At 39.0% G+C, this 288358-nt stretch overlaps 1 long non-coding RNA gene across 5 annotated transcripts; it reads right to left on the bottom strand.

Annotated features, from left to right (window-relative positions):
* Nucleotides 1–72539: 72539 nt before the first annotated feature.
* Nucleotides 72540–238116, bottom strand: LOC138843878 (uncharacterized). 5 transcript variants are annotated; one of them, XR_011379012.2, is made up of 5 exons: nucleotides 237954–238116; nucleotides 225661–225751; nucleotides 166764–166862; nucleotides 74788–74917; nucleotides 72540–74311 (listed from the first exon to the last, which is right to left on the bottom strand). It is a non-coding gene; the product is annotated as an uncharacterized LOC138843878 (long non-coding RNA). The 5 variants fall into 5 exon arrangements; XR_016213006.1 differs by having other exon boundaries at nucleotides 74865–74917; XR_016213004.1 differs by lacking the exons at nucleotides 166764–166862; nucleotides 225661–225751; nucleotides 237954–238116 and adding exons at nucleotides 123990–124206; nucleotides 126411–126704.
* Between the last annotated feature and the right edge of the window lie 50242 nt (nucleotides 238117–288358).

Raw genomic sequence — 288358 nt, 5'->3', positions numbered from 1 at the left:
ATTAGGACACTCATGTTCTAAATTGGACTCCCTGGGTTCAAGTCCCAGCTCCAGCCCCTGTTTCCAGCTTCCTGCCTTCCCTAGTTAAGTCTGGACTACACTCATGGGAGAGTTGGACTGAGTTCTGGGTTCCACACTTCAGCCAAGCCCAGCTGTTAGGAGCATCTGGGGAGTAAACCACCAGATAGGAGCTTTGCCTCTCTCTTTGCCTATCAAATAAATAATTAAAAATAAAATTAAATAAAAAATCTCATGAAATTCTCCCACAGTAAGTTTTTGTGCGTCTAATCAACATTCTAGATAGCGGCCTGACACTAAAAGGAAATACAAGAATTCCTACTTTTACCATTGGCTAAATAAAAATGCTTAGTTTGCCTGCTCCTACAAGGAATGACATAGAGCTTCAAGTAACAATTTTCCTTCCAGAAGAATTCAGGGCCTGTTTTCTGATTCAGACTCTCACTTTCTTGGGTTTTTTAACGTATCCATCACTATTTCCATATGTAACACTTAGTTTCTGGATAGTCTGTGCTTTCCCCTGCACATTAAAAAAAATTAAATCATTTCATTAATTTTTAAGGCCACCCCATAGCCTAACTCAGCTGTTTTCAGTTTCAACCACCACAGCCCATTCTGGAATTATCTTATTATATTAGTCCAGAAATATGTCATAAATTAGGATTCTATTGTGGTTTATTAGCTAGCTGCAACCATAGAAAGAATTTCACACCAGATGAGGAAAAATAGTTTGATTCTGCCAGGGGACCCACTTTCTTACTCATTTGCAAATTCCCCAATTCTTTTCTGAAAGGTGGCTTCTAAATCCTAAATCCTAGTCTACAAAGTACAGCAGAGACATGAGGGGACTGAATGATGTGTTTCTTAGCACCTTCCCTGCCAAGTTATATTCCTGGGACACCAGAAATATCAAAGTTAGGAGGTCCTTTTAAAATGAGAAAGGAATCTATGTTGCCACCCACCAATTTCATTGTGAATGTGGCTTTGATCAAGCCTGCAAGCTTTTCAAATAAAACATACTACCAACAATGGTGTCCTCTTTTGGATGACAAATGCTTTTTTAGGCTCTAGGGAGTCCAGAGTGGAGACAGCAATTTTTTTCCAGTCATTCAAATAATTGAATAGATTTCAGATACAAGATAGAGGAACACAAGAGCTGCCCTATACAGCAATGAGCAAAAATGCTTACATTGTGTATACATGGAAGAAAAATTTGATTTTAAATGTTTACTTACCAAAAAATCCTATAGCATGTAAAGTATTAAAAGAAATTGATATTAAAATGATTTTTAAACATACTCTTTTTTGTTTTCACTTAATTGTTATTTTTTTATTTATCTGGAAGGTGTTGAGAGGAGGAGGGCGGGGAGGGGGGAGAGGGAGGAAGAGATAGAGGGGGAGGGGGAGAGAGAGAGAGAGGGAGAGAGAGGGAGGGATGTCTTCCATCCGATGGTTCATCCCCTGGTTCATCATCCCCACAATAGTTGGAGATGATCCAGGCCAAAGCAGGGAGAGGTAATCTCAATCTGGTGGGTCTCCCATAAAGATAATGAGGATCCAAAAGGAGTACATTAGCAAGAAGCTGGAATCAGAAACAGAACTGGGACTGAACCCAAGCATTCTGATAGGGGATGTGGGTGCTTCAAGCATCCTCTTAACCACTACACCAAATGCTTACTCCTCCAGATAATTTATACCTAAGTATTTTACTTTCTAGATTAAAGACTTTTACGAAAGTATTGAACTCATACTTTAATCTTGTTTTTAAGTTGTCTAATAGATGGGTATCTCAAATTTGTTTGAATTCAGTAGATGTAAATTACAAATTTAAATTTGGATAGGTATTAAACCAGTTGGAAATGTATATCTATATATGTTTTTATAATCCCCTAAGAATATGAAAACCTGTAGCCACAAACAAAATGGTTTAATAAAAAGCCATGCTCTAATCTTGTATATTCAATTTTCCTAATTTCCAAAATATCTTTCTTAACTCCACTGAAAAATGACCTGGAAATATTTTGTGACAGCATGTGTCATTAAAAGATACTCAAAAGATTTTGATGGAGGGTTATAAAAATTTTCCCATTAATTTTGCTCAAAGAAACAATCTTGGAAAGGTACAGTATAGTAAGATTACTGCATGGATTTAAGTAAGCACATATTCTTTGGCAAGTTATGTTCCATCTTTATTTCAAACATTATTTTAGAGAATATGCAAATGAGTGATCTCCAGGGCTCTTTGATTCTAAGTAAATCTGGACTCTCCTCTTTTTTTTTTTTAACTTTTATTTAATGAATATAAATTTCCAAAGTACAGCTTATGGATTACAATGGCTTCCCCCCGATAACGTCCCTCCCACCCGCAACCCTCCCCCTCCCACTCCCTCTCCCCCTCCATTCACATCAAGATTCATTTTCGATTCTCTTTATATACAGAAGATCAGTTTAGCATACATTAAGTAAAGAGTTCAACAGTTTGCTCCCACACAGAAACATAAAGTGAAAAATACTGTTTGAGTACTAGTTATAGCATTAAATCTCAATGTACAGCACACTAAGGAAAGAAATCCTACATGAGCAGTAAGTGCACAGTGACTCCTGTTGTTGACCTAGCAAATTGACACTCTTGTTTATGGCCTTAGTAATCACCCTAGGCTCTTGTCATGAGCTGCCAAGGCTATGGAAGCCCCCTGAGTTCACCGACTCTGAACATATTTAGACAAGGCCATAGTCAAAGTGGAAGTTCTCTCCTCCCTTCAGAGAAAGGTACCTCCTTCTTTGATGACCCATTCTTTCCACTGTGATCTCACTCACGGAGATCTTTCATTTAGTTTTTTTTTTTTTCTTTTTTTTTTTTTTCCCCAGAGTGTCTTGGCTTTCCATGCCTGAAATAGTCTCATGGGGTTTTCAGCTGGATCCACATGCCTTAAGGGCTGATTCTGAGGCCAGAGTGCTGTTTAGGACATCTGCCATTCTATGGGTCTGCTGAGTATCTCACTTCCCATGTTGGATCGTTCTCCCCCTTTTTTCATTCTATCAGCTAGTATTTGCAGACACTATTCTTGACTCTTCTCTTTTTTCAGGTCTCTACTTCATCAGCTTTCTCTGAGTTCACTGTACTCCCAGTCTCCTCCTTTTAAAAATCCCACCTTCTCCCCTGACCCTACCCCACCCAAATGAGGCATTATATTCCAGAAGAGAGATTTCTGGTGGGGAAGGTTCCAGTGGTTCTTTGACTACAGAAACCCACCCGTCTTTCTCTCAATGTCCCATTGCTAGCAGTGTGCGCACAGGACCTCATCAAGAGCATTGGGAGAGAGAAGGGATACATCTTGACTGGCTCTAGACAAAGTTTCCTTGAATTCAGTTTTCCTTTTACTTGCTGTGGTCTGAGAAAACAAGACTATAGCTTCTTTATGGGTTTCCAGTTTGAACTATTGCTTTTCCTAGCATTAAACTGGAAATCTTTCTATTAGTCAAGAAAGGTGAAATGAGGGGCCTATTGGCTAAGAAACAGCAGCTGCTAAAAAATGCACCAAAAATGGCTGAGATGGCTGTCTCAGGAAGTGACCGGGGCTGGCGTCTTGATGGGGGGATAGCCCCACATGAAGTTTAGGCCAATGCTTCAAAGATTGGACAGAGCTGATCAGGATTTGGAAAGACTAAATCCCAGTAATCAAACTCCGAAGAGTTTGATTTATAAAGAACAGTAAAACAAACCGAGCTAGTCAATTTAGAGTATAAACATTGAGAGAAAGGGGAGCTAGTTTTGTTTCTCTTTACTTTGTTGAAATGAATCCCATATGGTTCTCTTTGCAAAAGAAATACATGAACAGTAAGATGTGTCTGCACAAAATTCACAGGTTCGAGTCCTAACCCCAGTATTTTAAAATGTGACCTTATTTGGAGATGAGATCTTTAGCAGGTAATAAACTAAAATTAGGCAATTTGCCAGTTCCTGATACAATATGATGAGTGTCCTCATGAGAGGAAATCTGAGTGCAGACACACAGAGGGAAGGCCATGTGGAGACAACAGGAAGAAGACGCCATCTACAAGCCAAAGGAAAGAAGCCTGAGAAAAATCCAAACATGCTGACTTCTCCATCTTGTACTTCTAGCCTCCACAACTGTGAGAAAACACATTTCTGTTGCTGGAGTCACTAGGTCTGTGTCACTGTGTTAGAGGAGCCCAAACAAACGAATATGGCTGTGAAAACAAAATTGGAAGCTTAAGAAATAGACAAAGACAATAAAGAACACAAATGCATTCTCAAGAAATTGCTGTTAAAGCATTGAAGTATGCACCCTATCCATTCCATTTTTCTTGTGCATGTATATTGCAGTTTCAAAACAGATGTGCCATTTTATTCAATATATACAGCTTGCTTTCCCATTATTGTATGTCAATAGAACTCCTTTGGCCTTTTGTAGTTAGATAATATTTCATTGTGTCATTTTGTCTTCTATTATTTAGCCAAGCCCTTGTTACTGAATACTTGGTTGTTTTCAACATTTTTACCATTATAAACAGTGTTAAATTGAAATTCCAGCTCTATAATTTTATGCCTGTGTGGATTTAGATAAATTAGTGATGAGTTTGGGAAAAAAACAAGGTTACTAAATGTTAGACTATCAGGTCTGAAATATATGGACACACATCTCATAATAGTTTTTAGTGTTGTCTTTTTCTTACGTTTTAGAAGCATTTTCTTTCCTGGTTGATTAAAATCTTTAGCACCGTATTATGTATCTGGGTCATGCTGATAAAATTCTATGCCAAAGCCTGATTGTTGGTGCACTATTTCAGGACTTACATCCAACTTTGAATTTCATTCCTTACAACTCAAACATTTAAAAGAATTTGATGCATAAGCTACTCAATAAATTTTTTTTAAAGTATAGGTTTAATCTAAGTATTCCTTGGACCCAGTATTCTAGTACTACATGAGTAATCATATAAGTTAACCTTTACATTTGGTCTGGGATCCTAAGAATTTTCTTTAATATAAATCAAAAACATTTAAGTGCTTTTACACATTATCAAAAAGAAGGTTGACTAGTAAAAGGAGGAATGATACATAAGTAAAAATTACTAGGTTTACAGCACTCGTTGATGGGTCTTTAAAACTGTTATCCCATTCTTCAGTAGCTTTAATTTCACTATTATAAAATTGAAGAGATTTTCTTTTTTATTTTATTTCACATTTGGAGATTACTTGAATCAGATGGCATTTTGTCTAATTTACTCAAACCAAAACGGTGCTGTCAGTAGAATATTTTGTGAAGTTATCCAAAAGACATGAATCATTTTTTGCATCTATTTTCTTATTTAATAAAACTCAACCTTTTTGTCTTACTTGAAAGGGGGATAAAACCAAACACTAAAGAGCTCACCTTCTTTGGCTGTTTAGGAAGAATACAGTGTTTAATACCACACTGAGGACAAGAAAACCCTAAGCAGGCTGAATGCTGCTTCCAGAAATAAAGATTAACATTAGGTATAAATCCCAGGGTGAACTATAAGTGCTTCTGAGCTTGGGAGCTATGGTTTGGCCATGGTTTGCAAAGAGAGAAACAAATGGCTAACACAGAATTCTCCCCAGTATGTTTGGCACAAAATATAAATAATTGCATTAATGGAACATATTTTAATTCTTTCCTAGTTCTTGCATAACAGCATCTATGAAAGTCATATCAACATTCAAAATACTATACCCCAAAATTCAGGTTAATTTCCCCATCACTGCGCATCACTCATCACAAAGAGCTTAAATCATCTTTGCTATTCCCTACAAAGTTGTACTAGGATTTTTTTCCTAGCTACAACACATGGCTCATTGTAAAAATATAGAAATGAACAGTTTAAAATATAGGAAGGGAAAAACTAAAAAAAATGAAAGTTCCACCTAGAGGTAATTTCAGTTTACAAGTTAGGGACAAATAATTTTATAAAAATGAGGAAGCACTGGAATTTGTAATGATACATATTTCATAAGATATTTTAAGAAATAAAGGAATTAATAAAGAACCAACTGTGCCTGAAGCATAATAAATGCTACAAAATATTTGCTATTTTTAATTATAGATACATAGAGGACACAGGTTTGCAAGCCCTGGAGGAAACCTCCAGAAGAAATCTTATCAAATTTAAATAAATGTAAATCAAAACAGCTTGTAACCAGTATGAGTTGAATTTCAGATAATGTTTCCTTGAGTTGGGGGAGAAAAAGGAATGAATTGGTGACAAGAATCAAGGAAATACATGTAGTGTGTTTGCTGTTTTGGAGAGCAGAAGGGTCTTCAGTGTTTATTCCATTTAAAAAATATGCAATAAATTACTTTAAAACTGCTGGAATCCTGGATTCAGAGCCCATACTTTTTTTTAATATATGTATTTTAAATGTATTTGACAGGTAGAGATATAGATAGTGAGAGAGAGAGAGAAACATAGAGAAAGGTCTTCTTTCCGTTGGTTTACCTCCCAAATGTCTGCCACGGCTAGTGCTGCGCTGATCCGAAGCCAGGAGCCAGGTGCTTCCTCCTGGTCTCCCATGCAGGTTCAGGGCCCAAGCATCTGCAGAGTCCATACTTTTAATCTACCAGTACCATTTCCATGGTAATTATAATTAATAAAACACTGATAGTAATAATCATTAGTAGGTAGCATTAATTAATACTGTACTCTGCTATAGATAATTGCTGTGAGCACATTACATGTACTGGTCAAGTCCCCACAATAAATCCATTAGCCATTAATCACAATAACCAGTGGACTATTAGTCACATTGCTATTTATTTCAGTTTGAGGAGAAATTTTATTTTCTTTTTAAAATTTTTAAAAATAAATTTAATACATGTATTAAATGTATTGTTATATTTAATAACTGTAAACCTCTAGAAGACACTATATATTTTTATAAATATATGCATTATGTAATGATCAAATCACAGCAATTAGTATATTTATCACTTTGAAAATTTATTATTTCCCTGTTGCATTCAAAATCCTCTCTGGACATTTGAAATATTCAATCAATTGTTGTTAGTTATAGTCATGCTACTATTCAATGGGACACCAGAATTTATTCTTCCTGTCCACCTGTAACATTAGACCTGTTCACAAACTACTTCCTGTCTTTCTTTGTCCCCCAGTTCACACTCATCTGGGAATAACCATTCTAAGCTCAACTTCCATGAGATCAACTTTTTTAGATTTCATGTAGGAGTGAGAACTTGATGGGGCTGGCACTGTGGTGCAGCGGGTTAAAGCCCTGGCCTGAAGCGCTGGCAACCCATATGGATGCTGGTTCGAGTCCCGGCAGTTCCTCTTCCAACCCAGCTCTCTGCTGTGGCCTGGGAAAGCAGAAGAAGATGGCCCAAGTCCTTGGGTCCCTGCACCCACATGGGAGACCCAGAAGAAGCTCCTGGCTCCTGGCTTTAGATCGGCACAGCTCCAGCCATTGCAGCCATCTGGGGAGTGAACCATCGGATGGAAGACCTCTCTCTCTGTCTCTGCCTCTCTCTGTAACTCTGTCTTTCAAATAAATAAAATAAATCTTAAAAAAGGAGAACATGCAATATTTATCCTTCTGTGCCTGGCTTATTTCACTTACTGTCATGTCCCCCAGGCTCATCCATGTTGTTACAAGTGGAGGAGATCATTTTTAATGGTTGTATACTATTCCATTGCATATATATATCTACACACACATACACACACCCACACACACACACACTACATTTTCTTTATCAATTCATTTGTTGACAGACTTCTAGGTTGATGCCCTACCTTCGCTATTGTGAACACATACTTATTTCTTTCCTTTAAAATAAGGAAATTCTCATTTAAAGCCATGAGGGCGTTTGTGGAACTTCAAAGTGAAATTGATGAAAATCATAAAAATACAGTCATTTAAAGCCACTATGACAAATTAATAGATATACATCTATACAATTCTTAAAATATTTTAAAAAGCTAAAGTCAGGGATGTTTGAACCAACATTACTCTGTCTCTGCTCCTTCCTAGCTCAGCACGCTAGCTTCCATTGCAGTCTGGTACAGCCTAAAGCATAAGGCTCCTCTCTCTACACTAACCGGTAGAGGGCATTCTTTCAGGAGGGATTAGTGTGTCAGCACTTCTCATCCCACCCCTGCCTGTTTGTTCCTGAGCCCAAGTTCCTGACATGGAAGTGGCTTTCTCCTGCCCAGCTCCCACTCATGTAATAGAAGCTCCATATTGTGTGCAACCCACTCAGAATACTGGGGCCCTCTCATAAGGTGGTGGCTTCATGACAGACAAAGCAAGCTGAGAACTCATGCTACTCTGTCTCCCCTCTGCCTGGCACTCAGCTTCTCAGGAGGTGTCAGTCAGATAGAATTGAGTGTTGGTCCCACCCCCCCCCCACCCCCACTTCAACTCTGCTTCAGCTCCAGAGCTCTCTGGGTCAGAGGTTTTGCCTTGGGGAGACATCAGTCATAAGAGAGATGGCTTGATTTGAAAAAACCCAAAAATGAAATTGAGAAAATAATTCCAGGGCCAGAGCTGTGTCATAAAAGGTTAAACCTCTGCCTGCAGTGTCAACATCCCATAGAGGCACTGGCTCGAGTCCTGGCTGCTCCACTTCTGATTCAGTCCTTGCTAATGACCTGGGAACACAGCAGAAGATGGCCCAAGTGCTTGGGCCTCTCCACCCACACAGGAGATGGAAATAAGCTCTGGGCTCCAGGTTTCAGCCTGGCCTAGACCTGCCCACTGAGGCCATTTGGGAAATGAATCAGCAGATGGAAGATATCTCTCTTTATCTCCTTCTCTGTATGTCTCTGTCTTTCAAATAAATAAAGGATAAAAAGAAAACAATCCATTTCCAGTAATGAAGAGCAAAATACTTAGACACCAACATAAGGAATGCAAATATGATAGTCTGGAAATGACAAATCACCGTTGAAAAATTAAAGATTGAAATAAGTGGGAAAAACATCCTGTGTTCAAGGATTCAAAGTTTTGTTAAAATGGCAATATTCCTGTAAATTTATCTATAGAACCAAACTCGGCTGACTTCTCTGTAGAAATGTATGCAAGATGATTCTAAACTCCATATGGAATTATATGTAATTGCAAGAGACAGAAAAGAGTCAAAACTATTTTGAAAAAAGAAAAAAGAAAGTAGCGAGATTCTCATTTCCTTATTACAATACCTAATTACAAAACAACAGCAATCAAGATAGTGTGGTTATGGCACAAGAATTGACCATTTATAGATTAAAAGAATCTAATTGAAAGTGCAGAAAAAGTCATGTGTAAACAGTCAACTCACTTTTAATAAGGATTCCAAGACCATTCAATGGGAAAAGAATAGTCTTTTCAACAAATGGTGTTGGGAACAACCAAATCGTCACATACAAAAGAATGAAAATTGGACTTTTACTTTATTAGAACGCTACGTTATTCTGTCTAGAAAGTGAAAACTCACAGAATGACAGAAAATACTTGCAAACCAAATATTCGGTAAGCAACTTATACCCAGAATACATAGAGAAATTTTATAACTCAATAATCAGACAGCCAAAGTAAAAAATGTTAAGATTTGATCAGACAATTCTCTTATGAATATATACAAATGCCACAGCACATACAATACCGGTGTCCCATTTGGGTGCCAGTTCATATCCTGACTGCTTCGCTTTCCAAGCTCCCTGATAATGTGCCTGCAGCAGCAACAGATGACCCAAGGACCTGGGCCCTTGCACCCACATGGGAGACCTGGAGGAAGCTCCTGGCTTTGCCTTGGCCTAGCCTTTACCATTGCAGCTATTTGGAGAGTGAACCAACAGATGGAAGACCTCCGTCTTTGTCTGTCTGTCTGTCTCCCTCTCTCTCTCTCCCCTTGTAACTCCACATCTCAAATACTGAGCTCTCTCAAGGAAGAAGTAATTCTGCCTGCAGATGGCCTAGTGTTTGTGCTCAACTTCCAGTTCCTCTCCAGCTCTTCAGTCTCTTGGCTGCCCTGAGAATCTTGGACTTGCCAAACCTTATAATCATGTGAGCCAATTCCCTAAAATCTACTCTCTCTCTCCATACGTAACTCAGTATCTGTATTGGAACGGTATGGCAGAAACATCAGTCTCAGAGAAGGGGCCCTGGCCGTATCTTGCCAGATCTTGAGATTTATACCAGCTTAACATCATCTCTGTCCTGAAAAAATGGTAATTATGAGAGGCGTTTGCATTTGGACAAGTATTCATTATGTGGTAGCTGCATTGTTTCCTATTTCTTTCATTGAAATATCACTGGATACCAAGTCACAATGAAATTATTTCTGCAACTGATTTCTGAAATATACATGTATCCTTATTCTAGTAGAAAATATTTAACAAAGAGAGCCATTTAGGTCTTTTAAGCATTTTTATTTTAAGCATTTTGTATTTTAAGCATTTTGCAGAAAGTACTCATTTTCTGCTGCTTTGAACAAAGTGAACAAAATGCAAGATTTCCAGCCATCATTTACTACCAGAATGATAGAATTCTCCAGCAAGGCAGGCATGCCCTCTGGGGAAATCAAGATAGTCTAGGTTTGTTGCTGATATATTTGATGGTCTGATGCCTTTGAGTTATATCTTCAAAATATGACAATCGGTCTATAACTTGTCTCATCTTCATACTGTTACATTTTCAGTTAAAATGCTTTTTTGTGTTAACTATGTTCTTACACTAATGGACACTGAGAGCTTAGAAATTTAACATGCTATGGTTTTGAGTAATGGAACTTAATTTTAGTATGTGATTTTTTATCATTTAAAAAATATCCTTTATATTTCTTACAAATTTAAAAAATTTTACTTTAATTTTTACTTGAAAAGGAGAGAAGGGAGAGAGAAGGGAAGAGCGTGATAGAGGGGGAGAGAGAGATTTTCCATTTCCTGGTTTACCCTCCAAATGTCTACCACACCAGGGCTGGGCCAGGCCAAAGCCAGGATTCCTGGAATCAATGTGAGTGTTCCACATGGGAACCAGAGACTCAGATAGCTGAGTCATCATCTGCTGTCTCCTCAGGAAGAGCACTGTCAGGAAAGAGCACTGCAGAGGCACAGGGCAGGGACTTGAACCAGGCACCCTACTATGCAATGTGGGCATCCCAAGTGGTGTCCTAACACTTGGGCCAAATGCCTATCCTTATTTTTGCATCATTATGTTGTCTACTCAGGTGCTTTGCATTCCTTTTCCAAAGTCTCTTCTGCATTTTATTTATTTATTTATTTTTTTGACAGGCAGAGTTAGACAGTGAGAGAGAGAGACAGAGAGAAAGATCTTCCTTCCATTAGTTCACACCCTAAATGGCTGCTATGGCCAGCATGCTGTGGCTGGCGCACTGTGCCGATCCGAAGCCAGGAGCCAGGTGCTTCCTCCTGGTCTCCCACGCGGGTGCAGGGCCCAAGCACTTGGGCCATCCTCCACTGCCCTCCCAGGCCATAGCAGAGAGCTGGACTGGAAGAGGAGCAACCGGGACAGAATCCAGCACCCCAACCGGGACTAGAACCCGGAATGCCGGCGCCGCAGGCGGAGGATTAGCCTAGTGAGCCACGACAGCGGCCAGTTCCTTCTGCATTTTTCATTGGTTTGTAGCTATGTGGGATTGATCAGCTGATGTTCTCCAGGGAGCATTTTATAAGGCAGCAATCATCTGTTAGATGTCCTCCTAGATCAGGGTCTACTTGGATAATTCTGTGCATCTTTGCAAACTTTTACTCTTTTGTTTATAGACAATTGATACACATTAACTAAATTATATAAATTAGCTAAATTCTCAAATGACTGAATTTTTTTCCTACATTTATCTAATTTTATGATATATTGCAATTCTCATGGCAAGCAGCAATAATAGGGAATGAAATGGTTAGTGCCCTTCTGATCCCACAGAAAAGAAAGAGAAAAACACATTCATTTTTATGTCTTACAAAATAAAACTCTACAGTATTCAGTATGCTTATCCTTGCCCTATTGGGTGCTCAGGATCAGGGTAACGGAAAACTAAAGGAATCACAAAGTTTTCTGATGTTCATAGTCTTCTAGGGGTCATTCACACAAATTAAATCATCTTAGTATTGCTTCTTCCCGGATACTATCAACCAGGAACCCTATATTTTTATTGACTATTTAAGTCTTACTAATCCGCTCAATGCAAATCATTCCTGTGCAATTGATGTAACAGCCAATCCAAAGAGACAAGTTTGCAATTCTGCCTGTGCTCTGCTCCCCAAGTTTCTCTCTGCAGAATTGCAACCTTGGCATGAGACAACTTTTCAAATTCGTTTGCCCACAGTGGATGCCTTTGAAAAACATCCGTCTACTTGAAGATCTGTTGCTATAATCTACCTCCCTGTTCTTGGGTTTATACATAAATAAGATATGGTCTTGACCTTAAATGAGCTTGAAATGTAGCAATATTTGATAGATTCAAACTACTTTTTACACAGTATCAAGAAACTCTGATATCTGTCTCCTAATTCTGCTCATATGTATTCAATACTCTTTATCAATTATCAAATATTGCAGTAATTGCATGAATTCATTAATTTTAATGTTTCATATAGACAGCTTAGTTTACATGCGTTCTAGACTGCACTGATGTTTTAAGGAGTTACATGTCCTTTAGAAGACACAGTAATTAATGATATTTTCTATATCATTTAGTAGTTCAGATCACTTCTGCAGAAGATACAACTATAAGGTAGATTTCAACTTTAGAAGGAGTCATCTTCCCCTAAATGTGGGGCTTCCAGCTTCTTAGGTCTTGACAAGCCATCATCTTCCACCACAAAAGCCCACCAGGAGAAAAGCTGTGAGATTGTGGCATGGCTCCACTGGGTAATGCTTCCCTGCTGTACCCATTCCACTCACGGAGACCTGCACATTGTGAAGACCATCACATCTTCCAAATGCAATTTTATGATCTTTTCTTACTTAAAATGTCATTATGAAGGGACTCCAAAAATTTTATGGAAACAGGCTTAAGAAATGTTATTGTGGTGTAAAAATTTTTTTACTCCATGGGCAGTTTTTATTTATAATGTGCATTTTCATGAATGTTTTCAAGACTCCTCATACACTTGGGTTTCAAAATGTTCTGCACCAAAATAAACTCATCATATATTCCATTTTACTTTTTTTGTTTTTCATTTCATTTTTAAATTTATTGTTAAATTTGAATTGAAAATAAAATGAAATTAAATAATTAAGAGACACATAAAGAGAGAAGGAGAGATCTTCCTTGTGCTGGTACATTACCCCCATCAGATGGGACTGGGCCAGAGGGAAGTCAGGAGCCTGGAACCCAATCTGGGTCTCCCATGTGGGTGGCAGGGGCCCAAATATTTGAGCCACCATTTGCTGTCTCCTAGTCTGTTCATCAGAAAGAAGCTGGATCTGGGGCCAGCACTCTAGCACAGCAAGTTAAAGCCCCGGCTACCAATGCTGCCATGCCATTTGGGCACTGATTCTAGACCTGGAAGAAGCTCCCAGCTCCTGGCTTCCAATCAGCCCAGCCTCTGCCATTGTGGCCATTTGGGGAGTGAACCAGCAGGTGGAAGACCTCTCTCTCTCTCTCTCTCTCCCTCTCTCCCTCTCTCTCTCTCTCTCTCTCTCTCTCAACCTCCCTCTATAACTCTGTCTTTCAAACAAATAAGATAAATCTTAAAAAAAAAAAAAAAGATGGAAGCTGTATCATTAGCAGGGGAGCTGGAAGTTGAACCAGCATTCCGATATGATTTGTAAAAGTCCCAAGCAGCAATGTAACTGCTATGCTGTGCTCACTCTGGCAGCACATATATTAAAATTGGAACTGCTATGCCAAACATCCAACCCTTAATTTCACTTTTCCAGAAGCTTTAGGAAGTGTCCATATGTCTATATCCTTTCTATGTCCATCTGTATTAGTCCTAGATTTATTTCATGGCATTATGTACACAGCAAGTCTAATAACCAAGTAATATCCTCAAGTAATTACAGTCTTTGAATATGCCCTTCCACATATTCTTTTCTTCCAAATTCTGCTCTTTCTATAGGAATTAAAATTAATAAGTAATTATAAACATGTTGGCTATGGACCGGCACTGTGTCATAGTGAGCTAAACCTCTGTCTTTAAATTACGAAACAAAATTATAAAATTATAAAATCCATTATCTTACATTAGTTCTATATAAGCATTTCAATGTTATTCATTTGGCCACTCCAAACAAAGGAATATAAAAATACTGAAAATTCCTATATATTGTGTATCTGTAAAATACAGGGCTTAAATAGACAATTAATCATAAAAGTATGTATTTGCAACTTCTTTTCTCTATGATCCAGCAATTAATTTACACTCCTCACAGAGAAAGTTGTTCTTTTTTTAACTCTTTATTCAAAGAAGCTCTGTCAAGTTCCATCACTGGAAAAATAAGCTTTTTAATCTTTAAAATGTGGGTCAGATGTTAGGCCTAGTGGATAAGATGCCACTAGGGACACTCATATTCCTTACTGGAGTACTTGGGTTTGAGTTTTAGCTGTGTTCCTAATACCAGCTTCCTGTTCATGTGCACCTTGGGAGGCAGCAGGCCACGGCTCCAGTACTTGGACTGGTCTACCCACAGAGAAGACCTCTACTGAGTTCCCAGCCCCCGGCTTTCGCTTGTCCCTGCTGTGGCTCTCACAAGCACTCGGAGAGTGAACCAGTGTGAGGGAGTTCTCTGTCTGTATTTCTATTTCTCTCTAAAATAAATGAAATAATTTTTTTTAAAAAGAAATCAAACGTACACATCTGTGCTTCCTGTACTGTGATATTGCTGAGAGAAATATGACCCCCAATTTATATTACACTTCAGGATAATTACATTAAAAGCAATGTCCATGATTTTTTTGTCAAACTACATGCCTTTTCTTCTGTTGGTCCAACACTCACATTTAACACCTTATGTGAATAGTGAACTGGCACACGGGGTCAATGTGTATTAAGTCATTTGACTTTATTACCAATATATTGCACCTGATTCTTTTTTTTTTTTTTTTTTTGGACAGGTGGAGTGGACAGTGAGAGAGACAGAGAGAAAGGTCTTCCTTTGCCGTTGGCTCACCCTCCAATGGCCGCTGCGGCCGGCGCACCGCGCTGATCTGATGGCAGGAGCCAGCTGCTTCTTCCTGTTTTCCCATGGGGTGCAGGGCCCAAGCACTTGGGCCATCCTCCACTGCACTCCCTGGCCACAGCAGAGAGCTGGCCTGGAAGAGGGACAACCAGGACAGAATCCAGCACCCTGACCGGGACTAGAACCCGGTGTGCCGGCACCGCTAGGTGGAGGATTAGCCTGTTGAGCCACAGCGCCGGCTGCACCTGATTCTTAACACAAGTCAAACTAAATGGGATTTACAGTAATTCTTGTTTGATCTCAATTCCTCTTAGCAGAATTTAGCAAAAAACACCAAACCTGTTTAGGAGCAAAAGCCCTCTGCATATACATCTATAACAAAGTGAGAAACCAGCTATAAAACAAATGCAATTTGTCGCTCCCCCTCTTCGTGGAGGAACGACACAGGACCCTGCGCTGTTCTTTTGTCTGCTCGGCCCTCCCCGGGTTTGCTGCTGGTTCTTCCCGGGTTGGCTACCGACCCTTCCACCTCCGTGGAAGGGCGGTTCCCCCTGCCACTTTCCCCACTTCCGTGGGGGAGCGGCACACCGCCGGCCAGCTCTCTCGGGGGCTGCTCAGGTGTTCCTCAGGTGTTCCCCTTAGATGTTCCTGGTGCATTTTGTCTCTCTCCTCCTTTATAGTCCTCTTCCACCAATCCCAACTCTGCTACCCACACGCCGAGTACGTTGCTCTCCTCCAATCAGGAACAGGATCAGCTCCTGCAGGTCATCACTCAAGTTGGCGAGAGGCAGCTGCGTAGAAGTTGTTACTCCCTTCTCAGCGCCATATTGTGGGAGAGCAGATGCATAGAATAAGTCTTAATTCCAGTAACTTAGTCTAGTCCAAGTTGCTCCCCACAGCAATTCTTATTTTTTTATCCAAAGATTGACTATACATTGCAAAAGCAAAAAGGCAATATATTTTGATCCTGAATTCCTCAATAAATAAAACTTGAATTCCGTTCTTTAGTCATTTGTCATTTGCTAAGTTTGTTGTTAAATGACTATATGCACAAAAAGATATGGTAAATAAATTTGACTATGTAGTCATAACCCCTTGTTTAAAGTTTTTTGACTAAAATTTTGGCAACATGTGTTTAAATATTTGGAAATGTTCTGCGATTGCACCTTTCAAGCCAAGATTGCAATCACCAGCATATTAAAATAATTAATCACCAAAGCCTGTAAGATTGCTAAAACCTTTTTGGATGCCAAGAGGCTCTTCTTTGAGATATATTTCATGTGTAAATTCCAAAAGTCCTGGATTCCAATTATAGCGTTGAGTGTCATAGACTTTCGTCATATTAGTTTTCTCTCATTCTGTGTTTTTGTACCAGAAACACATAAAATATACCTTTGTCAGTACTTCTGTACCTGGGTCACCTAAACTTTGTGGGAGACTGTCACCTGATGTGCAACGTTTTTGGATGTAGCTTTGTTGTTGTAGGGTGGGTCATATTGTGGGCAGGTTTTGGGACAGCAGTTAATACACCACTTGGGACAATTGCATAGCGTATCAGAGTGCCTGAGTTTGAGTCCTAGCTCCATTTCCAATTCTAGCATCCTAGTAATAGGTACTCTGGAAGATAGCAGGTGATGGCTCAAGGAGATGAGTCCCTGCCATCCACATAGGAGACTCAGACTGACTTTCAAGCCTTTGGCTTGGTTCAGCCCTGGTTGTTGCAGGCATCTGGGGAGTGAACCAATGGGTAGGAGATCCCCTCTTTCTGCTTGTCTGTCTTCATGAATTTCAAATAAGACTAAGTAAAAATTCCCAATCAGAGAATGTGACATATTTTAGTACATGCTTTTCTTTCTCCAGATGCTTCTGATTTAACTAATGTACTAGGATAAGCTTGTATAGTTGTTCTAACTGTAGAAATATCAGAAATTCTTTCTGAAGCTAAGAGATGAAAGCCTAAAGAAATGGTTTTAATCTACAAATGTGTTTACTAGTGGAAGATATCATGGGAAAATGCATTCAACTCATCATCTTCACAACCTACATAATCTTGGAAATAGAATTAGTTTCACTAAAACCTGAATTCTATTGTTAGTCTTTAACATACAAGACATTCAAATGCTATAACAGAACTGCTAAAAAATGAAAGCAAGGTCAAGGTCCTTCATTGCAAATGAATGACTGGAACAAAGCTCCCTAATCCATGTGTATGCAGCTTCTGAAGCTGTCAGTGTACAGACAGCACCTTCCTGCAGGGTCATCTGCTGCCCAGATGTCAGAGCATTTAGCATCTCAGAGCATATTTGCCCTTGGTTCTAGCAAATTCTCAGATATGTGTGAAACACAGACCGTCAGGCTGTGCCCCAGAAAATGGGAGTTGAGGGGACAATCTTGGTTGCGAAATTGAAGGTTCTCTGTGAGAAGAAGGGGTGGTGATGAAGATACATGGAAATAGGTCAGCCACAGTAAGGGAAAGGAAAGGGATCAACAGTCACTTACCCATCTCTCTGCCCAGTGTACAGCTATGACTTAAAGGGGCAAGTGAACTTCCTGTTCACAAATAAACATGTGCTTAGCACACAGAATTAGACCTACTTCTCTACCAGCTCCATATGGTCTCTTTCTTCATTTCAATTTTCTTAACTATAGAAATACATATTTTGACTTCAACAGTGCAAAGAGCAAGTGAAAATCCAGCAGCACCTCCCCATCCACACACACAGTGAACACATTTCCAGGAGGAAACACTATGAATATATACACAATTTAGTTTCCTTTTCTATGGATTGGAGATAAAAATAGTCTACCATAGCATTTGCAGAATCAAAATAATATCAAATACATAACATGCCAAGTACATGGTAAGTCACCTTTCTTTCTTCTTTCTCTTTGTTTTCCTTTCTAATTTTTCTTGTTTACTTAAACCAATCTTATTCATACTAAGTCTAATCTTTCAATTGATAGGGTATTGTCAGAGGGTACTTCAAAGTGTTCTTGGAAAATTCATTAAAAGTTAATTTTAATGCATAAAACCTTGAATTCCATCCATCACAGAGTCTTCAAAAAGTTCATATAAGGCACATATTATGAAAAAGTTATGCATAGAGTTCAAAATTTTTTACACCAAAATAAATTTATCTTTTAATTCCATTTTTACATGGACTTTTAAAATATTTTCATGTTAGTCAGCCCAGGATCTTGATGGTCCATAACTGCAGATGTTTATTTCTAGTTCATAAGTCTTTGGGTTGATATTTTGCTAAGGAGTCTGCTTGTTGGCTGGGCGTGGTTATCTGAGGCTTCAGTTGGGTCAAAATGCTTCTGCACTACACGACAGCTGACTCCCATCTAAGTGACAGGCTTATGGGCATTTTGTTGTTAGAGGGGACAGCAAGGGCTCAACAGAGGCAAGTGAAAACATGTGATGCCTAATTTTGATGCAGATGGATATATATACATATGTATGTAAATATGTATAACAAAATTTCTAAATAAATTCTGTTGTAAAAAGTGTAACTCTGTTTTCCCCTAATGTCCAAGAAATTTTATATATTACATTTTACTTCTTTACAAAGCTTTCTCCCTTGATTTTCTTTGAGACAGAAAATGGAGCAGGCATTTGGCACAGTGGTTTAGAAGCCTCTTGGGTGCCCATATCCCATATCAGAGTATGCGTAAGTTTGAGTTCTGGGTCCTCCTGATTCCACTTTCCTGCTCATGTGCACCTGGGAGGATGCAGGTGATGCTTCAAGTAGTTGGGTCCCTGCCATCCATGTGGGAGACTTAGACTGAAATCTGGGCTTCTGGCTTTGTCAAAGTCTAGCCACAGCCATTGTGGGATGGTCTCTCTCTCTCTCTCTCTCTCCCCCTTTCTCTCTTGGCTCTGGCCTGGCCCATCTGGGGAGCGAACCAACAGATAGAAGATATCTGTCTCTATCTCTCCCTTTCTATAACTCTGAGTTTCAAGATAAAAAAAGTGAATCTTTTAAAAATGTGTTAATTAAATGTAAGGAGAGAGAGAGAGCAAACAGAAATGCTGAGCTGTGTTTCAAGACTGACATCAGTAGAGAACAGAAGCTGTTTGGGGGAACATAAACTCTAGGTTAAATACGGGAGGTGAGACAGACAGTGTCTAGGCAGTGAGGATTGGAGGACTGAAATCGCCAAATTAAGAGACAGAAGAAGAACATGTGCCTGGGGAAAAGAGAGGGAAACAAGGTCAGCGTTAAGGAGACAGTGGTCCTAACTAACGCCAGAAATGAAGGAGGCAAGAGTGGAAAGGAGTCTGATGCTAACCAAAGGTTGAGGAGAAGGTCAGATTTCTCAAGCTTTCTTGCTTAGTTTTCTCTCCAATTACAAAAAGGAAAAATCCAGAAAATATGAGAGACTGGATGGTACCGGGCACAGAGTATCAAAAGCAGAGAGCTGCTTCAGCCAGTGCCGTGGCTCACTTGGTTATGGGTGCCAGGTTCTAGTCCCAGTTGCTCCTCTTCCAGTCCAGCTCTCTGCTGTGGCCTGGGAAGGCAGTGGAGGATGGCCCAAGTGCTTGGGCCCCTGCACCCGCATGGGAGACCAGGAGGAAGCACCTGGCTCCTGGCTTCGGATCGGCGTAGTTCTGGCCATAGTGGCCATTTGGGGGGGGGGGAGGGTGTGAACTAATGGAAGGAAGATCTTTCTCTCTGTCTCTCTCTCTCACTGTCTAACTCTGTCAAAAAAAAAAAAAAAAAGCAGAGAGCTGCTAGCTATTTTTTAAAACTTTCATTCCACTGCCATTTTCCAGTTGATAAAACCATGCAATTTGTTACACTTGTTTTGTCCCACACTCACTGAGTTTCAGATGAGGGCCTAGTCTGGGCTGTCCCACCACCTTCCACCACAACATTCAAAAGAATGTTTCCCAGTGGTTGACCAATACAAGAACTGTAGAAATACTTTATTTTTTTTTTCAACAATTTCAATAATAATGTTGGAGACATCTAAGTATCTCACATAAAATGTCTTTCTTCCTTTTTTACCACTTCCTAATAGTTTGAAAAAGTCCATTTCAATGAAAGATATTAAATGTATTCAATAGCCTGTAAGCAATTTTTTAAAAAAAATCTACTTATTCTACTTTGAATTACCTTGTTTTAATAAATTCCAGATGTATACTACACACACACACACACGCACACACACAGCCTGTCTGTAAGCCTGTCATTTCAAATAAGAAGGTGGTAAAGGCAAATAGATGGAGTAGTAGACAGCTGATTTCTTTCCAGGGTAAAATTAGGTATATTTTAAAGAAACATAAATTGTTCTTGGCATTACAACTGGGTTTATTCCAACCCAATCATCAGTCTCTATAGTGGGGTCCTTCTTATTTAAGGTATTTCTTCTTGCATTATAAATTTACTGGAGACTTTTATAATCGTTTCCTCTGTATTCCCTCATCTCAGTTTCTCAGGCTTCATTTGGTAATCTCAATGACTGTCTCCAAGGTTATCTAAAGACCACTCATAGAAAAGGGAAACCAATCACTTTGGGAATTTAAGCCTTTTTATGTACATATATGGATCTGGCCATGTTGCTCATAAAACTTGCCCAAAGGACAACAGTTCTTTTCTGTAGCAGAGAGGAGAATAAGATGTTCATGTCCCACATCATAGTCCTAGAATAAATGCCTAGATTCTGTATGTCTCTGACCTTATCCAGGCCCATTCATTGCAGATAATTGGGGAATGACCCAGTACATGGGTATTCTCTCTGCCTCTCAAATAAATCAATGTAAAAAAGAAATCCCTGTAAGAACTTTTTCAGGTATGTAGAATATGCAGGAAATACCAAATGGCCTTCTATGGGATAGAAAATCTTTTAAAGTCTATTCATTCCTCTCATTTTATTTTTTACTTAGAACAACTTTGTCAATGCACTTGAAGGATAATTTTAAGATTCAGTATTTTAAGGAAAAAAATCTTTGCATTCCACTTTAGGTGAAAGGAATATCAAAGGAGAAAAAGTCATATATATTTCTCTGATTTAGGGATTTCCAGCCCAATTTTGCATTTTTGTTCATAGAGAAGCTCTTTAAAACAAGCTTCACTGAATTTTTCTCCAGGAACACTTGATGCTGTAGCTTCTTAGTGAGTTGGCAGTCACTTCTGGAGTTAAGTTATTAGGGACCAGCACTGTAGTACAGTGGGTTAAGCCACAATTTACAATATAGGCATGCCACGTCAGAGTACCTGTTCCAGTCTAGACAGCTTCAGTTCCAATTCCAATTCAACTTCCTGTTAATGCACCTGGAAAAGCAGTGGAAGATGGCCAAAATGTTCAGGTCTCTGCCACCCATGTGGGAGACCAGGACAGAGTTCCTGGCTCCTAACTTTGGCCTGGCCCAGTCCTGGCTAGTGCGGCCATTTGAAGAATTAAGCAGTAGATAGAAGCTTGTGCTCTCTCTCTCTTTCTCTCTCTTTCTCTCCACTCACTAATTCTCCCTCATACCTTTGCTCTGACTTTAAAAAATATAACTGAAACATTTAAAAAAATTAATATGTTTTGTCTTCAAGCAACTTTAAGAGTCACTATCAGTTGTTAGTATTCAAAAAGTATTTGAGGAGATATTATCTATTATTCACAACACTAGAAGGGAGAAAGATCGCTGATTAGGTAATCTTAAAATTAGGTGAGATGTTAGGCCAGAACTCCAGGTGCAGTGGGTCTCATTCAATGTGCCTGAAGAAGACAAGTGAAGCCACTAATCACTCTGATCAAAAAGTAAATAGCATAATTTCAAGAACTAGCATTAGCTATTCCTACTGGTACTAACCAAAAATGCTGTGTTCTTCAGGTTATTGCCAAAAATATACAATCAGAAATATGCTTGACACAAATATCTGATATCATAAAGTAATGGTAAAAATCTCAAATAATTTTTGGAAATGTTGAAACATCAGAAAGAGTAAATCATACTTATAGTTCTAGAATCTTTTGTAGATTTTAAAATATTTCACATACTTTATCTCATGTAGCTCTTGAAATGACTTCTTTTAGGTAAAATTATTATTAATTAATTTCTGCTCAGAGAAGTATGGGGGGTGGTAATCCAGAGAAGGGGCAGACATTATTTGATTCTAGGACTTGAGATTTCAAACCCTTCTTCCCTTATGTTATGAACACTTTTTGTCATCAAGCCAATGGCAAAAAGATATCCATAAACACATACTAACTTATACTTGGTGACTATTTGTTGGTATATTTTTTACTCAGGCGAATTAAGGTGACACATTAATTTCATTTAAGGTGCTATTTTTTAAATCATATTCACCTAATGACTGAACCACAGTTCAACCTATTAGCAGGATACTTAAGCAAAATAATATTTTATCCATTCATTCCTTCCAACAACATGCATTTCTCAAATCTGAACAAGAATCTTTGCATTAAATGCTGTGGATATAAAGTCAATTAATGAACAGCCTCTGCTGCCAAGGAACTCAGCCCTCTGGAAAAAGACCAGTAAGTCCGAGATTACCACCGTTGGGGGACTGATCATGGAGATCTTCACTGTGTCATTAATCCATGGAGAAGAAGGCGTAAACCAGCACTGAGACATGCACATCACTGGGGAGATAAAGCACGGGGCAAATTCTTAAATACTTCCTTATAACAGGGAAGATGGAGGCAGAGGGATGAGGAGCCAGCACTCAGCTAGGAGGGCACACATGCTCTTTGATTTATTTGACTAAAAACAAGAGAGATAACAGAGGAGAACTTGGGAGATATATGTTCATTTGGATAGGTGTCCCTTGCTTTCCTCTTTGGAGACAACAAGGAAGAAGGTTCTTATTCTTCGGAAGAGTCCATTGAAAGGGGGCTTCAGAGAGTGATGTGCAGAGATGAGGGCTGCCTGGCCAGGGAAGGAGCCCAGGCTGGTCACCATCTGTTTAGCTACGTGTACAAGCAGTGGCCTTGTCGACTGTGGCTTCTCAAGTCCAAGAATACGAGAACTGGAATCGAAATGCCAGCACACAGGGAAAGGGAGGCAGGATGCATGGGAAATTCTTTGAGGCAAGCATCCGGCACGATAGGAAGAACGTGTGACCTCTTCGGGGACAACCTAAAACTGTGGAAGATAACTTAAGCCAGCCGTCTGATGCTGGAGCAGGACAAAATAATGGGGAGAGGACTCTAACAGCAAGAGCTAGGGGTAGACGCAGAAATGGAGGAGAGAGGCTGAAGTGGGACTGGCTGTCTCTCATCTGAGCATTGTCAAGGCTCTGAGAATTTGGAGTCCAACAACAGAGAGGCGCTAATGGCCTGGTACCCTCATGAAGGAGGCAGCAACCATTCACAGACAACGGGAAAGTGCTGATTCACTCAGAAAGACACTCCTTTTATATGTCCCCCCTAGTTACCTCTGCACCTTAGGAAAGAGCTAAAACCTAGAGCAGGAGATGAATTAGCACCCTGGAGACACACATACAGCCTCCCCTGCCGACTGTGAGCTGAGCAAGTGAGAGCAGGAGTGGAAAAACAAAGGCGCTTCACTCCACCACAAAACTGTTGGGCCATAGGGCAAGGAGATAGAGAGACTGAGAGACAGAGATCTCTGAGTTCTAAAATTGAAAGATCTTTAAAAATCAAAAGTATTCAAGAAGTGGATCTTTAGTGTATAATGGCATCTACTATATATGGACTCAGTATTCGGCAATAGATTTTATTTATTTATTTATTTATTTATTTATTTATTTCTGTTAATAGATTTTAAATAATCCAGAGTATGGAGGTACACGGACTTGTATTTTGTAATGAGATTTGCTGTCCAGTGGGTGGGAAGTTTGACCTATTGTGGTTGAAGAGAGTGATAAGAGAAAGCAAAACTGGTTCCTAGGATGTCTTAAGTAAACATTGAAGAATGAGCTGATTTCAGAGAGACTCCGGGAGACTAGCAGGAGATAAGCTTAGTCGGGTAGGCGGGAGTCTGAACACTGAAAGGCTATATTGTGCTTAGCGAAAGATGGAGGACTTTGGACTGACAGCTATGGGGAGCCACTGAAAGATTCTGGACAGGGGACAGCCATGTGATTAGAGGGTCGAAGGTACTATTTGGAGACAGAGTAAAGACTGCAGAAAAGCCAAATTCAGCTAGTACAGGCAGGGCTTAAAAAAAAAAAAAAGCACAGCTTTGTTAGCAAATACCTAGATAATTCTCTTGGCAACCATGTCAATAAATTACAATAGTTTCCTCTCAATGCAAAAAAAAAAAAAAAAAAAAAAAAAAAAAAAACCCACAAACAAACATAAATCTAGAAACAGTTTCCATTATCTTTAGTGCAAACAGTAAAATTTGCTTGTATTTTTCAACAGTTGTCAAATGATGTTTTGTTAACTGGTTTAAATTTTATGCCTATAAACATCTGTGGAGGAGAATAAATCTAGGGAAGATTTAACTTCACAAAACTGGTAAGACTAATCACTGTTGAATGATATTTTTATAATATCTAGGCAACCAACGCTCATAAAGATATTTGTTTGTTCAGTAACAAACACACTTGTCGAAAGGTATACAGTTTCATTATCATTGCATTAAAGCAATTTACATTGCTAAACTGAAATATTCTCTCCAAGTTCATTTTCAACCCCACAACCAATCTGAAAATATTCAGCAGAAAGAAGGTGGTATTTAATAGAGAAAATTTCCCAATGGTGTCTCCAAAAATGCATGAACAATCCAGTCATAGTCAGAAATGTTTCTGAAAACTGGATGCCTAGTAGAAAAACATTTCTAATCAACATTGCTGAACACGGACATTTTCACTTCATTACCTCATTCATTTGAATCTAAAAACTGAACCTGCTTCCAATATTTAATTTTTTTCTCCTTTAGGGAAAGTAGTGAAAATCTGGAGAAAAACAGGAGGAGAATTTAAACCACATACACTGAGGAAAACATATGGCTGACGCTACTATATGCAATGTGTGCTTCTGAAAGTGCTAAACATTAGGAGACAGGAAAAGAAGAGGAAAAGTCCAGACTTAGCGCAGCTAGCAACTGTCTCAGTTAACTCCTTTGTCTCTATGTGGGGAGATTGTAAAACAAAATCAGGCAAACTTATATTTTCATCTAACTTTAAAACATCATACCATCAATTTATTTTTTCATTTCAGTTTAGCAGAGAATAAAAAAAATCTAAAAAAAATAGTTAAAATTCAAGCAAACATATGGTTTAATAAAGGAATCTAATAAATACATCAAGTTATTAGAAAGAAACAAATCAAATAATCAGGATCACAATTAAGTCACTGATTAAAAATCTTTTTAGAATCCAAACTATCAGGGCTGGAATCATGGCTCAGCATGTTAAGCCACTGCTTGAAGTGCTCACAAGCACAGCAGAGTGCCGCTTCCAGTCCTGGCAGCTCTGTTTCCAATCCAGCTTCCTGCTGCTGAGTTTAGGAAGCAGTGAAAGATAGTACAAGTACTTAGGCCCCCATCACCAAGGTAGGATACCAGCATAGAGTTCCTAGCTTCTGACTTCAGCCCGGCCCATCCCTGCCTGTTGTGGGAAGTAAACCTGTGGATGGAAGGTCTTTTTTCCTCACCTCTCATTTTCTGTCACTCTTCCTGTGAAATACATAAATCTTTTTCTAAAACAAAACGTTTTCCCTTTGTTTTCCTATTACTAAACCATCATAAAAATTTTACCAAGTAATTTTTATTATGGCAGCTTTAGGGTTATAAATGCTAGATTAGAGATTACACTGTAGTTTTATGTATTAAAAGAGTGTGGTAACTTACATCTCCTAAAATGACAAATGTTCTTATTGACTATTATTTATCCAATTAATCATACATTCATTTCTTCAGTCAGTATTTATTGAGGAAACTATATTCCAGGAACCATTCTAGATGCTTGGAATATATCAGTGAACTAAACAGAAAAAGGATCCCTGCCTTCCAAGAGTTTGTGTTGTAACTGAGGTGGAGAACAAACAAAAATAGTGTGTAAACAGAATAATTAACTGCCAGAGGACTTCATTCATAAACTCAATGAATAGCTCACTTCCGTTGTATTCCACATGCACTGAGCAAAAGCATTTCCAACAGTGCAGGAAATAAAGGGCAGTGGAGTCATCAAGAAGGGACCAAGAGCTATTCTCAGAGCCCTCAGTAACTGAGCGAAGGAGGTACAGCAGGGACACAGGCAAATATTATAAAAGGCAGATTATTCCAAGTGGCAAGAAAGCCTTAAACAGGGTATCAGGGGACTTGGGAGGAATTTTTTATTTAAATAAATGATACGACAAGAAATGAGGAAATGGAATCTTCCATCATAGAAAGGAAGTGCTAATTTTAAAGAGCTTAAATAATTGATGTGACAAGTTGTGCTTAAAGAAAATATTTCAACTGCATAATAAAAATATATTTCCCAAGTTGAAAAATATATTTTTAAAATCTGGCTGATTTCAAACCTCAAAGAATGAAAGCTCTGAGCTTTGACTAATCCAAAAGGAATATTTATATAAGGTTTTATAAACTCCCAGGATCCTTCTTTTGAGACTATTTCCTTTCTGTTATGTACCTCCGCTTTCTGTTATGTCACTTAGCCACTGTTTTTGTGAAGTATAAATTGAAATTCAAATTTAATTTTCATAGTTGGCTTAGAAGTTGTTTCATTTGTTAGTGAAACAGGGCACTCTTAGGTAAAGGTGGAGATCGTGTTAAAACTGCCAATCAAGCAGAAGACCAAATTTTAAAGACTAAATCACCAGTAAAACTCTCAGCAAGAAAGCCCTCCATTGTCAGGCTGATGTTTTCTTAAGGGCTTTAAGAAAAGGTAAATTCAATCTCATTCTCTAAAGAAATGGGTCTCACCTGATTCTATTTTTCTAAAGAACAGATGGACAAAAAGTAAGTCAATGCGGTGACCGTGGAGAAAAGCAAGTGCACAGGCAGAATCCAGAAAGACTTCCAACTCTTGGAGGCAATGGATGAGGCAATAAATATTAGAGTGACGCAGAAACGGTGTTGAGTATTAACAGTTCACTTTGTTATTATGCTTCAAAGCTTGCAAATGTTTTCACCTAACATATTATTTTAACTCAGAACAAGTCTTTACTTTCATTAATCACCGGTTATCTATTAGCCATTGCTATTCATGAAACAGGCTCAACTAAAATAAACTGCTGCCTGTAACTAAATCTTCTAAAGGTTTTTATTTGTTTAAGAGGAAGAGGAAGGGAGGGAGGGAGGTAGAGAAAAAGAAAGGGAGAAGGAGAGACCAACTCTCCTATTCACTGGTTCACTCATGAAATAACTGTAATGTCTAGAGTTGGAGCAAGAAACTTAGAACTCAACCCATGTCTCCTATGTGTAGTCAGAAACCAACGCACTTGAGCCATCACTTGTTGCCTCCAAGGGTCCTCATCACAAGAAGCTAGAATAAACTGCTATAGCTAGGAACCAAACCCAGTTACTCAAATACGGAACACAGGATCCTAACTACCATCTTAACCTCTATGCCAAGCAACTGGCCCTGAACTATGGTTGTTCTGGGTTCTTTCTTATGAAGGAAAGATGGGGAGAAATCTCTGAAATGCCTCATCCATAAACTCTGAGATTATGAAATGATATAGATGGGCAGTAAAATGAATTCTGTACAAAATACTCTTTCAACTGTTAGAATTTACAAGGTATGTGGGCAACACTTGCACTGGGACTTACAAATAGCACTAAGATTCATCCATAGGCTCTATGTGCTTTGGCTAGCCTCTATTTTCAAGGTGAAGGAAGGTTCATGCTTGTGGCACAGCCACACACAGTCCATATAAAGATAGTCTGCTTCTGGGACAATTAGAAGCAAAGTTTAGAATTGAGTCTAATTGTCTGGTTCCTCTACTTTGAGTCATTGTTTCTCTTAGAATCAGTCACTGCTTCTTTTCCAAAGAAAAGAAGAAAATTCCCTAATATTTGTATCTAACAAACATCTACTACATCTACCAAGAGAAAGACTGCAAGTAAGGGTGTTGGACATTTTCTCACTTTGTTCTCCTGCTGCTTGTCTATGCCTTCTTCAATCCGGTTTTTCTATTGTTCCAGATTAATAGTCTTGGATGATAGCCTTGTCCATGTTTCTTCTTTGTCCAGACCTAAAAAGCTCCCTGTGACTTACAGAACAAATGTCAGCCTCTTAACATGACACTTAACAACCTTTTAAATTTGGTCATGACCAGCCTATCTTACCATCATTTCTAGCCTTGGCTTCTGCTGCTCTTCTTACAGAATGCATTTTCCTATCATATCTGCTTATCTAAATGGTATAAATAATTTAGCAATGGAAGCAAAGGCCACTTTTTAAAATGAATCTTAGAGTAAATTGGTTATCCTTTCAACTCCCAGAAACACAAACCTATCTTGCAGTACACAGTGCTTTCTGCCTGAGTCAGGTATTTCTGGATCTGCCTACCATAGTCATTATTCCTCACTGAAGTTGGGGTTTGGGTCTTAAACATCTTTGCTAGCTTTGAAATAGCAACGGATCTCATTCTCAAAAATGAGTTTTCTTAAAAAACTAATAAACAGTACTTGTGAAAAAGTAACTCATTCTAGGTCTTCAGGGAGAAAAATTTGTTTATTTTTAAATTGTTATTTTATTTATGTAAAAAGTAGAGAGACACAAAGACAGGCAGAGGTCTACAATCCACTGGTTCATTTCCAAAATGTTTACAACCACCAGGACTGGGCCAGGACAAGGGCAGAAGATGGAAATTCAACCTGAGTGTCTTATAGAAACAGGGACCCAAGTATGAGTACCTTCACCTGCTGCCTCCCAAGGTGCCCATTAGCAAGAAACTGGAAACAGGAGCAGAGCTAGGACCTGAACCCAGGTATTCTGATATGGAATGTGGACTGCCCAAGTGGTCTGATTCAAGACTGTCCAAGTGGTCTGCCAATGGCTGATTCAGAAAAAAATTTGACACCAGAAACAAAATGCCGTCAAATCAATTGGTTATTCATCTTTCCAGTCATTCATGTATTCAATTTTTTTCATTGCAGATCCTGTGCAAAGTGACAGAAACACAAAATTCAATGGCTTGGTTCCTATTCCTATGGAACTCATTATTTATATGGAAAGACATGAAAGTAATTACAAGGCCAAGGAATCAGACCATGTCGGGACATGGAAGTAGAAAACTTGAATTGTGTCACAGAAATTATTTATTTATTTATTTATTTATTTATTTTGACAGGCAGAGTGGACAGTGAGAGAGAGAGACAGAGAGAAAGGTCTTCCTTTGCCGTTGGTTCACCCTCCAAAGGCCGCCACGGCCTGCGCACCGTGCTGATCCGATGGCAGGAGCCAGGTACTTATCCTGGTCTCCCATGGGCTGCACTCCCTGGCCACAGCAGAGAGCTGGCCTGGAAGAGGGGCAACCGGGACAGAATCCGGTGCCCCGACCGGGACTAGAACCCGGTGTGCCAGTGCCGCAAGGCGGAGGATTAGCCTAGTGAGCCGCGGCGCCAGTCACAGAAATTATTAAAATTCTTTGCAGTAAAAAAATGTTTGAGATGGAAACAAAAGAGCAGAAGAATAGCAGGTATAAAATCAGATTTGGGAATTCTGAGTGTTCATTGTAGCCAGTGTAGAGCATGTTTTAAGATACAAAGGAAGATGAGGTTGGGAAGATTTACCCGAGCCTGATTATGAAAGGCCTTCAATGCTATTAAAAATTACATTTCTTCATGTGGGTATCTGGCAATGGCTAGAGGATGGTGTAAGAGTTATATCAGAAGGCAAAATAAATGATGGAGTAAGAGTAGGAAAGGGAGACCAGAAAATGTTAGAAAATGAATATAACTTCAAGGTTATATTCCTTGAAAAAACAGAATTCCTTTCAATAAAGTTAACTGAGTGAGGGAATACAAAATGGAACAGATTTGAGGGTCATGGAGAAAATGATCATGTTGAATTTGAGATTCATGGAACTTTCAAGTGAAGGCATCTAACAAGTGAGGTAAGTGCCTAGAAATAATGACTGTCTTATCTATTCCACCATGGGTTATTGGGAATAATAAAAATGAAAGTATTTTAAAATTAAAATAGCAAGTGTATAGTCCCATATACTATTCAAATTCTTCTACAATAAAAATTATTATTGTACACTGTTCAAATAGATACAAATATAATTTACAATTTGGCTTATTTACTGGTACATCACAAATCAGAAAGGAGATTGATAAACATAACTAAATTCATAAATTTTAAAAAAATATTGTATTTATTTGAAAGGTAAAGTGATAGAGAGAGAGGGAGAGATGGGGAGAGAGGTCTTCCACCTACTGGTTCACTCCCCAAATGGCTACAATGGCCAAAGCTGGGCCAGTCTGAAGCCAGGAGCTTCCTCCGGGTCTTCCATGTATCTAGGCACATTAGCAGGGAGCTGGATTGGAAGAGGAGCAGCCAGGACTCGAACTGGCACCTATCTGGGATGCCAACCCTACATCTGGTGGCTTTACTCACTTTGCTACAATGCTGTGACTTAGGCCCATAAATTTGTAATTTTTAACTTAAGATTCATCCAGGCTGGTGACTTCAAGTTTCTAGATTGGACTCACCCTGTAACTTAAGCCCCAAGGGCTGATATTTTACAAATCTTCTCTGGGGCTTTATCATGGTTTTCTTCATTTTCTCCTCTGGAATTTGATCCCATTACAGTCACTTTCTTTGTACCACACAAGCTTACTCAAGAACATAGTTGTTTGAAAATCTTACATTAATGTTAAGTTGGTTGCAATCACTTTGTCAGAAGCCCCTGAAGATAAAAATGATAACCTGGAAGAATTATTTTGTTTTCTTTGAAGGAATTATATTAATTTTGTATATTATATGGTAAGAAAGTTTTATATGTAGGGTAAATATTAGTCAACTACAAAATCAGAATGATGAATCTTTTCCAAACATACTTTGAAAATATGCTTCTTAAATATTAAAATACACTCTTGAATAGCTGAGCCCTTGGCAAATAAGGAAAACTGCACTCTCAACTGTACCATACTTAACCGAGGACACTGTGACAGTAGCAGGAGCTGACATCTGAGGTGACTCTTACGGGGCTCACCAAGTTATTTAGGTTTAATCACAAAGATTCTCAAGACAGGAGTCTTTTAGGTCTAAGTACAGGACCTAATATTAAACCATAACATTAAATTGAATTAAATTTGACACAAATTTAGGGCACGTGAATACCACTTCGGGGGGGATATTTGTAATATACATGTTCGAAAAAGGACTTGCATCCATATATACAAAGAAAAAATTTTTTTTTTTGACAGGCAGAGTGGATAGTGAGAGACAGAGAGAAGGTCTTCCTTTTGCCGTTGGTTCACACTCCAATGGCCACCACGGCTGGTGTGCTGCGGCCGGCGCACCGCACTGATCCGAAGCCAGGAGCCAGGTGCTTCTTCCTGGTTTCCCATGAGGTGCAGGGCCCAAGCACTTGGGCCATCCTCCACTGCACTCCCAGGCCACAGCAGAGAGCTGGCCTGGAAGAGGGGCAACCGGGACAGAATCCGGCGCCCCGACCGGGACTAGAACCTGGTGTGCCGGCGCCGCAAGGCGGAGGATTAGCCTATTGAACCGTGGCACCAGCTGAAAAAATCTTTTAAAACTCAATGATAACAACCCACTTAACATAAAAAAGACCTGAGCAGTTTGCTTACCAAAGAAGATATACAGATAACAAAGGAGCCAGAGAAAAAATCCTCATTGTTTTTCAAACAATGAGACACCACATTTATTAAAATTGTAAAATTAAAAAATGGTGGTAGCACTAAATGTTAGTGGGGCACATAGAACAACAGGAAGTGTCACTCATTTTTGGTGGGAGTGCAAAACAATGAAGTCACTTTGGAAGACACAACAGCAGTTTCTTATAAAAGTAAACTTAACCTTACCTCAGGATCCAACAATTATATTCCCTAATATTGATGTAACCGAGTTGATACTTTATGTCTAAATAAACCTGCAGACAGATGGTTAGAACAATTTTATTCCTAAGTATCCAGATTTGGAAGTCATTAAGATGTGCTTCAATAGATGATTGGATAACCCAGCTGTGGTATGTCTACAAAATGGAATGTTAGTCCCCAAAAAACATAGAGGAAACAAACATATTTCTAAGTGAAAGAAGTCTATCTGGAAAGGTATCATACTACATGGTTTCAACTTTATGACACTTCAGAACTGGCATGTGGGAAGGATGGACGAATAGGTGGAACACAGGATTTTTAGAGCAGTGGAACTTGTTTGTATGGTACTAGTATTGTTACACTTGACATTATGCATGCGGCAAAACCCTTGGAACCATTCAACAGAAGGAGTGAAGTCAATGTAAACTATGGACTTTGGTTAATAATAACGTATCAGTATTGGTTCATCAATTAGAATAACTATTCTTTATCAACAGGAGATGTTAATAATAGATGAGAGTAAGGTGAAAGAGGCATAATATTAGGGAACCCCTGTACTTTCTGCTCAATTTCTCTATAAAGTTAAAACTGATTTAACAATTCTATTAATATGAAAACAATGGTACAAGTTATTACATTATTTTTACTGTAAGAATATAAATAAATAGTATGAGAATGTGAGGAATTTCTTAAAAATTCCAACTTGAGGTGTTTATGAAGGATCCTTGGAGGTGGTAAGATTTAAAGTGTGCTGAACAATGATTTAAATTAAACGAGAACAATTAAAACAAACATGCACTATTTTATCAGGTAACATTTCATAAACATAACTGTGGAATGATAGTCATTCAGACTGGGTTGTGCTGGGCTATATTCAGATACCAATTTGGCACAGAAGGCAAAGACAGCTTATTTTAAATATTATTATTTTTCTTCTATAATTTATTCCAATGTAATTATAATTTTTCTCACTGTTTAAAAGGTGTGGAAAAAATAGATACACCAAATATCTAGTCATGAATATTTGTGAAGATGCTAAAATTAACATAATCTCTTTCATCTTGGAACTATTCTGCCCGTTCCTAATGCTGCTATCTTTAACCATGACATTTTTCTCTTTCTCTTTACTGCCCAAGTTTTCTAGAAAGTGAGCTCTAATAAACTCTTCAGCTCCAATAGTGTATTATTACACATGCATTCAAAGGTCCTGCTTTTATTGTTTTTCTTCCTATTTATTAAATTCTTACCCCTACTGATTGGTTTTCTTGAAATCTGCTCTACTCCCAGAATTAAAATATAAAGGATCCCTCTACTCTATTTCCCTCTGTTTTGGTTACAACCTCTGCACTGATTGTTGTGCAAGTAGGAAAAAGTCTTATGGGACCTCAGAGCCTACTAGAATTCAGGAGCAAACAGCCTGTCTGCTGTAACAAGCATAAAGAAGCAGTAAGGGGGAAACTGATGATGGAAGGCTGGGCCGCATGTGAGACATGGTAGTAATAACCAATGTTGTCTGACAAACCAGCTGAGAAGAAAGCCTAGAATTCAAGGGCTGGTACAAAATTACAGATCAGGAAAGGAAACATGTGAAGTAGATTAAGGACTGAACTGTAGAAGATTTTATTCACCATGCTAAGGTATTTGCCCTGTTACTAATGAATACAGTCAAAAATTTTATATGTGTGCATGCAGGTCTAAATGGGTTTGCTCAGATTCTATATTAAAGTAAGCAGCTTTTTAAACAATTATTCCATTAGTGCCAGATAATATTTAAATGGTGATATCTAATAATAAATCAGTAAATATTCTGTATTCCCAAATCATCTCTCTCATTGAGCCTCTCTCATTGAGGGGCTCTGGCCCCTCTCGTTTCTTCTATTTCTTCCTGTTAGAGAGTAGTATCTTCCCTCCAGGTGCACAAAGGGTTAGTCTACTCTTCTTTCTAAAATCTCTGACCTTGGTCACTCATTCTATTAAAATCTTAATCATAGGAAAAAGTATAAATACCTACTTTATTTTTTTAAGATTTATTTATTTATTTGAAAGTCATATTTACAGAGAGAGGAGAGGCAGAGAGAGAGATAGGTCTTCCATCCGACGGTTCACTCCCCAATTGGTTGCAACAGCCAGAGCTGAGCCGATCCGAAGCCAGGAGCCAGGAGCTTCTTCTGGGTCTCCCACGTGGGTACAGGGGCCCAAGGACTTGAGCCATCTTCTACTGTTTTCCCAGGCCATAGCAGAGAGCTGGATGGGAAATGGAGCAGCCAGGTCTTGAACCAGGATGTGGGTGCTTCAGGTCAGGGCGTTAACTGGCTGCGCCACAGCGCAGGCCCCATAAATACCTACTCTAAAAACTGGTTATTTTAACCAGGATTCTCAGTGAGAACCCATAACTACATTTATTGATGCTAACACAAATGCATGGATGGTTTAGATATAACAACTGATTTTTACAATTTCTTTCAAGGAATGCATGTCCACACATTATCAAGCTATGTGCCCCAACTATGATTCTATCAGTTTTGATTAAAATTGTGGGGGAAAAAAAAAACCCAACTATTCTCAAATCGCTTCTAGCACACGATAGCATTCCATGACCTTTAGGTCTTTGTTCAAATGTCTTTTATTTTAAGGATACATTAACTAGGGTCATTCTATTTAAGACTGGTATTTTTCAGGTATGCTAAGATATCCATGTCTCAAATCAGAGTATCTGAGTTTAATTCCCAGCTCTGAGTCCTGACTCCAGTTCCTGGTAATGTGTACCCTGTGAGGCAGTGGTGATGGCTCAAGTAATTGGGTTCTTGTCATCCATGTGGATACCAGGATCAGGCTCCTGGCTCCAAGACCTGCCTTGGTCAGTTATTACAGATACTTGGGAAAAGACCGATGTATAGGACGTCTCTCTGTCTCTGTATCTCAAAACAAAAACTGATACTTTGTTACACTCCCAATTCAAGGAACACCAATACTTTTTTTCTGTGTGTTCTTTCTTAAGTCTTATATTTTACATTTTAATAAAAATTATCTGAAGATAACTACAAACACTTACCAGTAAGATCTCCACAAAAGCAAGATGTTTTAGGTTTCAGTTTTTTGCCCATTGCTTTATCCTCAGTATCTAGAATAGTGTCTGGTAGATGGAGACGCAAAGTGATTATCTGCTGAATAAAATAATGTAACAATTCAGAGACAACAAGAAGCTCAGGACTTTAAATTGTTAACTTCCTTACACTACATCTTCAGGTATAATCAAATAACTGACCTAAAATATATACCAGGGAAAGTTCAAATTATATCATTTCTTTGACAATTATCAATTTTTTATATAAAATGTTAATCAGAAAATCAGATCTAAAACGGACCATCCTGAATGGTGCAAAAGAAAAGAGGAGCCTTGGGACAAAAGATCAGAATGAAAATCAGCAACAAAGGAAATATAAATGAATGTACATAATACAGGGTTACCATCAGTGACAAAAATGTCAACTGACAGTACGTAATTTGATTATTTCATTTTTCCAGATGTTGTCATCTAGACAAAATGTACTCATCATGTGTGTGCTGACTGAATTTGCTATAAGCTTGAGTATAAGCCAGCTCATTTGTAGCCTTTGGTAGACAGATTTGAGAATGTGAAATCCTCAGGGTGTTTAAAGACAACATGGCAGGATATCCTCCCTTGGAATCTCAAATCAGTCATTTTGTTAAGAAAATTTAAAACATTTCAGTTCTGCATTTTAAATAAAGCTAACGAAACCTAGATCTCATTGCAAGAATTTACTAAATTACCTCTGGCCAGATGGCTTCAATGTCCCAAATTTCCTTCCTATGCTGATCTTTGATGATCCTCAGCTGTGCTGGCTGGCGTGTCCGTTTAACCTTCTCTCATTATGCTGTCATTCTGTGAAAGGGATTCTCCACAGATCAAACCCTAAACAAATCTTTTTTCATATAATTGAATCCAGAAAGAAAATTTAAATACTATATATGCAAACAATAACTAAGCACAAGCTTTAGAAGATTAAAATATAAAATGCAAGTTTTGTATAAGAAAATTATTTTGTATTTGTTTAAAAATTGTCCTATCAGAGATGTATAATTGCAGATAATAGTTAAGAGCATTATATACTGAGTTCCTGGCAAAGTTCCTTGCCATGCATTCATTATTTTTCACACCATGCCTCATTAAAGAAAATATTTTTGATACCTGACCCAGTTTATATATACAATTAATGAATATGAAAATTATGCCAACATATATAATTAATAGATGCTTGCTGACTGATAGAATACTTATATCTATAAAAATTTTCTTGCCGGCGCTGCGGCTCACTAGGCTAATCCTCCGCCTAGCGGCGCCGGCACACTGGGTTCTAGTCCCGGTCGGGGCGCCGGATTCTGTCCCGGTTGCCCCTCTTCCAGGCCAGCCCTCTGCTGTGGCCAGGGAGTGCAGTGGAGGATGGCCCAGGTGCTTGGGCCCTGCACCCCATGGGAGACCAGGAAAAAGCACCTGGCTCCTGGCTCCTGCCATCGGATCAGCGCGGTGCGCCGGCCGCAGCGCGCTGGCCGCGGTGGCCATTGGAGGGTGAACCAACAGCAAAGGAAGACCTTTCTCGCTGTCTCTCTCTCTCACTGTCCACTCTGCCTGTCAAAAAAAAAAATAATAATAATAAAAAATTTCTTATTACCATACAGGTTTCTTCTGTCATTCTTTACCACATGCAGCATCCATCTTTAATAGCCAGAAATCGGTTTTTGGAATACTTTTTTACTCACTATGTACTTCTAGACTCACTGAGGAATGTTTACAGATTCCAGAATTACTCTAGTTATCCCTTCTATCACCCAACAACCAGCTCACACCTCCATTCTACTCTTTAGCTCCACTTGCTGTGTAGAGGTTTGTTCCTGCAAGCACTTCCTGTCCTCCACTTTGGTACTTTCTTCCAAGGATGGGCCCAGGTAATCCCCCAACTCCCCAGAGCACTGTTAAGACCAGCCAACATAATTTAACAAGATTCTACTAATGGTGTAGGTAGAAACATCCAAATTTTAATATTCATGGAAAGCATGTACACATAGACAAACACACAAATAAGACACTTGACATTGGATTAAACATGAGATTTCCCAGAATTCTTACATCAAGCTACTCTGCAGGTATGCTTGGATAATTCTCAATTGAGCTTCCAGCCAATGATGACATTACAAGGGCCACCATCTCTCCCTCCCTATTTATTCCGATCAAAGACTCCAAACAACCACTTGCAGATGTTCTCCGAAGATGGGTACTTGCATTTTGCTTGGGGAGCAGATGGACTCCTGTCAATTCATCCTACAGTAAAACTGACACGTTTTAATTTTTATCCCTTAAAGAATAGCATTTGTCTTGAATTTTCTCATTCCAGAATAGGATTTTGACTTTATCTTTGCATAACCTACAGGCCATTTTTTTAAACTTCTATTTAATGAATATAAATTTCCAAAGTGCAGCTTATGGATTGCAATGGCTCCCCCCCATAACTTCCCTCCCACCTGCAACCCCCCCATCTTCCGCTCCCTCTCCCCTTCCATTCACATCAAGATTCATTTTTCAATTCTCTTTATATACAGAAGATCAGTTTAGCATATATTAAGTAAATATTTCAACAGTTTGCACCCACACAGAAACACAAAGTGAAAAATACTGTTTGAGTACTAGCTATAGCATTAAATCACAATGCACAGCACATTAAGGACAGAGATCCTACATGAGGAGTAAGTACACAGTGACTCCAACCTACAGGCCATTTAACAACTAAACTATTTCTTCCCCAAAGAAAGATTGTATCATCCCTCCATTCTTTCTCAATTTTGCAACAACACTGACATCTATCCTCCCACATACACACACTGACACTGGTGTGAACAATTACGGAAGAATGGTTTACTGTCCACCTGGACCATAAGCATATTTTCTGGACACATGGGACAAGCCCCTACATTCTATCAAGATACGCTATAGCTATAGCTTTCAAAATATTAGCACAACATGTTTATTCCTAAGAAAAAAGTAAAATAAGAATTTTATGAACACATTTTCAAACTTCTTTAAATAATGTCAGAATAACCATTTCTTTTAGATTTGATGCATTTGAAAACTTTGGAGAAAATGTCAAACAAACGGATCCCTAACAGCTGGAAAATTCATTGCCTCAGTGTTTCTAAACATTGGCTGTATATTTAAGTCACCTGGAGAAGTTTTAGAAAACACTGATCCTGGGGATGTGTCCCTAGCAATGTTGTTTTGTGTGGTGCAGTGGGACCCCAAGAATCAATATTTAGGTAAAAAGCTTTCCAGGTGGTTTTCCATGCAGCCAAGATTGAGAACGTCAGCATGACATGAATCCAATGTGCATTTGAGAGAGGGGAACTACAAATTGTCAATGGATGGTAATTCTACTAAATGCTGAGAAAGACTCAAAAGGAAGTTCAACATATTCTCTGCTTTTGATCAAGAAAATCTTTTATTCAACATCTGAAAAAAAAATTCTGTCTCTCCTAGAACAACTAAAACCTTCTACTATGATTTCTAGAAACTCAAATTGAAATATAAAAATTATATCATTTACTTTCAGAGAAGAAAAGCTCTTCTAAAATTTTACATTAAAAAAACCTTAGGGGCTGGTGTGGTGGCACAATGGGTTAAGCCCCTGCTTGTGAGGGCAGTAGGCCAAATCTGAACACTGATTTGAGTCACCTCTGCTCTGCCTCGGATCCAACTCTCTGCCAATACACCTGGAAAGGAAGATGATACCTCCCACTCAAGTGAGAGAACCAGTTGAAGTTGGGCTCCTGACTTTGACCTAGCCCAGACCCAGCAGTTTTGGCCATTAATGGAGTTTTAACCAGTGGATGGAAACTAACTCTCCTCTCTCTCTCAGTCTCTTTTTCTCTCTGTCACTCTTTCAATTAAATAAATAAAATCTTTAAATAAAAATGTTGTAACTAATGAATGAATTCAGTAAATCTTCAGAAGGCAAAACCAACATACAAAACAGTAATATTTCACAAGTGATGTAATTGGAAAAGTATTCAAGAAAACAATCCCATTTATAAAGGATAAAAAATACCTACACATAAATTTAACCAAGAATGTCAAAGATCCAAAGATCTGAATGTTAAAACTACAAAATGTTGATGAATGAAGTTGAAGATGACAAAAATGAATAGAAAGATATCTACAGTTCATGGATAGGAAGAATGATACTGCTAAATCACCCAAGTACCCAAAGCAATATATAGATTCAATGCAATCTCTGTAAAAATCCCTGTGGCATAAATTAGATCATATAGTTTTTATTTTCCTATGGCTGAATTATTTCATTTAGTATAACACCTTCCAGTTCTCCATGTTTTCAAATGACAGTTTTTTTTAAAAAAAAAAGCTGAGTAATACCCCAGTGTATGTGTGTCTGTCTCTATGTGTATGTGTATACACACACACACACACACACACACTATATTTTCTTTATCTTATCAGCCCATTTAGGTTGCTTCTGTATTTTGGCTATGGTGAATGCTGCTCCAGTGAACATCAAAGTGTAGATAACCCTTTGAGATACAGATTTTATTTCCTTTGGATGTGTACCCACAAATAAGATTGCTGGGTCATATGGTAGTTCCATGTTTAATTTTTTGAGGAACTTGTATACTATTTCCAATAATGTGTACTAATTCAAATTCCCATAAACATTGTATAATGGTTACTTTTTCTCCATACCCGCTACAAAACTTATTATTTTTGGTCTTTGTAATAACGGTCATTATAACAGGTGTGAGAAGACATCTCATAGCAATTTTGGTGGGGATTCACCTGTTGATTAGTGACATTGAGCATCTTTTCATATATATGTCGACCATTTGTACACCTTCCTTTGAGAAATGTTTACTCTGTTCCTATTTTTAAATCAGGTTTTTGCTTTTCTGCTATTAAATTGTATCAGATTCTTATATATTTTGGATTTAATCCCTTATCAGATACATTGCTTGCAAATATTTTCTCTCATTCTACAGATTGACTTTTCACTTTGTTCATTTTTTTCCTTTATTGTGCAGAAGCTTTTTAGTTTAACAGAATCATACTGTTTTAATTCAATGAAGTCCTATTTTCCAGTGTGTTTGGTGTCATATCCAAAACATCATTGCCAAGGCCAATTCCAAGCAGCTCTAGTGTATATTTTAGCCTAATAGTTGTATGGTTTCAGGCAGATGCTACATCTAAGACTTTGATACATGCTGATTTTCCTATATTATACAAGACCAGTTTCATATTTTTGCATGTGGATATCAAATTTGCCCATCACCACATTTGAAGAAGCTAACATTTCCCCATGTGTGTCCTTGACTCTTGTTGAAGATCAGTTGTCTGTAAACATGTCAATTTCTGGGCTCTCTATTCTCTTTTTATTGATCTACATGTCTGTTATTATGCCAGTGCTGCATGGCTAATAGCTTTGAAATACATGTTAGAATCAGGCAATGTGATGCCTATCATCTTTTGGCTCTTAGTTCATACTGCATTGACTATTCAACATCTTCTGTGGTCCAGTATACATTTTAGGAATGCTGTTGACTGTTTCTATGAATGCCACTGGAGTTTTAGATGGAGTTGCATTGGATATGTCAATAACTTTTTATAGTATGAACATTTTAAAGATATTAAAATATTTAAAGATACTCTTCAAATTCATGAGCATTGGTTATTTTTACATCTATTTATGACTTTTTAAAATTCCTTCAACAAAGTTTTCAAAGTTTCAGTACACAGGTCTTTCACATCTTTTGTTAAGTTTATTTTTTTTAAAAAAAGATTTATGTACTTGAAAGACAGAGTTAGGGAGAGAGATAGAGACAGAAATAAAGAAAGGTTTTCCATCTGCTGGTTTACTCCTCAAATGGCCGCAATGGCCTGAGCTGAGCCGATACAAAGACAGGAGCCAAGAACTTGTTCCTGGTCTCCCACAGAGGTGTTGGGGCCCAAGGACTTAGACCATCCTCTGCTGGTTTCTTAGGCATATTGGCAGGGAGCTGGATTGGAAGTGGAGTTGCCCAGACTTGAACAGGTGCCCATACAGGATGTCAACACTGCAGGATGGGGCTTTATCCCACTGTGCCACAGTGCTGGCCCCATTCAGTTTATCCCTAAATATTTTATTCTTTTTGTTACTATTGTAACTGGATTTATATTAATTTATTGTCCATATAGTTTATTAGTGTTTAGATATGCAACAGAAACTTTATTATTAGTTGTAACAGATTTTTGTTGAGTATAGATCTTAAGATCATACATCTGTAAAGATAATTTTATTTTGTCATGATTTACATGGCTTTTCTTTTTCTTGTCTAATTGTTCTGTGTAGTTCTTCTAATACTATGTTCAATAGAAGTAATGGAATGGGCATCTTGCTTTGTACCAGATATTAGAGGTAAATTTACCAGTTTTCCCCCACTGATGATGTTAGCTGTGGGCTTTTGTCTGTTTTTATATTGAAGTAAGGCTTTTCTATCTCCATTTTGTTGAAATTCTTCTAATAAATGGCAGTTGAATTTTGTCCAATGCATTTCCTCAATCAGTTAGGATGGTTGTATTGTGTGTTCTGAGGTTTTAACTTTTCATTCTGTTAATAACATACCCAGAATGTGTTTAGTTTCCATACATTTGCAAATTTTCCCACTCCCTTAATGTTGAGTTCTAGTTTCATTTCATTACAGTCTGAAAAGATAATTTGGATGCTCTCAATCTTCTTAAACTTGGAAATGCTCCTTTTGTGGTCTAACAAGCAGTCTATCTTGGAGAATGCTTGATTTTCATTAGGAAAGAATGAATATTGTGCAGTTGACAGAAAATTTCTGTATATGTTAGGCCTATTTGTTACGTACTACTGTTCAAATCAGCTGTTAGTTGATTTTCTGTCTGGATGTTCTATTCATTAATGGAAGAGAGGTCTGATGCCTGCTACAATAATATATTGTTTTTACTTTGAGGTGGGGGGAGAGTGAGTATATCTGCTTCCATCACTAGTTCACTTCCCAAATGTGCACAATCGCTAGGGCTAGGTTGTGCCAAAGCAGCAATATGGAGCTCAATCCAGGTCTCCCACAGAAACCCAACACTTGAGCCATCATTGTTGCCTTCCAGGGTGTGCATTAGCAAAAAACTGGAGTAAGGAGCCATTAGGAATTCAATCCAAGTTCTCTGATATGGGATGCAGTGCCTTACTGCTATACTACATACCCATTGCTGAAGTCTCTTGCTTTTATAATATTGCTCTTAATTTTTCCCTTTGGATTTATCAATATTGACTTTACATATTTAGGTGTGTGTGTGTGTGTGTACATATTTAATAATATAATAAGTATAATTGTTAGATCTTCCTGTTGAACTCATCCTTTTATCTTCTTTTTAACCTTCTTACAACTGCCAACTCTACTTTCTTAAGTTACCATTTGCATGGAGTATCTTCTTCTACCCCTTTGCTTTCAGCCTCTGTGTGTCCTTAAGTACAAAGTGAGTCTCTTGTAGACAGGACATCCAAGTGTACCTTTTTTAAAAAATTTTATTTGAGAGGCAGAGAGGGGCAAGAAGGGGGTGGTGAGGAATCTCCCCTTCACTGATTCACTTCTTACATGCCCACAATGGCTGGGGCTGAGCCAGGACAAAGCTGGGAGAGGGAAATCCAATTCAAGTCTTACGTGTGGGTGACAGTGACCCAAATACTTCAGCCATCAGAATCACACAAGTTCAGAGTTTATATTAGGCTTTGTTCTTGGTGTTGTATAGTCTACGGGTGTTGTATAGTCTACTGCCTATTCATTCTTCTTTCCACACCAGTCCTTGGCAACCACTGATCTTATTGTCACCATACTTTTGCCTTTTCTAAAATGTCATGTACTTGGAATCATCCAGTATGTAGCCTTTTGAGCTTTGTTTTTTTTTTTAAACCTAGTAATACGTACTTTAGTTTCCTTCATGTCCTTTCATGGCTTAACACTTGCTCCTTTTTAGCACTGAACAATATTCCATTGTCCATATATGCCAGTTTATTTATTATTGACTTACTGAAGCATAGCTTGCTTCCTTCTGAGTTTTACCTATTATAAGTAAAGCTGCTACAAGCATTCATGTGCAAGTTTTTGTGTGGATATAAATTTTCATCTGCTTTGGATAGATGGAATATGATTGCTGGATTGCACCATAAGAGTATGTCTAGTTTCATGAGAAACAGCCCAACTGTGTTGTAAACTGGCCACACCATTTTGCATTTCCATCAGCAATGATGGAAAGATGACTCCCTGTTTGCACATTCTCAATAACATTTCATGTTGTCAGGATTCTGAATTTGGGCCATTCTAGTAGGTGTGTGTTGGCATCTCTTTAACTCACATTTCCATGCTCAATTGATTTGGAGCACTTCTTATGTACTTATCTGATAACTGTGTAATTTGCTTCTTAAATTAATTTTTAATTTTTAATTAGTTTTAGTTTTTAACAGATTCAATAAGGTTTGTAGATGAAATTCTAAGAACATAATGCTATTCACTTCCTCCCTGTCTGTCCCCACCTCCTTTCTCCCTCTCACCCTCCTTTCTTGTCCCTTTTTAGTTTTTAAATTTATATTAAAGATTCTTAAAACTCCCCTGAATAAGAATTTTAATGAGTAAAAAGCAAAAGGACCTAGTTTATTTGTTTATAGCCACTGTATAACTTCTTTGAAGAGGTATCTGCTAAGCTCTTTGGCCCATTTTCCATGAAGTCCTTGAGCCCATCCTCTTTCCAAGTTTCTTCATCATTTGAATAAATGAAGTGCTCACTTCATATGAGAATCATTTTGAACTTTAAGAAAATTATACTTTGACAGTTTTTGAGGCCTTACTTAAATACCCAGGTGAGCCCATGTTCCTAAATCAGTAAGACTCAGTTGCCCAAGAAATGCATTTCATGTTTTAAGCAGAGTACATCAAAGTATACTTCAAAAAGCAATGAAAATTAACTCTGCTGAACCCTGTTTTATTACTGTTTTAATTCCTCATTCTATAATTCTACTTCTTACATAAGTTATTTTTTCTCTTTATTCATTTCTTTTATTTATTTGAATGGCAATGAGACACACACAGAGACACACACACACACACACAGATCGCCTATCTGTAGGTTCACTTTCTAAATGTCCCAGCAGCCAGGGCTGAACTAGACCAAAGCCAGGAGCCAAGAACTCAATCTGGATCTCCCAGGTAGTTGGCAAGGACCCAGCTAGTTGAGAACTAGGGGTGGAGCTGGGAGTTGAGGCTCTCCAATATGGCATGCAGGCATCCCAAGCAGAGTCTTTTCTGCTATATCGAACATCCACCCTGAATAAATCTATTTTCTTGTAGTTTGTGTCAATCGGCAAAGAATGAAAATCTGGTTTCATGATCTATTTTCTTGAAAAATACAATTTATTAACAACTCTTAAATAATACCAGTGCATAGAAATGGGAATTTATTCTCTAATGGGAGAGAGATCTTAGACAATCTGAAGTACTAGCATTTTATGTTGGAATACTTGACTATTTGTGGGTTCAAATCAATTAAAAAAAACTATTCTTGCTTACAGGAAAAGAGAAAAGCATTTGGAGATCTGGATGAGTGAATTGTGTATGTGAATTTTTGTTGAAGTCTGACCTGAGTCTAATGTTATACACTGAGTCTATAAAGTCTCTCTGTGTTTCACCATGACTGAGAAAACCTCGACCCTTCAATATGTATGAAATATTGTCTTACTCCAGAGGACACTGATATAGTAGACGCAAAGTCTCTAACAATAAATGAGATCTGTTCTTATACAGGGAGTAGAAATCACGGACCAATTCCAAACATGAATATAAAGAAAATAAAGAAAGAAAACGTCTTGTATTACAAATTTAAGAAACTAATTTACCAAATTCACTAGCTCATAAGCATCTTATTTTTAATAAGAAGGAAAGTGAATCTTGGACAAAACAGATCAGTTTGATAACTATGGATTTGTAACCCAGAAGTAATTTCTCAAGTCTATCAGCATAGAATAAAATTTTAAGAGATACAATAGTATTTAGATAGCACTTGAGCTGTTTTCTCTCAGTGGGTTGGTTAATGTGAGCTTCCTCAGTTTTTTTGTAGTTTAGTGATTGGAAAAGGAAATCTCATCCCCTATATATCTTTTTAAATTTATCTACTCAGAGGTCTATTTGTGCCACAGGTCCTGACAATTTCTAAGATATGACATTGAGACATTGGTTATCAAACAGTAAATTTTGTCTGGGTAAATCATTAACAATATAAATCTGTGTTAGAGACTGCATACCATAAAGGAAAATCCCAGAGATTTAAAATATCCCCACTCTGAATATCTTCTCACACTTGTTGGATATCTTCCATAGATTTCCCTCATTTCTGTAAGTCTTAGAAGCAGAGTCAGTGACTACCTTTGCTCTGGGCTATCTTTCCAGGATATTTATACAGAAAACTGCCTTTATGATAGTGTCTCACCACAGCTAAGATATATTTGTTTACAAGCCAGTATTATAAAGATGTATTACTCTGAAACAGATTTCAGTTCTCTTCCTTACAGTCCAGTATGTAATATTTACGCTTCATAAACTCTAGTTCCTCAGCTGTGATGCAAGTACACGCTACACACAACACCCAGCATCTTCTTGGATCCTTCTATACTGGTCCATTTGTAGATTACTGCTTTATTATTTGACTTTCATCTAATTTCATATACTTTAACTTTTTAGTAATTTTATTTTCACAATTCTGGTATTTGTCTTGCATAACTAACTATTTTAATATTTTTGTTTAATGTAATAAAAAGCTACACATAAAGACAGCAAGTTGTCTTAGGCCATTACAATTTTAACTTAAAATAGAAATTTAGAAGAAATTTAAATGTCAAGAAATTTGAGATTTCTCACCTAAATCTAATCTGGGTATTAAAATTCATCAGTTCTCAGCAAAACATTATTTCTAAGAAAAAGAGTAAATGGCTTATTTCTGTGTGTATGTGCATATATTTATAAAGCAATGCTGTGAGCCAAAAAGTAAATTTATTATCAATAATTTTCTGCTATTATTTGGATGTAATTTATTCTCCAAAGCTTTCTGTGCTGGGTCCCCAGTGTTATGAAATGTTTAAGAGTGGGAGATCATTTGGTCATGGAGGCTCTGCTCTTAAGAATGGATTAAGGTGGTACAGCACTGTGGCATATTAGGCTAAGCCTTCAGCTATGGTGCCAGCATCCCCCATGGGGGCCGGTTCGTGTTCCGCTGCTTCTCTTCCGATCCAGTTCTGTGCTTATGGCAGTGGAAGATCGCCCAAGTGCTGGGGCCCTTGTACCTGCATGAGAGACCTGGAAGAAGATTCTGGCTCCTGGCTTTGGATCCACTCAGCCCTGGCTGTTATAGTCGTTTGGGGAATAAATGAGCGATGGAAGAACTCTCTCTCTCTCTCTTTCTGTGTCTGTAACTCTACCTTTTAAAAATGTAAATAAAATCTTAATAAAAAATTAAAAAAGAATGGATTAATGCTATTACTTTGAAGAGGATGAAGTATGGTAAGAACCAATTATTGTTCTCAAGAGCAGGATGTTCTAACACAAGCCACCCTATGTATTTCTCTTCTGCATGTGGCCAGCTCTCTCTCTACTCTGTCATGTTGTGGACACAGAAAGGCTGGCTCCCTCATAGGACAGCACCTTGCTGTTTGTCCTCTCCTGCTACCAGAATCATGAACCAAATAATTCTGTTTAATTATAATCAACAGTGGGTATTTTGTTACAGTTCATCAAAACAGAGTAAAACATTTTCTCTGCTTTTATTTAAAAGGAAAACATTTTCCAAATTTTTTCTTGTCATCTAAGAGGACAGTTTTAAAACATTTCTGTATGTGTTTTTCTGTTTATTCAACTATATTTTTATATTTCTTCCTTTATTTAAATGTGCATGTATTAATTATTTTTAAAGATAGTTTATTTACTTATTTTACAGGGAGGGAGAACAAGAAAAAGGCAGAGAGATGTGTTCACTCTCCAAATGGCTGGGAGATGGGAATTCAGTCCAGAATTGCCATCTGAGTGGCAGAGACCAAACTACTTGAGCCATCAGAGCTGCTACAAAGAAACTGAATTAGCAGAAAGCAGAGCGAGGCCATGAATCCAGGTTCTCCGAGATGGGATGTGGGTATGCCAAGCAGTGCCTTATCCACTAGGGTAAACATGCATGCTGAAATCTTAATAATTTCCACCACCACCCCAAATCATGTGACAGGAAATATGACAAACTATTTAGGCAGCCAGAGATAGTTTTCAAATAGAAGAGAATAAAATTAGGAGTAGGAAGAAAATTAGTGAAGGCATCATTGATGGAGATTCTGCTGTGTCATCTTGGAGGTCTCTTTTTTCCTTCTTTTTTGTTTTCCTTTGCGTATAAAGAGGTTAAGAGTTTAAGATTCTCCAACTTCTTGGCATTTGGTTAGAATTTTCTATGTTTCTTAAAGAGCAATAATTTGCATTTATTTTCTCAAATTATCACATTTTATTTTTTTTTAACTTTTATTTAATGAATATAAATTTCCAAAGTACGATTTATGGATTACAATGGCTTCCCCCACATACCGTCCCTCCCACCCACTACCCTCCCCTTTCCCACTCCCTCTCCCCTCCCATTCACATCAAGATTCATTTTCGATTATCTTAATATACAGAAGATCAGCTTAGTATACATTAAGTAAGGCTTTCAACAGTTTGCTCTCACACAGAAACATAAAGTGAAAAATAATAGATGATTTTTTTTAAATGATGATGAAATCAGATCAGACCTATTGTCATGTTTAATCCCAGTGAGAGTCAAGTTGGGAATTGATAATTTCTTTTTTTTTTTTTTTTTTTTTACAGAGGATCAGTTTAGTATACATTAAGTAAAGATTTCAACAGTTTGCACCCCCATAAAAACACAAAGTGAAATATATTCTTTGAGTACTCGTTATAGCATTAAATCTCAATGCACAGCACATTAAGGACAGAGATCCTACATGAGGAGTAAGTGCACAGTGACTCCTGTTGTTGACTTTACCAATTGACACTCCTGTCTATGGCATCAGTAGTCTCCCTATGCTTCGGTCATGAGTTTCCAAGGCTATGGAAGCCCTCTGAGTTCTCCGACTCTTATCTTGTTTAGACAAGGTCATAGTCAAAGTGGAGGTTCTCTCCTCCCTTCAGAGAAAGGTACCTCCTTCTTTGAAGACCTGTTCTTTCCACTGGGATCTCCCTCGCAGAGATCTTTTGCCAGAGTGTCTTGGCTTTCCATGCCTGAAATAGTCTCATGGGGTTTTCAGCTGGATCCACATGCCTTAAGGGCTGATTCTGAGGCCAGAGTGCTATTTAGGACATCTGCCATTCTATGAGTCTGCTGAGTATCTCACTTCCCATGTTGGATCACTCTCCCTTTTATTTATTCCATTGGTTAGTGTTAGCAGGTACTAGACTTGTTTATGTGCTCCCTTTGACTCTTAGTCCTTTCATACATTATCCCTCTTAGTAGTTTTTTTGTCTGTTCTACTTAATATGACTGGTTTAATTCTGTAATTAATACACAGTTATTCTTAAGTGTTAAAAATTAACTGAAATGTGATCCCTGTTAAACATAAGAGTGGGAATAAGAGAGGGAAGAGATGTATAATTTGGGACATGCTCAAGCTGACTTGCCCCAAATGGTAGAGTTAAAAACATACCAGGGGATTCCAATTCAATCCCATCAAGGTGGCATGTACCAATGCCATCTCACTAGTCCAAGTGATCAATTTCAGTTCACAATTGATCAAATTATCACATTTTCTTAGGACATCAGATCATATCACATATACTCGGTTTTTAAAAGACACACAGAAGAATAACACAGCTAACCACCTCAGAAATATGAAGAAGCACCTAGTGTCCCAGCCATTATTCAGTTCAGAGGTTTGATTACCAAATGCATTCTATAATGATTCCTGCAGACTGCAAAATCTACTACTGTTTTCTTCCAAATTTATTCTACTTAATACATTTCTTGCATACATTTAATATAGCTTCAAATGATGATCTTATGAAAAAACCAAGTTATTTTGATGGTAAGGGAGCAAAAAGTTTACTTTTTAAATTATTGTGAAATAAAACACATATACAGAAATCACACAAATAGGTATCTTAGTGCCTTATCATAAGATAAACATGATTCTACTAACAAGGTCAGAAAATATATAACTTTACTAGTCACTCCTTGAATTCCCCCCTTAAGCTTCTGTCTCCCATTAGCAGAATTTTGCAACTCCACTGTAATCAATGTTGACAAACAACAGCTGCTAACATTATAAAAATGCAGGAAACCAAATACCTCATGTAAAAAGAATATGCCATCCCCTCTGGCTTTGTCAAAGAGTCTGATCGAACTATGGATTCAATTGAAAATTTTTTAGGGAAATTAGTGGCCAGAAAAATATACCACAAGTATGCTATCAGCAAAACTCATAATATAGAAAATTACATAGGTTAAAAGATATAAATTACATGAAAAATCAAACTCCCAAAACATTTTTAAGTATATGCTTTCCTACAGGAATGAAATACACACATTTACTTACTAAATGAATAATTTTCATAAAAGTTTACCTTTTGCTCATTATTTTAGTGCCTATTCAGTATGTCAGTATTCACTCATTAAAACGGAGACTCTGGCTTGGATGTGAAAGAACAGGATATAAGAGAATGCTGTGCAGAGAAGTACTAATTATACTAAGCAATGAAGCATCTAAGTACAAATGTAATAGTGACAAAGTTGCTGGCCCATAACCCAAAATTTCTGGATTCAAACCCAAGAGTTCATCCTGACAAATGTTGATGTTTCATACCCTGTAGTGTTGCTAATTCATTACTGATATTTACTACTTAAATATATTTAACAATCATATAATTTTACATAAAAAGTCAAATATTTTTAAAAGTAATATTCACTTGAGTCACAAGAAAAGCATTCTTTTCAAAGAAGATTTTAAACATCTGGTTAGCAAGACAATAAAGACTCCACCCCTGGCTTTTTGCTCTCCACCCTATTTTTTTAGCATACTTTTTCCTCTCTACCTTTCCATCCTGAATTTCATCAAGTTCATGAAATATTAGATAAGCAGAGAAGGAAAAAATATCCTTTGTAGGTCATTCAGAGAAGCAGAGCCAGAGGAGGATGGTCTATATAAGCAGTAGTACCTGTATTTGTATAATGATGGGGGCTAGCCAACAGAGCCTACTGGGCAGCGAATAAAGAAGGAAAGACAAGGAGCAGAGAGCAAGCCCAGAGGCAGGAGCTGACAATGGTCATCCCCAAGTGGGAGGCTGTCTGCTTAGGGAAGGGTTGGATGTATTTTTTCTTTAGATTTATTTATTTGAGAGGCAGAGAGGAAGAGAGAGAAATGCCATCAACTAGTTCACTCCTCAAACATGCACTGATCCAGGCCAAGGCCAGGAGCCAGGAACTCAATCCGGGTCTTCCACATGGGTGGCAGGGACCCAAGTACTAGAGCCATCACTTGTTGCTTGCAGGGTGCACATTAGCAGGAAGTTGGACTTGGGAATAGATCCAGGACTTGAACCCAGGAGATACCATATGGGATGCAGGCCTTGTAACCAGTATTTTAACCAGCAGGCCAAATGCCTACCCTGGCCTGAGTGTATTTAAAGGTTACCCAACTGATGACATCACATACAGACAGGGTAATCCTTGTGATTAAAGACAATCGTTTAGGGGCTTTAATCACAACCCAAGATACCTTCAAGTGGAACCCAGATCTGATCTTGACTGAGTACTGGAAGTAGTCGTTTGTGTGCTACAAAATGGCCATTGCCTCCATGTCCCCTCCTGGACCCCAGAGAGGGCCCATCCCTGCAGCCCACCCCACACACAGTGGCAAGGGAGTTCTTGGGACCATAGCTCAGATCATCTGAGAAGACACACCAAAGCCATCATACAGAGCAAAGTGACTTTTTTCTCTGTGTAAGTTAGCAGATCAACTTCCTAAATGAAGTTTATGCTTGCCATAAACATAGGAGAAAAGATAATGGAGAGCTTTGTGGGGACACTATGGGGCAAAGGCTCTGGATCAGCCCATCTGATTGTCACTGGCCTGATGCTGATGAAACTGTGTGCCACTCACATGCTATAGAGCTTCTGCGTTCCTAACACCCAGCTGAGGCTCTGGATACAGCGCTGCATGGTTTTAATTCCTGACTCTTCTACTTATATGCACCAGTTCTAAAACTGATCTGTCTCACTACAGCACCAACAAAAACTAAAACAAAGCCCTCTTATGACTGGATAAAAACAGAAATGTATGTCATAGCAAGATTTTTCCTTAAGTCCAAATCTCAGGAAGATACATTCAGGCACAATTGCAGGTTTAAGATGAAATCTTATTTATCACTCAGTGTTACAACACAGTAAGGTTGATATGAACTGAACCTGAGTCAGATAGCGTCCATGCAGTATGAAAATGTTGTTCTCCATCCAGGTGGCTGGAAAAATGATATTACTAGCTTTCAAAGTATACTAAAAGACGTAGAACAGAGGTTACTGAGCAAAGACACACACGCAATGGTAATACTATGAAATGTTTAAATTTCAGGAAAGAGAAATCACTTGTCTTTTGAATAAAGGCCCTGGATAAGCTAATCTACTTCTTCCAGTTTCTGTGATGCTGATGGGAGTGAGACTCACATGCTTTAGATTCTGATTTCACAATGCATAGCACAGTCCCTTGAGAAAGCCTTGCATGCCTATTAACTCCTGACTTCCATTTATGTACATGCAACTTAAGCAAATTTTTAAAAATTCTCTTTTAGTTTCCACATCCGTGTTATGGAAACCAGATCTTTATTACAGAATTATTGTGAGGATTAAAAACTTATTATAAATTATAATTAGTATATATTTTCAAAGAAGTGTATGTTTATTAAATAATGTATTGTTATTCAGAAATATAGCAGTTAATACTTGTTTTTGTTAAATTTTTAGCTATATAATGGTAATAAATATAATTTCCACAAAAGATTTCAGAAACATGTTTACAAAATTCAGAAACTGAAGCACTAAATCATTAAGTATAAAATATAGACTCACAGCATTAATTTTTAATTCTGAAAACTAGAGTTCAGATTTTCTAAATTGCAAGGTATTAGTAACTGTATACTTAGTTTCCTTACAAATCACATATTTTAAATTGGATAAAGTATATCCTGATACCTTTCTATTATATTTACTTCTACTATAAAGCATGCCATTTGCATTCGAGAAAAATAGTGAATTTGAGGCAATGAAAATCATAGCTTGATTAAAATGTTAGTTTACACTACCTCATATACAGGCACCACGGCTCACTAGGCTAATCCTCCGCCTGCGGTGCTGGCACTCCAGGTTCTAGTCCCAGTTGCTCCTCTTCCAGTCCAGCTCTCTGCTGTGGCCCAGGAAGGCAGTGGAGGATGGCCCAAGTCCTTGGGCCCTGCACCTGCATGGGTGACCAGGAGAAGCACCTGGCTCCTGGCATCGGATCTGTGCAGCACCGGCCATAGCGGCCATGTGGGGGGTGAACCAACAGAAGCAAGACCTTTCTCTCTGTCTCTCTCTCTCTCAGTGGCTAACACTGCCTGTCCAAAAAAAAAAAAAATGTTAGTCTACACTACCTCATATACAGGAATTTTAATGACCATATTTTGAAGTAAAGGTATCTCATTTTAAGAACAAAGGAGCACAGAGGGGGTTGCACTGTGGCAGAGCAGGTTAAAGTCCTGGTCTTTGGTGGCAGCATCCCACATGGGCACTGGTTCAAGTCCCAGCTGCCCCGGTTCTGATCCAGCTTCCAGCTAATGCACCTGGAAAAGCTCAAGTGCTTGGGCTCCTGCATCGACTTGGGAGAGCTGGAAGCTCCTGGCTCCTGGCTTTGGCCTGGCCCAGCCCTGGTCATTGTAGACATTTGGGGAGTAAACCAGTGGATCAAAGACCTTTCTCTGTGTCTCTACCTCCCTCTGTAACTCTGCCTTGCAAATAAATAAAATAAATCTTTAAAAAGCAAAAGGAGCACAGAGTAGCAGGGACAGGAAGCAATGGTGAAAAACAGAGGGTAGGGATTGTATTCTCTCTTTACAAAGAAAATATTCATTTGCTTTTGTATAGGTTGATTCCAAAGTCAAGAGTTAAGAGGGGATTGGGTCTCCAAGGAGCAAAGGGTATGGATTCATATGCTTTAAAATTTAATAATCTATGACTCACATGACTGTGCTGCTGATAGAAGACCAAATTTCTCACCTGAATAGCACAGAAAGCTTGAGAAGACAGAAACACAAAATAAATGGTATCAGAGAAGTGCCAAAGCAACCAAAACTTGAGACCAACATCCTAGAAAATGGGAAAAATCATTCAATGAAACCTACTTTCTTTCTTCTTTTCAGGGATTTTCTGGAAAACTAACACTGGCATTAGAGGCCACATGGAAAGTGTTACACAGAGCTGGCAGAGATTTTGCTAATCTGGGGAGGTGAAAATCAGTACTTGTGGCTGCTAAAGCAGCTAGGACCTGAGAGGCCATTATCACGAAGGAAAGGTCATTACAGAGAAGTGAGCCAATGTTCTGAGTGCAATTTTCCCTCAAGCGATGTGATGATATCTAAGTTTCCTGAGTTTAGGTCAAGAAACCAAGACACCAGGTAGAAACCAGCTGCCAACAGGCTAACTATCTGCACAGACATCAGTAGTCTCAAAGCACTGAGGAGACAAGTATTAGAGTTTAAGGAGTTGAGGAAGAAGGGACAGGGGCTGGACTGAAGACTCTCGAAAAGTCTTGAGATCTAGAATTGGGAGTTAGGGTCCCAGGTGAAATGACTTAAAAACCACTCCCATGTTACACTTGGCCACGCATCCCAAAGTATGTTCTTAGCCCATAACTGTAGACTGCAGGGGTGCTGAGACACGGGACTCCTGTGATGTGGGGACCAGCAACCTTGTGCATGACCCTCTAGGAGGCCTCTTCCCAGCCTTCCTTCCCCTCTCCTCCACGTGTGATCACACCTGCTGTGACGCTCCGGCTGTGGTCTGACAGTTCTCTGAGCCTCTCCAGGCCTCTTCTCCATTTTCCACCCTCGCTATTTTCCTGGTTAAACTCTTGCACATTTGATATGATGTCAGTGTCTGTTTCTTGGAGAATCTGGATTAATAAAAATTGTAGCAGGAATAGCCAAAAAAATAGGTGTCACGACAGGGATGTACAGGACTGGCTCACTTCCCGCTCTCCCAGAAGGACAATGGAACACCTTTCCAGATGATATGTGATCGTGCATAATCCCTGGCACACAGTTCCTACTCAGCTGCCAGAGATGTCATCAGTGATTGGAGGGGAATGCATTGATAGGGACAATGATGAAAAATATGGAAGGGGCATGAAAGCATATGCCTCAGAACACAGAAGAGATGGCTGGTGATGGCCAAGTTAAATTCACAGCCTGCAGAAGGGCTGAGGGTTGATACTGACCAGTTGGTAGCTGGGTCACAACTGCATGGCCTCTTTATGAAGCTCTGGGAGCTTGCAGTGAGCTTATCACCTGGTTGGGAGGACAGACACAGAAGAGGGGCAAGCCAGAACTTCATGGCTGGAGTAGCAACCTATGCTTCAGAGACGTTTGAAAGTCCAACCCCAACCTTTGAAGGACAAACTCAAATCACATCCAAGACCACAGCAAGGGCCCCGAGGACCACACGCTGACTAAGACCCTCAGGCATGCACTGGTGTGAGGGCAGCAGTGTCACTAAGAAGTCCAGAAGGGATTCTCCCTGCAAGCTGGGAATGTCCGTCCCTAGGAATGGCAGTCCCAGAGCTGGGCTCAGAACTCCCTTGGGATTGTTGTTTGGCCTTCCCCACCTCAGTAACTGAGACCCAGGTGGCAGGGCTTAATATGCTAGGGGCCTGCAATCACCATAGGGACCACCAAACACAGAAGATGAGCTGAGGACAAGGGAAGCCAGCTTTTCACACTGGGGATTGTGTAGATGATGAGCAGGGATGGTAACCCTACGAGAAAGTTCCTGACAAAATCGCTAGCTGTAACAAAGGAGGGTAGGAAGGTGAGGGTAACTAGCCACCTAAAATTCCTAAAGTCTGTGCTCACTTAATCAGATCTAAGATGATTGTCAGGCTTACTGGGCCCTAGGGGTCTTCAAGAAGAAAGACACTCCAACACCATGGTTGGTAAATAAATACTTTGATGACTTTTTAAAACTTTTTCCAGAGGGACCTAGAGTCACTCATTCCAGTGACTTTGCACCCCCTCTAAATAGGAGGAATCACCAAACGTGTCCAGAACTACTAGGCTTTGCACATCCATTAGTTTTCTGTCCTCAGCCCTGTGTAGCTCCAGAAAGCAGCAGCTGTCCCGAGGAGAAATCACCCACATGATTGGCACACAACAGATCTGCACTGTCTCACTCAGGCCCTCCAGTGTTTATTTCCTCAGCTGCTTTTGATGTTGTGAAATGGATCACCACTTATCTGACATTCCTGGTTGTTCCTAACAGGAGTCCCCATCTGCTACAAGTTACTCCATCCCATTTAGCATTTCATCATCTTCTGAAATAGTGTATCTATTCCTCTACCCTTATTTTCAACAATCATTAATTTAATGACTATTATATATATAGTACAACAAAGATGACTGGAAACCTAAAAAAAATCATCTAAAAACAAAGTTCTAAAATTTGTCTTTTCACTGTACTTGGAAGGCAGAAAGAGAAATAAAGATCAATCTTTCATCTGCTGGTTCACTCAAATATTTGACTTTTACAGAGATCACATTACAAAAACCCTAGCACTCTGATGCAACCCTTCCCATCCCCTCCTCCGTCATCTCTAATACTTACAACCTTATCCCTGCAATGTGTATTAACACCCTCAAGCTGAATTCTATCGTGTCTTTTATGGTTATTTATATCCATAACGAAAAGCCCTGGACTCCTAGGATATTACCCGTCTCTGAGTCCCCCAGCTCATGTGGCACTGTGCATTTCCTAATCTGACCTTGTTTCCTATATTCTCTAACTCCTAAAACCATTCATTCGGCCCCACTAACAGCGTGGCTGATTTCTCTGCCAATGCTACCAACACTACATGTGAAGGCTGGCAGGTATTCTCACAATGACACTTCCTGCCCATTCTCCCTTGTCTTTCCCCTAAATCCACCCGGATTATAATTTCATGCCACCAGAGAATGCAACCTGGTTCCTTCCCCGTGCCAGTCACCTAAAGCCTCTCTAATTACTGCCCCATTTCCTTGCTCTTTCCAAAATATAAGATCATATGTTTACCTGTGGCTTTAACCTCTCTCCTCCTAGTCTCTAACCCAACATGATCAGGACTTTCAGCCCCAGCTGAGGCAGAGTGAAAAACTTCCACTGTAGGTTTATTCTGCAACTGGTGGCAATAGCCAGGAACTGCACTCTGGTAATGAACAGAGATGGGCCCACGTTGCAGGATCATCAGCAGGATGCTGATTGGAAATGGGGCAACTGGAACTCCAGCCAATACTCTGATACAGGTTCATGGCATCACAATGTGCCACAGTGCTGGCTCTGGGACATTGTTGTTTTATCTGTGGGTTTTAAGGATAAGCTGAAAAGTTGCAGCTTCAATACCAATAATGCTAACAAACCAATGCTGTCCATTCCTTTTTATGTCTTTGTTCCCATTAGTAAGCTCTCTCTTAAATTGTACACAGTACTAAGCTTTTTTTCATTCAGCAAATATTTATTGAACATCTACTATTTGCACTATGCTGGTAATTGAGAATATACGGTTCTTGGTCTCAAGAGACTTAGAACCATTTTTCTCCACGATGTACCATAGCACTTGTTGCAAACAGCCTTAGGACTGGCATGTATAATTGTGTGGTTCTTTATGGAAATCCTGGTGCATGTATCATTGACCTTAACTGCACTGACTTGAGCCCAAAATAAACACTCCACTCAATAATAGAAGATGTGGTTGAATATAAATGACACAGTGTTTCAACACCAAAGATCTGAATTATTTCCAATAATATGGTTAACCTTCCTAAGCAGGTCAGAGGGTCTTTATTTGCCTCAGTGTCTTCTTCGTAACAAAAAGTTAACGACTCCTACTAAAACAAGATGATCTTTGTGAGAATAAAATAATAGTTCATCAGCAAACCATGACTGAAACATGTAAGGAACTTATTCTTGAAAACAGCTTGTTGTGTGATACAATAAAGAAAAAAAGGCTTTGGAAGGAGTCATACCTGGATTCAAATTCTAGGCCTGAGATTTAATTACAAATGGGAGCAATTTTTTTTTTTTTTTTGACAGGCAGAGTGGACAGTGAGAGAGAGAGACAGAAAGGTCTTCCTTTGCTGTTGGTTCACCTTCCAATGGCCGCTGTGGCCAGCACACCGTGCTGATCCGAAGCCAGGAGCCAGGTGCTTCTTCCTGGTCTCCCATGGGGTGCAGGGCCCAAGCACTTGGGCCATCCTCCACTGCCTTCCTGGGCCACAGCAGAGAGCTGGCCTGGAAGAGCGGCAACCGGGACAGAATCCGGCGCCCTGACCGGGACTAGAATCTGGTGTGCCGGCGCCACAGGTGGAGGATTAGCCTATTGAGCTGCAGCGCCGGCTGCAATTTCTTATCATCTTTTACAAAGTTAACGGGAGAATTAGGATTCACATACATAAAAAGCCTACCATCTAGCACAGGACCAGTCAGAGAATAGATGCTATTGTCTGCTCTATTTACCGAACTATTTTGGCATCTCATCATTAGAATTGCTATTCTCTTCCACTTTTTACATAGCTCAGTATCTTCATCTGTCAGCTGAAGAAAATACATTGTATTGGGCTCTTTCCAAAGGCCTCCTCAGAGGTACTGCATTAATAAATTGTGATCTTCAAGCAAAAGTCACCATTATCCCATCCTGGAGGGCAATGCTTTGGCATTCTTTATTAGGTTTCTGCATGGTCAACTCTGAAGACAGAGACAGAGAAATCACATTCAGGGAAAGCTGGAAAGCTCTTCAGGGCAGGATGCAGGAGGAAGATAAGAATAATGAGGCAATAGAAACTATAAAGTAAACTAGGCACAGGGCCAAGGGTTTTCATGTCCAGGGAGAATGGAGACAATCAGCTCTCACATGCTTACAGCTTCCAGTTCCTTTCAAATGGCAAGGAAGACATAAAACACTTTTTTGGCACTTTTTAAATTTTTTTTTTTAATTTCACAGGCAGAGTTAGACAGAGAGAGAGACAGAGAGAAAGGTCTTCCTTCTGTTGGTTCACCCCCGAAATGGCTGCTACGGCTGGCGCTACGCCAATCCGATGCCAGGAGCCAGGTGCTTCCTCCTGGTCTCCCATGCGGGTGTAGGGGCCCAAGCACTTGGGCCATCCTCCACTGCCTTCTCGGGCCACAGCAGAGAGCTGGACTGGAAGAGGAATAACCGGGACTAGAACTTGGCGCCCATATGGGATGCCAGCACTGCAGGCGGAGGATTAACCAAGTGAGCCACGGCACTGGTTCCTGGTAGTGTTTAAAATTCAAAGCCAACCCAGCCCCTCTACTGAACTGATCATAGAGGACCACTGGCTTCTGAGCACTCGCTCCACTGACAGCGTTTGAGTCACATGGTGGAGATGACTACAGTTTGTGGAAACTTCAGTTTTAATCTACTGTCAAGATTATGCTCCTAAGCAAATGAGAGTAGAATAATGAAATATTGCAGTCATTGGATCACAATTATGCTATACAGGCTTATGTCTTCTCTGTAAGTTCACCAAACTAGGAGAGAGATCTCCATCCTTCCATCCTAAGTACTTCCGGTCTTTTGAAAGGAAAAACTAAGCTTTATATGACAGTGGCTAGAAATCAGCAGATGTCCTGGCAAACTCTGAGGCTGTGTGCTGACAGTATTGCACAACTGTCTCAATGCTAGCAGTTCATCATTCATTTCAGATGGTCCAGTAGTGACCTATCCAAATGCTCCAATAACTAATGCTTTAGAAACAACATGTTCCATCATCTGCTGCCTATGAACCAACCGATTAAACTCAACTGTAGTGTCTACTAGAGCTTTGTATCCATAGATATTTGTACTTATGATGTTATTAATATGATAATTTTACACTGCCTCAGCATCATTCTGAACGTAAGTTGATCTTTCTCCTACCAGAACCAGGCTCAGTCTCTTGACTACAATTTCTCCCAGTTCCTCAATGTGGTCATTCGGATATCTGCCTTGTTCTACTTCTCTTAGTGACACCTGCCTGTTGCACAACTAGAGAGAGTCTCTGTGACTGGCATTGTTGACCCTCACTCCCTGCATGGTCTGTGCAAATAAACTTCAGTGACCACTTGCCAGCCATAGCCTGATCTCCTGGAGCACCTGCTTGCTTTAACCCTCCAACTGAAAGTCCCCATAAAATGAAGCCTGTTTGGATAATGCCCTGAACGCACCCACCAAATACCTTTCTCCCTACCATGTGCCCATCCTCCACCCTGCAGCCTCCAAATGTGCTTTTTACTCCAGTAGACCTGTTAGGAATAAAGTTTTGATTTCTGTCTTGTGTCTCTCCTAATCATTGAATAGATGTGCTTCATCTTGAAGAACCTAAATTAATGATATTTATTTTTAATATTTTTGTAAATTGATGGGCCATTTCTGATCAAGGCATTAAATACTAGCACAATGATTGCAAGTTTTAGATAGTATTTGCTAGCTACAATATTGTTCAATAGGAAAGTTTGATATTTAAATTCAGTATTTTGTTCTTTGCCTGGTTATTGTAGGGTTTGTCCACATGCTAGGTGTTTGCTACTGCTCAAATGCTTGTTTTTTTTTTTCGCTGATTGACTCAGAAGGAAGCAAACAGCTTTCTTTTCTCCCATCTGTCCCCTATCTTTTGTCCTTCCTCAAGCTCATTAATTTTGCAGCCCAGTTGCCCTCCGAGCAGATCAACCTTTCATTCAGAGCCATGGCTTCATCTTCGTGTGATTTTAAAATCTGTATCATACACCATGGCCCAGAGAAAGTTCTCTAAAACATGGCCCTTGTGAAATGTTTTCTTATTGAGACAGAAGAAGGGCTGGGGTTTTACACCCAGCACAGAGCAAAGTAGCTCAGGATACTTTTATCTGTGGGTTCCAAAAAGAAAGTTTGAGATCGCAGGGCTTCCTTTGTCTGGCTGTGATCACACACATATTGCTAATGGCCTGGGGCACTCAAACATTTCAGTGAGCTCTCCAGCCTTCTCTTGAACTAATTCCTTCCAGAGCCTTGGTTCAAGTGTGACTCATCACTCCACAGAGCCACTGCCTCCCTGCATGCCTCCTGCCAAATGCGGAGGGCATGTCTTTCCCATTGGATTCCTGCCATTTCGTTCATACATTTGACGTAATCCCCTTTCTCATTGTTTTTGTGCATCAGATTGTACAAAATTGCAGGCAATAAAAGAAAGCAGAACCCAATGCCTGCAATATGATTATTCTGGGATGCCTTCAATAATCCTGGGGTATTCTTTGGCCACGAAGACCTCTGCTAGCTTGGATAGAGAGGTTTAATATAGTTCTGTTTACTTGTGTGCATTTGCTGTTGGCGGGGAAAGTAGGGTGTTAAAAGACTTCATATGATTTAGAAAAGGAGAAAAAGTAAAAAGACACAAAAATAAAAAGACATAAAAATATTAATACTGAAGCAAGAAACTTTAAATAGAACATTTTCTTCTTAAAATTGAACACTTCTCATAAAATATACCAACTGAGCAGACGCCAGACCTTACCAGAGGTTTCAAGGCCGTGGAAATATTCATTACATCTTGTGTCTGCCTGTACTCTCCTCCATTAGTTGCCCCTCTCAGTACTGTCAGCTGCTCCTTTCCACTGGCATCTTTCCCTTAGCCTATAAACACGCTCAAGTCTCTCCCATCTTAGGAATAAATACTTCCTTGACTCTGCCTCAGCTCTAGCCACTGTACTCTCTCCTTTTTAATTGTTTTTAAAATAGCTCAGCTCAGGGGCAGGTGTTTGGCCTAGCAGTAAAGCCCTAGATTGGAACATCTACAACCACATCAGAGTGCCTGTATTGAACACTTGCCTCTGGCTTGCAGCTCCAACGTCTTGCTGCTGCAGGCCATGGGATACAGCAGTGATGGCTCAAGTGATTGGGTTCCTAGGTTATGTTCCTGGCTCCCAGCTTTGTTCCAATTCAGTCTCAGCCATTGCAGGTACTTGCGGGGTGAACCAGCAGATGGGAGCTGTCTCATTCTTTCATTCAAATGAATAAAAAAACACATACACACAACCAGACAGCTTAGATTTTGCAGTCCACGTGCCTGTCTCCTCTTGCTCATATTCATTTCTTTCCTCCTTTGATTATAATCCCTCCAACCCTTTGTTACTGTGATTTCAGTATGAGCTTCCAGTACTTGGATATAAAAAACTGAACACTCAATGCAAGCTGAGTTACATCAAAAGAAAAGTTACTGCAATTGTGGTTATTATGAATGTTTAGCTCATAGGCCTAAATAAGTTGTAATTTGAGCTGACTTTGGTATCAACTGAACTAGTCTTATGTTCCTGATTCTGCCTCCTTCTGTTTTGGCTTTATCTTTATCATGCTTCATGACGGCTAATGGTAGCAAGGGCCTCTACACTTATATTCTTATAAAAAGTCTAAAAGAGTCTGAAAGGAAGAGAAAGTCAGATTGACAGTATCTCCCATGATTCTCAGGATTAACTTTGATGGACTCAAAATGACTTACACTCCCCCTGCTGCACCAAACACAGTCTAAAAGGCCCTGTGACAACCTGATTGGTATGGCCTGTGTGTTCTGTATTCTTCAAATTATGCATGGCTTTGAATTTTGGCTCTTAGTGGTAACAACATAACTACATCTACTATGACACTCACTTTATAGCTAACTTCTTTGTAACAACCTTTCCAGTCTTATTGAACATTCCAAGGATGATAGCAGTTCAATGAACTTGAGGAATTGGCCCAACTTAAAAGTAATAAGGAAGATCTAAGATATGAACTCAAGTTTGACAAGTCTCAAAACTCTGCTCTTCTCACCGTGTCTTGCTGAGATATTATACGTCCAACACTCATCACAGAGCTAGCACACTAGCTTAACTAATGCTGGTTCCCTTTCTTTCCCCTGCATATGCAAGTCTAATGTTATAACTGTAAACATTTTTACCATGAAGGGCACTCCTCAACCTGTTTCCTTCCTACCTTGAATGGTTCATCTCTCACTGTTTCCCAGGACATTCTGAATCATTTGTTCTTCCTTCAACATTCCCTTATTTATCTCAAACTGTAAACAAAATGTGTTGTTCCTACCTCCCTCCCTGTAGCCGTGGGAATTTATCCATTTTTTGAGTGTCACCTCAAACATTGACCGTCTTCTGTGTTTCACGGCAGTTTATGCATACCTCCACTATGGAATTTATTCTGTACAACAGCGTAGTGGTTCCTGCAAGTTCAGGATATTTTCCCTTCACATCCCTGAGGACACACTATTGGTACTAAACAAAGGTTTGCTGAATGAATAAATGCACATACAAAGAAATTCTTTTACCCAAATTCCATGCCCTAGAATACAGTTTATAAGGTACACACAACAGCAACAATAAGTAACAGAGAGAAAATAAAGAAAGCAAGCTAGATGACTGAAGACACTGCCAGACAGAGGGCTATAGAGAAAATCTTTTCATTTTTTTATATAAGTAAACAATTATTGATCTAGAATCAAGTATTAGAAGGAAACAGAATTTTGGCCACATGTCTTATACTCTTTGTGGATATAGGAGGAACACTTCTTGACAGCTCATTTTCTATCCACTCAGTGGATGTTGATGCAGCTTTATCAAACAACCTCCTGGTACTCATTCCTCTGCCTATACTGCTATAGCTACTGCATCGGTTCAGAACTCCATCATTTTCTGGAAAATGGTGAGTCTCCTCCCCTTTTCTTCTTTGTGACTTCTCTGCACTCCATCTTCTTCATGGCTGTAAGAAGGATGTTGCTACACAAGTATTCCTCCTAGAGCTTTGTATGGCTTATCACAAACTCCGGACTTCTGAAATGACAAAGCTATTTAACAGCGCCTTAACTTTTCTCGCTGTTGTCTTTTTCCACATTAGCCCCATATTCACATCTTATGCCCCAACCAGAGCAACATTATGTGCATCACCCCATACTCTATGTCATTATCTCCTAACTTCTGCTTGTCTAGTTGGTGTGCCTGAAACATCCTTTTTTACTTTATCCACTTAGCAAATATAAGCTCATAAGAATTTAAGCCATTATTTTTATCTGGGAAACATTTTCATATCTTTACATTAAACTGATTGCTCCTTTTTTTTAACCAGGGATGCAAACTTCTATAAAAAAGTCCACAGCACTTTATTTATTGTATTTATTTATTTTTACATCTTCTGCTAGAAGGTAAACTTCCTGATAGCAGAGACTGTGTCTCACTCATCTCTTGTTCTCTGGCACTTAGCCCAGTACCCAGAACATAAATATGTGTTGAATGAGCTGAAAAGCAAGCATAAAGGAAAGATAGAAAAACAGATGAATTAAATCTACTTTCACTTCTGTTGTAGGCCTGTGAGAAACAATTCTCTCAAGAGACAAACCTTCTGAAAGAATATAGGAAAGGAATGTCCTGTTCATTTCAAAACTGATTTTTGCAACAGAACATTTATACTAAATTTATAACAAATAGATTAATTGATCTTGAGTTTTAAATTGCAAGATTTTAATTTTCCCAGGAATATTCTTTCCTTTAACTGCCTTAAAAGCATATTAAGTACTGAAATGTAAAATCAAAAAGGTTTGTATTTTTATTCAGTGAATTAATAAAAAGTTAATTTGAGTAAATGAATTATTTTTGCTACATATCTATTTCTTGCCCCAATGTTTGACTTCATTCTCAATGAAAAATAAATGTCAATCTACTGGTTGTCGCTCCCCGTCTTCGTGGAGGAACGACACAGGACCCTGCGCTGTTCTTTTGTCTGCTCGGCCCTCCCCGGGTTTGCTGCTGGTTCTTCCCGGGTTGGCTACCGACCCTTCCACCTCCGTGGAAGGGCGGTTCCCCCTAGCCACTTTCCCCACTTCCGCGGGGGAGTGGCACACCGCCGGCCGGCTCTCTCGGGGGCTGCACAGGTGTTCCTTCAGATAGATGTTCCTGGTGCATGTTGTCTCTCTCCTCCTTTATAGTCCTCTTCCACCAATCCCAACTCTGCTACCCACACGCCGAGTACGCTGCTCTCCTCCAATCAGGAGCAGGTCCTACAGTTTATTGGTTGAACTGGAGGCAGCTGAGTAGAAGCTGTTTCCTCCTCTCCCAGCACCATATTGTGGGAGAGCAGATGCATAGAATAAGTCTTAATTCCAGTAACTTAATCTAGTCCGAGTTGCTCCCCACACTGGTAATATATTTTCTCATAAAATACATACTCTTTATTTTACACTTTCCCTTGTGCTCGCTTCGGCAGCACATATATTTCACTCTTTCCCTGCATCTACAAGATGCTCATTAAATGGACTGTCTGGCTTTCTTAGTTATTCTCCCTTCCTTTTCTTCAAAACTTCTTAACTATTTCACATATATTTTAGTTTCTATCAAGAGGTTTTATCAAATATTTAGGAATAAATTTAACCAAAGATGCAAAAGATCTCTACAATGAAAATTATCAAATATTAATGAACAAAAATATCATGAACACAAAAAAGGTAAGATATTCCTTGCTCATGGATTGGAAAAATCATTATCATTAGAACATCTATATGACCTAAAATAATCTATAGATTTAATGCAATCCCTATCAAAATACCAATAACATTCTTTACAGAATTAGAAAAAGAAATCCTAAAACTCACATGGAATCACAGAAGACACAGAATTACCAAAGAAACCCTGAGCAAGTAAAATCAAGCTAGAGGCATCAACATATTGGATCTAAAAGCATACTACAGAGCGATAGTAATTGAAACAGCATGGTCCTGGCATTAAAAACTGATACATTAATCAATGGAACAGAACAGGGAGCACAGAAAGTAAACTATGTTCATATAGACAACTGATTTTTGCAAAAGTGCCCAGAGTATGGATAATCTCTTCAAGAAATGTTATTGGCAAAACTGGGTGAATATATGTAGAAGAATTAAATTAGATCCATTCTTTTTACCATATAGAAAAATCCCCTAAAGATGGATCAAAAACCTAAATTTAAGACCTGAGACTATGAAGTTGCTGGAAGAAAATGTGGGGAAATACTCCAAGATATTGGTGTAGGGGATGACTTCTTGGACAAGACTCCCAAAGCACAGGCAACAAAAGCAAACTAAACAAACAGGACTATATCAAACTCAGAAGCTTTTGCACAGCAAAGGAAATGATCGTCAGAATGAAGAGACAGACTACAGAATAGGAAAACTTATTTGCAAACACTCTGACAAAGGATTAATACACAAAATGTATCAACAACTTAAACTCAACAACACAAAAACAACCAATCTAGTTGAGAAATGGGCAAAGGACTTCAAGAGACAGTTCCCAAAAGAAGAAGTACAAAAGGCCAAAAAGTACATGAAAAAAATTCTCAACATCACTAGCCATCAGGGAAATGCAAATCAAAACCACAAAGAGATATCACCTCACCTCTGTCAGAATGGCTAAAATCCAAAAGAGAGAGAACAAAAGCGGGTGAGGATGTGGACAAAGAACACTTATATACTGTTGGTGGGAATAAAAATTAGTGCAGCCACTGTGGAAAACAATGTGATTTCGCTTAAAACTAGAAATAGACTTTTTGAATAATCCAGCAATCCCACTACTGGGCATATACCCCAAAGGCATAGACACAATGTATCCAAGAGATATCTGCACCACTATGTTTATAGCAGCACTGTTCACAATAGCCTGAACTTGGAATCAACCAGGGTGTGAAGAACCATAAAGAAAATGTTGGGCCAGCACCGTGGCTCAATTGGCGAATCCTCTGCCTTGCGGTGCTGGCACACCGGGTTCTAGTCCCGGTTGGGGCGCCGGATTCTGTCCCGGTTGCCCCTCTTCCAGGCCAGCTCTCTGCTATGGCCAGGGAGTGCAGTGGAGGATGGCCCAAGTGCTTGGGCCCTGCACCCCATGGGAGACCAGGAGAAGCACCTGGCTCCTGGCTTCGGATCAGCGCGGTGTGCTGGCCGCAGCGCGCCAGCCGCGGCGGCCATTGGAGGGTGAACCAACGGCAAAGGAAGACCTTTCTCTCTGTCTCTCTCTCTCACACTATCCACTCTGCCTGTCAAAAAAAAATGTTATATATATATATATACATATATACACACACACACAATGGAATATTACTCAGCTATAAAAAGAATAAAATTCTATCATTTGCAGCAAAATGGCCACAACTGGAGGATGTCATATTGAGTGTAATAAGCTGGACCCAGAAATACAAATACTGCATGTTCTCCCTTATATGTGGGAGCTAAAGTTTAAAAAAAGAAAAAGAAAAAAAAAGAAAGAAAAAAGAAAGTCTTTCAGTATAGCTGCACATGTAGTTTTGTGAAACTTTGTTTCAGACCTTTGTCAGACCATCATTTAAGAATGTTACACTACTATAGATTTAATGATCTGTGATTACTTTAACATTTACTGTTTATGGGTAAAATGGTCATTTTTCCATTCAATTATTATTTATAGCTGTTGTCTCTATTCCCACTAAAGTTGGGTATTTTTGCTTTTTATTTGTTAAACTTTTACTCAGTGAATTATTATTTTCTGTAATGTAAATTTAAAATATGTTATATCAAAAGCTAAAAAAAAAAGTGAGACAAACAAGGAGGATGGGAGGGAGAGAATGGGAGGCAGTGAGGGAAGAATTGGAATTGGGGAAGGGAATTGCATTGTGTCCTTAGAATTGTATTTACAAAACAAATCATATTGAATCTGTTAAAAACTAAATAAAAATAAAATAAAAAATTTTATAAAAGGAAAATCATTACTGTAGGTTTAGGAAACTCTTGCTAATGACCTCCAGCCAGTAACAACTGTGTCTTTCTTCTTCTTTGTTCCTGACCTTTTTCATGTCTGACACTATCAAGTTCCTCCCTTGCCCCATCCCCACTTCCTTAGAAAGTGATTTTTTAGCATCCAAGACACTACATTCTTAGCTGACAATGAACTGAATTGTTAGTGGGGAGATACCTATGATACTCAGTCTTCCCCTCATGGTCTGAGAGCTTAATCCGACTATTGATGATAAATCCAGTCCCAGGACCCCAAGGCAAAGGACTTAAGGATTAGCCAACTCCTGTGGGTACTATCACAAGGAAATAGAGTGCTCTGCCTACAACATCAATATTTCCTCCAGATTGGTGTGGGCTAAGAACCATCATACTAACAAAACCTTATGCTCACGATGATTCTGCTTTGTCCTTTTTGGATGAGAGATCATGAGAAAACAATAAAAACTCACTGGGTCTCCTTTGAAAAATGGTCTTAATACACATTAAATAAATTGAATGACACTTCATATTATTTTTAAAAATATGATGCTCTTTTGAAGTTAGTTTTAAAGATTTCTTAAAATACAATTTTAAGTTATAGATTTTACATATTTTCATAATTACTGAGACAAAAAATATTTATTATGTATACCTGAACACATATAGAGATATATAAAAATTAGTCATCAAAATAGATATTTAAAATTAAGTTTTCTGAATTTTTAATGATCAATAAAAAGATAGGTAATATCTATGTTATATATGTGAGCTTACTCTTTCTCTCCTGCCCCCAAATATAGATAAAAATAAAAAGAAATACAAATGTCTACATAGGCCAAAGGTACCTTCGGGTAGTTTTAAAATAAAATACTCAAAATACCTCAAATATAAGAGTTACTGTAAATGTTGTTGAGCATACAAGAAAAATTCAAAATAGAAACACCCCTTCTTTCACTAACAGTGGTAATACATATTCAATTTGATTTCCTACATTTCAAAAGTAATGTTTGTCATTCCCTGGTTTTCTCTCTAATGACACCTTAGTGAACTATGAAATAGGCCCACAAAACAGACTATTTGGTATTCTGTAAATAAAAAAAAAAAGTAGACTGAATTTAATCATTTGAAAACTTTATCTATGTCCAACTGGTTTACCCCTGAGGCTCTGTGTGTCCTTACCGCTCAGATCTCCTCAAGCAAGCAAGTCTTTTGATCTAAACTTAGTTATAAATGCAATCTCAAGATTTCTTTGAAAAGTGCTCCCAAAACATTGTTAATCTTAACATTTATACTACATGCAGTTTGGCTTCCACTTTCAGATGCTAACAAAAGAGACTGCTTTATACGCTACATACTCTCGGCTTGAAACTCTGCTTGGTAACTTTGAGTACAAATAAGTAATTGTATGTTCAATTTTACACACTCAGGGAAAAACTAGAGGCAGGACGAACAATCCATGTGACGTTAGGCCTAGTTTCCTGTGAAAATCCACTTCTGAGAGGAATGTAACAACAACACACGAAGCCACACATTTATATGATATCCACTGAAATGGACATCCACTGACAGGACAAATTCCCAATTTAATTTTAAAAGAACCACGGGGAACATTTTATAGGCTCATGAGTGAAGGCAGTAGATAGGGCAGTTTATTATTTTGGAGCAGGTTGTACAGAACCTGAAATCGTAGTGTTTTCATGATTTCAGCAAAGACAAAGTGTGCCCTATGTGTGTCTCACAGTGAATTGGAGTGAAGCCAAAATACACAGTGCTAGAGTTCTGAGGGTTAAATCATCATATACTATCAACCTGAACAGCACAGCCATTCAAGTGATTTGCCCTCAAAGAAACATAGAAACTCAAGGGAAAAAAAAAAAAGGAAAGCGGTCAAGAACAAGTCCATCATTGTTTTACAGGGAAATAAAAATGTGGGGAATTTCATTTTTTTAGAGGTGCTCTGATGTACACGTGTAGACAAAGTCAGTGTCTAGTTATTAGTCAGCCCCTTTAATAATGGACCATTTAAGTGCTTTAGAAGTTGCCTGCCATATATTTAAATTTTTCATTTCTAAACTTAGCAAAAATCAGCACAACAAAATTAGTCTGCAACTCCAAAATAAGCTAAATGTTGAAAACAGAATTTTTAAAATATTTTATAAATTTGAATTTATGTTTAAATAAAAGTTTGTCTAGTTTGGAAAAGTCTGAGAAGTCTTGGCTTAAAAAGTATTTTTTTAAGTTATTTAATGGCAGCAACTGGAACACACTACAAATAGCTGATGGTAATCAAATCAAGGCACCTATTAAAAATCCATGTACTTATAACTCTGAGGAATTTTGTTATTCATCAGTGAAAACCCATTTTTAACAACTGCATTTGATTTCCCATAATCATTCATGGTCACAAACATCCAAACCAAAAGTGGACAAATATTTTCATCCTGTATTAAATGATATTATAAGGGTCTGAGCATGATAATGAAGTGAGAAACATTGATTGGCTACCAGAGTCGTATAAAAACAGTAATAACCTTCGACAACAAAAAGATCAGTCATTTCACCATGACAGTTACCACATTAAAGAGAGAATCACATTACCTTGGAAACATTATAAGATGCCACAACATGAAATAGCATTTATCTTGAAATTTATAAAACAGAAAGTATGTCTAGTGAGAAGAACTTAATTCTTTTCAAATGCATTGTGACATAATATTTCAAACTTCAGGCATATGGACATATTCAACTCCAATCAAACAGCTTCTGAAGGAACAAATGTTATCAAATACTTGTTGAAATAAGTTAAAATGTATGATATTTAAATAGTTCAAACTAGTTAGCTGTTAGCTAGTATGAGTTCCCATTTTTATTATTTCTTTGGAAAAACCAGTGTGCTAATAAAGTGCCAGAGGGATGACTATACAGTGGATATTCGTGATAAGACACATGACAATTATCAGATTTCATATGATAACCTGTAAAAATCTATGACAATAAAAATGATGATTTACGGTACTTAAACTGAAGAAAAGTTAAGAGATATGCTTATTATTATAGTGACAAGATACAAAGACACACAAATATCTAACACATTTTAGGATTTGGACTAAAAAAGGCATTTATGTGAAGCTCTTGTTACCTTTTGGCAATTATATTTTAAGTATTGATGTAATATTCAGAAATCTTGTGATGTTTCCTAAAATAATGAGAATGTACATACAGAACATAACCAGAGTCCTAATTCATAGCCTACAAAATGGTATAAGTCACAGGTCATTTACTGGAATATAATCATAGGTCCCAAGGTTGATAACTAACTGTGAACCTATAAAGTTTGTTAAACCATTCAACCCAAGTTTCTTTATCAAATACATGATGCAAAGATAGGTGAAAATTATATATTTAACATTAAAATACTCATAGGAAATGGACTATGTAAAATGCTGTAGAAATCAAGAATAATAACATTTATTCTATTTGGACAGAACACTTCAAAAATCATATAAATATATCCCAAAAGACAAAAGATATATTTCAGCCAAATAGAATACACTTTCAGAGGAATGAAGAAGAAAGTTTAAAGTCTTAGTATGGCATTGTGACCTTATTTTCTTTGGTGATGCTTAGTACAGATCAATAATATACACTAACATATACTCGTACTTGGAAAGCTAAAAAATTGTTCCGTGAAATGCAAGAACTAAATAATAATAATAAAGAGATATTCTCAAATAAAGGGGAGAGTGATCCAACATGGGAAGTGAGATACTCAGCAGACTCATAGAATGGCAGATGTCCTAAATAGCACTCTGGCCTCAGAATCAGCCCTAAAGGCATTCGGATCTGGCTGAAAAGCCCATGAGAGTATTTCAGGCATGGAAAGCCAAGACACTCTGGCAAAAGATCTCTGCGAGGGAGATCCCAGTGGAAAGAACAGGTCTTCAAAGAAGGAGGTACCTTTCTCTGAAGGGAGGAGAGAACCTCCACTTTGACTATGACCTTGTCTAAACAAGATAAGAGTCAGAGAACTCAGAGGGCTTCCATAGCCTTGGAAACTCATGACCAGAGCATAGGGAAACTACTGATGCCATAGACAGGAGTGTCAATTGGTAAAGTCAACAACAGGAGTCACTGTGCACTTACTCCTCATGTAGGATCTCTGTCCTTAATGTGCTGTGCATTGAGATTTAATGCTATAACGAGTACTCAAAGAATATATTTCACTTTGTGTTTTTATGGGGGTGCAAACTGTTGAAATCTTTACCTAATGTATACTAAACTGATCCTCTGTAAAAAAAAAAAAAAAAAAAAGAAATTGTCAACTCCCAACTTGACTCTCACTGGGATTAAACATGACAATAGGTCTGATCTGATTTCATCATCATTTAAAAAAATCATCTATTATTTTTCACTTTTTGTTTTTGTGTGAGCAAACTGTTGAAATCCTTACTTAATGTATACTAAGCTGATCTTCTGTATATTAAGATAATCGAAAATGAATCTTGATGTGAATGGGAGGGGAGAGGGAGTGGGAAAGGGGAGGGTAGTGGGTGGGAGGGATGGTATGTGGGGGAAGCCATTGTAATCCATAAATCGTACTTTGGAAATTTATATTCATTAAATAAAAGTTAAAAAAAAAGAGATATTCTCAGTTTGTGGGTCAGAAGTTTTGATGTTATTAAGGTGTCAGTTTTCTTCAGATGAGCTAAAATTCAATACAATCATAAAAATCTTAAGGTTTTCCTTCTGACAGGATTTGACAAATATTAAATCCACAAGAAAATATAAAGAACATATACTAGCAAAACAACTTTGAAAAAGAATAAAATTGGATGGTTATTATCATCTGATTTAAAAACTTATAAAGCTATGATAATCTAAAATAGTGTGACATTGGCATGAGGATACGTACATCAACAGGATGGAATAGAAAAATCCAGAAATAGCTCCATTCATATGTAAACAAATGGTTTCGACAAGTATGCAAACATAATTCAATAAAGAAAGAACAATTGGACATCTATTTATAAGAAAATAAACTTAGATTCATACCTTGCAACACAAATGAAAAAACTCAAAATGGATCATAGCTCTTAATGTAAAAACCTAAAACCACAAAACTTCTAGGAGAAGAAAACAGAACAAAAACTTCTTGACCTTAAGGTGTCAAATATTTCTTAGGACTCCAAAAACATAATCCATATTAGAAAACATTGGTAAATTGAACTCGATCAAAGTTAAGAATTTTTGTTCTTCAAAAGACACTTTTAGGATAATAAAGTTAAAAGCCACACTTGAAAATTGTTGCAGAGTATGTGTCTCATAAAGGAATTTTATTTCAGAATATATAGAGAGCTCTCAAAGTTGAATTAAAAGAATAAAACTCAACTGAGGGAAGGGGGCAGGGAGGAACAATGAGACACAGATTTGAATATATCCTTGCCCCCCCCCCAAAAAAAATAACAAATGGTGTTACAGGCAGAATGGCTTCTCAACTTTCATGTACATTTTCATCTCCAGAACCAGAGCATATACCTTATGTGGCAAAAGACTTCACATGTTGATTAACTTAAGGATATTTTTACAGTGGGATCAGCCTAGATTAGTCCAGGTGGGCCTTAGGTACAATCACATGTTCCTTAAAGAGGCAGGCAGAGAACAGAGCCTTTGGCAGGGGTTAAGGTGATACGTCAGCACCCACATCCTATGCTGGAGTGCCTGTTCAAGCCTCAGCCATGCCCCCAGTTCTGGTGTCCTGCTCATGTGCATCCTGGGAGGCAGCAGGGGATGGCGCAAGTCCTCGGGTCCCTATCACCCACCAGGGGGACCCAGAGAGATCTCCATGCTCCTGGTTTCAGTCTGGCCCAGCTCTGTCTGTTGTGGGCATTTGGGAAGTAAACCAGCAGACAGAAGATTTTCTCTCTCTCTTTCTCTCTCTCTCTCCTCCCATCCCTCACACACACTCTTTCAAATAAATGAAAAAAATAGTAAAAAAAAAAATTAAATAAGGCAGAGGAAGCTTCAATCGTAAAAGGGAGGAAGGCCATGTGACCAAAGCAAGAGAGAGAGGACAGATGTGCAGTCACAAACTGAAGATGGAGAGAGGACCTTAATCCAAGGAATTCGAGGGACTCAGTTCTTCCCACAGCCCCTGGAGGGCGCTCAGCCCTGCGGACACTTCCCTCCCAGTGAAGCTCATTTCTGACATCTGACATCTGGCTGCCAGAACTCTGACAGAACTTTTACTTTAAGTCCATATGTTTATGTTGGTTAATTATTTTATTTCTTTAATTTATTTGAGGAGCAGAGAGAGGGAGAGAAAGAAAACACAAAGAGAAAGAGCTCCCGTCTGCTGGTTCACTCCACAAATGCCTTACACACACAGGGCTGGGTCGGTAGAGACCAGGATCCCAGCGTTCAATCCAGATGCCCATGTAAGTGGCAGGGATACAGCTCCTTGAGCCATCACGTCTCCTAGGCGTGCAATAGCAGGAAGCTGGAATCAGGAGCAAAGCCAAGACTCAAACCCAGGGACTCGGATACAGGATGCAGGCATCCTAAGCGGAGTCTTAATTACTGTGTGAAATACCCAGCCCTGTGTTAAATCATTATAGCAGTCAAAGGAAACTTTCCTGGATGACGATAAAAGCATACGAGAAGATTTGGAACATTATTAGCCATGAGGAAAAATGCAAATTAAAACCATAATGAGGTAGCACTTCACATGTTAAAATGACCAACATGGATGGGGTAGTGTTAATGAATAAACAAACAATAATGAATAATAAACCACCCACTTGTTTAGCAAACAGTTTGGTAGCTTCTTAAAAATAAGCATGTGCTGTATAAAAATAAGCATGTGCTGTATGATCCAATCATTTGAATTCTCATTATTTACCCAAGAGGAACAAAGTAAACTTCCACACAAAGACTTATGTGTGAAGTTCACAGCAGCTCTCTCTCTGCAAAGCCCCAGACTGGAAACTGTTCAATTATCCAGGAAGATGTAGTGGACAAACTGTGGTATATCCATCCACACGGTGGCATGAAATTCAGCAATGCGATGGAATGAACTAAGGACATACAGAAAAACATGGGTGAGCTGCAAAATTTTGCTGAGTGAAAGAAGACAACAAACAAGTATATATACTCTATGTTTCCATTTAAATAAAACTCCAGAAAATTACAATTATTCAAGTGACAGAAAGCAGAGAAGTGGTTGCCTGAGGAGAAGATGTTGCAAGGACAGGAGAGAGGGATTTTAAAATGGCATGAAGAAATGGGAATGACAGATGGCTTCACAGGTGTGTGTGTGTGTGGCCGAACTCACTTGCCTGTACCCATATGTGCAGTATGCTGTGCACAGACTGTAGTTCAATTAAATTGTTGTAAATCAAAGTATATTTTTGACTATTTCTGCTCTAGAGGCTAGATCTAAATCCCAAATTCATAGCATGATAATCTCATGGCATTTCTTTCCAGAGAGAATAAAAAACCCTCAAAAGCCTTTAGATGTTTAAGCTGATTTACATATTTGATTTGTACTCACACTGGCAATACCATGGTGGGTGTTTATCCTACCAGCTGAGACACTGGTTAAGATGCCCATGTTCCATATCCAAGTACCTGGATTCAGCATCTAGTCCAGCTCTTGATTCAGGTTCCTGATGGTGCAACCCCTGGAAGACAATGGTAATGGGTCAATTAGTAGGGTTTCTGCCAATCCAGGAGACCTGGATTGAGTTCCCAGCTGTTAGGTCCAGCCCAGCCTTGGCCATTGGGAGCATTTGGGCAGTGAATTATCAGACAGAAACTCTGTCTCTCAAATAAGTATAATTTTCATAAAACTGGCAAAATCATATGTCTTAGTGGTGTCATCTTCTACTATGAAATAATATATATAACATTGGTTAATTAATATATGTTTAGTTTTCTAATTCAATGAGCCTACTTCAGGGAGAGAAAAAAAAAGTTAAAAAAGAGAAAGAAAATATGGGTTACACTACCTACAAACCACCTAGCAAATGAGTAACTGGCAGAACTATAGTAAAGAAAGAGATAAAGGCCTATGGAGAATTCCCTGTAAATGTAGTTACGTGAAATACTTATGCATATAAAAATGAGTCACTATAAAAACATGAGTAACTTAGTTTCTATCCCACTCTAAATTCTCACATCTCTATGATAGCCTTAGTTTTCAATGTATTTATAAAAAACATTTAGGAAGCAACAATATATGAGAGTATTTCCAGGGGCTGGCGCCTTGGCTCCCTTGGTTAATCCTCCACCTGCAGTGCCGGCATCCCATGTGGGTGCCGGGTTCTAGTCCCGACTGCTCCTCTTCCAGTCCAGCTCTCTGCTGTAGCCTGGGAGGGCAGTGGAGGATGGCCCAGGTGTATGAGCCTGGGTGTCCTCACCTAAAGACTGACAAGTTAAGAAAAAGATAAACTCAATGTTGATCAAACACTATGCAGCTACAGGAGTGTTCTTGGAAAAAAGTTCAGTGAAGATGCATATTATGAAAGAAACTATGCATAGCTTTCAATTTTTTTGGCCCCGAATATCTTTTGATTCCATTTTTCCATGAACTTTTTATAAAAATGGTGTAAATATGCTCTTTGGGTTATTTTCAACAAAACTGAATTTTCTTGCTTGTCAGACCATCTAACAAAAATAACACAATGTAATAGAAGGACCACTTCTCTATTTCCTCTTCTTCCAGAGTTACATGTAGGGAATATTTTTCTGTACTACTCTACCACTACCAGTAGAGTTTGGATGCTTACCTGATGTGACCAGGCCATGAATGCCCACTAATTCTATTTGGTGGCCAAGGGCTTAAAATCAACAGTCCAGAGCTGTCAACAGCCATTTCGCCCACCCTGAGAAAGAGAAGAGTGAGAGAATAGGGGCTGATGTGTTCAAGGAGACCAGGCCTTCTCAATGTTCTCTTGTTGCCCTATTAAAGGCTCCACTGCATGGATGCTTTCCTCCAGCTATGGAGACCAAACTCTATTGTAGTCCATGAGCTTAAACCATTTGCTTAGGATAGTCTGAGTTACAATTTTTAAAACATTTTTCATAAATCTGAATATGGAAGGCAAAATGCAATCATAACCATTCTTTGTGTAAGGGATAAAAAATCCTATATCTAGAATTAGAGCAGTGTAATTATGAGGATAGAATATAGAGACAGATTAACGTAAGAGGATTCAAAGACCAGAACCATTCTAAGTATGGATTAATGAGAAAAAGATGATCTTTAATAAATGCTACTGAGTCAAGTGCTTTAGCAACTGGAAAAGAGTGTTCAGACATCTAAAACTCTAACATTTAAAATAGATTTCACATATATAGTGGTTAGGACATCACTGGAGATACCTGAGTCCCCTATCAGAGTGTCGGGGTTTGAGTCCAAGCCGAGCTCCTGATCCCAGCTTCCTGCTAACCCATATTCTGGGAGGCAGCAGATGACGGCTCAAGTAGTTGAACACCTGCTACCCATATGTGATGGAATTCTTTAGCCTGGCACAGCTGCTGTTGTGAGCATTTGAGCAGTGAACTAGTCAATGGAAGACTTCTGTCCACCTGTATGTCTGTATCTTTTCCAGTGTCTGTCGCTCTGCTTTTCAAATTAGTAAAAACATCAAACAAAAACAAATATTTAAAAAGTTTATGAAAAACAAACTGTGAGGGGTCAGCACTGAGGCATAGCAGCTAAAGCTGCCACCTTCAGTGCCAGCATCCCACATGGGCGTCAGTTCATGTCCCGGCTGCTCCACTTCCAGTCCAGCTCTCTGCTATGGCCTGGGAAAGCAACAGATGATGGCCCATGTCCTCGGGCCCCTGCACCTGGGTAGGAAACCTGGAAGAAGCTCCTGGCTTCAGATTGGCACAGCTCCCCACATTGCAGCCAGTTGGGGAGTGAACCAGCAGATGGAAGACCTCTCTTTTTCTCTGCCTCTGTGTAACTCTTTCAAATAAATAAATCTTAAAAAAAAAAAAAAAACTGTGAAATCTAGGACTTATATTATGTAAGACAATGGCAGGTCTTAGTGAGCTTTAGAACCCCAGCTGGAAACAACAAAGGAAGTTCACTTTGCTTTGAATTTGAAAATTTCAAATTTTATAAGTTGAGTTTAGAACACCACCCTTCAAATTAGGAGTGGAATAAAAGATTTTATACAATGATAAGCTAAATCATGAAGTAAATATCTCTGATAAAGGATAAAAACATAGAGAGAGATGGGCAAAGAACACAAGGAAGCAATTTAATAGGATAGTAAAATAAATCCTGGGCAAATGTAATGCAATGAATTAAGCCACTGCTTGGGACATCCACATTTCATGTCAGAACATGTGACTGAAGTCCTAGCTACTTCCTACTTCTGATCCAGCCCCCTGTTAATGCAGACTCTGGGAGGCAGCAGGTGATAGTTCATATACTTGGGTCATCATCACCATGTGGGAGACCAATATAGGGTTTCTGACTCCTGGTTTTGATTAGGCTTAGCCCTGGATATTGCTGACATGTGAAGAGCAAACCAGTGGATGGAAGTGCTTGCTCCCTCTCTCTGTCTTTCTCAAATAAGTCAATAAGCAAATATTTTTGTTAAAAAATACATTTCTTCTATGGTTTAGGTGTGGCCTTTCTACCCAGGGTCCACATGTAGGGTTCTTGCTCCCTGGTGAAGGATGTAAGAGCTAATGGATACTTCAGGAGGCAAGGATTAGTGAGAGATCCTTAGGGCAACTGAGGACATGTTCTTGGAAGGGAACACTGGTGTCCCACAGTGAGTTCTCTCCAGCGTGAGTTATGAAAGCCTGGCTCCACACAACTCTCTCAATCTAACCTGTGTACCTGCTCCTACACCTACTCCTACCATTCCTTGAACCCCCAAAACTGTGAACTAAATAAGACTCTTCTTCATAAGTAGCCTACTGCACATACTTCATACTAATAATGAAAAGCTAGTTAATGTAAAAATATTATAAAATTCTGAAATTCCTCAGACAGGCCAACTTTACAAAGAAAATAAGCTAATGTAGCTCCAATGGCATGGCTCCTGGGTTCTGTGAGACACCTCTCTGCTCTGTCACATCACAGCACGTGGCAATGGCAAAGGAGAGTGGGTGACAGCAAGCACATCTCTACACAGGGTCCCAGAGAGAGTGGGTGTGATCTGGCCCAGTTCCCTTCTGAGGGAACTTCCCCCATTGCTCAGGGCATCCCACTAAGCCTCACCTCTTAAAGGATCCTTCAGCTTCCACATCTATGCACTGGGGACCAAGATTCCAACACACAGACCCTGGGGGAAAGGTCACAGCCCACCAAGAGCAATCTCCAATAAACACAATGCAAAACAGTCAAGTACACTAATAATAAAAAACTAAATAGGGATCTAATTCTCAACAAGGAAGCAGGGATAAATAAATAATTAAATACAATATTAATATGGGTACAGAAGATTTTTACATACTCCTACTTTAGGTATAAATTCACAGTGTCTTCCTGAAGAGCAAATTGGTAGCTTTTTAATATATGCTATTTTTAGACAGTTTGACTCAGCTATTCAACTTCTAAGAATTTAATGTAGAGAAATAATTGTGTAAGTTTACTGATATAAAGGGACAAGGAGGTTTACCAGAGACTTTCTTCTATAAAGAATAAAATGTAAAATGTATAATGAGCCCAAATGCAGAAGGTTTGATAAATTATGACTAAACACATGACAGAATATAAACAGTGATAACTATTATCACAGAATATTAAAAGTGACATTTTGTCACATATTTGTCAACATAAAAAGAATTTTTTAGTATTCAGTAAAATTTGTTTCATGAAAAAACAAAATGTCACAATGAAAATTGGAAATTTATACTATTTTTCTTTTAAAAGTATATTCTCTCACATTTATATATATATATATATATAAAAGTATATACACACATATATATACATTTCATACCAGAATTGAAAGGAACAAGGCAAACACTTTTTTCATGCTCTTAGCTCGATGGCAAATAGCTAAGTAGTCTGTTTCTGCTTCTCGTGTATGCTAACAATTCTATTAACTTTTTACAACAAGGAAAAGTACACGTGTTCATTGCTCTTAATTCTGATGAATTAGTTGTTGGCTTAAGAACATTAAGCCTTGTGTTAAAATTAAGATGCCAGAGAACAGGCATCTCTTGTATGTGACAATGGCAAACCTCTAAATTATCCCATCAGCTCTGACAAGCTCTGTCAGACTTAAATCTTCCCAACTCAGCGACTAGGATTAAAATATGGACACAGAAACATTAACACCCAGTCTTGAGATTAAATATCAATGCAAGACTAACACTCATTGGCTGATTTGCAACAGTTCATTCCTGCCATTTACTTTGTATAATCTGGAGGAAAAACAAGGTTTAACTCCACAAACCATTGCCACAGCTTCCTTGAAGTCTGCGAATAAAATTAGTGGAGCTGTATGGCTTAGAAATGTGGGAACAAACAATGCTCATTCTGATATCTCTCACCAGCTTCCAAGTTGTAAACTTGTCTTCTCTCCTGTGTTCTGATACTATCATAATCTGTACTTGCTTTTCCCTAACACAAATTTCCATTCCCAATATCCCTCGACTACATTCTCCTGAATTTCGAATTTTTACAAAAAAATTTCCTGTCTTCACATCTTCATCCTCCTGTGCTTCAACAGAAAGCTTGTTCTTCCCTCAACACAACTGCATCAGCAACAGATATGCACCGCTAGAACCGCTTTTAAGGGAAAACTTAGTGACCTGCTGAACCAAGTGCAGTCAGTAACAGCCTAGAGCATGCAGACCCTTCCTGCCTGGCCACAGCTGAGGACAGCCTCACCTAAAGTCACGCCTCTCTCAGCATCCAGCAATGGAGTGAGGCACGAATGCAACAGCAACCTACTTTGACTTACACGGGGGATGCTTACATGGCTATATTCACCCAAGAGCTCTCTGCAGGATTGATACATTTCCGTCAGCTCTGGAATGTGATTTGACTTTCTCTGCCAAATTCAGCTTCTCCCTCCTTTCCTTAACAGCTATTAATTATTAATCAGCAGGCCGGCGCCGCGGCTCACTAGGCTAATCCTCCGCCTAGCGGCGCCGGCACACGGGGTTCTAGTCCCGGTCGGGGCGCCGGATTCTGTCCCGGTTGCCCCTCTTCCAGGCCAGCCCTCTGCTGTGGCCAGGGAGTGCAGTGGAGGATGGCCCAGGTGCTTGGGCCCTGCACCCCATGGGAGACCAGGATAAGCACCTGGCTCCTGGCTCCTGCCATCGGATCAGCGCGGTGCGCCGGCCGCAGCGCGCCGGCCGCGGCGGCCATTGGAGGGTAAACCAACGGCAAAGGAAGACCTTTCTCTCTGTCTCTCTCTCTCACTGTCCACTCTGCCTGTCAAAAAAAAAAAAAATTATTAATCAGAAACTTCATCTTTGAACTCCATCTTACAACTGATTTCTAGAGACCCCAACCTGTGATCACGGGTATTGGTAGTGCTCCAAGAATCAATGAACAAGATAGGTTTTGGGAACCAATCATTAACCTGGCTAGCATCGAGAAAACCACTACTGGTGACAATTGGACCAAAGCTTTTCATACAAGACAGCAATCTAATTGTCAAAGCTTCCAGTGGTGGTGAAATTGGGAAGGGAAGAGAATGCTATTAAAGTGTATATAAAGCTTATGGGCAGTGATGAATATTCATGAACATGAAAGGGAAAATACTGAAAACCAGCACAAGGAGGTATGATGTTAAGGAATTTGGATGTAAATATTAGAGTAGGAATAAGATGCGGGGGGTGGACATTGTGGTACAGTGGTTAAGCCAATGCTTGGGTGCCCTCATCCCCTACTGGTGTGTTAGTCAAGTCCTGGCTCTACCGATTGAGATCCCCTTTGTGTTAAGGTATCCTGGAGAGCAGTAGGTGATGCCCAAAAACTTAGTTCTGTGGTGCTCACATGGGAAACCTGTGTGGACTTCTGGGCTCCGGGCTTCAGCCTGCACCAGCCCTGGATGTTGTGAGCATTTGAGGGAGTGAATCAGTAGAAAGAAGCTAGCAAGCTTGCTCTGCCTCCTGTTTTCTCTCTCTCTCTCTCTGTCTCCAAGTAAATGAAAATGAACATTTAAAAAATACTCTATTTTCTATGATAAAACATGAATAAAACTGATTTTAAAAATAAAATGTTAATAAGTTTGTGAGACACATTAATGTCCAACAGAAACCATCCACTGTGAGAGACACAACTGACAAGCAAGTAGACAATGTGCTCCTGTCAGCTAACATAACAGTGCTGCCATGACATACAGGAGAACAAAGTGAGCGAGGCGCAGAGCTGAAGACTGCACAGGCCCAGCAGTCTACCCACAACAACAGCGGTTCCACTTAACGACATTCATGTGGAGGCTCTCATTTCTCTCAGTACAATTCTGTCTATGCATCTAGTATCAGTGTATAGGTTACTCCTATAACAAGGAATGGGGTTGCTTATTAATATAACTGCACCCCAAATGAGAAAAGTAGTAAACTCTGCAGTGAGGTCAGTACAGCCAAGACAATGATGACACCTCAGGATGGCAGGAGCCTGGGTGCAGTGCTGTATCTATGCTTGTCAGGAAAATGCAGAAATGAACAAAGGTCTCTGCCTGGAAGCCAGACAGAGAGGATTCTTTCACGGGTTCATGTGAGAGTGAAAATTAAAGGTGGGGCAGGCGCTGTGGCTCACTTGGCTAATCCTCCGCCTGCGGCACCAGCATCCTATATGGGCACCGGGTTCTAGTCCCAGTTGCTCCTCTTCCAGTCCAGCTCCCTGCTGTGGCCCGGGAGGTCAGTGGAGGGTGGCCCAAGAGCTTGGGCCCCTGCACACACATGGGAGACCGGGAAGAAGCACCTGACTCCTGGCTTCAGACTGCCACAGTGCCAGCTGTGGTGGCCATTTGGGAAGTGAACCAACAGAAGGAAAACCTCTCTCTCTGTCTCTCTCTTTCACTGTCTATAACTCTACCTGTCAAATAAAAAAAAAAGAAAAAAAAAAGAAAATTAAAGGCAAGGGTAGGGTAGTGTCTAATGAGAATTATTTTGTTGCTGGTTCCCTTTTAAAAATCTGTCTTGAAGTCTGACATTATTCTTCATGTATCCTGGAAATCATTGGTACTTCTTTTTTATGTCCATTTTAAGTATGGACACTGAGGGGGCCTAATTTTACTCAGCTCCCCATGAGGACTCATCCAGGTTTTCAGACCAGAAGGTATATACTCAGTGACATCTCAGATTTAAATATTCATGTTAGGTTGAATATAGTACATTTTTACCAGAATTATTACAGTGGTGGCAAAAATGGCATTAGTGATGGTGGTCAAATAGACTCAAGCCATTATAGTTTCTAGAATAAGGAAGCCTTGTGAAGATCTTGCTGTGATCTGAGCTATAATTTCATAATGCCTTATTCCAAATTGGCTGTCACAGAAGCGAGGCTACAAATGTATTATCAAGATTTACTAAATTGAGGCATTATTAAAATTTTCCTCATTACATCAGCATTTAGCAATTGCTTTATAGTATAATTCAACAGCCTGATGAATTCCTAAGAAATTATTCCTTAATTGAGAGTCAAAATCTGCTTGAGTTTTGACTGCTACTTTAGGATTTTCAATTATGTAAGCTTTGAAATATTCAAAATACGATCACTTCACTGTTAGAGAAATATATGGGAGGTCCCATGCAAGACTGGTAGAGCAATGACTCTAAGTCATGATGGGAGAATGCTGCTCAAATTCAATAGGGATGCATGCATGCATGCCCCTTTTGTTACTACCTACATGGACAGCTCTAGGAAGTTTGATAACAATTTCTTGATTTTAAACCGAGGCAAAGTACTACATCTAAAAAAACTGAATACTGCTTGCTTAAAACCAATCTTACTTTCCATTTCCCTTCCCAGGTTCCACATTTCCCCGCCTGCTTTGAAGCTTAATCTCCCTAGGAATCTCATCTATTTTCAATGAGGGATATGAGGACAATAGGCATGAAGGCAGTAACTAGGATTAAATATTTGGTAGTAGAAAATGGAAGGAGTTCCCATATGATATAGTTCCTAACTGCTGCATAATAATTAATAAATACTAAAGTGAGTACTCAAGTATAATGAAATATAAAAATAAATTAATAAATTTTCTCTGTGAATTAGAGGTAAAAATTCATCTCTTGAATGTAATGGAGTGGGAGGAGTCACAAATTCTGTACAATAGGAATCTTTTTTTTTTTTTTCCCACAGGCAGAGTGGACAGTGAGAGAGATCGACAGAGAGAAAGGTCTTCCTTTGCCGGTGGTTCACCCTCCAATGGCCGCCGCGGCCGGCGCGCTGCAGCCGGCGCACTGCGCTGATCCGATGGCAGGAGCCAGGTACTCATCCTGGTCTCCCATGGGGTGCAGGGCCCAAGCACTTGGGCCATCCTCCACTGCACTCCCTGGCCACAGCAGAGAGCTGGCCTGGAAGAGGGGCAACCAGGACAGAATCTGGCGCCCCGACCAGGACTAGAACCCTGTATGCCAGTGCCGCTAGGCAGAGGATTAGCCTAGTGAGCCACGCCACTGACCAGACAATAGGAATCTTTAACATAATGCTCTTGAGTTTCCTGTTGCATTATGCTCTAAATTCAATTAAGTCCACAAGGCATTAACTCTTGATGCTTTTCCCACTCTGGTACCTGGCCACTCTGGGAAACCAGATTGCATTCCTAGCACATATATGCCTCATATGACATGGAAAGTGGTCTGAAGAGGCAGAGTGTCTGGAGCTACAGGTAGGTTAGACTTGTGTGCTGAAGCCACTGTGGTTCCCACCTTGGTGGTGGGCAAAGCTCAGACCTTTCCTGGAAAGGCAGCACCGATTGTTGAGGCAGTGCAAAGGCAGCTGGAGATCTCTACTGAGCAAGTATCCAAGACTTAGGGGACCACAGAGCAATGAAAATCTGTGAAGATGCAAAGCCCAGATCTAGAAAACCCAGACATTCAGCAAAGTCTAACATAGCCAGACACTTCACCTAATTTTGTTGTAAAGAGATGTAGAAGACTGGGACATTAAGAGAATATGAGCTGGATCCAGGACTGTCCTGTTTTACAGATGCTATCATGAAGGTAACAGAATATAAATGCTTGCAGCTAGTATCACTGCCATTCATTAATTTAGGACAGGATTAGATGTGGAATCAATAGTGGTTTGGTCCTATGAGAGTGGTGGGATTTTAGACAGAACACAGAATTCAGAAAATAGAAATCAAGGGTAGATTTAGATAATTTCCCAAGACTAATGCTTGACATACAGTTGAGACAGGAATGAGAAAAACAGCATCAACAACATTAAACTACACTAAAATTTCCAAAGAGACAGACAAGGTTTCAATTTTATTACCAATCCTTAGAATTTCATGAGAAGTCTCTCACTCATATATCTGCACACTGCTTCTAGTTCTAACATAGTTTTCTCTCTGAGCTTTTTTTCTATTTTATAAATGAGAGGGTCTTTTGTTTAGGGAGATAGGGACCCAAAGCAAAAGGCTATTTTCCACTAAATAGGGACCTTTGAACATATAAACTGTGTGGCACTTTCAATCTCCCCTGTGGACCATCTCTCTCTGAAGTAGTGGATAATCATCCATTTTCCTACCAGATTGGGAGCAAAAGAACTGCCTCAGGTCAAGTAGAAGCCAGTCTATCAGTGAATATTTGGAAACATGAGCACTGCCCAAGAGTTGATCTGGACACCTTTTTTCATTTGCTCTGTTGCATCTCCCAGTCCCACTTCACAATTTCTGTATGTACAACTGAAATTTGAAATAAATTTCAGAACTTCTTTATTCCTATTAATTTCATCTTTCCGATGCTTATATAGATCATTCCCATTTCTTGGATATTGTTTGTTTGGGAAGCAGGGGGGAGGGAGTGAGGGAGTGAGCATGCGCCCATCCACTGGATCATATCTCAAATGTCTAAAGTGGTCATAACTGGGTGGGAGCTGCAACTGGGAGTTGGAAATTCAGTGTAGGTCTCCCACATGGGTGGCAAGGACTCAAGTACTTGAGCCATCATTACTACCTCCCAGGGTCTGTATTGACAGAGACGTCTCTAACCTGTGCACTTCAACATGGGACAGTGAATCTTAACTGGCATCTTAACCTCTAGACTAAATGCTTGCCCCAGGCACTGCTTCAAGTCATAGTCATACTTGCTCGATCATTCAGGCTTGTGTCATCTGAAGACCTGAACCTAGAGACAGGTGCTGTCTTCTGAACAAAGAGTTTCCCAGAAGAAGTGAGAGGCTCCAGAAGCCCTCTCCAAGCCCCTGCCAGGCTTACACCTGGGATTTTCTATCTCATTTCATCATGTAATGCAGATCTGTTCACTGTTTATGCAGGCACATGGAAGACAGTGAAGACAGTTACAGAAAAATCTGCTGCGAGTTTTCAGTAAATGTTATTAAAGAAAAGGTGAGAAATAAGGCTTGAATTACCTAGAGTATTTATTTCCATTGATCAAAGTCACGAAATAATTACCTCAGGTCATTCTGTCTGATTAGTTACATAAGTTCATGGTAGACTTTATGTTAGGACATACTGTAAGGGGACTATGGTGAAGCTTTTGAGTAAAACACAGCCGAAATGTTGACCATGATGTTTCTCTTACTTAAAGTGAAAGAATACCTCTAAAACCTCAGAATTGTTTACAGTCTAAGTTAAACTGAGAATAAATGAAGTAACTTATGAGGATACTTAATTTATAAAAATGGGATTAAAGTTTGTTTTGGTGCAAAACTTTTGGAACCCATGTGTAATTTTTTCACAGTATGCATTTCCATACATAAAACCCCTCATATATTTAGTGAATACTGGCCAGATAAGGGTGATTAAAATACAACATGTCAAATAAAAATTCTACAAGCTTTATACCAGAATTTATTGAATCTATTAGTTTTCATTCAGCATTATACCAATGTGTTAATCTTTATGGAAAGTCATGAACAAAGGGTAAACAATATGTGAGTTACTCTGGACCATAAAGATCAAAATGATGAGATTTTAAAACACTGCTTAGAAAGATTAAAACTTAAAAGTCAGCTAAGGAAGCACAAGATAGTTCTCGTGATAGGAATAAAGAAAATACTGAAGAAAATGGATTATTGTGGCTCAAGACAGTGATTTACAATTAAACCTAAATATTATCTGTTCATGGTTGATGGAAAAGGATCAAGTCACAAACCATGCTCATCATAATTTTCTATATATGGTACTGGTGAGGCTATTTGCTTTCAGTGGGAGATCGGGAAACATTCCATGGCAATGAGATTTCTTAATCTGTGAAACACTATCTCAGGGGAAATGGCAGAACCCCCTTCATTGGTAGCTTATTGTTTGCTTAAAACTTAGAGTGGATGAAATACAAAACATATCATGGGAGCAAATTCATTTTAAAGGATGAGGTAAGCATTGGAGATAAAAAAAGAAAGTATCTGCTCTGTGCCTACTTTGTAAGCAAGGCATTTTCACAAACTTACTAATAGTCACAGGCACCAGGAAAAGGACGTTATAAGCATTCTATAGATGAAAAAACTGATTCTCAGAGTAGCCTGCTAAAGTCAAAAATAGTATGTGACAGAGCTAGAGATTTGTTCTCAGGTATACCTTACTCTTAGCACCATGCTTTTATGCCTTGAGAAAGAAGCTACATTAAAGTGACTGTGACCAGGCAGACCAGTGTAGCATATTTAAATCTATAGTTGATGAGGTTTTTTTTTCTATTTTTGCCTCATATGATTACACTATTTTCAGACAAGTAAAGATATGTAAAATAAGCATAGAGCAGAACATTATCTCCTGATCAGTATGTTTGCAAAGAGACTAATGACAACTATCAAGCGTGCAGTGCAATAAACTCATCGGAATTAAGGCTAGACTGCTGGAAACTTGGCAATGAGTGTTGCAGTTTGGATGTTCTTCCAAAGTCCACAGGCTAAATGCTGGTTTCCCAGTGTGGCAGTGTAAAAGCTGGCAGAATCTTTAAGAGGTGGGGCCTGGTGGAAGATGGTTAGGCCACTCTGGGGCCTCACACTCAGAAAAGATTAATGTAGTTCACACAGTACCCCAGTTAGTTCCCCTGAGTGAACTGTTATTAAAACATCAAGACTGGCCATCACCAGCTCTCTGGCTTCCTGCTTTGCTTTGAACTCTTCCTCTCATACATACATGCATCATGATGTCATCTGCCAAGAGAGCCCCAACGAGAGGTCAAACAGTTAGGACCGCCTGATCTTGGAGTTTAAGCCTCCAAATCTATGACCTAAATAAAATATTTTTCATTATAAAATACCAAGCTTCAGACATTTTGTTAAAGTAACTGGAAATGGGCTAATACAATGCGTGACAGAAAATCCAGAACCATTGTTTGGATGTAGTTTGTACATCCCCAGATTTCTTGTGTTCGGGGCTTGGTCGTCAGTATAACAATGTTGGAAGGAAGGCCTTTTAAGAGATGGGCCTGGCGGGAAGTCCTTAAGCCAACTAAAGGTTTACCCTTGGAAAGGAAGGACGGACCTGCACCTCTCTCAATCCCCGGCTTCCTATTTTGGTGATATGATTTTGTCCTCCCATCTGCACTCCTGCCATAGTGACATCATGTGCCACGGGGCCCATACCAGAACCATACAGATGTCTTGCTATGCCTCTGAACCTCCAGAACTGTGACCTAAATAAGTTTCTTGAATTTTGGAAATTATTTTAGGAATTTTGTTAAAGTACTGAAAAACAGAAGCATACACTATCACTGCCAACTCATCCAACGTAAACACTGTTTTCACACTTATAAACTGAAAATATCTTATCTTGCGGCCAGCTCCATGGCAAAGTAGGTTAATCCTCTGCCTGCAGTGCCGGCATCCCATATATCCCATATGGGCACTGGTTCTAGTCCCGGCTGCTTCTCTTCCAATCCAGCTCTCTGTTGTGGCCTGGGAAGGCAGTGGAGGATGGCCCAAGTCCTTGGGCTCCTGCACCCACATGGGAGACTGGGAAGAAGCACCTGGCTCCTGGCTTCGGATCGGCGCAGCTACAGCCATTGCAGCCAACTGGGAAGTGAACCAATGGATGGAAAACCTCTCTGTCTCTCCTTCTCACTGTTTGTAACTCTGCCTCTCAAATAAAAGACAAAATATTTTTTAAAGACCAAGAGAAAAGAAAAGGGGTACCAGAGGAAAGAAAGATCATGGCAAAGATTACTCTTTTTTTTTTAACTTTTATTTAATGAATATACGTTTCCAAAGTACGAATAATTGATTACTATGGCTTCCCCCCCATACCGTCCCTCCCACCCACAACCCTCCCCTTTCCCACTCCCTCTCCCCTAAAGATTACTCTTTAAGACAAAGAGAAGTTTCAATATGCTTGTCATTGAGAAGAATCTAGAGACTTGAAAGATCCAAGGATGACATCAGATAATAACTAAAAGAAAAAATAATTAGTAGTAGTACTAGTAGTTAAGACTGCAATATACTATTTGAAGAAGAAGAAGGTAGATGAAGTGGAAGTGATAAATTCTAGAAAAAGATGGAAGAAGGAGAAGATATGAGTAAACCCAAAGCTGTATCATGCATTGGAAAAGTTACCTCTAGGAAATGGGGAAGACGTCACCCATGAGTAACAGGGGCATACTTAGGAACTTAAATAAGGTAGAAAATATTAGCATATGTAATACATGCACAGAAAAAAAGGGCAATGAGGGCAAGAAGTAATTAGGTAAGAGGAAAAGAGTTGTTGAGAAGCCTTGGTGGATTTGAGTTGTAACAAATTATCCTGTTTAAGGGATGTTTGCCATCAACCACATCCCTGGAAGGACAAAGTAGGTGTCAGGTTTCTCAAGGAAGAGTAAGAGATGGGATCAAATGAGCAGTATGAGAGTGAGAATAAAGAAGAAATGCAAAATCTAGGGGTCTTGGCTGCTGGGGAGAAAGCTGAATATAATATGTATAGTAAGGGTAGATACTCTTGTAAATGAATGAAAAGATCCCTGAAGTTGAAAGAAAATGAAGATTCATTCAGTGGAAGTGGAATAATAGCAAAGGCAGACACATAAAAGCCCAGGAGAATTTCAGATGTTAAAACTTACTTTATGGCCGGCGCCGTGGCTCAATAGGCTAATCCTCCACCTAGCGGCGCCGGTACACCGGGTTCTAGTCCCGGTCGGGGCGCCGGATTCTTTCCCGGTTGCCCCTCTTCCAGGCCAGCTCTCTGCTGTGGCCCGGGAGTGCAGAGGAGGATGGCCCAAGTGCTTGGGTCCTGCACCCCATGGGAGACCAGGAGAAGCACCTGGCTCCTGCCATCGGATCAGCGCACCAGCAGTGGCGGCCATTGGAGGGTGAACCAACGGCAAAGGAAGACCTTTCTCTCTGTCTCTCTCTCTCTCACTCTCCACTCTGCCTGTCAAAAAATAAATTAATTAATTAAAAAAACTTACTTTAAATTATTTCAGGATGATAATGAGTTCTAAAGTATAGCAAATAACTACTAAGAGAACAAATATCACAGAATGAGAGGATTAGATATTGAATGGTTCTAATAAGATGCACAAGATCTGTAGGCAGAAACTATACAAGTATAATGAAAGAAATCAAAGAACTAAATTAAACAGTCAGTCTGCCGTGAAAGATTTAAAGATGCCAGTTCTTTATGCTATGATCTATAGATTTAACACAATTCAAATAAAAATTCTGGCAAAGCATTTTATAGAGGTCAACAAAATATGTGTGTGCACACGCACCTGTGTGTGTGTGTGTGTGTGTGTAATACAAGTGGCCAACCAATACATGAAATGATTCTCAGGATCACTAGTGATCAGGGAACCATAAATGAAAACTACAGTGATTTCAACTCATCCCAATTAGAATGGCTCTCATCCAACAATTAAACAATAACAAATGTTGGGGAAGATGTGGGGGAAAAGGCACCCAATACTCTGTTGGTGGGAATGTAAACTAGTACAAGACAGCAGGGAGATTTCTCAGAAATCTGAAAATAGATATACAATTTGACCCATTCATTCCACTTCTGGAAATTTACCCACAGGAAACGAATTAGCATATGAAAGAGTTATCTGTAACCCCATGTTCAACTCACAATAGTTAAGATACAGAATCAACCTAGATGTCCATCAACTGATGACTGGATAAAGAAATTGTGATATAAATACACAATTGGATATGACTTAGTCATAAAAAAGAATGAAATCCTTACACAACAAAATGGATGCAACTGGTGACTACTATGCTTAGTGAAATAAGTCAGTCCCCAAAAGACAAATACCATGTTTTCCCTGATTTGTGGTGACCAATATACTGAATGCAAAAAGTAATATATATGAGTGAAATTAACATCTTGAAATTTGATTACTGTTTATAACCCTTGTCTGTATTCTTGAAGAAAAGTGGTATTTCTACTTTGTACTTATTCAATTCTTTATTTAGATGAGGGTTAACCTTATGATTATAAAGAAAAGTGAATGTATGTCATTGTAAAAATTGAAAAGAAATAAGAAAAGATGAGGAGGAAGGGTGAGAGTAAGTGAATGAGAGAAGGAAGATAGAGTGGGAAGTATAGCTATGCTCTTCAAACTGTATAGATGAAAGACATGAAATTCGTTTCCTTTATATAAATAAAAACTGGAAAGTTAACAATAAATTTTACACACAAAAATTTATATTAAAGATCAAAACATCTAAAAGAGTTATATAATACTGAAAAAGAGCAAAGTTGAATGACTCACACTACCTGATTTTAATACTTATTAAAAAGCCACAATAATCAAATAGCATACTATTAGTAAGACTAGGTTCACATATTAATGTAACAAATATAGACACAGATACACACAAATACGAGAGAATTTTCAAAATTTGCAGAAAACAGGTTTAAAAGGAAAGTTTTCATTGGTACAGTTTTTTTTGAAATCCATGCGATGTCTTCTTTTTTCAACATATGCATTCCAACAAAATTTTGGAAGATTGCTTGAACAGTCAACTGCTCTCAATTCTTGCTTCCTGCTAATGCCCATTCTGGGAAGTTGCAGGTGATGGCTCAATTATCTGGGTCCCTGCCACCAATGTGGAAGACCTGGATTGAGTTCCTGGCTTTGGCCGAGACCAGCCCCAACTCTTATAAGAATTTGGGGGGAATGATTCTGGAATGGGAGACCTCTGTCTCTCTTATTTCAAATAATAAATACTACTTTTTAGAAAATGAAAATAAATGGAGGAACTGAAATATTTACTACAAAGTGAAATAAGTGAAACTACATGAAAGAAGTCTGAAAAGTCTCCTAACCATATGACTGAAACTGTGTGACAATCTAGAAATGTCAAAACTGTAAAAATGACTAGAGATCAGTGGTTGCCAAGAACTCAAGGTTAGGGTTGGGTAGAGAGATAAATATGTGAACAACAGGAGTTGTTTTAGGAGTGATGAAACTATTCTATGATACTGTAATGATAGGTTTTGCATTTATGCATTTGTGAAAACATAGGAATTTACAGCATGAAAAGGCAATATTAATTGACATAAGTAAAAATAATCAAGGATCCTTCATTGAATAAAGACTATAAAATAATATAACTCCATTAAAAGAATATAACTACATTACAAATGTATGCAGCAAACTCCCTGAAGTATACTAGGATAGGGAGAAGTAGAGACCCAAGGAACTTTAAAAATGAATGGACATTTCAGATAAAATGCAGAAATAACCACAAATGGGAATAGTCCTGCAGCTAACAAAGCTGTTTCCCACAGGGGCACAGGTTAATTTTTTTATATATATCCACTAGGCTTGTGTAATAGAATTAAACATTTAAGCCAATGATGGGGGAGGGTAGGAATCAGGTTTTTCACTATCAGTGGGGAATGATAGACTAAGGGGTGGGAGAGACTAGAATGATCCATGCAATACTGGATGGTGAACCAATATTAATGTATATAGACATCGGTGAATACATATAGAAATATTTAGAAGTACACGTATTTCAACAGGCTCTTAAATACACATAGATTCCTTTCTCTTATGAAAGGGTCCAGGGGTCATTAGAGAAATGGCTGATTCTAGGAATGGGGCAAGAAATAAACAAGCTGAGCCTGAAGCACTGTATAATACCAGAGAATAAGGAAGCAGTAAGGAAAAAAGTCACTGATGCATGCCAGTAGGATATGGGAGCCAACTGCAAGAGCTCTCAGTAGTCTAAGCTAGAGTAATTTGAGCAAAACAATAAAGTAATATTGGATTATGACCCAAAATATAATTATCCAAGAGTCCATACTTATATAAACAATTGAATTTAAAAGAAAATGGAGAACAGACAAAGCTCTCTTTCAAGAGCATTCTACATAGTTTGCGTAGATACTCTACCTTCAAGGAGATGAAAAACAACTTCCCAATTCCTCAAGTGTGGGCCATGTATCGTGACTTCTTACCAAAAAGTACAGCATAAATGGGGGAAAAAGCAATCTTTCAGAGCAGAGCAAACTGACCAACACTACCTCAGCCAGGTAAAAGAGGTTACACAACAGTGTAGGTCACACTGACCACATGAGAATGGTACTTTCCCTGTGTAGTCTCCTCCAGAACTCTGGACCCCAGTTCAGTCATGAAAAAGACACCAGGGAAACCCCAACTGAGGGGCCTTCTACAAAATACCATTACTTCTTACATAAATAAAAATAAGAAAAATCTGAGAAACTGTCACAGTCAGGAGTTGCCTAAGGAGGCGCAATGACTATGTAATGTGATGCATTCCTGGAAAACAAAGAGGAAATTAAGTAAAACAAAGGGAATTTCAATAAAGTATGGAATTAATAATAAACTAATATTGGTTCCTTAAGTGTGTCACATATACCATATTAATGTCAGACATTAATAATCGAGAAAATGTAACATGAGGTATAGAACTCTCAGTATTATCTTACTTTCTATAAGTCTAAATCTCTGTCATATGTTATATATCTAAATATAGTAATCTGTAAAACTATGACGTGTATCATAACCAAAATTAAAACATATTTTCCCAGAACCCTTTCCCTTATCATCAGCTGAGTCATCTATGTCAGAAAAGTAGATAGATTCTTTATTTGAGAGGCAGACAGATGAGAGAGAGCACACTACTAACTGCTAGTTTGCTCCTCAAATGCCTGCTACAGCTGGGTCTAGGCTGTAAGGGCTGAAGGTGGGAACTCAGTATAGGTATCCTATGTGAATGTGAGGAACCTAGTTAATTGAGCCATCACCACTGCCTCTCAGGGTCTGTATTAGCAGGAAGCTGGATTCAGGAGCTGAAGCCAGATACCAAATGCAGGTACTCTAATATTGGATTTAGGCATCTTAACTGCTGTTTTAGACTCTAGGCCAACTGCCTACCCGTAGTTCCTCCTTGTGCATATAATCACTAACTTTGGTCAATTACACTTTATTAAGAAGTTACAGATTCACGTCTATTTCTTCATTTTCATTGTCTTAGTCTAATCTAATTTTTTAAAGATTTATTTATTTATTTATTTGAAAGGCAGAGTTATAGAGGCAGGGGCAGAGAGGGAGAGAGAGAGGTCTTCCCTCCCAGAATGGCTGCAACAGCCAGAGCTGGGCCAATCTGAAGGCAGGAGCCTGGAGCTTTTTCCAGAACTCCCACATGTGTGCAGGGGCCCAAGAACTTGAGTCATCCTCTACTGCCTTCCCAGGCCATAGCAGAGAGCTGGATTGGAAGTGGAGCAGCTGGGACAGGAACTGGCACCCATATGGGATGTCAGCACTGCAAGCGGCAACTTCAGCTGCTACACCACAGCACCACCCCAGTCTATGTTTTCATCTATTTTTTTTCAACAGAATTAAATTTAATGTCCTAGCTTATTTTACCCCACTTAAGTCCACTGTGTCATGCTGTAATTGAAGTGGATTTCAGAAATACCAAAACAATTATTGTCTTCTCCTGCACAAAATCCTTACTGACTCCCTGTGCCTCCACTGTGGAGTCCATATAACTTCACTGCTCTGCCTACATCTCCAGCATCATCATTCTTCCACTCTAGTTAAACTCATCCACTCCTCCCATCATCTTGAATTACTTTCAGTTACAGGAATGATTTAACGTCTCTGGAATCATTCTGCATGTCCCTCTTGCATCTGAAATTGTACTTTTCTCAGGAATCCTCCTCTACTCTTCCAGGCTGTTAGATGCCCATTTCTTTTTCCCCAGTCTTTTGGATTTTTTCATTCATATACAAGCATTATTCAAAAAAATTCATGGAATTAAAAGATGAGACTTTTGGAGAGGGTATAAAAATTTTGTAAACAACCATGTGTAGTTTTTACATAATATGCATTTTCAATGAATTTTGTGAAACCCTTTAAAAACACAGATTTTAAAATTTTCACACCAAAATCAATTTGTCTTTTAATTTTATTTTCCATGAACTTTTTGAAATCCCCTTACAGACTCATCTCATGGTTTTTGAGAAGGATATCCTCCTGAATTCCAGGAGTCTAGCATGATGCCTGAAATATAGTGCCTGCATATTATATTCAGGAAATAGCTATCTTAAAAAGTTCTACAACTCACTTTCTAAAGCCATAGATGTACATAAATAATCTCCCTCTTTGGGTGGGTGTATAGCCTGGTGGTTAAGACTTGTGTGTCCACACCTGAGTGTATATATTTGACTCCCAACTCAAGATCCTGATTCTAGCTTGCTACTAATGTATACTATGGGAAATAGTGATGAGTCAAGTAACTGAGTTCCTGCCATACACATTGGAGACCTGGATTGAGTTCCTGGATCCTGGCTTTGATCTGGCTCAACCCTGGCCATCACTGGCTTTTGAGGAGTCAGCCAACAAAAGGAAGCCCTGTGTGTGTGTGTGTGTGTGTGTGTGTATCTTTGTGCCTTTCTGTCTGACTGTGCTCTCTCAATTGAAAAAGAAAATTAACTTGAATATGTTTTTTAACACTTCTTTGAATGTATGGTGTACAGAAATCCTATGACTTACAGTGGAGTTCCATCCTGATAAACTCATCTCACATTGAATATATCTTGAGGTGCATTTAATGATAGGAAAAACCCATGGTAAAGTAAAAAAAAAATCATAACTCAAACCATTGTAAGTCCAAATGCTGAACTTCCCCTTATAATTAGATTGCATTTCAATAAAAATATCACAAAGTTGAAAATCTAAAGTTAGAATTAAGAAAGGTACATTCTTAGGGGAGAAACGGGGAGAAAACTGTAGTGGGAATTCTACAGAAGGAAGAGTGACCCATGGATCTACATGGAGGGAACAGACATGCAGCATAGGCAACGACACAACACAGGACCACAGCAGCCCACAGCCTGAGAAAACAACCGCTTTGGAGTATAAAGTGAGAATAGACTGTAGCAGACTCTGCCACTGGAGCTACAGTTTGGGGGAGAGGCTGGCATGAGTATGGCCTGGAGCCCTGTAGGGGACAAAGTACCTAATAGCAGACAAAAAGGGGCACACTTCTCTCTCCCTGTCCCCCCTCACAATGGCACCCAGCAAATGGCTGAGAGAGGGTGGGCGTCATTTTGGACATACATAACAGTTACACCAGTTCTTGTGCACACACCCAGAAAATGGCCAAGATGAGTTGACATCTTAGTAGCAGCAGCAGTGGCTCAGGTCCCAACCCCTGGCAACCAGCCTTGAGAAAGCACCACTGTGAAATGGGAAGGGGCTATGATCCACTGCTCTTGTGTACACATGTGATCCAGAGTTTTCACCAGATGGAAAAATCCGTGTTCCTCCTTGACTTCAAGTCTGACTGGAAGGACTGACAGGGCACTGAGCATTCATGTAGGATGCCTCAGCCTCTCAAAATATCATAGGCTCTGTGATTCAAACCACCTAGGTGGAACACCCACAGGCAGCTGGCTCTGGGAATGCCTCTGCTTCTCTGTGTACAGGACAGTCTAGTGGGGAGAAATGGATTCTCTGCACCCCATGACTGTGGGAGTCTTGTGTTCTGAGACTCAGAATTCTGACTGCATGAAAAGGTGCAAGCTGTAGCTGAGTCTCTGGACAATCAATGTGAGAAGCTCCACACACTCAAAGCTCCCTGACTGCTGAGATGCCATTTCAATGAGACACATGATCACACTGAAGACTGCACAGATCTTTTGTGTGGTTCTTACAACAGTACAGATGAATATTTTGCCCACTGTAGCTAACACCCAGTCATTCATCACCTTTGAAGAGAGGAGGTGAGAGTGCAGTTTTGCCAAAAGAGGTGATCAAATGCTCTGATCTGATAAAAAAGAGATCTACCATGCTCAAATTCTGTGTCACCCTGGATACTCACCCCACCTTGAAACACTGAACTGAGCTCTCTGGCCACAACCAACACACACCTCTGGGTATTCACTGAAAGAGCAGACACTCCACTAAGCCACAGAGGTATGGTACAAAGATGGAAGCCTTCAGAGGAAAAAACCAACAAGTATCTCCACAAAGCCTAAAAATAAACACAAAAATTCCAGAAACAAAAATAAGGAAGACAACATGACCTCTCCAAAGGAACACAACAGCACTTCAATATTAGAATGTGAAGATAAAAAGACTGATGAAGCGCATGAAACAGAATTCAAAAGGTTAATCCTGGGATTACTCAGAAACAATGAGAGGCAACTTCACGAATTAAAGAAATCCATACATGACATGAACAAAAAATTCTCCCATGAAATTTATTTTGAATATAAATCAAAATAAAATATTAGAAATGAAGAATTCAATATATCAAATAAAAATACAATGGAAAGCCTTAACAACAGACTTGGTAAGGCAGAAGAAACAATATCCAAGCTAGAAGATAAATCTTTGAAAAATTTTTAGTCAGACCAAAAACAAACGAAAACAAAAAAAAAGAAATTAGAAAAAATTAAAAAGAGTGTTGGAGATACATGGAATACTATGAAACATCCAGCATACGGGATGTGTTCCCAAAGGCATGGAAAGAGAGAAGGGACTAGAAGGCCTGGTTAGTGAAATAATTACAGAACACTTCCCTAATTTGGAGAAAAGAATGTCTAAATACATGAGGCAAATAAAACACCTGATAAACATGTCCAGAAATGTTCTTCACCACCACAGATTGCCATCAAACTTTCAACAGTATAACATAAAGAAAAGACTCTAAAATGTACACTAAAGAAGTGCTAAGTTACTTTCACATGATCTCTGATTACACTCACAGGTGACTTTTCATCAGAAACCCTACAGGCTAGGAGAGAATGAAGGTACATAATTCAAGTCTTAAAAGAAAAAACTGCAAACCAAGAATACTGTACTCTGTGAAACTCTAATTTATGGATGAGGGTGAAATAAAAACTTTTCTTTTTTTTTGTTTCTTTTTTTAAACTTTTATTTAATGAATATAAATTTGCAAAGTACAGCTTATGGATTACAATGGCTTCCCCCCCATAATATCCCTCCCACCCGCAACCCTCCCCTTTCCCACTCCCTCTCCCCTTCCATTCACATCAAGATTCATTTTCTATTCTCTTTATATATGGAAGATCAGTTTAGCATATATTAAGTAAAGATTTCAACAGTTTGCTCCCACACAGAAACATAAAGTGAAAAATACTGTTTGAGTACTAGTTATAGCATTAAATCTCAATGTACAGCACACTAAGGACAAAGATCCTACATGAGGAGTAAGTGCACAGTGACTCCTGTTGTTGACTTAACAAATTGACACTCTTGTTTATAGCCTCAGTAATCACCCTCAGCTCTTGTCATGAGCTGCCAAGGCTATGGAAGCCCCATGAGTTCACCGACTCTGATCATATTTAGACAAGGCCATGGTCAAAGTGGAAGTTCTTTCCTCCCTTCAGAGAAAGGTACCTCCTTCTTTGATGGCCCATTCTTTCCACTGGGATCTTTCATTTAGGTTTTTTTTTCCCCAGAGTGTCTTGGCTTTCCATGCCTGAAATAGTCTCATGGGCTTTTCAGCCAGATCTGCATGCCTTAAGGGCTGATTCTGAGGCCAGAGTGCTGTTTAGGACATCTGCCATTCTATGGGTCTGCTGTGTATCTCACTTCCCATGTTGGATTGTTCTCTCCCTTTTTTATTCTATCAGCTAGTATTTTCAGACACTATTTTTGTTTATGTGATCCTTTTGGTTCTTTTCATAACAAACAGAAATTGAAAGAATTTCTCACCACTCATCCAGCCTTAAAAAAGATGCTTGAGGATGTATCACACACATAACATAGAAACATAGTCATCACTATAAAAGAATGTGAAGGCAGAAAATCTCTCACCAAAAGTACAAAGGAAATCCAAACATACAATAGGAGCATGCACAGAAAAATGGCAGGACTAAGTGGTTACTTATGAGTACTAACTTTTAATGTAAATGGTCTAAATTCTTCAGTTAAAAGATACAGGCTAGATGAATGGATTAAAAACATTACTCAACTATTTGCTGCCTATAAAAAAATCATCTCACCAACGATACACATAGACTGAAAGTCAAAGGATAGAAAAAGATATTCCATGCTAATGGAAAGGTAAAAAGAGCAGGTGTAGCCATCCTAATATAAAAAAAATAGACTTCAACATAAAAACTGCTAAAAGAGACAAAGAAGGGCACAATGTAATGATTAAGGGATTAATTCAACAGGAAGATATCACTATTTCTTTTTTTTTTCTTTTTTCTTTCTTTCTTTTTTTTTTTTTTTTTGACAGGCAGAGTGGACAGTGAGAGAAAGAGATAGAAAGGTCTTCCTTTTCTGTTGGTTCACCCCCGCCCAATGGCCGCTGTGGCCCACGCACTGCAGCCAGCACACCGTGCTGATCTGAAGCCAGGAGCCAGGTACTTCTCCTGGTCTCCCATGCGGGTGCAGAGGCCAAGGACTTGGGCCATCCTCCACTGCACTTTTGGGCCACAGGAGAGAGCTGGACTGGAAGAGGGGCAGCCGGGACAGAATCTGGTGCCCCAACTCTGACTAGAACACAGGGTGCCGGTGCCGCAGGCAGAGGATTAGCCTATTGAGCTGCTGAGCCGGCCAGGAAGATATAACTATTATAAATGTATATGCACCCAAGATGAAGGCACTGGCTATTTTAAATAAATGTTAATGAATCTAAAGGGAGACATAGACTCCAATGAAATTGTAATGGTGGACATCAACACCCCAGTTTCATCAATGGATGGATCAATCAGACAGAAAATCAACCTAGAATCAACAGAGCTCATTGATACTATGGACCAAATAGATCTGATATCCCACCATTGCAGAATAAACATTCTTTACATCAATACATGGAACTTTCTCTAGAGTTGACTATATGTAAGTCCATAAAGCAATTCTCAGCAAATTAAAAAAAAATTAAAATCACACCAGGTATCTTTCCTGAACCCAATGGAATGAAGCAGAAAGTTAACTCAAGAATGTCTAGAACATATACAAACACACAAAGACTAAGCACCATGTTCCTAATTAACAGTGGGTCATAGAAGAAATCAAAATAGAAATAAAAAAATTTCTGGAAATGAATGAAGATGACAATACAATATTTCCAAACTTAGGGCATATACCTAAAGCATTGTTAAAAGGGATGTTTATAGCAACTGGTGCCTATATTAAGAAATTAGAAAGACACCAAATAAATTAACTATCAATGCATCTCAAGGACCTAGAAAAACAATAAGCCAAACCCCAAATTAGTAGGAGAAGAAAATAATTAAAATTAGAGAAGAAACAAACAAAACTGAAACAAGAAAAAAAAAAACACAGAAAAGATCAGTGAAATGAAAAGCTGGTTTTATGAAAAAATAAACAAAATTGTTACACCATTGGCCCAACTAGTTAAAAAAAAATGTTGATGACCCAAATATATAGAACCAGAGATGAAAAAGGAAATGTAAAAATAGATACCACAGAAATAAAAAGAATCATACACGGAGCTACATGTCAACAAGTTGGAAAAATCTAGAAGAAATGGATGGATTCCTAGACACATACAATCTATCAAAATTGAGTCATGAGGACAGAGAAAATCTAAACAGACCACTAACCAATACAAGGATTTAATCAGTAATAAAGACCTTTCCAAAAAAGAAAACCCAGAATCAAATGGTTTCAATGCTGAATTCTGCCAGACATTTCAAGAATTAATTCTACTCTTTCCTCAAGCTATTCAAAATACTTGAAATGGAGGGGGTCCTCCCTAACTCCTTCTATGAAGCCCGAATCACCTTAATTCCTAAATCAGAAAAAGACATAACAAAGAGAACTAGAGACCAATATCCATCATGAACATAGATGCAGAAGTCCTCAACAAAATACTAGCTAATTGAACCCAACAACAAATCAGAAATATCATCCACATGAATCAGGTGGGATTTATCCCTGGTATACAGGGATGGTTCAACATTTGCAAATCAATCAATGTGATACATCACATTAACAAACTGAAGAATAAACACTATATTTTCTTTTTAATAGAAGCAGAGGAAGCATTTGATAAAATACCACATTCTTTCATGATGAAAACATTAACCAAATTGGGTATAGAAGGAATATTCCTCAACACAATCAAGGCAATTTATGACAAACTCATGGCCAGCATCTTATTCAATGGTGAAAAGCTGGAAGCATTTCCTCTAAGATCTGGAACCAGATAAGGATGTCCACTCTCACCAGTACTATTCAATATAGACTTGGAACTTTTGGATAGAGCCATTAGGCAAGAAAAAGAAACCAAAGGGATACAAATTGGAAAGGAGGAAGTCATACTATCCTTAATTGCAAATGACCTGATTCTATATATAAGGAATCCATAGACTCCACTGAGACACTCAGAACTCACAAAAGAGTTTGGTAAATTCACAGGATATAAAATTAATACACAAAAATAAATAGCCTTTGTATACATAGACAATGCCATGGTCAAGAATGAACTTCTAACCTCAATCCCATTCACATCAGTGACAAAAAATTAAATACCTTAGAAAATATTTAACCAAGAAAGTCCAAGATGTCTATGATGAAAATTTAAAAATATTAAAGAAGATACCAAAAAAAGGAAAAGTCATCATGTTCATGGATTGGAAGAATTAATATCATCAAAATATCCATAGTACCAAACGCAATTTACAGATTCAATGTGATCCAAATCAAAATACCAAGGACATTCTTCTCAGATCTAGAAGAAATGATGATGAAATTAATATGGAAACACAAAAGACCCTGAGTAGTTAAAGCAATCTTAAACAACAAAAACAAAGCCAGACGCATTACAATACCAGATTTCAAGACATACCATAGGGCAGTCATAATAAAAATGGCCTGATACTGGCAAAACAAGACAAAGAAAAGAAAGAGGAGAAGGAAGAGGGGGAGGGGGAGGGGAAAGAAAGGGGAGGGGGAGGAGGAGAGGAAAAGAAGGGAGGGAGGGAGGGAGGAAGAGAGAAAGGTGTGTAGACCAATGGAAAGGAATGGAAACTTCAGAAATCAATTTACACTTCTACATCCAACTTATCTTTGCAAAGGTGCTAAAATGAATTCCTGGACCAACGACATTCTCTTCAAAAGCTGGTGCTGGGGAAACTGGATCTCCACATGTAGAAGTGTGAAACAACACCCCCACCTTATACTTTACACAAAAATCCACTCAAAATGGATCGATGACATAAATCTATGACTTGAAACAATCAAATCACTAGAGAACATTGGGGAAACTCCATAAAACATTGGCATAAGCAAAGACTTGTTGGAAAAGACCATAGAAGCATAGGCAATCAAAGACAAAACTGACAAATGGGATTACATCAATCTGAGAATTTTATTCACTGCGAAAAAAAATAAAACACTCAGTAAAGTGAAGGCACAACTGACTGGGAGAAAATATTTACAAACTATGCAACTGGTAGAAGATTTATATCCAGAATCTATAAAAAGAAATGCAACAATAACAAAACAAGCAAAACAGTTAAGAAACAGGCAAAGAACTTGTTCAGGCATATTTCAAAAGAAGAAATTCAAATGCCAACAGACACATTAAAAAAATGCTCAGGATCACTAGCCATCAAGCAACTGCAAATCCAAACCACAGTGAGGTTTCACCTCACCCCAGTTAGAATGGCTATCATACAGAAATCAACAAATAATAGATTCAGGTGAGAATGTGGGGGTAAAGATATCCTAATCCACTGTTGGTGGGAAGGTAAACTGCTGCAGCCGTTGAGGAAGACAATACGGAGAAATCTCTGAAACCTGAAAAGAAATCCACCCTATGACCCAGCAATCCTATTCCTGGGAGTTTACACAATGGGAATGAAATCAGCATATGAAAGAGTTACATGTACCTCCATGCTCACTGTAGTTCAATTTATAATAACCAAGATATGAAATCACCAGATGTCCATCAACTGATGACTCAATAAAGAAATTAAAGCAGAGGGTCGGTGCTGTGGCTTATTAGGCTAATCCTTGGCCTGTGGTGCCAACATCCCATATGGGCACTGGTTTGTCCTGGCCTCCCCTATTCTGATCCACCTCTGTGCTATGGCCTGGAAAAGCAGTAGAAGATGGCTCAGGTACATGGGCCCCTGAGCTAGCATGGGAGACCCAGGAACAGCTCCTGGCTTCTAGTTTTGAATCAGCCCAGCTCCCACCATTACAGCCATTTAGGAATTGAACCACAGATGGAAGACCTTTCTCTCTGTCTCTCCCTCTGTCTCTAATTCTACCTCTCAAATAAACAAATGAATCTTTAAAAAAATGTACAGCATATATACTCTATGGAATACTACACAGTGGTTAAAAAAATGAAATCCTTTTGCAACAAAATGGCTGCAACTGGAAACCATTAAACTCAGTGGAATTAGTCAGTCCCCCAAAGACATATGCCATATGTTTTACCTGATCTGTGATAACTAAGAGAATATCTAAAATGTAATATATAGGAGTGAAACTGAAATTTTGAGATGCAATGATTGCTTACAGCCCTTATCTCTACTGTTGAGGAACAGTGTTTTGTTTTGTTTTGTTTTTCGCATACTATTTGTTAACTCTTTACTTAGTATAGGGTTAATCTTCAGAGTATAAAGGAAACTGAAAATAGATCTTTGTGAAAATAAACAGTGTGGCTGGCGCCACAACTCAATAGGTTAATCCTCCGCCTAGCGGTGCCAGCACACCAGGTTCTAGTCCCGGTCGGGGCGCCGGATTCTTTCCCGGTTGCCCCTCTTCCAGGCCAGCTCTCTGCTGTGTCCCGGGAGTGCAGTGGAGGATGGCCCAAGTGCTTGGGCCCTGCACCCCATGGGAGACCAGGAGAAGCACCTGGCTCCTGCCTTCAGATCAGTGCGGTGTGCCGGCCGCAGCGTACTGGCCGCAGTGGCCATTGGAGGGTGAACCAACGGCAAAGGAAGACCTTTCTCTCTGTCTCTCTCTCTCTCACTGTTCACTCTGCCTGTCAAAAAAATAAATAAAAAATAAAAAATAAATAAACAGTGTAAATAGGAGATAGAAGAGCAAGAAGGATGGGAGTGTGGGCAGGAGGAAGGGGTAAGGTGGGAAGAATCACTATGTTCCTAAATTCATATATATGAAATACATGAAGTTTGTATACCTTAAATAAAATGTAAAAGAAAATCGTAAGTCAAATCACTATAAGTCACAGACTGTGTTTATATTTGTGAGGAAGAGGAGAGAGGTGTTTGTGTGTATTAAGTAAGTATCATATGCTAAGAATTGGGAAAGAAATTATACATTAACTCATTAAATTGAATTCCATTTCACACATGACAAAACCGAGGCTTGGGAGGAAGAAGTCACACTATGAATGAGTTTGGAGGGGTGGAGGTATGTTTTTCATCTTGCTTCTCATAATCAGGGAAATTATCAACACCAGAATCTGACAGATATAAATATTAGCATCACAGGGCCGGCGCTGTGGTGCAGGTTAATCCTCTGCCTGCGGCGCCAGCATCCCATATGGGAACTCGTTCTAGTCCCAGCTGCTCCTCTTCCAATTCAGCTCTCTGCTGTGGCCTGGGAAAGCAGCAGAGGATGGACAGGTCTTTGGGCCCCTGTACCCACATGGAAAACCAGGAGGAAACACCTGGCTCCTGGCTTCAGATCAGCGCAGCTCCAACCTTTGTGGCCGCTGGGTAGTGAACCAGCAGACGGAAGACCTTTCTCTCGGTTTTTCCCTTTCACTGTCTGTAACTCTACCTCTCAAATAAATAAAATCTTTTAAAAAAAGTTAGTTTCATTACAGACAAGTTGGACTATAAATCAGAATTTGGGTCTATGATTAAAAGGCTAAATTTTTAATACCCAAATGAGAATTGGATGTGCAAAGCCAAATGCCAATCAGAACATGGTGAATGTGCCATCCTCATCACTGTCACCAATGTGACTGGGGACAGAGAAAGATAAGTGTCTAGAATTGTTCCTAATTTGCTAGAAATGGGATCTCTCATATCATTTATGGAACTGAATTTTCTGGGATGTCAACACTACTGACCACTGACTCACTGCTTTTTCCTGGGCATGCATAAGTTTTGCTTCTGCCAGGCTTGACTTAAGAAAAACAAAGAGCCATGGGACTCTAGCATTAAACTTTCCAAGACAAGGATACAGATAGTTCCTGTAGGTTCTTCATGAAAAATACATGTGGTATGTAGAGAATAGAAACCGGGAAAATTAAAACAAAACAAAATAGAACAGAACAAAAAAGATATGAAAGAGTGAAAATATTTTGGAGATAAATAGAAAAAGAAGATAAATTTAAGGTGTTCCTGTCACATCTGTGTTAAACTAATATTCAAAGAAGAGACATAAAGTAATGGACTAGAAGCAAGGCAAAATAGAACAGGATAATCAACTCAATATCTTCTGCAAAAAAAAAAAAAGAATTATTAATGAATTCAGACAAAAATACCAAATCAATTATAAAGGATAAAATAGACTGGCTTTAAAGTTTCAACAAAAATATTTAAGAGCTGAACAACATAGAATAGCAAGCCTTTTGAGTATAAGACACTAAAGAAGGTTTACACGAAGATTTTAATGTATAGCCAAATTATCTTTCAAAAGACATACATAGTGACTGAGGAGATGTTATTTCCATAACTAAGTATCTCTTGAGAAAACGACCATAGACTACAGTCCAAGCAGATAAGAGAGACACCTTGGCAAATGAGCCATCAGTGAGCGTGAAGATAAAAAAAGACATATGGATCAGAGTGACAGAATAGAAGGCAATGCTGTAGCCTGACAATGCAGAAATGACGGAACAACAATCTGTGGGGGAAGGAGGAGGAAGGTTGGAGGTAGAGTTGGTTTGCTGATTACCTCATCTATAATCTCTGGAGTCAAAGGATATCATTTAATGCTGGCAGATCAATTAATAGATGTTTAAACATATTTAACAATGCAAAGGTAAATATGAAGAAAGATAGCAGTATTGACTGAAGTCAGTTGGTGGAGAAGAGAGAATGAGAGGCGGAAATATATTACTTTTATCCTTGCTTATACTAGAGAACTAATAGAAACTGAATGAAGAAATATTACATTAGTGGTTCTCAGAGCATTGACATCTGGGTGTCCCAGCAACAGCTTAAGAAGTTTGGTGAGGTCAGAATATATTCATACTACTAAGATGTGATTAACCCTTTTCACCATGTAGACATCTGCCCTAATGTAACCAAATGATGATGGATAAAGTTGTTCGAATTTTAACAGAATTCAAAGTAATGATATTGAAGTGTAATTATACCCATAGCCTCCTTCTCTGCCAGTTATTTTCAGTTAAAAAATACAACAACTTCCAGATTTACTGAAGTATGCCCTTATTGAAACTGTAAAAAACTGTTGATTTTATCATATCTCAATCCTTAAGGATGTATTTTTTAAAAATTCTGTGTAAAAAAAAAAAAAAAAAAAAAAAAAAAACGGGAGGCACACAGAACTCACACACCAAGGAGGGGTACTTATTTCCAGGAAAGGAACTTGGACGATTGTTTCAGTTGTGAGAGCAACCAGGCATATTTTTCATCAAACACTCTGTTAAGTTGAAAGAATAATGGGCAGTACATTGTTAGTTTGCTTTTAGGACTTTGCAGATTTGTTTTTGAAAATAAGAAGTGAGCCTCTCAGTTTAAAGAAAACCACACGCAGGCAGAAAGTAAAATCTAGGAAAAACACTCTCTGCCACTTTGTGTTTGACAGCTTTCCAATACTTAAAGATTTTTCCAATGAGATCAGTGATGTTAATAAATCTCTTTGGTATTACTTGATAAAATATGTCAATATCTAAAAGATCTGTGTAAGTCAGTAATCCAAAATGTTCTAAAGAACTAACGGACTTTAAAAAAGTACATATAGATAAAAGATCCATTCTAAGTGCCAAAATAGAATATAGATTATTAAGGAAATAGAAAACTAAAACTCACATATGAAGATTCCACATCAAGTCTAAATCTTAAGAAACTACCACTTGTGAATTTTAGTGAAGTGTCAAAGAATATTTAAAGTTAACAGAAAAATGTATTCAGATTTCCTACATTTTCCAACTGTACATGTATATGAAATACTTCAACCAAACAATATAACATATTTCTTGCAGAGTAAATATCAGACACCAGCTATGTTCTATTAAGCCACACATTGAAATGATTTGCTAACATATAATGATGCCAAACTTCTCATGTTATTTTTGCTTTGAAAAAAATGTAATTTTTAAATATGTTATTATATAAACAAGTAATTGGCTGTTACTTTGAAATTAATGTTTTTTTAAATATTATAGTTTTAATTTCTAAGTTATTGGTAGGTACAGCACAAATAAACTTGAGTTCAGAAAACAAAATGCTTGAAGACCACAGTACTGAATGTAACGTGTTATAAAGACTGACAATTAAAATCTATTCTTGGAAAATACGCTTTAAAATACAGCATGAAGTGGACTCACTCTAATATGAGATGTAACTTCAATCTATCTAAAAGCCTGCATTGTATACTTGCTTGATTAAGAATTCTACAATAAGGTGTCACCTCCCTGACCTTCTTGGTTTTGACAAAGAATCTACTCTCAGTGGAGTTATTTTTTTTCCTTAGAGGTAAAGTATTACTTTGGTATCCAAGACTTTTTCCAGACTTAATTTTCACAAGTAGGATCTTGAGGGTCTTTGTGTAATATTTCTTTAGCTTTATACAAGTTGATATTCACATAGCTTCCTGATTCTGCAGTTTTACCTGCTTTATCAAATGTGGGACATTTCAGCCCTTATTTCTTCAATCTTTCAGTGCCTCCTCCCTTCCGCTCTCATTCAGGATGCAATGGCAACACTATCAGATCTGCCCTGCAGTCTCACTGAGCTCTGAGGAGCCGTGCATTTCTTCAGTCTGTTGTCTCCCTGGTGTTCACACTGTAACTTCTGCGCTTGCCTGTCTTGTTCACAGTTTCCTCTCCCTCCCTTCAGCTTTTGAGCCTTCCCCCTGAGTTTTCACTTTCGGTTGCTGTGTTTCTTTAAGTCTGAAGTGTCCATTTTAATCTGCTTTCTACATTACATAGCTGAAAAGATTTCTGTGTTGCACCTACTGTGAAAGCACAATTTTTTGTTTTAAACCTATTCATAGTGTTCATACTACTATATTTTTAATGCTCTGTGATCACTGTAACATTTACCATGTATGGGTGAAATGCTCACTTTTCCATTCAATTATTGCTTATAGCCATTGTCTATATTCCCACTCAACGAGGGTCTTTCTGTTTTTACCTATTAAACTTCTTATTCAGTAAAGTATTAAGCCTTTTCACTGTAATGCAATTTTAAAATATGTTATCTCAAATACAAAAAGAAAAAGAAGAGAGAGAGAAGGAAGGATAAAGGGTGGGAGCGAGGAAGGAGGGGGAAGGGAATACCATAATGTTCTTAGAATTGTATCTACAAATCTCATTGAATCTGTTAAAAACTTTAAAAATTTTAAATAAAAATTAAAAAATAAAAACCTGCTCAGAATCATTTGTCAAAACATTTGTATAAAGTCTGTTTTAAAATGTTTGTTAGATCACTCTAACATATCTGTCATCTCAAAGTTAACATCTATTGATTTTCTTTGTCACTTATGTTGAGACTTTCTTTGTCCTTGGTGTGACAAGTGATTTTCTGTTGAAACCTAGACATTTTGGGTACTGTAAGACTCTGCATCCTACTTAAGTCTTCTGTTTCTAGTGGGTGTTTGACACAGTTGTTAAGTCACTGCTTCAGATAATTACATCCCATTTCAAAGTGGCTGGTTTTTGGAGAGCCTCCCCAGGGCACTGGGTTAAGTCCCAAAGGTGAGGGCTGTGCATACTCCCTTGCTCCACCTAGAAATGCAAGTCACAGACCTGGGAAAATGCACTGGATCACGGGAAGAAAAACCCACCCTGAGAAGACACTGCAGTTACAAATGTGCTCATACTGTAGCCCGCATTGCAGCAGTCAGCCTCCGGCTGGCCCTGCCACTGCTCCCTGGCACCATGTTCAGTCACTCTCATTGCTCTGGTGAAGGCTTTCACCACCCACGATGCCAAATGGTTGACAATGGTTGAAGCCCAGGCTACCCCACTTCCGATGCGCTTTCCTACTAAGGCACACCCTTGATGGCTCAAGGACTTGGGTCCCTGCCACTCATGTGGGAGACCCAGAATGAATTCCAGCTGTTGTGGCATCTGTGAAACAAACCAGCGATGGAAGATCACTCTCCATCGATCTTTCTGCCTTTCAAAAATATGCAAATAAGGCAAGACTTAAACATCCACAACTTTTGTTTCAGCTGACTTCCTCTGACAGAACGGAGACAGGGGAAGGAGAAGCGCTGCTCCTGTTGGTGTGAGGTAAATTCAGGTCCCCCATTTCAGTAATTATTTATCAAGAGGACTTCTAGGATTTATCCTAAGATAGGATCGAGTGTGTGTGAAAAGATGTATGAAGATATTCACTGCAACTCTTTGATGAATAGCAAGAGACTGACACAATGTTGCTGAATGAACAAAAATTGCATAATGTGCTACTGCTTGTATTTTTAATAGAGGAGGAACATCTACAGTTGTACTGGCTTGTATTTATATAAAAATCTAAGTAAGTGTAAACAGGAAACAGGTATGAATTAATCTCATGGGCATGCAAGAAGGTGCCCAGCCTGTGTTGTCACCTGGGGTAAGTAGGGGCTCTGTGTTACTGCCAGAGCTGGGAGTGGAAGCTCTGTGTTCATGTGAAGTATCTGCTGATACTGGCCAGGATGTAGAACTGTCCCATAATCAGTCCCTCCATGGCTGCCTCTGACACCACGGATGAGGAGCAGTCTCCCTAGTCCTGGGTGGAGATGCAACCCCTGGGCCTTCCCTGGCCGCAGTCAGGAGGACGGGGTCAGCGTCTCAGCCCTTGCTGGTGTTGGGGGCACAGCCACAGTTGTTTCCTGGGGTGGTTTCTGTTGGACTTTCTGTGTCTCTCGCTTTTGGCGTTTCTGAGTTCCCTGCTTTCTGAGCTTCAAATCTGGTACCTGCGAGGTGAAACTCAAATGCCAGGGAACTCATCACCACGTCCTGAAGTCCCTCATGCCTTCTCTGTGCTTTTTAGAGACTTCTTATAGTATTCTCCAGGGTTTTAGTTGTACTTAGGGGGAGGAACAGGGGAATTACATCTATTCAATCTTCCTAGACATAGAAATCTCCAAAGAATATATTTTTTTTAAAAAAATAACACTAAGGTGTATTACCAGGTAGCCAGAGAGAGAAAATAAAGTTAGACATATGTACACAGCTCATAATGTAGACTAAATGCCTGGGGCAGACACCTGGCACAGTGGGTAAGCTGCTGCTTGCAGTGCCATATCCCATATTTGAATGCCTGTGTTCAAAGACTCTGCACATCTGGCTCCAGCTTCACCTAGGTCCCTGCCACCCCCGTGGAAGATCTGGATTGAGTTGCAGGCTTCTGGACTCAGCCTGGCCTAAACCTGGCTGTTGTGAGCATTTGAGAAATCAATCAGTGGATGGAAAATCTGTCCCTGTCTCCCTCACTTTCTCTCTTTCAAATAAACAAAAATAAAAGTAACAGAAATATAGATTATATACTAGGAAAATATCCTAAATCAAATAAGTATTTATCATGAAATACAAACTCACAGAAGAAAACATACAAAATTAATTTAGAACATAGAATAGGAAAATCTCTAATTATGACAACATTTAGAAGCTATAATGTAAACAAACTAGATACATTTGATTGCATAAAAATTAAATCTTCTGTATGCAAAAATATAACAAATGCATTAGTATAATCAAAAATGCAAATGGTAAGCAGAATAAAAAACTATATTCCTCATTTATGTTACAAAATGTTGATCCTGGCAAGTCAGAAGCTACCAATTAGTAAGAAAACCAACAGACCACCAGGAAAAATGGGCAAAGAATATGCAAGGACAGTTCACAGGAAAGCAAATACAAGTAGTTCTTAATATTTTTCAAGATACTTATTCACAACCCAGAAATTCAAATTTAAACAATGGGAAAATGTGAAACATGCCTCCCTTTTTACATTGCCAAAAACACTAAAGTTTATGACACGTCTTCTTGGTAACAATTTTGGGAAAGACTCTTAGCCAATCTTGATGAGAGTATGAAATGGCACAAGTCCTTGGTGAGCATCTGGTTTACCAAAACGACCTCCAGGAATTTTTTGTTAGATATAATTGGATGTGAATAATACATGAATTAAGTTATTTTAAGTTATTCCTTGCAACTCTTTTTTTTTAAGCAGCAAAAGACTGATGCAACCTGTTATTGAATTGAAAAATTCTATGCTTTTAGAATATTGTATTTAAAATATATTGTATTTTTTAAAGAGGCAAGAAATTCATTATTGTATTAGCTTGCAATTCTTTATAAGAATAAACAAGAAACAGGCATTAGTGATTAAGTGGGTCATTTATGGGAGAATAAAAAGAGGATAGGGCCGGCGTCACGGCTCAATAGGCTAATCCTCCGCCTAGCGGCGCCGGCACACCAGGTTCTAGTCCTGGTCGGGGTGCCGGATTCTGTCCCGGTTGCCCCTCTTCCAGGCCAACTCTCTGCTATGCACCGGGAGTGCAGTGGAGGATGACCCAAGTGCTAGGGCCCTGCACCCCATGGGAGACCAGGAGAAGCACCTGGCTCCTGCTTTCGGATCAGCGCGGTGCGCCAGCCACAGCGCACTGGCCGCGGTGGCCATTGGAGGGTGAACCAATGGCAAAAGGAAGACCTTTGTCTCTGTCTCTCTCTCTCACTGTCCACTCTGCCTGTTAAAAAAAAAAAAAGGATAGAGACTGGCTGAATGGATTAAAAAATAATAAATAAAACCCATCTATTAAAAAAAGAATAAAAAGAGGATAAACAAGAGCAAGCATGAAAAACTGGCCGCTGGATTTTAATGTGTGATTTAAAAAATTATTTATGTATGTATTTGAAAGTCAGAATATGAGATAGAGAGAGAAAGAGAAAGACAAAGAGAAAGAAAGAGAAGTCTCTTCCATCTTCTGGTTTACCCCCATATGACCACAATAGCCAGGGTTGAGCCATGGCAGAGCCAGCCTTGAACCGAGAGCCTGGAGCACAGAACTCCATCCCAGTCACCCACTTGCGTGACAGGGGCCCAAGTACATGGGCCATCACCCACTCCCTTCCCAAGTGCATTAGCAGGAACCCAGTTGGGAAGCAGAAGAGCTGAGATTAAATCAGATACTGCGACACGGAATTTGGGTATTCTAAGAGGTGGCTGAACACAAAGCCTACCCTTTTAAACATTTTTAAACAGTATGATTCACATATAATAACTGTACATATTTATGGGATAGAGTATGATATGTCAACATAAGGATAAGGTATTACTGATCACATTAAGGTAATCAGCTAATTAGGTAATTTCCATTTCTTTTCATTATGTTTAGAGCCTTTGAACTCTTAGGTTTCTATCAAATACATAATACACTACTATGAATTTAGTCATCCTACTGTGCTGTGGAATACTAAAATTTATTCCTTCTATTCAGCGTTAAATAAAAGCTGGTATTGGTGTCCCTCCCTCCCTACCTGTTGCCTACCTTCCCAGCCGATAGTAATCAGGGAAGTAAACTTGATATTAAGAAGCTGTGCAGTACAAAGTTTGCTGACCAAACAATAGATTTTTAAATGTTTCGTTATCTTCATATACTTGAACAGCAGAATAACAAAGAGAGAAAGAGAGAGAGAGAGAGAGATCTTCAGTCCACCAGATCTTATTCCTAGTGCCTGTAAGAGCCAGGGCTGAACCAGGAGCCAGGAACTCCATTCATGTCTCCTACATGGGTAGCAGACATAAGCACTTGAGTCATCATCTGTTGCCTCCTAGGATACATAAGGAGGAAGCTGGATCAGAAGCAAAATAGCTGAGACCTGAACCAGGCACTCCAATATGGGATGCTGGGTTAGCAAGTGGTGGCTTAACCTGTTGTACCACAACACTGGCTCAAATTTAATGACTTAAAGAACACGATAAGCCTTAGTAAAAAAGAACAAAGGTATTGCCATAAATTAAACTTTGCAGATCTGGTGAGAGCCTACCTTACACACACAGTCTTGCTTCCTAGTATTTCCACCTTAGAGATTCTGGCTTCTATAAAGAAACCTTTGGACCTGTCCTGGTGGTGGCAGCATTCTAGCTGAATAGCTTCACGTTTTGTCTAGTCCATCAGAAACTACCGAATCAGTGAGCATGGGGTAGAGGGTGGGAAAGAAGGAGCAACATAGGGTCAAATCGCTCAGTGTTGAAATGAAGACACAGACATACAATATCTAAAATGTAAAAAAGTAAATCTAAACTTATAGCTCAAAAGTGGGTGATGCTGCTGCAGTTTGGTGCTTCAAACTCACAGTCACACCAAGGGTCAGCATCTTCACTGTTCACTGAGTTACACACAGGCCAATGGAGGCCCAGCAGATTGTCTTACCCAAGCAGTGAGCAAAGAAGTGCTTCATATTCAGGCCTCCTTAATTCAGAGCTCACCTTCTGCCCTGCACCACATAGCTTCCTCAAGTCATGCTTTTTTGTTTTTTAAATTCTACACTGAACTCAGTTGCATTTTTGAGGAACACAGGTGATATTTGTCTTCTAACTTTTTATCAGTAAGGAAATAATTTTCATAAACAATCAATGGGTCATTGTTCCTTGCTATTCCTATGTTCAGAGACAATGTGTCAGTTCTTTGGCATTCCTGTTTGCAGAGCTCCTGCAAAGAGTGATGAATTACGTCTGAGCTCCCAAAATCACACATCCTGAACATTTCCAATTTCTATTGTCTCCTATTTCAATCCTGTGCTGAAGTTAGTAACCTCAAAATACAACTAGCAATTGTTTTAAGACTGGACAAGCTCAAGGAATCTCATTATAAATCTGACTAAAAAAAGCTAAAAAAATTCTAGTTGCTATGTCTATTTGAAGACTGGCACACAATTGATTCTAGGAGTAATCCCAGGATTTGCTTGATGAAAACTCTGACAACAAAATGGAATATTGACTGTGCTACCTCTGGGCCATTTTTCATTTATACATTTCATAAGAATTTATCGAGCCTCCAAAAAGTCACATAATTATATAGACAATATCCAGACAACACACAGAAAAACTTAATACTAAGCGATGCCTACCAGGCAATAGTGGTGAGATCACTGGGCCAGAACTTTGGAAAACTGGGTTAAAAATCTGCATGAAAATAACTGATATGTGATCTTGGGTAAGTTTTTAATGTCCCTACTTCTGATTCCTCAGCTAGGAAACTTGATTATATCATCATCAGTTTTCTTTCAAAGCCCAAAGTTCAGGATTGGAATTGTGCAGCAGGTAAAGTAGCTACCTTTAATGCTGGCAGCCATATATGCTATGGAATGCTTTATTTCTGATCCAGCTCCCTACTAATGTGCCTGGAAAAGAAACAAAAGATGATCCAAATACTTGGGCCCCTGCATCCACATGGGAAACACAGATGCAGTTCCAGGATTATGGCTTGGCCTGGCCCAGCCCTTGCTGTTTTGGCTACTTGGAGAGTAAACCAGTGGATGGAAGATCTCTTTCACCTCTCTCCGTTTCTCTCTCTGTAACTCTACATTTCAAATAAAAAAAATACATGTCTAAAAAAATAAAAAGCTCATAGTTCTATAATAGACCCTGAACAAGTGAAACAGTTGAAAGATTCAGATATTGCTATATCAACTTCAGCCCTGGCTGTTGTGGGAATTTGGGGAGTGAACCAACAGATGGAATATCCCTCTCCCTCTCATTCTGACTTTCACATAAATTAAAAACAAATATTGAAAATGAAGACATTGCAACAGCAAACTCATCAGTCTTTTCTTTTTTTCATTAACAAGATAACTTTGGATGGTCTGTTATCGCTTACATTGCCAAATCATCACGAATTAATCCCTCTTGGATCTGCAGTAAAAGTACCTTTGCTGTTTGATCTCTATTTTACGCTATTAAGATCCTTTGAGGGACTGGTACTATTGCACAGTGCCATCCTATATTAGAATGCTGGCTGTAGTCCCAGTTGGTCTGCTCCTGACCCGGCTCACTGACATGCCCATGAAGGAGCAGACAATGGCTCCTGGATTGAGTTTGTGGCTTCTGGCTTCAACCAAAATCAATCCTGGCTATTGTAGTCACTTGAGGAGTATTGAAAGGTATCTCTTTTTCTGTCTCCCTCTTCCATTCTGCCTTTCAAAACATTAAATTATCAAAAAAGATCCTTTGGAATCTGTGCATTTGGAATTTTCTTAACTCACCGTCAAATAATTTTGAATCCTGGAAGATATTGTTAGAAAGCTTAAAACAAATAGTAGAGACCTATAGATCAGCTCTAGGCCCTAGCTAAGATACATTTTTATCAGTATCTCTTACATGGTATCTGCTGGTTATTGTGCTTCGACTTTAAGTCTTTCTGACCAATTTTAATTTGTTGTTTTTAGTTTGAATTGTGTGTGGGATAGAAATATAAAATTCCTTTCTTAAATTCCTATAGTTCACTCTTCTGTCCATATAGTTAACAACAAGATCAAGGACTGTTTGAACCATGGGCATTAACAAGTGAGAAACAAAGGGATTCCAAGTAAAAATGTTTATCCATAAAAACTACAAAACTCAAATATAATGTAATTTATCAAGATAATTGCCTCAATAAAATATACTTCTATTCCCAAAGAGACAATTTGTCAGAGTTGCTCTTATTCCACTGACAGCAAAGTTTATAAGAATAGGCCAAAACATCAGCAAAATGTATGATTTGTCTATAAAAAGGAGGGGGTATACTAGCCTTAGAATTACAGTCATGAAGAATAAGGACTTAAATCATGCTACTTTCTTCTTAAGTCATTGAAGAAATTGAGGAGAAGCTTGGAAGTAGAATGAGCCAGAAAAGAGAGAGTAATTTTAAGTGAATAGTATGCTAGCAAAAGCAGAAAAGTTATGTTTGAAAATAAGCCTGCACCTTTTGCTTTGAGCAGTGTTGATTGACTGAGTAGAGCATACATTTAAAAAATGCATTCCCATACACACACATACACAGACACACAATGACATTGCTGTCAGAAATTGCTTGATATGTCAGCTTCACCTTGGCTGCTTTCTGCTGTTATAATTTTTTAACAAAAATTGCTTATCTCTACTTTATTTGAAAGCTAGGAAGGAAGGGAAAGAGAGAGATACAGACAGAGAAAGAGATATTCCATCTCCTGGTTTACTTCCAAAATGCCTTCAAAAGCCAGGGTTCTGCCAGACTGAATGCGAGAGGCAGGAACTCAACCAAGGCCTTCCATGTGAGGTAGGTCACAAGTACTTTAGTGATTACTGTAGCCTTTCATGGTGTACATAAGCAGGAAGCTGCAACAAAAGTAGAGCAGTCAGGACTTGATGCCCCAAGTGGTGTCTTCATTAGAGTGCCAAATGCCCACTCACATTTTGTTTTCGAATAAATCAAATAGAATCCTCTTATTTCAACTGTATTTTATCCTTTCTTAGGAGCACAAATACTTTAAGAAAAAACATAAAATCCAAAATGTATAATTTCTATTTAAACCTTGATGTGACTACTTTTTCATATAGATTTCTGGACATATGCAACTTGCCAAAATCCCAAATAGCTAAACAAATTCTAAACAATAAAAACAAAGCTGGAGGCATCAACACACCAGGTTTCAAAACATACGACCAGGCAGTTATAATCAAAATGGCCTGGCACTGGCACTGGCACAAGAACAGATATGAAGACCAAAGGAACAGACTAAAGAACCCAGAAATTAATCCATGCATCTGTAACCAACTAATCTTTGACAAATGAGCTAAAATCATTCCCAGGATGAGAAACAGTCTCTTCAACAAATGGTGTTGGGACAATTGGATCTCTGCATGCAGATGCATGAAACAAGATCACTAGCTCACATCCCATTCAAAAATCAACTCATGATAGATCTGAAATCTAAACCTAAGAACTGAAACCATTAAATCATTTGAGGAAAACATTACAAGACACTGGCATAGGGAAAGACTTCTTGGAGAAGACTCCAGAAGCACATGCAATGAAGGCAAAATAGACAAATGGGATTAAATCAAGCTAAGAAGCTTCTGCTGTTGTTTCCAATAAGTTTAAATATTTACATAATGCTTAGTAGTATCTCAGGACCCTACTATGAATTTCCCTATACGTGTATCTTTATTCCTGTGTATATATTATATACACACTACTCAAGTGTCTAAACTGTAGTACTGAAAATGTGCTGTTCAAATGATGAAGCTACAACTATGAAATGGCCCAAAGACAAATGTCTTGGATTGGAACTCAGAGAAATTGATTCCAAAGGAAGTACTCCTAACCATTGTGAAGAACGTCAGCCCAACAGCAGTTTGTGAGGGAATAAAAAGAGAACTATCTAGCAAAAACAGGATATGATTGCTAAAAATATGAGGTCATCTTAAGCTGCATTCATGACATTTTAGTATCCAAATTTATGGAGTTAATACTCCATTTACATGTCATGCTGCATCTGGAGATCTGGTTTTCATTCTAGAAGTGACTTTGAGACAATATGTGAGGCAAATGTAGAAAAGAATAACATCACAATGTAAGAACTTGAAGTCACATTGCAGAAGAAGTAACAGGAAAATCACAACTGGTTGTCCCAAGAAAGAAGGGGAGTAGACAAATAGGCTTTGGTGTACCTGTAGAGAAATAAGAACAATTGTTGAAACACATCTGCCTCCTCAAGAGGTTTACAATAACCAAGAAGAACTCTTTATCCAAAGGTGTCCATTCAGGTTATCATAGCAACAAGATGGTTTGTAACATGCAAAATGAGGTAGGAGTTGAGTTGGACAGGAGTGACTTGTTAGAATTGTGTTGATTGTGACTAATTATAATATTTTATAATAACTTGAGTAGACTTAAGTGGAATACATTTGTTGAGCTCAAAGACAGTAACAGATGAAAGGCATTATCATGTCAGTATAATCATCCTGACAACAGAATCATGCAAAAAGTAGAAAAATAATGTCAATAAAGCTACAATTGCTAAGATAAAGATTCTTACTAAAAATACATAAACTAAATATATATAGGAGGATTTTACTTAAATATTGTGTAGCTTTAAACTCAAATCTTGTGTAAGTGTTTGCATTTTCATTAAATGCAGAGGCAAAAACTAAAAATGCTTGCCATTATCTTCATTATAAAATCTCTGGGGAAGGTTTTATTGAATACAATAATAAAACAAAATTTAATAATTAAAATAAGTACTGGAATCATTGAAATCAAAATTCTTCTTGGCTTCTTTGCATATTACATGGAATTTGGGAAGGTGGCTGGAAACAAGGTCAACATATTTTAAAAATCCATATTAGTAATACTATCTAAAATATAAATCATAAAAATGTAACAACATAGTTACAAAGTATAAATTCATTTTGAGAGTCACGAAATATGCACTAAATAAAAGAAACATGTTCCTGAATGGAAAATATTAAGTGTTCCAACATTAACATAAAAACGTAAGGTCTTCTTGATTTTAATCCCATCCATCTTATTTTTTTAAGGATTTATTTATTTATTTATTTGAAAGTCAAAGTTATACAGAGAAAGGAGAGGCAGAGAGAGAGAGAGAGAAAGAGGTCTTCTATCCACTGGTTCACTCCCCAGCTGGCCACAATGGCCACAGTTGCACAGATCCGAAGCCTGGAGCCAGGAGCCAGAAGCTTTTTCTGGGTCTCCCACGTGGGTTCAGGGGCCCAAGGACTTGGGCCATCTTCTACTGCTTTCCCAGGACATAGCAGAGAGCTGTATTGGAAGTGGAGCAGCCGGGTCTTGAACAGGCGCCCATATGGGATTTTGGCGCTTCAGACCAGGGCGTTAACCCACTGCACCACAGCACCGGCCCCCTCATCCATCTTATTTAAGATGAGGTAGTTAAATAGTTATTTTAAAGCTCATACAGGGACTGACACTGTGGCATAGCAGGTATGGGTGCTAGTTTGAGAACTGCCTGTTCTACTTCCAATCCAGCTCTCTGCTATGGCCTATGAAACCCAAATAATAGAAATATTAGAAGAAAATTGTATGCATAATCTAGGAGTTGTTATAGAAACTGAATTTTATTTTAAAACTATACAAATTAAGAACACTATTAAAAAGCCAATGGGAAAACCACAGTTCAGACAATATATTAGTAATACTTTTTAAAGATAAAAGATCCACAATAAACAACTTTTGCAAAATCACTGGCAATCGGGCATGGATATGAATTAACAAATCTCCAATAAATATAAAAACCTATTCAACCTTTCTAGAATTTATTCATTTAACTAATACATGCATTTATTGAATTTTGATCAAACTGTCATTGAGATGTGATTTTTTAAAAATAGATTTAGTTTGACTTGTTGTCCATAGGCTAGTAGAAGGTAAGAAGAAAATCAGAGAAATCCAATGGGAGAATACAACAATAATCTAGGCAACAAATGACAGTAGTGTGAATTTTGCTGTTAAGAAAGTGGTGAATTCTGGATATTTTTGAAGGGAGTTTGAACAGGATTCATTGATAGAGATTACTATTGTGGAACAGATTTTAAGGAAACTAAGATTTATTTTTTGTGTTACATTTTTTTTGCTCTGTGGTTTCTTTTTAATTTTTATTTAAGTTATTCACGATTCATGTATTTCATATGTACAGATTTAGGAACATAGTGATATTTCCCACTCTGTTCTCCCTCCCACGTTCCAACCCTTCCTCTTCCCTCTGCTATTCCCACTCTTAATTTTTACCAACATCTATTTTCAGTTTACTTAATATTTGTAAGGTTAACCTCACACTAAGTAAAGAGTTCAAAAAATAGTATGAAGAAAAAAACACTGTTCCTCAACAGAAGAGGCAAAGGCAGTAAACAATCATTGAATCTCAAAATGTTCATTTCACTTCAATATATTACATTTTTTGAAATTCATTAGTTAACACAGATCAGGGAAAACATAATATCTATCTTTTTGGAACTGGTTTATTTCACTCAGTATAATGGTTTCCAGTTGTATCCATTTTGTTGCAAAAGACACGATTTTTTTTTTTTTTACCACTGAGTAGTAATCCATAGTGTATACATAACAGAATTTCTTTATCCAGTCAACAGTTGATGGCCATGTGGATTGTTTCCATATCTTAATTATTATGAATTGAGCTGCAATGAACATGGGGTTACAGAGAGCTCTTTCATGTGCTGATTTCTTCTTGCTTGGGTAAATTCCCAGGAGTGGGATGGCTGGATCATATGGCTATCATGCAGAAATCAACAAACAACAAATGCTGGTGAAGATGTGGGAGAAAAGGTACCCTAATCCACAGCTGGTAGGAAGGTAAACTGGTACAGCCCTTGTGGAAGACAGTATGGAAATACTTCAGAAATGTGAATACGGATCTACCATATGATCCAGCTATCCCACTCCTGGTGTTACATTTTTAATACTAGGTGACATATAAAAGTAAAGTGTTTGCTACAAATTTCTAGAATTTTATTGACAGATTCAGCCTTGAAATATAATTGTGGGAGTCAACATACAGCCCTGAGCCACTTTCGTATTTAGAATCTGAGAAGCCATAATCAGCAATTAAAACTTAGACATAAATGTTCACTGACATGGATATGGGAAGTAGAATGTGTTATTCTGAAAGTGAAGAAAGTGTTCACGAGCAAAGGTATTATCAGCTGCTAACGGAGTAAAACAAGAACTAAAAATAGATTAGAGTCACTTGCAAGGAGGTTCACTGGTCACTTTGGCAAAATGCATCTGTGGAGTTGTGGGTCAAAGTCTTGAGTAGGGTGGGTTCCAGGGAGAGGAATTACTGCTTGAAGGAAGCCAGTACATTTTGAGGCACTTTGTTGTACAGAAATGTTAACTGATAGAAAGGATAGGGTGTCAAGAGTTTCTTTTTTTTTTTTTTAAATAAAAGCATTCAGTATGTTTTACTGTGAGAGTAAAACTCATCAATAGAGGGAACGTTGTTGGAGTGAAGTCTTTGAGGAAGGGGAATGAGGTCTCATACATGAATGGACATGTGGGTCTTTGATAGGTGCATGGATGATCCTGTCACGGTAACAGAAGGAGGGTCTGGGCACTGGTGTTGGGGGAGCAGAAGATATGGTTTTAGGAGTACGTAAATGTTCTCTTCCACAGGCTTCTCTCCTCTTAAAATCTAGGAATCAAGGTCATCAGCTAAAACTAAGATGAGAGAGGAAGTGCTGGACATTTGCACAGAGAAAAAATGTGAAATAGAAATATAGCTCAGCAGGGAATGAGTAGTTTAAAGAAATGTATCTTGAAGGATACATATGAGATTCTGTGTTAATTTAAAGTGGCATCAGTGAGCACGCTTTTGTATTTTTTTAATCTATGTTCACCTGTAGATGCGCTAAGCAGACAATTAAGAATTATTCCTGCTAAGCACAACAAAAGGACAGAAAGATGGGTTATTTCTTAAAATGAATGACAACTGAGTTTATGTTGAATATACCACTGACTGGCTAATGCTCTGAGCAGAACAGCTCAAAAGTCTTTATTATTATCCATTTGCACTTGAATACTCTAAAGCTTCCAAAGCTTGATGTTTCCCAAAGTTATATTTCAGTTGTCATCCAAAAAGAGATACAACTACCAACCACCCTGGACTGGCCCAGGCCCTGCTGCAAGGGCAAGGACCACACAGATAGGTCAAAAGTGTGCAAAGATCACCCTTCCCTTCATGTTAATGCTGAACTCTCTGCCCCAGGAAGAACTTAAGCCTTGTTCCCATCACATGAAATACCTGCTAAGTAATTTTCTGAAGTGCACTTGCATAAGCTTGTGCCCACCCTTCCATGTTAGGAGAACAGCTTCCTCTCTTGCATATTAATTTCTCCCTAAAGTATACCTATTTCCCCTTGCACAGAGTCACAGCTTTGGAAAGGATTCAACCTGGTCTCCTTATGCACTGCCAATGAATTTCTTTGTAGGGAAACTACTTCCAGTGGCGATTTTGATTTCTATTACCCAAGAAGCAAGCATTTCTGATTCAGAGATAGATATGGAGAAAAATGAGGATCTGCATGAAGTGAGGGACAATAAAAAAATAGGTAGTAGACTCAATCATAATAAAATAATTTTGGAGCTAGGTAATATCAAAATAAACCAGAACAATGGGAGGTTGTGCTCAGCAAACAAATTAACTGAAATTGATATATGAAAAGGTTTGGGTTACTGGTAATGACAAGACTTAACTTATGACCTAAAGTACAACCAATGGCTAAGGTAGAATATAGGACAAGATAATCGTGTGAAAGGAGATTTAGGAATGAGAAACCAGAAAATCTGAAGGATTGTTTATGTTGATATTGAAATCACTAAAAGTTTGAGAAGCACTGTTGGAAACAGTTACTTAGAACCTAAAGTTTAGACCTTCAGGAAATGAAGGAGACACATTTCCAAGTCCTGCATGTATCTCCAACAAGGTATAGTGGGAAGTGATTTAGTCTGACAGATTTACAGGCGCTTTAGGGTAAGATGCAGACTTTAGAAAACTACAATAAAAACCAAAATGAACCCATGATACTCACACAGCATTGGTGGGGGTTTGAGGTAGATAGGTAGGGAGGGAGGGAGGAAAGAAAAGGGAGCGGGGGGGGGGGGGAGGGGAGGAGGAGGGAGAGAGTGAGGGAGAAGGAGAAGAAGGGGGGAGAGGGAGGAGAAGGGGAAGAGGGAGAGGGAGAGGAAGGGAGAGGGAGAGAGAGAGAGATTGATTTTTCCATCAACTGGTTCACTTTCCAAATGATTGCAATGATTGAGACTGGACCAAGCTGAAGCCAGGAGCCCCAAGCTACATCTGGGTCTCCCACATGGTGGCAGGGGCCCAACTACCTGGACTACCCTCTACAGCTTTCCCAGGCATATCGTTAGGGAGTTGAATCAGACGCAGAGTAGCCAGGATTCAAACCAGTGCTCCAGTGTATGATGCCAATATTGTAGGCAACAGCTTAGTTTGCTGCACCACAATGCCAGTCCCACTCCTATTTTTCAAGTAATTTTCCATTGTAGGTAATGAAGGTATTAATCAAAATTTCCTCTTCCTTACTACATCTGATTATTGCTGACATTGATATCTATGTAGAGTGTTCATTTCAGACCCCAGCCTTTCAATTGCTTGACTTTTTTTTTTTTTTTTTTTTTTTTTTTTTTTTTTTTTTTTTGACAGGCAGAGTGGACAGTGAGAGAGAGAAGCAGAGAGAAAGGTCTTCCTTTGCCGTTGGTTCACCCTCCAATGGCCGCCGCGGCCGGCGCGCTGCGGCCGGCGCACCGCGCCGATCCGATGGCAGGAACCAGGAGCCAGGTGCTTTTCCTGGTCTCCCATGGGGTGCAGGGCCCAAGCACCTGGGCCATCCTCCACTGCACTCCCTGGCCACAGCAGAGGGCTGGCCTGGAAGAGGGGCAACCGGGACAGAATCCGGCGCCCCGACCGGGACTAGAACCCGGTGTGCCGGCGCCGCTAGGCGGAGGATTAGCCTAGTGAGCCGCGGCGCCGGCCTTTGACTTGCTTACTTTCAATGGTCTTATCTACTCCCCCTCCTCAGTCACCCAATTTCTTTATTAAAGCGTAGATATTATTGATTGACAGTAATTGGTATAGGAGGTGTCAATGACTCTCTATTCAAAGATCATTTAGGACTCTTCCTTGCCTGCAACCACAGTACAAAGAACTAAAACTAAACTACTTGCCTGAAGGTTCCACACTGTGACCACATGAAATATAAATGAGGGGTGGATATTATGGTGCAGAAGTAAAGACACCACATCTCATATCAAGTGTCTGGATTCCAGTCCTTGCTCCACTTCTGATCCAGTTTCCTGCTAATGTTCACCCTGGGAGGCAGCAGGAGATGGCTCATACAGTTGGGTCTCTGCCACCCACAAGGGAGACTTGGATGGAGTGCTGGGCTCCTGGCTATTGCTGGCATTGTGAGAGTGACCAGCAGATGGAACATGGACTCTCCCTCTCCCTCTCCCTCTCCCTCTCCTTTTCCCTCTCCCTCCCTTCCCCTTTCAAATAAAAATAAATACCTTAAAAATGCAAACTTAAAGTCCACAGCCTCTTTCCCTGGCTCCTCCTTCTTGTCCAGAACATGTGACACTGAGGCGCTGAGGTTGCCAGAAACCATGAACAGAGGTGCAAAGCCAAAATCCTGAAGGTGGTGGAGCAAAACTTAGAAAATGCCCAAGACTTCAACTTATGACTATGGTTTAGCTTGGATAAGTCAAGTTGCTAAGCAGAGAACACCTAGGACAGCAGTGAAGATGGAAAACAATTAAGGAAGGCATGGAAGAAAAGATCTGAAGAGTCTAAATCACAACAAAAATAGAAGCCACCGATGTGTGAAATATCACAATCTCAAGTGATAAACACAGTGAGATACAACATGGTAAAAATACAAAACAAATGAATAACAAGTTTAAAGCCAGCCAGAAAACCCAGACCACTATCTTCAAAGTAGCAGCAATGAGGATGATACTAGACTTCTCTGAAAAAAAAAAAAAAAGTGAAATACATGAAATCTGTTCTTTATTTTAATAAAATTTTTAAAAAGAAAATTGAAAAAGAAACAATGGAAGTTGGGGCTGGCATGGTGGTGCAGCAGGTAAAGCCACCACCTGTGATGCCTGCATCCCATATGGGCACCAGTTCGAGTCCCAGTTGCTCTACTTCCCATTTAGCTCCCTGGTAATGGCTTGGGAAAAGCAGTCTAAGATGGCCCAAGGGTTTGGCCCATGACACCCATAGGGGAGATGCTGATGAAGCACCAGGTTCCTGGCTTCAGGATGTCTCAGCCCTGGTCATTGTGGCCATCTGGGGAGTGAACTGGCAGATGGAAGATCTCTCTCTCTCTCTACCTCTAACTCTTTAAAATAAATAAATCTTTTTTTTTTTTTTTTGACAGGCAGAGTAGACAGTGAGATAGAGAGAGACAGAGAGAAAGGTCTTCCTTTTTACCATTGGTTCACCCTCCAATGGCCACCATGGCCAGCGCGCTGCAGCCGGTGCACCACGCTGATCTGATGGCAGGAGCCAGGTACTTCTCCTGGTCTCCCATGGGGTGCAGGGCCCAAGCACTTGGGCCATCCTCCACTGCACTCCCGGGCCACAGCAGAGAGCTGGCCTGGAAGAGGGGCAACCGGGACAGAATCCGGCGCCCTGACCAGGACTAGAACCCGTGTGCTGGCGCCGCAAGGTGGAGGATTAGCCTAGTGAGCCGCGGCGCCGGCCCAAAATAAATAAATCTTTAAAAAATAAAAAAGGAAGTCTTAAAGACAAATTGTACATAGTAAACTTGCTTGAAGAAACCTAAATAAAATTCTAAAGATAGCTCTTTTTGTAGGCAGATATTTAAATAGTAATAGAAATGGTTAATATATAGCATATTTAAATGAACTATAAAATGCCCCCATGGAGTTTGAAATGTTTTTGGAATTAATGCATTAAAATAATTGTGCAAAAATTTGAAAGGGGTAGCTTTGTTGTTTAATGTCCTTAAAATTTCTGGGAATTGCTTAAATATTAGTAGAAGAAAGATTCTAAAAATCAAGAATTTACATTGCAACATGTCAACTACTAAAAAGAGTGAAATATAAAGCAACACTAATAAACTAATAGAACAGAAGGAATTAGGAGGGAAAAAAAAGTAGCCCAAAATAAATAAAAGGGGGAGGAAGACAAGAATTTAGGACAGGTGGGATTAATCTGCAAGAGATAAAACAGTAGATTTGAGAGCAAAAATTGTTGCAATTAAAACATGAAATTTTCAAACCTGACAAAAAACAAAATCCAATTATGCACTACTTTCAATAGATAAAATTTAATTAATAATATATAACATTTAAAAGAAAAAATATTCTGAAAAGGTATACCATGAAACACTACTAACTTAACACGGAACTGTTGGAACTGTATTATCACCAGGTGCAGTAGCTGTCAGGCAAATGCATTAGTAGAGGTAAAAGGGACCATTTCAAAGATAAAATACTAAATTTTTCATTGAAAATATGGCCTCAAATGAATCAAATAAAATTTAATATATCTAAAATCAGAAAAACATAATCCACAATTGTAATTAGAAAGTCAAACATAATTATCTCAAAAAGATAAAACAAGCAACGGGAAAGCTTGTGTACATGTTAAATAGGCTTGACCTAATTAACTTACATTAATACTGCACACAGAACTTCAGAACCCACATTCTCTTCTATTTTCTGTGAAATCTTTACCAAAATAAATGTATTTATTTCACTGTTACACAATGAAGAAAAATTTCAAATGACTAATATAGACAATACATATTCTGACCATAGAAAAATTAAGTTAGAAATCAAAATAAAAAAAATTTTACGAATTAAGCAAAAACCTGTCTAAATAATCCTTATAACAAAAAAGAAATCAGAGAAAAGTTAAAACGGAAAAAGGAAAGTGATGGTAAAACCAGTACATACCAAAGGTGTGAGATACTGTAGAAGCTTGGCTTAGAGCAATGGCTCTTCACTGTGAGCAGGCATCAAAATCACCTGGGGCTTCTCAAAACACAAATTGCAGCCCCTCCCCCAGGGCGTCTGACTCAATGGGTCAGCAGGAAGAATCTGCATCTCTAACAGTATCCTAGGTGATACTGCTACTGCTGGTCCAGGAACCACATCTTACACTAGAATACTAAGAACAACTCTATGACACTGCATTTGATAAAGAAATGAGTATTTTCAGAAAAGCACAATTTACCAAAATCACCAAAAACAAATACATAATGCTGATACTTTTATATCTATTTCCACATTTGAATCATTCAGAAAATTTCTGCAGAGAAAATTCTAGATCCAAATGGTTTTACTAGAGAATCCTTCTAGTCACTTAAGAAAAAAAAAAAAGCCACCTCACACAACCTCTTCTGGAGAATAGAGGAAAATTGAAATAAAAGCCTTGCACAGCTTTTCTAATGAGGTCAGCATGTTATTAAGTCAGTCTTAAAAGGATATTACAGGAAAGGGAAAGAAATGTAGTTCAGTCCCTCTCATGGGCACACAGGGATCAAATCCAAAAAATTAACAAACATGTCAACAAACTAGATAAATATGTGTGTATTTATTTTTATGTGTGTGAGAGAGAAAAAAGGTCATGAACTCAGTCCTCAGTGGTAACTGTAATAAGTACACCAACCTCAGATTGTTTACCTAGGGACTTTTTTTTTTTTTTTCTTGACAGGCAGAGTGGACAGTGAGAGAGAGAGACAGAGAGAGAATGGTCTTCCTTTGCCGTTGGTTCACCCTCCAATGGCCACCACAGCTGGCACGCTGTGGCCAGCGCACCGCGCTGATCCGATGGCAGGAGCCAGGTACTTCTCCTGGTCTCCCATGGGGTGCAGGGCCCAAGCACTTGGGCCATCCTTCACTGCACTCCCTGGCCACAGCAGAGAGCTGGCCTGGAAGAGGGGCAACCGGGACAGAATCCGGCGCCCCGACCAGGACTAGAACCCCGTGTGCCGGCGCTTCAAGGTGGAGGATTAGCCTAGTGAGCCGCGGCACTGGCCTAGGGTAGTGTTTTTAAAATGTGGTTCTCAGACCAGCAGTAGCTGCAACAGCAGGGCCTGGAAACTTGATACAAATGCAAATTCCCAGACTAATGGAATCAGGAACTCTGGAGGGTGGGCTCCAGCATTCTGTGTCCCTCCTGGTGATACTAGTGTGTTCTTGAGTGTATAGATCTAATGATGTTTTAATTCCAGCTCAGGACAGTCATGCAAGGTAACCATTTTATTAGGAAGCAAGGAAAAAAGAGAAGCAATTTAAGCACTAATGACTTTAAAACATTTAAGAAAACTTGAAATTGCCCTTATTTTCATTATTAAATTTACTATCATTTTATTTGAAAGGCAGACCAACAAAGATAAAGAAACAAGGAGATCTCTCATCTGCTGGTTCACTCTCTAAAAGCCCACAATAAGCAAGGCTTGGTAAAGCTGATTCCAGGAGCCAGGAAATTCATCTGGGTCTCCCTCCTGGGTGGAAGAGACCCAAGTACTTAGAACATCACCTGATGCCTCCCAGGGTGTGCATTAGCAGAAAGTTGCACAGTAACCAGCACTAGATCCAGGCATTTCAATACAGAATGCAGCAACTTAATCACTGTACCAAGCACCTGCTGAAATTGCCCTTAGTTCTTTTTTTTTATTTCACAGATTTTTATTTATTTGAAAGGCAGAATTGTACAGAGAGGGACAGAGGGAGATCAATCTTCCATCTACTGGTTCATTTTTCAAGTGGCTGCAACAGCCAGGGCTGGCCCAGGCCGAAGTCAGGCCCTTCTCTGGATCTCCTGCATATGTGACAAGACCTCACATACTTTAGGCATCTCCTGCTGCCTTCCTAGGCACGTTAGTAAAGAGCTGGATCAGAGCAGCAGGGACTCCAGCTAGAGACCATATGGGCCTTCTGTGCCACAGCACAAACCCCGGCCTTTAGTTTCTAACAGATTTTTTTCTAGATGAAATTGAAGCACAGGCATAGTAGTATTGCACCCAAGTTCACACAGTTAGCCTTGATTCTTCCCTTCAATAATGACGTGAGATGAGTAAATCAATTAACTTCCTCCTAGAATAGAGATCTAATCTCAACCCTTCTGTATTAGTTTCCTGGGGCTTCTATACCACTGCACCAAAAAGGGATTCACTCTTTCACAGTTTCAGAAGCTAAAATCCCCAGAGCACGAATCAGCAAGATTGGTTACTTCTGAAATCCGGAGAGAGAATCTGCTCCACTCCACTCTCCCAGCGTCTGGTGGTGGCTGGCACTATCAGACGTGCCTCTGGATTGTGGATGAATTACTGCAAAATCTGCCTCCATCTTCATGAATCTTTTAGAAGTATTTGCCAATTTGAGGAAGGGTTAATAAAAGGAAAATCAAATACTGTAATCTATAAACTCACTTCACCAGGCTCAAATAAACTGCAAAATACTGTAATGGACCTCCACATGGTAAAATTCCTGCTTTTCTTTTGGGATATATTGGAAAATATGCATAGCATGTGATTGCCTCATGTATGTCCAAGGGATAAAGATGACAAAAGAAATGAGAGAGCTACTACTGTGAACATAAGCATCAACTTATTATTAGAGTGTCTTTTTTGATCATTATTAATCATATAACTAGTATTAGGTGAGCATTCTAACGTCTTTTTGCTCCCATGGCTCAATTACACACTCATTTTGAGAACACTGTTGTAAGCAGCAACGGTCACCTGAAAGAAGCTTCCAATAACGTGTTCTTTCAGTTTAATGGTTTTTCCCTTCTCAATGACCTGTTTTCTTTAGTTGGAACTCAAACTTCTATGCCTCTAGACTGCTTACTCAACGACTTCTTTACCACTTCTCTGTTACAAGGAGACATCCAGTTACTCTATTAATACTTCTCATTACCTTTACAGAGCACTTCTTTCACGTCTTCACTTCCTCTCCAATATAGGATAAAAGAGGCAGCAAAGTGCATTTGAATCTACAATCTGCAGTAAGACAGACCTGAGTGAGTACAGCACAGGTGAGTTGCTTTACCTCTCTGAGTCTCAGTCCCTTTGACATGGAAAGTTGCTTGAAAATAGGAGCTGAGTCTGCTCGGGAGTATTACACAAAGTAAAATATACTAAGTACCATTCAGGAAGAGTGAGCTCTAAAAAGGTGAGTGGGAGCCAGCACTGTGGTACAGCAGAATAAGCAGCCACCAGCAAAGTCAGCATCCCATAGGAGTGCCGGTTCAAGACCTTGCTACTCCACTTCTAATCCAGCTCCCTGATAATGTGCTTGGGAGAACAGTAGAGGATGGCCCAAGTGCTTGGGCTCCTGCACCCACATTGGAGACTTGGATGAGTTCCTGGCTTCTGGCTACAGCCTAGCCCATTCTTGTCTACTGCAGTCATCTGGGGAATGACACAGATGGAAGATAGATCTCTCCTCCCGGGCCACGGGGATCACTCTGCTTTTTTTTTTTTTTTTTTTTTTGACAGCCAGAGTTAGTGAGAGAGACAGAAAGGTCTTCCTTCTGTTGGTTAACCCCCCACAAATGGCCACTATGGCTGGTGCACTGTGCCGATCCAAAGCCAGGAGCCAGGTGCTTCTTCCTGGTCTCCCACACAGGTACAGGGCCCAAGCACTTGGGCCATCCTTCATTGCCTTCCCGGGCCACAGCAGAGAGCTGGACTGGAAGAGGAGCAACCGGGACATAATTCGGCGCCCCAACCAGGACTGGAACCCGGGGTGCCGGTGCCGCAGGCAGAGGATTAGCCTAGTGAGCCGCTGCCGGCCTCACTCTGCTTTTCAAATAAATAATCTTAATGTTTTCTTTAAAAGATGAATGGACCATATAAAATGTTACTGAGTAGTCAAGGTGGATGGAGTATGAAAGTATCCTGTGACTTTAGCAGCATAAAAGAATAGATGTGGTAGGTATCATCATCATCATGCCTATGAATTTCTTCCCTTCTCTTCACCCCAGTCTGAATATTGTATCATCATATAACATTGAAGTGTAGAAAAGTCTCCCAGGGGCTGATGTTCTGGTACTATCTACCATCCTTTCCTATGTCATTCCAGTATTCACCCTTACTAATTCTCTGCATCTTGAATGTTTTTTCTTCCAGTTTCTGCTATACCTCTCCCAGCTTCAGGACCCCTGAGACTTCAATTTGTAGATAATGGATGGTCCAGTGTTAAAGATACTCGAGCACAGTAAAGAAGAAAGGGCCAGAACAGGCTGGGATGATATACAGCCTGAAATCTATCTCCAGCTCTATCCTGTAATATTATTTTCAGGATTGGAATTTAGAGCAATAAAAAATTTGGTTCAGAAAATAATGTGTGATGGAAAAAGTTGGGGGCTTGGACATGTTTCTGCATTCCCACCTGCATAAGGCAGTCATCAGTTTGACAACAAACCATATTCAGCAGTCATTCCTTATTCAGTACCTGTGATATCTTGGGTCTGAGTTATCAGTAGCCGGCCAAACACTTTTTAAGGACAAAAATTTATTCCTGGATTTTTAGTTAATTAATGTACCCAAGATTTGATTGAAAGTATAGAGCCTTGCTGAAAATTTAGGCACATGTGGGTTATGCTATCACTGTGAGTGACATTTTCTCATATATATGCTCATAAAGTCTCAAGGGCTATAAACTGCAAAAGTGGAATTATTGCTTTGACAGCGATTGCCAAAGCATACAGCAAAGTTCCTCCCTCAGCTACTCTCATTTCTCTGATTTCCAGGCAAATTTTTCTCATTCATCCTGTCTAAGATTATTTCCTCCAGTTGGTCAAAAGTTATAAATCAAATGACTTAAGTCACTTAGTCAAGTGAAATTAGTCATTCTTTCCAGAATTCAGGAGATGGGCGAACACTAATGAAAACTAAACCTGCATATAAAAGGCAATTCCTTTCCCACCTCTGGAACACAAAATGCCAATCTTTGAATTTATTAGAAACTTTAAATTTTATATGACTAGAACCCAGAATAGAATTGTGAGCATCTCAATTGGGCTTTTAGGATGTAATTAGAGGTTAATTTATACTTGTAACATCCAGGATATTTAATTTTATAGTCTTTGAAGCCAGGATAATGTTCTTAGTATTTATAGTTTGGAGAAAAATAAGTAAAAATGCTAAGAAAAAGGAAATGTTCTGTTCATGCTTTATTTGTGATTACAGTGGATAGTTTGCCCAGAATTTCAAAACCCTTGCATGTACAGATCCAAGGTGCTCCGTGTATGCTTCTCTCTCTCCCTTTGTTACCACAAACAGCCAATTACCACTGACCTCAGGGAGAGGCTGAAGGCCATAATTTCTGCTCTGTAGCATGCAAATCAAGCCAGCACACCCAGATCTGGATCAGGAGACTTATGCTGTTTCAGTTTCAGTTTTCCCAAGCACCAAACAGACTCAGTCAGTTTAGATGATGATTCCACTTTAGAAAATAATGACTACAATTGAACCCAAATTATCACTGGAAAGCAGGGGGTATGGTATCGAGGCAGACTGCAGTGGAAGACCCTGGACAGCACTTTTTCTTCAGCTTCTCTCAGTACCTCTGTGCTTCTCCACCTTCCTCATAACTTTTAGACCGCTGAGTTGTGTAGCAAACACTTTCATGAGCTTAACTACTGCTGAATACAATGGTAATACTGTGCATTGTGGACTGCTTATACTAAGCCTGTTTATGCATTCCGGCCTTACACTGGCTTTTAAAACATTCAACATATTTGACACATTCTAAACTTGCTCTCTTCAGTGACTCAGAATGCCTTTAAATCTTCCAGTGGCATGATAACAACATAAGAGGAAAAAGCATGAATTTCACCAAAACAACAAAGGCCAACATGTTATTCTCTGGGCATTGCATATGATATAACAAAGCCTTTTAAAACTTTTAGCTAGGAGGACCTGATTTCACATTTAGTTATTTGCATGCTGTGTGAAGGCACATTAAGAGTGAACAGAGAATTGTCAGCAGAAAAAGAGCTGGAATGAATGCAAACAGACCAGAACAGAGCCTAGTAACAAGCTAAATGGCTTTGATAAGTTATCTAACTTCTGAAGGGCTTCATATATTTAGCTTTCAAATCATTAATTTGAATTTATTTGCATACATCTTGGTCATAGGAGTGATTTGGTGACTAATCACAATGTGAGGGTACCAACGCCTGGATCAAATGTGGAGAGTATGTCATAGTCACAGTTGAAGCTTTAATGTAATGGCCAAGTCCAGACCATGAGGCAGAGGTAAAAACAGGCTGGTAATCAACAAAGCTTGAAGCTAGGCTATGCAGTGGTATATGGTGGTAAGCATACACAATAGCATGCAGGGAAATTATTAAATACGTGTCCTGGGACCAGCGCCGTGGCACACTAGGTTAATCTTCTGCCTGCGGTGCCAGCATCCCATATAAGCGCAGGGTTCTAGTCCTCGTTGCTCCTCTTCCACTCCAGCTCTCTGCTGTGGCCTGGGAAAGCAGTGGAGGATGGCCCAAGTGCTTGGGCCCCTGCACCCACATGGGAAACCAGGAGAAGGCTGGCTCCTGGCTTCGGATTGGCTTCTGGCTGTTGCCGGCATTTGGGACGTGAACCAACGGAAGGAAGACCTTTCCCTCTGTCTTTCTCTCTCTCACTGTCTATAACTCTACCTGTTAAATAAATAAATAAAAATCTTTTAAAAATATATGTCCAGTGACTTATGAACAGGGTTCAGAAAGTGCTATCTAGGGCAGTGTCACCATCCCCTGAAGGAGAGGCTTCAGGCTGAGTGACACTCAGTGTCCCAATCCTTCCCAACCATGTAACCCCACAATCGCTGTTTTCCTTTTCCTTTTTCCAGGCCTAGGCTTGGAATCAGACTGTCTTCCCTGCATCACCAACAAACATTCCTAACCTCTCTACAGCGATTTTAAAGGCACTGCTTCATAATCTCCTTCATATTTTACTGGCACGATTTCTTATATTTATTTTTTCTTTCAATACACATTCCATTTTCCCTTATAATACATCACATTTGGCTATGCTTATTGACCTACATGCCATTCTATTCCTTTGAACTCCCTTTTAAGTACTTTCAATGATATAGGTATTAATTGCCTTAAAAGGTATTGCCCTCTTCTCTTTTCCACAAGGAAAATGTCATGTAATGAGAGTTGTCTGTGTGTTTCGGGGTCTATGTAAGTCGTTTTTCTTACTTAGTGGTATTCTGATTTAGTCAATAAATTCATGTCCCCAGTATACACTCACTTGGGAGCCTCTCTGCTGGCTGATGTCCAGAAACTTCTGAGATAATTTTATATTTAGTTACTGTTTCCAATTTTCTAAGAAGCAGCACTTCCATTTTATAAAATATGAAGAAATGCTTTAAAACATTAAACATGTTTTCCCCAGAGAATTTATAACAGAAATAGACATGTCTGGTAAGTTGAGATGTAAAAATATCTCAATTTTTGTGTATTAAAATGACATTGAAATCTACCTGTTTGGATGGATTTTTTACATTACTAAAACTGCTGAATTGTATGTTTTTAAATGATATTCCTTTTAAAAATGGTTTTTATTTATGTATTTTAGAGGCAAAGACAGAGAGAGCCAAACAGACACAAACACAGATATACCCAGTGAGCTCCTACTTTATTGCCCAAACGCCTACAACAGCCTGGGCCAGGCTGAGGCCAGAACTAGGAGTCAGGAGTTCAATCATGATCTCCCAAGTGCATGGCAGGGATCCAATTACTTCAGCAATTACCTGTGCGTCTCAGAGTCAGCACTGGCAGGAAGCTGAAGTCAGGAGTCTGAGCTGGGACTTGAACTCAGGCACTGTTACGTGAGACATGGCTGTCTTAATTGATATCTGGATCACTAGGCCAAACATTCCAGCACTTCTAACTGACTTGCCACTCGGCAAGATCTCCTGCTACAAGTCATTGATGCTAATGATCTGATGAAGGAACACACTTCAAATGAAAAACAGAATCTGAAAAGCAATGCAGTAGGGCAGCAGAACCCAAAGCTTTCCTTTTTTTTTTTTTTTTTTTTTTCATTTTTTTTCCTTTCAAAGAGAAGTCCTCCTCCTGTTCAGCCCTCACAGTATGGACAACCATTTCTATTCAGTGTCTTGTGGGTACTTTCCAACATCCTACCTCATTCTTAAATTTTCGACTCTAGAATTGTGTCTTAGGGTGAAGCCACTGCTTGGCACACCTACATTCCACATTGGAGTGCCTAGGATTGAGGCCCAACTCTGCTTCTGATATGACTTCCTGCTATGGCACACCTTGAGAGTTAGCAAGTAGTGGCACAAGTACTTGGGTTCCTGCCACCCACCTGGGATACTGAGATTGAATTCCTGGCTCCTGACTTCAGCCTGGCCCAGCTCCAGTACTGTGAATATCTGGGAAGTTCTACCTCTTTTTTTCGCTTCCAATAAGAATAAATAAAATAAATTTAAAAGCTTAACTGCAGCAGAACCAATCACAAATACTATGTCTTATGGATAAAGGGATCACCCTGTGCTTCAAAATCTTCTGGAAGCTTCTGAAGAATTAAAGTTTCTGAACTTCTCTAGACCCTCAATCAGAATTTCTGTTGGAAGTACATAAGAATTTATATGAGCAGTGGTTTTTTAAATATTTCACAGTTTTCTTACAAACACTATAGGCTAGAATACACCATACTAGAATAAAAGGACTTCAAATAGCCACTTCAGGCCAGTGCCGTGGCTCACTAGGCTAATCCTCCACCTGTGGTGCCAGCACCCCGGGTTCTAGTCCTGGATGGGGCACCAGTTCTGGGAAGCACCTGGCTCCTGGCTTTGGATTGTTGCAGCACGCCGGCTGTAGCGGCCATTTGGGGGGTGAACCAATGGAAGGAAGACCTTTCTCTCTGTCTCTCTCTCACTGTCTAACTCTGCCTGTCAAAAAAAAAAAAAAATAGCCACTTCCAAATATTTTTCTGGTTCAATAGCTTTCCCTCTAATCATTGCTTCACTCTAATCTGGATGGGACAGGATGAATGAGAAGGACAGTTATCTTCTGAGATCAAGAACTGTTTCTCCTTGCTTATGAGTGAAGTGCCTTTTCTAAAATAGGTGCCCCATCAGCACAAAAAATAACAAATATATTACATAACTGGATGACTAGTTTACATATCTAGCCTCATCTTGTTAATGCAAAGCCATATCTTACAGGACCTTCCCTCAGAAGAATATGTGTTGGGCAGTGGGGCTCCCAGGAAGGCAGGTGGACTAACTACTAGAGAAAACTTTCATTGGATGTTTTATTTTTCTGCAATGCTATCATTCATCTCTTTCCTTTCCTTTTGTCCTGAAGCACAGAATAATAACTACAGCTTCTACTCCTTCTTTTATTTCACATCCTGCATCCCCCTAGAGCCATATCCAGTGGACTATTCATTTCATTGCTAAGTACTCAAGATACATAATGAGTTATGTTATTTGGTAGACTAGGTTGGGTTTTACTGGAAGACATATTGCCTTTCAAAAGAGGCTGAGTTGTTCTTAGATCCTGATTCATCTATAACATGTGCCAGCCCATACAGCCAACAAATTCCAAATTTGGAAAATATTTATATCAGAGTCTAGGGGATTTTTACTTATACAAATTCTAAAATATTACTACAATATGGGATGCATTTTCCTGCAAGTGTGTTCCCTCCTATTTAACTTTCGCTGTTTCTTCTTGAATCACTAGATTTGCTTTTCAAAATTCAGTATTTTTCTATCATCAAATTATATTACAGTTCATATGTAAGCTTATTATTATGCTAGATTCTTCTCTAGTCAATTGATTGCACCTGCAAAGAAAATCCTGAACTGACCATCAAAATAAGCAAGTTCTAGTGATGAATCCAAGGCTACCACATTCAGTCATGCAAACCAAGAATGCTCAGTACTATAGAGGGTCCTGAGTTGTGCAATGTGTCTCACTGGGGACCCTCCATGACCTCACAACTTATTAGCCCATGGTATGACATCACAACTGCTTGCCCTTAACGTAGCCAGGGTTTCATAATACAGCTACATTATAAATTTCACAAGTTGAGGTGTTCTGTGTGAATGAATTAAGATTTCTGCTTAAATATGGTTTTAATATTCTCAAATTCAGAGATTAACATTTATATATTTTTCAGTATATTTTCATCTGACCCTGACACTCAAGTTCAACATCTAGGCTCAATCAATAGATATGGATGCACTTTAGATACCTGAGTCACCTAATACCGAAGTGCTCTGAACAGGTGTCTGCTAAGAAACATAAAATCCATTTAGTGGGAACTGATAATACCAGCTTTGTTTCCACAGATGGTGTTGGATTATTAAAATGGAAATATGCCAAGAGTTTTGTAGAGTGCCTTCCCACTTAAGAGAGGGTCTTCTATGAAGCTAGACTTTGCATTATTTGAAGCTGTAGCAGTTGAATTCAGCTCTAATGCTTTCACAGCCCAGTCTGACAAAATCTGTTATTTTCTCTCTCTCCTAAATTCAAGTTGGAAAACATAATATGTACACTTCAATGTGTTTAGTTCATAGCTGTATCTTATTCTCCTGACAGAGCAGCTAGTGGACACAAGTGAGTTAAAATAAAGTTAGGAAAAGAATTAATGTTGACTATCCTACCACTTCATTGTACAGAAATTACTTTATCTTTACCTATTAAATGACATAATAAACTTGCCTAAAACTGCTAAGTTTTCCATGTATAAATAAGTATTAAAATGGTTCAGGATTGTTTGTTGAAAAACAATATAAATCTAAGGTATTATTTTTATTTACCTAATCATTACACTATATCTACTGTTGGTATTTTAGCTAACAGATGGGGCAATGTTGTAAAGTAGAAAAATCTGGAGTTAGTGAATTCAACTTTTTCATTTAGCTCAATGATCTCAGGTAAACTACAGTTGTATCTATCTGGCTGCCTAGAATCTGACCTATATCTAGAGAATTCCTCTGCATATGTGTGTTTTTAAACTATCTTCCCCTATAGAACCTGAAGGTTCACAAACCCATATCTCTGTCTGCTTCCTTCCACAAGCAACAAGGGTGTTGACATAGGACCTGGGCTTTTCCAAATAGGTGCTTTCATCTGAGACGCTGAACTCAAGGGGTTGAGTAAAATAGGCAAAAGAGGGTGGAATTCATTTTGTTGATGGGAATCTCAGTGGTTCTACTATTTTGGTCCATATGGGAATCCCAGGAGTTTCCATTTGGCTATTTGGAGAACATGGTCTATAATGTCATAGTCAAGATGTTGACCTGGAGATTCAGTTGGTTATTGATACAGTCAGTCTGAATTTCAAACTGAGAAACTATGGAAGAATACAGAAGATGTATTCAACAAACCATATTTCACATAAGGACTACATTTATAGTCTGACTTCTCCAAAACCATCACTCAGTTGATAGGCATTTGGCAAAGCAGTGAAGATGTAGCATGGGATGCCTGTATCCCATGTGGAATGCCTGGTTTGAGACTTGGCTTTTCTCTTGTTTCCAAGCTCCTGAAAAAGCACACCATGGGAGGTACCAGGTGATGACTCAAGAAGTCAAGCCTCTGCCACCAATGCCAGAAATTGAAATTGAGTTCCAGGTTTCTGGCTTCAGCTTGGCTTAGCCCCAGCAAACAAACATATCTCTCTGTCTCTGTTACTCTGGCTTAAAAGTAAAGTCTTTTAAAAGATAATTTTTTAAAAACCCACTACTCAAAAAAAGTAGACTCAGCAATGTTCAAGGTTCCAATGAAGTAAATTTAGCTCAGAGTTAGTCATGCTCAAGCTCCAAAATATCTCTATTTTTCATACTTCCCAATGGAGTAGGCTAGATAACATGTTTGCAGTAAGAATCTGACCCTGACACTCCAGGGTCCATCCTCATGCATAGCTGACCTCCTCTAAGGTGACACTGTACATTCAAAAATGCAGTCATCACATTACAGTAATTTTCCTCTCACCATGAGAATCTTTTCCAGACAAACCATTTTTATCAGACACTACCATGAATGCACCCTAAGGAGAATTAAATGTTTTAATGTGCTTAGGCTTGATAATTTCAAATAAATTAAAATCTCAAGCATATGGATATACTAAGTAATATCACTTAATCATAAGATATTAAATCTGTCATTTTTACTATAAAACTTCACTCTGAGGTATAAATGGCAACAGGCCCATTTTATAGTTAGAAAAATAGGCAGCCACAGCAATAGCAACATCCTTAGTGAACACCAACTTAGAACTGAAAAGTCATGATTCCGTTATCTAAAATACATTGACTTCATGTAGGAATTTCGCCTAGTAGTTAAGACAGTGGCTAAGATGCCTGCACCCCTTCCTGGAGTACCTAGGTTTGATTACTAGCTCCGAGTGGCGACCCCAGTTTCCTACTAATACAGATCCTAGAGGCAGCAGTGATGGAGACTCAAATAGGAAACACATATTGAGTTCTCTGCTTCAGCCTAGCTCTGGCCATTCCAAGTATTTGGGGAGTGAACCAGTGGCTGAGAGTCTGCTCTTTCGCTGAAATTAATTAATTTAAAAAATAAAATGCACTCACTCTAGACATACAATTCTGAAGGTATCAACACTAAGCAGATTTTTTTCTCCCATATTAGATTTAATAAATATTTGGTTATAAATTGATTTTATTTTGAAACATAGAAGATATTTCAAATAGTTCACGGAAAATTAAAAAGTTTAATTTGGTTCAAAATATTTGGAAAATATGCATAATTTTTACATAATATATAATTTTCATTAAAATTTTGAAGATCCTTTCTATATTTCTAAATGAAAATATTTTAATGGATAGCATCACATGCAAGATCTGGATTTTGAGGAATATTTTGAACCTAAAAACTTATCTAAAGGAATTTTTTTAACAATAAGGTCTTATGATAAAAGTGGGATAAATGAGACAATGGTTGGCAGAGTGATAGATGCATTGACCAGTGAAGTAGAGTATAGAATGCCAGTAACAATACTCGATAAACAACCTGATATGTGGGATGCTGGGAGAAGCTGAGTTACCAAATGGCTGGCATTTTAGCTTTCATTTGTGTAAAGACAAAAAATTGACTTTTACCAAGTTCTATAATAAAAAAAAACTCTAAATTGAACAAAGATTAACAACATAAAAAAGGAAATATAAAAATTCTTAAAAGAAAATATTGATGAATATTTTAAGATCTTGGAGAAAGATGCATTAATCCCCAAAAAAGCAAAACAAAAAACCTCTAAATTTTCCCTAGTAAGAAATTTTGTTTGCAAAGACACTTCATGAAAAGCAAAATAAGGGGATGGCTATACTTCAGAAGACTTTTACAAAAGATTAATATTCACACTATATCTTTAAAACCAAAAACATAATATAAAACTATGCAAAAACAAATAAAAGTCAAACATTAAACTAAAGAAAAAAATCACATGGACCACAAATATATCAGTCAATATTACATTAATAATCAGCAAAAGGCAATCAAGACCTTCATGGGATGCCACTTTACAATCATTAAACGGGTAAAACTTTAAAATTCTGAGAATATGAAATATTGGTGATATGAACCCCAAAGTTCTCTTAAATATTGTTATTGTAAACAGATATTATCATGGGGCTAGCGCTGTGGCATAGTGGGTAAAGCTGCCACCTGCAGTACCAGCATCCCTTGAGGGTGCCAGTTCGAGTCCTGGCTCCACTTCCGGCCCAGCTCTCTGCATGGCCTGGGAAAGCAGTGGAAGATGGCCCAAGTCCTTGGGTCCCTGCACCCGAGTGGGAGGACCAGGAAGCTCCTCACTCCTGGCTTCAGATCAGCACAGCTCTGGCCATTGTGGTTAACTGGGGAGTAAACCAGCAGATGGAAGACCTCTCTCTCTCTCTGCCTTTCCTTCTCTCTCTGTGTAACTCTGACTTTCAAATAAAGAAAATAAATCTTTATAAATAAAAAGATATTAATGAAACAATTCTGAAATCAGTTAGATATTATTACCAATATTTGAACACTTATATTCCCCATGATCAAATGCTACAAAAGTTCACGCACTGCACAACATGGTAGGTCCTGAAAAGAATCACACGTATTCTTGTAAGAAAGGGTAGAAGGGATTTTGAGACACACACAGATAAAGCCAAGTGTTCTAAATCCAGAGAAGATAAAGAAATATGAAAATGTTAGTGATATGGCTTCAAACAAAATAAAGCTAGAAACCAAAGACTGGAAGAGGCAATGGACAGATACCTCCCTTAGATCCACTAATGGCATTTCAGGTTTCAGGTACCATAACTTAGGTCTAGTTTGAAACTGATTTCAGACTCATGAAATCCAGAGCAATGGGAGAATAAACAGTATGGTTTTAAGCCACCCAGTTTGTGGTAATTTGTTACAGTAACTACAAGCTGTGATTACAATTCATTGATGAATCTGTAAATGTATTTTCTAAAACAACAACGAAATGAAAAATTAAAATGAAGAAACCTAACTGTCTACTGTGTAGGCTTTATAAAATAGAATACCTCAATATGAAAGAACATAGGAAAATTAGGCCAGCGCCACGGCTCAATAGGCTAATCCTCTGCCTGTGGCGACGGCACAGCAGGTTCTGGTCCCGGTCAGGGCGCTGGATTCTGTCCCGGTTGCCCCCTTCCAGTCCAGCTCTCTACTGCGGCCCGGGAGTGCAGTGGAGGATGGGCCCTGCACCCACATGGGAGACCAGGAGAAGCACTTGGCTCTTGGCTTTGGATCAGTGCAGTGTGCCAGCTGCAGCGCGTCAGCCGCAGCGGCCATTAGAGGGTGAAACAACGGTAAAGGAAGACCTTTCTCTCTGTTTCTCTCTCTCACTGTCCACTCTGCCTGTCAAAAATAAATAAATAAATAAATAAAAAGAAAGAACATAGGAAAATTAAAAATGAATGTTTAAAAAAGGGAAAATATTTCTCAATTTCAACATCACTGATGAAACATGAGCAAAATGGCACAATACCAGAGCTACACTAACCTAACAGTCATCTACCAATGAGGATACTTTTGCAATTGCACCAGAATAAGAGGTGAGAATTTAAAGAACCCCAAGGGAACTCAGAAAAACAAAATTTGCTTTGAAAATGATAAAAGGGACAGTTTCACTTTACCAATGACACCTCCCCCCACCCCCCACACAGAACAGCACAGCCTCAAAGAAAATTCTCTTCAATGCTGTGGAGCAAACAGTGAGAGGTGGGCAAGCATTTGGTGCTGTCTGGGATGCCCACATCCCATACCCAGGAGCCTGGGTTCAGGCCCTAGCTCTGCTTCTCATTCCAGCTTCCTGGTAGCTTTCACTCTGATAGGCAGGGGTTTATGGCTATATACTGGTATCTCTGCCACCTGTGTGGAAGACTCAGCCTGAGTTCTAGGCTCCTGGCTTCAACCTAACCAAGTCACAAATGTTGTAGGCATTTGGGGACTGAACCAACAGATCAAAGAATTTGCTGTGTGTGTGTGTGTGTGAGAGAGAGAGAGGGAGAGGGAGAGGGAGAGGGAGAGGGAGAGGGAGAGGGAGAGGGAGAGGGAGAGATGGCTTCTCAAACTGCCAGTCCCAGTCCCACGCATTCATACAACCCAGCAGCGAGCCTCCCACTCAGCTCCGCCAGTTAGTGTGCCTGGAGTCTCAAGCAGGGCTGACTGATGAAGGGCTTTCCCTCAGCCGCCAGTGTGTACAGAATAGAAGAGGTGATGATTTCTTCAAATACACAGACAGCAGCACAAGGCTACAAGAATCACAAAGAATTTGGGAAGTAGTACAACATCAAAAGAACCAAATACAGCTAGAGTAACTGAAATAATAAAATGGAAATTTATGAAGTCCTTGATGAATAATGCAAAATAACCATCCTATCTCTGTGAGTGAGATCCTGGTGGAAAGAACAGGCCATCAAAGAAGGAGGTACCTTTCTCTGAAGGGAGGAGAGAACTTCCACTTTGATTATGGCCTTGTCTAAATAAGATCGGAGTTTGTGGACTCAGGAGGCTTCCATAGCCTTGGCAGCTCATGACAAAAGCCTCAGGTGATTACTGACACCATAAAGAAGAGTGTCAATTGTTAAATCAACAACAAGAGTCACTGTGCACTTGCTCCCCAAGTAGGGCCTCTGTCCCTAATGTGCTGTACTATGACAATTAATGGTAAAACTAGTCTTCAAATAGTACTTTATACTTTGTGTATCTGTGTGGGTGCAAACTGTTAAAATCATTACTTAGTATACAGTTCATCTTCTGTATATAAAAATAACTGAAAAATGAATCTTGATGAAGAATGGGATGGGAGAAGGAGTAGGATGTAGGATGGTTTGAGGGTGGGAGAGTGGCTTTGGGGGGGGAAGAACTGCTATCATTCAAAAGTTATACTTATGAAATTTATATTTATTAAATAAAAGCTTTCTAAAAAAAACTGTCCTAAAAAATTCAGTGAACTACAAGACCACACAGAAAACTAAACTGAAATAGGAAAGCAATACATGAACAAAATTAAAAGTATACTGAGGAGATATAGAAAATATAGAAGGGAACCAAACAGAACCTTTGGGGTTGAAAAATGCAATAACTAAACTAAAAATCCAATAGAGAGTTCAAAAATAGACTTAGGTAGAAGAAACAATGAACTGATTTTAAACAAGCTCAAAAGAAAAAAAAAAAACACAAAAATTGAAGAAAAGCTATTAGGTTTATGAGACACTATAAAACAAAATACATGCCTTGGAAGTTAGAGAAGGAAAAAAGAAAGTGAAAGGGACACCAAATTAATCCAACCAATAATAATTGATAACTTCCCAAATGGGAAGAGAAAAATGGACATCAAGATTTATGAAGTCTCAAAACATTAAATGGGTTGAACCTAAGAGTTCTACATGGAGATACAATATAATCAAATATAAAGGGAAAATTTTGCAAGAAACGTGACTTATCATATACCAGACTATATTTCTTAACAGAAAAATTGCAGGCCTGCAAACAGTCCATAATATTCAAGAAGATAAAAGAAAAAAAAGTCAGCCAAAGTTACATTTGGAAACACTTTATTTTAAAAATTAAAGAGAGATAAGCAATTAGCCTAGTTTCTTAAGATGTCTGTTAAGGCATCCCTGCCTCATTTCAGAGTAGTTAGATTCAAAACATGTCTCTGGCTTCTTATTCCAGCTATTTCTTCATGCTGGGCCAGGGAGACTGTGGTGAAGACTGCAGTGACTGGACTCCTACAATCCACAAGGGGGACCTGGACTGAGTTCCTGGCACCCAGGTTTGGCCCAGCCCCAGCTACTGTGGGCATCTGAGGATTGAATCAGTGAATGGATCAGCTTTCCTTCACCCACTCCCTCCCTTCATCCCCCTCCCTCTCCCTCTCAAATAATTTTTAAAAATACTATATAAAGAATTTGTTTGACAAATAAAATCTGAGTCTTTGTCCCCAGTAGATCAGCCTTGCATGAAGTGCTAAAGAGTTCTTCAAGATAAAATTAAAGACTAATAAACAGCAAGAAACCATATGAAAATATAAATCTCACAGGTAAAAGTAAAAAAGTTAATGTAATACTATGATTACCTTAAATGAAAAGGACTAAACTGATTAGATTAAGAATGTTTCATAAGAAAGCTTCCAAGATGGCTGAATAGGGAAAAGACATGCTGATTCTGACCAGGAAAAGATAGCAGAAAAAAAGCAGAGAAATTCTATTCCCAGAGGAGAGTTACAGAGAAGTTTGCAGTGGAAATTCTACAGAGGCAAGAGGAATGTCATGGAGCAGTGTAGAAACTGCATACATGCAGTAACGAGTGGGACACCATCCATGACTCCCACAGCTGGAGGCTGGAGGAGAGGTCAGGTTCTGAGAGCAAGGTGAGGGCAGACTGTGGGAGCTAGCATCACAGGTGGTATTGCCGGAGGGAGAGCACTGTGGACTGCACTTTGAGTCCTGCCTAGAATCCCAGCAGGGGTCAGGATACCCCCTAATTCACTGAAGGAAAAGCACATTTCTTTCTCACCATTTCGCAACAAGGGCACCCCCAACAAGAGCACCTTGACAAAAGTAGAGGCTGCAGTGGCTTTCACAGGTGTGTAGGGCTAAAACCGCCAAGGCAGAGCACCCAAAGGCAGTTGTTTCTAGGAACTTGTCTGTTCTCTCCGTGGGAATGTCAGGCTCATGGGGCACATAGGGGATCATGAACATCCAACAACTATGGAAGTTTGCACCATGACTGTGGGAACACTGTGACTTCACGATAGGTCACGGGATGTACGTGGGTCTCTGAGCAATCACTATGTCTGGAATCAGAGGCCTAGAGCTCCCTGACTGCCCTGGGTGGGTCACTGCAAAGGATTCCCTGCTCACAGTGAGTGAGGACTATACAAATCCTTTGTGTGGTTCATCTGCCAGTGTGGGTGAGGGTTGTACCTACTGTGGGCTAACCCCAGGCATTTATCACCTTGGAAGAGATGAGGTTGTGATTATGGAAATAGGCATGATCATACTCTCCCTACTGCTTACAATAGAGGATATCTACTGTACCCCATTTGGGTGTGACCCAGGTTATCTCCCTATACCTGATGACTAACCAGAGCTCCTTGGCCACACCCAGCACACACCTCTAGGTATTCACTGAAGAGCAGACACTCCACTAGGGAACAGAGGCATAGTTCAAAGATAAAACACAACAATGGAAGAAAACAACAAGTGATTCCACAAATGCCTAAAAATAAATTCAGAAATATAAGAAATAAGAACAAGGAAGACAGTATGACTACACCAAAGTAATAAAACAACACTTCAGTATTAGAATGTGAAGAAGGAGGAATGCTGATATGCCTGAAAGGATTTCAAAATAATGATCATAAGGCTACTCAAATGCATTAAGAATATTCATGAGTTAAAGAAATCCACACGTGACATGCATGAAAAATTTTCCCAAGATATTGAGATTTTGAAGAGAAATCAAACTGAAATATCAGAATTGAGGAATCCAATATATTTAATAAAAAATACACTGGAAAGACATAATAACAGACCTGGTGAGAATGAAGAAAGAATAGAAGCCAAATTTTTGGAAATATCTCAATCAGACCAAAAAAATTTTAAAAAAGAAGTAAAAATTAGAAAAATTAAAAACAGTGTTGGAGATTTATGGAATACAATCAAACGACCCAATATATGAGTCTTAGGAGTTCCTAAAGTGTGCAAAGAACAAATGGAATAGAAGGCCTATTTACTGAAGCAACTACAGAAAACTTTCCTAATTTGGAGAAAGAAAGAGACATCCAAGTACAGGAAGCACAAAGAATTGCTAATAGATGTGACCAGAAAAGATATTCACCATGACACATTGTATTCAAACTTTCAACAGAAAAACATAAAAAGACTCTTAAATGTGCAGGAAAGAAATGCCAGATTACCTTCAGAGGATTTCAATTAGATTCACAGTTGATTTCTCATAAGAAACCCCCACAGGCTAGGAGAGATTAGAGAGACATAATCCAAGTCTTAAAAAGAAAAACAAAACTGGGGCCAGCACTGTGGCATAGTGGGTAAAGCCACCACCTATAGTGCCGCCATCCCATATGGTCACCTGTTTAAGTCCTGACTGCTCCACTCCATTCCAGCTCTCTGCTATGGCTTGAGAAAGCAGTTGAAGATGGCCCAAGTCCTTGGGCCCCTTAACCCATGTGGGAAACCAAGAGCAGCTTCAGGCTCCTGGCTTTGGATGGGCACAGCTCTGGCTGTTGTGGCTATCTGAGGAGTGAACCAGGGGATGAAAGACCTCTCTCTCTCTCTCTCTCTCTCTCTCTCTCTTTTTATCTCCATCTCTCCTTCAGCCTCTTTGCCTTTCAAATAAAATAAATAAATCTTTAAAAAAAAAGAAAAACAACATTCAAATTAGAATACTGTACCCTGCAAAGTCCTTATTTATGAATGTGGCTGATAAAGACCTTCCATAACACACAGAAACACAGAAAGGTACTCAGCATTATGAACAATGTGAAGGCAGAAAAACTTCCAGTAAAAGTACAAATGAAATCCAAAGCAATCAACAGGAATATTTACTGGAAAATGGCAGGCCAAATAGTAACATCAATAATAATGTGGAATGTAAATTCTCCAATTAAAAGATAGAGACTGGTTGAACATACTGAAAAAACAAGACTCATTTATTTGTTGCCCACAGGAACACACTGAAACATCAAAGATACACGTAGACTAAAAGTGAAAGGATGGAAAAATACATTCTATGCTAATGGAAAACAAACAAAAAAGAGCAAGAATAGCCATCTTAATATCAGACAAAAATAGACTTTAACCCAAAAATATTAAAATAGGCAAAAAATGGCATTGTGTTATGATTAAGGGATCAATTCAACAGAAGATGTGACTATAGTAAATGTATATGTACCCAATTCCAGGGTGCCTGGCTATTTAAAATAAATGTTAAGAGCTCTAAAGGGAAACAGAGACCCCAATACAATAGTAATAGGGGACTTCAACACTCCACTTTCATCAATAAACAGAAAATCAACAATCACAGCTAATCTACACTATGGATTAAATGGACCTATCATATCTAAAGAACATTTCATCCCACAGTTGCAAGAATTCACATTCTTTTCATCAGTGCACAGAACTTTTTCTAGGGTAGACCATATGCTGGACCATAAAGCTAGTCTCTGCAAATTCAAAAAAGCTGAAATCATACCATGTATCTTTTCAAATCACAATGGAATGAAGCTGGAAATTAACAATGCTAGTATCTCTAGAATATATGCTAACACATCAAGACTGAATAATATACTCCTGAATGAAAAGTATTTTGTAAAAGAAATCAAAGGAAAATTTAAAAATTCCTGGAAGTGAGTGAAGATGGCAAGACAGCATATCAAAATCTATTGGGGCCGGTGCCGCGGCTCACTAGGCTAATCCTCCGCCTTGTGGCGCCGGCACACCGGAGTTCTAGTCCTGGTCAGGGCACCAGATTCTGTCCCGGTTGCCCCTCTTCCAGGGCAGCTCTCTGCTGTGGCCAGGGAGTGCAGTGGAGGATGGCCCAAGTAATTGGGCCCTGCACCCCATGGGAGACCAGCATAAGTACCTGGCTCCTGCCATTGGATCAGCACGATGTGCCGGCCGCAGCGAGCCAGCCGCGGTGGCCACTGGAGGGTGAACCAACAGCAAAAGGAAGACCTTTCTCTCTGTCTCTCTCTCTCTTACTGTCCACTCTGCCTGTCAAAAAAAATCTGTTGGATACAATAAAAACAGTGTTAAGAGGGAAGTTTAGTGCCTACCTCAAGAAATTGAAAAGGCATCAAATAAATGAGCTATCAATGCATTTCTATGACCTAGAAAATAAAACAAAACAAACTCAAAATTTGTAGGAGGAAAGTACTAATTAAAATTGAAAAATAAACAAAATTGAAAACAAAAATCATGAAAGATCAGTGAAATGAAGAGCTCTTTCTTAGAAAAAATAAACAAAATTGATATACCATTGACCCAACTTATCAAAAAAAGAGGGTGTTGACCCATGTAATGTACCAAAAGCAACTGACAGATTCAATGCGATCTCAACCAAAATACCAACAACATTCTTTCCAAATCTAGGAAAAAATGCTAAAAATTCATAAGGAATAACAAGAGACCTCTGAATAGCTAAAGCAATCTTGAACAACAAGGATAAAGCAGGAGGCATCACAATATCAGATTAAAGACATACTCCAGAGCAGTTGTAATAAAAACAGCCTGGTACTGGCAGAGAAACAGATATGCAGACCAACAGAACAAAAGAGAATCCCCAGAAATCAATCCACACATCTACAACTAATTTTTGACAAAGGAGGTAAAATCATTCCCTGGAGAAATAATAGTCCCTTCAACAAATGGTCCCAGGAAAATGGGGTCTCTGTGTGCAGAAATATGCAACTAGACCCCTACCTTACACCTTATACAAAAATCAATTCTAAATGGATCAAAGAACTAAATATATGACCTAATACCATCAAATTACTATAAGAGAACATTGGGGAAACTCTACAAGACATTGGCACTGGCAAAGACTTCTTAGTAAAAAAAAAAACCAGCAGCACAAGCAATCATCATAGCAAAAATAACATGTGGGAATACTTCAAGTTAAAAAGTTCCTGCACCGCAATGGAAACACTTAACAAAGAAAGAGGCGACCAAAAGAACTGGAGAAAACATTTGAAAAGTATGCAACTGAAAAAGGATTAATATCCAGAATCTATAAAGAGCTCAAGAAACTAAAAACAACAATACAAACAATCCAGTTAAGAAATGGGCAAAAAGGGCCGGTGCTGTGGTACCGTGGGTTAATGCCCTGGCCTGAAGTGCCAGCATCCCATATGGGTGCTGGTTCTAGTCTCAGCTGCTCCTCTTCTGATCCAGCTCTCTTCTATGGTCTGGGAAAGCAGTCGAAGATGGCCCAAGTCCTTGGGCCCCTGCACTCGCATGGGAGATCTGGAAGAAGCTCCTGGCTCCTGGCTTCGGATTGGCACAGCTCTGGCTGTTGCAGCCATCTGAGGAGTGAACCAACAGATGGAAGACTTCTCTCTCTGTCTCTACCTCTCCCTGTAACTCTGCATTTCAAATAAATAAAATAAATTGCTTTAAAAAGAGAGAAATGGGCAAAGGGCTTGAAAGGTATTTTTCAAAAGAGGAAATTCAAATGGCCAACAGACATATGAAAAAATGGTCAGAGTCATTAGCCAACAGGGAAATACAAATCAAAACCACAATGAGGTTTCACCTCACCCCAGTTAGAATGCCTTTCATATAGAAGTTAAAAAAAAAAAAAAAAACAATAAATGCTGGTGAAGATGTGGGGAAAATTTCCTAATCCACTGTTGGTGGGAATGCAGGCTGGTACAGCCATTGTGGAAGACAGTATGGAAATTCTTCAGAAAGCTGAAAATAAATCCACCACTTGACCCAGCTTTCCCACTCTTGGGAATTTACCCAATATAAATGAAATCAGCATATCAAAGAGTTATTTGTACCCCCTTGTTTACTGTGATGCAGTTCATAATAACTAATATACAGATCAACCCAGATGCCCATGAACTAATGATTTGGTTAAGAAAATGTGGTACTTATATACTACTGAATATTACTCAGCCATAAAAAAAAACAATGAAATTCTGTCTTTGACAACAAAATGGGTGCAAATGGAAACCATTAGACTTAGTGAAATAAGCCAGTCCTAAAAAGACAAATACCATGTTTTTCCTGATCTTTGGTAACTAATAGAGTACAAAACAATGAAATATATAATTAATTGCATTGCAATCTGCATAAAAATATTCCTTAGCATAAACTTTTGAGAGGAACTGGTTTAAAGTCTAAATGAACTTAATTATTATCTTATAACCTCATATAAAATATTTAGAAACTGTACTGTCATTAGTTGTATTTCACTGAAATAAATTATGAATGACTGATTGACCAAAAATCCTAACTATGGGTGAAATGGTCACTTATAAATTCAATTACTGCTTATAGTCATTGTCTATATTCCCATTAAATTAAGTTATTTTTGCATTTTACTTATTAAACTTATTTGGTGAAGTATTAAGCCCTTTAACGTAAGATAGATTTAAAATATGCTATCCAAAAAAACTAAAAATAAAAAAGAAAGAAAGGTAGAAGGAAGGAGGGAGGGTGAGAGAGAGGATGGGGGAGGGAAATATCATTATCTTCTTAGAATTTTACCTACAAATCATATAGAATTTGTTAAAAAAATAAAATTTTAAAATTAAAAAAAAACACAAAATCCATCTATGTACTGTTTACAAGAAATTCACATTAGACTTAAGGATACACATATATGGGCTAAAATTGAAGGAATAGAAAAAATATAGCTTATATAAAAGGTAACTAAAATAGTATAAAAAGTGACTATATGAAATAACATAGATAAGTTAAAAAGCATCACAGGTGATAAAAAATGTCATGTCATTACATAATGACAAAATAGTTCAATGGGCAGACATAACAATTTTTGTAAACTTTTATTTAATAAATATAAATTTAGCTGCTTTTCCCCCCCATAACCTCCCTCCCACCCGCAACCATCCCATCACCACTCCCTCTCCCATCCCATTCTTTATCAAGATTCATTTTCAATTATCTTTACACATGATCAACTTAGTATATACTATGTAAAGATTTCAACAGCTTGCACCCACACAGATACACAAAGTTTAAAGTACTGTTTGAGTACTAGTTTTACTGTTAATTCGCATAGTACAACACATTAAGGACAGAGATCCTACATGGGGAGTAAGTGCACAGTGACTCCTTTTGTTGATTTAACAATTGACACTCTTATTTATGACGTCAGTAATCACCCAAGGCTCTTGTCATGAGTTTCCAAGGCTATGGAAGCCTCTTGAGTTCACAAACTCTGACATTATTTAGACAAGGCCATAGTCAAAGTGGAAGTCCTCACCTCCCTTCAGAGAAAGGTACTTCCTTCTTTGATGGCCCGTTCTTTCCGCTGGGATCTCACTCACGGAGATTTTCATTTAAGTCTTTTTTTTTTTGTTTTTTGTTTTTTTGTTTTTTTTTTTTTTTTGCCAGAGAGTCTTGGCTTTCCATGCCTAAAATACTCTCATGGGCTTTTTAGCCAGATGTGAATGCCTTAAGGGCTGATTCTGAGGCCTGAGTGTTGTTTAGGACATCTGCCATTCTATGAGTCTGCTGTGTATCCCACTTCCCATGTTGGATTGTTCTTTCCTGTTTAATTATACCTGTTAGTATTAGCAGACACTAGTCTTGATTATGTAATCCCTTTGACACTTAGTCCTATCATTATGGTCAATTATGAACTGAATCTGATCACTTTGACTAGTAAGATGGCATTGATCCATGCTACCTTGATGGGACTTATTTAGATTCCCCTGGCATGTTTCTGGCTGTACCATTAGGGGTAAGTCTGAGTGAGCATGTGTCAAACTGTACATCTCCTCCCTCTCTTATTCCCACTCATATTTAACAGGGATCACTTTTCAGTTAAATTTAAACACCTAAGAATAATTGTGTGTTAATCAAAGAGTTCAACCAATGGTATTAGTAGAACCAAAAAATACTCAAAGGAATAAAATAGTAAGTTGTTCCTCAACAGTCAGGACAAGGGCTGATCAAGTCATTGTTTCTCATTGTGTCCATTTCACTTCTACAGGTTTCCTTTTAGGTGCTCAGTTAGTTGTCACAGATCATGGAGCACATATGATATTTGTCCCTTTGGGACTGGCTTATTTCACTCTGCATGATGTTTTCCAGATTCCTCCATTTTGTTGCAAATGATTGGATTTCTTTTTTTTACTGCTGTATAGTATTCTATAAAGTAATATCCCATCATTTCTTTATCCAGTCTTCTGTTGATGGACATTTAGGTTGACTGCATGTCTTACCTATTGTGAATTGAGTTGCAATAAACATGGAGGTGCAGACAGCTCTTTTGTTTGCCAATTTAATTTCCTTTGGGTAAATTCCAAGGAGTGGGATGGCTGGGTCATGTGGTAGGGCTATATTCATGTTTCTGAGGACTCTCTAAACTGACTGAGAGGCAGAGTGAGAAGAGACATTTGCCTTTTTCCAATCTTAGAGGAAAGTCTTTAGTATTTTACAGTTGAATATGATAATAATATTCATGGACTTTTCATGTATGATTTTTTGTGCTAAGATCAGTTTCCTTTACATATAATTTGTTGAAAGTTTTTATAATGAAAGATCTTGGATTTTGTTAAATGCTTTTCTGCATCTAATGAAATGGTCATGTGACTTTGATCCTTAATTCTCTAAATAAGATGTGTTACATTTACTCTTTTTTTTTTTTATTTGGTAGAGTTATAGACAGTGAGAGGGTGAGAGACAGAGAGAAAGGTCCTCCCTCCTTCTATAGTGGCTTTACCAGTTTGCATTCCCACCAACAGTGGGTTAGTGTGCCTTTTTTCCCTACATCCTCACCAGCATGTGTTGTTAGTTGATTTCTGTATGTGAGCCATTCTAACCAGGGTGAGGGGAAACCTCATTGTGGTTTTGATTTGCATTTCCTTGATGGCTAGTGATCCTGAACATTTTTTCATGTGACTGTTGGCTGTTTAGATTTCCTCTTTTGAAAAACAGACATAACAATTACTCATACAAATATGCAAACAACCTCAAAGCACGCAAATACATAAACTAGACATTGACAGATCTGAAGGGAGAAATATACAGATATACTCCAACAATTCATTTTCAACAATGGTTAGATCATCCAGATGGGTATAAATAAGGACATTTGAATAATACAATGGAACAAATCTACCTAAGAAACAGAGAACATTCTACTCAGCAACATCAAAATACACATTCTTCTCAGTACAGACAAAACATTCCCCAGGATAGATCTCTTGCTAGGTCACATACACACATATACACACATACACACACACACACACACACACACACACCCTGAACAAATTTAAGAAGACTGAAATGATTCCAAGTAATCTTTCGGATCACAAAGAAATGATAAAATGAATCTAAAAATCAATAATAAAAGGAAAATGAAGTAATCCTCAAAAATATGAAAACTAAACAAACAACTTAAAGAGTTTTTAAGTCAAAGAGGAAGTCAAAGTGAAAACACACTTTACCCAACTGACATGACACAGTAAAAGCAGTTCTACAAATGAAGTTTATGGAAATGAAAGCCTTAATCAAAAAAGAAAATTCAAACAAATAATTTAACTTTATATTTGAAGGAACTAGAAAAATAAGAACAAAAGAAACCCAAAGTTAGTTAAAGAGAAAATAATAGAGCTTGGTAGAGAAATAGTTGAGATAATGTATAAAAAACAAATCAGAAAAAAAATCAATGAAACACAAAGATGCTTTTTTGAAAAGATAAAACCAACAAAGTTTTATATAAACTAATAGACAAGTCCCAAAATCAGAAATGAAATGGAGTTATTCCTACTAATGCCATGTAAAGACAATATACCTGTTGAATATGAGTGTAAACAATCTCAACAAAATATTAGCAAAAAGAATTAAGCAACACATGTAAAAGATCATACATCATATTTAAGAGGGATTTAACACTTCAATGCAATGGAGGATGCTTCAACACAAAAGAGTAAATGTAGGGGCTGGCACCGTGGCTCACTTGGTTAACCTTCCATATGCGGTGCCAGCATCCCATATGGGCGCCGGGTTCTAGTCCCGGTTTCTCCTCTTCTGCTCCAGCTCTCTGCTGTGGCTTGGGAGGGTAATGGCGGATGGCCCAGGTGCTTGGGCTCCTGCACCCGTGTGGGAGACCAGGAGGGAGCACCTGGCTCTTGGCTTTGGATCGGCGCAGCGCCAGCCGTGGCAGCCATTTGGGGAGTGAACCAATGGAGGGAGGACCTTTCTCTCTGTCTCTCACCCTCTCACTGTCTATAACTCTACCAAATAAAAAAAAAAAAAGAGTAAATGTAACACATCTTATTTAGAGAATTAAGGATCAAAGTCACATGACCATTTCATTAGATGCAGAAAAGCATTTAACAAAATCCAAGATCTTTCATTATAAAAACTTTCAACAAATTATATGTAAAGGAAACTGATCTTAGCACAAAAAATCATACATGAAAAGTCCATGAATATTATTATCATATTCAACTGTAAAATACTAAAGACTTTCCTCTAAGATTGGAAAAAGGCAAATGTCTCTTCTCACTCTGCCTCTCAGTATAGTACTGTCAGTCCTAGCCATAAAAACTAATAAAAAATAAAAGTCAACTAAAAAAGAAAAAAAACCTTCCATCTAAGAATATTATATCTAGTGAAGCTATCATTTATAAGTGAAGGAAAAATATGGTATTTTCCCGATAAGCAAAAAACATAATTTACCACAAACAAACCAGTCCTTCCAAAAAAATTGTTAAGGGACTCCTATATTAGAAGTAAACATTATGAAAGCACTTGACAACACTGAATCATTAACAGAGCAGGTAAAATCTGTATCTAAGCAACAAAATGACAGCTGTTAGTTCTTATTTATCAACACTAAACTTGAATTTAAATGGATTACGTTCTCCAACCAAAAGACTTAGATTGGCTGAGTAGATAACAGATACACATTGACTGAAAGTGAAGGGCTGGAAAAAGATACACCAGGCAAATAGAAACAAAAACAAACTGGAGTAGCTATCATAACAGATCAAACAGACTTTAACAGAAAACTTTAGAAGGGACAAAGGAGGACATTCTGATCAAAAATTAGATTCAGGGGCCAGCATAGCAGGTAAAGCTGCTGCCTGCAGTGCCGGCACCCCATATAGGCACTGATTCAAGTCCTGGCTGCTCCACTTCCAATCCAATTCTCTGCTATGGCTTGGAAAAGCAGTAGAAGATGGCCCAAGTGATTGGGCCCCTGCACCCACGTGGGAGACCCAGATGAAGCTCCTGGCTCCTGACTTTAGATCGGCCCAGCTCCTGTTGTTGGGGCCAATTGGGGAATGAACCAGTGGATGGAAGACCTCTCACTGCCTCTCCTTCTCCCTCTGTGAAACTCTTTCAAATAAATAAATAAATCTTTAAAAAGCAACAATAAAAAGTTAGATTCAGCAAGAAGATTGCAATATATCATAAATATATATGCACCCAACACAAGACAACCCATATACAGCAAATATTATTAGTCCTGAAGAGAAAGATAGACTCTAACACAATAATTGTATAGGAGTTCAACACTCCACTATCAACAATGGACATATCATCCAGACACAAAAATCAATAAAGATACATCAGATTTGAAACATATTATTGAGCAAATGGACCCAAAAGATATTTACAGGACTTTTCATGCAACAACTACAGAATACACACTCTTCTTATCAGCACATAGAATACTTTCTAGATAAACCATATATTAACTCAAAATCAAGTTTTGGTATATTAAAAAATTGAAATCATACCATGTATCTTCTCAGACTACAAAGGGATAAAATCTACAAAAAGAACAACATAACACTCACGCATGGAAATTAAACAACATGCTACTGAAAGATCATTGAGTGATTGAGAAATTAAAAAGAAATCAAAAATTTTCTTGAAATAAATGAAAATTGAAACACAACAAATGAAACCTGGGTGGTACAACAAAAGCAGTATTCAGAGGGAAATTTATAGCACTAAGTACTTACATTTTTAAAAAATCATGTCTCAAATTATCTAGTTATGCATCTCAGAGGCTTAGAAAATCAAGAACAAAACAAATCCCAAATCAGAAGAATGTTAGAAATAATGAAGTTCAGAATAGATATAAATGAAATTGAAACCAAGAAAATAATACAAATATGAACAAAACAAAAAAGTGGATTTTTGAGAAGATAAACAATATAGGCAAACTGCTTTAGCTATTCAGGGTCTCTTGTGTTTCCATATAAACTTTAGTATCATTTTTTCTGGATCAGAGAACAATATACTTGGTATTTTGATTGGGATTGCAACGAATCTATAAATTGATTTGAATAGTCTGGACATTTTGATGATATTAATTCTTTCAATCCACAAATATGGAAGAACTTTCTATTTTTTTCATTTCTTTTTCTACTTCCTTAATGTTTTGTGATTTTTAATGTAGTGATCTTTCACATCATTGGTTAAATATATTCCATTGTTTTTTAATTTTTTATAGTTATTGTGAATGGAAATGATCTTGCATGTTCTTTCTCAGCCATTGCATTTCTTGTATATACAAAGATTACTGATTTTTGTGCATTTATTTTTATATCCTGCAACTTTACTGAACTTAGGAGTTCCAATAGTCTCTTAGTTCTTAGTCTTTTGGTTCCTGTATTCATAAGATTATGTCATTTGCAAACAAGGATAATTTCCTTCACCTTTTCCATTTGAATCTCTTTGATTTCTCTTTCTCAGCTAATGGCTCTGGCTAAAACTTCCAGAATTATACTGAATAGCAATGGTGAAAGTAGGAATCCTGATCTGTCCTTCTACAACAAATTTGCTTGAAGTTTTTATCATGAAAGGATGTAGTATTTCATCAAATGCTTTCTCTGAATCTATTGAGCTAATAATATGGTTTAATTATTTTATTTACTAATGTGATGTGTCACATTTATTGATTTTCATATGTTGAACCACCTCTGCAAACAAGAGATAAATTCCATGCAGTCTGGGTGAATGATCTTTCTGATGTGCTGTTGAATTTGATTAGTTAAATGTCTATAGCATATCAAATATATTCCTATTCATTTGTTTTGAGGCTCCTTATCACTGATTCAATCTCCATCTTGGTTATTGGTCTATTTAGGTTTTTTATGTCTAAATGCCTCAATTTTGGCAAATTGTATGTGTCAAGAAATCTATTTCCTCTAGATTTTCCAATTTGTTGGCATATAGCTCTTTGTAGTAATTCCTGATTATTGCTTTTATTTCTGTAGTATCTGTTGTAAAATCTCCTTTTTCATCTCTAATTTTATTGCTCCACCCTCTTTTTTGGTTAACTGGGCCAATAGTGTATCAATTTTATTTACTTATTCAAAATACCAGCTCTTCATTTCACTTATCTCTTGATCATTTATTTTGTTTCAATATTGTTACACCACTAGAATACAAGGAGTCATAAGAAACTGCAATGAAAAGCTATGGAAAACTTTAAAGAACGGATAAATTTCTGGATACCTATAGTCTATCAGGAAGATCTACACAATCTAAACAAACCCATAGCAAGCAATGATATTGGAGAAGCAATGATATTTGAGCTGTAATGACATTGGAGCTCTGCCATCAAGGAAAAAACAAGTTACTGGTAACTTTAATACTGAATTCTAAAAAAAACATTTAAAGAGGAAGTAACGTCAGTACTTTTTTATTCACTGCATCAAGTTTTTATTAACTTAGTCCCTAGCCTCCAAAAAAAGACAAATGCTTCTCATTGCTATATTTCATAACAATCATTTGTGCAAATTTTACAATGCAGATTCCTGAGTGTTATCCAGATTTGTTAGTTCACTCCAAAATATTGAACAGGATAGAACTTGGCCACAGTCTTTTGATGAGGCAATATCACTCTGATAAACAAACTGATTGATGACCTATCACAAGTAGTAAACTACAGATCTGTATCCTTGATGAGGATATATGCAGAGATTCTGAACAAAATGCTAGTAAACCAACTCCAAAACCGCTGAATAAGATCTTACATCCCTATAAAGCAGAACTTACCCAAGAGATGCAAGGATGTTAATATTCGTGAACCAATAAATGTCATAAATCACATCAACAGAAGGAAGAACAGAAGCCATAGGATCATTTCAATAGATGCAGAGAAAGCATATGATAAAGTTCAACACCCTTCACGAGAAAAACTCTCCACAAATTAGTTAAAAACAAACGTAACTCAAAGCCTTAAAGGCAAGGTATGGCAAACCAATACCTAATATAATACTGAATGGAGAGAAGGTGAAAGTATTTCCCCCCTGATCTGGAAGGAGACAAGGATATCTACTTTTACCACTCTTATTCATTCTAGTACTGGAATTATTAGCAAGACCCATTAAGGAGGAGAAAGAAATCAGTGGTATCAAATAAGAAAAGAGAAATTCAAAATATCCATGTTTGCAGGTGAAATAATGATGTGCATGAAAAACCTGAACACTCCATCAAAGAGCTGTTAAAACTCATAAAGTTTTAGGCTACAAAATAAACAAAAGCGTAGCTTTTTTATATACTAAAGATGAATTCACTCAATAAAAATTAAGACATCCCATTCACAATAACCACAAAAATAATGACATATTTAGGATTACATTTAACTAGAGAAATTAAAGATCTCTACAACAAAAATTAGAAAACATTCATCAAAGAAATCAGCAAGGACACACAAAGTAAAAATATTCTTTCTTCATGGATTAGAAGAACCAATGTCATTAAAATGTGCATACCACCTACAGAAAACCACAGAGTCAATGTGATCCTTATAAAAAATAACAATGGTATTATTTATCAAACTAGAAAAATCAATCCTAAAGTTCATATGGAATCACGAAAGATACCAAAAAGCAAAGTGACCATGAGGGGAAAAAAAATCAAACTGGAGGTATCACAATACCTGAATTCAAAGCTATTATTATGCTATTATAATTAAAACAACATGGTACTGTTACATAGATCATTGGAACAGAGCACCCAGAATTAATCCAGAAATTAATCCGTATACATAGAGCCAACTGATTTTTGACAAAATTACCCACACCATACATTGGAATAAGGATAATCTATTCAACAAATAATGCTGGCAAAACTGGATCTATATATGTAGAAGAGTAAAGTTAGATACATACCTCTCACCATATAAAAATCAACTCACAATGGATCAAAAACTTAAATTTAAGATATGAGACTATCAGGTTGTTGGAAGAAAATGTAAGGAAAACACTCCTCGACATTGGTATAGGTGGCAACTTCTTGGACAAGACAACCAAAGCACAAGCAACAAAATAAAACTAAACAACTGATATTACATAAAACTCAGAAACTTGCACAAAGCAAAAAGAAATGATCAATAGAGTGAAGAGACATCCGACAGAATGAAAAAATTATTCACCAGGTACCTCCTCAGACAAAGGATTAACATCCAGAATGTATCAGCAACTTAAAAATTCAACGACATAAAACAGTCAAGCCGGTTACAAAATGAGCAAAGGACTTTGACAGTTCAAAAGAGAAGAAATACAAATGGCCAACAATTAGAAGAATGCTCAACAACACTAAACATCAGCAAAACACAAATCAAAACTCACTCTCATCTGAATGGCTGTTATCCAAAAGACAGAGAGTAACAAAGGCTGGTGAGGATGAACAGAAAGGGGAACACTTATGTACAGTAGATGGGGATGTAAATTAATACAGCCACTGTGGAAAAAATTATGAATATCTCTTAAAAAACTAGAAATAGACTTGTCACTTATTCCAGCAATCCCACACCTAAGTATATACCAATAAAGACATGGTACTTTGTATCAAATACCTGCACCACCATGTTTTAGCAGCACTGTTCACAATTATGGGATAAAATAAGGTTTCCATCATTCAACAAAGAAAATATTATGCACACATACAAGCACACACAATGAAGTACTACTCAGCTACAAAAAGGACTGAAATTCTACCATATTCATCAAAGTGGATACAACTGGAGGACAACATGCTGAGTGAAATAAGCTGAACACAAAAAAAGAGTATTTACTTTTTCTTATATACATGAGCTAAAATTTAAAAATAAAAGTATTTTTAAAAAATAGCAAAAAATATGCTGTAAAATATTTTTTCCAACTTTGCTTTGTACCTTTGCCAAACCAATGGTTAAGAATGCTTTAATAATCTGTGATTATTTTAAAATGTACTGTAAATGAGCAAAATGGTCATCTTTCCATTTAATTATTATTTAGAGCCCTAGCCTATATTATTTTACTACTGATAGTTTGTTTTTTATTTTTATTTATTGACCTCCTTGTTTACTAGAGTATTAAGCTCTTTACTGCAATGATAATTAAAAATATGTATCTCAAAAACTAAAAAATAAAGAAGGAAAGAGAAAATGGTGAAGGGAAAAGAGGAAGGATGAGAGAGCACAAGGAAAGGAGAAGGAAGAGGGAGAGGGAGAAAAGGAGAGGGAAAAGGGGAGGGGAGGAGGGGGAGAGGAAGGGGAGAGGGAGAAGAAGAGAGAGAGTGGGAGGGAAGGGGAGAAGAAAACAAAAGGAGGGGAAGAGGTAGGTGAGAGGTGGAAGAAAAGGTAGCAGAGGTAGAGGGGGAGGGGGAGGGAGGAGGAGAGATGGGAGAGAGGAGGCGAAGAGGGGGCAGGAGAGGTGGGAAAGGGGAGAGAGAGGGAAAGGAAGAGAGTGAGAGGGGAGAAAAGGGGAGAGAAGTGGGGAGAGGAGGGGGGAGAGAAAGGAGAGGAGGAGAGAGGGAGGAGGGAGGGAGGGGAGGGATGAAAGACTAAAGGGATGGAAGGACAAAGGGAGGGAGGGGGGGAGAGAGAGAGTGGAGGGGGAAGAGGGAGGGGAGAGAGAGGGAAGGGAGGAGGAAGTCAGGGAAGGGAAGGAGGGAGAGGGGAAGTGGAGGAGGAGAGAGGAGGGGAGAGAGAGGAGGAAGAAGGAAGGAAATACCATATTCTCAAATTGCATCTATGAATTATGTGAAATCCGTTCTGTTTGCATAAATATTATATTAACATGAAGCAAATGAAGCACCAAAAAAAAAGAATACTTTAACAAAATACATAAAAGAGTCCTTGGTACTTAGCAATAATCTGCCAGATGCAATTATTCAGTTTAATATACATTCCTTGGCTCTTAACCAATTTTTAGAAAATATATAAGAAATTACAATAAAACTCCATTTAAGAACATGTTTAAACGGAGTTAACTAAAGCATGTGGTCTTTATATATATTTGTTTATATATTAGCCTGACATTAAAACCGTAAGATAAATTCCAGTATGTCAAAAATATGCTACCTATTTTCTTTCTCTGTAAAAGAGTAAAATTAGTTATTTAAGAGATATTAGAGAACTCCTCATCAGCTGACAATTTGAAAATAGTCTCTTAAATATAGAATCAAAATATCAATCTACAATTGTAAACTATTTAATAATAATGAGTGAATTATTTTCTAATATTTATAGGAATTTTATATTTTAAATCATAATTTAAAATGAATTACACTACTTTCATTATATAAACTTAAGAATTTACACAATAATCCACAGAAATCTGAAGAAATCAGAAAATGTTAGTATCCTGATTGCCTGTAATATAATGCTGAATAGGACAAAATACTTGCCTTTTCATTTATTCATGACAAAATATTGGCTACTTATTTTGTGCTAAGCATTTCTCCACACAAAAATTAGTGAACAAGACTCACATTTTGTCATTGAAAAATTTAAAGTCATTCAGGAGTGAAGTGAACAGATGATTCAAATACAGCAGACAAGTTTTCTGACGGGAGTAAGTACAAGGGGCCAAGGAGCATGGAGCTGGATTACCCATACTGCAGTGACAGCTCCCTGAGAGACGGGACACATCATCCAGCAGGCAGAAGAGTGCTCTTAACCACACGTGAAAGAAAGAAAACAGCGTGCTTTCAGAAATGAGAACGGTCCACGCTGCTGGAGATTAAATGAGACGCGATCTTGGTGAGGAGACTCTTGATCCTATTATAAATGCCTCAGAGGAAGCGTTAAGGAACTTCCACTCCATCCCTAGGAGGCATTATAGGATTGTGTGTGGGTTGATGTGAGAAGATGAACATCTGAGAAGTGTGACAAGATGCAGGAATGACACTTGTCCTCTTCCATCTGCAGTGAGTCCCCCAAGGAGGGATTCATGAGAAGAAACCTTCAATCATACAACAGCGTGTCCAGAGAGCCAGAAACCGAATACCAGCATATGCCGACTACTTCAAAAACTGAAGTCTGAAAAGCATAAAAGTAAAAGCAGCCAGACAAAAAGGCACAGTGCAAGAACACAAGGGCAGAGGCGCTTCACTACTAAGTTAGAGGGACAAACATATTGTTTAGTGGTTAAGAAAGCACTTCGGATGCCCACATTCCCTATCAGTATATCCATATGAGTCTGAGTCCTGACTCTACTCCTGATTCCAGCTTTCCGCTGATGTGCACCTTAGGAGGCAGCAGGTGACAGCTCAAGTCACTGGGCCCCCACCACCCATATGGGACACATGGATTGATCCTGGCTCCCAGCCATGGCTTTTCTAGCCATGTGGAGAGTCAGCCAGAGATTGGGGGAGGTGAGGGGAGAGCTTGATCCATCGCTCGCTCGCTCTCCCCCCATGGCTCCCAAATAAATTAAAAATAAATCAATCATAAACTTAACAGAGAATTTATAAACCATTAGAACTTAGGCAAACTGGCAAAGCATCCATTGATAAATTAGTGCTGAATAATTTTCTAGAATGTTGCACCACAATTTTACTAGGTTTCATTTAAGGTGAATTTGTAAGGTGCTTTCTCTAATTGGTCATTAAATTCTATCCTGTAACTTTGATTCTCCTATCAATTTAAGACAAGGTTCATACTCCCACTCCCAAGATTACTAATGGACTAATTTCTAATGCTTTTTTAAAAAAATTCTTTTTGACATGCAGAGTTAGACAGTGAGAGAGAGAGACAGAAAGAAAGGTCTTCCTTTTCCATTGGTTCACCCCCCAAATGGCCGCTACAGCCAGTGAGCTGTGCGAATCCGAAGCCAGGAGCCAGGTGCTTCCTCCTGGTCTCCCATGCAGGTGCAGGGCCCAAGGACCTGGGCCATCCTCCACTGCACTCCCGGCCCACAGCAGAGAGTGGGACTGGAAGAGGAGCAACTGGGACAGAATCCGGCACCCCGACTGGGACTAGAACCCAGGGCGCAGGCGGAGGATTAGCCTAGTGAGCCGCAGCACTGGCCCAATTTCTAATGCTTATATTTCAGTTTATGTGTGAGACAGTTATAACTGCTTAAAAGTTGTAGTGGTAGGGCTAGCACTGGGGCGTAGCAGATAAAGCTGCTGCCTGTAGTGCTGGCATCCCCTACAGGTTCCGTTTTGAATCCTGGCTATTCCACTTTCAATCTAGCTCTCTGCTATGGCCTGGGAAATCAGTTAAAAATGGTCCAAGTGCTTGGGCCCCTGCATCCACGTGAGAGACCTGGAAGAAGCTCCTTGCTCCTGGCTTGGGATCGGAGCAGCTCCGGCTGTTGTGGCCAACTGGGGAGTGAACCAGCAGATCGAAGACTTCTCTGTCTCTCTCTCTTTCTCCCCCCCCCTTTCTCTCCCTCTCTCTTTCTCTCCCTCTCTCCCCTTCTGCCTCTCTGTAACTCCGCCTTTTAATAAATAAATCTTTTTTTAAAAAGTGGTAGCGGTGATTACTCTACACCAAGACTTCAAACAAAACAAATGATTTATGAAAAAGTTAAGAGTAATATCCTTCAAATTCATTAATCATTCTAATGAAATTGGAAGCTTTTAATAAAATTGTTAGTTTCCCCAATGCCATTCACAACAACAGTGTTGATATGGCAACAAATTAAAAACAGAGCAGTACAAATTAGTAGGGAGAGGATAAAATCCAAAGTGTGAATTATGGTAATATATGAAACTACAGCAGTAAGTTTTTTATAGATGTGATTAGTAAATCATTACTTTCTCTCCATCTATGTGCAATTCTTTTACTGGTACCATGGAGCCTTTCTGAATTCATCAATTTGCTTTCCAATTATTTCCCAATATCCATCAATGCCAGATACCAGTTTTATTTTTCTCCATGGTGTTTTTTAAGTACTCCTTAAAAAACAAGTGGAATGAAAATGAGTCATTTCTTTTTGCTGTAACAACAGGCCAACCCAAAACATTGTCAGTTCTCAGAATTATTATCAAAACCACATTAACACATCAAATGCCAAAATTCATTATGTTGACACACTCAAAGATGAAGTCAGAATCTGCAGAATTTCCATGATCTGTAATTCTGGGCTTACACAGGGATATGATTGGCCATGTATTTGTTTATTTGTTCAATCAATAGCTCATACACTAGAACATCGTTCAGCACCTGCTATGTACTCAGATCTAATCAAAGTGCAGGTGCAGGGAATAAAGTGAGCAAAACAGACAAAACCTTGCACTCAGTGACTATGCTGTGTCACTTAATAGACTCATCCCCACAGTAATAAAATTCATTATATAGTCTTCTCTTTTGAGGAAAAGCTATGTGTATGTGTAAAGCTTTAGAGATTAGTTTGCAATTGTATTTTCTCTCTGTTCCAGGTAAATTTAAAATACTTCTCATCTGACAATAAAAGAAATAATTGTTCTTTGTTGAAAGCAAAGAGAAAGGTTCTGTGATACATATATCTACTGCTCATAAAAAAGAATTCTAAAACCAGCATGGAAATTTTTAGAGCATTTTGAAGAATTATAGGGGCAAGCATTAGGCCCAGTGGTTGAGATGTCATTTGGGATACTCACATCTCATATTGGAGTAACTTTGTTCAAGTCCTGGCTCTGCTCCAAAGTCCAACTTCCTGCAAATGCAGACCCTGGGGTATAGGAAGTGATGGCTCCTTGTGTTGGGTTCCTGACACACACGTGGGAAAACCAGATACAGCTCCTGGCAGCTGGCTTTGGCGTGACCCAGCCAACGCTGCTGTAGGCATTTGGGGAGTGAACCAACAAACCTACCCACCTATTCACCCTCCTTCTTCCTTCCTTCCCTTTCTCTCTCAAATAAATTTTAAAAAGAAGCCAATGTTTCAAAATGTATAATTTCAAACTTGGGTTCTTCAACAGCCAAATACTTGATTCGCCTGTCATGTGCTATCTGAAGATTAGTCATTTCCAGATACGTCTCAGTTACAGCCATACGTAAGAAGAGGTACAACTCAGCCATATTTTACAGCTTTCAAAGCTTACCTCCAATGCTTTTGTTCTGATTGAGTATTTTGAGAAAATAAATCTTTACATATGTATGAGTCATATCATATAAACACATAAAATATTGGCAGTTTTTCACAATTCTTTTGCTTATTCATTAAAAAGTGTCACTTGCAAGTAAAAAGACAAGCATAGTAATGAAGTAAATTTCTATGCTTTCCTTTAACTGGGAAAACACTTCATAAAAATTTGCAGTGTCATTACTGTGTTGTAGGCTGGGCCACATATTCCACTGTGACTAGCTACAAATAATTTTTTACTTATCCCAAATCATTTTTCTTACTTTGGTGAAATTTAGGAGCTTCTCTTTTATTAGACAACATTTTTACATTCTCAGTAGGCTTTTAATATCTATCCTTAACTTGTTCCTTCTGTATAGCTATTTCTTTTTGTTTTTTTTTTTTTAAGATAGAAGAGTCTCTTCCTGATTTTTTTCCCCAAGATGTATTAATTCATTTATTTGAGAAGCAGAGTTACAGACAGAGAGAGGGAGAGACAGAGAGTGGTCTTCCAACTGCTGGTTCATTACCCAAATCGCTTCAAGGGCTGTAGTTGGGCTGATCTGAAACCCGGAGCTTCTTCCAGGTCTCTCACGCATGTGTGCAGGGCCCCAAGCAGTTGGGCCATCTTCCGCTGCTTTCCTATGCCAGTAGCAGGGAGCTGGATCAGAAGTGGAGTAGCCAGAACTTGAACCTGTGTGCATATGGGATGCTGGTACCTTAGACAGAAGCTTAACTTACTACACCACGGCACTGCCCCTTATAGATTTTTCATAATAAAATATTGGGTAAGCAAGGAAAAATTGATCTTATTTACTACATTTGATGAATTTTTGTAGTTTTCATTTAATATTAAAAGCAATCTTTTTGTTGGAGTTTACTTAGAATTCACAAGTTGAAATATAACTTATTGGTCATTCATTCTAATTTAATGCATCATGTGATCAGTCTTGAATAATTAAACAAATACCTATTTTCCCCTACTTTATTTCAGTCATTATTCTAGGCACACAGAATATAATAGTGAGCAGTTAGATAAACAGACAAAAATCCCTGCCTTCTTAGAGCTATCATGCCTTAAGAATAGAAAATGATGTGTTCTTTTCTAGAAATGCAATCGTCTATAAAATTTAATTATATTCAAAGCATGGTAATTTAAAATACATTTTGCTACTTTCTTGTTTTCTAAAATTTCCAAGAGTTTATCTAGTGAGAAATAATGTATTATAAATGTTTTTCCTGATACATGAATTGTTTGGTAAAGCACTTGGCACAAAAAACTAAATGCTCATAGTTTTACCATTGAAAATGTGAATATCAGTATTTTTGAAGCCACACTACACCATCAAATTTTGTATATTTAGATAATTTAGGTTGGGTTTTTTTGGCAGAGATTGTACATTTATCCCCAGCTTTCCCTGTCACCTTCTTCCTTCCTCATTGAACTTCGCCTGGCTGGACACTGTTGTGAAACAAACATTTCTCTTTACTGATGGGTAGGACCTCAGTTAAGCTGCTGGAATTTAACAGCCATCTCAGGCCACATCGTGGAACCACTTAACGACTGCAGCCAGTTAGAAAGCATTTGGATCTCTAATGGCCGTAGTCATTAAGTCAACTCTGGAAAGGTAACACTCATATTCTGATTGCTTCTGAGAAAAAACTCTTGAGAACTGTCAACTGCAGGCAAATCCAATCCAGTAGTCTGTAATGCACTTGCACAAACTGAACAATCTGCTGGATTCTTTATCATTCTTACCATCCTGATGATTTATTGAAGATGATGAAACGTTCAACTATGTCACATGTCTATTATTGGCAACACCAGGATTCACCACTCCAACTCTTGGAGATTTTCCTGAAACATAAAAACACAAACATTTGTTTTGACATCATTTGCACATACTCACAGTTATCTAGAAACAAAACAAGGCACTCCTGGCCAAAATAGCAAGTAACTGATCATAACAAAAAATATCTTTATGGACAAAGGCAAAACTACAAAGGTGAGACACAGATAAATTAAGGAAGAAGGACATACTGTATATTTGATTAAGTTACATAGAACTGTCCATGACTTTTATTTGTTTTTATCAAAGATTTTTTAAAGCGTTCACTTCATGTGAAAAAGTGAAAAGTGACTGTGAAAAAGAAATGTGACTGTTTCACAACTTGTGTAACAGAACTGATGTCACTGTTGCGTTTTTATCACTCTTCCCTGTTAAATGTGGCTTCCTCTCATTTCTCTGAGAAATTAGGATCCCATATGCTCTAACTTCTTTTTCTCCCTCAGATTCTATACTCCGCATGAATGTTTACAGCTAGGTTACCTTCATTTTCTAATCAAGATCTCATCGATTAAAAATCAGATCCATCATGAGTCATGTAACGATCATACACAACTGGTTATTTGTCCAAATTCCAGTGAGTTATAACCACTGCTTAACTGTCTGAGAGCATTTTAATCCAGAGTGTTTAACATAACTTGAACAGCTACATCATTTAATTGGTAACACTATACCTTTACAAGCAAAAGCTAGCCTTGCACTAGAGACACCAAGTCTACAAAAAGTAAATACAAGAGAACTAAACCATCAAGTTTTAAAAGTTAATGTCAGGAATATCTCATTTAGTTCAAATAAACTGCTATGAAATATTAATCCTTTAAAATATGTAAACAAAGAGACAAGTACCTAAAAGTATCACCTCGATGAGAGCGTTTATATTCTGCTGAATGATGGGATTACATGACAGAAAGACTTAAAATATACCTATACATAAAAAGTTGGGCTCCCAAAACAATATGAAATATTTATACCATCTCTAAGTGAATGCCTATAATGTAAACAACGTACCCCACTTAAAAGAGTTTCAAAATCACTTTTACTGTTGCAATAAATTTACTTTCTGAAACTCTGAGGAAATTATAAATCTATTATAAAAATTATGTTATTTAATAAATTAAGACCAGAATTATATTATTATTCATGATCATCAATAATTATTAAACTTTTCAAAATATTCATGAGAAAAATGCTTTTAGTTCACAATTTACTGTGAAAAATTATAGTTCAAAGTTTCCTTTAATAACATAGACCTTCAAGTTGTATTTTAAATCTCCATTTCTACTCAGAAAAATTTAGATTTGAATACATTGTTAAACCAGCCTAGCAAGTGATATACTCTGGTATCATATCAACTAATATATAAGAAATTCAGTTATTTCATAAAGGTACAGTATTAAAATTTTATTATTGCATTTCCATTGATTCCATGAACTTTTCTTAAATTTTAGCACTGCTGTGTGTATAACGTAGTACAAAGAGGCAGTGTGGCATTACAGTTAACAATGGCTAATAAAGTGAACTGGGTTCAAATTCAGGTTTTGTGTAGCAATGGCTTTGGATACGGGTTGAGTACATCCCCCAGTGGTTCGTGTGCTGGAAGCTGGGCCTCACTGTGATGTGTTGAGATGGTCAACCATCTAAATGTGGCCTCATGGAAAGTGATGAGGAGTGGAGACTCCACTCTTACGAATGGGTTAATGCTGTTTTGGGTTGCAGGTTAGGTCCTGAAGGACTGAGTTAGTCACCTCAAGAATGAGTTGTTAGGAAAAGTGTAAGCTAGCCCCACCCCCAAGGCTCTTGCTTCCTATCTCACCAAATGCTAGTTTCTGTACATGATCTCACCAGTGTGATGCGATCACAACTAATTATCATCATAAGTGGTGCCCAGCAGAGCTCAGCAGATGCCAGTGCAATGATCTTGAATCTCTAGATCTGTGGGCTAAACAAACCTCTTTTCTTTATACATCACCAAGCATCAGGAATTGTGTTATAGAGCAACAGAGACTAACACAGGTGCCATCTGCAAAACCTTGAGGACATCTCTCATGTCTATGTGTCTGTTTTTAAATTAAGAACAACAACATTTATCTCATAAGGTCATGTAAGGAGTTCCTTGCAAAGCTTAGAGTCTCAAGTGAGAAGTGGACACAAAAATCCAATTCTGACCTCATTCACTGTCATTTATTCATTGTATTTTATGTGTAGCAATCCAAGGAAGCAAAAATAAGGACAGGCATTTCTGGCTGAATTGCTGACTTTTCCTTCTCTTCATCTACAAATGTTCTTGATACACTGAAAGAAAACTTCAGGAATTTGAGAAATCTTATTTTCCATGTCAGAAGCTATTACATCACTCTATGCGTGAGGACACATCTTAGTCTTATCCAGGTTTGAGGAATTCTTGCATCAACCAGGATAAATACTATATACTTGGAAAGCTAAAAACGAAATGCGTTTTTTAATTTTTTCTGATTATTACCCTTATTCAAGACAGAAGAAAAAGGCAAGTGACTGAGATGGAAGGACAGGATAGTAATGTTGCTCTACCTTTGAAAAAATACCCACTCAGGCAATGTTAGGAAATGGTATTATTTGGATCCAGAGTCCTTGCCAAGTGGACGTTGGCAGGCACTGTGCATTGGCCCTTTATTAGATTTGTCAGTCTCAGCCACACACATCTCATTTTAGTTTGGATACAAATGCCCTTCTCTTAGCCACCAGGGGGAGAAGTGCTGAAAACTCTATTACAGTGAAACTATTCAGGAATTGGTGACATTCCCTGAGATGTGCCCAAGGGGGGGTCTCCTTGACATCTTCACAGAATTCTACAAATATACTGGAAGAGTGTCCAAAAGAAGTGGCACATGCTTTATTTTTTAAATTAATTCCACATTAGATGTTTTATTATTAAACTTCTATTTATGGAGGATTAATATCTGGTGATAAATAGCATTCTCAGTGAGGAACCTCAAATAGCCTTCTATGATTACTACAAGGCTCACTTAAACCAATACCTTCATATTCTATTTGAGGATTAACAAAAATCTATGTTTTCATTTCATAAAGTTTCAATTCCTAACTATACATACTATACATTTTTTTTTTTGACAGGCAGAGTGGACAGTGAGAGAGAGAGAGACAGAGAGAAAGGTCTTCCTTTGCAGTTGGTTCACCCTCCAATGGCCGCCGCGGCCGGCATGCTGCGGCTGGCGCACCGTGCTGATCCGATGGCAGGAGCCAGGTGCTTCTCCTGGTCTTCCATGGGGTGCAGGGCCCAAGTACTTGGGCTATCCTCCACTGCACTCCCTGGTCACAGCAGAGAGCTGGCCTGGAAGAGGGGCAACCGGGACAGAATCCGGCACCCCAACCGGGACTAAAACCCGGTGTGCTGGCGCCGCAAGGTGGAGGATTAGCCTAGTGAGCTGCGGCGCCGGCCCCCAACTATACATTTCTAAACTTTCTAAATATCAACTCTCTCATTTTCAATTAATTATGCAATGAAACCATGAAAAATGTTTATCTTGATCATATCTCAGCAATTACCACATTTCAAAGAACTATTTTGCCTTACATGGGGCTTCTTTTATATGTATAAGATTGATCTCTCCTCTGAAGCTCTCTATGTTTAATCTTCCTATGAGCATTTAGAGGTAGAGGCACACATATAACACCGTAAGATATATTTTTACATGTAAATTGTGAATTCAGGCTTTAAAAAAGTCATTATATCTCAGCAAAACATTGATTTTGCTAATGGAGTAGTTCCAACATGACAGTAAGAGCACTAGCATTTTAGCAAACCCAAGTCTTGTAATGGATTTTGTCTTCAAGCTTTTTGGAATGTGTGGGACTTGGTCTTCCCTTTCAGATCCAATTGACAGTTTATTAAGTATTATGCTTAGATAAATAAGTCTTCTTAGATAATTTTTTTTTTTTTGCTCCCAACTCTGGAGAGAGAAAGATGCATAATTATCCTAGCACATACTAGGTCATACAGCTTTATCACACCTCCGAGCCTAGGTAAGATACATATGCATGCCAGTGTTGCCTTCAGCCTAGAAAACTACATATCGCCCCTTGGCTTTGAGTGAATTTCTTCTAGGAGGATAAAAGAAAGATGAGATGGCCAAGAGTGGTCATTGCCAAACCCTTAAAGGACAGGTGACCTCCAACAAATTAGTGTAGTGTAAAACAAGGATGGGTTAGCAGCAATGGGAAGCAAAAGATGAAATTGTTCTAAACGACATTTATTTCCTCACTATGGGACTCTCCTAGACTCAGTTTGCTCATATGATCAGATGAAGGAAGGAGGTCAATCAACATAGGTGACATGCTGGAGGCAGCAGAGAGTGCATCACAAAGATACTACATAATGTTTGTGGAAAATTGAACTAAAAGTTTACTTAGAAGCAAAATTATCTTGAAATCAATATAACTTTTTGGAGGGGGGTCTCCAAAAGGCTTACAGAGAATGCACATCATGAAAAAGCTATGAAAGATCTCTGCGAGTGAGATCCCAGTGGAAAGAATGGGTCATCAAAGAAGGAGGTACCTTTCTCTGAAGGGAGGAGACAACTTCCACTTTGACTATGGCCTTGTCTAAATATGATCAGAGTCAGTGAACCCAGGGGGCTTCCATAGCCTTGGCAGCTCATGACAAGAGCCGAGGGTGATTACTGATGACATAAACAAGAGTGTCAATTTGTTAAGTCAACAACAGGAGTCACTGTGCACTTACTCCTCATGTAGGATCTCTGTCCTTAGTATGCTGTATATTGAGATTTAATGCTATAACTAGTACTCAAACAGTATTTTTCACTTTATGTTACTGTATGGGAGCAAACTGTTGAAATCTTTACTTAATGTATGCTAAACTGATCTTCTGTATATAAAGAGAAACGAAAATGAATCTTGATGTGAATGGAAGGGGAGAGGGAGTGGGAAAGGGGAGGGTTGCGGGTGGGAGGGACGTTATGGGGGGGAAGCCATTGTAATCCATAAGCTGTACTTTGGAAATTTATATTCATTAAATAAAAGTTAAAAAAAATAAAAGCCATATGTGTAATGCTTAAAAAAAAAAAAGAAAAAGCTATGGATTTAAAAGATGGTTGCACCAAAATAATTTTATTTTTAACTCCATTTTCCATGAACTTTTCTGAATTACCCTCATATGTAGGAGGGCGATGTTTCAGACCAGGCAATAGAAAAGACTTAAAGAAGTCTTTCCCAGAGGAGGTGATGATTTCACAGTGGCACAGGACACAAACAGATGAAGATGTTGGGAGAATATATCTTAGAACAGACCATGTACAGGCAGGGTTAGTGGGTGATGAGATGACATCCAAAACACTTATACCCACAATATGGTTGGTGTTCATCATTAATACCTTCTCTCCTTATTTTTAAGACAGACATTGCCTGGTCCAAAGAGATAAGAGCTTGGCTGCCAACCAACCATGTTCTTAGCAGGCTAAAGGAGACTGCCTTAGAATTAGGGAAAGGTAAAGTCAGGATCAGCTGCACAGGCGGACAATCTCTGCAGCTGTACAGAACCCACACTGAGAGGGCTGGTGCTGTAGTGTAGAGGGTTAAGTCAGCATCCCATATGAGTGCCAGTTTGTGGCTTGTGTCCTGGCTGCTTCACTTCTCATCCAGCTCCCTGTTAATAGCCTGGGAAAGCAGTGGAAATGGCCCAAGTGCTTGGGCCCCTGCAACCACATGGGATACCCGGAAGAAGCTCTGGGTCCTGACTTCAGATTGGCCCAGCTCTGGTCATCATGGCCATCTGGGGAGTAAACCAGTGGATGGAAGACATTTCTTCTCCCTCCCTCTCTGTAACTCTGCCTTTCAAATAAATAAATATTTTTTTTTAAAAAAAGGTCACTGAGCTTGTTTTAATGCTCTGCTATTGCTATCTTGAAATTCTTACTAATATTGAACAGGGCAACCCATGTTGTCATTTCACAGTGGGCATCACAAATTGTGTAGCCACTTCTATGTGTGGTATCAAAAACCATATTTGTATAGATCACTATGATTCCATCGTAGTTTCTTACTTCTTAGTTCCGTGAACTTCCATGATTTTTTCTATAGCATTAAGAACAGAAACAGCCATACCTACTCATTCATGAGGATTGAGTTAATTCCAGTTGTAACACTAGTTTTTGTTTTGTAACTTACTGCAGAAGTTGAGAGAACAGAAATTAGCCACTGAGATTCTTGTGTGTAAAAAAAAAGTTACAATTTAGAATGATTTTAAATACCTGGAAATCAATACCTGCCTACTATCTTTTCTTCTCTCTTCCTCTATCTTAGCAATTGAACTCAAGCTACATGATAAATACTGTACTAACTGCCAAAAATATAGGTTCAAGAAGACAAGTCTTTTCCCTCAAGGAACCTATACTTATATAAAAGAAACAGAAATAGTGAAGTATAACAAACATCATGGAAGAAATATGGGGTGCAATGAAAATACAGAAGTAGTTACACAGGAAGGAAGAGTGACATGAGGGGAGGTGATGTGGGCTCAATCCCAACCAAGTGGATACTTTACAAAAGAGACACATTTTAGATAAAAGAAGGAGGCATTGGGACAAAGACATTTTAGGCCCAAAGGAAAGCAGTCATAAAAGTTTGAAACACAAATTTATTAGGAGAAAGTCCAAGCAGTTCTATAAATATTTGTCAAAGATGCCTGTGGAAGAGTGAATAGTCAGACTGGAAAAGAAAACAGGCCAGAGTCAAGTCTAAAGTTATTATAAGTTATGGGCCAGATTTTTAACTTCATTGTGACCTTCCCTTGAAAATAACAGGAAAGTGAGCCAAGCACAGAGATGTTGCGGCTACATACAACATGTAGATAAATGATAAGAGAACTCGAGTGGAGATGGCATCTCCCTAAATAGCTCACATCTCAGGCCAAGGTAAGAAGTATGCATGGCGGGGCAGGCATTTACTGCAGTGGTTAAGATGTTTCTTGGGACTTTTGCATCCCGTATCAGAGTACCTAGTTTGATACTTGGCTTCACTCCCACTTCCAGCTTCCTGTTAATGGATAGCTTGGGAGCAAACAGATAATGACTCAAGTACACCTAGACTTAGTTCCAGCCTAGATTGACCTGACCTAGCTTCTGCTGTTGCAGGAATTTGGGTAGTGAACCAGTGGATAGAAGCCTGCTCTCATCCGCCTCTTTTGGCTTTCAGACAACAAATAAATGGAAAAAAGATCTGACTCTAGTGATGTTATAGAGTAGAAATTCAGAGCAGACTTCTGTCCCCAACCAGTATTTTACTGAGCAAATATTACAGCACAAGTACTTAGTTACATTCAGAGAATGCTAAGATAGACTCCTTCTTATCAAGAATTGTAGAATGCAAGGCAGAGAATGCACTGAGTACGCTATGCCCAGGATACTGAGAACAAACGAGGCCTCCTTAACTTTCTCACAGAATTCAGTCTTCTCATGGGGTATAACAGTCTCAACAGAATCTTTGGAATTGAGACTTAAAGGTAAAGAATTAATTGACCGGGCACCAGATGAGAAATTGTGAAGGAAGCAATAGTTCTAGGCAAAGAGAAGGAAACAGAAACACAAGGAAATAAGCATTTATATTGATGGTACAGAGTGCAAAGGAGAGATGATGAGGCACTGACCCAGGACACTGATCCTAGGAATGGAGAAGAAAATGAAGGATAACTTGGGCCAGCGACGTGGCTCACTTGGTTAATCCTCCGCCTTGCAGCGCCAGCACCCATATGGGCACCAGGTTCTAGTCCCGGTTGCTCCTCTTCCAGTCCAGCTCTCTGCTGTGGCCTGGGAAGACAGTATAGGAAGCACCTGGCTCCTGGCTTTGAACCGGTGTAGCTAGCTCTGGCCATAGCAGCCATTTGGGGGTGGGGGGCGGTGAATCAACGGAAGGAAGACCTTTCTCTCTGTCTCTCTTTCACTGTCTAACTCTCTTTCAAACAGAAAAAAAGGGAAGGATAACTTGTGAAATGTTTAAGAAGTACCAGTAGGACCTAGTTACTGCTTCAGTGTCAGCGGTGGTGGAGGTGGGGAATAGGAGGTGGCTTCTTTTTCTCTGTTTCTTTCACCTCATTGCACCAACAACCACAAGGAACTTTCTAAACTACTATACTTAACTAAGTTGTTTTACCCCTGTAGGTTGTATTCTAGGAAGGGGACTTATTCTCTAAAATTATAATCATCACAAACACATATATCTACAGTCACATAGTTTACTTTGATCCCAAAACACATATACTGGAATCCCAGGATAATCTTGGTTGTTCAAACGTACCTCCAGACATGGCCTTCACCAAACAACTACCCCCTCCCTTTCTTTTAACAGGTTCCCTTTTTAAACAACTACATACATTAACTTAATGTATCATAGATAAAGCATTAAGATATGTCTTTAATTAGATCAAATTCAAGTGGTTACAATGTGCAGTCACTAAATCTCAGGGTTGGGAAGCATTTTAGTGGTTGCACAATCGATACACTTGAGATATTGTCTGCAATTTAAATTCTTATATCCATAATTTTCACAAAATCAACAGGCTAGAGAGCAATACAACTTACCAGTGGCCTTAGGAAGCTTTACTGCAATTTCTCATTTTGAGAAATAAGATTTTAAGGAGCTGAGAACAAAAATATATGACTCTGGATTTCACAATTCCATGCATTTTCAATTCATTTTTCTACTTTGTCTAATAACTTTCAAATGTCGATTTTTTTCCCTTCTCATTTAAACGTTTCTCATGCTTTCTGGCATAAGAATCATAGTAAGTAAAATCAGTCACTGTTTGCTTTCATTTTGAGTGCCTTCTTTTACAGGGAAGAGGAACACAGCCCATAAAGAATAGAAACCAGAATGAGTGGGTCAAATAGAAATAGGAGCCATAGAGAAATAGACTGCTCTGTCCACAACAAGAATGACTGCTGTATGGGTTACAAAGCAGAAGCTTACATGCTATCTTAATAAAGTTTTCTTTGGTAGTATGACAATATCAGACAATATGATAATACTTGAAAGCTCTGACTTCAAAGGTAGAAAAAACTTATTTTAAAAAACCCAACTACGGGACAAAATATAATTTGTCAATCATATATGAGACAGATCAAAATTCCTTATGCCTCCTAGAAAATTATTTACTTCACAAAATAATTGCTTAGAATTCCTTTTAAGAGGCCCCAATCTCTAAATATAATTACATAAATTAATTCAACCTATTAAAAACATAGAGAGCACTCGCACACAGACATGTCATGCAGGATTTATATCCTTTATCACTTGGAGCAACAAAAAACTGTTTACATATTGAAATAAAAGGAAAATAAAAAATCATCATCATTATTTGTTGAACCAATAAAGGATTTCTGACATACATGTATGATGACAAATGCAGGGTGTCATGCTTAAATATCCTAGCATGTATGCTCAAAGACCTGAAACATGACATCACACAATTACTAACAGCCAGATAAAAATTATGGCTGAATAAGTAGGATGACAACCAAGGAAGAGACTTGTGAATAATTAATAGTTAAATGCCACACATACAGCCTATTTAACTTGCACTTCACTTCTTTTCCAAAATCTTGAATTCATTCAATGAATACGTGCAGACCTACTACTTGTCAGATTTATCACTCTGTTTATAGAAGCTAATGACATAAATAGATGATGACATCTCATCTCCTCCCTAGGAAACTTTTGTTTCATTCACCACTGATCTTGTGTTCTTTTTGTTGGTGGGGAAATTGATAAATGTTCACCACATTCAGTAACATTTTCCAGACTTCCAGACAAATGAATTCATAATATACACATTTGCTTCCCCTTGAAAGTATAAGTTTTATCGCTTTTGTTTCCAGAGTACACAGAGTAAGTTTATTTTTAAGAAGAATTAGTGAAATAATACAACGACTGCTTCACCGAGTAGTCTGGCCTCAAAGCCACTGTTAGTCTGAGAACAATTTTAGTGACGTACTTCTTTTTCCTCAGGGGCTTGTTCCAATTAAAATGAGTCTACTCCTGTGTAAAGTTTTGTTTATCTGGCTACCACATACTTAACGAGAAGTCCACTACCTGTTCTTGGCTGATTCAAAAAGGTAAATGCTTTCGTTTCTGTTAAATGTTGAGTTTGTAATGACTTTTTGTATATATTTTTAAAAAGATAGTCTCACATCTTTTTTTTTTTTTTTTTACCTTTTCTACTACAGTTTATTGTCAGAGGGGACTTAAAAAAAAAACTAGTTTTCTAGTTTTTTTCCTTTTTTCTGCCCAGATATCTATTTTCTGTTTCTTTACCTTATCTTCACTTGAGGATGAAGGAGGTCATATTCATAGTTATGTGTTGCACTACAGCTAAAATATCAGTTTAAATAATAATTTATCCATTTACTACTCTTCCAGAGATATATTCATTTATTTAGCCATATTTATATTGTACCAATATACCAATATTAATATAGACAGGAATGACTTTATAATGTGCCAAATAGCTAACTAATACTTCCTAAAATTGACATTCTAAATATCAATCTACATAGATAGTTTGTGAAATTAGATTGTGCACATATACTGGCTAGAATTAAAGGCTCAGTGAAACAATCTTATTAACCTCAATTCTTCCCCAATTATTTGATGTTTCATTAGGTAACTTGATTACTCTATCTATTCCTAAGAAAGTTCAATTGAGATTTCTCAATTTGGCTTGACTTCTACAACAACTTGCCCAAGGTCATGTTATCAACAGCCTAGAAATGGATTCAGGTTTGTAGAGCTAAAAAGTTCTCACTTTGCATAGCAGGCAGAATTGTATCAATGCATTGTCCCTCACCTCCACCTGAAAGGTATGTTTTTTTTTCCCATTATTTTATATGTACATCAATAGAAATTAAAGGCCATCCAAGTCTAAAACCAAAAGCCATCCTCCCAAAATGAATCCTATTTTCTCTGTAGGTTCCTATGGTGAAGTTTAATTCCCAGCATGATGGTAACTGGAGGTGGAGTCATTAGGGGGCAATAAAGTCATAAAAGTAGGGCTCTCGTGAGTTGGGCTGATGATCCCAGAGAGCGTTCTCACCCTCCTTCCACCACCAGGACAAGGGCCCTCACCAGACCTCAAATATGTGATATTCTAATATTGGACTTCCAACCTGCAGAACTGTGAGAAATGAATCTGACTGTGTATAAGCCATCCAAGTGACATCGGCCCCAAGTAAGAAGATAGCATCTGAGACTATACTGTTTTCCTCAGAGGCCATTTTATAATCCCTCACAAAGTAGACCTTACTTTTATAACATTCCTGGAACCTTTCATTTCAATTCCTCTCTCTACTGTATTGGATAAACTCCTTATGTTTTCTATAAATTGTAGTTCTTCTCTTCCCCTTTATCAGCAGTCTTCAGTAACAAAGACAAATTTTCTAAAAGGTAAAACTAATAACATGTGGACACATACACACTATAAAATTATCTAGTAACACCTAACACAACCAAGTTCAACTTAATTACCATGCATATATTCTCCATGATCATGATCCAATTGTTGCCTTTTTCTAGCCCTTCCTATACATTACACCATGTATCTCATTCTCTGGCCATGTTAAATCACTCTTTCCTGGATATGCCAAGAGCTTTCATATTCCTGCATCTTTGTTGAGATAATCCAGTGATCTGAGTGTGTTTTACATCCCCACAATACCTTTGTATCAGATTGTGCTTCCTCTGCGATGTCTTCTGTGCGTTTCTCCCACAGGGATACCGTGATTGACTGCCCAATACTAATCCTATTCCAAATGATTGGCTCACATCAAGATAAACTCATTTTTCTATTCTATACTTGTTCAGGAATAGTAAATGACACAACCCTGGCCAAATTTAGATCCTCTATTACCTTCTATGTTTGACATCTTTCCCAAAGCTTCAACTCCTTTAACAGCAAGAAGTCTAACACATTTATCTTTAAAAAATCAATGTATTTATTGAAAGTTACAGAGAAAGAGGAAGAAACAGATACAAAGTTCTGATAGTTCAAGGCCCAAATGGCCATGACAGTTGGGGCTTGGCAGGCTCCATCCAGCTCTCCCACAGGAGTGGCAGGAGCCCAAGCACTTGTGCCATCTTCTGCTGCTTTCTCAGGCACATTAGCAGGAAGCAGAGTTAGAAGTGGAGCATCTGGGACTAGAACAAGTACTCATACAGGATGCTGATGTCACAGATGGCAGTTTACCCTGCTGCACCACAACAGTAGCCTCTATCACATTTTATCTTTGTAATGGTCATATGTGCACCTCTTACATGGTAGGAACAATGACATAGTAAGCATAATAAATGTTTATATAATAGGTATTTTCATTTAATAATCAGGATTATAATTTTTAAATATTTATTTATTTGAAGGCAGAGTGACACAGACAGAGAGAAAGAAAGATAAACAGATTTTCCAACATGCTGGTTTACCTACCAAATGGCCCCAATAGTCAGGGCTAGGACTGGTCAAAGCCAGGACCTGGGAACTCCATCTGGATTTCCTAGGAAGGTGGCAGACCCTAGGTACTTGGAGCATTTGCTGCTTTCCCAGGTGTATTAGCAAATAGCTGGGTGAGAGGTTGAGCAGCTGAGACTTGAACAGGCACTCTGACATGGGATGCTGGTGTAACAAGCAATAGCTTAATCCACTCTGCAATGCCAGCCTCTGCAGAATTACATTTGTATTTGTCACAAAATAGGCTGTCACATAGTCACAACTGTCATACAGTATACATTTAAATGAGTAACTGATATTTGAAAAAACAGGATTTATATGATATAAAATTAGGAGTCAGTTTTAACAATTTCAGCATAATTCACTTTTGCCAAACTATTATCACAGTTGGTGTTTACTCTTAATGCTTTTATCCAACATTCTTTGAGATTGTTCCTATAACTTTACATTTTTTAAATAATAGCACCCTAATAAAAATCTCCTCCAATACATGACATCCCACTGTTTTCTTATCTATTTTGTTAGACTTGCTTCTGCACATTTACAAAACACCCGGCTTGACACAGTGTTGCCTCATTTCAGTTATTTCCAATTCAAGCTGTTTCATAGCCCCCTAAAATAGTGTTATTGCTCTAATCATCCATCTATTACAAAAATAGTTATGAAGCAAACTCCATTTACTTGTCTGACATCACAGGGATGTATAAATGACATTTTTGTTCTCAATTTCCCACAGTATAAAACATGAAAAAGAAACAAAGCAATTTGACATTAGTAAAACCACATAAACATTGGAGTATGACATACCTAGATTCAAACTCTGGTCTATTTAAAAACCTGTAATTGCTCCTCATGTCTCTTAAAATTATATATAAAATTCAAAGTTCTTGGCATGGCAAAAAGATCTTCCATGACCTATCTGCAATCCTCTTCAGTAACATTTTTTGTCTTTTCCTTATTTTGAACTTCGCAATAAGAAATATCAAACTATGTAAGGTTCCCTGCATGCATCCATTCTTCTAAACTTTGTGCATTTTCTCATGCCTCTCCTGTACCTTTCCCCACTCACTGTCAGCCTAGCACTACTCAAGATACATTCAAATGTCTTCTCTCTTCCTCATAGTCAGCCTATGCGATGTGTGCCCTTCTGTGTTCTTTTAGAAGATGTGTGCACAAGGTACTTGTTTTTATCTATCCCAATAAAAGGTGACTTCCTGAAAATCTTGCATCTTACTTATCCCTGCATAACGAGCATAATTACTGCTACATGTAACAAGAGAGATATACCTGTTAAATGAAGGCTAAATTAGAATCTAAAAATATTTCCAATATTAGCAGTTCCGAGAGGACATCTTGTTACTGATTTATAGCCTCGTTGGGTGAAAACACATTTCCTTAAACCAAAACACACACACACACACACACAAACCCCACATATGTACAGAATATCAGTGTTATTCAGTTCCCTGCCTGTGTTCTAATCAAAGTATTGGAAGGCAGAAAGCATTTTAAACAGCAGTTAAGTCAATGCTTGGGGCACTTACATCACATATTGGAGTGCCTGGTTCGAGTCTCAGCTCCTCCACTTCCAGCCCATGCTCCTGCTAAAGCGTCTCTGGATGGCAGCAGATCAAGTCTCTAGTACTAGGTCCCTGTCAATCATATGGGCGACCTGGTCATGGTTCTGGGCTTCTTACTTTGGCCTGGCCCAACACTGACTGTTGTGGAAAGTGAACCAGTGGACCAAAATCTCTGTCTCCTTATCCTTCTCTTTCTCTTTGCCTTTCAAATAAAATGGAAATAAAAAAATAAAAATTAAAGTGATAAAGAATATTAAAACTGAACCCTCTGGCTGGTTTTGATTTAATTACTATAGTTAATGGGAAGTAGAGAACACCACAAATCTCATTACTACTAGTCAAACTATTCAGAAACATTTTAACAACCAACACTCTGACAAACATTACAACACCCATCATAGGCCAAACCAGAAGCCGCGAGAACGTCACAAGGCACTGGGTCTTGCTTAGTAACTTCTGCATTCCTTTTTCTTCTGATGGTACCATATATTTTGAAACAACAAAATATGGCTGGCTTGAAAGTCTCCCTTTTGCCTTTGTATGTTTGCACCTGCTGAAACAATCAGTGCCTTGGCCATAATTTAGCCCACTGTTCAAAGGTCAGGCTTGAATTTGTTGACAGAGTCGGGCAGTGCCCCATACCCAAAGTATCTAGCTATGACTTCAGCAAAGAGAACTGCAGAAACTCTAGTTTGACTGCTTTTGGTATCCATATGTGTAAGAATTGAGTTGCTGCCACGAAAGCAACTTAGGAAAATTCACACCACTCTCTACTGTATTCACAGGTGTTCCTCAGTTTTGTCCAACAGCTTTCTAAGAAACTGCATACTTTAGGGCCAAGGCCATTAACTTGTCTTGTATACAAACAATCATCCTCTAAAAATTGCCTAAGCTGTTCTTTTCTTGTCACCTTAGCGTGTGTGTGTGTGTGTGTGTGTGTGTGGTATTTACAGTTCTGGGCATGATTAAGACCACCACTAGTGTCTCCTACAAGTATCCTCACTGAAAGAACAGTGATAGCAGAATTTCAGAGCACAACAGAAAACATAAGGCACAGTTCCACTAAGCTTAACCGTAGGCCGATCTGCCCTCTTGTTCTTTTCTTAGGATAAAGGGAAGCACAGTGACTATATGACAGCTTTTCTGTCTCTGAAAGTGTGGCCCACCAGCTTTCCTGCAGGACAGTAACCTGAGCTACCTAGTGGTCAGACTCCACCTGCAGATCCACTCCTGCTACAGAGCTACCCCAGGGATGTTCCATGCAGTAACATCTCATCATTTATATTTAGTATAACCTTAACACTTCTTTGTAAGAATTTTCAAGAACATTTCATTTGAAATAAAGAAAAAGAAGTGGGCTTGAATCCTAGGTCTATACTTTGACTTATTAACATATGAGTGATGATACTATTCAATGACAGACTGTATTGAAAAATATCTGGAACGCAGTAAGTAGTGTATGAGACATTTAAAGGCCGTATAAAATGTATTTTCCTTAAAATGAAAAAAACGTCAGAGAACATAAAAGCAACTGAGGTTTTGTTCACTAAAGCTAAAGAATTCTCTGACTCTTAAGTGTCCTAAGGAATCCAAGCAATTACAGATGTGGCAGGAGCCCTCTCTGTGCCCTTGCAGGCATGGGCCTGGGGAAGGTAGCCAGTGATGTGAAGAAACAGTCCCAGGAGCCAGAATCTCATCTATAGCCCTCTGATCTTGGGCAAAGAACTTCACCTCACTCATGCCTGGGTTTCCTCCTCTCTAAAATAGTTTCTGCCTCATAGCTTTCTTTCAAAGTATTAAAGAGAAAGATACATTAAAGCATGCCTGGGAAAAGGAAAGCTCATTGGGTATTATGATGTTGGATATTATGGTTTAATAACATTCAGACCACTTAGGTAAAAAGATGAATAGGGAAATACAGAAAGGACGCCATGCTGATCCACTTTCCTTGCAAGAGTTTACCTTGGCTTCAGCACCAATCTTTCATTCACATGATTATTAAGAACAGCTCTGCACTTCCTATGTGCTGAAGGGTCATTGGTACATACATCACCCTTCTTCCAAGAGGCTTGTCTTGCTCCCCCCTTCCTCCCAACTGCTTTGCATGCAAAGCAGGACATCCTTTCTTGGAAACTTCTGACATATGCACATTCAATCAAAATTGGGGTCAGAATTTAAGTCTATTCCCTTGGTATTTTTTCCCTCACTTAATATTTAATTGTGCTGATTTAATGTAAAAATCCTACAGGGATACTTACATTGTGCTTTCTACTTCTACCTTTCTATCTTTTTTAAACACTTTACTATTAATTTTTCTCATGAAATAAAAATTCAAGCCAGGAGTAGGCATTTGGCCTAGTTGTTAAGGCATCAGTTAAGATGCCTGTATCCTGCATAAGCCTGCCTGAGTTCAATTACTGGCTCCAGCTTCAGACTACAGCTTTCCCCTAATGCAGGCCTTGGGAGGCAGCAATGGTTGCTCACATAATTGGGTTTCTACTACCCATGTGGGAGATCGGGATTGAGTTCCTGGCTCCTGGCTTCAGCCCCAGCCCAGGCATTCAAAGAAGAGTGAAGCAACAGATTGGTTCTCTTCTCTCTCTCTTCTTCTCTGCCTCTCTCTCTCCCCAATTTTGAAAATTCATATCTTCACAAATAATGAAAACTTGTGATTTCTAAAGTATTCATTCTAAAAGAAAGAACAATAAAGATCAGTAAAGGGAAAATGTCAGGAACAAATGGTGATGCCAATTCTCATCTAAATAAGTTCTTCTTATATTTCTTTTAAAATTATCATTAACAGGAATCTGATTTTGACTTACAACTTGTATTTTTTTGAGTCCAATGAAGTGAATTAAATATAGAAATATATTTTTTCTTACTGTAGTTAAATCAAGGCATAACTTATTCAGTGAAAACTTATCCCCAAAAGTCAGTAGCTGACTAGTTTAAGAGAGCCAACAGTCAAACAAAAATAGAAGAAATTCATCAAGACCAGCAAGAGAAACATGAGAATGAATGCTCCCATGAATTCATTACGGTGCAAGATTTGTTTTAAATGAACGCAGTGTCTCTGTTTGGATCTCTCAGTTTGGGTACTGTAGCCCTGGCAGTGACTCTCCCTTTGTGTCTTACTTCCTAACTAAACCTACTTAATCATGCTATCCTACACTTCATTTTAATGAGCAAGCCTAGGCCTTTGTGTCACTACAGAGAACATGCTCTCATGAAGGTTATAGAAAGGCTGGTCAGGAGGGCAAAAGAGTTCCAGATAAAAGCTGTTTCCAAGAGATAAAAATAGAAGCTATTCCAGGACTGCAGCTTGATGCTATATTGGGAATCATGTAACATTTACAATATACTTCCACGCAAGATAATGTTGTGCTAAAGCATTGCTAAGAGACAGTCTTTGGAGTTAACCACATGTGACACTCAAAAGCAGGGGCAAATCCAACCTCCTATCTTAATCCTCCCTTGTGATTATGGTAAACAGCTCCTGCTTTTCTGCTTCGTCCAGGGAAGCATGGCAGCATTTTGCCCAGGAGAAGCAGATGGCTAGCACACCTCTCAAAATTCCATTTACTTGATCTGATCTATCACCACTATGATAGAGTTTACATTAAAACTTGTTTAAAAAGATTTTAGATACGATACAGTCTTATATGTGAGTGTTTTATGATTGAAACAGATGTAATTTAAAAAGGAAGAGAGACAGAGTTTAGTCAAATTTACAAAACTTTAGCAAAGTTTATATTTATATTAAATCAGGATTTAATCTCCCTGGAGAATAGGAATAGCTAAAATTCTGAATGTAAAACTCATTGCAAGTTGCACAGTTAACTACAGACATTGATTGCTTTCCTCAAGAACATTCACATCTCAGTATCTAATGCATTTTTTTTGCAGAATTTCTATGCTATGTTTTACATATTAAACAATTCCTGGGAGGAAACTTTATAATTCATATGGAAAACAGAGGAACAGGATGAACATGTTTGTGAAACTCTAATTAAAGTAACCCTCTGTACTTCGATACTGCTGACATTATGGTCACATCTCCCTAACATGAATTTTAGCAAATCTTTTATAGTTAGAAATGTGATTCTTAATTTCAGGATGAAGAAAACAAGCTGCAAAATTACAGCAAATATAAACCCAACCAATGATAAACAGGACCACATACACAATTCTCACAAATGTCAAAGGGTTTGCAAGACATGTAAGCACCTGTTGGACCAAGATCTGGAAGAAGTAAAGAAATCAGAGATATAAGCTCTTTCATACAAAGCATAATTATCCCATGAGCACTGTGCAAGTCTGCAGGAGTACGTGAAAGGCTGAGCAGTACTTTTGGAGGTTTCTGGGACTAGCAGAACAGTCAAAGTTGGCAAGTTGCTGGGAGGGGGAGTACCGAAAACTCGGGCACTACACAGGGTAACCTGGAGGCAAGCAATCTCCTCCCGTACATGCAGTCCACCACCCTCGCACCTTTGAAGCCACTGAAGCTCCATTACTGAAGTTAGCTTAAAGGAGTCTTAGATTAGTAGGATCCTGATGTGCATGAAAAAAGAAAAACACATCTTTTATGAAAGATGTTATCATTTGAAAGGCATCAAAGAATCTTCCAAATAACGTTAGTATAATATTATCAGAGAGTCAAAATAAGCTGCACAAGATGGCATTGTGTATGAAAAGCAAAAGACATAATAGACAAAGAAACAGATACACACATACCCCAAAACAACAAGCATGACTTAACCAGAATCATCAACCACAAACCATAAAATAATTATACTTAAAAGCCCACAAAAGCAAGCTTAAAATCTTGATAGTGGAGTAGAAAACACAAATATGGCATGGCATATATAAGAAAGAACTGAACATAAATTCATTAACTGAAAAGTATAACATCTGAAAGCATATGAATTTATACAATTAGTTATGATTCAATAAAGAAAATAACTGACTAAAAGGCAGAATAAACTATCTAGAACTATCCAGCATTACCAGCCAAAAAAAAAAAAAAAAAAAAAAAGACAAGACAGAAAATACAGAAGATCAGGCAGGAGACTTACAAAAGACAGGATGAGTAAAAAGCAGTATTTTTATTAAATAAAAGATGAAGTTGTCCATGAAAGGGAAAATCCAGTGCCAGACATAATTAGTCAGAAAAAGATTTGTAAAGATAGGTTATTTTCAAAAAAGTAACAGAAAGACATATAGCTGAATTCTCAAGAGCCAGACTAATATCATTAATGAGTCAAAAAATATAGGTTTTAATCCCTAGTGGTTGCAGGCGCCGCGGCTCAATAGGCTAATCCTCTACCTAGCGGCACCGGCACACCGGGTTCTAGTCCCAGTTGGGGCGCCAGATTCTGTCCCGGTTGCCCCTCTTCCAGGCCAGCTCTCTGCTGTGGCCAGGGAGTGCAGTGGAGGATGGCCCAAGTGCTTGGGTCCTGCACCCCATGGGAGACCAGGAGAAGCACCTGGCTCCTGCCTTCTAATCAGCACCGTGCGCAGGCCGCAGCACACCAGCCGTGGCGGCCATTGGAGGGTGAACCAACAGCAAAAGGAAGACCTTTCTCTTTGTCTCTCTCTCTCACTATCCACTCTGCCTGTCAAAAAAAAAAAAAAAATCCCTAGTGGTATGTTCAACTAAATTCTAATTCAATAAGATGTGATCTTGAAAATGGCAGGCTTGTTTGCAGAAATGGATGAAAGGAAACAGAGAGTGATCATGATTGCAGAATCTTCGATAGGTGGAAGTGATGACCAATCATGATTATAGGATCTCCTATAGATGGAAGAGATAACTATTTCTTAAACCTAAAGAGTAACAAATAAGGAACATTGAAAAGCAAAAGGCTGATGAAAACTTGTCATTGTGCTAAGAATTTAAACAAAAATATGCTTGGCCTACCCACTGTTAAAATTTCTGAATAGACTTAGGTGGCATGCAAATAACTCTTAACATGGTACTCAGTGAAGGGAGACTAAAATTGTAGTCCTCTCATCAAATTCTGAAGTGTCCAAAGAACTCACAATTAGCTGAGAGAATGAGGAGGAAAAAGAAAGAAGGAAAGACAGGTTTGTTTTATTATGCTTACGTATTTGTTGAATAAAAATACAGCTAAAAAATATAGCTGTCCGGGGCCAGTGCCATGGCTCACTTGGTTAATCCTCCACCTGCAGCGCCGGCATCCCATATGGGCACGGGGTTTTAGTCCTGGTTGCTCCTCTTCCAGTCCAGCTCTTTGCTGTGACCCAGGAAGGCAATGGAGGATGCCCCAAGTCCTTGGGCCCTACACCCGCATGGGAGACCAGGAGAAGCACCTGGCTCCTGGCTTCGGATCGGCATAGCTCCGGCCGTTGCAGCCATTTGGGGGGTGAACCAACAGAAGGAAGACCTTTCTCTCTGTCGCTATCTCTCACTGTCTATAATTCTACCTGTCAAATAAATAAAAATCTTAAAAAACAAAATAAAATATAGCTCTTAGAATATCAAGTATGGTCCTAAGAAAACAGAAAATAAATTCTGCTCCAAGAGCAGACTCAAGTCAGTTAATAACACAGCACATGCACTCAAAACTCAGATAAAAATCACAGCATATCATCACTGTTAATGTACAGTTTAATACTATATCCCTTTTAGTATTTTTGTTTGTTCTACTTAATACCATTGGTTGAGCTATGTAATTAACACACAATTATTCCTAGGTGTTTAAAGTTAACTGAAAAGTGATCTCTGTTAAATATAAGAGTGGGAATAAGAGAGGGAGGAGATGTACAATTTGGGACATGCCCCAAGTGGTGGAGTTAGAAATGTGCCAGGGGACTCCAATACAATCCCATCAAGGTTGCATGTACCAATGCCATCTCACTAGTCCAAGTGATCAATTTCAGGTCACAATAGACCATAATGATAGGTCAAAGAGTCAAAGGGATCACATAAAGAAGACTAGTGTCTGCTAATACTAACTGATGGAATTAAAAAGGGAGAGAACAATCCAACATGGGAAGCGGGATACACAGCAGACTCATAGAATGGCAGATGTCCTAAACAGCACTCTGGCCTTGGAATCGACCCTTGAGGCATTCGGATCTGGCTGAAGAGCCCATGAGAGTATTTCAGGCATGGAAAGCCAAGACACTCTGGCAAAAAAAAAAAAAAAAGACACAAAACCTAAATGAAAGATCTCTGCCAGTGAGATCCCAGTGGAAAGAACAGGCCATCAAAGAAGGAGGTACCTTTCTCTGAAGGGAGGAGAGAACTTCTACTTTGACTATGGCCTTGTCCAAATAAGATGAGAGTTGGTGAACTCTGAGAGCTCGGGGTGGGGGTGGGGGGCTTCCATGGCCTTGGCAACTCATGACTAGAGCCTAGGGTGATTACTGATGCCATAAACAAGAGTATCAATTTGTTAAGTCAACAACAGGAGTCACTGCGCACTTACTCCCCATGTAAGATCTCTGTCCTTAATGTGTAGTTCAATGTGAATTAATCATATGATTAGTGCTCAAACAGTATCTGGCAATTTGTGTTCTGTGTGGGGGCAAACTGATGAAATCTTTACTTAATATAAACTAAATTGATCTTCTGTATACAAAGGTAATCGAAAATGAATCTTGATGTGAATGGAATGGGAGAAGGAGCGGGAGATGGGAGGGTTGTGGGTGGGTGGGAAGTTATGGGGGTGGGGAAGCCATTGTAATCCACAAACTGTACTTTGGAAATTTATACCTACTACATAAAAGTTAAAAAAAATCACAGCATTGAAAAAATATAAAATATCACCCATAGAAACTGAAGCAAAGTTTACATTAGGATACTTATTGAATTGAATGCCTGCTAAAATACCTTCCAAAGATTATCACAGAAGCCAAAGCCTGTACACATGATATTCACAATGTTCTAGGTAAAAATCCACATTATCGGACTGGCATAGTGATGCATTAGGTTAAGCCACAGCCTGTGATGCCAGCATTCCATATGTGCATCAGCTGAAGTCACGGCTGCTCTTCTTCCAGTCCAGCTCTCTGCTAATGATCCTGGAAAGACAACAGAAGATGACCCAATTAACTGGATTTCTGCCCCCAAATGGGAAAAGTGGCAAGGAGTTCCAGGCTCCTGGCTTCAGCCAGGTCCAGCTCTGGCTGTTGCAGCCATTTGAGGGTGAACCAGTGGACAGAAGATTGATTGCCCCTCCTCTAACTCTGCTTTCCAAATAAATAAAAAATAAATCTCTAAAAAACATACACATTCGAATTTTCCAACAAAGACCATTTTCACTGACAAGGTATCTATAATAAGTATGCCCCATGCAGTAAAACATAAAATGAATGAAAAGATTAAAAAATCACAACACAGATATATATTTATACTACAAAAAGAAGTTATAAAAATCTAAGAATTGAAAAATACAATGTCTAAAATATACCTTTCAAGAGATGGCTGTAAGAGCGTAACAAAGTGGACAGAGAAAAAAGAGTTAATGATCACAGAGACCCATCAATAAAAAGTATACATATGAAGAATAGAAACAAAATTTTAAAGTAACTAAGGCTTAAGGACCTGTGGGATAAGTGTATTGAATCTAGATGTGTATAAAATTTTAAGTATCAGAGCCAGTGTTGTGCTGGCATCCCATATGAGCACCAGTTCCAGTCCTGGCTGCTCCAGCTCCCTGCAAATGTGTGTGGAGAAGCAACGGAAAATGGTGCAAATGCTTGGGTCCCTGTACCCACATGGGAGACAAGATGAAGCTCCTGGCTTTGGTCCAGCCAGTATCTGGCCATTGCGGCCATTTGGGGAGTGACCCAGTAGATGGAAGAATTCTCTCTCTCTGCCTCTGTCTTCTCCCTCTGTAATTCTGCCTTTTAAATAAAAATTATTTTTTTAAAATATTGTGTATATTATCTCATAGCAACCACTAAAAAACAAAGATTTAACCAAAAAGCCAATAGATAAATTAAAATAGAATTGTAAAGAAAGTCAAATAATATAATAAAAGTCTGAAAACGAACAAAAAATTTAAATGTTAGTTGGGCCAATGGTGTGTCAATTTTGTTTATTTTTTCAAAAAACCAGCTCTTCATTTTGCTGATCTTTTGTAATGATTTTTTGATTCAATTCTGTTGATTTCTTCTCTAATTTTATTTTTTTCTCTTCTCCTACCAGTTTTGGGTCTGGTTTGCTGCAGTTTTTCTAGATCCTTGAGATGCACTGATAGCTCATTTGTTTGGTGCCTTTCCAATTTCTTGATGTAGGCACCTATTGCTATAAACTTTCCTCTTAACACTGCTTTTGCTGTATCCCATAAGTTGTGTTGTTATCTTCATTTGCTTCCAGAAAGTTTTTTTTTATTTGACACATAGAGTTATACAGTGAGAAAGAGAGAGAGACAGAGAGAAAGGTCTATCGTCCATTGGCTCACCCCCTAAATGGCTGCTACTGCAGGAGCTACACCGATCCCAAGCACTTGGGCCAGCCTCCACTGCCCTCCAGGGCCACAGCAGAGAGCTGGACTGGAATAGGAGCAACCGGGACTAGAACCCAGCGCCTATATGGGATTCCAGTCCTGCAGGAGGAGAATTAACCAAATGAGCCATGGCTCTGGCCCCTCCAGAAATTTTTGATTTCTCTTTTGATTTCTTCTATGACCCACTGTTCATTCAGGAGCGTATTGTTCAGTCTCCATGTGTTTGCATATGCTTTAGGGATTCCTGAGTTGCTAATTTCTAGCTTCGTTTCATTGTGATCTGAGAAATGCATTGTATGATTTCGATTCTGTTGAATTTGCTGAGACTTGTTTTATGGCCTAGTATGTGGTCAAACCTAGAGTAAGTTCCATGTACTGCTGAGAAGAATGTGTATTCTTCAAGTATAGGATGAAAAGGATGTAGATATCTATTAGATCCATTTGGGCTATAGTGTTGATTAAATCTGCTATTTCCTTATTGATCTTCTGTCTGGTTGTTATTTCCATTGCTGAAAGTAGAGTACTGAAGTATAAGTCTCCCATTAAGTTCCTTAACATATCTTTTAAATAAACTGGTTCCCTGTAATTACGTGCATATACATTTATAATAGGTACATCTTCCTGTCGAATTGATCCCTTAATCATTATATAGTGGCCCTCTTTGTCTCTTACAGTTTTTGTGTTAAAGTTATTTTTTCTGATATTAAGATGGCTATGTCAGCTCTTTTTTGGTTTCTGTTGGCATGGAATGTCTTTTTCCAGCCTTTCACTTTCAGTCTGCATGCATCTTTGTTGGAAAGATGTGTTTCTTGTAAGCAGCAAATAGATGGGTTTTGTTTTTTAATCCAGTCAGCCTGTCTGTGCCTTTTAACTGGAGAGTTGAGGCCATTTACATCCAATGTGACTATTGATAAGCAGTGACATCGCCCTATCATTTTTCTAAAAAATTTCTAATATATACTTTGAACTTCCTGTGATCATTTACTGAGAGATTTTCTTCCTTTACCTTTTTTCATGTTGATGATCTTGCTTCTATGTTTCTGTGTGTAACACATTTTTAAACATCTTTTGCAGGGCTGGATGAGTGGTGGCAAATAATTTCAATTTCTGTTTGCTATGAAAGGTCTTTATTTCACCTTCATTCAAAATTTATTAGAGAACATCGGAGAAACCCTGCAAGATATAGGCACAAGCAAAGATTTCTTGGAAAAGACCCCAGAGGCACAGGCAGTCAAAACCAAAATTAACAATTGGGATTACATCAAATTGAGAAGTTTCTGTACTGCAAAAGAAACAGTCATGAAAGTGAAGAGGCAACTTACAGAATGCAAAAAAAATTTGCAAACTATGCAATTGATAAAGGATTAATAGCAGAATCTACAAAGAGATCAAGAAACTCCACAACAACAAAACAAAAAACTCACTTAAGAGGTTGTCCAAGGATCTAAATAGACATTTTTCAAAAGAGGAAATCCAAATGGCCAAAAGGCACATGAAAAAATGTTCAGGATCATTAGCCATCAGGGAAACGCAAATCAAAATCACAATGAGGTTTCATCTCACCCTGGTTAGAATGGCTTACGTACAGAAATCAACTAACAACAGATGGTGGCAAGGATGTGGGGAAAAAAGCACACTCACCCACTGTTGGTGGGAATGCAAACTGGTAAAGCCACTATGGAAGACAGTTTGGAGAGTCCTCAGAAACCTGAATATAGCTCTACCATATGACCCAGCATCTCACTCCTTAGAATTTACCCAAAGGAAATTAAATTGGCAATTAAAGAGCTGTCTGTTCATCAGTGTTTATTGCAGCTCAATTCACAATAGCTAAGACATAGAATCAACCTAAATGCCCATCAAGAGAAGACTGGATAAAGAAATTATGGAATATGTACTCTATAGAATACTATACAGCAGCACACACACAAAAAGGAAATCTGGTCATTTGCTACAAAATGGAGGAATCTGGAAAACATCATGCAGAGTGAAATAAGCCACTCCAAAAGGGACAAATATCATATGTTCTCCATGATCAGTGACAACTAACTGAGTACCTAAAAGGAAACCTGTAGAAGTGAAATGGACACAATGAGAAACAATGACTTGATCAGCCCTTGTCCTGACTGTTGAGGAACAACTTACTATTTTATTCCTTTGAGTATTTTTTGGTTCTACTAATACCATTGGTTGAACTCTTTAATTAACACACAATTATTCTTAGGTGTTTAAATTTAATTGAAAAGTGATCCCTGTTAAAGTGGGAATAAGAGAGGGAGGAGAAGTACACTTTGGCACATGCTCACTCTGACTTACCTCTAATGGTAGAGTTAGAAATGTGTCAGGGGATTCCAATTGAATCCCATCAAAGTGGCATGAACCAATGCCATCTTACTAGTCAAAGTGATCAGTTTCATTTCATAATTGACCATAATGATAGGACTAAGTGTCAAAGGGATCACATAAAGAAGACTAGTGTCTGTTAATACTAACTGATATAATTAAAAAGGAGAGAACAATCCAACATGGGAAGTAGGATACACAGCAGACTCATAGAATGGCAGATGTCCTAAACAACACTCAGGCCTCAGAATCAGCCCTTAAGGCATTCAGATCTTGCTGAAGAGCCCATGAGAGTATTTTAGGCATGGAAAGCCAAGACACTCTGGCAAAAAAAAAAAAAAAATTAAAGCTCTCTGTGAGTGAGATCCAAGCAGAAAGAATGGGCCATCAAAGAAGGAGGTACCTTTCTCTGGAGGAGAGAACTTCCACTTTGACTATGGCCTTGTCTAAATAACATCAGAGTTTTTGAACTCAAGAGGCTTCCATAGCCTTGGAAACTCATGAAAAGAGCCTCGGGTGATTACTGACATCATAAATAAGAGTGTCAATTGTTAAATCAACAATGGTAATCACTGTGCACCTACTCCCTATGTAGGATCTCTGTCCTTAATGTGTTGTACTATGTGAATTAATGGTAAAACTAATACTCAAACAGTACTTTATACTTTGTGTGTCTGTGTGGGTGCAAATTGTTGAAACCTTTTCTTGGTATATACTAGGTTTATCTTCTATATATAAAGATAATTGAAAATGAATCTTGATGAAGAATGGGATGGGCAAGGAAGTGGGAGTTGGGATGGTTACAGGTGGGAGGGAAGTTATGGGGGGAAATGCTGCTGTAATCTAATAGTTGTACTTTGGAAATTCATATATTTTAAATAAATTTGAAAAAAAACAAATAGATAATGAATATAAAAATTACTAAAGAGATACTTTAATTCTTTAGTTTTCAAATTCTATGTTTATTTTGAATAACAGCATACTTTCACCTGGAAAAGCCATGTTTCACATATTCAACAGCCACATATGGCATCTGGTCAATGTATTTGCAGAGTATGATTCTAAACTCTGGAAGACATGAGACTGGAGGGAAGAGTAAACATATGTTACATGTAGAGGAAAATAAATAATTGCAGCCAGAGGGAGGACTGTGGTAGATTGAATACAACCACAAACACTTTGCAACTTGCCCCTTACGTAGTGGGATCAATTTCCCTACTTCTTGAAACTTTACCCACTAACTTTGTAACTTGCTCTGACCAATAAAATGTGATGAGAATTTGTGTGATTTGAGTTCCAGGACCTAATCTTCAGGAAATCTTGTTATCTTTTTCCCCACCAGCTGGAGAGATATTCTTCCTGTCAAAGGAGATGTATATCTACACACTGAAAAAAATACAGATTTCACACATCGTTGATCATAGGCAAGACCAAGACTCCAGAAATGAGACTAGGTTACTTTAGACTCCCCAACCTGGGACCCATCCCCAGTCAACCCACCAGATGACTGGCAGTACATGAGTAAGCCCAGGTCAAACAGAGTAAAACTGCCTAGGTTTTCCCAGGCCAAATTTGAGAACCATAAAAAAAGAAATGGTTTGCTTTAAGCCATGAGGTTTTGGAGGGCAGGGGTGTAACAGAACAACAGAGGACACACAGAACACAGACCATGAGCAAGGCCTCTTTGGGATGCATTCTTTTCTCGCTCAGCAAACTTCTTTACCTATCCCTGAGGCATGGAGAAGATGCAGCCGCTCTCCCAGAACCCTAAGAGATTCCGGAACTATCGTGTGACACCTCTGCCACTGATTTTTTTCCAGATGTCTCTCTTTGAGACCTGTAGCCCCTTCCATGGGGACACATCTATGAAGAGACTGCTTAGAGCATTCCACATGGAACGAGATATTCAGTCTCCATTCTCAGACTTACATTCCCAGGTTTAATAAGAAATGCTGGAACAGTCCCCCTGTCAGTATTCTCTAAAATCTGCTTCTTTCTCCTCTCCCCTCCATAGTTTAGCAACTTCAGTTTATGTAGCAGTAAGGTGTGCAGCAGCTTCTACCCAGTCACCTCGTCTCTCAATTGTGTCCTCTCAAAGAGAATGAGAGCATTCAATTGAGGAATAACTGAATTGCCAAAATGGAGTTGGATTCCAGGTTTAAAGCATACATGTAGAAAGAATGAGAAACTCAGCTATTATTTATACATTATCCTTCACATTCATTTGCCCAAACAAATTGCAAGTATATTGTCCGTAAATTGGCTTATACTTTTTCTAAGCATTCCCACACTTTTACACAGAATTGAATGCATGAAAAATAGCAAACATTTAATTGTAGTTTGCTGCTTGTGCCAATAAATCTTTTCAGCTAGAATCCATACCCTTTTACATGTTAATTTATATCTTCAAGAGAATGCTGCTTTCTCAATTTTTTTTGAAGCCAGGTGGCATACATCTTTCTTGAACAGCTTTGTAGAGTATTGGTGCCTACAGGATTTTATGCTAAGAGAAAAATAATTTGAAATTTGAACATGGGAAATGGGGGAAGAAGGGGAGGAGGTGGAGAGAGAGGGAGAGAGAGAGAGAGAGAGAGTGAGAGAGAGAGGCAGGCTACATATTTCATACTCACAGGAAGATATTCTAAGTTCCCTTCTGGTTGAAAATAGAGTATCAGGCGCAGAGGTATTTAATCTATACTTTTTCATACTTTGGTTATTCCAGTGGCACAATAAATATGGTTTATAATCTGCTTCCATCAAGATTTTAAAACTTGTTGATTTCTAAAGTATGCTTAAAATACATTCCTTTAATGTTTTTATTATAAAATAGGGTGATTATGTCAGTTATTGATATATGTAGGAATCAGTGCAAGATCCTGAAATTTGATGTAGTCTAAAGCATAAATCAGATGCCATTTATTATGTGATTAAAAGCAAGAATTCTCCACTAATTTTCAATTTATCAATGTGATTAACAGATGACAGAGCTTAGATCTATCCCAAGAGTGGCATTTTTCAAAAAAAAAAAAAAAACCCAGATCACTAAAAGCATGTATTGTATCTCTTTTCAGATCATATTTAAACTAGTAAGGCAAAATAATAAAGATATTTTGGAGATAATATAAATACATACATGTATAAGCCAGCATTTACAAAGTAAAGAAAACCTGGTATGTTAATCTAGAGAAAGGGAAAGTAGAAAAGCTTCATTAAATATGAAGATTCTCCAAGTTCCACTAAAAATTTTGAAAAAACCTTTATGCTCTTGGAAAGCCAATTTCAAGGTCTGATTAAATAGTAAATAACATTAGCTTTGCTTAATAAAGCAGTGTTTCTAAAAATATTTAAATGAGCATTAAACCACAAAGGATCCTTTGCAAAAACATTGCTTCTAAGAAAAACTTTGTGCTTTTCATTACTAGTTTTTATCCAGAAAGAACAAAATGAAATGGAAGGAAAAGAATCCTTAGTATAATTTGTTTTTTCCTTTTGTCCTTTCTGATCAGTTTATTTTCTTTCTGAATCCAGGTCTTTAACTCCATCAAACCAGATAATTACATCATTACACGATTTTGACTTCAAGTAATGTGGATTTCACAGATTCATAGACACTATTTCACTATTCATAGACACAACCAAGAACCCAGACTTCTCTAAGATATAGTGCAATAACAATAATAACATAATAATAATAACATGAATAATAACATAAACCATAAAAATAAAATAGGAATTTCATTGAAAATACTTATTGAGCCAAGTTCTCCTTGGTGCTAATAGTAAACATAATCATTCCAAAGAGAAGAGTTTTAGTAACTTGACAGAATTAACACCATTCTTGAAGAATTAACTTAAACCCAGTGAAAACACAAATGTGTAAGTGTAGAGATTTCCATTAAATGGAAGTAAAGATGAATGCTTTTGAGAAGTTTAGAGGAAAATCAAGTTAAGAATGTCTTTTCAGTTGGGAAGTATAAAACCACTTTAAAACAACCACTGATCATCTAAACACAAATATCACATGAAGCTTATTTGACTATAATTTTCAAAATGCTTGAGAATACTGGAAATTTTTAAAAGCATAATATGCAATAGGTATGCCCTCCTCATATTCTTAAAGCAAGCCAAATTTCCACCTTGATATTATATATCTATGCATCTACAAAATCGCTAAGCTGAATCTCCTTGGCTTAGGATCTTATGGATCATTTGTAAAACATTGACGAAGTTAATTACTCACATTGTGGTCACGATGCCAACCTACCCCAGGTCCTCAGGGACCTTGTTCTGTCTGTTACAAACTCTTTCTCCATCATCTCCAACATCTTTATTTTTTCAGGCAGGTGGGCATCTCTAACTGTTCTTCTCTGCAGCTAACAGGGGCTCTGTAAGAAAAGTGCTGGCAAGGTTCCCAATGCAAACACAATCTCTCCAGGACCTACCCTCCTCCAGTCCACTTGAATGGCTTTCCTGGCAGCTTCATTTACTGTTTTACTCTACTGTCCGGCATTAAGAATCTCCTTTTAGATTCACGAACATTGAAAAGTCTGCCTGCTTTTTATTTTCTCTCTCCTCTTGGAGACCTCTTTTCTGTCATACAGCCCAGGGTCAGTCCCACCCAGGGCTCATGCAGATCTTTCTGGGCTCCTGTACTTATTTCATGACTTGAACTCTCCTCAGCCCCTATTTATTCACATATTGAATAAACTGAAACTAAACCTTACAATTTTTTAAACATTTTCAAATCTGCTTCACCTAAAAAAAAATTATCCTAATTCCTTCAGCAGCCTTAATCCTGTCTTTCCTTCCCTTTTCAATCAAGTTCCTTGAAAACACAGATAACACTGTCTCAACATCGTCTCAAAACCTCACAATACAGTCTAACACTGTAGAATTTCTAGTACATGATGCCAGGAAACCTTGGCATGTGCATTATTTTGTGTTTTTTTTATTCAATTTGATTGTCTTCTCAATGACTAAATCCCAAAGCTATAAGAATACTTATTAAAGGAGCAGAAATGGAACATGGGATTAGCCAATTGGCAAGTTTCATTATTTAGATCTATGCAAAATAACATCTCACCAGCATCTTGTCTGAATTTTTAATGTTGCTTCGGGTTGCTACAGGTTTACCTTCTTACTCTGAGTAGTTTATATGTTCAAAGGTGTATTACAGCTCAAAAATTAATCTGGATCCAGCTTATTTCGATTATAAATTGATAATCTGGACTGTTTTAAATTATTTTTAGATATGAAAATACTGCATTCTGTTCCCACCTGCACAATGAACCTGTACCTGCGAAGGATGCCACTGGCCTGATCACCAGCTCTGATGGAAATCGTTCTGAATTAATTTAACTCCTAGAGTCCTAAGATAGTATAGACCATTTGCTCTTTCTTGGAGTTATCTCCTATGGAACATGTGTGACTTCTCAATTTCTTGAGAAAAAGAAACTCAAAGTAAAAAAGAAAATTATCTCAAACATACAAAAGCACAAAACCTGAACCTTCATATACATTATACATGAAATTTGTCGATAGCACCAATGATATCAAAGCAGCAAAAATTGCAACCATGTGTTACATTTCGGTTTCCTTGCTTTACATTGATGGGTTCTGACTGAAGAATCTAGGAATCATCTCAGGTTGATTATGATTCTTGAGGATTGAGGAAGTATCTAGGACCCAAGTAAAGACAGTCTTTACTTGAAAGATATATCAACCTAATGCTTCACTTGGAAGATCATCAACCCAAAGCTAATAATGTCTTGTAGTTGTGGCATATATTGTTCCCTAAACTTTCCTGGTGAAAAAAGAGATGAATGTCTTGGTCTATTTTCTATTGCCATAGTAGAATATCTGAGGCTGGGTCATTCGTAAAGGAAAAAAGTTTCTCTCTCTTTTTTTTTTTTTTTTTGTAAGATATATTTATTTGAAAGGCAGAGCTAGAGAGGGGCTGAATGAGAGGGAGTATGGGGTGGGGAAAGAGTAAGATTCTTCTGTCATGGTTCACTCCCCACAGATGGCTGCAAAGATATAGGTCAGGCAGAAGCCAGGACCCCGTCTAGTCCTCTCATATTGTGGCAGGGCCCAAGTATTCGGGCCATTTTCCACTGTTTTCCTAGATATATTACCAGGGAGCTGGGTTGGAAGTGGGGAAGCTGGGATTCAAATCCCACTCTCAGGGGATGCTGGCATTACAAGTGGTGGCTTAACCCACTGTACCACTGTACCCTGAGAGGTTTCTTTTAGCTCACAGTGCTATGAGTCCAAGAATGTGATGCCAGCATTTGCTGGGGTTCTGGTGAGGACCTTATGCTGTACCATGCATGAGGATAAAAAGAAAGGGCAAGCATTCACTTGCAAAGAGAGAAAAGGGATAAAGAGGGCAGCAGGCTGTGAAACAAACTACACTTGCGAAAATGAACCGTCTGGTGAGAATGCAATTAATCCCTCCCAAGAAGGGACCCAACTACCTCTCAATGCTTGATCAATGAGAGATCATGCCTCAAGTAGAGTTTTCATAATTGTATATTATATTCTAACCCTAACAAGGTGAAAAGTGGGACAGATGCAACTCTGTCTCCCATTGAGTTTTCAATGGGCTGGAGATAAGAGGCTACTAACAATATTCTAGCTTCACTAGGATGATATCATAGATGGCAGGTATTGGGCTTGCTTCACCCTCCAGGTGAAGTTTCTTCCAATTCAACAAATATTCATTGAGTATTCTTCATATGCCAGGGATGTGTTGGGTGGTAGGGACAGGGCCAAGAAAGGCACAGCCTCTGATCTCAAAGATCACAATTCTACTGAAGAGTCGGTTCAATCAGCTGGCAGTCAACAAAACACCTGCAACTCTAAACTAATCTGGTGTACTCTCTCAATCCTCTGCTCAACTCACTGGTCCTTGAAGGGAGGATTCTCAAATGTCAAACCCAGCCTCCCTAAAGTCCCTTCTGCAACCACACCCTGAAACCTCCTAATGGCATCCCAGATAAGGATTTCCTTATCATCCTCAGTTTCTTCAAATTGATTGTATTTCCTGTGACTTTGTTATTAGAGGGATCATTGTATCACCTGCATTAGTCTTTAAACACAGGCAAGGTCCATTGGCTCATCCCATGTTCCATTTCTACTCCTTTAATAAGTATTCTTATAGCTTTGGGATTTAGTCATTAAGAAGAAAATCAAATTGAATAAAAAAAAAACACACAAAATAATGTGCATGCCAAGGCTTCCTGGCATCACATACTAGAAATTCTACAGTGTTAGATTGTATTGTAAATATTTTGTTTATGTTCAACTTGTCCCAAGGTAGTTCTAAGACTAGAAATGGATATATAGCATGTTTTCTCAGAATATCAAGTCACATAATAAAATCTCAACTGCTTAATGGTGTGTCTCCTCATGAACTGAGAATACGAAATTGGAAAATGACCAGCATAGAAGATAAAATGATTCAGAAATCTAAGAATAGCCAAATCATATGAAAAGACCCAAAGGCTGCTTCATAATGAACTGCATCTGCCTGACACAAAAAATTGGCAAGTTTCATTATTTAGATCTATGCAAAATAACATCTCACCAGCATCTTGTCTGAATTTTTAATGTTGCTTCGGGTTGCTACAGGTGTACCTTCTTACTCTGAGTAGTTTATATGTTCAAAGGTGTATTACAGCTCAAAAATTAATCTGGATCCAGCTTATTTCTATTATAAATTGATAATCTGGACTGTCTGAAATTATTTTTAGATATGAAAATACACTTTGGATAAACCAAATGCTCCTTAGAGGACCAGCAGACCATAGTCCCCAAAGCAGCAAGGAAGGAAGATAACATGATAGCCTCAGTCACTATGGGAGGTCCAGTATTACCTCTCATCTAAGGGAATAATCAGACCTAAACTGCATCTTCTCTGGGATAGTAGTATTGGCCACTTTACTGGGATCTAAGTGAAAGCTGAACCTAAAGAAATCTGAGAGGACACACTCTCTACTGCTCTCATTGCACTCATCAGTGACACACCATCAAGGAAAGAATTCAAGCGGATGTCATGAGAACTGAATATCATCCTGTATTAACACAATTGTCAGCTACTCTCATCACCATCACAGCATGCCTTCTGGAATTCCCACACTTTCATCAGCAAACAAACTTATATCCTGATTGTCTTCATGAACGCCTTCCTGACTCCTTATCTCATCTGTGGGCTCAGTTCCCCAAAGTCCTCTCAAATGGAGTTTGCTTTTGCTCTCACAGTGGCATCTTCACCATTTTCCATTGCTATTTTCAGACCATTATTTCATCTGTAAATCCCCTGCTGCTTCTATTAGTAATCCATCCCTTTATTCCTGCTTTCATCCACTGATCTTCTATTAACTTCCCCTCATGTATTTTTTAAATTATTTCAGAAGCATATAGACAGATTAAGAGCTCCCATCCACTGGTTCACTCCCCAAATGCCCACAAGCCAGGACTCATGAATGCAATCCAGGTCTCTCACACAGGTGGCAAGAACCCATTTATGTGAGCCACCTCCACTGTCTCCCAGGGTCTACAATAGCACAAAGCTTGAATCAGGAGCTGGAGGTGGGTATAGAAACCACACACTTTGATGCAGGATGCAGTTGTTTTAGAGTAACCACCAAACCCATACCACCAAGCCAAACACCTGTCCTTCCTCCTCATATATTGAAGACATTAACTTCCAGCTGACAGCAGGCCTTTAAATTTAGATCTCCTATCACAGTGATTCAAGCATCTACCCAGGTGATCTACTAACAAGTCTGGTTTCTGAATTTAACCTTCTTGCTCCAAAGGTTGCATTCTGCTCCACTTTATCATTATAGGGCTCATGCCAGACTTGTTTCCAACAAAACCTCAGCACCCTTAAAAGTATGTACATGTCTTCTTCTAGCACTATTTACTCTGACATCAATGAACCAACCTATCATTTTTTCATTTCCTTTAAACCATGCCCTCAACATGCCAAGCTTAACTTTCTTCCCCCTCCCTTTTTGACAATGTGATACTTCTTTATAAAATTTTTTGCAATTGTCATTAACTCCTTTACACCACTTTCCCCTATGCACCAGCATACTAAACCATTAACATGGCAATCAAACCATTCACATTCTCCTTTCCAGCCAAACACTATGTGGAAAAATTAAGACTAGACTGGGGCCAATACTGTTGCATACTGCGCTAAGCCTCTGCCCAAGGCGACGTCATTCCATATGGACCCTGGTTCATGTCCCAGATGCTCCTTTTCTGATCCAGCTATCTGCTTATGGCCTGGGAAAGCAATGGAGGATGGCCCAAGTGCTTGTGCTGCTGCACCCATGTGGCGGACCTGGAATAATCTCTTAGCTTTGGATAGGCTCAGCTCTAAGGGGAGAGTGAACCAGCAGATGGAAGACATTTACCTCTCCCTTTCTCTATAACTGTACCTCTCAAATAAATAAATAAAATAGTTTTTAAAAACACTGGACTGTTTTTATTTAAAATGCATTTTAAGCAATAAAATTGCTATTCAACAGTATGAGCAGCCTTTTACTTCTGTGTGGCTTGCTCGTCCTTCCCCAGGATTTTGATTGTTTCATACCTGTGCCCTATCCTCAAGCTTCCCCTTGAGGTCTTGGGTTGCCCCTCCAGTTGATGACTTGACATTCTAAGTCCATTGAAAAAGTAAGTGTTATTAGCTGGGAACTCCTCAGCTTTCACCAAGGCCTCTTCACACCAATTAGATTCTCAAGAGAGTAACATCAGCACCATGGCAGCAGAGGCATTTGTATTGCTCTTCCCTCAAAGAAACATCCATTTGAAAAACCTTAATGCACAACAGTAATTTGTCAAGAGCTACAGAATCAGGGGAGAGATTTCTGCATCTGAGTGGAGCACAGAAATAAGAAAACACCACACTGAAGGGCGTACAGAGGGCATTTTCAGATTATCCATTTCACTCTTTTCCCCAAGCCTGCACAATATGTCTCAGACAAACAGTGAAGTAAGCAGGAGACTTCTCCATAGTCCCCAGCCCAAACCCTGATGGCTCAAGCTCAAATTGCACCTTCCCACTAATCCAGGCATTAGAGCAGCCGACCCAAGCTCCCCAGTACCAAGCCCATCTATGGGCCCCACAAGTCAGCCAACTCAGAATCTCTGAACAGGCTGACAGCCAAAATGTTCCTCCTGCCAGCCTGGGAAGATGGACAGAAGTGCTTGCTTCTTCAAGTGACAGACACAGCAAAGGGCCACAGAAAGGTGAGAATCATCACAAAGTCTTCCTTTTACATTTTATGCCACCATTACATGCAGTTAATGAACTATTTATTTCTACTAAAATACTTAAATCCATACACTGATGCCCATCAACCTCATCTACATCACCTCTTCTCTAAGTTGTCCTAAGGTCTTCCTAATTGAGCTGCCTCTTCAGAATAAACTTCATGGGCACAAGACCTGTGCAATCAGAAAGCCATATGCTTGCAAGAGCCTTGCATTTTATTTAATGCTCCATTGTTATTGTCCTGAAATCTTCAATTTTTTTTATCAAGGGGCACTGCATTTTTACTTGTGCACTGGGACTCACAAATTATTCAACCTATTCTGTCCCCATCAGCAGTCTTTCCGCTTCTAATCCATTCTACACTAAAAATGACAAGTCTGTTCCACATTAAAAATGACAACACATGCATTAATATATGTGCATGTATTCATTTTTACTAATTTATTTGAGAGAGCTGACTTCATCACATAAATGTGCGTATGTGTATATATTATTTTTATGTATTTGGGAGGAGGGTGGAAAAGAGAGAAAGAGATCCTATCTACCAGTTCACACATCAAATGCTGGACCAGGGGGACTCCAGGAGCCAGGAACTCCATGAAAGTCTCTCGTGTGGGTGGCACACATTCAATTACTTGAGCCATCACTACTTCCTCTCAGGGTCCACATTAGCAAGGAGTTTCAATAAGGAGCAGAGCTGAGTGACAAATCCTAGTACTCTGATGTGGGATGTGGACATCTTAAACATTGCCTTAACCACTAGGCTGAACACTTGCCATGGGACAATTCTCTAAGTTACTCACAACTCTCCCATTTAAAACACATTGAATGGAACTGGTGCTGTGGCATAGTGGGTTAAACCTCCACCTGCAGTACCAACATCCCCTATGGGAGCTGGTTGGTGTCCCAGCTGCTCCTCTTCTCATCTAGCTCTCTGCTCATGGCCTGAGAAAGCAGCAGAGGATGACCAAAGTTCTTTGTCCTCTACACTCTCATGGGAGACCCAGAAGAAGTTCCTGGCTCCTGATCGGATCCACTCAGCGCCTGCTGATGCTGCCATTTGGGGAGTGAATCAGGGAATCGAAGACATTTCTCTCTGTCTGTCCCTCTCTCTATCTGTAACTCTTTCTCTCAAATAAATAAAATCTTTAAAAATAAAACCCAACACACACTGACGGCTTTTCATTGCATTTAGCACAAGCTCCTTCCTCATAACATGAACTACACAAAGCTGCCTGATTGGGACACATCTTGTCATCTTGTAACCTACACTTCCAGGACCTTCAGGCATACTGGAATCTTCCAGTTATTGTACAGGAAGGTTTCTCTCCTGCCTTGGGTCCTTAGCACATGCTATTTCCTCTCAAATACAGAAGCCTGAGGAGTATCGATTATCTATGTGGCCAGAGGCAAAGGAAACAGATTGAATGCATGTTACTGTGTGGCCAGTGTCCCTTACTCAGGAAAGCTGCATGTTACCATCCCATGCATATTCACTACCCTGTGCACCTCACTCAGAGAGATTGCTGCCACGTTAAAGGCAATAAGGCAGTACATAATCAGGTACAGAGACACACATTTTGGTCAGATGCCCTAGTGTCAAACACCAAGGTCACCCCCTGATTATCTATGCAATCAAGAAAACCTATCCAACCACTGTTGTTAGTCAATATTTTCTATAATATTTTCTATTTTGTTGAAATACAGAATAACAGTATCTACAGTAATACATTAGATGATATTTGTAAAGGCCTCTATATCATGCTTACTTTGGCCATGACTCATTACATGTAGGTAGGATTATTACTACTCAGCACTGTATTTCCAGTGCCTTTTATGACATTTCATAAGCAAGCACTGAATGTACACTGGTTGAATAAAATTAATAAATAAAACTCCTTCATTCTTAGCCAGAATCCCAATAAAGAACACAAACATCTGCACTGAACCCTCAGTGTAAGGTGCACACGAGTTGCTAACACTTGGCTCTCACAATGCTCTAGTCTGTTCAGTGGTCTTAGACATGACAAGAATGGGCAGGCTACAGGGTCTTTTAAATTCTTTAAACACTGTTTGGTGATATGTGTGAACCTGCCCAAGAGCAACAAAGCTCATTCTCCTTCCTTGACGTTTTAAATAAATCTCTATTTACAATGATTTTGACATTTTTTAAACCAGTCTTCTTCTACACACATTAGGAGCAGTAAAAATTACATATAAATTATGACGAACATAAATTATCAGATAATATTAGCAAAAAACTTAAAACTTGGCACAGCTACACATATTTTGATGTATTAATCACAAAAGTAAATCCATGTTCATAAAAAATTTCCAGTGGTAGAGAAGAACATAAACAGACACCATATGCCCTACTTAGTATCCAGAAGCAAATAACATTCATAACTTCTTGTATTTGTTTCCAGAAACTGCCTGTGCATTTATACATATAGATTTGTTTTACCAAAACACAGAACTATGTAGACCCAATTTTCTGGAACTTGCTTAACAATTTAGCTTTGATGTCTTTCTCAAGAAGTAATAGCAGATTCTTTTTGCTGACTGCATGACATTCCATGATAAGAACACATTGATATTTACCAACCAGGCTCTGACCAGTAGATATCTACCATTTGTTTACGATTTAGCTCCCATTTGTTTGCTCAATCATAGGAATCTGATTTTTGAAATAGCTAAATAATTCTGAGAAATTTGACAGTCATGTTACATGTACCCAAAGCTGGATTATTTCAACTGATTTTTAAATATCTTCTTGTTGGAACAGTTGTAATTTTTACAATCAAGAGTAATGGAATCTTGTTTTTCTTATGTTAATGTTTCCCTTTTGGTGAAATATCTGTTCATAAATGTTTCCCATTTATAGAGAATACTCAATTATTTATCAATATCAAACAAAATCAGCTTTGCATTTATCAAGCATTGCAAATTGTTACCATTTGCCATTTTTTTTAACTTAGCTTATGGTATTTTTTGCAATAAAACTGTCTTAAATCTGTAAATAACCATCACACTATCTTCTCCTTTCCTGGTTAATGCCTATACTCAAAAAATTTCCCAAGGTATTTTGGGTATAATTTTAAAATTTCATTTAAGTGCTGGATCCACTTGAAAATTTATTTAGGTATAAAAAACCTCACAAACCTATCGTATTTTGAAATTTTGAATCATTGGCAACTTGTTTCCCTCCCTACCTTTGCCCAGTGCTGCTATAATAAAACAAAGACTAGGGGTATGTGCAGAGCCTTTAAAAAGATAATGGAAAATACCTATCTGTGGGGAGCAATCCGGACTGGACTGAGTTACTGGAATTAAGACTTATTCTATGCATCTGCTCTCCCACAATATGGCGCTGGGAGAGAAGTAAACAGCTTCTGCACAGCTGCCTCCAGTTCAGCCAATAAACTGTAGGACTTGCTCCTGATTGGAGGAGAGCAGCGTACTCGGCGTGTGGGCAGCCGAGTTGGGATTGGCGGAGGAGGACTATAAAGGAGGAGAGAGACGGCATGCACCAGGAACATCTAAGGGGAACATCTGAGGGAACACCTGTGCAGCCCCCGAGAGAGCCGGCCGGCGGTGTGCCGCTCCCCTGCGGAAGTGGGGAATGTGGCCAGGGGGAACTGCCCTTCCACGGAGGTGGAAGGGATAGTAGCCAACCCGGGAAGAACCAGCAGCAAACCCGGGGAGGGCCGAGCAGACGAAAGAACAGCGCAGGGTCCTGTGTCGCTCCTCCACGAAGAGGGGGAGCGACATAATGGTGCCGTGACTCGGATATGAAGCCTAGGCAGGGTTTAGTGTCGTTCCTCCATGAAGAGGGGGAGCGACACCTATCATTCAAAAAATAGGCATAGATCTTAAAAGTTTTTCATCAAAATCAACTTACCATTTGATTACATTTTTCCTATGAATGTTTGAAGTACTCTAACATGTGTGTGTGTGCGTGTGTGTGTGAGAGAGAGAGAGAGCGAGAGAGAGAGAGAGAGCACATGAAGCTATGGATTCTGCTTCTCTGGAGAATAGACTCTGTTGTTAGAAAGCAGAGTTAAATGTACAACCGTTAATTTAATTAGTTTGATATTTTGAGTCACCATATTCTTAATTTTTTTCAATTTTGCCTGTCATATGAGGTGAATTATAGATATTTGTTCCCCACGACTGTTTCTTCAAAGTGCCAACTGCTTGTGGTTCTGACATGGTTTTCTCTGGGACATAAAGTTCTATGAGGGAGCATTTTGTAGAAGACTGCAGCCTCTGCTGAACACAACTAATCAAAGCTGCACAACAGAATCCATCTGTGGACATCAGATACTGCCAGAGGTAACCACGCATGTCAGTACAAGATCTGGGGGAGGAGGAATTGCTCAGGGAGGCAAGCAGAGGATGTGCAGCTGGGGTGTGTGTGTGTGTGTGTGTGTGTGTTCTCCTTCTTGGTGCACTTGCCAGTTCTGAGCACAAAGCAAGAGACTGAGGATCCAGGAAAAGGGAGAAGATGATGCCTCTAAGAGTCAGGAAGAAATAGAAATAAAACAAAAAAAACAACTGAGCCATCCTGTGCGGCTGAAGGGACATAAATGAGAGACAGGAGGAGTGGGATTCCAGCGGGAGAGGAGCAGCAGGACACAGCATTCAGCCTCTCTGCTTGTGTTCCCTGGAGACTTGACTGAATTCTGCAGCAACGCAGGGAGAGGAATTTGAAAAGCAAAGCACAATGTCTTCGGAAAACAAAGAGTTTGTGGCGATGCCACAGGACTTAGGACACAGGAATTTTTTTTTTTTTTTTTTTTTTTTTTTTTTTTTTTTTTGACAGGCAGAGTGGACAGTGAGAGAGAGAGACAGAGAGAGAAAGGTCTTCCTTTGCCGCTGGTTCACCCTCCAATGGCCGCCGCTGCAGCCGGCGCACCGCGCTGATCCTGGCAGGAGCCAGGAGCCAGGTGCTTTTCCTGGTCTCCCATGGGGTGCAGGGCCCAAGCACCTGGGCCATCCTCCACTGCACTCCCTGGCCATAGCAGAGAGCTGGCCTGGAAGAGGGGCAACCGGGACAGAATCCGGCGCCCCAACCGGGACTAGAACCCGGTGTGCCGGCGCCGCAAGGTGGAGGATTAGCCTATTGAGCCACGGCGCCGGCTAGGACACAGGAATTTGACCTCTGGACATGTGAGGTGGCCGGTGCAGGTCAGCAGCTTAGACTCAAACAGAGCCTCTTGGGAACTGCACCCTAGCAAAAGGGAGAAAAGAGATCCAGACAGAGCCTTCACACTCTTCTGTCCAGCCTTTAGTTTCTGACCAGATTAAGGGGATCAGCCCTCCACTCTATGCTCTTTGGGGAAAATGGCATCATCAGTCATCTACAATTTTTCCTATGTAATTCATTTCCTATGTAATGACATTTTCCTATGTCATTCATTGGCTCAAAAATTGCCCAGTGGGGCTAGCTAGCATTGTTGGTGCAGTGGGTTAAGCCACCACTTGCCACACTGGTATACCATATCTCAGAGCTACTTCAAGCCCCAGCCTCTCTGTTTCTGATCCAACTCCCTGCTAGTGCACCTGGGAAAGCAGCAGAAGATGGCCTGAGTGCTTGAACCTCTCATGTGGGAGACCTGGATGAAGTTCTGAGTTCCTGGCTATAGCCTGGCCATTACAGCCATTTGAGAGGTGAACCAGCTAATAGAAAATCAGTCTTTCTCTCTGTGCATCTCTTTCTTTCTGTTACTCTGCCTTTTAGATAAATATGAGAGAAAATCTACTTAAAAAGTGCCAGTTGTCATTAACTAAGTGTTTGTCTTCCTCCAAAATTCCGCTGAGGAAATTCTAGCAGAGTGGTTATCCTAGCTTGTCAGGCTTGCGTGTCTCAGGCCAGCGCTGTGTGATAGCAGGTAAGCTGACTCTTATGGTGCTGGCATCCCATGTGTGTGCCAGTTCCAGTCGCAGTTGCATTATTTCCGATCCAGCTCCCTATTAACGTGCCTGGACAAGCAGTGGAAGGTGGCCTAAGTGCTTGGGCCCTTGCGTCCATGTGGGAGACCTGGAAGAAGCTCCCAGCTCCTGGCTTCAGCCTGGTCTAGCCTCAGCCATTGGAAGCATTTGGGGAGTGACCCGGCAGATGGAACACTCTCTGTCTCTCTGTCCCATATCTGAGTATCTGGGCTTATTTCCTGGCTCTAACTCCTGACTGCAGTTTACTGCTAATGCAGACCCAAGAAAGAATGTTACTGCTCAAGTAATTGGGTTCCTGGTACCCATGTGGGAGACCCAGATTGAGTTCCCAGCTGCTGGTTTTGACCCCATTGCTAGACTCAGCCTACACTGATGTGATACAAAGTCTGAACACTCTTAAAAAAAAATGTATTGACTTAATGCTGTAAAGTGAATATATCCATTTATATCCAATATAAAGTGAAATATATCCATTTTGCATGTACAATCAATGAGTTTAGACAAATGAATATTCATGCTGCCACCACCACAATCAAGATACTGAATATTTCCATTACAACAAACAGCCCTCTGGCAGTCAATTCTTGTCTCAATCCCAGGCGTTCCTAACAGGCTTTGTGTTTATTACACCAGAACAGTGCAGCAGTAAAGCAAATCTATGGAGCTGACTTGGTTGAGATACTAGCTCTTCCAACGCCAGCTGTCTGGTTGCCAAGAATTAACAACCCTTTGAGGCTTGAGTTTCCACATCTGTAAAATGAGTATCATAACAGTAAATTCCTGTAAGGTTGTTAAAGGATTAAACAAGCTAATGCATATTAATGCCTAGTACATATTAAGTGCCACCTACACTGCCCCCCACAGGAACTTTGCTTAGAGTCCTGTTACATGGAGAAGGTGTAACGATGGTATTCACTACCACAATCTCTGGGCATTACCAGCTGGTTAGAATTTACTTGTTTGTTTGTTTATTTTTGAAAGGCAGAATGACAAAGGGGTAAGGGAGGGATGAAAAGAAAGAGATCTTCCATCAGTTAGTTCACTGCCCAAATTCTTGCAAAAGCAGCGCTGGCCCAGGCCAAATCCAGGACCCAGAATTCCACCCAGCTCTTCATGTGGGTGGCAGGGGCCCAAGTACTTAAGCCATCACTGCTGTCTCCTAGGATGTGTATTAGCAGAAAGCTGGAACTGGAGCAGAGCTGAGACTCAAATCTAAGCACTCTGATATGTGATACAGGCGACCCAAGTAGTGCCTTAATGGCTGTGCCAAGCACCCACCCCTGGTTAGAATTTTCACAGAAATACTTATGAAAGTATCTTCCACTGCTAAGTGTAATAGAAAATTCAACTGATGATACGATGTTGCAACTTCATGTCCTTCACAAAGGCAAAAAATGTGTATTTATTGGAGAATAAGGCTGATTAAGAGCACATGTTTGAAAAGAACAATAGTTTGCATTGTTTAACATACTCTGTAACAAGCAAACAAACAAAAATCTCTAGCTTTTCTCCATTGGTATATATCAATTAAGTGTGTAAAGTGACAGTAATATTATCGTCTCCTAATTCTCACTCTTCATACTCATTAGCAAATAAGGAAACACCATAAATAATGATTAGCAATAGGGTATTCCTAAATAGCATTTTTATAATTAATGCCCTGGATAAGTGAATCAAATAATTTAAGGAAGGAAAAAAAACTTTCATACATTTGTGTTAGTATAAAGTACACAGTGAAAAGGCATTTTACAATCAAATATATATCTAGAACAACACCAAGCATAATATGATTCTTTTGTAAAAAGTTAATAAAATGATGGGCAGATTATTCTGCTTTAATGGATTTCTAACAGCTATAGTACCAATTATAATTAATTACCTAAGCTGTGTCTAAAATAAAGAAATATCTGCTGAGAATTTTATGTAAAATTTCAGGTTCAGTAAAACAATCTATTTTTTTTTTTTTTTTTTTTTTTTTTTTTTTTTTTTGGACAGGCAGAGTGGATAGTGAGAGAGAGAGACAGAGAGAAAGGTCTTCCTTTGCCGTTGGTTCACCCTCCAATGGCCGCTGCGGCCGGCGCACCACGCTGATCCGAAGCCAGGAGCCAGGTGCTTCCTCCTGGTCTCCCATGCGGGTGCAGGGCCCAAGCACTTGGGCCATCCTCCACTGCACTCCCTGGCCACAGCAGAGAGCTGACCTAGAAGAGAGGCAACCGGGACAGAATCCGGCGCCCCGACCGGGACTAGAACCCGGTGTGCCGGCGCTGCAAGGCGGAGGATTAGCCTAGTGAGCCATGGTGCCGGCCTACAACCTAAATTTATAATCAGGATAAACTAGGAACTAAAGTAAATATTTTGATACAGGTGGGAGAAGGTGTAGTTAGTATAACACACCAAGTATTAACAGCAACAGATCATTTTAACTGAGTCTTTCAATCAGAAAGTTTTTTTTAAATGTATCAACAACAGAAGTTTAAGAATGTTGAAATTTAAATGTATGTGTATAACATTTCTATCATGTATATAATATTTGAATAAAACAGAAATAAACCATTAGATTCCTTAGTAAGCAATACTTTGACTCAAATATCATAAACTGATATTTACTTATCATTTTACTTGAAATTACATGGATAAAACATCAATCTTAAAACACTGTGGGCTGGCGCCGGGGCTTACTAGGCTAATCCTCCACCTGCGGCACCAGCACCCCAGGTTCTAATCCTGGTTGGGGCGCCGGTTCTGTCCTGGTTGCTCCTCTTCCAGTCCAGCTCTCTGCTGTGGCCCAGGAGTGCAGTGGAGGATGGCCCAGGTCTTTGGGCCCTGCACCCGAATAGGAGACCAGGAGGAAACACCTGGCTCCTGGCTTCGGAACAGCACAATGCGCCAGCCATATCGGACATTTGGGGGGTGACCCAATGGAAAAAGGAAGACTTTTCTCTCTGTCTCTAACTCTGCCTGTCCAAAAAAAAAAAAAAAAAATAACAAAACAAAACAAAACAAAAAAACACTGTGGTTTACTTTGACATACACAGTAATGTAAAAGTCCCTAAATATCAAAATTCCTATGACCGCATATATTCCAGAAATTATAATTTTTTAAAAAAGGTTAAAAGAAAAATCAACTAACCACAATGTATAGGCTTTATTTGATTTTTTTTCAAATAAACAAAGTAAGGGAAATAAATGAGAAATCTCAATTATAACTGGATTTTAATTTTTAAAATTTATTTATTTTTATTCATTGAAAGGCAGAGAGTCACAAAGAAAGATAAAAGAAATCTGATTGCCTGGTTCACTCCCTAAAGGCCCGCTACAGCCAGAGCTGGGCCAGGCCAAGGCTAGAAATTCAATCCAGGTCTATCTACTGGGTGACAGAGACCCAACTACTTGAGCTGTCATCTGCTTTCTGTCAGGATACACCCTAGAGGAAGCTGGAATCAAAAACAGAGCCAGAACTCAAAGCTGGACACTCCAATATGGGACATGGGCATTGAAGCAATGTATTAACCACCTACCCCCACTAACTGGATATTTTATATTATCAGCAAATTAACGCTATTTTTCAAGTGGCATATGTGAATTATGGGTTTCTTTAATATTCTTTGATAAATTTACAATAAAATATTTATATAAGAAGCAATACATGTTCAAGCAATCAACATAACTGGGGAAGAAGGAGGTGAGTACTTAACAGAAGAGATGAAACCAGCAGAAATGATGTGTTGATAATTTTTGAAGATGGTCATTGAGCAGTAACAGGGTTCATTAAACAAGTCCCTCTTTGTGTATAACTTGAGATTTCCTATATTAAAAGAGCCTTATAACATAAAAGAATTTAAATTTTTTAATTTTTAATTTTTATTCATGTAATGAGAACAGATTTCAAGTTCATAGATAGAAATCTAATATAATGATTTTGCTCCTCCCTTTTCCTTTTTAACTTTTTCAATTTTAAAGATGATTTAGCTCCTATCAAAGAAAACTCTCAATTCATGAAAACTTAGATAATAAAGATATTTGAGGTTATATATGCAGAAATATTTGCCCCTTCATATATGAAGAGCTCAAGTATGTAATTCATTCCATGTGAATAAAACACAATTTGTGTATCAGTGCCTCCTCATTAAAAAATGGTAATTTTCAGTATTTCTATAACGCCATCCATGACTTATACTCATAGCATTCTGCTTTGTTATCCTTGATTTTCAGATGATAGCACCAGTTGGCAATATTTTTCTTCAAACTTTTACATCCTGATTGCCTATTTCCAAGTGATGCTTTGTTTTGGATGAGGTCAAATCAACGTAATGAAACATGTTTCTAAAGTTGTATTTATGAAATGCATGAAGTTTGTGTACTTTAAATAAAAGGTTTCTGAAAAAAAAAAAAAAAACAAAGAAGAAACTAAATGTTACGTACTTTAGTGTGCAAAACACATTGCCTTAGGAAGTGAAGAATGTACCTTGAGAAGAATGCAGATGATGACTTTGGGAAGCCTTTGAACTGCTCTACAATGTTTGAGATAATTATTATAGGCCCACATATTCATCATGCCAACATGTTTCAAGACACTTTTGCTTGCTTGTTACATAGAGTTTGAAAAATTACTTTTGTTTTATCATGAAACCCTAGTTCTACAATTTGATGGTTCTTTTGGAAGATTTCACAACTGCTGTCTCAGGTCCAGTCAGAATTTTACATCAAAGAAACCAGTACACTCATTTGCCTTCAAATGCTTTGATATCATACGAGACAGTTGTGTCTTGCCAAAGTCCATCACAGTACGTTCAGCTGTGATTGTACTGACAAAAACCACTCTGATAAAAAGTACAAACTCCCATGAATCATTTGAATGTTTCTACACAAAACTCAATTAGTTGAAAATATGTTTCAGATGCATGTATTTCCAAATATAAAACCAGAATGCAGAAAATAAAATCCTGTGATTTATATTGCAGTCTACATAAAGACAGGTAAATCACTACAAAATCAAGGGGTTATAGGCAACCATTCAATGTAAAGTTTTAAATGGATATGTTTATCATGTAGACAAAAAACATTTTTAAAATTAGTTAACTAATTTTTTAAAAAGATTTATTTATTTCAAAGGCAAAATTTACAGAAGGAAGGGGGGAGAGAGAGAGAGAGAGAGAATGAATATCTTCCACCCACTGGTTCACTTCCCAAATGGCCATAATGGTCAGAGCTGGGCTGGTCTGAAGCCAGGAGCTTCCTCTGAGTTTCCCACATGGGTGGCTGGGATTCAAGCACTTGGGCCATTCTCCACTGCCTTCCCAGGCACATCAGCAAAGAGCTGGATTGGAAGTAGAGCAGCCAAGGCTCAAACCATATGGGATGCCATCACCTCAGGTGGCTGTCACTCCCCCTCTTCGTGGAGGAACGACACAGGACCCTGCGCTGTTCTTTTGTCTGCTCGGCCCTTCCCGGGTTTGCTGCTGGTTCTTCCCGGGTTGGCTATCGACCCTTCCACCTCCGTGGAAGGGCGGTTCCCCCTGCCACTTTCCCCACTTCCGCGGGGGGGTGGCACACCGCCGGCCGGCTCTCTCGGGGGCTGCTCAGATGTTATCCGGATGTTCCCCTTAGATGTTCCTGGTGCATGTTGTCTCTCTCCTCCTCTATAGTCCTCTTCCACCAATCCCAACTCTGCTACCCACACGCTGAGTACGCTGCTCTCCTGCAATCAGGAGCAGGATCAGCTCCTGCAGGTTATTGGTCAAACTGGAGGCAGCTGCATAGAAGCTGTTTACTCCTCTCCCAGCGCCATATTGTGGGAAAGCAGATGCATAGAATAAGTCTTAATTCCAGTAACTTAGTCTAGTCCGAGTTGCTCCCCACAGGTGGCAACTTTACTTGATGTCACAATGCCAACCCTACTTTTGTTTTTAAAATAATGAGTTAAAATCTGCTCTTTTTGAAAAGAGAGCAGAAGGGTTGACAGAGAATATAAACTAGCTTTTCAAGTCTGGTCCTTGATAATATATTCTCTAGAAATCAATAGAATGTTCCAATTTTAATGGCAACAGTTTGGTTTCCAATGATTAAATAACCATTTAAGAGAAGTTTAGCTGTGGTAAATAAGCAAAAATCCCCAAATCCCAAAACACAAAGATGTCTGGGCACTTCCATAATCTTTGACATCCATCATTAGATGTCACCATTTCTTGCCACCCATTTTCTTAAGTGGTTTATTAGCCTCACCTACTTGTAATGCTTAATATTTAATGTCATGGGAGAATTGCCAACGATTAGCTCCTGGAAAGTGGCCAATCAACCCACATTAAACTGACATTTACCTCTGCCGAGTTCCCAAGAGTAAGTAAATAACACAAATGAATAAGAAAGTGAAATTGTTGCTACAAGATATGCACGAGGCACATTGGAGGCAATGTGGTCCAAAGTGGTTTTGGTTTTTTGTTTTTTGTTTGTTTGTTTGTTTTTGTTAACTCACCAAATATAGTTTCAAACTACACAAGAAACTCAGCACCTACGGGGAAAACCTACCACTACACCTGTCTAAACTCAGTTAATAGGGAATATATTTTCTCTTTGATCAAAGAAAACCTAGAGTCATAAAATAGTTGTGCATTCTGAACATGCCATAGAATAATAAATGATGATTATAGCCAGATCCCAAGTATCACGGAATACCAGAACTGGTATATGAAGCTCCCCTGCCGCATCTCAGAATATGTGTGTGCATTAAAATTATGTGTGACGTAAAGCTCTGGAGTCTGCTAGATCTGAGTTTGGATTCTAGTTTTATCATTTGCAACCTGTTAGGAATTAAGCTTTCGAGCTCCAGTTTCATGATCAGAAAAGAAAAGTACAAGTGTTCTTTCACCATTTTAAGAATTAGGCAAAATAATGCATGCTAACTTAGTATCACTCCTCCTGGAAATGCTCAATAATTATTACACATTAATTGTGTGATCATAGTTAATCACATGTAGAATTTCCGGGATTAGCACAAAAAAACAATACTACACACACAGAACTCCCAATTAAATTTAAATCTCAGATAAACAATGAATATGTTTTAGAAAAAGCATGTCTTTTGCAATATTTGAAACATACTTATGATGAGCATTTAAATATTATTTATCTGAAAATCAAATTTAACTGGGCATCCTATGCATTTCCACAGGCAACCCTACTGATTCCTAAATGAGGTCAAGATAATTAATTCATCAATCATTTAACCAAAAATCCATCAGTAAATAAAAGATAGCTAAGTTAGCTAAACTAAATATAAACATTAAAATTTTGTGGTCATTACTTAACAAAAACATCCCCTATAAGTCTTTATTCCAAGTCTATGGACCTGAACTTCTAAGAGAAGCTAGTTTTGTGAAATTACAGACACAGAAAATATTAAAGTATATGAGGGATCATCACATGTTCATAAAAAACATGAATTATGAAAAACCTATGAGTATTTCATTTGTTTCTACCAAAATAAAATTACCTTTTTTAAACTGAGACAATCTTTTCTTTTTTTAATCAGTATTTTAGAGACAGAGTGAAAGGTAGTCAGAGAGAGAGAGCCCCCACTGCTATTTCAGATGCCGAATGCCCACAGAGACTGGGACTTGGCTAGCACTCAAACTAGCAGCCAGGAACTCAATCTAGACCTTCCTTGTGAGTGACTTGAGACTTATTACTTGAGCTGTTACTGCTGCTGCTTTCCAAAGCCCACATTAGCAGGAAGCTACTGTAAGGAAACAGAGCCAGAAATAGAACCCAGGTCCTCTGATGTGGGACGTGGCTATCTTAACCATTAGGCTGAACAGCCAACCCAATCTCACCTTTGAATTTTATTTTTTATTTTCCCATTATCTTTTTGAAGTTCCCTCATACTTGTGGGCAAACTCCAGGCCTTCGAAAGGAACATTGCACAAGTCACTGGCTCTGAGAAGCACTCTAGCATGAACCTTGTGTTCCCTGAGCGCCTGCACTTTATCTTCTGATTTCTCCTTGTCAGCCTATGGCCCCAAACTGAGCCATGGACTTCAATTTTCCCATTATTACCTCCTCTACTACCCCAATATCTGGCCCCAGTCACGTCCCTGACTCTGTTTCAACTCCATGGACTGTGCTTTGGGATGCCATCCATGTTTTTTCTCAGCATTTCCACCCCTGTTTTGTTCCTGGCTCCACTTCGTACCCTTTTCTCTGTGCCAATATCTTGCACAAGTCCATTTTGCTATGTTACCAATACAAGAACTATTTTCTAAACCTCAACAGATTAGACCCTACAAATTAATGAAAGAGCCAGATATAACAGGAACACTGATAGCGGTGAGAAATTATGGTTGAGCCTCTGACAGCAGTGATATGCTGTAACAATAGAGCTGTCATTGATGGAGAACTCACCAATGCCAGCCACTGTGTTAGGCCCTTAGCTACATCAGCCTGTTGCATTCTCTTCAAGGTAGGCAATATCATACCCATTTTAAAGATGGAAAAAATGAAATAATTGGTGTGCTCAGAGTTGGAATTGAATACACCTTTCTGACTCTATCAGGAAGGCAAATGTGAGTAGGAAAGAGTCTGGAACACAGAGAGGGCTATTGTGACTGCACAGCCAAACAAAAGGTTTTTTCTTATTTTCTTTTTTCTCTAAGAAATTTAAAGTCTTAGAAAAAGACTCAAAATACCATAAACCCTTTGATTTGAGCAACATCACATGAGAAGGGTAGAAACAGTCTGAGTATAAACTGGTCATTCTGCACATCTGAATTCTAAACACCTGCCTAGAATATCGCAGGATTCAAACCTTGCAGCAGAACAGAACACCAGAGTGAATTTACCTGTGATGGTATTCCACCAGCCTAGCTCTATGACCTTCCTAAATACTCAAACGTTCCCGCTCAGGGACTTTCATTGGTTGAGCAGATATTACATGAAACTGTGTGACAGTTCATGAAGGCACTTACTGCCTTTCTATTGATGATTTCTAAAAACTTTACTTGAGATCAGGTTAAGCTGCCACTTGTAATTCCCACATCCCATATCTGAGTGCTGGTTCAAGTCCTGGCTGCTCCAATTCCTTTGGAGCTACCTGATGATGCACCTGGGAAGACAGAGGAATATGGCACAAGTTCATGGATCCCTGCCACCCATGTGAGAATCCTGAATGGAGTTCCTGACTTCTGATTTTGGCCTGACCCAGTCCCAGCTACTGTAGCCATTTGGAGAGCGAACCAGCATACAGAAGCTCACTTAGTCTCTCAGTCTTTCAAAAAATTAAAATTTTCAAAAACAAATTTAATTAATTTTCATTCTATTTGAAAGGCAAAGAGACACAGAGACAGACAAAGGAAGATCATCTATCCTCTGGTTCATTCCACATGTGCTTAAAACAGCTGGGGTTGAGCCAGGCCAAAACCGGGAACCCAGAACTCAATCTAAATTTCCCCCTTTCTCTCTCTCTAACTCTGCCTGTCAAAAATAAATAAATAAATAAATTTCCCATGTACGTAACAGAAACTCAAGTACTTGAGCCATTACCTGCTGCCACCCAGGGTGCACATTAGCAGGAATACTGGAATTGGAAACAAAGCCAGAACTCAAACTCACCCTCTGATGTGAAATGAGGACCTCCCAAACAGCATCTTAATAACTGCTGTATCAGATGCCTGTCCCCTCTATTAGTGATTTTAAAGAAAGTATGCATCCAATCAAATCAGTCATAGTACTATAATATACTGAAATATGGGAAAAATTATATTTTCATGAAACTTTTTTGTATGTTACTATATAGTTTTACTTAGAGTTTACATAGTATTTCATCCTTTTAATTTGATAAACCATTATAATTTTCAATGCTGTTCATAAAAAATCTTAATTACCACTTTGAATGGTTATACATTATTCCTTTACTGATGTATGATTTACATAACTACTCTTTTATAGTTGAATATTTGGGTGGTATCTAAATTGAATTATCTGCTGTTGAAAATGCTGCAATAAATATATTCTTTCATTTTTATTTCTTTGGAATTATTTCCATAGGACAAATTCCCTTATTCAAAAATATTTGTCTGTGTTAAACATATTGCTAAATTGTCTTCCAAAATGCTCATACCAATTCTACTTTGCCTCAAATATTAGAGTTTTCTTATTTTTATTTAGATTTGTTGCTTTAAAATTAAAAGGCAAATTAGGATTTTATTCTCTTAATTTGCTTTTATTTGATTACTCTATAGGCTGAGATAAAATCCAAAAAAGCACTGTCAATTTGTGTCTTCTGACACTTGAATTTAAATCTAATCCTATTTAATAAAGAAACCAAATTATAAATTTACAATGAATACATGAAAGTCATTTTTTATTGAATTTCTTGGGTCTTTTCAGTTTACAAAAAATGTCGACTTGTCATTTTAGTCTGCCAACCACAGTATCAATAAACCTTGTGCAATACAAAATCGCCCTTAAAATAATTTGCAAATACCAAATCCAATTTTAAAACTAATTAATTATGATGATTATGACGGCATTTCTATTTAGAGTCATAGAAACCATCTAATTAGTAGATTGAACCATATGAAACTGGCTTTATTTGACCAGGCTTCCTGTTAAAATAGCACTTTAACATCAACCTGAAACTGACATACTGTGAAAGGTGTTTCCCAACAGTATAGCTTCCAAGTTGCTAGTCATGAGCATTCTTTCCGCTAGGTCCCTTCCAATAACGTAAGTAATCACAATTCATGAGTTAAAATTAGTTTTTTGTATGTTTATAAAGGGAAATGCAATCTTAATAACCATACTTCTTTCTCTAGTAAGAGCTATATAATTTTTCACAATTTCAAAAACTGCATAATCGATTTATACCACAGTGTGTGGTTATAAATCTGATTCTAAAGCACATTTTGTGTGAGATACAGCACTACAGGTTACTAACAAGCAGTGATTTAGGTTGGAGAGAAAAACTTGAGTTTCACCCTCAGCAAGTAGCAACAAAACATACAGGAGTCAGTTATTTCCAGTTTCTGGGGAAGCAATGGTGGGGGCTCTGCCATAGGAAGGGGCAGTCAGGGAGGACTGCATGTTGTAGAAGGCACGGTGGTAATTGCAAATGCCATGAAAGTAAAGTGACATTTAACTGCCATTACTCAGAAACTGCAAAAAACATATTCTTGGCACATTTCCTCAACGGAAGGAGAATAGGAGCTTTTACCTTGCTGGTCTTTATATCCTTCTCATTTTCTGATGCCCCCAAATGTAGCTTTTGTGGTATAAAAAAATGTTGTTCAGAGGTTACTTCAATTTTGAGAGCTACTGACTAGCTATGAATGCATTTTTCCTAAAGCTTTCCATACAGCTTACAAAACTTATTCTATTTATGAGACAGAAAATTTTAACAATTTTGCAAGGACTTTAAATGATGCTTAATTTGTTTAATTAAACTCCTTCAAGTGTACATCTATAAATTCCCTACATTCAAATTATTTTCTAAAATAGTTCATTTACCTAAATAATGAATCTTGTCAGGCACTCAAGTGATTTAATGAGTCTGATGAAAACACTTTAAAATGTAATACATTATTATTATTTTTTTTTTTTTTGGACAGGCAGAGTGGATAGTGAGAGAGAGAGAAAGAGAGAAAGGTCTTCCTTTGCCGTTGGTTCACCCTCCAATGGCCGCTGTGGCCAGCGTGCTGTGGCCAGCATACTGCGCTGATCCGAAGCCAGGAGCCAGGTGTCTCCTCCTGGTCTCCCATGCAGGTGCAGGGCCCACACACTTGGACCATCCTCCACTGCACTCCCGGGCCACAGCAGAGAGCTGGCCTGGAAGAGGGGCAACTGGGACAGAATCCAGCGCCCAGACCGGGACTAGAACCCGGTGTGCTGGCGCCGCAAGGTGGAGGATTAGCCTAGTGAGCTGCGGCACTGGCCCAGTATATTATGTTTTTAAAATGTTTTAATACCACAAATACACTTAATAAGTGTTTTTTTAAAATCCAAAATTGACCTATTACTTTAAAGTTCAAATTATCTCTAAAATTTATAATTATGAATAAATTTCTTCTTCTTTTTTTTTTTTTTTTTTTTTTTTGACAGGCAGAGTGGACAGTGAGAGAGAGAGACAGAAAGAAAGGTCTTCTTTTGCCATTGGTTCACCCTCCAATGGCCACCACGGCTGGCAGAGAGCTGGCCTGGAAGGGGGGCAACCAGGACAGAATCCGGCGCCCTGACTGGGATTAGAACCCGGTGTGCCGGCGCTGCAAGGTGGAGGTTTACTCTAGTGAGCCACAGCGCCGGCCGAATAAATTTCTTAACACAAACATGGTAGAGATTTAATTCTCTCAAATATTTCTAAACTTTAAATTTTTATTATTTCCTTGGAAGCCTGAAAGACAGAGACTGACAGAGTGAATGATCCCATCTGATGGATCACTCCCAAAATGCCTCCAACAGCCAGGATTGGACCAGGCAGGAATCTGGCACTCAATCCACGTCTCTCCTATAAGTCATCATCTACCACCTGTCAGTGGGTGCATTAGCAGAAACCTGGAATTGGAATCAGAGATAAGACTTGAACACCTAAAACAGGATGCAGGCATCTCAGGCAGCATCCTATCTGCTGTGTCAAATACATACCACATTATTTCTTAACTTAACACTGGGTTTCTTAGAGTTGAGACATCCCGATGCATCCCTATGTATTACATCATCCTAAGCAATCTGGGATATGTTTGGTGCGTGAGGTAGGAGTGAGAGTAGTGCCCTCATCAGCCAAGTGGAATTGCAGAATATCAAGACATCTGAGTCATCACAACAATGGAGTCCTGAGTACAATCTCAGCCCTACTCTCTCCTCCCTAGCTTCACTGGGGCCCTGTCACATCTTTGGATTTCTTGTGTCTTCGCTTTTTATTCTAAACACATAATAAATTGTACATATTTATGAGGTACAATAGAATTCAGTGCATGCTTCTAATGTGTAATGATCGTATTAGGGTGATTAGCAGCTCCCATTTTGTAAACATTTAGCGTTTCTTTGTCATGGAAAGCCTTAAACTCCACTTTTCTAGTTCTTTATAATACATAATAAATTGTATGAACTATAGACATCTCTAGTGCCGTAAAGCATTAGAACTTATTCCTCCTACATAACTGTGTTTTGTTATCCATAATCCAACCTCCCTCGATTCCCTCCTCTTGCCCCAACAGTTCTACCATCTGACAATCACTACTGTTCTTTCTTCCATAGAATTAACTCTCTTGGCTTCCATGGAGTGACAACATACAGTATTTGTCATCCTTTGGTAGGCTTATTTTGATAAATATAGTGTCCTAGAGTTCCATCCATGTAGCTACAAATGATAGAATTCCATTTTTATGAATACTATACCACTGTGTATGTGAACCACGTTTTCTTTCATCATTCATCCATTAATGGAAGTCTCAATTGGTTCTACATCTTGGCTACTGTGAAGAGTGCTGCAATAAAAACAGCTATGCAGCTATTTCATTGATGTACTGATTTCATTTCCTCTGGATATATTCCCAGAAGCGAGATAGCTGGGCCATATGGTAGTTCTGTTTTTATTTGTTTGAGGACTCTCCATAATGGTTTCTATAACAGGTATACTAATTTGTATTTCCAGCTGAAGTGCTAAGAGTTCCTCTTTCCCCATATGTTCACCAGCATTCTCACTTTTGTCTTGATTACAGCCATTGTAACTGTGGTGAGATGATATCTCCTTGAGGCTTTGATTGGCATTTTCTTAATATTGGATATGTCAATCAGCTTTTCATGTGTTTATTGATTATTTGTATGTCTTACCTTGAGAAAGATCTGTTCAGATCATTTGTGCATTTTAAATTAGTAATTTAAAATTACTAATTTTAGTAATGGCATTCCCATTTAACTCTAAAGATTTTTATCTTAAGGAACTTCCATATTCTTTTTTCAATTATTATTTATTTTTCTTTGCTTTAAAGGCAGAGTGAGAGAGAGAGAGAGAGAGAGGGAGGGAGAGGGGGAGGGAGGGAGAGAGGAGGGAGGTGCCTGCTATAACCAGGTCTAGCCCAGGCAGAAGCCCTGAATTCAATCCAGGTTTTCTATGTGGATGGCAGAGAAACTCAAGCCTTCACTAACTGCCTGCTAGGGTGTGCATGAACAAGAAACTGTATGGGAAGCAGGGGCAGGACTCAAAAACTCAGGCACCCTGACATGGGTGCAGGCAGCTCAAGTAGTGTCTAAAGCACTCTGTCAATCCCTGCTCAGACTTCTGTTATCTTTTCTCTATCTTAGGTACTATGGTTTTATAAGTTTTAAAGTAATATCTACCTGATCTTTCTTATGGGCTATTATGTGGATAAAATACATGTGTAGTCTTTTCTTCAGTGTCTGGTAGAGAGCAAGCCCTGAGTTATCTCACCTACGTCATCTGACTAAATGGTAACTGTACCATTTCCACTATGATTCTCCTTCCAATATTTGCACCACAGTGGTCATAGGAGTGATTTCTGCAGTAGCAGCAAATGCTAACCACCCAGCAGCAGCAGCCTCTTAGAGTAAGTCAGTCTTAGACACACACATAAGATTCCACAGCGGAGTACATGAGACTGCTCAGCAGAGGAGGTGTTTATTGCATTCATATAGATTGATGAATTAGATCTTAATCATCTACTCTAATATTTCATAAGTTTCTTTTTAGGGTGATGAAAATATTTTGGAATTAAACCATAGTGATAGTTTTACAAATTTGTTAATAAAAGTAGCCAAAATATACACTTTAAATGAAATATGAATTATAAATTGGTAAAAAAAACCATCTCAATAAGTAAAACAAAAGCTATGTATCTACTCACAATGGATGTTTTAAAAAAAATTACCCCAAAGTGTGGTGGCAGGAAACAATCATGTATGACAGTATGGATTGTGAACTCAGGAATCCACCCAAGATAGAACGAGGTTGCTTTCCTCTGTTTTGCTAAACTCACCAACAGGCTCAATCACTCACAGGCCTGGCAGTAAATGCTTGCCTGTGAGCAGAGACTTTAGTTGGGGATTTGACTGGGACACTCTCTTACAGCTATACCAGAGGACCTGGATTTTCTCAACACAGAGGCTAGGTTCCAAGGGCAATCATACCCACAGTGGGAGAAGAGATGGTCAGGGGGAAGCCTTTCAGAAGTCACTTGGAGTTACTTCCAGCACATGCCATCCTTCAGAACTGCATCACTAAAGCAAGACCATATTCTGTGATGGGAATACAGACTGCCCCTCTCTTAAGAAAAAACATCACTATCACATTTTAAGAGACGCATAGGGATGGGCTAAACTGAGAAATAAAATCTACCACAGTCTTTAAAAACACCCTCTGAAAAAAATGTAATCTTCAACATCAATTTTGTAAAACAAACTGTGAGATTCTATATATGTTACTAGACCAAAAGCAAAAACAGTATTAAAGAATTTCATCAGCAACATGACAATGAATTGAAAGAAGTTAATAAGTTGTATGAATTCTGAACACATTTTTTAATCTACACATCGCATATATGCAGTCATTCAGTTAAGCATTGATTGAGCAGAAATTTACTATTGCCAAGTATTGTTTTCAGGTTCTGTGATCCAAATAACACAAAACACCAGGTATTTAGATTTAGCAGGAAAAAAATAGCTCTGATGGAATCATCCAAATTCAGGAGAAATAAAGTGTTTTGCATACATAGCTTTGTGATACACTCACACTATTCAATGTATAGACAGCTTGAGTGTAATCTGTGGTCTTGAAGCATTAATAATAAACATGATTGAGAAAAAACATACTAGTCGCTGAAAAGGAAATCCTTCCACAAAGTTAGACCTAGATGAAAGAAGACAGAAACCAGCAGGCCATGTTCTGATACAACAGGTTAAGCCATCACACTCGCAAACCAGCATCCCATGTGAGCACTGGTTCAAGCCCCAGCTTTTCCACTACCAACCCAGCTTCCTACTAAAGCACCTTTGAAAGCATCAAAAGATGGCCCAAGTGCTTTGGACCCTGCTACGCATGTAGGAAACCCAGGTGGAGTTCTTGGCTCCTGGATCTGACCTTGTCTAGCCCAAGCTATCATGGCCGTTTGAGGGAATGAGCCAGCAGATGAAACATCTTTTTCTTTCTCTCCCCGACTTTGTCACTCTTTCAAGTAAATACATATTTTTTTAAAAAATAATTTAGGTAATTATATAAGTTCTAGCAACTTTTAAAATCCCAAGAACAGAGACATACTTGGATTTTTTATTTAAATGAGCCAGTCTAATTTTTTTCATATTATCATATCCATGTTTACAGAGTTGATGTTTATTAAATTTGTCAGCCTTCACTGTGTTCATCAAAGTACTGAAAATTTAATTTAACTTTTACCAGACAGTTCCAGAAACGTACATCCTCTGTAGTCACAATGATGTTAAGCTGGCATTTTCTTGAAAACACTCTGATTTATAAAGAACTGATGTAGTTTTTTATAACCAAGCCTTAATTATTTTGGATAACAGAACATGAAAGTAATGACAATGTTATTATAGCTTTAATGCATCCGCAATTCAATCCATTTCTCAAGTTACATAAAAGAAGCAGAACCGTAACTGATTCATTCAGAGAACAGAATCAGCAGCTTCACGTTTCCCTACCTGGGGTGCTTTGTCCCTGGAACAGCAGGTTGCACACAGCCTCGTGCAGACCTGGATGACGAGACACCATTTCCGCCATGTTGAAAACAGCCTGGAAAACAACCACATCCAGGAAGCAGCTTGGTCAGAATAATACATGACGGTCAGTGGGGCCAAAATTTCTTTGCATAAAGCTGAAATTTTGTTTTCAAAATTAGAAGGCAGCTTTAGGAGAGGTCTTTCTGAAAAGACACCTGCTGAACATTTATTCATTCTGTATTGTCACTTCATGTATTTCTGGTTCATGTCCAATGCTAGACTATAAGCTCCATGGGGACAGGCACTACCTCTGCAGTCCTGTGTACTGGTTTCAGGTGTCTGAGGACCCCTGAAGAACGCCATGTGAAAGGAAGAGTGGAAAGGACAAGAGTAAGTGCAGGTGGGAGGGCCCAGAAACACTGTCTCATTTTCTCTTACCTTTTTTTTTTTTTTTTTTTTTTTTTGCTGATCTGTTTCACATTAAAGTAATATCTGATTTACAAAGAATATCTGACATATTTGAGCCAAGTTTCCACTGATACTGGTAGGAACTATGAGATTACATCCTGACATTTTTTTTTTCTCACACAAACTCCTGTTTTCTCTATGTTTTTCTTCCACACTTATCCTATGGGAAAGTTGCAGGTCATCAAGAAAATGAAGTGGGATGGGCATTTGGTATATCCATCAAGAGGCTGCTAGGGACCCCCTTGCTCTGTGTTAGAGTGTCAGGGCTTAAGTTATCAACTCTACTTAAGACAGAGCTTCCTACTGATGTATGCCCTAGGCGGCAGCAGATGGAACCCCTGGATTGAGTTCCCAGCCCTTGATGTTTCAGGCATTTGGGAAGTGACCTGGCAGAAGATCTGCCGCTCTCCCTTTCAAATCAGAAAAGACTGAAGCACAAAACTGCCTTCTATTTTGTTCCAGTCTTTCTTGGCACTCCAATGAACACATTAATTGTACTAACTTTATTAGTCACTGTAAAAAAGAGGTAATTTAGGAAGTTTCTTCTTTATGGATGTATATTGGTATCCCTTTATCAGAGAACTCAGTGTTACTGGGAAAGCAGCTACCATGTAGGGGACATTAAGGTACTCTTACTGCTCAGATTCAATGTTCTTAGAAAATTAATGATTTCTCTGTTGGTCTCAATTTTTTTTAAAAAAATAGTATTATCTGTGTCAATATTACAGAAAGCTTTGTGAATAGAAATTATTTGTTCTGAAAGAAAACATGTTTATGTTTTATGTGAGGGAAACTTAATAGGCTACACCTTGATAAAGCCATCATGAAATAAGAGAAGGTGATTTTGCTCTTTTAAAATTAGAAACACAGATATATTACCTGAACTTTTATTTGAGAATTTACTAAATTGGAAATTCTATATTTTGGAGAGCACAAATATCTTCAGATAAAAAGAGAAGAAAGAGTGAATCTTTTAAAGTCTTTTTTTTTTTTTTTTTTGACAGGCAGAGTGGACAGTGAGAGAGAGAGAGAGACAGAGAGAAAGGTCTTCCTTTTTGCTATTGGTTCACCCTCCAATGGCCGCTGCAGCCGGCGCATCGCGCTGATCCGAAGGCAGGAGCCAGGTGCTTCTCCTGGTCTCCCATGGGGTGCAGGGCCCAAGCACTTGGGTCATCCTCCACTGCACTCCCGGGCCATAGCAGAGAGCTGGCCTGGAAGAGGGGCAACCGGGACAGAATCCGGCGCCCTGACAGGGACTAGAACCCGGTGTGCTGGCGCCACAGGTGGAGGATTAACCTAGTGAGCCGCGGCGCCGGCCTTAAAGTCTTAAAAGTCAATTAATCTGATTTCCAGGAATAGCCTTGAGGCTTCAAAAAACATGCTCATTTCCAAAATCTGGCTACCTGCCAGGCTTTGCCTCCAGGGGAAAAGCCCATCAGATATTCAGAGATGCTTTAAAAAAAATCCTGCAGGGGCTTGCATTTGGCCTAGTAGTTAAGCTAGGTTAGTTAGGAGGCTCATATCCCATTTTTGAAAGGCTGGGTTCAAGTCCTTGCTCTGGTTCCTGATTCCAGCTTCCTGACAGTACAGGAAGCAATGACAACTCCAGCAGCTGGGTTCCTGTGTCTCACATGGGCGAATGGATTAAGATCCAGACACCTGACTTAATCTGACACAGCCCTGACTGGTGTGGACATTTGGGGAGTGAACCTGTGAATGTAAGTTTTCTATTTCTGTTTCTCTTACTATGTCTAAAGTTTTTTTTTTTTTTTAACTCCCTTTAAAGATGCTGTGAATGGCATTTTGGTTCACATTATATCTCATGTTACTGCTGAAGGTGATTTTCATTGTTCCTATTCCCTGATGTGGTCACACAAACGACACAAATGTAAATTCCATAATTATGATAAATGTCACATACATGGAACACAGACACTCCTTTATTTGTAATGGTATTATGTCCTGACAAACCCATCATAAAGTTAAAATCTACTTGATACATCAGGATTAGGAGACACAGACAGGCATTTTGTAGACAGGATAAGAAGCAAACATACAAAACACAACATCAAAGAATTGCTGGCAATACAGTGTTGGTGGCTGAGCAAGGGCTGTGGCTACTTCTGCACAGCATCATGATAGAGTATCATATCATGTTTCACTAGCCTGAGGAGAGATCAAAACCCAGAAACTGTTTCCACTGAGGGTATGCTGCCTTCACATCATTATGAAGTTCAAAAACCATAAGTCTGAAATCTTTATATCCCAACTAATGAATAAAGTACTGTAAAAGTTTTCTTTCCCTATTGATTTATGACAAATTTAAAAGGTTTCCATGATGACAGAAGAGGTAGGGAGCTTTCTGCTGTAGTCTAGGGGAAGATCATTTTTAAAAACGTAGTGAGAGAATGCAATCTCAGGGAAGAGGGAGAAAACTGCAGACAAAACTGCACGTAAATTAGAAGGAAACCGTGGACCTACATGGAGGGTGTGGATGCGTACAACTGAGAACCCAAGAAGTTGAGAGGCTCAGCACCAGCTTTGGAGAATGAGGTGAGCTTTTTCACTGGGCAGTCACTGTGGGCAGCTCCAACACTCAGGACGCCATGATTCTCTGGTGAGGGTCATTGCTGCGGAATCTGCGCTCACACCAAGGCCTGCAGGGATCCTCTGTGTGGTTCTTGTGGCACTGTGTATGAATATTACACCCACTGATCTCCTTGTAGGAGAGGTCTTGAGCATGAAACTACACCAACAGAGCTGAATAAACCTCCCCTCTGATAAAAAAAAAAAAAGATTTATCACACCCAACTTGTGTGTCACTTTGGACACTCCCCTCACCCTGGATCACTGAACAGAACCCCCTGACCCCAAGTAGCACACCACCTCTGGATATTCACTGAAAAAGCAGACACTCCACTAAGCCCCAGAGGTATAGTCCAAGGAGAAGAATAAGGAAGACAGGGGCCGGCACTGTAGCGCAGCAGGTTAACGCCCTGGCTTGAAGTGACAGCATCCCATATGGATACCAGTTCATGTTCCAGCTGCTTCACTTCTTTTTTTTAAAAAAAAAGATTTTATTTATTTATTTGAGAGGCAGAGCCACAGACAGTGAGAGGGAGAAACAGAGAGAAAGGTCCTCCCTCCACTGGCTCACTCCCCAGATGACTGCAATGGCCAGAGCTGCACAGACCAAAGTCAGAAGCCAGGAGCCAGGTGTTTCTTCCCAGTCTACCATGCGGGTGCAGGGGCCCAAGGACCTGGGCCATTCGGCTGCTCCACTCCTGATCCAACTCTCTGGTATGGCCTGGGAAAGCAATGGAAGATGGCCCAAGTCCTTGGGTCCCTGCACTTGGAAGGGTCCTGGCTCCTGGCTTCGGATCGGCACAGCTCCGGCCATTGCAGCCAATTAGGGGAGTGAACCATTGGATGGAAGACCTTTCTCTCTCTCTCTCTCTCTCTCTGTGTGTGTGCGTGTGTGTATAACTCTGACTTTTGAATAAATAAATAAATACTTAAAAATGAATAAGGAAGACAACATGATGCCCCCAAAGGAATACAACCACACTTTACTAGAATGTGAAGATGAGATATTCAAGAATTTCTGGAAACATAATTCAAAAAATTGATCATAGGATTACTTAGAAGTAATCAGAAACATATCTATGGAGTAAAAAAATCCATACATGACATGAATGAAAATTTTAAAGAGAAATCAAAATGAAATACTGGAAATAAAGAATTCAATAGATCAAATTTAAAATGTAGAAAGCCTTAACAGACTTGGCAAGGCAGAAGAAAGACTACCTGAGTTAGAAGAAAAATCTCTGGAAATCTTACAGTCAGACAAAAAAGAAGAAGAAATTAGAAAACTAAAAAACAGTTGAGGATTTACAGGATACTATAAAACAACCTGATACAGGTCTTAGGAGTTTCTGAAGGTGTGGAAAGAGAGAATGGATTAGAAGGCATTCTTAGTGAAATAATTATAGAAAACTTCCCTATTTGGAAAAAGAAAGGGACATCCCAGTACAGGAAGCACATAGAACTCCTAATAAATATGACCAGAAAAGATCTTCACCATGACACACTGTAATCAAATTCACCACAGTCAAACATAAAAAAAGATTCTAAAATGTGCATGAGAGAAATACCAGATTACTTTCTCAGTTAGACTCAGAGAAGACTTCTCCTAAGAAATCTTACAGGCTAGGAGAGAGTGGTGAGATATATTCCAAGCCTTAAGAGAAACGAACTGTCAACCCAGAATACTGTACCCTACAAAGCTCTCATTTAAATGAAGGTGAAATAAAGACATTACATAACAAACAGAAATCAAAAGAATTTGTCGCTACTAATTCAGCCTTATAAAAGATGCTTAAAGTTGTGCTATACACAGAAACATGGTCACCACTATGAAAGAAGGTGAAGGCAGAAAGTGTCTCAGTGAAAGTAAAAAGGTAATGCAAAGTAAACAATGAGAATATTTATGGAAAAATGGCAGGGCCAAGTCATTACTTACTAACAGTCACCTTGAATGTAAATGGCCTCAACTCTCCAGTTAAAAGATACAGACTGGCTGAACAGATTAAAAAACAACACCCATCTATTTGCTGTCTACAAGAAATGCATCTCACCAACAAATACACCTGCAGACTGAAAGTGAAAGGATGGAAAAAGTTATTACATGCCAACAGAAGCCAACAGCGATTCTAATATCAGATAAAATAGATTTTAACACAAAAATTGTTAAAAGAGATAAAGAAGGGCACTATGTAATGATTAAGGGATCAATTCAAGAGGAAGATATGACTACCATAAATGTACCTAATTACACATGGCTATTTAAAAGAAATTTTAATGGATATAAAGGGAGACATAGATTCCAATACAATAGTTATGGGGGACTACAATCATCCATTTTCAGCAATGCACAGATCAACCAGACAGAAAATAAGGAAACAGAGGTAATTGACACTATAGACCAAACAGACATAATAGATCTTACAGACCTTTTAATCCTACAGTTGCAGAACACACATTCTTCTCATCAGTACATGTAACTTTCTCTAGGAAAGAACACAAGTCAGACTATAAAGCAAGTCCCAGCAAACAAACAAACAAAAAAAATAGAAATCATACCACGCATCTTCTGACTGTAATGGAATAGCTGGAAACCAACAAAAAATGCTCAGGGTCACTAGCTATCAGAGAAATACAAATCAAAACCACAATGAGATTTTACTTCACCCCCATTAGAATGGCTTTCATACAGAAATCAACAAACCTCAAATGCTGATGAGGATGTGGGGAAAAAGGTACCCTAATCTTCTGTTGGTATGAATGTAAACTGGTAAACCCACTGTGGAAGACAGTGTGGAGATACCTCAGAAATCTGAATATAGCCCTACCATATGACCTAGCCATCCCACTCCTGGGAATTTACCCAAGGGAAATGAAACATACCTATGAAAGAAGGTACACATTCTGTACCCTCAAGTTTATTGCAGCTCAATTCACAATATCTAAATTAAGGAATCAACCCAAATGTCCATCAACTAAAGAGCGAAAAGAGCAACTATGGGATCTATATACCAGGGAATACTATACAATGGTAAAAAATGAAAACCTGTCATTTCTAACAAAATGGATGAAACTGGAAAACATCATACTTAGTGAAATAAGCCAATCCCAAAGGGACAAATTCCATATGTTCTCCTTGATATGTAGTAACTGATAGAGCATGTAAAAGTTAATGCAGAGAATTAAAATCGACATTTTGAGATACAATGACTTTGAACAGCCGTTGTCTCAACTGTTGGGGAATAATTTTGTTCCATTGTATTTGCTGAAGTCATAATAAAATATTAATAAACATGAGGAATCAGAGAAATTCAAATATTGGCCAGTTGAGAAAATAAATCTCTATTCTTTGAAAAATCAACATAATGAAGACAAAGTTAAGAAAGGTAAAACTTAAGTGTCCAGTTTGAAGAAGACTAAAGACACTGACAAAAAACTGCAGCAAGTGATACTATTCTAGGGTGAGGGTTGAGTATCTAAAATGGAATTAATGTGTCAACTGATAAAATTGGAATATGAACCACAGATTGGAAAACATACTATAGCAATGTTAAATATCCTGTATGTGATAACTACACTGAGATTATGTAGGGAATTTTTCTTGTTCACAGGGTTGAAGAATCATTTTTTTTCAACCTGTTCTCCAATGGTTCTAAGGAATTATCAATGTGTATACATAGAAAGTTATCAGAATGAAATGGAGCTGCTTCTGTCAACTGTAACAAAAAAGTAAATAAGTAAGCCTGGGAAATTATAAAGGAGGCATTATTACACAAAGTCGCCCAATATTAATTATCACCAAAAAAAACTGGCAGCGCCAAAGTCAGGCAAGAATACTGTAACCTTATACAAAGAGTAAATTCTGCAAGGACTTTCAAAGGGTAGCTGTCTGTTCAGCTCATGATTGGTATCACCTTGTTAAATGGCATCACTTTGTTGTTAATCCTGTGGCCAAACAGTGTTGTTTCAAAGTATCTGTCTATTCTTAACAAAAAATTGCTTCAACCTACTTTAATACATTCAAAGTTACTATGGTGTCAGGATTCCTACTGCAATGCAATTCCCAAACAAATAGCAATATTCTTTGAAGAAAAAAAATCTAAACAAAGTTAATATGTTAAGCTTTTAAAGAACCAACGTTAATTGTGAATGCAGCTCTATCTGTTCTACTGTAGTGGGTTCTGTAAATTTGACTTTGAATCTTCTTGTATAAATCTGATTCAAATTGCTTCCTCCATCTTCTTGAAAACCAAAATACAATTGAGCTCAAATATCTGGCATGACTTTTATGTGGACTTATCTTCTATTGCAAAAAAGAATAATATCTGATTACTGTAAGCCATAGCAGCTAACAAGAATTATACACAAGGATATGCCCAGGGAAGCTCTATTTTATTCTCAGGAAGGGAAACACAAGAGTAAAGAAAATTCTTAACAAATAAGGGAGTCATAAGCAGAAGAAACCCAGCAAACAAAATGTTCTTTATAATATTACTTAATATTTTGTCTTCCCCAAAATGTTCTGAACTTGCCAAGCAGAGGGATGCATGATAAGAATCATAGTAAGTGCCCAATAAAAATTTGTAGTTAGGGACCAGCATTTGGTGGAACAATTGAAGTGACTCTTTAACTCCAACATCTTATATCAGAGTGACTGTGTTCAAGTTCAGGCTCCTCTATCAATTCCAGTTTCTTGCTAATGTTCACCCTGGGAGATATGCGTGATGGCTCGAGTAATAGGGTCCCTGTCACCCACGTTGGAGAACCTTACTATATATGTCTAGTTTCTGGCTTCAGCCTGGTCCAGCTTCAGCTGCTGTGGGCATTTGGGGAGCAAACCACTGGTTAGCAAATTCTCTCTCTGTGTGTGTGTGTGTGTGTGTGTATCTGTATGCGTTTCTCTGTCTCTCTATGTGTATCTCTCTCTCTGCCTTTTAAATAAGGTATTTTTTTAAAAGATTTTAAAGGATTTGTAAATAATTGTCAGACATATTAAACATTATAAGGCACAGAATTCAAGTTATCTCAGCAACCTCTCTGGAAGGACCTTGAGACTAAAATGAATGGATACTAATAGTCTAATCTAGGTAGTCTGGAAACAATTATTCATGAAGCAAATGAGGCAAATCTGATGGCCCAATTCGTTGTGGATATGTGGTAGGGTCTTATATAAGGATGCTTATTTTCATTGTGATAAAATTCCTACATTTTGTTTAATTTAATTTTACTAACCAAAGTAAAGAACTGATTTGCAAAGCCAATATGAAGGGGAAATTGCATTATTTTCTCATAATTTATGCTTTTTTTCCAATCTCATCCTCCTGGATACATGGTTTTAATGACACAAAAGTCTACATCATAACTGTAACCATCATGATCATAACTATAGCTATTTAAAGCCAAGAAAATTTAAAAATGGTATTTATATGAATAATGAATCCATGGAAAGAAATGTTTTGGATGGAAAATTCACTAAATTAATAATTCACATTTTAAGAAGGTAATGAAATTTTAAGAAGGTAATGAAAATTTCTCAAAGCATCAAAGTATGACAGGTTCTTTATCATTCTAAATATTGTTCCCCCTACAGTCAAACCTGTGGTCTGTAGCGTTTCCAAGCCTAGTTGAATATGATAATATGAATCAGTTTGTTTCTAATAATAAATGGAGCTTATTGATCAGTTTCAAAGAGTGGGCTGGATTCTAAGAAGCTCTAAGAAATTAAACCAGGTCATCCTGCTAATATTCTGTTGGTCATAAAACTGAATCACAGAAATTTTCACCACACTGTCTGAAAGCACACACAGAATAATGCAGTCTTCATCCAGAACTGGGCCCTAAAATTCATAAATCAAGTCTTGACTTATTACTAAATCCTGTTCTAGGCAGTTTCCTGTTTTCTTGTTACCATTCTTTATTTTAGATTGGGCTTGAAATACTTCTCACATTGCTTTCAGTGATTTATTTCTTAGTACAATTAGATATAGTGATTACAATGTTTAATGTTTTTGTGTTTTCTGTGACATGGATAACATCTAGCCAATCTCCCCCTTCCCACACTCCATACTTTAAGTAAAAAGGACAAAGTGGCCACAAGGAATTACACATTTTTTTTCCTCAAGGCTGAGCTGACCAAGGAGGACAATAGTTTCCCAGCACACAATAAACAAGAGAGGGTTGGGGGTATTTTTGTTGTTGTTTTCCTCTTTCTTCAACAAACAGTTATTTAACAACATATTAAAATGTTTCATTGGGAAAAGTACATCTTGGTGTTATCAGTATTATCACATATATTCCATAATAGAGTTCAGAACAATAATTATCCTGCCAAGCAAAAGCCATTAATCATAAACATACTTTAAATTCTTCCGTATTTTGAAGGGTCTGTAATATATCTAGATATCATGAAAAAAAAAATACACATAAAGGCTGCCTGACTCTCCCAGATTAGAAAAGCTTTGTCTAAAATAATTGAGAAACAGATTCTTATAAATTTTTTAATCATTTTAATTATCTTAAGGATCATATAAGGCTTCATATAACTGTGTAGAGTAACAAATACTGCAATTTAAAGGGAATTGTTCTTATGACACAATTTTACATGTCCATACTTCTGTAACTAAGCCAATGAATTAAATTAGATTAGCCTGTGAATGTGATTAACAGAATTAAATCATGTGATAATTAAACAGTATAAAGTGAAATAGTCCCTCCTATTCATGGGATACATGTTACAAGACTCACAGTTGATGCCTGAAATAAACACACACCCATAGCACAATTTAAAATTTATGAGCTGTTTCTGGAATTTTCCATGTAGTATTTTCAGACTACAGTGGACCACAAGTCACCAAAGTTGGAGAAAATGAAATTGTAGATAAAAGAGAATACCACCTTCACTGTATGAAAGAAAAACAGCTAAAGCTAGTTTTTTATATTTTGTGTAAATGATACAGAACTGCTTCTTTAAAATTTTAAACTCTATTTAGAGTTGTTTTTCAAGCACCAGGGAAGAAAACAGACACATTCAAACATGATTTACTTTATTGTCACTACATTTTTCCTAACTACACAAATTCAAGTAGAAAGCAACTTGGTAATCAAAAAAAGTAATAAAGCTTAAATTAGCTTCACTAGTAGAATGCAGGAACAGACAAATGAATATACCAGATAAGTCATGAACGATAGATGGCCATCAATGTGTTTGTCTTCATCTCTTTCTTGCTAACCCAGATCAGATGAGTATTTTAATGATTACTAAAGGCCTTTCTGGACCCTATTATCTGTTCAGTGCCTGCTGCGAGATCCAAGTACACACTTACTGTTTATCATTTATTTATTTATCATGTGAATGAAAAATAATCAGCAGAAGCAAAAGCATACAGATTCAATAAATATCTGTTAAAAACAATGAATATATGAAGCTACAGGAAAAGGACCCCAGGCATTCCATGAAATAATGGTCTCCATGGCCAAAATGCAGATCAGACATGTAAGAGTGCTACTGAACAACTCACAAGAAAGTAGCAATGGTTCTAAGAATTTGTCAAACTATGATAGGAGAAAATGCCCCCTCAAAAATACTATTTCCCCAACTAATAGCAATGTTCTGTTAATATATTTTGTTAATTTTGAATTTTATTTAATCTATTATAGTCATTTCCTCTGTTAAAAAAACAATTTGACTTGATAAGTTTGCAAGCAAATATAAACTAGAAACCAATGTCTTATTTTCTAAAATAGATTTTATGAGATGACTATCTAAAGTGCTAAGAGTTCTGTGTAAATAAACAATAGGAAAGGCCACTTCATACTCTTTTATCACTACTGGAACTTGGAACTGTTGCAGGTCAGCAAACGCATTGGCTGAATGTGACCTAAGAGTAAGTGACTTGTTATCAGCACTCAAACGTCCTGGCCTTACTCTGCTGCTGCCAGTCGCACTGCACCCTTGAAGACTCTCATCACAATAGCACAATTTTAGTGACACAAGAACAACCCCTGTATATCTCACATTGCGATGAGTCTCTATAGTGTAGTGAGAATATTCTTGCTAAAACTTTAGAAACTTTGAATTGTCCATGGGTAAAGTACATGTATCTTCCCCAAGTCTCATCTAGCACTTTCTGAAAGGTCTCCAAAATCTAGATCCCTACCTATCCAGCTGAACTGATGCTTCCTCAATCTTTACCTTTCCCCAGTCTTCCATGCATCCTTAGAAAACCACTTACAATGCCATTAGCACCCCTACTATCCTCCACAACTCTAGGCATGTACACACATTATTCTTTTTAGTTCAATGCCATTCTTCTGGGGTGGGAGTTTGGTGCAGTGGTTGAGACACAGCTTGGGGTACCCACAACATATGCTGGAGTAGCCTAAGTTCAAGTCCCAACTCTGCTCTCGATTCCAGCTGATTATGCATACCCAAGTAGGCAGAAGCTCAAGTACCTGGGTCCCTAACACCCATGTGGGAGACTCTCATGAAGTGCCCAATTCCTAGCTTTTGCCTGGGCTAGGCTTCATTGTTGGGAAATTGGAGAATTAATAATTAATTGGGGAATTAATCAGCAGATAAGAGTTCTCCCTCCTTCTCTGTCTCTGACTCGCCCTACCTTTCAAATAAAAGTTCATCCATCTATTCATGTTTTATAAGCAACACACCCTTTTTAATCGCTGCATTGTCTCCTTCAACTAGTAAAAACCACTTATCCTAAAATCTCACATTAGACTCATATTTCTTCTCCATCAAATTGTTCACAACCAATGAGGCTGTGCATCAAGTGCTTATTACAGTAAATGGCATGGTCATTTTACATGTTTGTCTATCCCTAGCGGACTGGGAGTACAGAAAGTCACATTCATCCAAAGAGGTCCCCAGTGCTTAGTGTTTGTGTTGTAAGAACTCAACAATTACATACGGATGAATGAGAATCAGAATAAATAGAAAGACAAAACACATAGTAAGGAATTTACTTTTAAAATCTACTCATGATTGTGGTAGGCAGAACAGTGATCTCCCTGGGATCTGTTAATAAGTCATCAGGCAAAGAGAAACTAAAGTTGAGCCTGTAATTAAGATTGCTAACCAGCTGACCTTCAAATAAAGTTATTAGTCTGGAAATCTAAATGAGTTCCACATGATCACAGAGATCATTTAAAAAGAGGAATAGGGAGGCTGAGGAGGAGATGAAGTGATGTGAGATAGAAAGGACTCAACTCACCATAGCTGGTTTCAAGGGCAGAGGAAGGGGGCCACAAGCAAAGGAACATGGGGAAGCCTCCAGCAGCTGGAAACAAACGTGGAAACTGATGCTCCCTTAGAGCTCCCGGAAAGGATCACAGCCCTACTGACAGCTTGAGCTCAGCCTAATGAGAACTGCATGACACATGTGACCTGGCAATCAGCACAGTAATAAATTTTCACTGTTTTAAGCTACTAAATTTGTGGAGATTTGTTATGGCAGCAAACAGAAAACTAACCCAACAGAAAAAACAGAGTAGACTAGTATTTTTTAAGGTACAAAGGGTTAATCAGTAATAAAAAGTTAATTTAATAACTTTATAAAAACTTCCATTAATCAATGATTTATAAAGAAAGTGAAAATATGTCAGAAACTCTAGAAGACATGTCCAGCACATATAAACCAACAACAAAGGGCTAGATCTAGAATATATATAAAGAGTTTCTAAAATCTGTAAGAAATAGTAAACCAAAGCAAAAGAAACCAGAGGTTTGAACTTGTACTTCATAAAGTAAATAATGCAAATGACCACAAAACATATTGCAAACCTCATGAGTAATCAGGGAATCAAAAGTAAAGGGACTGGTGTTGTGGCTTAATGGGTTAGGCCACCACCTGCAGCAACAGCAGAAGTAGTGGCTGCTCCACTTTTGATCCAGCTCCCTGCTTATCTATGTGCCTGGGAAAGCAACGGAGGATGGCCCAAGTGTTTGGGTCCCTGCACCTATGTGGGAGACCCAGAAGAAACTGCTGGTTCCTGGCTTTGGCCTTGCCAGCCCCAGTCATTGTAGCCATTTGGGGAGTGAACCAGTGGAAAGAAGACCCCTCATACTGTCTCTCCCTCTTTCTCTGTAACCCTGTCTTTCCAGTATATAACTAAAATCTTTTTTAAAAGAAATGAAGAAAATTAAAACCAGGGAGAACATTTGGCACTGCAGTTAAGCTGTTGCTTGGGACAACTGCATTCCGTATCAGAGTACAGGAGTTCCAGTCTTGACTCCACTTTCCTGTTAAAGTCCCCAGTTCCATGTGGGGTCCTAGACTGAGTATCAGGCTCCTAGTTTTTACACAGTCTTGGCTTCAGTGAACATCTAAGGAAAGAACCAGCATAAGAAAGACCTCTTTGTCTTTCTCTTTCTTCTCTCATCCCTCTGTCTTCCAAGGAAAATGAAAATAATTTTAAATAATATTTAATTTAAAACATGAGAGCAGATTGGCAAGTATAATCTGGAAATACCAGTTGTTACTGATTTGTGAGAGCAATGCGAACTCTTACAGACTATCAATGGGAGAGCAATTGGTATAAGCCCTTTGTAAAACAGGTTGGCATTATCTGTGTATACCCTAATGACTCAGAAGGTTTAACTCTAAGTATATGCTCTAGAGAAACTCAGAACACACAAATATCCATATTTCCATTGTGCAGAATAGGCCCAAATTGGAAAGAGAGACAGTACTAAACTAGATTGCTTAGTGATACATAGGTACGTTGTAGAAACATAGTAGGGAGGCAGTCTTCTGAGCATTGTTAAGGTACTACAGTAATCCCGCTTTCCCCATAGGAGACACGGTCCAAGATCACAAGTAGATGCCTGAAACCACAAAGAGTAAGGAACACTGTATCTGAACTACATCACAGTGGGGTTTTGGGGGCCTTTTTTAGGTGAAGTAAGTGTTATTTCAACGAACGTACTACAATATCTTGACAGTCCATCTGACAATGACGGAGAGTGCTACTAAGTAGTGGGCTTATCCAGTTGGATACACTGAACAAAGAGATGATTCATGTGCTGGGAGGGACTGAGTAAGACATCAAGATTTCATCAGACTTCTCAGAAGAGCATGCAAGCTAAAACTTACTTATTTCTAGAAATTTTCTTGACATAAATATTTGCTTTATAATTAGTAAGTTCAGTATTTTCATTGTATGCAAATTTTTAAAACCTAGAAACCTTTAAGGTATACAAACTTCACAGATTTCATATATATAAATTTAGGAACACAGTGATTCTTCCCACCCGCACTCCCACCCTTCTTCCTCCTCCCTCTCCTGTTTCCATTCTCATTTTTTACTAAGATCAACTTTATGCACATAAAATCTGTGTAACTTTCATTCTTCTCTTTCATTTCATCTCCTTTACTCCTACTTTACTTATTCAACTATTGATTGACTAATTTTGTTAAATTCTCAGAGTATACCAGTGCTCCAGGTCACAAATATTATTCAAATAAAGGGTAAGGTATAATAAGAAAAAGATTTATATATAAGGGAATAAAGTTATTTTTCATGAAATTAAAAGCAGGAATGGCAATTTAGCCTGGTGGCTAAGATGGCTGCATCCTGTATCAGAGCACCTCAGTTTGACTCCCAACTCCAGCTCCTGACTCCAGCTTCCTGCTAATGCAGATCCCAGAGGCATCAATGATGTCTCAAGTAACTGGGTTCCTGCTAACCCCTTCAGAGAGTTGCATTGCATTCCTGACGCTTGCTCTGGGCCCTTTGCCCAGGCCCAGCCATGACAGGCATTTGGGGAGTGAACCAATAGATGGGAGTTCCTGTCTCTCTCTCCTTCTCTCTGCCTGTCAAAAAAAAAAAAAAAAGGTAATAAATTAACTCTCTTGGATGCATCTCCGTGACTTCCAAATTTTGCCCCCAATTAAGCAACTTCTAATGTGTTTGAGGAAAATGAACAATCAAAGCAGAGCAAAACAAAATACCAGCTAAGAATTTTGCTTACTGGAGCTATTTCTACCAACTGTATGTGGTAACTGTGGGGAGCAACTCGGACTAGACTAAATTACTCGAATTAAGACTTACTCTATGCATCTGCTCTCCCACAATATGGCGCTGGGAGAGGAGTAAACAACTTTTACACAGCTGCCTCCAGTTCGACCAGTAACCTGCAGGAGCTGATCCTGCTCCTGATTGGAGGAGAGCAGCATACTCAGAGTGTGGGTAGCAGAGTTGGGATTGGTGGAAGAGGACTATAAAGGAGGAGAGAGACAACATGCACCAGGAACATCTAAGGGGAACATCCGAATAACATCTGAGCAGCCCCCGAGAGAGCCGGCCGGCGGTGTGCCACTCCCCCGCGGAAGTGGGGAAAGTGGCTAGGGGGAACCGCCCTTCCACGGAGGTGGAAGGGACGGCAGCCAACCCGGGAAGAACCAGCAGCAAACCCGGGAAGGGCAGAGCAGACAAAAGAACAGCGCAGGGTCCTGTGTCGTTCCTCCGCGAAGAGGGGGAGCGACAGTAACTTTGAACAGCTCACTATGGAAAAAGATTTCACTCCCAGACTTAACTTAGAACCACAGAACAAGAGCTCTTGTAGCAATGATTAAATACATCTATTTATTTGTTTAAAAGCAATCAAGGAACAAATTAGAAGTTTGAACAATTAAAATTACATAGACCAGGCCGGTGCTGTGGCTTAGCAGGTAAGGCTGCCACTTGCAGAGCCAGCATCCCATGTGGGAGCCGGTTTGGGTCCCGGCTGCTCCACTTCCAATCCAGCTCTCTACTATGGCCTGGGAAAGCAGTAGAGGATGGCCCAAGTACTTGGACCCCTGAACCTGCATGGAAGACCTGGAGGAAGCTTTAGGCTCTCAGCTTCAAATTGGCATGGCTCTGGCCACAGGTGGAAGACTCCCTCTCCCCCTCTCTCCCTCTCTCCCTCTCTCCCTCTCTCCCTCTCTCCCTCTTTCCCTCTCCTCCTCTCCCCCTCTCCCTCTCTCCCCCTCTCCCCCTCTCCCTCTCTGTAACTCTGCCTCCCAGGTAATAAAAAAATCTTTTTAAAAAAATAAAAAATTATATAGACCCAGAGGCATGCCCCAAGGGGTACTGACTTAAACTATGCTACAGTGATCATATTTTATGAGAAAGTGGTAGCCAAGACATTTCATACATACCTATAAAAATCATTTTAAGTTTTCTTTTAAAAATATTTATTTGCTTGAGAGGCAGAGTGAGAGGAAGAAGAGAGAGTGAGAGAGAGGGAGGGAGGGAGGGAGGTGTCTTCCATCTGCTGGTTCACTCCCCCAAATAGCTGCAATGGCCAGAGCTGAGCCGATTGAAGCCAAGAACCAGGAGCCTCCTCCATGTGTTCCACATGGATGCAGGGGCCCAAGGACTTGGGCCATCTTCTGCTTTCTCAGGCCATAGCAGAGAGCTGGATTGGAAGCGGACCAGCCAGGACCCGAACCAGCGCCCATATGGAATGACGGCGCTATAGGTGGCAGTCTCACCCACCACACCACAGCACAGGCCCCTGTGTTTTCTAAATGGGAACACTTCCCTGCTTTACCATAAAACTCTCACAATTTCAATCTCTTATTCTATACATTGAATATTTCTAGGTAGACTAGCAGAGATTAATAAACATAATTTCAGATCCAGGGATGCAGGGAGTTTTAGAGTAGGAGTCTGGCTGGAACATTTGCATGGGCAATTCAATGAGGAAGTATGTGAATGGAAACTGATCTTGTATTGTATCTCATTACTCAAGTCCACCAGAATTATCAAATTTGGTTTTACAGTGAAACTTACCACTTTACCTAAAAAGTTAAAACACAAAGCCAAAGTCTAACACAGACAAAAAGTACCCTTAGTCAAGAGCAACACAGATTTTTTGTAAGTGACAACCTCAAGTTCTTCTAGAAATAAACAGGAGAAGGAACATGAGTTTCTCTCATCCTTAAAAAATGCCCCTAAAAAAATCATCTTTTCATCACTTGGTCCCTGTGTGAGCTGGCTGCCTGGTGGGAACAGATTGGTGGATGTGGTAAACCAACCAGCACAGTTCTTCGTGAGGGAATTAATACTACAAAAATGTAGCAATTAACCTTAAGCCTCTAGTAATTAACCATAAATATGCCAGACTGCTCCATTTATTCAGATTTCAGGGACAAGAAGCCACAGACTACAGTGTGCTTAGCACATCAATGGGTCTACCCACAAAACAGTTTTGCTTTTGGGGGAAAAAAAACCATTTGACCAAAGTGTCTGAGTCAACGGCTTCCTGTAGATGGCCTCAACAGAGGGGTGTGACACTGGCCAACTCTGGAGCAATTTGCAGGCGACGTCAGCTCGCTGAACTCTCTGGGTAGCTCCAGGGCAATGTTTGAAATAAGTGTTCATCTTGAAAACGTTTACCTTAGAACAAGAATCGCCTTCCTGTTTTGTTCTGAACTATGTTTTTCAGCTGCTAGAATGCCATCACAGTCATCTTTGCAGATCTAATTGGTTTCATAAATCAAGTATTGTCCAGATGTTGCTTTCATGGTCTAAGCACTGGACAAAGCACTATACATAAAAGACAAACTTCTTTTGTAGTGTACATTCCATGTCTTTATTTCCTTGGATAACACTGATATTAAGTATTTTAATGTTAATGTGCATCATCAAAGAGATTATTATTATAATAAAAGGCACTTCAAAAAGTTCATGGAAAATGGAATTAAAAGATGTTTATTGAAATGCATAGTTTTTTTATAAAATGCATCTTCCCCGAGCTTTTAGTGGGGCTCTTCATACATTCTCAAGTCATTTCATGTTCTTAAAACCTAAACGTAAAGGTGAATGAATACATTCCCTTACTATAACTTTCTCCAAATCAGTATATAAACCTGAACATTCTTGAAAGAAATATTAAAAAGCATAGACTGACAGAGTGAAAGGAAGGTTAGGAAGGGACAGAGTAGATAAGGGAGAGGGGGAGGAAGGGATGGAGAGAGATTGATCTTCCATCCGCTAGTTGACCCCCCAAGTGGCCTCAAGAGTCAAGTCTGGACCAGAGGAACCCAGGAGCTCCATCTTAGTCTCTCACATGGGTGGCATGGGCCCAAGACGTCACTCACTGCCCTTCCAGGTGCATCAGCTGGTAGTTGGATGAGAAGCAGAGCAGCTGGGACTGGAATTAGCACTCCAATACGGGATGCCCATGTGGCAAATGGCTGCTTATCCTACTGCTCCACAACAGAGGCCCCAAATTGGAACATCTCATTTCAAAAGAAGAGCCTCCAAATTTTACTTTTTTAAACTTTTATTTAATGAATATAAATTTCCAAAGTACAGCTTATGGATTACAGTGGCTCCCCCTCCCATAACTTCCCTCCCACCCATAACCCTCCCCTTTCCCGCTCCCTCTCCCCTTCCATTCACATCAAGATTCATTTTCAATTCTCTTTATATACAGAAGATCAGTTTAGCATATATTAAGTAAAGATTTCAACAGTTTGCACCCACCTAGAAACACAAAGTGAAAAATACTGTTTGAGTACTAGTTATAGCATTAAATCACAATGTACAACACATTAAGGACAGAGATCCTACATGAGGAGTAAGTGCACAGTGACTCCTGTTGTTGACTTAACAAACTGACACTCTTGTTTATGGCATCAGTAATCACGGTAGGCTCTTGTCATGAGTTGCCAAGGCTATGGAAGCCTTTTGAGTTCACCGACTCTGATCATATTTAGACAAGGTCACAGTCAGAGTGGAAGTTCTCTCCTCCCTTCAGAGAAAGGTACCTCCTTCTTTGATGACCTGTCCTTTCCATTGGGATCTCATTCACGGAGATCTTTCATTTAGGCTTTTTTTTTTTTTTTTTTTTTTTTGGCTAGAGTGTCTTGAGCCCCCAAATTTTAATAGACTTCTCTTTTGCCTGAAGAAATGCTGTATGACATCACCCAAATGAGAGTTTTTATATTTTCCACAAGTTCCTGGCATTTGTACCTAAATTATTCTTCATTTCCACTTGCCAAGTCCTGTGACTAAATCATTTTCAAAGTTAAATGTGTCCTTCTATCTTTCTCTCCAAATCTACTATCACTCCTAGTTGAAACCCTTATCTGCTGCCTACCAATTTTCAGTTGAATCTGAAATTATCATTCAGCCTATAGTCTTATTTGTCACAATCTATCAGTAAATCTCTTTTAAAAACCTCCATGTCCCTCAGATACAACACAGTCCCATAAATTACAGTTCAACTACAAATATAGAATGCTCCACCCAAAAAGTAATTACGCCATGGTATTTCAAAAGATGTATTCCATTTCTTTTGCTTCCATTACTCCTCCCCATGTGGAAGGCTTTCTAGTCTCCTCATATTCTTTACCCAGGCTAAGCTTTGCAGGAGGCTGTAGATTCCTGTGATCTCTCATTTCTGTAATCTCAGAGTACTTTGTCTATCCTACTTATTTTAATCAACCCCATTTTGCCTTGCGAAATCCTTTGTAATGTATCCCATACTGATTTTTTTAATGCTGTGTTACTGTAAGTCCTTACATTCAGTGAGGGCTACTTAAAAGAGATTGAGAATCAAATTAGAAGAAGTTAAAATTACATAGATGTAGAGGCACTAAGAGAAGGTCTGCTTAGAGGAGAATAAAGTTTGAAAAACAGTGGTATACATTATGACTCAGCTCTTAAATGCATACTTAGGAGCTACAGAAAAAAGAAACTGTCTCTTTCACTTTTGTATCATCCAAAGAGCATGTTACACAACAGGGGCTCAACAAAACATTTAAATATTGGATAAAGCTTTACCTCTGTGTGTAACCAAAAATTAAAAATCCTAAGAGAAAATATTAATACTTAATTTTAAGAAGTTTTTCATTGTACATGAGACTAGATCTTGCTAAGTACTCAGTCCTTGACCTGCAAAAGAATATTTAGTTATAAAATGTTCTATCATCCATATTTTTATTTAGTGAGAAAATCATTTTTAGCTTACAATCCAGGCAGATTTTCCCATCAAAAGTTGGCCAATTTAACATCTCCTGACCACATTGCAAACAGAGATTGTTTGTGGTATAATAAAATATAATCATATCTGGTCTTTGTGCTGGGTTTCTGGTTCAAAGCTTCAACAATCCATGGTATGTCCTAAGTGATAAGAAGTATGTTTGTTGATGCTATCAGAACAACTCACATTAGCCTTTGAACATTTCGTATTGGGGACTGATCACCAGAAAGACCAACTGAAGAGGTTTTTTTGTTTGTTTTTTCGTGAAATTGTTGAACTCTTTACTTACTCAGTTGGTCTTCTGCTTACAAAGTGAAGGGAAAATGGATCCTACTGGAGAATGGAACTGGGAAAGGTGAGAGAGGAGCAGGAGGGGAGGGAGTGTGAATGGGAGGGTGGGCATAGTGGGAAGAATCACTATATCCCGAAAGTTGTACTTATGAAGTACATGAAGTTTGTATTCCTTAAATAAAGGATTTCTTTGAGGAAAAAAAAAGAACAACTGAGACACAGAGGAGGAGGGAGCAGTGGACCCACGCCAAGACTGGAGTTCCCATTATCTCAATACTTAGAGCTCTGTGTTTGGTTCCCCTTGCTCTGAAGATAAATAGACCTCCTGCCTGGACCAGGTTCATATCAGTTTAGAGGCCTAAAGAAAACCTAGACTAACCCACAGCTTCATTATATGCTCATTGTAATATATTAACATACTAAATGACACACCTACCAGCCACCATGACAGGAAACATTGGACTACATAAGCAAAAAAAAAAAAAAAAAAAAAAAAAGGTGGTAGCTAGACTCCAGGATACCTTCACCTAATTCCCAGTAAAAAAATGAATATTCTTCCCACTTATTAGAATGTACCTGCCCTTTCATTAACTGATCCATATTAACATTAAACACAGTTCAGAAGTGGACCACTCTCCACAAGTAGGCTCCATCTGTGAAGTGTGTACCTTTGCTTTTTTAATAATACAATTGGTACTCACTATTCACTGTTCTCCAACTCACTCCTGAATTCTTTCATGCAGTGAAGTCAAGGACCTTGCTACCTCCTATGTGATTAAAGGTTTGGAACTTTTTGCCAACTCAATGTCTAAGAACAGGAAAGTGGCTGGAGACTGACTCCACTTATAAACCTAATGATTTGATTAATCAATCAATTGTGCCCACATAATGAAACCTCAACAAACAGTCTGGACACTGAGGTTGCTAGCTCACGATACAAATATGTGCGAGGAGGTCAGCACTCCTGGATTCCAGAGGATGACAACATGAGAGACTTGTATATTCCCTACCCATGGACCCTGACCTTACCCCATGCCTTTGTTCAGCTGAATACTCTTATACTATATTGCTTACAGTAAGTTCTAGGAGTCTTTACAGCAAATTCGCAAGGCTGTAGTTGTGGGAAACCCTGGGTACTGAGTTGATTAAGCAGAAGGGATGGCGGCTTTGAGTCAAAATTTGTGGTTGGTGTCTGAAGTGAGGCAGTCGTGTAAAGGACTCTGCTAACTTGTGGATGCTATAGATTCAATGTCTGGATCTCAACCTCATAGGCTTAACTCCTCACTGTAGAGTGTTGTAATAGTCTATGGCAAGCCCCTGCTCAAAGCAGAAAGTGGGCTTTAAAAAAAAATGATACAGGTGAAAGAACTGGCTTGAGTCAGGTCAACCCAAGATACCATCTAATCTAACCTAAAGGAAACCTGAACCCACATTATATCCTCAGTATAATTCATTAGCAGAATAAGAACTCCTTTCGACAGTTCGACAGCTGTGACAATCCATGGAAGTGAACACATAAGGAGAGAAAAGATGTGGATCCGTAATTCCTGGAAGTCATCATCCTTTTCCCAGAAATAATATGAATATCTTGCCCAGATATTTACATTTGCCAAAGCTCATAAAGGAGGAGCAGAAACAATAGCAGTACTGCTTTCTGTAGAGTTGCCTGCTCATTGCCACTTTTTTTTTTTTAATAAACATCACTAACTTTGACTTTGCTGGCTTAAAACTGATTTCTCTCTCTCTCTCTAAAGCCAAAGACCTCTGGAGCCTTAGTGGCCCACACAGCATCCCTGGATGACCCATATTAGGAGGAGGCGTTTCTGGGAGGTGCTTAAGTCATGAGAGAAGAACCCTTGTGATTGGTGTTAGTGTCCTTATAAGAGATCTGGGAGTACCCTCTTGTCCTTCGTTCTATGTGAGAACACAGAGAAAAGATGCTATCTGTGTGCCAGAGAGCATGTCCTTGCCAGTCACCAAATCTGCCAGTCCCTTGATCTAGGACTTTTCAGCCCTTAGAACTGCAAAAATAAGTTTCTGTTGTTCATATCAACCAATATGGTATTTTATTATAATAGCCCCATCTAAGCTACAGGGTCAGCTGTAACTCCAGGTAGTGTCACAAATGAACTGGATTGGACTGTAGGATACTGGGGTGGGGTCACAGAAGTGGTGTCAGAATGCAGTGTTGTCACTGTGGTTTAGAAGACAAAACATACAGCAATGGAAGACAATGATGCACAAGGTCTGGCAAAGAAATGACAGCCCTAGAACAACAAGTGATTAACAAAAGAAACCATCCCAAGGGGTAACAGAGGAATGAATCTGCTTAGCATAAAAAGCTGACAATGACTCTTGAGATAAATGTTGTGAGAGACAGAAGGCAGACCACAAAGCAGAACCAGACTTCACTCTCCTAAGCAAGATCAGCAGGAGGTTGTACTTGCAAAGGGCAATCAAAGTATGGGGAAGGGGCAACCTGCAGGGTCAGACTGTATCTGCCTGAAGCCAGAGAGAGTCCTTAGTCACACAGGTGAAAGAAATTTCACCTGTTCTAAAAGGAAGACAGAAGGAGACCATCCTATCAGAACCACTCCCTCTTGTGTCTCATGATGTGCAACTGTACAATAAAGCATTTGTTTGTTGCATGTGTTCAGTGATTTTAATCTAACAATTGCATTGTCTTCCTCAAGTTAAAAAACCACAAGACCTCTCCAGGTATTCTTATAGATAGATATGCAAATGAGCATCATACTGCGTCAGTGTTCAAACTCTGGTACTCACAGTGGGCAAGATCCAACATACATTACTCTCACAACATTTTGCCTTAAATGGACTACTTTGAATGCTTTACATATTCTACTTATCTTCAATTATAGTTTATGAATAGACAAGACATTATCAAAGAAAAAGTGCATATGTATATTCATACATATTTAAATAAATCTATCTAAATAGGACCTGGGACTGGATCCAAGTGGCCAAGTTGTTCTTCCTCTGGAATGCTGGAAGGAAATGTACTGAAACTAGGAACTATTAATTCAGATAGCAAATTCCCCTGCTGAAAACATGCAGGAAGTGGCAGCGATGTGAATGTGTGTAAAGTGGCTTTATGCCCAATACTTGGATGCATAGGCTTCGTTGGCCATTATGTAACCATCATGAGAACCATGAGCCTTACCTTCTCCCTTCTTTACAATCTGCTAATTCTTGGAAAATGCAGGACACTTCTGCTCATGATCAATGCCTTTAGTACTTTCTGAAAAAGTTATCAAATTGAACAACTTCTGCTTTTAAAATATATTCTAGGCTGGCGCCGTGGCTCACTTGGCTAATCCTCCTCCTGCGGCGCCAGCACCCCGGGTTCTAGTCCTAATTGGGGTGCTGGGTACTAGTCCCATTTGCTCTTCTTCCAGTCCAGCTCTCTGATGTGGCCTGGGAGGGCAGCAGAGGATGGCCCAAGTGCTGGGGCCCCTGCACCCGCATGGGAGATTGGGAAGAAGTACCCAGCTCCTGGCTTTAGATCGTTGCATTGCCAGCTGTAGCGGCCATTAGGGGAGTGAACCAATGGAAGGAAGACCTTTTTCTCTGTCTCTCATTCACTGTCTATAACTCTCTCTGTCTCTCTCACTGGCTAACTCTGCCTGGCAAAAAAAAAAAAAAAAAAAAAACCACATATTCTAAATCCTTATTTTTTTAGATATCTTCAGTTTTCTGTTTAAAATGTCAAGAGGTACCCTAATAAAATTTTCAACAAATTCTTAAGTCAATGTTTATTTGAATTCACTTCAGCTGTAATTGAATGCCATGTATAGTGTTTCTCATGTAAGATTATGGAGAACAAGATTTCACAGTGAAAAAATCTAAAAATCCCCCAAAAGTATGAAAATCATTGGTACATGGAAATACCACAAATTCATAAAACTTGATTTGCCATAACACAATACTTTGCAATATGGGCATACCTCAGATATGCTACAGATTCTGTTTCAAACCACTGTAACAAAATGATTGTTGCAATAAAGTCACATGGATGTTTTGATCCCCCAGTGCCCATAAAACTTATGTTTATATTCTGCCGCAGTCTTAAGTATGAAATGACATAATATCTGAAAAATAATGGACATATCTTAATTTAAAATACTTTATTGCTATAATTTATGCTTTAATTTATGTTATCATTTCTGCTATTGAAAAAATGATGTCAATAGACTTGGTCAATGCAGATTCGCCAGAAACCACCAATTTGCTTTAAAAAAAAAAAACAGCATCTGCAAAGCAAAACAAAGTGAAGCTCAGTAAAGCGAAGTATGCCCTAAGCAATAGTTATTTTCACATGTAAACTTGACTGGGTGATGGTGCTTAGGTATTTGGCCAAATATTACTCTGGACGTTTCCGTGAGAGTATCGTAGTTCGAGATTAACATAAAATCAGTAAATTGAGTAAATCATGATGTTCTCCATTATGTGGGTGGGCATCTAGCAGTCTGCTGATGGCTTGAACTGAACCAAAGATTGAATTCCCTGAGCAGGAAGGAATTCTACACCAGGTGGCCACAGGACCTGAAATGCAGTACTGACTCTTCTCTTGTCTCCCACCTGCTGGCTTGCCCAGATTTTGGACTCACTAGTGTCCATATTCCCTTGAATAATTTTTGTTTGTGAACACACATTTTTGAATAGATTATTTATTTGAAAGGTAAAGTTACAGAGATAGAAAGAGACTGTCCATCCTTTTCCCAAATGGATGCAACAACTGGAGCTGGACCAGTCCAAAACCAGGAGTGTCTTCTGGGTTTCCCACATGGGTGCTGGAGCCCAAGCCCTTGGATTACTCTCTCCTGTTTTCCCAGACACATAAACAGACAGCTGGATCAGAAGTGGAGCAACCAGGACATGACCTGGCACCCAAATAGGATGCTGGTGCTGCTACCAAAGAAGAGCAATGCCACAGCGCTGGCCCAACACACATATTTTTATACACACACACACACACACACACACACAATGAGTTCTCACAATTTTATGTTCACTCAGCATCCATTTCGAATACAAGTTTCACTTTTTCTTATCAGAAGTAAGGTTCAATTGCCCCTGAGAGAGTTTGTAGTTCTACTGCACAACTCAAGCACTCCAGCCCATGGCCAGAATCAGAAACACAGAGATATCTCCCCAGCATCACAGAGCAGGCTACCTGCTTTCCCCTGCTTCCTTTAAGGAAAGTTTCAGGCCTTTTCCCTGACCTAGAAGTGATTCCTACCCCCTTATACACACTCCAGTGGCTTCTCTGTCTGCCCCCAACCCCGATTCTCCTTGCCCAGGTCTGTGTTTTGTTTGCTATTGCAATGATCCGTTGAATTTGTGCCTTCCCAGGGGGCTGCCCCAGGTTGTATTCTCCATGGTGTCCCAGGGAAAATCTGAAGTCAGGCTCCAGTGCAATGATCAGGAAGGTGTGAAGTAAACACAATTCAGAAAAGACACATAAGGGTGTATGTCAGCACAAACAAGCTTTCCATGTAAGAGACCCCTAATAATGGCTGAATGACTAAGCATCAGGCCATCCACCAGGCAAAAGAAGTATTCTGTGAACACCCACATGCAGCTCCTCTTTGCTTCTGGTTAGGCTAGGTTATAGGTACTGCTCTCTCTACTGCTGGAATGACAATTTAGCTGAGGGCTCTCATGAACACACACACACATACACACACAGAGAGAGACACCCTACTAGCTCTGTTTCTCTGGAGAACTCTAATACACAATAAAAAACATAAGCCAAGAGAGTAAAAGCAACTTCAAAACTAAAAAGAACAACTTCTAGTAAAATATATATTTGTGGCAAGAATCAGGTACATTATAATAGATCTCAGGTCACAAATATCTTTTGACACAGAAAAATTCCAGCTTTGTAATTCATCATAAACCAAAACATGATCAAAAATATATCTTTGAATACAGCTTACTTTTGAATCTACACTGATATGGATAGTTTTCTTTTTATCTTGAGTTCTCTTTCTTCTATTAAGAGCACTTTGGTTTTCCTACAAGTAGTGGAGGCGTGCCTCACACAGGAGGCCAGAGGCAGGCCTGGCCATGGAAAACATTTATGTACAGTAAATGGAAAATTCACTGGTTCCATAATACAGTGACAGGTAAAGGATAGTTCTGGAATTTTTGCATAGATGCCAAAAAGAGAGGTGGCTTACATACAATGCAGCAAAATTTCAGGGCACCAAACCACGCATGAAGCCACCGGTGAAGTTTTGCTGATGAGATTGTTTTGCCTTCCATTCTGGTAAAAATGTTTTCTGAGACTGTCTCCACCTTTCTCACAGTTGGAAAGATAAAGGTCTAAGGAGTCTCTTCCACCACCAATCCTCTCACCTAGAAATCTGCTTACTCCCCATGAGCTACCGACCACCAGCTCTGTTTCATGCAGGCTAAGATAAACTGGGCGCCAGCAGATACAACCACTGCACAATTCAGGGATGGTTATGTACTCAAGTAGAGACAATAAACCACAAGCCCAGCGTGACCTCTGGAGATGTCAGGAAAGAAAACGTCTCCTTTGGGAGTATGATGCTGTGAGGATTTGTGTGCAACCAGATCTGCTTGTTTCAACATGAGCAAAGACACTTTGAGGTGGAAGCCCATGCAGGAGGAGGCAAAGCCAAGACAGAGATCTTGAGGACGTGTCTTGAGAACAGATATCTGGACCAGTCATAACTCAGTCACATTCACATCCTGGAATTTTTGGTCACAAGAGACAACAACATTGTTTTTAGCTCAAGAGTGAATTGAATTTCTGTAACATGCAAACCCAAGTAGCTCTAATAAAGCAGAAACTGAGCACATTAATGTATAGGAAATATGTTATGCTTGTGACAATGGTGAATAGAGGAGAGCTTCAGTGCAATTCAGAGTGGAAGTTGATCTGATCAAGCAATGTTCCTGCAACACGGGCCTCAGTTTCAGGCTACATTTTCCATTACTCTCATAATTCACTCAGTGAGACTGGGTTACACATTGGACACAAAACAGAAGACACATGTGTGGGGAGCAACTGAGACTAAATTACTGGAATTAAGACTTATTCTATGCATCTGCTCTCCCACAATATGGCGCTGAGAGAGAGACCAAACAACCTCTACGCAGCTGCCTCTCGCCAATTTGACTGATAAGCTGCAGGAGCTAATCCTGCTCCTGATTGGAGGAGAGCAGCGTGCTTGGCATGTGGGTAGCAGAGTTGGGATTGGTGGAAGAGGACTATAAAGGAGGAGAGAGACAACATGCACCAGGAACATCCGGATAACATCTGAGCAGCCCCTGAGAGAGCCGGCCGGTGGTGTGCCGCTCCTCTGCGGAAGCAGGGAAAGTGGCAGGGGGGGCCGCCCCTCCACGGAGGTGGAGGGGTCGACAGCCAACCCGGGAAGAACCAGCAGCAAACCTGGGAAGGGCAGAGTAGACAAAAGAACAGCACAGGGTCCTGTGTCGTTCCTCCGCAAATGGGGGAGCGACAACATGAAAAGTAAGTTGACAACAAATCTCATTCTCAAACAGTCATCATTATTTTCACACTAATAATTTTGTGTGAATAATCAATTCATTGTCAAATTTAAGAACAGTGTTTAGGAATGAAAGCCCCTTCTTCCCATACACTCATTATCTACATTTGAACATTTTTATTCCCCTTTCACAAAAAAAAAAAAAAAAAAGACTTCTATAAGAAGAGAGTCTTAGAGAAACAACCATATGAATCCAAAGTTGTTCATCTATCCTTAGAAAAGGTATCGGGACGGGGTAGGGAGCAGATATCTGGCGCAACAGATTGCCACTTGCGGTGCTGGAATCCCATGTTGAAGTTCCTAGATTCCAGTCCTGGCTCCTTTTCTGCTCCAACTTTCTGCTAATGTGCCTGCTGGGTGGTAGGAGGTGACTGCTCAAGTAGTTTTGTCTCTGCAACCCACATAAGAGACCTGCACTGAGTTCCAGACTCCTAGCTCCAGCCTGGCATAGTCCCCAGCTGTTCTAAGCACTGGAGGAATAAACCAGGAAATACAAGAGATATAGCCCCTTCTCTGCCTTTCAAGTCAATAAACAAAAGTTAAACAAAACAATGTGTCTCTGAAGCATTGTTTCCTGATGTCACAAAGCTGTGCGATGATATCACATCAAAGAGTGTGATTCTAATGAATGTTCTATTAACTCCAGGGAGCAAGAAAAACAGAGAAAAGCCTTTGCTATTCCCTCCCTCCTTCCTGCTGTCCACACATTCACACACAAGAGCTGCCAATGGCAGATAAGCAGGCCATGTAAGTGGCCACTCTTACATATTTTTTCAAGGTTTTTTTTTTTTTTTAATTTCAAGGGCAGAGCAACAGAGAGAAACAGAGTGGGAGAGAGAGACAGAGGGATCATCTTCCATTTGCTGCTTCACTCCCCCAAATACCCACAATGGCAGGGCACAATCCAGACCTTCTCCCAGTCTCTCACATGGCTGGCAGTGGCCCAGCACCTACCCATCTCCTGCTGCCACCCCAGGTACATCAGCAGGGAACCGAATCAGAAGTAGGACAGCCAGGACTTGAACTGGAGCTCTACTATGTGATGTGAGCGTTGCAAGCGAGCTTAACCCACTGTTCCACAATGTCAGCTCCAATATTTTTATAAAGAGATAAATCACTGTCAATATTAGCCACATTCCTTTTACCACAATGTGCCACCATAGAACCTCCAAGGTCTGTGAAAGCAGGAAAGCACACAGAAGGGAGAGTGTCACTTGGGAGCAGTAGGGATTTACAGAGGCAAGGGAGAGAAGATGCATTGCAATGTGTGGAATCCAGAAGCTAGCATGTGTTTAAGGAAATCTTAAAACCTTTTTCTAGGGGATGTCTCATGAAAATACTCCATCATACGCTTGTCGTTAGAGTAGATACATATTTTTAAGCCATTTCCAGCTCTTAAGTCCCAGTCATTCCTAAAATGAAGAAAAAGAGCTGCTGTTGACTGAACCAGCATGTTTTTCTGACTCATTCACTTTATTGGCACAAAGAAGAGAACAGATGTGGGTCATCAGGGGGCATCCCTGACTTCTTGGCTGATCTTAGTAAGCTAAGCTTCTATACTCTGCACTTGTGGATATGTGGCAGTATCCACTGTTCAGCACTTCCCAACAACAGGATCACTGGGATAAAGCACAGGGATCAATGTTGTTAACCCTTGCTTTCATCACTTTGACTATAAAACATGTCTAGAAAAAGGTCCAGACACAACTTTTACCAAGTACCAATCAGCACACATTTCACAAAAGTAATCAAATATTATTTTACTTCTCCCCAAAATGGCTGATTTGCTAGAGTTTGCAGTCCTTGGCTGTGAATTACTGACTCCTGTTGTTGTTGGTGGTGGTGGTGTTTTTTCCTAAAGAGAATTCATCTGAAAGCACTTTTTTTTTTTCCTGGAGATATTCTGCTGACTTTCTGGCTGTCTGCAGATAAGCTGTGTATCTGAATTGATAAAAACCAGATTGTTCGACTACTGATGAAATGTTGATAATACCATGAAAACTTTACATATAAAACTTGATTAGAATTCCTAACAATGTGCAGGCCTTGAGCCATTTGCCTTTCATGAGGTTAGGCGTGTATCCTAACATTGCCTCTAAAACATGGACACAGCCCAAAACACATTCAATATCACACTAAAACATACTTAAGGTACAGGCCCAACATTCAGGATTTAAAGCCAGATTCAATCCTTTGAGACAATCTCAACAGAAAACCTGAGGTTACAAAAATACATTTTCAGGGGGAAATTTTAACCTCATCTGATTCATAACAGATTGTGTAGAAAACTTAGTAACATGGCTAAATATCCAGACCATCTTTCTGCTGGTTGTGCAGGAAGTCCAACAGGAAAACTGGTTCGTGTTTGTTGAATTAATTTTGTTCTTGTCATTTCAGAAGAAGGTCTGGCTATTGCGCTGCTCTGTTAGCGTCAGTACTGTTGATTCTATTATTTCATGAAGATAGTTCACAAAGTGTGTGGGAAATGATGTTAGAAGAAAAGTTTATTTTGGCGCAAAAGCAATTTTTAAATTTATGTATATAATGGGTCCTCAAAAAGGTCACAGAAAATAAAAATTGTGCCTAAATTTCAATTTTTTGCAACAGAACAATTATATTTATTTTTATTATTTTATTTTTTAACTTTTATTTAATAAATATAAATTTCTGAAGTACAACTTTTGGATTATTGCTGCTTTTTCTCCCCATAACCTCCCTCCCACCTGAAACCATCCCATCTCCCACTCCCTCTCCCATCCCATTCTTCATCAAGATTCATTTTCAATTATCTTTATATACAGAAGATCAACTTAGTATATACTAAGTAAAGATTTCAACAGACTGCACCCACACAGACACACAAAGTATACAGTACTGTTTGAGTACTAGTTATACCATGAATTCACGTAGTACAACACATTAAGGACAGGGGAGTAAGTTCACAGTGATTCCTGTTGTTGATTTAACAATTGACACTCTTATTTATGGCGTCAGTAATCACCTGAGGCTCTTGTCATGAGCTGCCAAGGCTATGGAAGGAAGCCTCTTGAGTTCACAAACTTCAATCTTATTTAGACAAGGCCATAGTCAAAGTGGAAGTTCTCTCCTCCCTTCAGAGAAAGGTACCTCCTTCTTTGATGGTCCATTCGTTCTGCTTGGATCTCACTCACAGAGATCTTTCATTTAGTTTGGTTTTTTTTGTTTGTTTGTTGGTGGTGGTGGTTTTTTTTGTTTTTTTTTTCCAGAGTGTCTTGGCTTTCCATGCCTGAGAAACTCTCAAGGGATTTTTAGCCAGATCCGAATGCCGTAAGGGCTGATTATGAGGCCAGAGTGCTGTTTAGGACATCTGCCATTCTATGAGTCTGCTGTGTATCCTGCTTTCCATGTTGGATTGTTCTCTCCTTTTTAATTCTATCAGTATTAGCAGACACTAGTCTTGTTTATGTGATCCCTTTGACACTTAATCCTATCATTATGATCAGTTATGAACTGAGACTGATCACTTTGACTGATGAGATGGCATTGGTACATGCCACCTTGAAGGGATTGAATTGGAGTCTCCTGGCACATTTCTAACTCTACCTTTAGGGTAAGTCTGAGTGAGCATGTGCCAAACTGTACATCCTCCCTTTCTTATTTCACTCATATATTTAACAAGGATCACTTTGCAGTTAAATTTAAATGCCTAAGAATAATTGTGTATTAATTAAAAAGTTCAACCAATGGTATTAAGTAGAACAAAAAAATACTAAAAGGAATAAAATAGTAAATTGTTCCATGACAGTCAGGACAAGGGCTGATTTTAAAGATTTATTTCATTTATTTTAAAGACAGAGTTACAGAGAGAGGTAGAGACAGAGAGAGAGAGAGGTCTTCCATCCACTAGTTCACTCCCCAGATGACTGCAACAGCCAGAGCTGTGCCGATCTGAAGCCAGGAGCCAGGAGCTTCTTCTGGGTCTCCCATGTGGGTGCAGGGGCCCAAGGACTTGGGCCATCTTCCACTGCTTTCGCAAGCCATAGCAGTGAGCTGGATCGGAAGAGGAGTAGCCGGGACTAGAACTGGTACCCATATGGCCCAGGCATTAACTTGCTGTGCCATAGCACTGGCCCCTAGGCTTACATTTTATAAAAATATAAAAACATCATCTTTGATAAATTCATCTTTCCCTACCTTGCCTTCTCCCAGAATATTATAACTACATATACTTTAAATGTTACTGTAAATATTAAATAATTTGGTACTTATAAGGCTCTTAGAATCTTGTCTGGTACACAAACATATCTCACTATGTAACTGCCAGATAAATGTCACTACTTTATTAAACTTCATACCTGGAATTTAAAAAGAATCCACATTTGCAAGGTTATATTTAATGTAATATTTTCTACCCTTTTCACACATTATTAGGAGAGAGGATGAATCCTGTCCTTTAGAATTTTATTTATCTTTGATTTCTTTATACTTACTTACAATGAATCCACACACTCAAAATAATACAGCAATGAGCAATGCTTAACTTGATTCTACATTTCTTGAGAGTTTTCTACTATTTTCCTTTATTTATTTAGTATTCTTATCATAAGTAAACCATTATTTAGAAATGACATTAGATTCTTTGTGAAGATATGTACTTAAAGAAACACTAACATGGAAGAAAAAGAAGACATAACTTATTTATCTATTGCTTTAATAATATTATCTCAACTACTATTGCTGTAGAATTGAACTTTGCTCTGAACAGCGGTTTTCAAATCTAGCATGCATTGCAATTACATGAACAACCTCTTAAAACACAGATTGTTGAGGTGGGCATTTGACACAGTGGTTAAGATGCCTTTAGTGATGCCCACAAACTGTATCACAGCACCTGGATTTAAGATCCAGCTCCATTCCTGAATCTACCTTCCTGTTTATGTACACCTTGGGTTACAGCAGTGATTAGATTATGTACTTGGGTTCCTGGCACCCATATGGGAGATCACAATTGCGTTCCTGGCTCCTTGATTCAGCACTTGCTGTTGCAGGCACTTTGGTAATGAAGCAATAGATGGAAGATCTCTGAATCTGCCTTTCAATAAAATAAATATTAAAAAAAAATTTGAGGCTGGTGCCGTGGCTCAATAGGCTAATCCTCCGCCTACCGGTGCCGGCACACCTCGTTCTAGTCCCGGTGGGGGCACCGGATTCTGTCCCAGTTGCCCCTCTTCCAGGCCAGCTCTCTGCTATGGCCCGGGAGTGCAGTGGAGGATGGCCCAAGTGCTTGGGCCCTGCACCCACATTGGAGACCAGGAGAAGCACCTGGCTCCTGCCTTCGGATCAGTGCAGTGCGCCGGCCGCAGCACGGGGGCCGCAGCAGCCATTGGAGGGTGAACCAACGGCAAAGGAAGACCTTTCTCTCTCTCTCTCTCTCTCTCTCTCTCTCACTGTCCTCTCTGCCTGTCAAAAAAAAAAAAAAATTTTTGAAGACAGCTGATTCCAGCTCAAAATTCCTGACTCGGTAGGTCAAGGTAGGTCTAAAAATTTGCATTTCTAACATATTCTCAGATAATATAAAGCTTGGTCTCTCTACTTTGTGAATGTATACTCTAGATACACATTTTGGAGTCATTTGGGTATATTTTTAAAATCTATGCCTATTAAAATTAGAATCTGTGAAAATTGGTCTATCGGTCTGGGCACCTGCATGTTTGCCAAGACTCTCCTGAAGCAAGTCAAAGGTGGAGCCAAGATTGGGAACTTCTGCTCTAGAGAAAGATCACTCAGGACCTACAAAATCTCAGCTAATTTACACAACATACTTAAGTTTGAAAACATCACTAGTTCGGAGTAAGAATGAGTGGGTTATAATTCTTTCTGGCAGGTGAGAAGGTGAATAGGAAGCCTCATGGTTAAGTTAGTGGTTGGTTCAGTGTTCCAAGGCACCATCTTTGGAGGAGTAGGAGGAGAAGGATCTAACCAATAAGGGAAGCAGGAAGCAAACAGGCAGATGGGAGGGAGCTAAACAGGGAATGCTGACAGTGAGTCCTCTCCGCTGAGCAGATCCAGCAACCACAGCTGGCCCCTTCTTCCGCGCACCCTGGCACAGGTGAATCCGTGTTCCATCAACACACAGTTTTCTGCTGACGGCAAGGCCAGCTGCTGTCTCATATTGAAAAAGTACCAGAGCAAAGGAATTTTGCGAGGAAATTTTTTTCTTTATTTTCCCTTCTAAATAGAAAAAGGAAAACCATATTTGGGAAAAATAGGACGTGAACATGATTTTGCTAAGTACTGAAAACAAAGATTAATGTAAAGTAAAATTTTTAGGATAATGGGAATTAACAGACTGTCCTTTCTGAATTTGCTTACCTTCCTAACAGTGTATATTCTAAATTTATCAATATTTACTTGTATATAGTCCTATGAACAATTATTTCAAATAGTGTTTCTAAGCATTTCTGCCAGAAAATGCAAATGAATGCAGAATTCTCACATCACTTTGGAAAAATAAGTATCACCTAGTATTGCTGATATTGGCATAATCACTCTCCACTGGTAGATGGCTTATCAGATTATATAGTTTTGTGCCTAGATCTGATGATTTCCTGATGCCTTTTTAACAAAGGGGAACCTAACTGTATTAGCTAGATTCCAGGTGAATCTCTTGGCTGATGTTTTCCACCAGCCTACAGATTTCTTGTGCATTGGCAGCTTTGGCAATGCAAGGGTTAGTAAAAGAAAAAAACAATTGGTTATACTTGGTGAAATCCACCAAAAAGAATTGTACAAGTTGTCTTCAAAAAGATGATGAAAATATTATGAAAAACTACACACAGATTTCAATATTTTATGCCAGTATAAACTAATCTTGAAATTCCATTTTTCATGGACTTTTTGAAGACATAGGTTTCTACAGAAATTCTGAAATAAAACCTCCTAAGATGTAAATAGTCCCCCGATTAATATGACAAAACTCCATGCTTCTTTTCTCCAAGAACACAGGCTGGACATTCTAACTCCTTATCATGATTTAAACTTTTATCATGAAAATGTCAAGTACATGGAAAATCCATCTAAACCTATCAAAGTTGTAAAGTCAAATGAGTCCACTATGAATGTTGCTGAAAATAATAGGAAATTCAAAGATTTGTTTTACTTCTACTTTATCTGAAGCAACCAGAGGTTTTGATTTAAAAAAAAAAAAAAAAAAAAAAAAAAAAAAAAAAAAAACTTACCCAATTTACTAACACTGTTCTCACTAAAATGAAACTGATTCTGGAAAAACCAAAGTCCCAAAATTGGGCTATTTCTTTAAAAAAAATATTTATTTTATTTATCTGAAAGACAGAGCTACAGAGAGAGGTAGAGATAGAGAAAGAGAGGTCTTCCATCCGCTAGCTCACACCCCAGGTGACCTAAACGGCCGGAGCTACGCCGTTCCGAAGCCCATATGGGATGCTGGCACTTTAGGCCAGGGCTTTAACCTGCTGCGCCACAGTGCCAGCCCTGAGAATTTATTTATTCCTTTGAGAATGACAAATTCTTACAGCACTTGTCAGAAGGCAGAAATATCACTCCATCTTCCATTGACCATAAATACAATGAGGTAAAATTTATACATTTCTACACACACGTCTTTGTTTAGAATCAAAAGCACTACTGTTTCCTGGGGTGACCGCATGATTTTAATGAGAACAATATTAGTATAAGCAAAAAAAGTAGCTACATAGTAAAAAGGCAAGCATGTTGAACATAAATATAATGTCTAATTTCCAGTGCAAAATACAACACACAAAACGTGATACAGGATAAGACAATTTACCTTTTTTTTCTTATGACAAGACTACAACAAATACATTCACCATTTTCTCTTATAATGTTTTTGCCTGAGCTGTGCAATATGGTATTAAATATCACTATTGCTAAAAAGGAAAATTTTCAATTTAGTTTAACTGATTACTAAAAATTGGGGAAAACATATGCTTTAAAAAAAAAATGATAGGAGGCCAGCGCTGTTGCACAGTAGGTTAATCCTCTGCCTGCGGTGCCGGCATCCCATATGGGGGCTGATGCTAGTCCCAGATGCTCCTATTCCCATCAAGCTGTCTGCTACGGCCTGGGAAAGCAGCAGAAGATGGCCCAAGTCCTTGGGCGCCTGCACCTATGGGGGAGACCCAGAAGAAGCTCCTGGCTCCTGGCTTCGGATTGGTGCAGCTCCGGCCGTTGCAGCCATTTGGAGAGTGAACCAGCGGACAGGAGACTGCTCTCTCTGTCTCTCCCTCTCACTGTCTGTAACCTTACCTCTCAAATAAATACATAAATAATAATAAAAAACACAAATGATTGGAATTTCTATTTTAAGAGACAGCTTCTGAGGGCAACACTGTGGCACAGTGGGTTGAGCTTACATCAGCAGTGCTGACTTCACATACAGACAGCAATTGGATTTCCTGATGCTCCACTTCCAACCCAGCTCTCTGCTGTTGAACCTGGGAAAGTAGCAGAGGGTGGCAGAAGTGGTTGGGCACCCGCACCCATGTGTTAGACCCAGACAAAGCTCCTGGCTTCATGGTATAACTGCCCTGGTCATTGCTGCTATTTGAGGAGTGAGCCAGCTAACAGAATGTCTCTCTGACTCTACATCTTTAAGAGGAAGAGGAAGAAGAAAGAGAGAGAGAGAGAGAGAGAGAGAGAGAGAGAGAGAATCAAAGGGTAAATAGAAAACCTTAAACTGTATTCTACAGACCCTTCAATGTTTCTGAGAATTTTTCAGGGGATTGAGAGGAAAGTAATGTCTTTTTAAGTATACTACGGTATTAACTGCCTCTTTCAGTGTGATCACATTTGCACTGATGGTGCAAAAGCTAAAGTGAGAAAGTTAGTAGTACTTAAGCACTAAATAAGTGGTATGCCCCCAAACTTCATCTTTAGTCACTTTTAAGTTAAAAAAAAAAAAACACAACAAAAAAACTTCAATTTAAACTGTCCTTGATTAAATTATGTTAAGAATCTTTAGAAATCTTGTTATTTTAGTCAACAAGACTTTAACAGGCTGTAATATAATGAGTAGTATATATAATACACTTCTGTATAATGAAGTACAACAGTTCTCACAAGTAATAGCACACGTGCAATTTTTTGAGTTACAAACAGAATGGGGTCCTTTTACATGAAATGTCAGTTTTACTTGAAAGACTGGCATACAAATTATCATTATGTAGATTTGGCCATTTGATAATTTCTTTAAAAGCAAAGAATTGAGCCAACAATTTCAAAGAAAATAATTGACAGACTTTAAATAAAAAAAATACAATTTTGAAAGGCTCCTTGGGTTTGATAACTTGTGACAATGCCATTCAAAGCACTGTTACCCTTTTGAGCCAAGTACCTGTGTCAGGCTGGACTCTTCACAGATTTCATCCAAAACAACATATTACAAGATACTGACTACAAAGCAGATGTGAGACAATCAGTTATGTTTCATTAAGTCAGACTTTAAGACCTTAAGAGAACTGCAAAAAGCATAAATAACGTATTTAAGTAGTTATAAAAGTATGCCATATATGTTATCATTTTAAAATTTATTTTTTACATTCTGAATTTTACCTTCTGACTCAGTAAACACTGAAAGATATCACACACATAAACAAGAGCTTGGGGAGTCCTCAGTGACTTTAAGTTCAATGTGTTCCTGAAACATTTGAGAATTGTTGCACTAGCCTAGGATTATCATCTTCACTATCATCCTGAGAACAAATTGTGGCCATGGCACACTCAGCCAGTTTCCTAAGACTGAGTACCCAGAGAAACATTATGGCATATATACCATTCAGAGAAGGTTAAAAGAGTTGGCACAGCTTATGAAAGGTTCCAGTAACCTGCATGTTGTGACATTCTCAGTCTCCTCCTGAGCCGGTCTCCAATCACACACAGTGAAGGTGTATAACATTATCCTTACTTGACACATTGGTTTTGGAAATTAAGGAAGTACACATGTGTATTTCAGCAGTTTAAGAGTAACAAATTTTCCTTGGCAGGAATGAACAAATAAAAAGAAGTCAGAAGAAAAGAAGTCAGAAGAAAGCCAGTTCCAGGGAGTCCCAGAGTCAAAGCCAATGTAATGGATTTGGTGTCAGACTGAAATGAGAAAAAAGAACAGAAAATACTTCAGCAAATGTTATGAAATCTGTTTATTCTACTGATACTTTCACATTTGTTGATATACTTAAGAATCTTAAGAATCATCATAAAAGATACTTATGGTATCTCACACATTCCATATCCAAAGCTAATCTCCTATAAGAGCTTATTTCTACTTTCATTTGAGTGCTGTGAATCAGGGCTAAGGAAGAAAGAAATGGGGAATGATTGGCTGACTTTGTCGATGGTGCTTCTATCACTCGAGTTCTGCCATCAGGAAAGTGAAGCCACTTCGTTTCTTTCTTTGTTTTGAGAGACAATGCTCCCATGACCACAACAGCCAGACTGGGCCAGGCTGAAACCAGGCTCCTGGAACTCATTCCAGGTCTCCCATATGAGTGGCTGCATCACCCACTGCCTCCCTGGGCACAGGTTAGACAGAAGCTGAAAATGGAATCAGAGCCAGGACTCCAACCTGGGGACTCTGGTGAGGCATGTGGGTGTCCCAAATGGATTGGCAACCACTTCACCAAGCACCCACTCCCATGCAGATGTTTTAATAGAAACAATGTAACAGAATGGATTGTGAGGTGTTATGGAAGTAGAAACTGCTGGAGACAGCTACTACTCCCTAAATCTGAGGAAGCAGAGAAAAGTTGTTTTAAAACTTAAAAGTTTGGAAGAGCAGCCCTACAAAAATGGAACCCACATCTCTGAGGCACAACTTGTGTTGGACTGATACTGGTGCATGAGATACCTGAATAGAGGTGCTGCCCACCTGGGCCCACCTGGTGCTGATGATGCCTCAGTAGAAACAATGTGAGTTGACTTCTAAGAAGAGCAATTTTGGGTACAGAATCTTTAGGCATTAGTGGTCAAACTACCTTGGAATTGAGAATATTCCAAGTGAAATCAAAAGGAGAGAAAAGTGGGGCTGGCGCTGTGGCACAGCAGGTTAATGCCCTGGATTGAACCGCTGGCATCCCATATGGGTGCCGGTTCTAGTCCCGGCTGCTCCACTTCTGATCCAGCTCTCTGCTATGGCCTGGGAAAGCAGTAGAAGATGGCCCAAGTCCTTGGGCCCCTGCACCACCCGCGTGGGAGACCCAGAAGAAGCCCCTGGGTTCTGGCTTATGATCGGCACAGCTCCGGCTGTTGCAGTGTTGGAGAGTGAGCCTTTGGATGGTGACCTCTCTCTTTCTCTCTCTCCCTCTCCTCTCTGTGTAACTCTGACTTTAAATATATAAATATTTTAAAAAGGAGGGAAAGCTAAGTAGAATATCATGTATAGGATTATACATACACTAGACTACATTAAAGCTGATGAGAAGTAGTAACAGAAAAAAAAGTATGATTCAATTACTAGAAATTTAAAAATGAATGTAGGATTATGTATTTCAGGATAATTTTGAATAATTAAAATGACAAAACTATCCAATGTGATGTTAAAAATAATATAAACTGGTTGTGGCCATTTGGAGAGTGAACCAGTGGATGGAAGATCTCTGTCGGTAACTCTGCCTCTGAAATAAATTGGAAAGTTCCAAGAGGGCAGAGTAGGGGTAGAGCTTACTGCTCTAATCTAGGAGAACATAATTTTTAAAAAGTAGAGAGTGCAGTTTCAAGGAGAAGTTAGGGAGAAAACAGCAGAGGAAATTCTATGCAAATTAGAAAGAAATGGTGGACCTACATGGAGGGCATGGATACCCAGAAATCAGGACTCCAGTTAAGAGCCTACACACCAGTGTTGGAAAGTGAGGTGAGACCAGATCATAGCAGCCCAAGCTACTGGCGATAAAGCTGCAGGAAGAGCCTAAAGGGAACCAGGCTTGGAGCCCCATGGGAGATAGTGCACCTGCCAAACTAGAGGAGGAAAAACTAAAAGGAGGGACACATTTCTCTCTCTCCAATCACTTTATGTTGGTATCCTGTAACAAGCCAATTGGGGGGGGGGGCATTTTGGACATACATAACAGCTGCACTGCAGTGGAATAAGAAGGTCATGCCAAGATGGCCACTAGCAAGTGAGCATCAGTTACTCAGGAATGGCTTCGAAAACCACCTGGCAACGGAGCCTGCCTGGCAACAGGCTGTGATTGGTTAGGGCATAAACAACTCATTGACTGGATTGGCTGCCTTGGCTATATAAGCTGTTGTACAACTGAAATAAATGAGTCTGCGGGCTGCTTGCCTCTGGCCCACTTTCACCCAACTCTTGGTGTCTGTGTGGTGATGCCACGCCTATTGCCCCCACCATGCTCCTCCTCTCAGAATGAATCCACAGCAACATCTGGTACCCAACATGACAGAGAGTGTGTCAGACTTGGTGAGGTTCCCCCTTGATTTTGGCAAGTGGGCCCCTCGGTGTTTTGTGTGTTGTTCAGCTCTGTGAGGGTGAGCACAGAACCCCCTCCTACACCCCTTTCCTTGCCTTTTCCTCAAAGTGACCCCAGGTTAGGCACACACTGCCTAGAAGCATAACACCACTTCTCGGCTCCTCCTTTTACTTTCAGTTTGCCTGGCAAATTCACATAAGGGACTGGTCATCCCAGAATTTAGAACCACGTCATCTTCCCTCACTCGAGAGAGGTGACACTCCAGAGACACCGTGTGGGCACACAGCCTTGACCTAACAAATCAAAGAACCCCCTGCAGAATGCCATCAGCTACTGAGGTGCTAGGAATTTGTTTTGTTTATGGCAGCAGTGCTGTTGGTGTTTTTCCTTTGGCTAAACTTGGTGTGGTGTGCCACTCTTAAGTGATCAAACATGGGAAAGATACCCCCTTCTCAAAAACCCAGATTACCAAACATAATGAATCTGTGAGTGATAAGAGCCTGTCACTCCAGGCCACTGCCTCACATGCAACAGTTGATGACTTAGGGAGAGAGAGCTCTGACAGTGAAAATGACATGACAGCAGACAACGCAGCAATGCCTAGTCAGGCACCCCCCAAATACCTGTGGGATGAACTTACAAGACCTTGAGGTGATAACCCATGCAAGGTCATCCCATCCACATCCAGTGAAGATCCCCACATTTGTGGCAGTCCCCAAGCACCTCAGGCTCTCAGGGTAGCTGCTAGATCCCATCCCACCAGCATATTTGCCATAAATGTCAGAGTGGACACAGAATTCAGGCCCTGCATTACAACGCCTATAGAAAGGCTTCTGCTAACCAAAGGCCAAGGATATGTTGTGTCTTTCCAGAGAATATGGGACAGACAGCCCATTTGTGTACCAGCCAGAAACATCAAGCCTGCAACTGACAGTCAACCAGAACCAGTTGAACAAGACTGAGAGTCCACCTTGTTAGAGGACACACTTGCTACCTATTGTCAAGCTACTACTGCCATATCATCCTTCCCTGAGGAATGACCCATAGCCACATACATTAATGCTTTATACCCCACTAGCTCTGGTCAGCCATTCATACGGCCCACAGCCTGAGTGCAGTCATGCCATTCCTGATTACCATTGTTCCTCATTCCTACCCCCATCTGAGCATGCACTCCTGTGGACTCCCATTTTGAGGGCTGGTTAGTCAACGACAGGTAAGATCCCCTGGGGGACAACCTAAGACAGCTGCGTACAGAGACCACATGAAAGCTGGGTCAACAATGGTATGGCCAAGAATCATGCCTCCCATTACTAAAAAATAAACGAAAAGGGGGAAATGTGGTGGAATGAGAAAGCCACGCAAGATGGCCGCTGGCAAGCGAGCAACAGTTACTTAGGAATGGCTTCGGAAACCACCTGGGAAACCACCTGGCAATGGAGCCTGCCTGGCAACAGGCTGTGATTGGTTAGGGCATAAACCACCCATTGACCAGATTGGCTGCCTGGGCTATATAAGATGTTGTACAACTGAAATAAACGAGTCTGTAGGCTGCTTGCCTCTGGCCCACTTTCACCCAACTCTTGGTGTCTGTGTGGTAACTCCACGCCTCTTGCCCCCACTGTGCTCCTCCTCTCAGAATGAATCCACAGCAACATCATCCATAGCAACACTGCACCAACTCGTGTCTGAGTCTAACATCCAGCCAAGTGGAGACTCCTGAACTCTGGTGGGAAAACTAACAGGGGGCTGGTTCCCTGTGACTGTGAGAGGCTTGTATGCTGGGACTGTGAAAAAACTGAATTTCTGTAGGAGGATTCACAGTGTGGCTAGGACTTTGGATAGTCATTGTGGGAGAATCCACATGCTCAGAGCTTCCTAGTTACCTGGTGAGGGACATTGCTGGACAATCTCAGCTTACACTGAGGACTGCACAGATCCTTTGTGTGGTTATTGGGACAGAGCAGACAAATATTATACCCACTGGGTATAGCACTCAGGCACTGGTATCTTTTGAGGAGAGGAGCTCAGCTGAGAAGAATAACAGAAAACTACCCTAACATAGGGAAAGTAAGGGATATCCAAGTGCATGAAGCACATAGAACTCCTAATAGACAAGGCCAGAAAAGAACTTCACCATAACAAACTGTAATCAAACGCACCACAGTAATACATAAATATTCTAAAATGTGCATGGGAGAAACACCAGATAAGTTTCAGAGGAACTCCAATTAGACTCACAGTGGACTTCTCATGAGAAACACTACAAGCTAGCAGAGAATGGGGAGAGATATTTCATTTCTTAAGAGAAAAAAACTGTCAACCAAGAATATTATACCCTGCAAAGCCCACATTTATGAACAAAGGTGAAATAAAGACCTTCCATAAAAACAGAAATGGAAAGAAGTTGACACCACCCATCCAGCCCTAAAAAAGGTGCTTAAGGATGTGCTGCACATAGAAGCACAGAAATGTGGTCACCAAAATAGGTAAGGGAAGAGAATCTCCCAGTAAAAGTTCAAAGGAAATTCAAAGTAAAAAATAGAAATATTTTTAGAAAAATAGCAGGACAAAGTCATTACTTATCAATAGTCACTTTTAATGTAGATGGTCTCATTCTCCAGTTAAAAGACACAGACTGGCTGAATGGATTAAAAAAAACAAGATTCGTCTATTTTGGTGCCTATGTGAAATACATCTCAACAACAAATATGCACGCAGACTGAAAGTGAAAGGAAAAAGGTATTCCATGCCAACGGAAACCAAAAAAGAGCTAATGTAGCCATCCAAATATCAGACAAAATAGACTTTCACATACAAAAAAAAAAAAAAACTGTTAAAAGACACAAAGAATGGCACTATGTAATGATCAATGGATCAATTCAACAAAAAGATGTCACTATTATAAACATATATGCACCTAACTAGAGAGCACCTGGCTATTAAAAAGAAATGGAGTCTAAAAGGAATCTAAATGGAGACACAGACTCCAACACAATAGTAATAGAGGATTTCAATACCCCATTTTTAGCAATAAGTAGATCAATCAGAAGAAAATCTGCAAGAAAACAGAATTAATCAACACTATAGATCAAAGAGACCTAACATATCTACAGAAGTTTTCATCCTACAGCTGCAGAATACATATTCTTCTCACCAGAGTATGGGACTTTCTCTAGGATTGACCAGATACTAGGACATAAACAAGTCTCAGCAAATTCAAAAAAATAAAAATCAGACCACAATGGAATGAAGCTGGAAATCACCAACTCAGGAATCTTTAAAACATATGCAAACACATGGAAAGTGAACAACATGATCCTGAATGAACAGGGGGTCACAGAAGAAATCAAAAGAAAAATTTTAAAAATTCTGGAAATAAATGAAGACAATACAACATATCAAAGCCTATGGAATACAGCAAAAGCAGTGTTAAGAGGAAAGTTTACAGTAACTGGTGCCTACATCAAGAAATTGGAAAGACACCAAATAATGAGCTATCAATGCAACTCAGTGATCCAGTAAAATAACAACAAACAACCCAGAACTAGTAGGAGAAAAGAAATAAATAAAATTAGAGAAGAAATCAACAAAATTGAATATAAAAATACAAAAGATCAGCTGGTTTTTTGAAAAAATAAAATTGACACACCATTGGCCCAATTAAAAGAGAAAGAACACCCAATCAATATAAGAGACTAACAAGGAAATGTAACAGCAGACACAGAAATAAAAAGAATAATCAAAAATTACTACAGAGAACTGTATGCCAACAAAGTTGGAAACCTAGAAGAAATGGATCGATTCCTGGACACATACACCCTACAAAAATTGAGCCATAAAGACATAGAAAACATAAACAGACAAATAACCAGGACAGAAATTAAATCAGTAATAAAGGCCATCCCAACAAAGAAAAGCCCAGGACCAGATGGCTTCACTGCTGAATTCTACCAGACATTTAAAGAAGAACAAACTCTAATTGTTCTAAAGTTATTCGCAATGATTGAAAGGGAGGGAATCCTCCCAAATTCTTTCTATGAAGCCAGCATCACCTTAATTCCTAAACCTTAGAAAGACAAAACAGACAAAGAGAATTAGAGAACAATTTCCTTGATGAACATAGATGCAAAAATCCTCAACAAAATTCTAGCCAGTCAAATCCAAGAGCACATCAGAAAGATCATCCAACCAGATCAAGTGGTATTTATCCCTCATACCCAGAGATTCAACTTTTGCAAATCAATCAATGAAATACACCACATTAACAAACTGCTGAACAAAAACCATACAATTATCTCAATAGATGCAGAGAAAGCATCTGATAAAATACAACACCCTTTCATGATGAAAACTCTAAGCAAATTGGGTAAAGAAGGAACATTTATCAACACAATCAAGGCAATTTATGAAAAACCCACAGCAAGCAGCATCTTTAGTGGGGAAAAGGAAGCATTCCCACTGAGATGCAGTACTAGACAGAGATGCCCCTCTCACCATTGCTATTCAACATATTCCTAGAAGTTTGAGCCAGAGCCATTGGGCAAGAAAAAGAAACCAAAGAGATCCAAATAGGGAAGGAGGAAGTCAAAATATCCCTATTTGCAGATGATATGATTCTACAAATAGGGGATCCAAAAGACTCCACTAATAGACTATTGGAACTCATAGAAGAGTTTGGTAAAGTATCAGGATAAAAAGTCAATACACAAAAAACAAAGCCTTTGTATACACAGACAATGTCAAGGCTGAGGTTGAACTTCTAACATCAATTCCATTCACAGTAGCTACCAAAAAATGAAATGTCTCAGAATAGGTTTAATCAAGGATGTCAAAGATTTCTATGATGAGAATTACAAAACATTAAAAGAAAGAAAGAAGATACCAAAAACAATGGAAAAATCTACATGTTCATGGATTGGAAGGATCAATATCTTCAAAATGTCCGTTCTTCTGAGGTAATTTACAGATACAGATTCAATGTGATAACAAGCAAAATACCAAGGACATTCTTCTTAGATCTGGAAAAAATGATACCAAAATTCATATGGAGGCACAGGAGACCTCGAATAGCTGAATCAATCTTATTCTACATAAACAAAGCTGGAAGCATCAAGATACCAGATTTCAGGACATACTACAGGACAGTTATAATCAAAACAGCATGGTACTGGTACAGAAACAGATGGATAGAACAATGTAACAGAATAGAGATGCCAGAAATCAATCCAAACATCTACAACCAACTTTTATTTGACCAAGGAGCTAAAATCAATCCCTGGAGCAAGGAGAGTCTCTTCAACAAATGGTGCTGAGAAAACTGGATACCCACATATAGAAGTATGAAGCAAGACTCAACATGGATTAAACATCTAAATCTACAACCTGACACTACCAAATTACTAGAGAACATTGGAGAAACCTTGTAAAACATCTGCACAGGAAATGAGTTCTTGGAAAAGACCCCAGAAGCACAGGCAGTCAATATCAAAATTAACAAATGGGATTACATCAAATTAGAGAAGCTTCTGTACTGCAAAAGAAACAATCAACCAAGTAAGGAGGCAGCTTACAGAATGGGAGAAATTATTTGCAAACTATGAAACTGGCAAAGGATTAGTAACCAGAATATATAAAGAGATCAAGAAACTCCACAACAAAACAACCCAGTTAAGAGACGGGCAAAGCAGTTAAACAGACATTTTTCAATTAACTTAGTACACAGAAGACAAACTCTGTACTAAGTAAGAGATTTCAACAATTTACACACACACACACACACACACAAAAAAAACTGAGAACTAGTTATACAGCTAACTCTCATAATACAACTCACTGAGGACAGAGGTCTTATACGGGGAGTAAATGCACAGTGACTCCTGTTCTTAATTTAACAATTAACACTCTTAATTGAAAATGAATCTTAATGGAGAATGGGACTGGCAAGGGGAGAGGGAGGAGGAGGGGTCTGAGTGTGGGAGGGAGGGCAGTTATGGTGGGAAGAATATATTCCTAAAGTTGTTATGAAATCTGTATTCCTTAAAAAGTAAATTAAAAATAAATTAAAAAATAATAATACTATAGACTACAGAGGAGGTCAAGCAAGTATATTTCAGTGACCTACCAAAGTCATTTCCAAAAGTTATCAATTCATAAAAATGTAGGTAATTTAAAATTTATAATGAGAAAATGCTCAAAGAAAAGGGGATAAAACATAAAATGATGTGTGATAGATGAAATTATTCTTCTATTTTTATACCACCTTCCATATCAAAATAATACTCTTCAATTTAGAAGGTGGTCAACAAATACTTTTTAAAATCAACAAAAACAAGATGACGAGAAACAAGAATCAAAGAATGTCTTATCCCCCCCCCCCGAAAAAAAAAAAACCTACTCTGAGCCCAACTTTTTGTTCATTTTTTTGAAAGAGAGCAGAGGGGAGGGAGACAGATACAAAGAGTGCTCCTATCTGCAGGTGCACGCCCCTAATGCCCACAATGCCCTCTTTGCCAAGAGATGAAGCTGGGAACTCAATCCATGTGAATATTAAGAAATCAATATTTTGGGCCATCATTTCCTACCTCCAGGATGTACCTTAGCAGTAAACTGGATTCGGAAGCCAGAGCTAGCAATCAATCTCAAATACTACAATATGAAACATGGGCATTTTAACTGATGTCTTTACCAGTAGGCAAAATGCTTGTCCCTAGAATCTTTCAAAATTGAATAACAAATAGGAAGGAATTTAAGAACTACAAACTAAATGAACATGTTCCTGATTACCTAAGAACAGAAAGATCCCATGAACTACATTTTGATAAATAATCAACATGGATGTTTTCAGTTTTAGATATTAAAAAATAATTTATGATCCCAGCATAGATTTCTTTAAGGTTTATTTATCTGAAAGAGAGAGGCAGAGGAGAGAGAGAGAGAGAGAGAGAGAGAGAGAGAGAGAGAGATTGGGAGGGAGGGAGGAAGGGAGGAAAGAAAGATCATCTATCAGTTGGTTCACTCCCCAAATGGCCACGATGGCCAGGGCTGAGCCAGGCTGAAGCCAGGAGCTTCTTTCAGGTATCCCACATAGGTGCAGGAGCCCAAGCCCTTAGCCATCTTCAACTGCTTTCCCAGGCATATTAGCAGGGAGCTGTATCATAAGTGGAGCAGTGAGGACTCAAATCAGTGCCTATATGGGATGCTGGAGCTGCAGGCAGCAGCTTCATCAGCTATGCCACAGCACCAGCCCAACCAGCATATATTTCAAGGGAAAAGTTACAGTAAAAACAAATTTACTAACTTTTTTAGACAAATTTACTTGACAAGGGAAAGAGAAATGTCAAAAATATATTATAACTTAAAGGTGTTTGATAGAAATTTTGACATCTAGTTTGCAATGAAGAAATGCCAATCATAACATTTTTTCAATAACTAAACTAGTTGGTACATAATATTAGATTAATAACCCAGAGAAAGTTCAGTGCATATGCTACTGAACAGTGACTTCAAAGAAGACATAGAGACAGGCTCACTAAGTTCATAACTTACACCACTCTGGGAAGGAAAGAAAATACATTGCATTAGAAGTTAGAAGGATCTCCAAGTAATGGAATGACAGGATAAAACCAAGAGATTCAATTTATCATGAATATAAAACCATGGTTTTAATATTTTAACTATATATTCTAGGATACTATGGTCCAGGCTTCAAAATATTTGCTCTGAAAAAATATCAGATAGGCCAGCTGACTACAATATGCAATAAAACTTCCAAAAACACTAAAATGTACTGTCAGCTTATGTGAAAAATGATTCATTCAGTATCTAATCAAGTTATTAGCGGAAGGGATCATTTCATTATAATTTCTAAAGTTCAGATTACCTGTGGAGAATATTTATGGAGAATCATATCAATATATCCACCTGAGAGAAGTTGACAAAGCAAACTTTATTCTTAAGACACCAAATAAACTAATTAATGTTTAGAGATCCAAAATTGATAAGCTCCTGACTGTTCATACAAAAGCAGGAAAGAATAATCACCCTCAAATGTTCAAAAGAATACCTCAGTTTCTATTCAGAATTTCTAAGAAATTAAATTATACCCATTATGACAAAGTACTTTAAATGATACAAGAGTCATCCCCAGAGAAGGCATTTGGTCAAATGGTTAAGGTGTTGTTTGGATGCTCATATCGCATATTGCAATACCTGGGTTTCAATTCCAACTCTACTTTTGGTCTAGCTTCCTAACACGAACGCCACGTAGTGCATCAGGTGAGGAGATCAAGTACCTGGAGCCCTACCACTCACATGAGTGACCCAGACTGAGTTAGAAACTTCTACTTTTAGCCTTACCCAAATGGATTTGTTGTGGGCATTTGGAGACGTGAACTCTGACTTCCACATAAATTAAAATAAATAAATAAAAACAGAAAAGGAGAGTCTCCTAGTCAGCTCACAAAGGACCATCATTGCCACAAGAACTGTCCCAAGAGAAGGCAGTCAATGTTAAGTCTCTCTCATTGTCTCTCTAGTACAATAATATTTCCTTCTTTCAAGACCCTTATTAACATGAGAGGAATCCCTACTCTGTTAAATACTTACTGAAAGATAATTTTATATATAAATTAACACACATCAACTAACTACAAAGGGGCACTGCTTCCCTCTAAAAGGTACTACAAAATGTCTGCTCTTTCTAATATTATTATTACCTCAAAGTACTTTTTTTTTAAAGATTACTCATTGGAAAGGCAGAGTTAGAGAGAAGGAAATAGATCTTCCATCCACTGAATGCGTCCCCAAATGTCCGCAATGTCCAGGACTGAGTCATGCCCAAGAGAGGAGACTGCATCTCTCTCTGGGTCTCCCACATGGGTACCAAGGGCCCAAACATCTGAGCCATCACCGCCTAACAGGCTGCACCACAATGCTCACCCCACCTCCCCGGGAATACTGCTTCTTTACTTGGCTCCATAACATAAATGCCCTTTATCTCTTCACAATCAATACTGTGTTTTCTCTGGATTTTGAAGGCATTCATCCTGCAGTCTGTCATTGTTCTAAGGATAATACATTCTAGTCTCATCACCACAGAGAAACCACCCAACTGGGGGCTATGTTAGGAAGGAAATTAGACTTCTAATAAAGCAACTTCAAGACTACATGATACCTTTCATAGTACCCATTACCCTCTAATTGCCCTCCTTCAGGGGGTGTCTCCATGTTTGATATGGTTTAGTTTTCTTCCACTTCAAGACCTCAGTTTCGTACAAATATGAAAATAAAAGCAATAAACAACAAAGACTGAAAAAAAATTAAGAGTTTATCTCATTCTGTTTCCTAGTGTATTCTATTAGTTAGAAAGCATTTTTACACGGAAACCTCATTCAGCAAAGTTACACCTCTGCTTTGGCATGGAATTCACTTCTGGGTAAAAGCCACCAACCTTTCACCTGGCTGTGATCAGGGACATCTGATCCTGTATTTTCTGTCAATTTTCACTGTGGAGTCAGTGCATTCAGGACCCTTGCTGACTGCAGTGAAATGGACACAGAAACAAGAGGTCTCATTGCTACCAGACTACTTTGTGAACATAAATAGCCCTGTGTCTCAATGTTTGTGAACCAGGATTTGTATTCTCATAGAGTTAATTGTAGTTTATTTAACATGTGCCATAATCAAATTCTATGCAACTCAATTTTGAATTAAATAAGGTTTAGAATGTGGTCTAAGTAGATTTTTAAATGTCATTTCTATGGAGAGATGCAGTCTTTTTGAAATAGTTACTTTGCAAATGATCATTTAATATATAACCTTTTATAATTGATGCACTATACTGCACTTGCATTCTTCAAAATTATACATGTACCATAGACACTGTACAAGATGCATTTTTCCTAGTAGATCTCTCTTATATGGATATAACTAGCATTAAATATTTTTAACAAAGGCAACACCATCTGGAACTGAAAATAATAAACTATCAGGTATCGCGTACATGTTGATTTGTCCCAGCTTGCCTTGACTTGTAAAAAACAATTTTCACTCTGCTGAGAGTGGTGACTGCCAAAAAAGCAAAAATACAAATAGATTTGATTCACGCCTGCTAGGACTCAGGCAACGGACAGCTTCTGGAACTGGGCCACAAGTGGGATAGTTGATCTATCACTTCTGTGCAATCATCTATGTAACCCAAACAATCTCTGATTGCCCAAATGGTGGCTATTATCCAGATCGAATGAGAAACCTGGCAAACCTAGGTTCGGGTCAAAAATTCTTTGGAGTTCTACTGTTTCTAAGATTTACAGGGAGCTCTATGAAGAACGGGATTTCACACAAAGCTCCACTGCTTTCCCATTTCACAGGCTTGCTGTATTCAGTATCAAAATATGCTTTTTAAGTAGCCAGAAATATTACAAATTACTCTTATCTAATGGTTTCGAACATGTTTTGAAACAACATGGTCTTAACACACCCATTGAGTATAATGAGAATGAGGAAAGGAGAATCTAAGGAATGTGGGTTTTTTCTCAAAAGTAACTAAGAAATGAAGTTACAAAGCACAGTGTTGAAAAAATTTTTGTAAACTAGTCACAACAGCTGCTTAATAAATGGCTTTTGTTGGGGTTGATTAAGGAGTACCCGCCTGCATCAGCTCTCCACATTGGCAAGCCAAACTTATGTTAAGTCAAAGGAAATTCAACAATGTTATCTAAAACATACAAAGGGCATAAACTGATATAACGTAAAATCGACTGTGTAAATATTAAGAAGCTATTATTTAAAAATCAAATGTTTTCTTTTGTCTAAACTATGAAATATGGAATTGTGTAGCTTTGCCATTTCCTTTCAGAACTGTTTAGCACTCAAACTACTTTTATTTCCTGTTTTTTCATCCTACTACTATGAACTCAGAAATATAAGCATAAATCTAAAATAAAAAAATAGGTCTGGTCTTGCTCAATGTGTATTGTTTTAGTCAGAATCAGGTATATGTGACAAAAACTAACAAGAGGTTTCCATCTCAGAAAGAACGTGGTGTTTTGGCCTCTATTTTACTTTGAATTACATAACATGATAAAGGACTCCTTTTCCCTAACGTTTTCTAGCAATTTCCCAATCAAATTCAGTAGCCAATATTAACAAGTGTTTGTTTCCTTTTTTTTTTCCCTATATATGGGGTTACAGAAATAGGAAGAATTTAGTTTTAGACTACAAAGCTCAACAATACCCATTGACAGAATGTCAGAAAAACATGATAGAACATATAGTCCTATATGTTACTAATAATCAGTAGGAATTCAAAGGGAACAAAATGTAAGCAGTACTGATGATTAGATAAGAATTCACTAGGGATTAAAAGTACTACGATTATTCAAAGGACTCTTACAATCAAGAGGGAGGAGGAGGAAAGATGGGAACATGGGCAGAAGGGAGGGTAGGGTGAGAAGTATTACAATGTTCCCAAATTTATATATATGTGAAATTTGTATACCTTAAATTAATAAATAAATACAGCTCACAAAAATATTATTATAGTTTTTAAAATCAGCAGTAATTTATGGGAGATGGATGTTGTCTCTCTGAACAGATAAGCATAACTGCACTATGTCTGAGGGAACATGACCACATCCATGCTATCTCCTTCTAGCTTACTTGCTTACTTGCAAGAGCTTACTTGCACTGTCTGCCAAGTAGTGAGAACCTAGAAAGATTGTTCTCATCAACCATGGAGAATTCATACAACAACATAACAAACTGGCACATCCACACAGCATAAACCTTCATGAGACCTTTAATTCTAGAAGTCAGTATTCATGTTAAAAAGTCTGGAGTAGCCTGAAGAAATACAAAGATTCAGGCCAAAATCTGGCATTCTTCCTGTACAAATCAGGCAAGGCATCCAGGCTCTTTTATCAGCCTGATCAAGGAATAATTGAATCAAATTATTCTAAGGTCTTTTTCAGTTCAAGCTTCACACATAGTAGTACTTCCCCAACTTTTCATCAAGAGTCTCCTTTCCTGGCTGGCACTGCAGCTCAATAGGCTAATCCTCCACCTGTGGCGTCGGCACACCGGGTTCTAGTCCCAGTCAGGGCGCCGGATCCTGTCCCGGTTGCCCCTCTTCCAGTCCAGCTCTCTGCTATGGCCTGGGAGTGCAGTGGAGGATGGCCCAAGTCCTTGGGCCCTGCACCCACATGGGAGACCAGGAGAAGCACCTGGCTCCTGCCATCGGATCAGCACGATGCGCCGGCCACAGCATGCCAGCCGCGGTGGCCATTGGAGGGTGAACCAATAGCAAAAAGGAAGACCTTTCTCCCTGTCTCTCTCTCTCACTATCCACTCTGCCTGTCAAAAAAATAAATAAATAAATAAGTCTCCTTTGCTGTTCTTATTTTTAAAACTGCTGTTATGGATGAGATACTTAATCAGTTATCTTCCCATTTTATCAATAAAAGATACAGATGTGCATGATTAATACCACCCCAACATCATAGCAATTGGATATTTAAACTAAGCTGTGCAGCCTTATTCTGGGTAAACAAATGTAGAACAGCTTTGGGGTAAATTAAATATTAAATGCCTAGGGAACTAGGCATTCTTGATTGAAAAACTGGGAGAAATAAACTATCCAACTGCACTAAGAGAAATTAACTATGTCTGTTTTACCTTCCTGATTCAGTGACCTAGAAAGAAATCATTACCTTCTAACCATCTCCCAGAAACATACCTCCGTATGTCCTAATCCTATCTCTTGAGTGGTTTACCATTCCTATTGTTCATCTGAGGTCTGCACATTAGTATATAATCATCAACTAGTGGTCAATCATCACTATTAAAACCAATCCCAAAGCAGGCATTTAGCCTTGAAGGTAAGATCACAGTTAAGACAGCTGCATCCCATAATGGAATACCTGAGTTCAATGCAAGCTCTGGATCCAGACTCCAGCTCCCTGCTAATTTGGATGCTGGGAAGCAACAGTTATGCTCAAGTAGTTGGGTTCCTTCCATCCACGTGGGACACCTGGATTGAGTCCCCAGGTCCCAGTTTCATTGCCAACCAACATCAATCAGTGTGTGCATTTGGAGAGTAAACCATCAGACAAGAGTGTGCTCTATCTTTATGTATCTCAAATTAATTAACTTAAATTTTTTTGAAAAGCAACTCCAACAAGCAGAGGACTGGAATCTCTGGTGCTTTCACATGAAAGGCATTTTTAGAAACCTTTGTTTTTGAACATTTACTTATTCCAAAGGCAGAGTTACTGACAGAGAGATCTTTGATCCACTGGTTCACTCCCCAAGTGGCTGCAATGGCCAGTACTTGGCCAGGCCAACGCCAGGAGCCTAGAACTCTATCTGGGCCTCCCACGTGGGTGTCAGTGGTCCAAGGATTGCATCATCCTCCACTGCTTTCTCTGGTGCATTATTTGGGAACTGGATCAGAAGTGGAGTAGCCAGAACATCAACACTCACATGGGAAGCTGGTGCACTCGTGAGATGCTGGTATCACAGGTGGCAGCTTAATCTGGTGCTCCACCATACTGACTCCTAGAGACTTTCAAGGTGACTCAAACTTCTCATCAGTTTTGTTCAAATAATGAATCAACCAGTAAATATTCTATATGCTAGTGAAAACAGTAGTTACTATACACAAGTGTACTTCAAGAAGCTCAAGGAAAGTGCATATTTAAAAAATTATACACACATTTCAAATTTTTTGCACCAAAGGAAATTTACTTTTTAACTATATTTTCCATGAAATTTTCCATGTGCTTTAAAATTCTGAGGGTTGGGTTTTCCCAACCTGATGTACAGGAAAAATTCAAGTAGTTGAAGAATATTACATTGAGAAAACAGGACACAAACACAAGAAACTAAGTAGTCATGTGGCATGGGGAAAATACTTGGCTGAATCAAGTAGAGAGCAACTTTAGCCAAACTAACTTTAAATTGATAAACCAAAGATAAGAGTTTTGAGTATTTCTAATGCCACAAAACCAGTAAAAACAATTGAGAAGCAACTAATGAGGTTAGTGGTGGATTTATCTATGAAGTTGAAATTGAGCTGAACCTAAAGGCCCACATATGGTTTGCAGAGTTAGAAAGTGAGAACCAAATGAAAAAAGATAGAAAGAAAGACCAAAGTATGATCAAATAAATAATAACTAAGTACACAGAGTACAAAAGGGTTATAACTCAAAAGTGGATTGCAATTTTAAAAGGCAATTTTGGGGATACCATGGAAGTGTTCTGACAGGATAATTACATTCATTTATTAGTCCACTAGCATGTAATTACAGAACATATACTAAACACGAGGCTTATTTGGGAGACTATGGGAGGATTCCAAAGAGAACAACCTGTGTTCTTCAACTGTAGGGATTAGAGACAGCTAGGGAAAGCAAGACACATGTGCAAATAACCATATGACACATGTTTCAGCTAAGTCATTCTGTCTTTTGAGATTTAGCTGAAAATTAAATCCCCATCCAAACTGAGAAAGAAATTTCCTAAGCCTCCCTCCATGAGAGGTTTACATTGTGCTTCATTACTTCTAATTCCAGGTTTGGCACAAAAGTTCATCAGTGTCTTAGTCTTGCCTCTTGCTGTGACTCCTTTTTGTCTCCTATAGACCTAAACATAAAACAGGCCCCCTTTTCATTGATCTTCCTAAACAAAAGTCATATAATTTGCATGTGCAGGGTATTTTCTGGTTGCTCCTCCAATCACTCCCTCCCTACTACTTTGCCTTGTAACGTCAGAGTTTGAAAAGTATGCCTGCTCAATGATTGCCCTGCTCACTGACTTCCAGTTGACTTTGTACAATGGAAGATGCTGTCAGGATCAGAGTACAGAGATAAAGTAAGGAAAAACTATTTTCCTTCCTGATCGGTTGCTGCATTTTGACTATATTTAATCTTCCTACAGCTCTTATCAAGTGACACATTTCTCATTCAACTAGGGCAGTTTCTTCTGTGTTCCTTGTGGCAACTGCACCCTCTCTATAACCCTGCAGGTCTATGCAATTACGATATCCCTTCTGGGATTTTCTAAATCCTATTCATGATATGCAATGTGCAGAGTGATCCAAGATGCCTAAATGGGGAAAAGATGTGCTGATTTTGACCACAGGAAGAACACAGAAGAAAGTGGAATAACTGCATTCCCAGGGAAGAGTTGGAGAGAAGTTTGCAGTGGGATTTCTACATAAAGAAGAGAACTGTGTGACAGTACAAACACAGAGCATCTAGCAAGGATACCACCATTGACTCCTGCAGCTGGGGGCTGACAGAGATGCTATCTTCTTGGAAAAGATAAGAAGAGTCTCAAGGCTGGTGCCGTGGCGCAGTAGGTTAATCCTCCACCTCTTTGGCCATTGAGGCCATTTGGAAAGTGAACCAACAGAAGGAAGACCTTTCTCTCTGTCTCTCCCTCTCACTGTCTGTAACTCTACCTCTCAAATGAATAAATAAAATCTTAAAAGAAAAAAAAAAAGAGTCTGCAGCCTGTGTCACTGTGGATATTGCCTGAGGGAGAACGTTGTGGATCACACTGACTGTGTCTATCCTGTAGTGCTATTGGTGGGGGCATGAGCAGACTCTGTGAAGGGAGATCACAACAACTTCCTTACATCCCCCCACAAAGGTTCTCAGTGACTATCAGGGAGGAAGAGCCATCTTACTAAGGCAAGTACACACTGCAGTGGTTTGCACACGCATACAAAACTAAGGGATTTTATCAGGGTTATAAATCGCAGTCTCCACTGACTTTCAGTCTAGCCTGGAGTGTTGGGAAGGGACAGAGAGTGCACTTAGGACTGGGAGGCACTCCACTCCGCTCACTCTGTCATGGGCACTTGGATTAACATTGTCAGATTGGAGCACCAACAGGCAGCTGACTTGAAAATTCCTTGGCTCTCTACATGGACAGGACAGGTGTGACGGGCTGAATGGATCACTTGCTCCCAGTAACTGTGGGATCCCTGTGAACTATGACAGTGGAAATTCTCTAACTGTACAATAAGGCATGGGGTATAGTCTGGCTCCAGAGGCTCAGAATTCCCTGACTGCCTGGGGTTAGGTCATTATATACAGTTCCATCTTCACACTGGGAACTGCACAGATCTATTGTGTGGTTCATGCACCTGCCTAGGTGAGTTGTGTAGCCACTGTGGGCTCACCTTAGGCATTGATCACCTTGGCTGACAGGAGGTGACACAGTGATCATACCACGTGACTTGATCATAACTCCCCCATACTGACAATAAACGAGATCAACCATGCTCAACTTGGGTGTCACCCTGGACTCTTGTCCCATATACAAGCATTGACCTGAGCTCTCTGGCCCCACCAGAAGACACTCCACTAAGGTATCCACTGAAGGAAGATGTATATTTCAAAAATAGAAGCCATCAGAAGGGACAACCAACAGGTATTTCCACAAATGCCTAAATGCCTAAAATAAACCTAACAAGAAGTAAGAACAAGGAAGACAATATTATTCTGCAAAGTACTAAAAGAACAAAACTGTCAGCCCAGAATATATACCCTGCAAAGCCCCATTTATAAATGAAAGTGAAATAAAGACATTTCACAAAAAAAAAATCAGAAATTGAAAAAATTTGTCACTACTCATCCAGCTTTACAAAAGATGTTTAAGGATGTGCCACACACAGAAACATGATCATCATCATGAAAGAAAATGAAAGCAAAAAAATCTGACAGTAAAAGTATGAAGGAAATGCAAAGTAAACAATAGGAATATTTATGGAAAAATGGTGGAGCCAAATTGTTTTTATCAATAGTCTCCTTGAACATAAACGACTTTAACTCTCCAGTTCAAAGATATAGACGGGCTGAATCTATTAAAGAAAAAAAAAACAGACCCATCTATTTCTTGGCTACAAGAAACACATTTCACCAACAAAGATACAGACAGACTGAAAGCAAAAGATTGGAAAAAGTTATTCCATACTAACAGAAACCAAAAAAAGAGATTCTGGAGTCAGCCTAATATCAGAGAAAATAGATTTTAACACAAAAACTGTTAAAGTAGGCAAAGAAGAGAACTCTATAATGATTAAGGGATCAATGCAAGAAGAAGATATGACTATTAAAAATGTACATGCACCTAAGTACAGGGCACCTGGCTATTTAAAAGGAATGGTAATGGATCTAAAGGGAGATATTAGACCCCAATTCACAGTAACAGGGAACTTCAATACCCACTTTGAGCAACAGACAGATCAACCATACAGAAAATCAGCAAGGAAACAACAGAGTTAATCGACATTATAGACCAAATGGACCTAATGGATATCTACAGAACTTTTATCCTACAGTTGCAGAATACACATTTTTCTCTCCAGTGCACAGAACTTTCTCTAGGACAGAGCACAAGCTAGGCCATAAAGCAAATCTCAGCAAATTCAAAAAAATCAAATCATACCATGAATCTTTTCTAAATATAATTGAATGAAGCTATAAATCTACAACTCAAGAACCTCTAGAACATATGCAAACACATGGAGACTGAAAGACATGCTCCTGAATGAACAGTGAGTCACACAAGAAATTAAAAGAGAAATAAAAATGAATGAAGATGACAATACAACAGATCAAAACTTTTGGTATACAACCAAAGCAATGTTAAGAGGAAGCTTTATACACTCTGGCCTCAGAATCAGCCCTTAAGGCACGTGGATCTGGCTGAAAAGCCCATGAGAGTATTTCAGGCATGGAAAGCCAAGACACTCTGGCAAAAAAAAAAAAAAAAAATGACCTAAATGAAAGATCGCCATGAGTGACATCCCAGTGGAAAGAACAGGTCAAAGAAGGAGGTCCTTTCTCTGAAGGGAGGAGAGAACTTCCACTCTGACTACGACCTTGTCTAAATATGATCAGAGTTGGTGAACTCAAAAGGCTTCCATAGCCTTGGCAGCTCATGACAAGAGCCTAGCATGATTACTGATGCCATAAACAAGAGTATCAATTTGTTAAGTCAACAACAGGAGTCACTGTGCACTTACTCCTCATGTAGGATCTCTGTCCTTAATGTGCTGTACATTGAGATTTAATGCTATAATGAGTACTCAAACAGTATTTTTCACTTTGTGTTTCTATGTGGGTGCAAACTGTTGAAATCTTTATTTAATATATGCTAAACTGATCTTCTGTATATAAAGAGAATTGAAAATGAATCTTGATGTGAATGGAAGGGGAAAGGGGAGGGTTGCGGGTGGGAGGGAAGTTATGGGGGGCGGGGAGCCACTGTAATCCATAAGCTGTACTTTGGAAATTTATATTCATTAAATAAAAATTTAAAAAAAGAGGAAGCTTTTTAGCAATTAGTGCCTGCATCAAGAAATTGGAAAGGCATCAAATAAATTAACTGCCAATGCATCTCAAGGACCTACAAAAACAACAGCAAACAAAACTCAAAACTAGTGGGAAAAAAGAAATAATTAAAATTAGAAAAAAATTTGAAATCAGAAAAACAATAATAAAGATCAGCTAAACTAAGAGCTTGTTTTTTGAAAAAAATAACAAAATCAACACACCATTGGCCTAACTAATCAAGGAAATAGGGAGAAGACACAAATCAACAAAATTAGAGATGAAAAAGGATATGTAATAGCAGATACCAAAGAAATAAAGAGAATCATTAGAAATTATGACAAAGAGCTGTATCCCAACAAATCAGGAAACCTAGAAGTAAAGAATAGATTCCTGGACACAAAAACCTACCTTAATTGAGCATGAAGACTGAAAACCTTAACATACCAAAAACTAAGACAGAAATCAAACCAGTATTAAAGACTGTCTCAACAAAGCAAGTCCAGAACCAGATGACTTCACTGCTGAATTCTACCAAGCATTTAAAGAAAAACTAACTCCAATCTTTTTCAAGCTATTCAAAATAACTGAAAGGAAGGGAATCCTTCCAAACTTTTTTGAAGACAGCCCTAAACCTGAAATTGATACAACAAAGAAAATCAGAACTACAGACCAACTTCCCTAATAAACATAATCCCCAAAATCTTCAACAGAATATGAGCCAATTGATCCAACAACACATCAGAAATATCATTCACCCAGACCAAGTGGGATTGATCCCTGGTTTGCAGGGATGGTTCTACATTCGCAAGTCAATCAATGTGAACAATACATTAACAAACTGCTGAACGAAAGCCATATGACTATCTCAATTGATGCAGAGAAAGCATTTGATAAAATACAATAACCTTTCATGATGAAAACTCTAAGAAAATTGGGTATAGAAGCAACTGTCGCTCCCCCTCTTCGTGGAGGAACGACACAGGACCCTGCGCTGTTCTTTCGTCTGCTCGGCCCTCCCCGGGTTTGCTGCTGGTTCTTCCCGGGTTGGCTACTATCCCTTCCACCTCCGTGGAAGGGCAGTTCCCCCTGGCCGCATTCCCCACTTCCGCAGGGGAGCGGCACACCGCCGGCCGGCTCTCTGGGGGCTGCACGGGTTCCCTTAGATGTTCCCCATAGATGTTCCTGGTGCATGCCGTCTCTCTCCTCCTTTATAGTCCTCCTCCGCCAATCCCAACTCGGCTGAGTACGCTGCTCTCCAATCAGGAGCAAGTCCTACAGTTAATTGGTTGAACTGGAGGCAGCTGTGCGGAAGCTGTTTACTTCTCTCCCAGCGCCATATTGTGGGAGAGCAGATGCATAGAATAAGTCCTAATTCGAGTAACTTAGTCTAGTCCGGATTGCTCCCCACAGATCCCCCTTTCTTTTTATTTTTTAGCGTTGATACGCGCCTGTCTTCGGTGTCCCGCGGAACACACTCTGCTCTACTTGCTAGAGTTGCCACAGGCTCTTACAAGTCCTATCAATCAGGAAAACCGAATCCGGGTCCTCTCTTCGCCATTGTGAGGAGGTTTTTAGGCGCTGATGCATGCCTGTGTTCGGTGCCCTGCAGCGCATGCTCTACTCTGCTAGAACTGCCTGCAGGTGTTTACAAAACCTATCAGGCAAACCGAATCCAAGCCTTCTCATTGCCGTATTGTGGGGGAGACTTATTAGTGTTGGTTTGTGCCTATCTTCGGTGACCTGCAGCTCATACTCTGGTCGAGCTTTGCTGGCGCTTACCGCCTTAAATCAGGCAGACCGAATCCAAGCCTCCTAATTGGCATGTTGAGGGGAGGCCTTATTTTTCTCTATTTCTCTATCTCCGGGCATTTCCATTTCTCCCATTTTACTTCTGTCTGCCAACATTCCTATTTCTCTTTTACTTCTAAACTTCTGTTTCTCTTATCCCCGCAGCTTTCCGGCACCTCGCCCCGCCGGCGGGTTCCCGGCTCTGCGCCGCTTCAGCCCGCGCGCCTCTCTCATCTGCGCAGCTTCCCGGCTTTGCGCGGCTTGGCTTTGCGCGCTCCGCGGTCTCCACGCTTAACCCTTTCGCGTCTGAACCACGGCCTACGCCAGCGTTCCCTATCTATTCACGCCCCGTGCTCTCTCTGCACGCGGCGGCTTCCGCGAGTAACACAGCGTAGCTTGCGTCTCCGCCACTAGGATTCAATCTAAGTTCCCCGGGCTAGCCTGGCGAATTCAACCCAGCGTACGTCTCCGCCCCACGGTTTGGCTTCCCGTCCTTTGCTCCCCGGGCTAATCAGACGGATCCCAATCTGGCTTGCGTCTCAGCTTCTAGTTTCAACTTTTCGCCCCCTATTCCCGGGCTAACTTGAGAACCTCAAAGTGGCTTTCGTTTCCGCCTCGGCCTGCCCCCCGCGGCTTCAATTTCCCTAACATTTTTCTCTACCCGGTATGTTTCCCCAAGTTTTCTTCCAACAATATTCCTCCCTCATTTCTCCTGGCCTCTCCCCACAGTCCGCGTCCGAGTCTGTTTGTTCTAGCTTTCACTTTCGCTTTCGACCTTAGAGATTTCTCCCAGCTTCCCCCCGTAGTCCGTATCCGAATCTATGCCTAGGCTTTCAATAGCTTCTTCCGGCTCCTTTTTCGTCCGGCTTTTCCCTAGGCTGTTTGCTAGTCTCTCTCTCCGGTATTTTCCCAGTTCTTCCCGTTTCTTCCCTCCTAAGTTTTTTATCCGTCCTAGGTTTCCTATCCGAGTCACGTTTCTTCCCTCCTAAGTTTTCTATCCGTCCTAGGTTTCCTATCCGAGCTAGGTTTCCTATCCGAGTCACGGCACCATTATGTCGCTCCCCCTCTTCGTGGAGGAACGACACAGGACCCTGCGCTGTTCTTTCGTCTGCTCGGCCCTCCCCGGGTTTGCTGCTGGTTCTTCCCGGGTTGGCTACTATCCCTTCCACCTCCGTGGAAGGGCAGTTCCCCCTGGCCGCATTCCCCACTTCCGCAGGGGAGCGGCACACCGCCGGCCGGCTCTCTGGGGGCTGCACGGGTTCCCTTAGATGTTCCCCATAGATGTTCCTGGTGCATGCCGTCTCTCTCCTCCTTTATAGTCCTCCTCCGCCAATCCCAACTCGGCTGAGTACGCTGCTCTCCAATCAGGAGCAAGTCCTACAGTTAATTGGTTGAACTGGAGGCAGCTGTGCGGAAGCTGTTTACTTCTCTCCCAGCGCCATATTGTGGGAGAGCAGATGCATAGAATAAGTCCTAATTCGAGTAACTTAGTCTAGTCCGGATTGCTCCCCACAAGCAACATTCCTAAACATAATCAGGGCAATTTATGAGAAAGTCATGGCCAGCATCCTATTGAATGGGGAAATATTGGAAGTATTCCTACTGAGCTTTGGTAACAGACAAGGATACCCACTCTCACCATTACTACTCAATATAGTCGTGGAAGTTTTAGCTAGCCATTAGGCAAGATAAAGCAATCAAAGGGATACAAATTGGGAAGGAGGTAGGCACATTATCCCTATTTGCAGATGTCATGATTCTATATTTAGGGCATCCAAAAGATTCCACAAATAGACTATTAGAACTCTTAGAAGAGTTTGGTAAAGTGGCAGGATATAAAATCAACACACAGAAATAAATAACCTTTGTATATACAGACAAGGCCACAGCTGAGAAAGGAACTTCTAAGATCAAGCCAATTCACAGTAGCTCCAAAAAATCCTAGATATTGGAATAAATTTAACCATGATGTCAAAGATCTCTACTATGACAATTATAAAACATTAAAGAAACAAAGTAAGGTGCAAAAAAATGGAAAAATTTTCTCTGTTCATGTTTTAGAAGAAACAAGATCATCAAAATGTCCATGCTACTAAAAGCAATTTGCAGATTCAGTGTGCTAATCAAAATACGAAGGAGATTCTTCTCAGATACTGAAAACATGATGCTTAAATTCATATGGAAACACAGGAG

This window comes from Oryctolagus cuniculus, chromosome 9 (assembly GCF_051225735.1).
Source record: "Oryctolagus cuniculus isolate XC-2025 breed Fujian yellow rabbit chromosome 9, ASM5122573v1, whole genome shotgun sequence".
NCBI lineage: Eukaryota > Metazoa > Chordata > Mammalia > Lagomorpha > Leporidae > Oryctolagus > Oryctolagus cuniculus.
This window is presented reverse-complemented; position numbering and strand designations above follow the sequence as displayed.